At 39.0% G+C, this 288,358-nt stretch overlaps 3 protein-coding genes and 1 long non-coding RNA gene across 18 annotated transcripts; 2 read left to right on the top strand and 2 right to left on the bottom strand.

Annotated features, from left to right (window-relative positions):
- Positions 1-45,890: 45,890 nt before the first annotated feature.
- Positions 45,891-74,998, bottom strand: LOC126077787 (plasma membrane ascorbate-dependent reductase CYBRD1). Of its 2 annotated transcripts, XM_049887426.1 has the most exons (4): positions 74,685-74,983; positions 60,353-60,561; positions 50,133-50,287; positions 45,891-49,563 (listed from the first exon to the last, which is right to left on the bottom strand). In XM_049887426.1, the coding sequence occupies exons 1-4, from the start codon at positions 74,875-74,877 to the stop codon at positions 49,260-49,262; spliced, it is 861 nt and encodes a 286-aa protein (XP_049743383.1). In that variant the 5' UTR covers positions 74,878-74,983; the 3' UTR covers positions 45,891-49,259. The 2 variants fall into 2 exon arrangements, with proteins under 2 accessions (XP_049743383.1, XP_049743384.1); XM_049887427.1 differs by lacking the exon at positions 60,353-60,561 and having other exon boundaries at positions 49,337-49,563; positions 74,685-74,998.
- LOC126077788 (uncharacterized) lies at positions 55,176-58,974 on the top strand. The gene is made up of 3 exons (XR_007517848.1): positions 55,176-55,249; positions 55,808-55,902; positions 58,889-58,974. It is a non-coding gene; the product is annotated as an uncharacterized LOC126077788 (long non-coding RNA).
- A 45,254-nt stretch (positions 74,999-120,252) lies between the features above and the next one.
- On the bottom strand, positions 120,253-158,453 carry DCAF17 (DDB1 and CUL4 associated factor 17). The gene is made up of 14 exons (XM_049887411.1): positions 158,182-158,453; positions 157,676-157,779; positions 153,621-153,711; positions 150,002-150,138; positions 148,923-149,001; positions 146,009-146,098; positions 143,795-143,899; positions 143,387-143,492; positions 134,300-134,442; positions 132,103-132,212; positions 129,381-129,468; positions 128,386-128,469; positions 126,295-126,450; positions 120,253-125,538 (listed from the first exon to the last, which is right to left on the bottom strand). Exons 1-14 carry the CDS (start codon positions 158,371-158,373, stop codon positions 125,398-125,400), a joined length of 1,626 nt encoding a protein of 541 aa, XP_049743368.1. The 5' UTR covers positions 158,374-158,453; the 3' UTR covers positions 120,253-125,397.
- A 500-nt stretch (positions 158,454-158,953) lies between these two features.
- On the top strand, positions 158,954-273,248 carry METTL8 (methyltransferase 8, methylcytidine). Of its 14 annotated transcripts, XM_049887414.1 has the most exons (13): positions 181,242-181,635; positions 188,776-189,695; positions 207,748-207,803; positions 209,204-209,537; positions 214,529-214,691; positions 235,920-236,011; positions 248,486-248,856; positions 250,438-250,487; positions 256,798-256,861; positions 258,696-258,835; positions 271,307-271,413; positions 271,542-271,607; positions 272,370-273,247. In XM_049887414.1, the coding sequence occupies exons 5-13, from the start codon at positions 214,549-214,551 to the stop codon at positions 272,558-272,560; spliced, it is 1,224 nt and encodes a 407-aa protein (XP_049743371.1). In that variant the 5' UTR covers positions 181,242-181,635; positions 188,776-189,695; positions 207,748-207,803; positions 209,204-209,537; positions 214,529-214,548; the 3' UTR covers positions 272,561-273,247. The 14 variants fall into 14 exon arrangements, with proteins under 14 accessions (XP_049743374.1, XP_049743369.1, XP_049743380.1 ...); XM_049887412.1 differs by lacking the exons at positions 181,242-181,635; positions 188,776-189,695; positions 207,748-207,803; positions 209,204-209,537 and adding an exon at positions 159,061-159,149; XM_049887423.1 differs by lacking the exons at positions 181,242-181,635; positions 188,776-189,695; positions 207,748-207,803; positions 209,204-209,537; positions 214,529-214,691 and adding exons at positions 159,063-159,149; positions 170,692-170,869.
- The last annotated feature ends 15,110 nt before the right edge of the window (positions 273,249-288,358 follow it).

Below are 288,358 nucleotides of genomic sequence, written 5' to 3'. Positions count from 1 at the left end.
TTGTAAACTTTTGCTTAAAGCACAATAAAAATTATTAAAAAAAAAAAGAGTTCTTAAAGACTGAACATTTTGATCAAAGCTTCTGTAGAAGAATCCTGATCAAAAGGGAGGAATGCAGAACAGAATTTCAAATTCTCATAGAACCTAGACCTTTTGGATCCATGGACACAGGATAAACCCCTGAAGCTATTGCCCTGAGATAATCTTTAAACCTTAAACTTTAAACCAAAAATATCCCCTGAAATCTTCTTAAAACCGAATAGCATTTAACTAATAAAGAATGTCTACCTTGAGCATTGTGCTCTTTTAAGATCTGTGTATATGGGGTCAAACTGACAACAGCAGCTCAAATGTTAGACAGGAAACTTAGGGGGCAGTGAGTTTATGTTAATGAGAGAGGGACAACTTGGAAAAGGAGGGTGAGAATAGTTGCACAACTCAAAGAACCTAATCAATGTCACTGAACTGTACATGTAGAAATTCTTGAATTGGTGTATGTTCTGCTGTGTATATTCTCAACAACAACAAAAATAAATTATTTAAAAAAAAAGTTTATGAAGCAAGTCGGGAAGTTTAGCAAGAAGATGGTGAAAGTCACGATTCAATAAAAGACCTGGAGAACTCAGATATCAAACAACGAATATGGATTTTCAACCCTAGTAGGAAGCTTAAGAAGTCCTGCTGCATGGCATTGGACCTGTCAGGGATGTTTTCATTGATTTCCTTGCATATCAGTGATTTTTACCCTTAGAGTCTTTTTTTAAACTAACTTTAAAGAATGGTTTTATCATCCAAGAAACATATTTTCATTGTGGAAAAAATAAGAAAATACAGATAACAAAAGAAGGAGGAACAGAAGAAGAAAATAAAAATACTCGTATTAATACATGGTTAACACTTTGCTTTCAGCCTTTTTTTCTATACATATGTATTTATAAATACAGGATCATAGAGGAATATTGTTCCAAAAATCTTCTTTCCCCTCAACAGATATTATTGTGGTTTTTAAAAATCCTTATATAAAGAACAAATATTGTATGGTTTCACTTTTATAAAAAGACAAGAATAGTTATACACATAGAAAGCAAAGTTCTTTGATGGTTACCAGAGGTGGTGGGGAAGAGAGGGGAAATCACTTTCTAGATAGTAGACACTTGTTATTTTTGGTAATAAGAGTCAATACCCAATACAGATGAAGGCTGCAAAACTCAGCCAAAGTAGACGAAGACACTAAGAAGTGTGCCAGAATAAAGGACAGTTCGGTAAATGCTATAACATACAATTTTGTAGGAACAGTAATAACAACCAAAAAATATGTGCATAGTTACACAGGTAGATATAAATGTGTATGTGTGTATAGGAAGGCATATGTGAGTACATGCATGTGCATGTATAGGTGTATCTGTAGGCATGTGTATATACATGTTTGTGTGCTCTGCTTATATATTCATATATATAAAACAATGTTCATAGGGGGCACAGTTACAAAGACTTCCTAGATATATCCAAACACCTCGTGGGATTGGTTTACTGGGTTAAAGGATTTAGGACCATAGCCTCATGGGACAACTTGGTCAATTAGCATAACATAGATCATGAAGATAATGGTCTACATCCTAGTTTGGTGAGTAGCTTCTAGGGTCTAAAAAGTTTGCAAGTGGCCATCTAAGATACAACTGTTGGTCTCTACTCATCTGGAACAAAAGAGAATGAAGGTAACCAAAGGCTCAAAGAAGAAACTAGTCCACAGGACTAATAGCCCACACAAACCACGGACTCATCTAGCCTGAGACCAGAAGAACTAGATGGTGCCCAGCTACCACTACTGACCTTCTGACTAGGGACACAGTAGAAAGTCCCAGATAGAATGAGAGAAAAATATAGAACAAAACTCAAATTCCTTAAATTGGCCAGATTTACTGGACTGATAGAGACTAGAGGAAACCCCAAGACTGTTGCCCTAAAATACCCTCAGAACTTGGAACTGATGCCATTCCCAGAGGTCACCTTTCATCCAAATAATAGATTGGCTTATAAAATAAATAATATCACCCATGAGTACTGTGGTCCCTTAAATATGCAACTGTATGAGACCAAACAGTCAACATTTACTCTAAAACAAAGATGAGAAGGTAAGGAGAGGCAGGGAAGCTAGATTAATGGAAACAGAACAGAATGGAAATAATGAGAATGCTGACACATTGTGAAAAATGTAACCAATGTCATGGGACAATTTGTATAAAAATTGTTAAACGGGAACTTAATTTGCTATGTCAACTTTCACCTAAAACACAATTTGAAAAAGAAAATTTTTTAATCCTTATAAAGGTCACATCTACTCATGTAGAAAATTCAATCAATTAAAAATGTGAATAAAAAATAAAAATTATTCAAATTTATTTTTGCCTAGAAGTAATAACTGTAAATATATTGGTGGCAGTGTTTCAAGAAACCTGTCTCTACAAACACCACATGCATTATTTTATATTAATAGGATTATATATGCATATTACTTGTAACAAGCTTTTTTTCAGTTTATAGTGTGTCTTAAGGATCATTCCATGACAATGATTATACATACACAGAATATTTTTAGTGACAGTTCAGTATTCCATTAGATGGATGTGCTATAATTTATTGAAGGAATCTTTTGATTTACTTTATTTAAAATATTTCTGTGTTCTAAATAACATGACAAAGAAACTTGTAACCAAATAAACATAGACCAGCAGTATAGGCTACTTCTTCCATCTTGAATACTCTTTCCCCACCTAGTTAAGGACAACTCAGCCTTCAGCTCTCATTTCAAGCACCACTTCCTAAGGAAAGCCTTCCTTGAACTATTATAATCTGGGATCATGGCATTGTTTTGGACAGAGTTGGAGGAAAACACAAATAGTGGCAGCCTTCTTACCTCCTCAGCCATTCTGGCTCCTGTCACATCCCTAACCTTGCTTTGTGACCAAAAGATGCTCTCCACTGGTAGTGCCTCAGTTACCATATGTGTGCACACTTCTTCAGATGTCAATATAGGGATGTTGGCATTGAAGATACAACTCTTGATACCAGTCCTGAAAACATATATATAACTGGTCCCACTTCAGTTATCCAAGGCGAAACTTCTGCTTATTAACTATGAAATTGTTTTCAAGTCAGAAGAGTTGTATATTGGTTTTCATTCTGCTTGTAGCTAGCTGAATGAGTGTGGGCATGCTGTTTACTCCCCCGTGCCTCAATTTCCTTAGTTACCAAATGGGATTTATACCATGAGTTCAGCCTGCCTCATTGGATTATTCTGAGGATTGAAATAACATGGAACCTTATATATGAAAAGTGAGGTTTATCGTTCCTATATTATTAGTCATACAGAAATCTCTACTACTGTCATTCTTGGTATAGAATGGCATAGGTATAGTATAGGTATGGTATAGGTATAGAATGGTATAGGTATAGTCTATATGACAGTCAACAAAATATTGTCCCCTGAAGTTATATGGAATATATTGAAACTTAGACACATATAAATATGACATGAATAAGTGCTTTGCAGTTTTTTTTGTTTGTTTAAGGAGAATAATAGTATATTATTTACTAGTATCTCACCAATGTGGTGTTGAGAGGGTTAATATGCTCAGAGCTCCTTAAAAGTAGGTTGCTACCTAAACACAAATATAGATCTCGATGATTATTACTATTATTATTGTTGACATTTCTTTTTAACACATTAACTTCTCTCTACTGAGCAAACTGCTCAATTGTCAGAAGGACTCATGTCATCATTCCTCTCTTCTTGATGTGTCTTGCTGCTGTTGAGCTAAACAATTCTTTAGCTCACAGGGTACTTATTTAATAAATGATGCAGTGAAGTTCCCAAAGAAAGACTTTCAATTTTCCTCTCATATGATGGCTGTGATCAAGTTCCAACACCCTGTGGTCTGGCACAATGAGAGCACGTACTTGGAACGCATTCACTAACTTGCTTGCTGTATTTAGTCTGTTAAATTCTATAAACTGTAGAAGTACCTGATGCTTTTCTTCTTCCTTCACAATTTTCTTCTCTACTTTCCCTCAAACTTGGGGGAAAAAAAGGTTAATTGCATATACTTTTGAGCTAATTTTCTCTGACTTTTATAAGATGTTGTGAAGGAAGGTTATCAATATTTTGTGTATTTCTTAAAATACAGAAAAAGAAAATACATCCTGGCTAGAAGTTGCATGTAAATAATAGTTGTTGGGCTGACGTTGTAGAATCATGGAGTTATTAGAGAATTTTGAGATCCAGTCCTGCTTCTTCCTTTCACAGATGAAGAAACTGAGGCTCAGAGAGGTTACATGATGTGGCCAAGATGACACAACAAAGGCAGGACTAAAACTTGGAACTTCTGTGGCCCTACCCCACCGCTGCCTGTTTGTGGAAATTAAGTTTTATTGGAACACAGCAATGCTCATCCATCATATTGTCTGTTTATGGCTGTGTTCGTGCTATAGTGGTAGAGTTGAACAGTTGCTGCACAGACCATATGGTCCTCAAAGCCTAAAATATTTACTATCTGGCCTTTATAGAAAAAGGTTGCTGACCCCTTTCTAGGCCTTCAGAGTCCTCTGCCTTCATCTGGGAGAAGGGGAGCAGACATATGCAAAATGGAGTTGGGGAGGGGGTGGCAGGTGGTATGATCCAGGCCTGGAGTGGTTCATTATTTCTGCTCGCATTCCATTGGTGAGCATTAGCCATATGCCTTCACTTAGATGCAAGGAGGGCTGGGAAATGTAGTTCTGAGCAGCTAATGCCCAGTACAACTCTAACCTATGGAAGCAGGGTCATGAATCAATGGATAGCTAGCTATCTCTGTCGCAGGTGGTGTGGCAGCACCGTGCTTAATTGTCTGTAATAGTGCAGTAGACACATTTGGCAGATATCTGCTCAGCACATGGCCCCCATCTCTGAGAACTGTAGCCTCCCATAAGGGTGGGCCCCTGTGACCATGTGTTTACTCTCGGCCCTAAAACCTGTCATAGATCACTGTTGAATTAAAGGATGATTCCTAATCCAAAAGATCCTTCCATGATTTTAATTAAATACTGAGAGATACTAGCCAGTGTCTGTGTTATGTGTGTATTTTTCATTTATTAAACATTTTAACCAAAATGATATATTCAGACTCTAGTTAGAGAACATATTTTCTTTTAAATCTATTCCAAATTTTACATATTTCTGGGCCTTTTAAAATAATGCTCAAGGCTTACCAGGCTAGGAAAAAAGTACAGCATCATAGAAATAAAAATTGCTAAAATCAATATAAAATTCACAAAGTGTAAAGTCAGTATTACTCTTTTTTTAGTATTCTTCAATATGACATAAAATGTGAACATAATACTATAAGTGTTTTAATTGGGAAAATATAAACACTGAAGCTGTGGGGTAACCAGCTTTAGACCCCACAGAAAAGCAGAGAAAGCCACACTGCAGACTGGGTAAAGAATGAGGCAAAAGCACAGAGAAGAGCAGAGACGGAGGCCATGTGGCTCCATTAAGAGCACAGATTCTTTAGCTCCTGATGGGTTTTGACTTCCTAGTTCTAGTTCTGCATGAGGCCCATTTGCATTTCTTGACTTTGGGATATTTAAAATATCCATTGTAGTGCACATACATGGTGGAAACAGCTCAAGTGTTCATCATCTGGGGAATGGATAAAATATGGTAAATCTGTATAGTGGAATGTTTGTCCATGAAAGGAATGAAGTACTGATACATGCCATGACATGAATGGACCTTGAAAACATTATGTTAAGTGAAAGAAGCCAGACAAAAAAGGCCACTTGTCTTATATAGTGCGGCTGTAACAGAAATACCACAAGTGGGTGGCTTTAATGAAGAGAAATTATTTTCTTATAGTTTAGGAGGCTTAAAGTCTGAATTCAGGGTATTAGTTATAGGGGAAGTTCTCTCTCTGTGTGCTCTGGGGGAACGTTCTTGTCTCTTTTCAGCTTCTACTCCTTGGTTCCTTAGCAATTTTCATGTGGCATGTCATATATCTTCTCCCATCTCTGCTTTCTTAATCTGCTTTTATGTGTCAAAAGAGATTGACGTAAAACATACCCTACACTAATACTGCCTCATTAACATAAAAAAGAAAACTCATTCCCAAATGGGATTATAACCATAGGTACATGGGTTAGGATTTACAACACATATTTTGGGGGAACACAATTCAAACCTTAACAGCCATGTATTATATGATTCTACTTATAAGAAATGTGCAGAATAGGCAAATCCAGAGAGCCAAGAAGTAGGTTAGTAGTTCCCAGAACTAGAGAGAGGGAGACATGGACAGTGGCTGCTAAAGGGTACAAGAAAAACCCAAAAATGTTGCCATCCAGTCGATTCCAACTCATAGCGTCCCTATAGGACAGAGTAGAACTGCCCCATAGAGTTTCCAAGGAACGCCTGGTGGATTTGAATGGCCAACCTTTTGGTTAGCAGCCGTAGCACTTAACCACTACACCACCAGAATTTCTGGGCTAATGGATGCAGATGGTTTTCTCTTTGGGGTGATGAAAATGTTTTGGAATTAGATAAAGGTGATGGTTCTACGACTTTCTGAATATACTAAAAAAACACTAAATTGTACACTTTAAAGGAGTAAATTTTATGTGAATTGTATCTTAATAAGTGTTATTTATTTATTTTTTTTAATGCTGCAATGAATTTCAGAGGGCAGCAGCCACTGGGGTCTGGTCAGGTGTACCCCCTGGCGTATAGATCTGCAAGGAGCATTCTCATGGCTACCAAACATGAAGATCTATTACAAGTATGTTTTTAGTGTTGGTTGTCATAATATTTACCTAAAATGCATTAATTGCAGACCTAAGTACAGTAATGGGCTAAATTATTTCCCCCAATCCTTTCTTTTTCCAGGATTCAGCAAGTGCACCTGAATTTCTCATTGAGAGTTTACGAGTTTTGATGGTACTTTTTCACTGCCGCAAGCATTTTGATTCCTAGAGATCAAAGGGCTGTATCAGCAGAAAATGTGAAATGGTTTTACACCTAGTTAGTAACTCTAACAGACGTAAAGAGTAGTATGAAGCAACTTTGGTATTTTCAACTGCTAGCCAGAACCAGAACCAGAACCGCACTTACGCAAACTGTAACTGGTATTGTTACTACCATTGCCCTCACTTTCTGCAAAAGAATTAAAGATGAAGTGGGCCCCCAGAGAAGATGGGAATGCTTATAGCTCGGGTTACTTGCTAATTTTTTTAAGTTCCAGATTTCCTTTTTAATTTAAGTGGAAGATAGACCAAAAATTAATTTTTAAAAAAAGTTTCCCAGAGAGATGGGAGGGAAAAAGGGACAAGAGACTAGTGAAAGAAGCTAGACATCTCTGAATTTACCTTATTTAGGGATTTGACTTTGGAACCATGTAAATGTTTTACATGATTAAAATAACTATTAAAAAAATCAACAGCAAAATGAAATTAATGAACCCCATTGTGGATTGAGTGGGTAGCTTAACCATACAATGAGGTTAGAAATTAGCCCAGAAATTCTGGTGGTGTAGTGGTTAAGTGCTACGGCTGCTAACCAACTACTTTAAGATATCTTAAAACATAATAATTCGACTGGGATGCACCCTAACACAAAAAGAACTGCAAAAACAAACAAAAAGAAACTTAAATTATTTCTAGTAGTCATATTGTTAGTGTCTTAGTCATCTAGTGCTGCCATAACAGAAATACCACAAGTGGATGGTTTTAACAAAGAGAAATTTATTTTCTCACAGTCTAGTAGGCTACAAGTCCAAATTCAGGGCATCTGCTCCAGGGGAAGGCTTTCTGTCTCTGTCAGCTCAGGAGGAAGGTCCTTTTCCTCAATCTTCCCCTGGTTGAGGAGCTTCTCAGGTGCAGGGACCCTGGATCCAAAGGACACACTCTGCTCCTGGCACTTTGCTTTCTTGGTAGTATGAGGTCCCCAACTCTCTGCTTGCTTCCCTTTCCTTTTATCTCTTAAGAGATGGAAGGTGGTATAGGCCACACCTCAGGGAAACTCCCTTTACCTTGGATCAGGGAGGTGACCTGAGTAAGGGTGGTGTTACAATTCCACCCTAAATCCTCTCAACATAAAATTACAATCACAAAATGGAGGACAACCACACAATACTGGGAATCATGGCCTAACCAAGTTGATACACACATTTAGGGGGGACATAATTCAATCCATCACAGTAATAATATTGGTATAGTTATTCTAAACTGTTATGTGTAAAATAGGACAAAGTAAATAAGTAATTATGTCAGTTCGTTAGGAATCAGATTTTCAACATAATAGAATTACAAATATAAAATCAGACTTAAGTAAAACTATGTAATCCTAAATTTGAATTATAAATCCATGACATTTTCTATTAAAAAAAATTCCTAGCTCTAGCTACTGAAAAGATTTAGGAACAATGACAAACCCAACATCAGTGATCCACCCTAGCATGCAGGCTATAGTTTCTAAATACAATTTCCCACTAAAAAAGAAAAAGGGCTCCTTGGGCAAGTAACTGTTTAACTAGGGCAGAAAGTAATTACAAGCTCAGAACATCTTGTCATATTAGAAGGTAAGGATGCTATGAAAAACTACTGGGGTCATGTCAAAAGGAATCAAAGGTCAATTTGAAGAGGTTCCCCTGGGCCAAAGATGAGAGAATTTTAGCATCAAGCTGAAAAATAACTGCAGTGGATTGAAACCCATGAAAACCAATGAGTTTATAATGATGCTAAACAAAAAATTATTGATCATCTTTGGAGAATGTTAGGGAATCAATTCATTTTTCTGAAAAAAAAAATCAGAAAAGGGAAGAAGCAATTAATTTACCTTTCCTGTTGTCACTGTGGTACAGAAAACCAAGTCTGTTCAAGGTAAAATCACAGAGTTTATTCCAAGCAATTATTACAGTTTGAACTGGGAACAGCACAGCTCACTGAGATGAGACAGTGGTGTCCAAAGAAGTGGTCTGAATCAGGGATAATTATACTGTTATAACAGACATCAACCACAGGTTGTTCTTGATTGGTGCTTCTCCAATTAGGGAAGTGGAAGGTAGAATCTTGTAAGGTGGGGGAAAGATACCCCCCAGAGGGTTTAGCTGCAAAACTCTGATTGGTTACCAATTAGTAATAGCTACCGTTAGAGATTACAGATAGCTTTGACAGAATACTTGGGTAGTGATCACAAGATGCTTACATGTATTTTCTTTGTCTATTTCTTGCAAAAATACCTTGCTGGCAACAGCACCCAGACAACAGTCTTCCTGAGTATGTGTATTTTGAGGGGTGCAGATGGTGTCATGGTCAAGACCCCTCAGGGCATGTGGCTTCACATCCTGGTTTTGACCACCAAGGAAAAACATGTTTTTCTTAAAAACATAGCTGTTAGAAGTCCAGATTAAAATTAGATAGCATTGTCAGCATATTATGTCTCTGTCTCACTGCACTAAAAGATTTTTTCCTAAATAGTTTAAACAGAGAAGAAAATATTCTTTGATGGTTATGGGGGGTGGAGAGGGGTTTTCACTAATTAGATGGTAGATAAGAACTAGTTTGGGTGAAGGGGAAGACAACACACAATACAGGAGAGGTCAGCACAACTGGACTAAACCAAAAGCAAAGAAGTTTCCTGAATAAACTGAACGCTTTGAAGGCCAGCGTAGCAGGGGTGGGGGTTTGGGGACCATGGTTTCAGGGGACATCTAAGTCAATTGGCATAATAAAATCTATTGAGAAAACACCCTGCATCCAGCTTTGGAGAGTGATATCTGGGGTCTTAAAAGCTAGCAAGTGGCCATCTAAGATGCATCAACTGGTCTCAACCCACCTGGAACAAAGGAGAATGAAGAACACCAAAGACATAAGGTAATTATGAGCCCAAGAGACAGAAAGGGCCACATAAACCAGAGACTACATCAGCCTGAGACCAGAAGAACTAGATGATGCCCAGCTACAACCGATGACTGCCCTGACAGGGAACCCTTGAGGGAGCAGGAGAGAAGTGGGATGCAGACCTCAAATTCTTGTAAAAAGACGAGACTTAATGGTCTGACTGAGACTAGAAGGACCCCAAGGGTCAGGGTCCCCAGACCTTCTGTTAGCCCAAGACAGGAACTATTCCCAAAGCCAACTGTTCAGACAGGGATTGGACTGGACTATGGGATAGAAAATGATACTGGTAAAGAGTGAGCTTCTTGGATCAAGTAGACACATAAGACCATATGGGCAGCTTCTGTTGGGAGTGGAGATGAGAGGCCAGAGGGGGGTCAGAAGCTGGCTGAATGGACATGAAAATAGAGAGTGGAGGGAAGGAGTATGCTGTCTAGTTAGGGGGAGAGTAACTAGGATTATATAGCAAAGTGTATATAAATTTTTGTATGAGAGACTGCCTTGAGTTGTAAACTTTCACTTAAAGCACAATAAAAATTAAAAAAAAAATTTTTTTTTCTGAGACACTGTATAAATTATGTTTCAAGACAATCAAATTGTTGACAAGAGGAAACTTCTCTTGATCGAGGATTTAAACTAATAAGGAAGGAATGATGGAATATGACCATTTTGACATTCTCGAATGAATTAATGGATATACACAACAATCACCAAATCTGTTAACATAAAAAGAGAGATAATCAGACACTTTGCACCTCCAGGTGGAAGTTCATAGCACCACCTATGAACTATTCTTGTTAAACAATCAAACTTAATCTATGTGCTGTCCAGTAGAGTAGCCGCTAGCTACATGTGGCTATTTAAGTTTAAATTAAATTAACCTTTATGTGCTCTCCAATAAGGTAGGCACTACTTGTGGCTATTTAAATTTAATAAAAATAAAATAATATGAAAAATTCAATTCCTCAGTCAGATTATTACAATACCACAGGTACAGATACAGAACATTTTCATCATCACAAAAAGTACTATTGGGAGAGCTGAAAATTAAACTACAAGTTTGCAGGAAGTACAGGAGCCTAAAGAACATGATTAACACAGTACCAAAAAACTTGTTGCTATCAAGTCTATTCCAACTCATAGTGACCATATAGGAAAGAGTAGAACTGTCCCAAAGGGCTTCCAAGGAGCAGCTGGTGGAACCAAGCTGCTGACCTTTTGGTTAGCTGCCAAGCTCTTAACCACTGAGCCACCAAGTTTCTGAGTTAACACAGTACAGGGATGCAGTCAGCTAAATCCAGAATATGGAAAACCCTACAGGACAAATGACCTATTTCTTCCATAAATAAATTACAAGCAGAAAAAAGGTGAAAGGAAGAACCTAAACATTAAAAGAGACTTAGAAACATCAACCAAATGCAAAGCATAGACCTCATTTGGATCCTGATTGTAAAAACTCTGAAAAATCATTAATGAGGCAATTGGGGAAGTTTGAACACTGAATATTTGATGATACTAAGGACTTATGGTTAATTTTTTGTGTATGTGTGATAATGATATGGTGTCTTAGGCTGGGTTCTCTAGAGAAGCAAAACCAGTGAGGTGTGTATATTTATAGAGAGAGAGAGAGAGAGAGAGATTTATCTCAAGGAAATGGCTCACACAGTTGTGGAGGTTGGTAAGTTCCAAATCTGTTGGTTAGGCGTCAGGCTGGAGGATTCTTCTAACTCTTGTGGTTGCAGGGACTGACTCATTCAAAATTGGCAGGTTAGGCGGAAGGCTGCTGGCTTATGGAGTTGTGGGAACTGGTAAATCCCAAAATCTGCAGGTCAGGCTGCAGGCTGCTGGCTCACATCCCAAGAACTGAAGATCAGAGGATGATGAGTCGGATGTAGGATCCAGAGAGAGCAAAAGCCTCCCCCTAGAGCTGTCTCACTGAATTCGGACAATACCTCAATTGTGAGAAAATAAATTTCTGTTTGTTAAGGCCATCCACTTGCGGTATTTCTGTTATAGCAGCACTAGATAACTAAGATAGAATTTGGTACCAGGAGTGGGGTGCTGCTCTAACAGATACCTAAAATGTGGAACTGGGTAATGGGTAGATGCTGGAAGACTTTTAAGGAGCCTAATAGTAAAAGCTTATATTTCTTGAAGAGACTGTTGGTAGAATTATGGACATTAAAGGCAATTCTGTCAAGAGCTCAGAAGGAAGTGAGGAGAGCCTTACAGAAAATCTCTATCCTCAGAGAATACATATGGTGCCAGCAGCAGGAAGTTGCTAGAAATGTGGACATTAAACATGCTTCTGTTGATGCTTTAAAAAGAAATGATGAAGATGTGATTGGACAATGGAAGAAGGGTGATGCTTTTTATGTAGTTGCAAAGAACTTGCCTGAATTATGTTCAAATCTTTGGTGGAAGGTGGAACTTGTAAATGATGAGCAGGGATATCTAGCTGAGGAGGTTTCTAAGCAAGATCTTAAAGGGGCCACATGGCTTCTTCTTTCCTCTTACAGTAAAATGTGAGAGGAAAGAGATGGACTTGAAAATGAACTGTGCAAAATGAAAACAGAACTTAAAGATTTGAAAAATTCTGTTGTACAAACTAAGTAGACATGCCCTAAAATGCTCACCAAGGACTTGGTGCCTCAGTCTTTTGTTAAGTAGATTAAGCCTGTGACTGATAAATCTAATCAACTGCCACAGCAGAAAACCCATCAGCTTAGACTGAAGGGGACAGGGACGGGATGAAAGAAAAGAAAACTGCCTGCCTCTTGGAATTCTTCAGTCAGGAAGTAGGCCAAGGAGCTACATCTGTTGTCCTCCAAGAGAGGAAAAGAACCATCCCTGGAGCAGCTCAGAGATCAGCAGAACTGTTGGGAACAGCATGGGAAGCAGAACTGCCTCAGTCTCAAAAGGTGGGGCCATGGCCTCTGGGGCTTCAAAAGGTGGGGACACAGTCACCTGGATCTTGAAGGGTGGGGCCGCAGCCTCCTGGGTTTCAAAGAGTCTGATCTTCACCAACTCCATTCTGGAGTGTTGGGCTTTGGAAGCAGATAACTCGTATTCTAGATTTCACAGGTTTACGGGTGAAGAATAATTTTGCCCCTGGATGGAATGCACCTAAAGTCTCACCCATATTTGATTTAGATGCTTCAGAAGATGATATTTTGGACTTGGAGTTGATTTAAGACTTCTGTGATGATGTGAGGGGGTGAACGTGTTTTATATGTGGCAAGGACATGAATTTCGGGGGGCCAAGAGGTGGAATGTTATGGATTGCATTGTGTCCTTCAAAAATATGTGTTGTAAATCCTAACCTCTATGCTTGCGGCTATAATCTCATTTGGGAATTAATTTTCTTTGTTATGTTAATGAGGCAGAATTAGTATAGGGTGTATTTTGAGTCAATCTCTTTTGAGGTATAAAAGAGATTAAACACACTGGCAAGCAGAGATGGGGGAAGAGAGATGCCAAGCCACATGAAGATTGCCCAGGAACAGAAGCTCAGAAGAGACAAGGACCTTCCTCCAGAGCTGACAGAGAGAGGATGGCCTTCCCCTAGACCCATACCCAACACCCTGAATTTGGACTTCTAGCCTCTTAAACTGTGAGAAAATAAATTTGTATGTTAAAGCCAGCCACATGTGGTATTTCTGTTATAGCAGGTTATAGTTAATAAAAAGGTGTTTAGGAGACTGCAAGCACAGAGCTTAACTGCTCTGGATGGAGGTGCCTATTAGTAAAGTTCCAGTATATTTCAAATAATTACTGCCTTCTTAATTGGAAATCTTAATTCAATTAAATAAATTCAATTCAATTTACTAAACTTTCAGTATAATTTAGTAAATGTCTACCAGAGCAAATGAGTAATTGAAAATATTCTATCATTTGAGCATTTTCTATGTGTTTAACCTTCTCCCAGAGTCTGTGGAAGGTCCAAAAGAAACATAAGAAAAACTAAAGGATTTTCTGGTCTTCTTAGAGAGGTGGGATTTACATGTTTGGAATAATTACAGAGGATGATTAGAAAATTCCCAAGGAAGGTAAAAAAACGTAGTTTCAAATAGAATAATAAAGAAAAGTGTAGGCCAAGGTTTTGTTCTAATGTAATCTGATCTAATATACTGATGATAATAGCTAACTGAGGGACATCCTTTGACTTGCACAGTGGGTATTTTCCTCCCGTATTTCAACTATGCCAAAAAAAAAAAAAAACCCAGTGCATCTCATAGAGACCCTATAGGACAGAGTAGAACTGCCCCATAGGGCTTCCAAGGATTCAAACTGCCAGCCTTTTGGTTAGCAGTCATAGCCCTTAACCACTATGCCACTAGGGTTTCCATATTTCAACTATAGATACTGAGAATATCATTTCTCAAGTTTGCCTCACTCAACTTTAGCTAGTCTTTATGCATAAAGTGTGTCTATATATGCGGGGATTGAGGGTGAGGAGGGCAGGTTGAGAAGGTGAGGCTTGGAGTGAACAGACAGCTGGGCCAATATGATTCCTTCTCTAGGGAAACTGATCTGCCCAGTTGGAAGAGGAGAGAGCAAATACACAGGAAGACATTGAATCACATTAATGACCAAACACCAGGGAGAAGCCCCTGTGGCCCAACTGAACTACCCATTCTGTTTTTCCTAAGGTCTAGTTACTTGGATTATTTTATTTCCGATCTCCTTGCACATCTAGCTTTATAGACAAAAACCAAACCCATTGCTGTTGAGTCGATTCTGATTCATCGCGACCCTATAGGACAGAGTAGAACTGCCCAGTAGAGTTCCCAAGGAGTGCCTGGTAGATTCAAACTACCGACTTTTTGTTTAGCAGCTGTAGCTCTTAACCTCTGTGCTACCAGATTTTTCCAGCCTTATATAGCTGGTATGAATTTTAGAGTCCCAGAACTCATATGTACAAAGGTGGTGTTTTTCTAACTTAACTGTAGTCTTTGGTTTCAACTCACTCTCTTTTGAATAAACACACGTCAAACATGGAATTATCCTCTTCCCCTTCTTCCTTTCTCCCTGGAGAGATATAAATTCCCAGGTGTTGGGGAGTAGGAATTTACATAGGGTCCTGGCACCAGGAGGAAACTTTGTTCTGTGTAATGTCCACCGTCCCTGTCTTAGTTATCTAATGTTGCTATAACAGAAATACAAGTGGATGGCTTTAACAAAGAGAAATTTATTCTCTCACAGTCTAGGAGGCTAGAAGTCCAAATTCAGAGTGCCAGGTCCAGGAGAAGGCTTTCTCTCTCTATGTCAGCTCTGGGGGAATGTCCTTGTCATCAATATTCTCCTGATCTAGTAGCTTCTCAGCGCAGAGACCCCAGGTCCAAAGGATCCACTCCCTTTCTGGTTCTTCATTCTTGGTGGCATGGGGTACCCCTGTCTCTCTGCTCACTTCTCTTATATCTCAAAAGAGATTAACTCAAGATACAACCAACCCTGTAGACTGAGTCCTGCCTCATTAACATAACTGCCTCTGATCCTGCCTCGTTAAGATCATAGAGATAGCATTTACAACACAAAGGGAAATCACATCAGATGACAAAATGGTGGACAAACACGATCTAGCCAAGTTGATACACATTTTGGGGGGACACAATTCAATCCATAACATTCTGCCCTTTAGCCTCCCTCCCGAATTCATGTCCTTGTCACATGTAAAACACATTCACCTCATTGTATGATAGCAAAAGCCTTAAATCAACTCCACGTCCCAAATCCAAAAATTCTTCATCTGTGAACTCTAGAATACAAGTTATCTGCTTCCAAAGTACAGTGGCGGAACAGGTACAAGCTAGACACTTCTGTTACAAATAGGAGAAATTGTAGGGAAAGAAGGGGTAACAGGCACCAAGCAAGTCAACAGAGCACATTACATTAGCCTCAAGGCTTGAAAATAACCCTCTGTTCTCTCGGACCATTTAGGCAATGGCCCTGCCCTCCAGACTCTGGGTACTGGCCACACTCTGGATGGAGGACCCTTGGCCCTGGGCTTCAACTCCGCCTTCCAGGCCCACTGGAACAACTCTGCTCTGTCACATTTGGACGGCCCCATGCTCCTAGTCCATCTGAGTGGTGACTCTAACCCTTCAACTCTAGCAGGCCCCATTCTTCTGCGTCTTGGGCATGGCAGCCCTGCCGTTTATGTTTTGGACAGCAGATCTGGCCCCATTCTGCTGGCACTTGTGAACAGCAGCCCCACACTCCAGACCTGAGCTGGTGAAGATCTGACTCTTTGAAACCTTGGAGACAGTGGCGCTACTCTTTGAAACTTCAGAGGCCATGGCCCCACCCTTTGAGACCCCAGAGGTTGTGGCCCTACCCTTTGAGACTGAGGCAGCTCTGTTTCCTGTGTTCTTGTCTCTTCAGCTTCTGCTTTATAGTTCCTTGGCCTGTCAGCCCCTTAGCCCTCGCTGCCGGCATCTGCCCTGCTGGGTAAGTGTTCCAAAGCTCTTTAGCTCCACTTGTAAGTGCCTGGAGGCTCATGTGACCCTGAGTGATCTTTCTTCCATTCCTGGTTGGTACCTCTAAACCTAAAAGCTCTAAGACTGGCTCCACACTCTGGCTCTTCCCCCCACCCCAATGAAATCTTTTCCCTTCCATGGCCAATGTAGTAATCTCTACTTTCTTTTGGAGGGTCAAAGACTTTGGGCTGCATTCCCCAAACCATGCTGGGTTCAGAAAGAAGATGAGAAGATGTCCTAATCTAGTTATAGGAAACCTAGAGTCTGCCTGGACGCCTGTCTGGCCATAACTACTATTCTGCTCTTGAGCCGTGCTGCATGCAGCCCTTCTTTTTGAGGCTGGCACACTCCCCAACTGCAACCCTGGGGGCCAAGCATGGCTCTGTCTGTCCAGGGAGACCCGCAAATATTAGGTTTTATTTAATACTCTGCACTCTACCACACATGATTGGTTGGGTGAAACCCAAGTCCTAGATGAGTTATCTTGGAATCTCTTTTCTCACCCCTGCTCAAAACTCACTTTTGATAGGCAGGTAAACTGCTCTTTTGTGTTCTACAGTATTCCCCTCTCTGTGCTTTGCTGCATCAGGCTATGTGGTATTGAGCCCTTTAAGGGAATATGAGACTTGCCTCTTTCAACCAGTCTGGCTCTCCTTCATCAGAAAACTTACTTCCATGACTAAATTTTTTTTTCTGCTCTTAGTTTTAGGAGTCTAAGTTAGAACTCAAAGCTGAGCAATGATTTTTTCCTCTTGGCTTCATGCACTCGTTTCCTAAAGACATTGAGCATAGGAAGTTACCTGCTGTCTGAAAGGGGATGAAGTGTAATGGTTACAAGAAAGGTTGAGGAGAAAACTTCAGTTGATACTGCAAAATGTTATCTGCTCACATCAAATACTGTAAACACTGACTAAATAGTAGAGTTTAAACTTAAACTTGAAACAGGTACTGTTGTATTCTCTTAATATTTTAAAAAGAAATTAGGTCTGCATCTTTGTGAAGTTAACTGTATCTGTTATTTCAATGGAAACCCTGGTGGTGTAGTGGTTAAGAGCTACGGCTGCTAACCAAAAAGTCAGCAGTTCAAATCCACCAGGTGCTCCTTGGAAACCCTATAGGGCAGTTCTAGTCTCTCTTGTAGGATCACTATGAGTCGGACTCGATGGCAACGGGTTTGGTTTGGGCTGGTTTTTTTTTTGGGTTATATCAATAAATCTCAAAATTCTAGTGGTTGATCAAATACTTCGAGGGACAGAGTAGCAAGGACGGGGATCTGGGAACCATGGTTTCAGGGGATATCTAGGTCAATTAGAATAACAAAGTTTATTAAGAAAGTGTTCTGCATCCCACTTTGGTGAGTGGCATCTGGAGTCTTAAAAGCTAGTGAGTGGCCATCTGAGATGCATCATTTGGTCCCAACCCACCTCGAACAAAGGAGAATGAAGAATACCAAACACACAAGGAAAATATTAGCCCAAGAGACAAAAAGGACCACATAAACCAGAGATTCCATGACCCCGAGACCAGAAGAACTAGATGGTGACCAGCTACCACCAATGACCGCCCTGACAGAGAACACAAGAGTCTCTGACGGAGCAGGAGAAAAGTAGGGTGCAGAACTCAAATTCATGTAAAAAGACCAGACTTAATGCTCTGACTGAGACTGGCGGAACCCCAGAAGACATGGTCCCCAGAATCTCTGTTAACCTAGAACTAAAAGCATTCCCAAAGCCAACTCTTCAGACAAAGATTAGACTGGGCTATAAGGCATAAAATGATACTCGTGAAGAGTGTGCTCTTAATTCAGGTAGATACATAAGACTAAATGGGCAGCTCCTGTCTGGAGGTGAGATGAGAAGGCAGAAACGGATAGGAGCTGATTGAATGGACAAGAGAAATGTGGGGTGGAAAGGGGGAGTGTGCTGTCACATTATAGGGATAGCAACTAGGGTCACATAACAACGTGTGTATAAATTTTTGTATGAGAAACTAACTTGAGCTGTAAATTTTCACCTAAAGCGTGCGCGCGCACACACACGCATGCACACACACACAAATTCCTGTGATTGAGAAAAAAACAAAATATGTTATCTGCTATATTTGAATGCTTGAGGTGTCTTGATGAGGTTTCTTGCAACCTGAGCAACACAGTGTAGAAAGTTCCTTTATAATGCTGACGTTTGGGCTCCAGGATAGTTCACAGTATAGATTTCCTCAGTCACAGTGTGAGACGTATGCCATCACTCTGTCCACAGGAAACATGATCCAATCCAAAGCACTACTAGTCCTTGAACTATCACCCTTACTAGATTTTTCTGTATAGCCAAATCTTTCAATTTCACATGTAAGATTAAGTGAAATCCATTGATAATGTACCTGCCTCATTTTTACCAGTATTTTCAACGTCTATCCAAACTGACTATTGATGGGCATGGACAATTACATCTAGTAAAATAACTAAAAGACTGGTTTAGATTTTTTTTTTTTCCTTCTCTGACAATCCTTGAGGAAGATATGAATGAAGAGAAAAACAGAAGACAGGATGCAAGAAAATATTAGGGATTTAAAACATCCAATCTATGCTAGGATTATAGCTATGTAAGACTAAATGCTTACAAATTTAGGAGAGAGGGGGCCTGGGAAATGGAAACCAAATGACTTTTTAGTGGGGTGGGATTGTGATTTTTGTTAACTCTTTAAAATTTTTAGCTAATATTATCGTGTGGTAGTGTAGTGGTTAAGTGCTATGGCTGCTAACCAAAGGGTCAGCAGTTTGAATTTGCCGGATGCTCCTTGGAAACTCTATGGGGCAGTTCTACTCTGTCCTATAGGGTTGCTATGGGTTGGAATTGACTTTACGGCACTGGTTTTTTTTGCGGGCGGGGGGGGGGTATTTTTTGTTTATCGTGTTAGTAAAGGAAACGTTCTAAAGCATACAATAATTTGGACTAACAACAGAAAGAGGATTAATTGTTTTTAAAGTTTGGGAGGAAACAGGAGAGACTGGGAGAGTAAGGCTTAAATCTTTAAATTCTGGTGATTCCTAAGTAATCAACTCGCTTTTACTGAGAAGAAATGACAAGAAATCTGTGATACTAAGAAATCACATTGAAACAAAGTTATGAAATCTCTCACAATTAGGCTTTGGGTGATTCATTTTGGACCTGCAGGAAAGGAAGCGTGTCCCTCAAACTGAAGAACTTGGATGTCTACTTGAGGTCAGATCCCTTTTTGCAGGAGACAGTCTTTGTCTGGCGAATACAGTCGACACGGAGCCTCTCCCGCTTGTCCTCTTCCTAGATTATTTGCTTACTCTGGGAAATGAAAAGACGGCATGGTTTGTGAACCCAGAGTTGTTATTCTTTGCCTGCATACCATGTTGGCTTTTTTTGTAAGAAAAATCACAGGAATATATAAAAGTTTTTGATGAATAGAACCCTTTATTTTTAGGAGAAAATGGATGGAACAGTTTGGGGCTTCGGGGCCACCTGTTGCTCTCTGTGCACACCTCCCACTGCATTGACTTTTTATTCTGCCGAGTGCTTGGTGCCAAGATTTACATGATTGCCGTGGGGAACAACTGGATTTAGCATAAGTAAGAATAACTGCTTTTCCCCTGGGGAGTGACAAAAAGGATAAGTGCACAAGGCACAGAGACAATATTATCAGGAGTTATATTCCTGTTCGGCTCTTTTATTCACTCTGAATTCTGGATTCTCTTGCAAATAATAAAAGCAAAGAAGCCAGTGGGCTTGAAGCCAAGGTCTGGGATTAGCGAAGAGACTATTTTATTTTAGGGTAAAAATGTGTTTGTCAGTGATGTGACTGTACATTACAAATATAGCCATTTGGGTTAAAAATTATTTTTTCATAAATTGATATTGCCAGGAATGCACAAATTAATAACAATTTGAATTAGGCAGAGAAAGGCAAGTTTCTTTCTGCCAGAGAGCCTGGGAGCCCAGGCTGTCTTGGTAACACCTGTTACTGCTTTCCAGATTTCTGCAGCTTGTACCGTATTCTCTGAGTTTGGGTTGGATTGTTATTATTTCCTTAATAACCTGTATCCTTTTCTCTCCCTTTTTAGTAGTTCAAATTATGAGCTACCTTTTACTCTAAAGCTTTAAAGCCAGATGATGTCATTTTTTTCCTTACTCTCTCAGCTCAAATATCCCATTTTTCATAAAACACGTTGAAATGGTTCAATAACTCATTTTGAAGTCAGGCAGACTTTGATTGGAATCCCAGCTTTCCTGCATGCTATCTATCCTTGAGATCCTGGAGAAATTACTTAATTTTCCTTCATTGCAATTTCCACATTGATAAAATGAAGAGTAATAATAGTACCCATCTCCTAGGGTTTTGTGAAGATTGGAGAAACAATGCATATAAAACATTTTGCATAGCACCTTGTAACGGTACGTGCTCCACAAAAATTTTATCTTGACCATTATTGTGAGGTAAAGTGGTATTCAGAGGGAAATTTATAGCTTAAAAACAGTAATAAAAATAAGAAAGCCTAAAAAAAAAATGAAATAATCAGCCAACTTAAAAAGTTAGGAAAAGAACAGCAGACTAAACAAAAGGAAGGTAGAAGGATGAAAATAATAAAAGAAATTAACTGAATAGAAAATGAAGAACAGGGACATGTGTCTTTTGTAAACACTAGAAAAAGTGACGGAGGGCTATGGTGGCTCAGTGGTAGAATCCTTGCCTTCCTTGCAGGAGACCAGGTCCCAGTTTGATTTCCCACCAATGCATCCCTTCTGTCAGTGGAGGGTTGTGTGTTGCTGTGATGCACATCAGATTTCATCAGAGCTTCCAGACTAAGACAGAAACCCTGGTGGCATAGTGGTTAAGGGCTACAGCTGTTAACCAAAAGGTCAGCAGTTCAAATCCGCCAGATGCTCCTTGGAAACCCTCTGGGGCAGTTCTTCTCTGTACTGTAGGGTCATTATGAGTCAGAATTGACTTGACAGCAACAGGTTTGGTTTTTGGTTTGTCAAAACTAAGACAGATGAGGAAGAAAGGCCTGGTGACCTATTTCCAAAAATCAGCCAATGAAAACCCGATGGATCACAACAGACTGATCCTGTTGTGCATCGATGGCAGCAAACAACAACAAAAATAGAATTTACAAACATCTAGAGAAATTGACCAAGAAAAAGGAGAAAATGCAAATAAACAATATTAGCAATGAAAAGAGGACATAACTCATACGCTAAAGGAACGCAAAAGATAACAACTTTGCCAATAAATTTGAAAACAGGTGAAATGCACAAATTCCTAGGATGGTGTTTCTAAAACTTCCGAATCTTTACAGGACTTAAAAGGAGCCCCAGTGGCATAAAGGCTTTACTAGACTGCTAACTAAAAGGTTGGCAGTTTGAACCCACTAACGACTCCATGGTGCAAAGACCTGGCGATCAGCTCCCGTAAAGATTACAGCCTAGAAAACCCTGTGGGGCAGTACTGCTCTGTCACATGGGGTTGCTGGGAGGTGAAATCGACTTGACAGCACCTAACAACAACAGAGGGCTTTTTAAAACACAGGTTGTTGGACCCCATCCCTAGAGATTCTGATACAGTTGGCCTGAGATTCAATAATCTGAGAGTTCCTCTAGCCTAAGAATTTGCATTTTTAGCAAGTCCCCAGGTAACTAAATATCAAGAACCACTAGCCTAGAAAATAGAAATCACCAAACACACTCCAGAAGAAATAGAAATTATTTTATAATCCAGCCCTTTCCTACCTTTTCATGGCACTCAAAAAAAAACAGTAGCGTTGGATGATCTCTCTTCAAGTTTGCAGATTTTACTTGTGGCTCAAGAAATGTACTCTCTAGCTTTGGCTTCTTCATCTTTAAAATGGGCTTGAAAAAAGTACCTGCTTCATAAGATGGTTATGAAGATTATATGTGTTAATACAAGTAAGGCACCTAGAGCAGTACTTGGTGCATGATGAGTGCTGTTAGCTGATCCCTCATTTTTACATCCTTCCTCTTCCTTAGTGAAGACCTTGCGCTCACCTCTTACAGACTCAGCCTAGGTCATCGGCAATGGTTCCTGACCTTTTGGGGTTTTATGCCCACTTTCAGATCCTAGGAGAAGCTTTGGATTCTTGCCCCAGGAAAAGGGAAAAACACACATAATTTTGCATATAATTTGAGGAGTTTCAAGGTCCTCTTATATCTGTACATGGGTTGCCCCTGGTTCCCAAATCATTTATGGAACTAGGTTAAGAACCCTGCTGTGCAACAACCCTGCTAGTTTTCTAGTGGGGTTTAAGCTGTTCTAGTGGGATACCCTGGTGATTCAGGATTATTCACTTTTGCTCCGAGTCTGCTTATGACCTTGTGCACCAGTTCTGATAAATGGGTTTCAGGCTTGCTTCTCTGACCTGCAGCCAAACTTTGACAATTGGGGTGAGGCCTTACTTTCCTGTACTTGAGCCTGTGCCTTGGCTGGCTTCTCAGAACCCGGGACATCCCTGAGATAGGGGACCTGGCCTGTCAACATTAATCCATGTAGAGCAGGGTTTCTCAACCTCAGCACTATTGACATTTTGGGCTGACGCGTCTTTATTCTGAGAGGCACAATAAAGTTGAGAGTCACTATTCCCAGGACCTTGAGTCCTGTCCTTGAACTTTTGCGTGATGCCTGAGTCCCACTTCTGCTGACAGACCACTCGGATACCAACTACTTGTCTAGTTCTTATAATACAGCTTGCTCTTAGATTTTCCCGTTGCCATATTCTGCCCTCCTGTGAAAATGCCACTGTAATTCTTGAGCCATCTTTCTGATGCCAATGGCTTTCCTGAATTACTGATCGTTCTCTGTGTTGAGATGCCATTTTCTCTGGCATGGGTGAATGACCTTCCACCTCCCACAACTGCTAGCGTTCCTGCAGGAGCTGGTTCTTCGAAGAGTGACTGTGTCATGAGATGTGACAGTGAGAAACTGTTTTCCTTGTGAAAGTAGTCTAGTGATTTTATGTGAGAGAGCCTGCCCTTTTCCTCTGTAAGTGGGGACAGAGTTTTCTGAAGGTGATAAATTGCCCTGTTCTACTGTGCAACAAGTCAGTCGGAATGAGCAGTAGAACCATAGAATTGCAGCCTTAATGCCAACAAGCACAAAGATGGCAAGCTTAATAACAGAGCCTTAGAGAGAGCAAAAGAGAGAGATTGATTGACTGAAAACTCAGAGAACGAGGAAAAGAACATTGTGTAATGCTTTTCACAGACAGCATATCTGAAAACAACAGGAGAGAGGAGAAAGTACAGAATACATTGCAACATGCAGTGTCCTAAACCTGGCCTAATTAATTATACGGGGTGGGGTATGCTGGGAGGACCCAGAGTCTAAAAGGCACTTCCGGGCCTGACACAGATACTGGCTTTGGGAGAAAATCCACTCAAGCAGGTAGGAAATGGTGTTCAGTGGCTTTGACAAGTTAGAAGTTTATTTCTCTTTCATGTGAAAGCATAGTGGCTTTCCTTTGCAAAGTAGTTGAGGGCCCAGGATTTTTCCCTATTGTTGCTCCATCATCTTTTGCGTGTTGCCCTCGTGACCAAGGTGGCTCATTCCCACACCCACATTACTGTAGCAGAAAGGGAAGAAGAAGGGAAAACACACCTTGTTCTCTTAAAGGATACCTCCAAAGTTACACACATTATTTTGGTTCACATCTCATTGGCCAGAACTTATTCATATGGTTACAACAACCTGCAAAAGAAGCTAGAAACTCCCAGAGGAGGCCACGTGCCCATATAGAAATTTCTCCACCAATACCAGCTCAGGTGCTTCTTGTCCTCAGTCTCTTCCCCTTTCCTAAGAGTTCTATTTCCCCAAATCCCAAAAACCCATCTGGTATCCTTAGAAGACAGAAGATGGAAAGGAAAAGAATGGACAAAACTGGAACCCTGTAACAAAAAGACCTTGCTAACCACTGCTAATTTTTCTTATTCCTAAAAACCAACCAGTTGCCGTCAAGTCGTTTCCAACTCGTGGGAACCCGTATGTGTCCGAGTGGAGCTGTGCTCCGTAGGAGTCTCCATGGCTGCTTTCTCAGAGTCACCAGGACTTTCTCCCTAGGTGCCTCTGGGAGGACTCGAACCTCTAGCCTTTTGATTAGGAGCCAAGAAGCTTAATGGTTTGCTCTACCCAGGGACTCCTACTCCTCAGAGAGTGGTAGTTTTAAGTATAATGCCGTTATGCAGGCCAAGTGACCTGATCTTGGCTGGAGCCCTACTTTTACCAGAAGAGTTGCAGTCACTCATTGTGAAATTCCAGGGAAGATTCCAAGGCAAAGCTATGGGTTCTTGGGTAGTGAGGAAGCGTGGGCACGTTAAATTTGGAATGGAGGGACAATCAGAGTTCTAAGGGAATCATCCCTAGTAATGCTTATTTTTCATGAGCGTGGAATTCAATTTATTGATGCCAGCACATATCTCGGGCTGAATTAGAAACAGAGGGGAATTGTGTCTTTGGCCACATTGAAAAAGATGCTTCCTTATACCCTAAGATTCTGGATTCTGAGTGAATTAGTCTGTTGGGTGGAAGAACTCAACAGTCCAGACTTTAGTACCAGGAGTACCAGGTGGTCAGTGGTTATGGTACTTCACAGGATTTTAAAAGCAGCACAGACAGAAATGGAGATGAGAAAAGTACCATTTGTAAAAATGATATTTTGACAACTGTAAGATTATGTATCTTACCTTTTTAAACTTTTAAATAAACTTATTATTTTACAACAGTTTAAGATTTACAGAAAATTTGAGACACGAGTACAGAGAGCTCCCACATGAATCTTATCTTTTTAAATGAAGGCTTTTCTTTATTCTGAAAATTTTTCATAAGGAAATTACAAACAGAAAGTAGTAGTAGAAAAAAATATATACCACTTTCTCTGTTCTGCTGCTCTCTGCATGTGAGAATCTTAACAAATCCTTTAGCATTTTGAACCTCAGTTTTCTCACTTATAAAATACAGACAAAACTAATATTTCACAGAGTTGCTATGGGGACAACATAATAAAATACATGTGAAATATCTGTATACGGATACATTGTAAAGTCTAAGGCACTAATCAAATGTTGTTAGGTGCCATCGAATTGGTTCTGACTCATAGTGGCCCTATGCACAACAGAAGGAAACACTGCCCAGTCCTGCACCATCCTCACAGTTGTTGCAATGCTTGAGCCCACTGTTGCAGCCACTGTGTCAGTCCATCTCATTGAGGTTCTTCCTCTTTTTCGCTGACCCTACTTTACCAAGCATGACGTCCTTCTCCAGGGACTGATCCCCCCGATAACCTGTCCAAAGTATGTGAGATGTTGTCTTGCCATCCTTGCTTCTAACGCGCATTCTGGTTGTACTTCTTCCAAGACAGATTTGTTGTTCTTTTGGCAGTCCATGGTATATTCAATAGTCTTCGCCAACACCGTAATTCAGAGGCATCAATTCTTCTTCAGTCTTCCTTATTCATCGTCCAGCTTTCACATGCATATGAAGCAGTTGAAAACACCATGGCTTGGGTCAGGCGCACCTTAGTCCTCAAGGTGACATCTTTGCTTTTCAATACTTTAAAGACGTCTTTTGCAGCCAATTTGCCCAATGCAATGTGTCTTTTGATTTCTTGACTGCTGCTTCCATGGGTCTTGATTGTGGATCCAAGTAAAATGAAATCCTTCAATCTTTTATCCGTTTATCATGATGTGGCTTATTGGTCTAGTTGTGAGGATTTTTGTTTTCTTTATGTTGAGGTGTAATCCATACTGGAGGCTGTAATCTTTGATCTTCATCAGTATGTGCTTCAAGTCCCCTTCACTTTCAGCAAGCAAGCAAGGTTGTGTCATCTATATAATGCAGGTTGTTAATGAGTCTTCCTCCAGTCCTGATGCTCTGTTCCTCTTCATATAGTCCAGCTTCTCGGATTATTTGCTCAGCATACAGACTGAATAGGTCTGATGAAAGGATACAACCCTGACGCGCACCTCTCCTGACTTTAAACCATGCAGTATCCCTTTGTTCTGTTCGAATGACCGCCTCTTGATCCATGTACAGATTCCTCATGAGCACAATTAAGTGTTCCGGAATTCCCATTCGTCACAATGTTATCCATAATTTGTGGTGATTCACACAGTCAAATGCCTCAGCATAGTCAATAAAACACAGGTAAACATCTTTTTGGTATTCTCTGCTTTTAGCCAGGATCCATCTGACATCAGAAATTATATCCCTGGTTCCACATCCTCTTCTAAATCTGGCCTGAATTTCTGGCAGTTCCCTGCTGATACACTGCTGCAGCCGCTTTTGAATGATCTTCAGCAAAATTTTGCTTGCATGTGATATTAATGATATTGTTTGATAATTTCCACATTCAGTTGGATCACCTTTCTTGGGAATAGGCATAAATAAGGATCTCTTCCAATCAGATGGCCAGGTAGCAGCTGTCTTCCAAATTGCTTGGCACAGATGAGTGAGCACTTCCAGTGCTGCATCTCTTTGTTGAAACATCTCAATTAATATTCCATCAATTCCTGGAGCCTTGTTTTTCACCAATGTCTTCAGTGCAACTTGGACTTCCCTCTTCCGTAACATAGGTTCCTGATCATATGTTACCTCCTGAAATGGTTGAATGTCAACCAATTCTTTTTGGTATAGTGACTGTGTATTTCTTCCGTCTTCTTTTGATGCTCCCTGTGTTGTTTAATATTTTCCCTGTGGAATCCTTCGGTATTGCAGCTCGAAGCTTGAATTTTTTCTTTAGTTCTTTAAGCTTGAGAAATGCTGAGCGTGTTCTTCCCTTTTGGTTTTCTATCTCCAGGTCTTTGTACATGTCATCAGAATACTTTACTTTGCCTTCTCGAGCCACCCCTTGAAATATTTTGTTCAGTTCTTTTACTTCATCATTTTTTCCTTTTGCTTTAGCTACTGCCCGTTCAACACCAAGTTTCAGAGTCTCCTCTGACATCCATTTAGGTCTGTTCTTTCTCTTGTGTCTTTTTAATGACCTCTTTCTTTCTTCATGTATGATGTCCTTAATGTCATTCCACAGCTTGTCTGGTCTTTGGGTCATTAGTGTTCAACACTTCAAATCTATTCTTTAGATGGTCTCTAAATTCAGGTAGGATATACTCAAAGTCATACTTTGGCTCTTGTTGACTTGTTCTAATTTTCTTCAGTTTCAACTTGAACCTGCGTATGAGTAATTGATGGTCTGATCTGCAGTCAGCCACTGGCCTTGTTCTGACTGATGATACTGAGCTTTTCTGTCATCTCTTTCCACAGATGTAGTCGATTTGATTCCTGTGTATTCCATCTGGTGAGGTCCATGTGTATACTTGCCATTTATGTTGGTGAAAAAAGGCATTTGCAATGAAGAAGTCATTGGTCTTGCAAAATTCAGTCGTGTAATCTCTGGCATCATTTCTATCACCAAGGCCGTATTTTCCAACTACCGATCCTTCTTCTTTGTTTCCAACTTATGCATTCCAACCACCAGTAATTATCAGTGCATCTTGATTGCATGTTTGATCAATTTCAGCCTGCAAAAGTTGGTAAAAATCTTCAATTTCTTCATCTTTGGCATTAGTGGTTGGTACGTAAATTTGAATAATAGTTATATTAATTGATCTTCCTTGTAGGCATATGGATATTACCTTATCACTGACAGCACTGTATATAAGGATAGATCTTGAAATGTTCTTTTTGACGATGAATGCAATGGCATTCCTCTTCAAGTTGTTGTTCCTGGCATATTAGACCATATGATTGTCCAATTCAAAATGGCCAATACCAGTCCGTTTCAGCTCACTAATGCCTAGAATATTGATGTTTATGCATTCCAGTTCATTTTTGATGATTTCCAATTTTCCTAGATTCATACTTCATACATTCCAGGTTCCGATTATTAATGGATGTTTGCAGCTGTTTCTTCTCATTTTGAGTCATGCCACACCAACAAATGAGGGTCCGGAAAGCTTGACTCCATCCAAGTCATTAAAGCCAACTCTACTTTGAGAAGGCAGCCCACCCCCAGTTGCATTTTTAGTGCCTTCCAACCTGAGGGGTTCATCTTCCAGCAGTGTATCAGACAGTGTTCTGCTGCTATTCATAAGCTTTTCATTAGCTAATTTTTTTCAGACGTAGACCGCCTGCTCCTTCTTCCTAGCCTGTCTTAGACTGGAAGCTCAGCTGAAACCTGGCCACCATGGGTGACCCTGCTGGTATTTGAATGTAAGTGGCATAGCTTCCAGCATCACAGCAACACACAATCCCCCACAATAAGACGAACTGACAGATGCGTGGGGGAATCAAATGTTAGTTCCAATAATTATCCTGCAGTATCCTTTTAACTGAACACAGTATGTGAGCTGTTATGCAAGGGTTAGTATATTTAATTAGCTTGACATAGTATGGGCTGCCAACTCACTAATGAAAGGTTGCTAAACTGATGTTTGAAAAAAACTAGAAACCATTAAACAATTAAATTTCCCCTTATGATACAAGTGGAATAATTTCACTGTGAAAATAAGTATCATAAAGTTTTAGATGATTTAGTAATAATTTTCCCCCAAGTAAAACACGTTTAATATGGCGGATGAAGGATAGGGAGAAGAAATAGGTCTTAAGAATGTCTTGGGTTTACTATACCTACTTCCTAGGATAAAAAGCAGAAAAATTGGAGATTTGTGCCTGGAAGTGAGGTATAGGAGCTTGTGAACCAGAGATGAAATGAGGATTTTCCTAACTTGCTGAGGTGCTTGGGGATGTTTGCAATAGACTGTTAATGGTGGTTATCTCTGGATTTAGAGATAATTTTTTTTTTTATTAACTTGTCCAAATTTCTTATAATAAACCTGTATTGTTCTTTTTTTAATAAAAGTTATTTAAACGCCAAGTGTTGTCAATATTCAAAGTAGACAGTGGTTTACATTATCTTGTTGAAACAAAAAAATTGACAAGTGTTTCTGTATTTATTTTTTCCATTTGCAAAGTCATTTCCCTGGCCAAAAATGTCGTGTTTCTTGGGAAACCCCCCAATTACTAAGCATGTTCATTACCCTTCAGATTTCCAAGTTACACTACCCATGAAAGTCAAAATATTTCTATAATGAATGGAGGAAAAAGTATTTCTGCTTTGTTCACTTTTGAATTCTTGATGTATTACCAATTTTAGCTATAAAACCTTGGATTATCTCTTAAAAGAAAAGCTGCTTATAGTAACATGGAAATTGGAGAGCATGCTAAAAATAAAAAACAAAACAAAAACCTTTTTGTTTGAAGAGCAGGGCCCAAACGAACTAGCCTGAATAAACACATTATTGAAAGTAGATATTCAATTCAACGCTCACCCTTTACTTGTGGGAAGCATTGTGTTTTACACTATCAGGAAGCCCAAAGATGAGAAACAGGTATATTCAGTTTAACGGGACATTATCTTAGCACTGACCAGAAACGTCAACATCACCTGGGAGCTGGTTAAACACACAGAATCTCAGGGCCCATCCCAGAGCTACTGAACCAGAACTTGCATTTTGACGAGGTTCACAGGTAATTCCTATGGATGTTAATGTTTAAGAACCACTGATCTAGTGAATATTATGGGTTAAGTCTGGCCCGCTTTATTTAACAGCATTGGCCTAGAAATCCGCCTGTTCTGGAGGGCACTTCTAGATTGTGACAGTAGCATCAAGCATCTCATCCTCCTGTTTACTGATTCATCTGAAAGTCTGCCCAACTGATCAGGGGTAAGCATTAAATGTGGGGGAATCATTCAAACAAATGATCAAGGCTCTGTGCAAAAAAACTGTGTTTCAGGAATTCACTGTAATGTTCTTTATAATGGCAACCCTGGTGGCGTAATGGTTAAGTGCTACAGCTGCTAACCAAGAGGTCAGCAGTTCATATCTGCCAGGCTCTCCTTGGAAACTCCATAGGGCAGTTCTACTCTGTCCTATAGGGTCGCTATGAGTTGGAATCGACTCAACGGCACTGGGTTTGGTTTGGTTTTTTTTTGGTTCTTTATAATAATAGAATAATTGGAAGCGTACCACTGTTAACAAGGGATTGGTTAAATAAATTAGGGTGCATCTAATAACCACGTTGTTGTTAGGTGCTGGTGAGTCAGCTTTCAACTCAGTGACTTCACGTGACGGACTAGAACTGCCTCGTAGGATTTTCTAGGCTATAATCTTTACGGAAGCAGACTGCTACATCTTTCTTCCACTGAGCAACTGGTGGGTTGCGCCACCAGGGCTCATTCTTTTTTGCCCAGAAGGAAAAAAAAAAACAAAGTAATTGTCATAAAAAAGAAAAAGAAGCCTTGTATTTTTGGCCATACAAAATAGAATTTTTTTCCAACTTGAAACTCAGATCTGTTCACTCTGATTCAATTGTAACCAATATTCAATAATGACACTAACTTACTTTTTTTTTTATGATAAAAAAATATACAACGAAGCACTTGCTATTTCAACCATCTTTGCATGTACAGTTCGGTGGCATTAATTACATTCATCGCGTGGTGCAAACATCACCGCTATCCATTTCCAAAGTGTTCATCACCCTTAACAGAAACTCAGTGCTTCTTAGCAGTATTACCCCTCCCCCACTCCCCCCTCCCCGGCAACCACTAATAAACTTTGATCTTTATGCGTTTGCGTATTCTAGATATTTCATATAAATAGGATCATATTTGTTCTTATGTGTCTGATTTACTTCATTCAGCATAATGTTTTCAAGATTCATTCATATCATAGTAGCATGTATTAGGACTCCATTTCTCTTTATGGCTGAATAATATGCAATATATATATACACTACATTTTATTTTTGTTTATTCATTCATCTCTTGATGGACACTTGGGTTGTTTGCACCTTTTGGTATTGTGAATAGTGCTGCAATGAACATTGATGTATAAGTATCTGTTTGAGTCCCTGCTTTCAAGCCTGTTGGGTATATACCTAGGAGTGGAATTGCTGGGTCATATGATAATTCTATGTTTAAGTTTTTGAGGAACCACCAAACTGTTTCCACAGGGGCTGTGCCATTTTACAATCCCACCATTAGTAGGTGAGGGCTCCGATTTCCCTACACCCTTGCCAACACCTGTTATTTTCCAGTTTTTTTATAATAGCCATCCTTGTTGTTGTTGGGAGCCCTGGTTAAGAGCTTGGCTGCTAACCAAAAGGTCAGCAGTTTGAATCCCCCAGCCACTCCTTGGAAACCCCATGGGGGCAGTTCTACTGTGTCCTATAGGGTTGCTATGAGTCGGAATCGACTAGGCGGCAACAGGTTTTTGGTTTGTTGTTGTTAGCTGCCAAGACACTAACTTTACTTTTGCCCTAAACCAACCAACAACAAAACCAATGGATTGATTACATCCCAAAAACCCTGGGCAGTGAGATTTATTAAAAGCTTTCCAGAGAAGGTTCCTGGGTGGTGCAAATGGTTTGCACTCAGCCGATAACCAAAAGGTTGGCAATTCCAACCCACCCAGTGGCTCTTTGGAAGAAACAGGCCTGACAATCTGCTTCCATAAAAATTATAGCCAAGAAAACCCTGTGGAGCAGTTCTATTCTGTAATACCTGGGATCTCCTAAATCACAAACCAACACCACAAACAAAATCGACAACAGCTCCCCAGGGTTGAGAACCACTGCTCAGGATGGACGGAAGGATATTCATAATTTGTTCATCTTAAAAAAACCATTACTACAATATCTATTTATGATTATGTATTTTGTGTTGTCTGTAAAGCACAATTTTTAAAGTTCTCTCACCATAATTCAATAATATCCACCAAACATTTATTGAGCACCTAGATTATTTGTTCTATTGTCTCACAGTAACCTGGGGAGGTCAGTAGGAAAGGTATTATTTAGTCCATGATACAGAAGAGACATACTAGATTCTACCTTAGGAGAGGGTTCAAATCTGTGTTCCCAGGCTGCAATGCCGGTGCCGTTTCTGCCCACCACGTTGTCTCTAATGTTCCACATTTATGTTCAACTTAGAGAAGGCTTTTCTCTAGTTTATGAGCCTGTCTTTTTCTTTATATATCTCTGGTGTGTTAGAATGTTTACATCTGAGAGGTGGGAGAGAGCCTTCCTTTACAGAAATTTCTGAGGACCCCTTTCTAGCCATCCTTTGGGGAGCTTGCTGCTCAAGGGTTTAGAATTTCCAAATCTGGACACTGTTAAGACAAAATAAGCAAATCTGTCTTGATGTGACAGTTTTCAGCTGAGGCTGGGTTTAGTAATGCTGCTCTGCCAGAGAGACCACTGAAACCATTTGTAATCTACTTACTGTCAGGTGATCCTGGCCTTTATTAAATTCTAATTGTTTGGAACATTGATCCGTTTCTCTTTGAATATTGTAGATGTCTGACAACCACTGTACCTTCCAATATACATGTACGTCATTATTTTAAAATGTTCACACGCCTAGTGTACTTTGGGAAATGGGCATGATTTTTTAGAATAATAACGTATTTCACCATCAGCTGTACAAAAAAAAAGAATGAGGCCACTTATACTAGATATCAAAAGTACTGTCATACTTAATAATTTGTAATTAATTTGTTATGATTAAACATGAATGATTTTTAATTAAAAATGATCGCAATATTTTTATAAATCCCAGAACTAAAAGAAACAACCAAATCTAATTTTGAAACCAGAAGCACCTTATTGGTGATGAGGAAGTCAATGGCGGCTTTGGTAGCCCTTACAGGCCACTGGTTGGCAGCCGTGGAGTTGCTGCCACCTGGTGGCTGTTATCAAGAGCGCAGTCAGTAAGGCAACTTCAGGCGGTAAGGGAACAAGTGATCAGCAGCCCAGCTAGCTGCCTCTAGTCAGCCAGTCACACTTTGATAATGCTCCAGCAGAGCTCACTTATTACCTAGGAAGACGAAGGTCCTGTGCAGTTTATTATGGGTTTGTGGTGCTTATTAATCCACAACAGTATTGTTTTTGATAGACAACCTAAGATTAAGGCTAGTAAAAGACCTGGGGAATGTGGACTGGATAATTTTGTTGGCTTGAGAACAGAGAAGAAGAAAGTCAGCAAATAATACCTGGATCCTCCAGTAATTACTCCATCTTACAAATTACTGTTTTTCTTATTCCAGCCCACAGTCTGTCATTCTAGAAAGTATGATATATTAATTTTTAGCAAAGCAATATCTGCAGGGAGTAATCAGAGTCGGCACTGTACAGGTGCCAATGAAAAGGTTACTGTTTTTCCAATGAAAAAGGTTACTATTGGAATTATTTGTAAATGACATCAGAACACTGAATATTAACAAAGTGATTTTCATCTGCTTATTAAGAATCAGGAGGCACATATGCCCCAAATCAAATACGTGTCATTCTGGCTGACATTCCAAAGGTCATGCATTATCCCCACCTTCAAAGAACTGTAAAGTCTTCCTTTTTTTTTTTTCTTTCTTTTAAATTTTATTTTCAATATAGTTGTTATGAAATATGTAAATTTTTCCCAGTGGTGTAATAACATGATATTGATCATGCTTGACTGTACTACTCAGCTGAAGAAATACCGATGAAGCCTCTGTACAGCGTAATTGTATCTTCTTCCTTCCCATCACTCTGAGGTTTCCATCCCCGAATTTGGTATGTATCATTCCCATTCCTTTTTTTATGCTTTTATCAATATATATGTATCTATAAAAAAAACTATAAATAATATCAAGTACCAATATAAATATTTTTAAAACTTTATTTAGATGGTATCTTTTTTGTGTGTAATGATTTTTTTCATCCAATTTTATGATTGTGAAATTCACCCGTTGTAGGGCTGCAGTAACAAATTACCACAAATGTGCTGGCTTAAAACAGAAATTTATCCTTTCACAGTTCTGGAAGCCAGAAGTCTTAAATTAATGTGTCAGCGGGCTGTACTCCCTTTGAGTCTCTAGAGGAGAATCTGTTCTTTACCTCTTCCAGCTTCTGGTGGCTCCAGGCGTTCCTTGACTTCTGGCTGCATAACTCAGTCTCCGCCTTCATCTTCACATGACCTTCTCCTTTCGGTCTGTGTCTTCTGTCTCTTCTAAAACGCTTGTCATTGGATTTAGGGCTGACCCGCATAGTCCGGGATTATCTCATCTTCAGATCCTTAATTTAATTACATCTATGAAGTCCATTTTTCCAAATAGGGTCACACTTACAGGTTCTGGGGGCTATGACATGTACATATCTTTTAGGGGGGCCACCATAGCAACCTCCTGTATCCATGTCAATGTATATAACCAGTTTGTTCATTTTCATTGCTGTGTGGTCATTGTATGCACTTACCATAATTTATTTATTCTTTCTCCTCTGGGACAGTTAGGTTATCGGATGTTCCATTTTTTTCTGATCACATAGTATGCTGCTGTAAATATTTTTTATATATGTTTTGTAATTAGTGTAGGCCGTATTGTATTAAGCAACATCACGATAAATGGAGAAAAGATTGAAGTTGTAAAGGATCTCATTTTACTTGGATCCACAATCAACACCCGTGGAAACAGCAGAAATCAAAATCAAAAGACACATTGCATTGGGCAAATTGGCTGCAAAAGACCTCTTTAAACTATTGAAAAGGAAAGCTGTCACCTCGAGGACTAAGGTGCCCCTAACCCAAGCCGTGGTGTTTTCAATCACCTCATATACATGTATAAGCTGGATAATGAATAAGGAATACTGAAGACGAATTGACACCTTTGAATTTTGGTGTTGGCAAAGAATATTGAATGTACCATGGACTGCCAAAAGAATAAACAAATCTGTCTTGGAAGAAGTACAGCCAGAATGACGAGACTATGTCTCACATACTTTGGACCTCTTATCAAAAGGGATCAGTCCCTGGAGAAGGACATCATGCTTGGTAAAGTAGAAGGCCAGCAAAAAAGAGGAAGACCCTCAATGAGATGAACTGACACAGTGGCTGCAACAATGGGCTCAAGCATAACAACAGTTGTGAGGATGGTGCAGGACTGGGCAGTGTTTATTTCTATTGTACACAGGATCGCTATGAGTCCGAACCGACTCAATGACACCTAACAACAATATATTTTGTAGTGCACATGTGTAAGAGTTTCTCCACAATGTATCCCAAAGAGTGGATATTTCTGGATTGTAGAGCCTGTACTTTTTAATAATTAAAAAAAGAGACAATCTGGAGAAAAAAAGAATCAATTTGATATATCAATCATCTCTCACCCATCAAGGATTGTATAACTGTTAAAATAACAGCATACTATTGAGGGAAGGGAAATTTTTAAAGAAAAAAAGAAAAAGCAGTACCACAGACAAAGTTTGACTCTGTGCTGCTGGCTGCTATATGGACTGCCCAACCAAAAAACCCTGTTCTTGATTGCCAGGTTTCTTTTGTGGACATTGCTTCTGATCTTCAGTTTCATATATTCTTCATGGAGGGCTCTGGCAGACCTCTCTATTTCTGAAATTCTGTCACTGACCCCGTGGGCTGCATGGACTATGCACTCTATATGGTAGATAGATTCGTGGGCCCAGCCCTGCTCTGGACTCCTGTTACTGCCCTTTGGGGTGCCGACTCTTTAACCTGCATCTGATAACTGTTGGCATTTTTCCATGTCCCCATTCGATCTTAGGGCAGACACAGTTTTTCACCATTAACTGTTCACACCCTAAACCTGTGTCTGTCAAGTTGGACTCATGACAATCTTATGGACTACAGAGTAGAACTGCTCTGTAGGGTTTTCTTGGCTGTAATCTTTACAGAAGCAGATCTCCAGGTCTTCCACGGTGCTGTTGGGTAGGTTTCAACCACCGATCTTTCAGTTAGAAGCAGATCTCCAGGTCTTCAACGGTGCTGTTGGGTAGGTTTCAACTACCGATCTTTCAGTTAGTAGCCAAGTGCAAATTGCTTGTGCCATCCAGGGACCTACTTTTCACAAATCTGACATCAGCACAAGATTATCCTCAGCATTTTAAGAAGACAACAAAATTTGGCTTAAGTGGTTTCTTTACCCCAGAGAAATTTGCCCTCAAGATAATAACTTGTGAATTAAAATATCTCACAGAATATTTAGATTTACTATTCTTTCTGAATTTCTACTATAAATGTCACATTTATTCTCTTTACACATACTGAGACGATATTTTGATTTAGAGTGATAATGGGACTTGACTTAATCTTTTTTATTCTAACAGTACCTTACATTTGCATAGGATTTGACAGTTCCCAAAATACTTTCTCCTACAGGGTCTCATATCAGCCCTTGTGAAGTAGTTAGGACAAAATGCTTTTGTTCCCCTAGAACTGTGGTAGAGGTGGGTTTCCAAGCCATGCATTTTGACCAGGGTCCGTTCATCGAACTCCTGCTGAGAATTTGTGTTTCTAACAGGTTAGAGGTGATGCTAATGCTGCTGGTTGGCTACCGATCCTGAGAACCACTAGTAGAGCCAAACCAAACCCACGGCCGGCAAGTGGATTTCAACTCATAGTGACTGTAAATCTCTATGGAAGTAGACTGCCACATCTTTCTCCCATGGAGCCACTGGTGGTTTCAAACCACTGACCTTTCAGTTAGCAGCCGACCGCTTTAACCACTGCGCCACCAGGGCTTATTACTAGTAGAGCAGTGGTTCTCAAAATTTATTATACATAAGAATCACATGGTGATCTTGTTAAACTGTAAATTCTGATTCGGTATATCTAGGGTGGAAGTGCAAACCCTCATCGGGGGTTCGAACTGGAATGAATGGGTTCAAATCCCTAGTTTTGACCACCTCCCTTGACAATTGGATTATACCACCTCTGAGCTCAGATAGCCTTGATTTCCAGTTATTTAAATAATGGGAATTTAATATGGCACTGGCTCCAATACTTAGCCCATATAGATGAGAATTAACTAATCCAGGGGTTACAGGGTAAAGGAATGAAGTGCTGGCTGGGGAGGTAGGAAATGTGGGTGCTAGAGTCAATCTTATATTAACCCCCAAACTCCAAGCAATATTATGCTGCTTTGTCTCTATTTCTTTTCCCAGCCATCCTTGAACCTGGAATCGTCACTTTGCCTGATAGAAGGGGCAGGGAGGTCAGTGAAAAGAAGCCCACCCCCCTGGGCTTGGGCTGGGAAAAAAAATGGGATTTTAAAATAGGTACTTTTTTTTTTTTTAACTGAAGTAAATAATCTTACAGAATATTTGGAAAATGGAAGGAAAATTATTTTTAATCCTATTAATCTAATTCATCTATTTCTCATCTGTATATTTTTATATCATTCTAACCATTCAAGCCCGGCTTTATAACCTACACTATATCATCATTTTTCTTATTGCTACATTACTTTCATAAATATGATTTTCAACAACAAAAAAGACGATTATTCTTACTTCCATTTCAGAGTTGCAGAAACTAAAATTCAGAGACTGACATACCGAAGATTCCACAGTCAGCAAGTGATAAAGCTGGGGACCATAAAGTAATTGTAATTTACAATGGGTAAAATATTGTAATTGAGACATTTTATGTAGATATGTGGATATTTCTAGTAGGCATTTGCATATCAACATCTGGTTATCTATTGCTGCATAACAATCCAACCCAAAACTTAGTGACTTAAAACAATGGCTACATTTATTTTGCACGTGAAACTCTAAGTTGGGCAGGGCTTAGCAAGAACAGTTTGTCTTTGCTCCCCTGGGGATCAACTGGGTGGCTGGAGACTGGGGACTGGGAAAACTCCCTCATTCATGTGACTGGTGGTTGATGTTAGTGGGCAGCTAGGATCTCAGCTGGGACTGTCACCAGAATACCTACATGTGACCTTTCCATATGGTTTCTTGGCTTCCTCACTGAATGGTGGTTGAGCTCCAAGTTAGAAAGCATTCCAAGAGAGAGCCAGGGGAAAGCTAGCATCAGAAGTCACATATTACTTCTCCTGCATTCCATTCTTTAGAAGCATGTTTGTTTTCCAGTGGCTTGTTACTAATAGTCCTTTGAATTTTATGGATAAGCATCTTGAAAATTGTTTGTAATGAGGAAAAACAATCATATTATTATATACCCCTCAAAAAAAAAAAAACTCTTAATTGCTGAAGGAAAGTGTCTAACAATGTGTCTAAATATCTTCTAAGAAGCATAAAAATAACTTCCTGACACTATTGTGGCCTTTCTGATAATTTTTTTTGTTTGTGCCCTTTTTTTTCCATGGAACAAAACACTAGCCTCTATTGATTTTGGCCCCTATTCCCCATATTTGTCAAAATCTACAGCCTTATACATTATGTCCCGTATTAGATTTTCAAGGATATAGGTGTTTAGCTTAATTCCACCCTCTCTTGCAGTAACAGCAAACACATAAATAAACCTTGTTTGGTTCAGATTGTTGTTGCCTGAAGAGAACAATGAATTGAATGTAGAGGAAAGGAAGTTATTTAGACTGTCATGTTTGGGGATTTACCACAGTGATCTGTAGTTTTGCCCATTGTTTTTGTTCAGGGTTTCTCCCCCACCTCCTCCTGGTCAAGCTGACCTGGGCCGAGTGAATTCTGTTCTGGCCCATCTCCGACTCTTCACACAGTTCATCTTTTACCCCAGTCTTGCCTCTTTTGTCACCTTTTAAATCTCACTTACCTGCTCTCCTTTCTGGAGCCCTTGATAGCTAGATTACAAAAAAGGTTTACTCCACCCTTGAACCATAAGATTTCTGCATAATTCTGTAAATGGGGGTATAAATTAAGTTGAGCACAATATATTATAACATAATATAGAATCATAGCATTCTAGCATGACCCTTGGACAGTACCTGAGAGCAGTGCCCATGTCACTGTACAGTAAGGCCTCAATAAGTAATTGTGAGTGAATAAGAAGGACTGAGAGATTACATAACTTGCCCAAGGTTACATTCCTGGGCCATGACAGAATTTGTACAAGAACCCAGATCTTTTTTAATCTGTCCAGTCTTATGATTCTACACTGCCCAGCTTCCAGGAATTTGCATTACTTCTGGAAGACTTTTGGATGTTTGTGCCTCTTAGGATCTGAGGATTAACGATGCTGCAAAGTAAATGATTCCCCAGGCCATCTGGTGTCTGACCAGGTTGGGTTCTTGGCAAATGTTTTGTTTCCTCTTTCCTGATGTTAAGGAAGCACTTATTTTGGTTTAAGAAGTATTCTATTTCTTCTCAGGTTAGACCAAACAAAAATTTTAATTATGTCAACCAAGCAAATGGGTTTCTGATCATAATGTATTTTTAAATATTTGTAATGTTTTTCTTATTACAGTGATAATTCATGTTAATTGTAGAAAATACAGATAAGCAAAAAAAGAAATTTAAATGCCCATTATCCTACCCTGGCTCAAGGATAAGCATTAGTAACTAATTGACTATTTGGTATATTATGCTTCATAAGCCAGAAACCTGTGTAAGGCAGAAACCTGTCAGAGGAGGAAAAGTAAAATATTTTCCACTAAAACAAGCTATAGAAAAGTGGTAAGACTGAACCCTGTCGAAGGCCGGAAACTTGTGAGACCCAGAAAAACAAGACAGTCTGTCGAGTTCTGGCTCTCACAGTTTTCACTGTATAAGTAATTTTATCCCCCAAATTTGACCACTTCATTGAAACAAATTCCTTAAACTACAACTTACTATAACGGACACAAAATTGAAATAGCTATATATCTATTTAAGAAATTGGGTTCGTTATCAAAAAACCTTCCCACAAAGAAAACCACAATTCCAGATAGTTTCACTGGCAAATTCTGTCACACATGTAAAGAAGGAAGAAATAATATCAATATTACACAAATTCTTTCAGAAAATAGAGGCCAGAACCAGTGGTGTCACTGGGGGTGGGGGGGTTCAGAGGGTGTGGACAGCACCCCTTGACACTGTCAGAGGTGATGGCACCAAAATGACCCCCACAGTCCAGGGTGGTGGTGACGGTGGCAGCAGTAGGCAAGCCAGCGCCGCAGGGGAAGGGGCTGCCAAGGCAGTGGCGTCACTAGAGTTGTTGTCACTCGGTGTGGTAACTTATCGCCACCACTACCACCCCCACCACCACTCCCCATCACCCAGTGGGTAACTCTTTACCTCCCTTCCTTCCCCCACACCTCACCAGCCAGTCAGCGTGCAGGTGGGTAGGCTGTGGCACTTTGGCCAATGGTGGATGGAAGGAGCTACGGAGAGCCGTGGTGGGAGAGGCTGGGAAGGGTGGGACATACAATGGGGCACTCGGCCCTACGGGGGGGTAGGCGGGCCACCTCACCCACTGGGGAGTTGGGGGTGACACCATGAGTTACTGCACTGGGTGACACCGACCCTACTTACGCCACTGACAGAACAGTTCGCAAATACTTCTGCAAGGCTAATTTTGCCTTGATAGTAAAACCTGACAAAAAAAAAAAAAAAAAACACTGCAGACCAATATCTCTCATGAGCAAAGAGCAAATATTCTTAACAAAATAAATCAAATTGAGCAATATATGTATTGGTCCAAATTTATAATTCTATCAATGTAATTCGCTATATTAACAAAATAAAGAAAAAATATTATTTCAGTAGATGTAGAAAAATCATGTGACACAAATTAACACCCAGTCATGATAAAAACAAAAACAAAAACTCAGCAAATTAGAATTCCTCAGCCTGATGAAGAACATATATGATAACATCATATTTAATGATAAAACATTGAATGCTTTCCCTCTATGATATTGAACAAGAAAAGAATGTCTACCCACACCAATTTACTGATGTTTACTGATAATTTTGAAATGTATCAAAAATTTAAGATGGATTGTTTGATGAATAAAGGAATACAGAGATAGATAGAAATATCATAAAGCAAATATACCAAATTATTAGTTGCAGACAACAATTTCTACATGTACAATTCAGTGACATTGACTATATTCTTCAAGTTGTGCAATCATTTTCGCCTCCCTTTTCTGAATTGTTACTCCACCATTAATGTGAATTCACTGCTCCCTAAATTTATTCGTAACCTCTCGAGTTGGTTTTGTCAATTTGATCCCGTATAGATAGTTCCTTAAGAGAGCACAATGCTTAAGGCAGACATTCTTTATTAAATAAGCTAAACTATTGTTTGGTTTAAGGAAGGCTTCAGGGGATATTTTTGGCTTAAGGTTTAAAGATTATCTCAAAGGGCAAGGGTTTCAGAAGTTCATCCAGCCTCTATGGCTCAAGAAAGTCTAGAGTCCATGAGAGTTTTAAGTTCTGTTTCTCATTTTCCCCCTTTTGATCAGGATTCTTCTGTAGAATCTTTGATCAAAACGTTCAGTAATTGTAGCCAGGCAGCATCCAGTTCTTCTGGTCTCATGGCAAAGGAAGCAGTTGCTCATGAAGGCAATCAGCCACCTGTTCCGTTTGCTCTTCCTACTCCTGACTCTTCTACTTCCTCTGGTGCTCCAGGTGAATAGAGAACAATTGTTGTAACTTGGATGTCTGCTTGCAAGCTTTTGAGACCCCAGGCACTAAGCAACAAACTAGTAGGTAGAACAGAAGCACTAAAGACGATATTAGGCCAATTAACTGGGATGTCGCATGAAACCATGACGGTAAACCTTCAAACCAAGAAAACAAATCCCATGAGGTATTTGATTGTACATAATCAGCATCCGTGACTTTAATATTTCTTTTTAGAGCAAGTTTTCCTTTCTGGAAAAATTGCACCAAAACCACAGAGAGTTCCTGCATGTCTCCCTCATCCCCTCCCAGAACACTGTTGCTACAATTATTAACCTCTTGCCTAAGTTTCCCACGTTTGTTGTTACCTGAAGTCCATAGTTTACCTTAAAGTTCACTCTTTGCATTTTGTGAATTTTGACAAATGCATAATGTCATGTGTTCACCATTACTATATCCTACAGAATAGTTTAATTGCCCTAAAAATGCCCTGTGCTCTACCTATGTTTCCCTCCCCCTTCTCCCTCCTCCTGACAACCACTGATCTTTTCACTGCCTCTATAGTTTTGTCTTTTCCAGAATGTCATATAGTTGGAATCATACATTATGTAGTTTTTTCAGACTGGCTTCTTTGACTTAGCAATATGCATTTAAGACTCTTCCATGTCTTTTTGTAGCTTGATAGCTTATTTATTTTTATTGCCGAATAATACTCGGTTGTATGGATACACCACAGTTTGTTTATCCATTCACCTATTGAATGACATCTTGGTTGCTTCCAATATTTGGCAATCGTGAGTAAAGCTCCTATAAACATTTTTGTGCAGGTTTTTGTGTTGACATAAATTTTCAGTTTATTTGAGTAAATACCTAGGAGGGCAATTGCTGCATCATATGTAAACTTATGTTTAGCTTTGTAAGAAACACCAAACTGCTTTCCAAAGTGGCTGCTTCATTTTGCATTGTCACCAGCAATGAATGAGGGTTGCTATTGGCCTGCAGTGCTTTAGATTTTCGATTGTCAGTGTTTTAGATTTTAGCCATTCTAATAGGTGAGTAGCGGTATCTTATTGCTAATTTAATTGTCAATTCCCTAATGATACATAACATTGGGGATCTTTTTATATAATTATTTGCCATCTGTATATCTTCTTTGATGAGTGTCTCTTCAGATCTTTGCCCATTTTTAAACCGTGTTGTTTATTTTCTTATTGTTGAATTTTAAGTGTTGTTTGTATATTTTGGATACACATCCTTTATCAGATATGTGTTTTGCAAAAATATTCTCCCAGTCTGTGGCTTGTGTTTCATCGTCTTAACAGTGTATTATGCAGAGCAGAAGTTTTTAATTTTAATGAAGATCGACTTACTTTTTCCTTTATAGATGTGCTTTTGGTGTTGTATTTAAAAAGTCATTGCCAAAGCCAAAGTCACCTAGATTTTCTCCTATGTTATCTTCTAGAAGTTGTATAGTTTTGTGTTTAACACTTAGCTCTGTGATCCATTCTGAGTTAATTTTTTCAAAGGTGTAAGGTCAGTATCTAGATTCATTTTTTGCATGTGGATGTCTAGTTGTTCCTTTCTCCATTGAATTGCATTGCTCCTTTGTCCAAGATCAGCTGACTGTATTTGTGTGGGTCTGTTTCTGGGCTCTCTGTTCCACTGATCTTTTTGCCTATACTTTCTCCACATCGTACTGTCTTTATCACCAAACTTCTTTATTCAAATAAAACCCAAAATAAACAAAAATTTCTAAGGTAAATTTAATAAACCCTAGGAAAACATCTCTTAGATTTTTTTCTACACTCATTTAGATTTTTACAATAAAAATGATGTATCACTTATCCATTGCTGTATAACGAACCACCCCAAAACTCAATGGCTTAAAATACCAACAATTTATTATTCCTCATTATTCTGTGAGTTGACTAGATAGAGCTCAACTCAATGGTTCTGCTGATCTCACTTAGAATCTCTCATGCATCTGCCATCTCAGAGTAGAACTGCCCCATAGGGTTTCCAAAGCTGTAATCTTTATGGAAACAGACTGCCACATCTTTCTCCCATGGAGCAGCTGATGGGTTCAAACTGCCAACCTTTCAGTTAGCAGCCCAGCACTTAACCACTATGCCACCAAAGCTCCTTTTCTGTTGATTAAAGGAGGCCAAAAAGGCCCGCCAAGATTCAAGGGAAGAGGAAATAAACTACCTCTTGATATGAGGAGCAGAACATGCATATGAGGAGAAGGTGAATTCATGGTGACCACCTGGAAGACACCTAGCTCAGAGATTTGCTGCCCAAATTTCAATTTAAAGCACAGATTTAAGATGTTTGTAATTTATAAGGAAATAAATGGTTGTTTTTTTACAAGAACAATCTTTGCTTTCTAGATCATAGAGCTTTTTTTGTTAAGTAGCAGCTTTCAAAGTGCACCAAAGTGTTGGTTTAGGGGTACAATGTAAAGCATTCTGAACTGAATTGGCGAGTACTCGTTTAAGATCAACCTGAAATGAAATACAAAAAAAAAAAAAAAAAAGCCCATTGCCATTGAGTTGATTCTGACTCATAGTGACTCAATAGGACAGAGTAGAACTGCCCCATAGGGTTTCCAAGGAGCAGCTGGTGGATTTGAACCATTGATCTTTTGGTTAGCTGCTGAGCTTTTCACCACTGCATCACCAGGGCTCTGAAATGAAATACAGTATCCCTGAAATTAACAATATAAATCAGTGACAAAATATGATTTAACATAAAAATTCAATTAACACAGAATATTACAGCTCTTTGTATAACAGGGCAGAGAGTATCACAGTGTCCTCAGTGTCATAACAGCTACATATGACATAAAATGTCACTTACATTTCCCAGGAGAAAAAGGCTAAACAAGCTGTCATATTAAGAGTGGTATGAGCATTGCCACTACTTTGATCCTACTGATGTATCTTATTTGAAAAAAAATCCCAATTTACTCATCATGAATTATGTATTTTCTCTAAAACAAGTTACTGTAAACAGAGAGTTGTGTAATAACCAGCATTTTTCTTCCCTGATTTTCCAACTTAACAGCATCTGCCTTAGTTGCCTACATCTATGGCACCCTTCTACACTACAGTGTGGCTCCAATTCAGATCTCATATGGCAGGAGTGTGACCTAGTTTTGAAACATTCCTCTGATACTTTTAGCAATGTGAAAGATATGGTGCTCAGAGTACACTTTATAGAGAAATCTGATAGCATTTTCAATAAAGGAACTTAGAAAGTATCGCCATTGAACAAACAAATAAAAAGCATAGGAAAGAAAATGTCAAAACAGTGCCTATACCTAAAACAAACAAACAACAACAAAAAAAGGTGCCTATATCTTCTAACCTGGACAAATTGATAGCACAAACAAAAGGCTTCTAAATAACTTTTATTACTATATAAAAACAAGTCAAGAAAAAATAAATGCATATTATTCCTACAAAATTGTAAAATGTTCAGGTTATTTAATATTTTTCAATAAATGTGCTGAGATAAAAAGACAAATTTAAAGATAGAAATCTTAATAAACAATCTGAAAAGGAAATTAAGAAAACAACTCCATTTTACAATAATATCCAAAAGAATAAAATACATAGGAATAAATTTAACCAAGGAGATGAAAGACTTGTGTACTGAAAATTACAAAACATTGCTGAAAGAAATTAATGAAGACCTAAATTAATGGAAACATCTCTTGTTCATGGATTTGAAGACTTAACGTTGTCAATGTGGCAATACTCCCCAAAGCAATCCCTATCAAAATTCCAACGGTCTTTTTTGCAGAAATGGAAAGCTGATCCTCAAATTTATATGGAATTGTATGGGGCCCAGAATAGCTAAAGTTAAAAATCTTTTCTTTACACTTCTGGTCTTCAAGTACCTTGCCTATTCTTCCCTATGTGTAGCTGTAAGACAGAGCAGTTATAGTTTCCTGTTGGAGTTATCTAAAACAGGACATAGCAAGATAAAAATTCCATTAGATTGCAATAAAACTAGCATCAAGATTTACTTCTTCCTTTGTGCTTTTAGATTTGGCAGTTGACGTGGTCCACCAGTACTGCACTGGAATTTCCAACTCAGCAGGAAGAAGAGCCTAATTAACAATGAGACATACTCTTTATTCTGTCCTTTAGAATATGGCAACCACTTGTCAGTATTCCTGAAAAAGTGCAATTGGCTTCTTTGTCGTTTGATTGTAAGATCTGAGATTCTGTTTCTGAACATCACAGCTTAAATGAAGCCGTACAAGTAAAGAAAGTACTTTGGAGGGAGGGCTCAGTTTGACGTAAGGAGCAAAGGAAGCTGTACACTTTTGATGACATTAATTCAAAAAAATATATTTACTTGAGTTTCTCAATAAACCCTTTGAGAAAAAAGGCTTTAGTGTTGATTTAGATGAGTGTTAAAGCTTTCTTTTCTGAAATTAGATTATGGGGTAAGCCAAGCCAGACCATCTCTGCAGATGATATAAGCTATAATTATTTGGGGAGGTTTCAATCACTGTTTTGGAATTGATACCTGAGGCTTTCTTCTCTCCTATTCTTTTTGAGGGCTTTTTATAAGATATTTTGGAGGGAGATGCTTTAGGTAGGAATTATCAGCTTTTGAAAGATAAAGGTGCAATTGTCGTTAGAATATAAAGCCTATGAAAAGAAGAGTCTCAAACAGAAAGATTTTCTAGATATATTTTACTATGCATTGTTTTCATAGGGGCTGAGAAAGAAAAGAAGTTCCTATAATATCTGTAAGATTACCCTCATATTAGTCCACGTGAGAGATAAAATAAAGGGCTGGGACGAACAGTGCTCAAATACTTTGCAATGGAGCTATTCTAGTGCCAAATCCATAATTAACTTTTCATGGATAACTGCTTTTTTGGCCTATATGAAATGGAATGGCAGCCTCTATTCTCAGGGTTCAGTCATTCTTCCCCTGCCCCCGCCAAAAAAAACCCAAAAAAACCTGGGATTTTTTGCACCTTTATGTAATGAAACATCCATGTATCAAAATATATTTGTTTGGTTAGTAGCATGCGCTTACCATCGAGTTGATTCCGACTCATGATGACCTAGGGTAGGCAGGCCTACCATCTCCACAGCCAAAGCTGTTCAGCAGCTAAGATTTGAAGAACAAAAATTAAATTTGATTCGTCAGGGTCATATCCAAACCTACTCTGCCACCAGTGGCAGAGTGCCTGTGCCCTATTTCCAGGTATGGTTGGTCTTTTTCCCTTGGTTATTTGGGGCATTTGTCTTGGAAGAGAGAGCCAGAAGGTAAAGAAGCACCCCTTAATAACACCACTCTATTCCTAAAATTAAGAATTATTCAGAGGGGTCTAAGTTGGTGCAAATTAGTATAAAACAGAAAAACACAGCATAACGAAGTGGTTAGGATCATGGACTCAGGAGCCAGACTGCTAGGTTTTGAATCTCAGTTCCACCACTTACAAGCTGGGCAACCGTTGAGCAAGTACAATTATTACTCCCATTTTATAAATGAGGGATCTGACTTCTCCAAATGTCAGCTCCCCATCTATAAAATGGGGATAACAGTACCTACTTCACAGGGTTTTTCTGAGGATTAAATGAGCTTATATTTGAAAAGTGCTTACAATAGAATACATACAAGTGCTATGTAAGTATTTTTAAAAATAAAAACAGAAACCTAAGAAAAAGTGCACTTGGATGTTTGCAAAGAAGTTTATGCTGCTTAAACATTCAGACCTATTCTCATTCTAGGCAGGTTTGGGATTGTGGATCATAAAGTATACCAATCCCAAGGAAGCACTGGGACTAAGTTGGGTTTTGGATAATCTTCCAGGCCTGACCCAAGATTTCTTCAGTCACTCAGGGCTCAGTCACTGTTCCAAAATACCCTAATATAAAGCCTGGTCTTAGATGTGAGCACAGACCAGCTGGAGTGGTGAAGAGGGAGAAGAGGTGGGGAGAAGTGAGCTAAATTTCCAGTTATTTTCCTAAATTTTTTTCCCTGTATTTTAGTCATGATATCTGTATAGCATCATAGTCTAAACCCTGTCCTGGAGAGTCATGATCTGACTCTGAAACTTTAGTACTAGTTCTACTTAGTTTTGGAATCATTGAGCTCCTGGGAAATGACTAAATGATCAAAGCACATCATGCTGCCAGTTTACCAAATTAATCAACCGATAGACATATGTTGAGCATCTATTCTGCATGAGGCACTGGGATTCTGTGTAAGGCACTGTGACAAATGCTTTGGTCCTCAACAAGAAAAAGGTAACATGACCACAATTTATATACAGTCATCCCTCAGTATGCACAAGGAATTGGTTCCAGATCCCTGTGGACACCAAAATCCATGGATGGTCTTTTATATATGTATATATAAATGCCTTATATAAAATGTCACTGTTGTTGTTATTAGGCGCCATTGATTCTGACTTATAGCAACCCTATGTACAATAGATTGAAACGTTGCCAGGTCCTGCACCATCCTCACAATCATTGCTATGTTTGAGCCCATTGTAGCAGCCACTGTGTCAGTCCATCTCATTGAGGATCTTCCTCTTTTTCGCCGACCTTCTACTTTACCAAGCATGATGGCTGTCTCCACGGACTAGTCCCTCCTGATAACGTGTCCGAAGCATGTGAGATGAAGTCTCACCATCCTTGCTTCTAATGAGCATTCTGGCTGTACTTCTTCTAAGACAGATTTGTTCATTCTTCTGCAAGTCCATGGTATGTATATTCAATATTCTTTGCCAACACCGTAATTCAAAGGCATCAATTCTTCTTTGGTCTTCCTTATTCTTTGGAATAAGGAAGCTTTCACGTGCATATAAGGCAACTGAAAACACCATGGTTGGGTTAGGCACACCTGAGTCCTTAGAGTGGTATCTTTGCTTTTTAACACTTTAAAGAGATCTCTTGCAGCAGATTTGCCGAATGCAATGCATTGTCTAACTTCTTAACTGTTGCTTTCTGGGGTGTTGATTGTGAATCCAAGCAAAACTTGCATATAACCTATGCACATCCTCCTGTATACTTCACATCATCTCTAGATTACTTATAATACCTAATACAATGTAAATGCTGTGTAAATAGTTGTTATACAGGACTATACTGTTTAGGGAATAATGACAAGAAAAAAAGAAGTCTTTTTTTTCCCCAAATATTTTGAATCTACTGTTGGTTGAATCTGAAGATGTGGAACCTGTGGATATGGAGGGCCGACTGTTTATATTGATCATGTCCTTTCCAATTCACGTAAGTTCACAGGTCCCAATCAATACATAGTCTTTCAAGAAATCCTACTTTATGATTAAAATAAATATTGACAGTATGTAACTCAATCATCTTATGGCTAAACAGGAGATGCTAACGCGTAGGGCTGGTTTGTAAAAGTGGAGTTACACATGCCAACATTTTACATGGTGGATCTCTGTCCAGCATCATCAAGGGTGAAGTTTCTTTTCCTTGCTGCTACTTCATTGTTTAACTCTAAATCCGATTTGTCTGTGTTGTTGCCAGAGTTTATTGCCATGGAGCCGTCCACTCCTTCTGTAGTGTCTCCATTGGGGTGAAGAAAGTTAGGATTTGGCTCTTTAGGACGTTTCCATTGTGGTCTGGTGACTATCCAAAAAATGAGGGCTCCGAACAGCAGAATCAGAAGGCCAAGGGTATTTGTGAAAATACCTTCCGGTGGAAATGAACTGTATGAGGGATTTTTCCTATGAAAAATAAGAGTGTGTGTTAAATTACAAATAGGGTAGTGTAACAACATTCAAAGCAGTGCTGAATTTAACTGCTCAAACTGTACACTGGTAGAGCTGCAATGTAAATTCCCTTAAAGATTGATATTAAGGAGAAATTTAAGTCATACTATAAGCCACTCAATGGAATACTATGAAATTGTTTAAAAAATCATAATCATGCAATTGATGTTCATATAATATTTTAATATAGCATCCGGAACACTTGTATCACTTAAGAATTGAAAAAAGATGAAAAGAATGTATGCACATTTTAATTACAATTCATATAAAAACACGCAGATCAGAAAGACTGAAAGGGAATGCAGAACTTGAGCACTGCACTTGAATCTGTTGGACTTTTTGGTCCTTCTTCCAAGCTTTTAATAATGATGATATATGCATAATAAAAAATTTTTTACAAATTGATATTTTTTATTTTAAAATTTAATGTAGTTTAAAACAATATTTATATTACATTTTCCAAAGAACAAGTACTTAATATGTTATAGCTTAAGTATTACAATTAGGAAACGTATGCAACTTACAGGACAAAAAACAGTTTTTCTGTCAATCCCATAAGTGCTGTTGCAATCACTGTTCCAAAGATGAGAAGTCCAGAGTAAACGTGTATGGGCATGAGAACTGCTCGGAGAGAAAGTGGAGCATATGGAAGCAGGAAAACGAGAAAACCTAGGAGAAGCTAAACACAAAAAAAGTGCAAAAGGTTATTTAATTTTAAACTGTAATTTAATTTTAAAATTATTATAAAAGTAATATGTACAAAGTGAGAAAACCTTTCATAAAGGACCAAGGGCATAAAATGAAAAGTAAGTTACCCTAATCCACAGTTCCCCTAGCCAAAGGTAATACTTGTCACCACTTTCTCATGTTTCCTTCTGGAGAATTTCTAACCCTTTGCAAGCATAACGAAAAACAAAAAATAAAACCAAACCCATTGCCTTTGGGTCAATTCTGACTCAGTGACTCTATAGGACAGATCAGAATTGTCCCATAGGGTTTCCAAGGCTGTAAATCTTTACAGGAGCAAACGGCCACATCCTTCTCCCAGGGAGCAGCTGATGGGTTTGAACTGCGGACCTTTTGGTTAGCAGCTGAGTGCTTTAACCACTACACCACCAGTGCTCCTCGTTACTCGAGTCTCTCTCTATATATGTGTGTCTGTGTATGTATAAAACCAAAGTATATATGTATATATAAAACCAAAAACCAAAGCCATTGCCACTGAGTTGATTCCAACTCATAGCGACCCTATAGGACAGAAACTGTTCCATAGGGTAGTTTTGGTTAGCAACCAAGCTCTTAACCACTGTGCCACCAGGGCTCAGTGTGTGTGTGTGTGTGTGTGTGTGTGTGTATAAAAGAAAAGGGAGCTAACTATACATATTTTTCTGCATCTTGCTATTTTCCCTTAACAGTATAACTTGGAAATCTTTTCATATCAGCACACATTTATCTAGTTAATTCTTTTTGGTGGCTGTCTAATATTCTATTTTAATTTTAAGGATGTAGCATAATTTATTTATTCAGTTCGGTATTTATAGATGTTTCTGTTTCTGTTTTTTTGTTATCACTAACAAGGCTGCAGTGAACATTCTGATACTTGTTTGTTTTTTATCTATTTCCTAAGGTTGCTAAGAGGAAGGAAATAAGAGTTTTTAATCATTAAAACCAAATATAAACAGGCATAATTTACTTAGTTCAACTTAAAAAGTTATGTGGAAAGAAACTGACAGTTTTGTTTCATGAAGAACAAATGAGTTCTCCAGAAAAGTTATCTCCATTTCCTTGGTAATTAAATCTCTAGTGGGATACTTCTCTGCAGTAGAGACAGCAAGATTCATATATAAACTGAAGTCATGTGTGCTATACATTCACAGTTTTTGTTTTGTTGCCCCACATTTCCTGCCTGTTAAGTATTCTCTTCAAGAAAGTAAAGATGATTTAGTGACTAATGAATTACTGAGTCTAAAAGGGCATTTTTCCTCCAAGTTTCTATTTGGTCCCTGGGTGGCGCAAACAGTTTGCGCTTGGCTACTAACCAAAAGGTTGGCGGTTTGGATCCACCCAGCAGAGCAGCAGAAGAAAGTCCTGCTGATCTTCTTCTGTGAAGATTAAAAAACAAAACTCATTGCTGTGGAGTCAGTTCTGACTCATGGCAACCCCCTGTGTTACAGAGTAGAATGGCTCCATACGGTTTTCTTCACGGAAGCAATTCGCTGGACTTTCTTCTGCAGAGTGCTGGGTGGGTTCCAACAGTCAACCCTTGGGTAGGTAGCCAATCACAAACCGCTTGTGCCACCCAGAAGCCTATGGAGTGCGGTTCTACTCTGACACACGTGGGCTTGCCATGAGTCAGAATGGACTTGATGGCAATCGTTTGTTTTGTTTTTCTTTTTAAAATCTGGAATCTACCACCTTTAAAAAACAACTACTGAGTAAGAGAGAATGAGGAGAAAAGCACTAACATCACTGTTTGCCTTTTCCTGATTCAGATCAAAGGACTAATGGGGGTACCAGAAGGAAAAAAAAAAAAAAAATTTTTTTTTTTAAGGCAGGATAAAATCAGTTTATAGACAACAGTAATGAATGGAAAGAAATTAAAAATACATAATAGGCTATTTGCATATTTTGTTTTGTACTCAATACCACAAATGCTAGAAAACAAGAGAAACGGTTCAGAGGGTGGCTCAGGATATTCCTGATTCTCCTTCAGTGAATTTAGTGAATTTGATATAAGGATTAAAGGAGCAATTCCTGAAGTACATGTTGTCCTTTCTATAAAAAAATGTGTCTTGAGGAAGTGACTATTAGAAATTTCTGTGAATAAGTCACCGTATCTTTTTTGTGACTTACCCACAGAAAAAAAGCTTTTTTCTTTTCTCACCCACAGAAATATACATTTCCCACATCCCTGTTCTCCTGCCTTTTTTCATTCCTAAGCTTTTTACTGTTTTCTCTCACTTCCTTCATGATTTATCGTGTGTGTCTCCTGTAATCCTGTGGGGTTCAATGATCTAAGCAGGTGGGACATTAGAAATTTGCTTACAGGGCCCTTGGGCTATTCAACTCCCCTAAATCTTATTTTCACTATTAAAATTTTTTCTACCATAAGAAAATTGCTTTTAAAATTAAAGTAAAAAAGTTATTACGGAATGTTTAATTTTGATTAAAAATGCTCCATGTGAACTTCTGTAAAGACTTTCCAGCGAGTGTTCTTATGTTTACTCTGTGCAGCCTCCAAACCGTCTCCCACACTGGAGCCAGAATGGTATTTTTTTAAGTGAAAATCATATCATGTAACTCATCTGCTTAACATCTTCCAGTAGCTTCCCACTATTCCCAGACTAAAGCCTAGATCCCTAACCATGTCTCACAAACCCACCGTCCATGAGGATATGGCATATGGGAACTCTTACATACTGCTGCAGGAAGATACCTGGAGTCAGTACTTCAGAAAACATGTTAGGCTGAACATGCAATTCCACTCTTAAGTACATGCCTAGAGAAACCTTGCATATGAGTACCAGGAGATGGGTACATGATTGTTCAATGAAGCAGTGTTTGTAACAGAAAACAATTTAAAATAACCCAAATAAAGAATGAATAAATTTGTGGTATGGTCATACAATGGAATGAGAAAGTAAAAATGAATGAACTACAGGTAAAGGAATCAATATGGTTGAATCAGTAGAGTGAAAAAAAAGTCTCAATAGAATACATAGTACATACATAGTATGAGATCACTTTTAAAAAATTCAATTAAAAAAAGAGCAAACCTAAACAATATATTGTTTGGAAATTCATAGTATGTGGTAAAATTATAAATAAAAAGGGAACAAGAGGTCAGGAGAATGGTTACCTCTAAGGGTTGGGGTAGGTAGAGAGATGAGGGGTCAAGGAGGGTACAGGGGACATCTATGCTTTCTAAATCAGGTTGGGTGGTGGAATCATGGGAGTCCATTTCATAACCATACATACATTTTTTTTTCAAAAATGCCACAGTTAGATTTTACAAATGGTAAAAACTGTAAGCTAGAAATGCTTTACAATCCACAGATAAACGTGAGGTAAGAAGACTTTTGGGCCCTTTTTGGTTGGATCTTTTTGTCACTTGTTTCTTTCCCTCCCTCCTTCCTTCATTTATTGAAACAACCCAGACACTGGCTTCATCTGGCAGGTAAATACTGCTTTTCCACACAGGAACTAAATCAAACCCTGACAGTGCTAAGGTCGAGAGGACCTAATCTTCAAAATCTCTCCCTTCTCTTCATACTCTGCGCTAGGTTTGTTTCTTGAGTTGGACTGAGAGTGTGAACTGACTTCACAAACTTGGGTGAATGGTCTGCACGCAATTTATACTTAGTGCCTGAAGTGCACTGGCCGTTCCAGCTGGGAACACCCCTGTGGCTGGTGTTTTGACAGCCAGTAGCAAATCAGCCTGCAGCAGTTGTGTCCAGAGTGGCTACTTCCTGTCCTCTACCCAGAAGTGGCAGCCCCTGGAAGTGCCACTAAGAGAGAATTCATCTTCACTTAAACCTATGAAATCTGACAGAAAACATCTCTGTCAAAGCATATTTTTGTGGCTCATGTATTTTTGCAACTAAGAATATGGAGGCAGGCATTTTTGTCAGTCATAACGAAGGAGCTCAGCACCTATCAAAAGTGGAGAAAGAAAGTTTAGAAATGGTTTCTTCCCAATGAGAAAGGAATTGTTCTTTAATTTCTCCCTTCCTGCACCTGGGAAATCTGTTCTGTCATTTCTAGGGAGAAGAAACACAAATAAAAAAGCTTTCTTACAACAAAGGAATAAAGCTGAAATGTAGTTAATTTTTCTTAGACTAAAACAAGAAACACACACACACACATATATAAAAAATCACACACATACATACATACACACATTTATATGCATATGTAATTTATACATAATATATACAATTTTTATGATTTATATATATTTAAAAATTCAAGCAAATCAAACAAGACATATTTTAAAAATCAGTAATTCCCCAGCCAATCCCACTCCTACAATGGTAGCAGTTTAGTATATTCTCCCATACCTTTCTTGACCCATCTATACATGTATTTTTTTTTACTTTCTTTCTCCAAAAATAACATTCTACTAGACACATAACTCCCCATTATCTTTTAAACTGAAGTATATATCATAGACTTCACTCGTGGGTCAGAAGCTATAACTGTAATATTCTTTTTTTAATAAGGTTACGAACCTTATGATGGAGAAATAATGCTGAGTTATCTGAGTTGGCCCCATCTAACCCCACGAGTCCTTAAAAGCAGAGGACTTTCTCTGGCTAGAGGCAGAAGAGATGTGGCAGGAGAAGTCAGAGAGTTTACAAGCATGAAATGAATTCCACACACCATTGCTGTCTCTGAGATGAAGAGGGGGCCGCTCACAAGGACTGAGAGGTTAATATCCAGCAAGGAAATGGGGACCTCAGCTCCACAACATCAAGGAGTTAGATTCTGCCAACAACCTAAATGTGCTTGCTTAGAAGCTGATTCTTCCCCAGAGCCTCTGGACAAAAGCCCAGGCTGGCTGACACCTTGATTTCAGCCTTGTGAGACGCTGAACAGAGGAACCAGCTGAACCAACCTGCACTTCCGACCTGCAACAACGGTAAGGTAATAAATTTGTGTTGCTTTAAGCCACTAAGTTTTTGGTAATTTGTTCCGGCAATAATAGAAAAATGATAAAATACTTCATGGATTTTTTAAAGGTATTTATTAAGTCATTTTTCCTTGTGTATTTTGCTGTTCTCTTTGTAGTTTCTAAAGTGAATACGTAGTTGGTGTATTTTAAGTTCTTTACAAAAAATAAATAAATAAAACCATTTAAACCTATATTTCTCTGAGAACCACTTTAGTTAAGACTTATAGATTTTAGAATAAGTATTCTCTTTTTTATTAATTCTTAGATATTTCTTAAATTTACATACTAAGATACATAACAGAGTATATATTGGCTTTTAGAGAATCCAGATTAAAGGGCATATCTGGTATAGAAAATCTTTCTTTAAACTTTAAAAGCATTTATCATTATTATTATTATTATAAAAGAAATACATGCATGTTACAGAAATGTTAGAAGATACAGAAATTGAAAAGAAAAATAATCTACTAGAATCCAGCCACCTAGAGATAATCAGTGTTAACATTCTGGTGTGTATCTTTTCAGATGTTCTGAGAATGGCTTGGTGTATACCTAATTCAGTAAAGGCATTTTAACTCATTTTAACTACTATGCTCAGAACTATAGACAAACTCTCACAGGTAAGCTGTGTGTGAGTTTGGGTGGTTTCCCCTCTCTTCCTCAGAGATATGGCTGTCCACTAAGGATGCTCAAACATGGGCTGAGGGATCGTGGGGGAGTCGTGGAAGTGGTGGATTATAGGGAGGGTTCAGGGCTTGGACAGACCTCGGCCTGAGTGCCTGCTCTGCCACTAGCTGTGTAGCAGGAAAAGTTATTTACCTCTCTGTGCATCTTCACCATCAATAAACCACGTCATGGGTGACTAAAGGATTAACTGAATTATGTACAATGCTTCACACAGTGCACAGGCTATAGTAACCTGCATCCTGATGCAGCGCAGAGGAAATGAGAAAAAGCCAGGGTAACTGTTATGGATTGAATTATGTCCCCCAAAAATGTGTGTATTAACTTGGTTAGGTCATGTGTGGTTGTCCTCCATTTTGTGATTCTCCTATGTTTTATAAATCATAATCTCTGCCTGTGGTTAAAAAGGATTAGGGTAGGCTATAACACCCTTGCTCAGGCCATGTCCCTGATCCAATGTAAAGGGAGTTTCCCTGGGGTGTGTCCTGTACCACCTTTTATTTCCCAAGAGATAAAAGGGAAGCAAGTAGAGAGTTGGGAACCTCATACCACCAAGAAAGCAGCACTGGGAGCACAGTGTATCCTTTGGACCTGAGGTTCCTGCGCTAAGATGCTTCCAGACCAATGGAAGACCGATGACAAGGAACCTCCTCCAGAGCCCAGAGAGAGAGAGAAAGCCTTCCCTTGGAGCTGGCGCCCTGAATTTGGACTTATAGCCTACTACACTGTGAGAAAATTAATATCTCTTTGTTAAAGCCATCCACTTGTGGTATCGATGTTATAGCAGCACTAGGTGACTAAGACAGTAACTGACCGCTGAAAACAGAATAGGGAGTGCAGGAAATTCCTAAGGAGATGCCAGTAAACCAAGTGGGTCTCCCAAAGCAGCCGGCAGCACCTCAGTGGTCCCTGCCCTCATCCATCTTACTCTCTCTGGGCAGAGGGTACCCTAGTTGGAAGAAGAAGAGGAAGCTACCTCCCAGATGCGAGGTAGTGGCTGAAAACACTGAGGGAAAATTAACCTTGAGGAGAGGAGGGTGTTATGGATGCCTGAGATCTGAGCTAGGTTCAGCTGTCCAATTTGAGATATTTTCCTTTTTCCTCAGTGATCGAAAAGATCATGTTTGATACGAGGTTTTCTTAGTGCTTCCCTCCTGCCTGGCATTTTTCCATTCCCCCGACCCCACCCCCAGGCCTGGTAATGCACACTTAAATAATTAATAGAGTCCATAGAGATATTAAGTTTTCTTTAATTAAAATTCAGAAAGCCATTTAAGATAGAAATAATGGAATAACTATGTGTCCCACTACAGTTTAATTCCTTAAGAAAAAGAAAAATGACAAATAAATGTCTGGTAAAAGAACCATTTTTTTTAAGGGATGTGAGGGTTAATTTTATATGTCAACTTGGCTAGGCTATGGTGCCCAGCTGTTTGGTCAAGCACTAGTTTAGCTGTTGCCATACACAAACTGTTAAGTTGGTGATTCGAATCCACCCAGAGGCGCCTTGGAAGAAAGACCAGATGATCTGCTTCCAAAAGGGCACAGCCTTGAAAGCCTTCAAGTGCAGTTCTACTCTGCACACCAGGAGTCACCAGGAGTCAGAATCAGTGGCGGCTGCTCTGGTTTTTTTGATGAAGGTATTTACAGGTGATTACACTTAGAGCAATTGACCTTTAGTAAAGCAGATCACCCTCTACAACATGGTGGGCCTCATTCATGCAGCTGAAGGCCTGAAGGGCAGACACTGAGGTTTCTGAGGGGGAAAGATTCTGCCTCAAGACAGAACACAGTTATCTTACTCGAGTTTCCAGCCTGCCTCCTGCCCTATGGATTTTGAACTCAAGACTGCTGGACTTTCCAACCTGTTACCTGACCTATGGATTTTGGACTTGCCAGCCCCTACAATCTCATTAGCCAATTCTTTAAAATCTCTCTCTCTATGTACATATGTGTATATTCCTGGTTCTGTTTTTTATGGAGAACTCTGACTGATACAAGGGGTCGTACATTTTAGGATATGTTTTGGGGTTTTGTGGATTCACTCTACTTTCTTATTCCTCCTATATTCACAGAAAAGTAAAGCTCCCAATGATGTCCCAATCCAGTAGTTGGATTATATACTGTACTAAGTAAGGAAGGGCAGTGAATCAATATATTTTATAAAGATTTTTTAACAAAATGGTTAACACCAAAAAGAATTTTTAAATTAACCTTTACCTCAGTGACCCAGAATAGCCAAATAGCAAGCCAAAACAGATTGCTCTCAAGAGTATGTGTTTTTAAAAAGTGAAGGGAAGCAATAATACCAACAACAACCAAAAAAAAAGTGTGTGGTTACACATATATATATGCATATATGTATATGGGTATATAAATATGTGTACATATGTATAACATACAGATGTATCTATATGCATATGTATGTCTTAAGCTGGAAACCCTGGTGGCATAGCGGCTAAGTGCTACGGCCACTAACCAAAGGGTTGGCAGTTTGAATCCTCCAGGCGCTCCTTGGAAACTCTATGGGGCAGTTCTACTCTTTCCTGTAGGGTTGCTATGAGTCGGAATCGACTTGACGGCACTGGGATGTCTTAGGCTGGGTTCTCTCATGAAGTAAAACTAGAGAGAGAGAGAAAGAACGAGACTTATCTCGAGGAAATGGCTCACATAGTTGTGGAAACTGGCAAGTCTCAAATCTGTGTGTCAGGTGCTAGGCTAGAGGCTTCTCCTGACTCATGTGCTTGCAGGGGCTGCTGGCTTACAGGGCTGTGGGATCTGGTGGATCCCAAATCTGCAGGTCAGGCAGCAGCTGCTGGCTCATGTCCCAAGAACCAGAGATCAAATGATGACGAGTCAGATGCAAGATTGAGAGCAAAAGCAAGTGAGCTTTCCTAGAATGTCTATGTATTTTGGTTGCAGGCCACACCCCTAAGGAAAATTCTCTTGTAACTGATGGGCTGACTACATCATGGAAGTGATTACACTGTATTACTTACAGAAGAGCAATCAGTCCAGTGTCTGCCAAAGCACTGAGAATCATAACCCAATCAAGCTGACACATAACATTAACCATCACAATGTATATACAGGTATGTGTATGCATGCATATATATTCATATATGTAGTAAGTCACATAGAGGGCACAGTTACGGATCCTTTTTAGACATATCCAAATACCTTGTGAGTTTGGTTTTGTGGGTTTGGAGGCTTAGAACCGTACTCTTGTGGGACAACTTGGTCAACTGGCATAATATACTTCATAAAATTTATGTTCTACACCCTGGTTTGGTGAGTAGTGTTCAGGGTCTTAAAAGCTTGAGAGTGGCCATCTAAGATACAACTATTGGTATCTATTTGTCCAGAACAAAAGAGGATGAAGGAAACCAGAGACTCAGAGAAGAAACTAGTCTATAGGACTAACAGTCTACATGAACCACAGCCTCATCTACCCTGAGACCAGAAGAACTAGATGGTGCCCAGCTACTGCTATCGACCGTTTTGAGCAGAGCCACAATAGATGGATCCTGACAGAATGGGAGAAAAATGTGAAACAAAACTCAAATTCTCAAAAAGTCCAGACTTACTGGACCTGTTGAGATTGGAGGACTCCCTGAGACTGAGGTTACCTTGTTACTAATAACAGAGTGGCTTGTAAAGATAAAGAATATGACCCATGAGTACTGTGCTCCTTTAAAAAATTACCTATATGAGACCAAATGGTTAACGATTACCCTAAAGCAAAGAGAAAGCAAAGGGGTAGGGAAAACAGATTATTGGAAACAGAATGGTACTAATGAGAATGTTGGCACATTGTGAAAAATGTAATCAATGTCACTGAATAATCTGCATATAAATTGTTAAATGGGAACCTAATCTGCTGTGTAAACTCTCACTGAAAACACAATAAAATTAAAAAAAAAAAAACTGAAGGGAAGACAAAGGGATAAATAAAATAGAATGCTGAATTTTGTCATTGTACTTCAAAATCCAACAAAGAAATATAAATTCATCTCTTCACTCATAAAGTTAAACCTAGAAAATAGAAGTCATAGAGAACGTGGGGAAGAAATCTATAGCTCTTGCCAATGCTAGTTTATTTAGCACATGGAACTTAAAAGTCCAAGAAATGTTAGTGTAGATGTTATGAGATGGAAACTTTCCTACAGACATTTGTCAAAATTTAAATCTCACATTCAAGCTCACAGTCTGAATTCTGCAGTTCCAGTGGCCCTTCTAGGGGAAAATACTTATAATGGAAACAAACTCATCACAAGGACTAGTAGGAATGGGATATTTCCAAGAAACTGAATGTTTAGAGAACATCTACTGTATCTGAGTTGTTTTACTTTTTCTACTTGTTTATAAATACACCGATTCACTGACCTGTAAGAAGTAAAGTATGACAGCTATCAATCCAATCCAGCTGTGCAGACTGTACATATTGGGGATATTCCCAGCATTGTGGTAATCAAAAACGGCCACCATAGCGATAATTGCAAGAATGGCAGCAACGGAGTTTAAGCCTGCATGAATGGATTTCATCAGTAGCTTGCTGCATTTCCAGGTCCATGGCAGTCTGTATACAATGATGGCTAAGGAGAGACAAAAAAGGGCAGAATGTGTTTAAAAAAAAAAAAAAGCAACACAAGACAGTTTGACATGCCAGATACTCTTTCATGAAGTCCCTTTCTCTTGGTTCTGCTTCTCTTCACTTCCCTGTGTTACTCCTGCCTCTCCGGTGGCTCTTTCTTGGGCTCTTCTGCTAGCATCTTCTTCACTTATAATTTGCTAACATGGGTGCTCCTCAGATTCATTCCTACAGCTTCTGCTCACCCTGCATTCTCTGTGAGGGTGGTCTCATTCACTCTCCCACCAAAATGCTATCCACATGGCAAGGACTCCAAAATTTTTATCTCTAGCCCAAAACTTGCCTTGTTGGCAATGGGTATGGTGCGGGTGCGGGTAGCCCAGAACTTGCTGCCTAACTCCAGACCCACATACCTAACTACTTTCTCTACATCGCCATATAGATGCCTCCCAAATATCTCAAACTGAATACATCCAAAACTAAACTCTTGATCTTATGATCTGGTTTATGCCTGTTGTCTCCTTCTTAGATGTGTGTTAGTTTTATAAGAAAAAGAAAGATTAATGATAGAAATATATGCAAAATGTTTAAATAGACATTTCATAAAGGATTATATCTAAGTGGTAATAAGCATAAGAGAAGTAATCAACTCATAAATAGTCATTAGGGAAATGCAAGTTAAAGCCAAAAGAAAATATCTCTACCATCCACCTGAATGGATAAAAACAGAAAGTACTGATTATTGGAGAGGATGTGAAGTAATCAGAGCTCTCATATTTGGCTAATGAGAGTGCAAATGAGAACAACCACTTTGGAAAACTGGCAGTATCTACTTAAGCTAAGCTTATGCATACCTTATGATCCAGCAATTCCACTCCTGAGTATATGCCCAAAAGAAATATACAATATATTCATCAAAAGACCTCTACTGGAATATTATTAGCAGCACTGTTTGTAGTAGCCCCAAAGTGGAAACTTCCCAAATGCCCATCGCCAGTAGAATAAATAAATAGTGATATTTCCACACCAGAGAATATACAACAGTGAGAATGAATAATCTATAACTACACATAATGATATGGATCAACCCACAATGTCAATCCCAAGAAGCCAGGCACAAACAATTTATATAAAGTGAAAGCGCAGGCAAAATTCATCTCATGAAGGAGTATACAGCAACTGGAAGGGAACACACAGAGGATTTCAGGCTACCAGTAACATTCTCCACCACCTGTCTGTCAGTCTATCGTACTGCGGTGGCTTGCATGTTGCTGTGATGCTGGAAGATACGCCATCAGTATTTCAAATACCAGCAGGGTCACTTGTGGTGGATCGGTTTCAGTGGAGCTTCCAGACTAAGACAGACTAGGAAGAGTGAGGCCTGGCGATCTACTTATGAAAGTTAGCCAGTGAAAACAGAATATTGTCTGAAACTTCAACTCTCTTTCTTTGGATGAGCCATCAGGAGGGACTGATCGCTGGAAAAGGGCATCATGGAAAAGGACATCATGTTTGGTAAAGTGGAGAGCCAGTAAAATTGAGGGAAAACCTCAATAAGATGGACTGACAGCATGGCCGCAACAACGAACTCAAACATACCAACAATTATGAAGATGGCACACAGCCAGGCAATGATTCATTCTGTTATACATTGGGTTGCCATCAGTTGGAGCCAATTCAATAGCAACTGTAAACAAACAACACTAATATTCTGCTCCTCGATCTCAGCGTTGGTTTCATAGGTGTTCAGTAAGGGATGATTCATCAAGCTATATACTTATATGTATACTTTTCTGAATGTAGATTAAACTTCAATAAAAAGGTTTTTTAAAGTGTTGTAGTTTAGACAATAGATTATATGGTCACCTTAACCTACATTCAATTAATTTTTGCTCTGAAGACAATATCCTGCTTCTACCCACTCCCTCTCATCCATGTCAGAGAAAATTTAGATATTTGGAAATGTGAGCAGATTGAAAAAAGTTTAAAGAATACAGTCATCCCTCAGTATCCATGGGGGATTGGTACCAGGACCCCGGTGAATACCAAAATCCTCGGATGCTCAAGTTCCTTCTATAAAATGGCACAGTATTTGCATGTAACTGATGCACATCCTCCTGTATACTTTAAATCATCTCTTGATTACTTATAATACCTAATACAAAGTAAATGCTGTGTAAATAGTTGTTATACTGTATTATTTAGGACATGTACAGACAAGAAAAAAGTCCATACTCAGTACAGACACAGCCATCATAGGCCCAACTACAGAGTACACGTCAGCAACAACATAACATTTTTTTCCCCCATATATTTTCAATTCGTGGTTGTTTGAATCTGATGCAGAACCTGTGGATATGGAGGGCCAACCGCACTTCCTTGGAAGACAGATTCAACTGTATTGGCAGTGTATCATGTATACTTCATAATTCCTAGCAAGTAGAACCCTCTCCCCACCAAAGATAATTATAATTTGAGTATATAAAACTTCAGAGCATCATTAAAATTTAAGGAATTATTTAGTCCATTTTCAGGCAGAAACATCCAAACCCACAAAAACAGATATGACCTCAGCCTCTTTTAAGCTTTCAGCACAAAATGTCAATCTTTCAACTCTTTGATACCATTCCAATGCTTGACACCTGTAGTGGGTTGATTAGCATCCTCCCAAAATTCATGTCCACATGGGACCTTGGAATGTGACCTTATTTGGAAATAGGGTCTTTGCAGATGTCCTCCTTTAGGATGGGGTCATACTGGATTAGACCAAACCTGTTGCTGTTGAGTCGATTCTGTCTCATAGTGACTCATAGAACTCACTGACTCATAGAACCCACCAGCTACTCCACAGGAGAAAAGACCTGGCAGTCTGCTCCCATAAATATTACAGCCTAGGAAACCCTATGGGGCAGTTCTACTCTGTCCTATAGGGTTACTATGAGTCAGAATCGACTTGACAGCACAAGTTATGGACTGAATTGCATCCCCCAAAAATTTGTGTCAACTTGGCTAGGCCATGATTCCCAGTATTGTGTGACTGTCCTCCATTTTGTGATCTGATGTAATTTTCCTATGTGTTGCAAATCCTAACCTCAGCCTGTGATTAATGAGACAAGATTAGGTTAAGTTAAAGAGGTTAGGGTGGAATGCAACACCCTTACTCAGGTCACAGCCCTGATCCAATTGATGTAAGGGGAGTTTCCCTGAGGGGTAGCCTGTATCACCTTTTATCTTATAAGAGGTTAAAAGGAGAGAGAAGTGAGCAGAGAGAGAGGGACTTCATACCACCAACAAAGAAGATCTGGGAGTGGAGTATGTCCTTTGGACCCACACTCCCTGTGCTGAGAAGCTCTAGACCAGGGGAAGATTGATGACAAGGACTTTCCCCCAGAACCAAAAGAGAGAAAAAGCCTTCCCCTGCAACTGGCACCCTGAATTTGGACTTGTAGCCTCCCAAACTGTGAGAGAGTAAGTCTCTTTAAAGCCATCCACTCGTGGTATTTATTATAGCAGCACTGGATAACTAAAATAGCACACAACAATAACACCGTTGTTACGGTTATCATCATCATCATCCTCCTCCTCCAAGCACTGCCTGGTTGGAATCTTAGATGAGTGGACTTGAACATCTCCATATGAAAAGGAAATACTCAGGATGTGTTTGTTAGAAAAAGCACATTATGAACAATCGTAACAACTTTATCTCCCCAATCTGCATCATATTACGTCAAAAATTTCCAAAATCAAAACTAACTGATGTTAAGAGTCAAGAGTGGTTATCATGACTGAAAGGGGTTACACAGGATTACAAGGGTGATTCTAGGGCACCAGGAACATTGTTCCTTGATCAAGGTGCTGGTTATACAGTTTTGTTCACTTAGAAAAATGTGTCACTTGATTTAGGTACTTTTCAGTGTGTATGTTGTTCTTCAGTAAAGAGTTCACTTAAAAAAAAAAGTCAAAAATTCAAAGACACTCTGTTCCCAGTGAATTTTTACTGTTCTGAATACTACAGGCATCACAGAGGTATGCATCAAATTTTCTATAAAACTAAAATCTACCCCCTTTGAGTGTTGAAGCTTGATTCTTAAATCTTTTATGTTTACTCAAATGTTTTTCAAATTGCTTGCACTTCTTTCCTTCTTCAGCAATAGCATGAATGAAATGATATAATCTTTTATGAATGATTAATGAGTAATAAAGTCATCAATAAAATACCATCTGTTGACCTGTTACCATAAGAGGAAAATCCTCTGGGGTTTCTGGAGCATGAGTGGTGCTTGCCTGTGATCCAGATGGGCCCAGACAATTTTGGTGTGTTAAGTGCCTGGCTCTAGTGTAGAGTTTTTCCATCTTTTCTTTCAATTTCCTGCGTAGGTCAGGGTGCCTACTCCAACTTCTCCCATCTATCATCCTTCCCTAACCTTCTTCCTACCAGCCTTTACTTTCTAGCTTATAAATTTTTGTTTGCAGAAATCTTAACATCTCTTAAATATGGGTAGTGACTGCACGGGGATGTACTATATTATTTTCTGAGGGTTGCAAGAATTTGTAATTGTTTTAAAGTTAAAACAGTATTTTGTAAGCTTGCAAACCTGATAGCCAATTAGTCTCAACAACTAAATAGGCACCTTGTAAAGATCTGAGAGGCTCACCTCTGAGTGGGGCATATGGCTTATAGCGCATGGAGCTTTCAACATCTTACATCTATGCAGAGGCCCTGCTGAAGAGTTGAGTATGCTTCAAAACACTCTCTGGATAAATGAAGGAGGACCACAAAATGTTGCAGTTGTAGAAGCTTTATGTTTAAATACTAATAAAAATGTATAAATAAACTAGCTGGTAGACTTCAGGAGAAAAGGGGAACCTTAACAAGTCAAACCACATTTCTTAAACAGGAAACTATTCTCAATAGTTACAAAAAGTGCCTGGAGAGTGGAATTTAAATATTTCTTGCTTCTTTGGTTTGGCACTTACCTAGACATCATTCCTGAGGTTCAGTGAGAAGGAAGAAAAAGGTCTCCTAAGCCCACAAGGAGGAGAAATGGTACAAAACAGCTACTTGTGATGAAAACAAGAGTTTTCTGTTAGAGGCTTTAATTGGCAAGACCATTTTCTCCAGAAAATGAGGTGAAATATGAACATATATATATAAGAAATACATTTTAAATCTTGTTAAAGGAAAAATCGTTGGTAGAGTAGTATATTAGTGTTATAAACAACAACAAAAAGTGATACCAGTGTATAACAGTAAACAGCCCCAGGAAAATACAGTAACTTCAATTTGAATTTAATTATCAGAAAATTTCTCAGCCCCTAACTGCATAATAAAAACTCAGGAATATGTAGAAATATTTATTCTCCAAGATGTAATTAATCTCTACTTCAATGCCAGCTTTCCATAGTACACCATTACAAAAATATTTATATACACAAATTTGTCTTACAGCAGGCAGTGCAAATTTAGAATATGTCAAAGTGTGTATGTGAAGGGGAGCTGGGCAGAGGAGAGAAATGTCCGCAGACAGAAAACATTTTGACTCTAGTTCTTCTGATTAAATTTTATGATTCACGAGGGCAGGAGCATGTCTGTCTTGTTACCATCACATCCCCAACACTCAGCATGTAGCCTGGCACATAGTAGGCATTCAGTATGTGTTGGATAAATAAATCTTAATAAAGCAAAGTAATTCATTCAGTATTCCCCAGGAAATGAGATTTTCCTTTAAAATGCACAAATCAGAAACTCTAGACAATTTGTACCACTGACCCAAGTATTAGCTAATATAAGACTCAATGGTCCTTTCACATAAGCAAAAAGTATTCTGCAGTTGGACCCACTTAAAAGCTTTAGGTAATCTTTAAGTGAATTCAAAAATTAAATAAGAATGAGTTGTTGAGTTAGAAGTATACTGGAATTTTAAAACACTTCTAAAGACAGGGTGCCCATTACACTTTCCTTCACTCTTTGAATAAGTTAAGCATTGTTTTGCCCTCCTTGGTAGAATGCTCAGAACAGGATTATCAATCTTTACAACTCATTACCCTGTGCACCCAAGAGTTTACCAGACTCTGTAAATCAAGTTGAAACGAAAATGCAGAGAGCCCTCTTTAAATAAACTTCTTGAAAAGATTCCTGGAGTGGCTATCAAAGAGAATCTGAGCTTTGAAACATGCCTGCACATTCAAACTGTCTCACGGCATGAATATCATGAAACTGAAAACCTTTGGAGAATCAAAATGTAGGAAGTGATTTGGAAGATGTGTTTCAAGCATCTTGGCACTAGAAGCATCTCTCTTTGAAGTGACTGCAGTCCTCACAAAGGCTACTTGATACCAAATACCTGTATGAAAAGTAAATACTTCAATTAATTGTCTAAACACTTAAAAATATCTGGAAATTTTGTGTTGTTAGAAAGATCAGCCATATTTGTTGTGCCTCTCATAGATATTATGACTCATTAGAAATAGTACTGGCTCTGATATCACCTGGTTGTCTAACCCTGGCCAGGCATTTGATCTCTAAAATAAGGAGTTGAATTTACTAGTTCTAAATATTTAGGGCTCAGTATAACCTATATTTCTAAAAGAAAACTGTTAAGTCATTTCTAACCAACTCAAATGGGAACAGCTTGTAGACAGGGCTGCATCTTATTCATTTGTTTTATACAGTGTCTGGCATACCAACCAACCAAACTAAACCCATTGCCATTGAGTTGATTGCAACTCATAGCGACCCTATAGGACAGAGTAGAACTGCCCTATAGGGTTTCCAGGGAGCAGTTGGTGGATTCAAACTGCTGACCTTTTGGTTAGCAGCTGAGCTTTTAACCACTATGCCACCAGGGCTCCAAGACAGTAAGTGCTTAATAACTGTATGCTAATTAAGTGAATAGGATAATATATATGAAGTAATTGACTGAATGAATGAATACATGAGCAAACTTAGAAAAATGCTGCCAAAGTTTGCCATATCAAATTCTGTTTTGATCTTTTAAGAGACTTTCTATAGGAAGAAAAAAAGTTATAAAAGACTTTGGTCTATTTTTCTTAAAAAGGAAGATCACTCAGGCTGTGGAGAGATTGGAACACTTCTACACTGCTGGTGGAAATGTCAAATGCTACAACGACTTTGGAGATCAATTTGGCGTTTCCTTAAAAAGCTAGAAATAGAACTACCATACGATCCAGCAATCCCACTCCTTGGAATATATCCTAGAGAAATAAGAGCCTTTACACGAACAGATATGTGCACACCCATGTTTATTGCAGCACTGTTTACAATAGCAAAAAGATGGAAGCAACCAAGGTGCCCATCAACAGATGAATGGATAAATAAATTATGGTATATTCACACAATGGAATACTACGCATCAGTAAAGAATAGTGAGGAATCTGTGAAACATTTCATAACATGGAGGAACCTGGAAGGCCTTATGCTGAGTGAAATTAGTCAGTTGCAAAAGGACAAATATTGTATAAGACCACTATTATAAGAACTTGAGAAATTGTTTAAACTGAGAAGAAAACATTCTTTTGTGGTTATGAGAGGGGGGAGGGAGAGGGAGGGAGGGTGGGAGAGGGGTATTCACTAATTAGATAGTAGATAAGAACTACTTTAAGTGAAGGGAAAGACAGCACACAGTGGGGAGGTCAGCACAATTGGACTAAACCAAAAGCAAAGCAGTTTCCTGAGTAAACTGAACTCTTTGAAGGTCAGCACAGCAGGGGTGGGGTTCTGAGGACCATGGTTTCATGGGTCATCTAAGTCAACTGGCATAATAAAATCTATTAAGAAAACATTCTGCATCCCACTTTGAAGAGTGGCATCTGGGGTCTTAAACGCTAGCAAGCAGCCATCTAAGATGCATCAATTGGTCTCAACCCACCTGGATCAAAGGAGAATGCAGAACACCAAGGACACAAGGTGATTATGGGCCCAAGAGACAGAAAGGGCCACATGAACCAGAGACTACATCATCCTGAGACCAGAAGAAGTAGATGGTGCCCGGCTACAACCGATGACTGCCCTGACAGGGAACACAGCAGAGAACCCCTGAGGGAGCAGAAGAGCAGTGGGATGCAGACTCCAAATTCTCATAAGGCTAGACTTAATGGTCTGACTGAGACTGGAAGGACCCCGGTGGTCATGGCCCCCAGACCTTCTGTTGCCCCAGGACAGGAACCATTCCCGAAGCCAACTCTTCAGACATGGATTGGACTGAACAATGGGTTGGAGAGGGATGCTGGTGAGGAGTGAGCTTCTTGGATCAGGTGGACACTTGAGACTATGTTGGCATCTCCTGCCTGGAGTGGAGATGAGAGGGTAGAGGGGGTTAGAAGCTGGCAAAAAGGACACAAAAAGAGAGAGTGGAGGGAGAGAGCAGGCTGTCTCATTGTGTCTCATTAGGGGGAGAGTAATTGGGAGTGTGTAGCAAGGTGTATATGGGTTTTTGTGTGACAGACTGACTTGATTTGTAAACTTTCACTTAAAGCACAATAAAATTTATTTTTTTTAAAAAAGGAAGATCACTCTACTTTCTAAAGGAAAATTCAAGAACGCAACAAAGTCGAAACAAAATCCTAGCAGCAGTCACTTTCAAACTGGAAGGCCATGAACTAGGTTTGGTTTAATCAGCACAATGTTTTGGAGGTTTTTGTGGCTGGTTAACTTTTCATTTGAACCAATTTTTTTTTTTAAGTCTGGATTCTCTTGTAAAATGGAAAGATCTGGCAAGCTTGGGCTGGCATCCCCACACAGCCACAATCCTCCAGAGCTAAGTAGAGGTTTGCTGTTTTGAGCGGGGTAGGCATTTTCTAATTCCCTTCAGTGCCCACCTCTCAAACAAGGCAAATACCTACACTCACTATAGTGAGTAAGAAACTGATCTTCTGTTAACTATCTCTGATCCCTGGTAACTGATAAGGTGGTTTGTCACCAATGTTATTAGGCAATATTGCTTATAATCAAAATGACCCCTGACTAGTAAACTGTTTCTGAACTGGAAAGAACAATGAAAAATCTGTAAATACCTGATGGGAATACCATATTTTGGGCTCCCCAGAGAGCAGTAACACTAGCAACTGTCATATCTTACAGGGACCCTGGAAACCAAGCCTACAGAGTATTACAAGAGATATTGGCTTCTGTGGGTATGGAGGTTTTAAGCCTTGCCTCCACCACCACCCCAGTGTGGATCTCATATCCTGGTGCCTGAGCAGTCACCTGGGAGAGGAGAGCTTCTGAGGGCTACGTGTACTGCTCATGTAGCCTGTTGCTGCAAGGATGCCCACTAAGGAGGCATGCCTGATGCTGACTGCTGGCAAGTTCTAGTTCCTGTCCTACATCCTTCTGAGTAGACTAGTGCCCAGTATGGTCTTGGTAGTCTTATGGGTCTGAATGTTTAGTTGACCCCAGGAGGAGTAGGCAGTGAGGAGAGAAGGACCAAGAGAAGGGGGTGTTCTGGAAGCCAAGTGTAGAAAGTGTTCCAAGGAGGAGCAAGGAATCAATTATATCCAATGCTGCCTTCTAGTCAAGAAAGATGAGGACTGAGAATTGGCCATTGGAATTAGCAGTGTGGAAACCATTGGTTACTATGTTAAGAGCAACCGTGGTAGAGCAGTGGGGTGAACTCCTGACCGAAGTGGGTCCAAGAGAGCATAGGAGGCGGGGAATTAGAGGCACCAGGTGTAGACAAAACATGTGAAAAGTTTTATAGTAAGGGGAGCAGAAAAATGGAGCAGTAGCTGGAGGAGGGTATGGGGTCAAGAGTGTGGTTTTTTAAAATATAATAAAAATTATGACATATTGGAAATAATCTAATGGGGGAAGAATTTAATGATGCAAAAGAAAGAAGAGAGAATCGCTTAAGTGATGTCCTTGGGTAGGTAAGAGGGAGCACAGAGAGTATTTAACCTTCTACTGAGATTTAGGCCCTAGAACAAAGATTCATTTCCAGTGCGATACGATGCCCATTCTTCCCTGAGGTTGACTAAGCCAGTGGTTCTGAGAATTCTGCTCAGGAGAATCATGGGAGGGGAGCACGGGACGGGGGACCTTTTATGTTAGAAGCTGCTTTTATCTTCACAAATGAGCAGCAGTAAAGTTGCATTTTGTTCCTAACTAACTATGGTACATAAACGATCACCTAACGCATTCAGGAACCATTTTCGGGCTACCATGTGTCAATTCTAGTGCTATTTTAGGTGCTAGAGATGTAATAGTGAGCAAAATAATTACATTATAAAGGGAATTGCGTTTTGAGTACCCTGAATTCTCTCTTACTGCTTTGTAAAAACCCTCATTTCCCTAAGATTCATAGGCTTCCTATCAATGGTGTGTCCAAGTCTGGTTTTGGAGTAGTATTTGGGTCACTTTCTGAAATGAGCGTCTGGGTATCTTACTTGCCAGGTTTTACCCCAAGACCCTTTCAAATGTAGTAGTCTTGGAATTTGGTCATATTGAGACACATTAATAGGCTATCTCAACTGCCTTTTTAGACCTACTCTTAATTTCTTTCTCTTATTTTAAATGTTACTTAAATGCAGTTACGTTCTTTCACAAAACCAACCTGAGATCATTATACTATTCGGTTTCTCTTCCTTCGGTTTATATAACAGAAGCAGGTCTACACGTGAGAAAGTAAGTAGAACAGAGTTGCCAAGACGTCTTTTTGCTAAATTGAGACACCTGAATTTTCTACCTTTTACTAAAGAACACATTCCAGCTTACTGAACCTTTTAAAAGGTCAACTGCCACGTTGAGAGCGTCTTTTCTGTGGACTTCTTTTCAAGATTTGTTTCTCTGATTTCCTGGCAGTATATTTATTTCTTGTGAAACATTCCTTTTAGAGAAGCACAAAGCCTCTTCTAAAGTTCTCTTTGAAACTCTTCCTTATTCATGTCAGAGTCTGTTACCTAGATTTCCGAGTAGATTTTACATTTTAGTTTTAGATTTCCCATAGTCTGTTGTACTTTTTTTGGAGTACATATGTTCTCTAAAATACACTTGGAGTGTGCATGCGTGTTTGTGTGTGGGAGTGGGTATAGAAAGAGAGAGAGAGGGGGAGATTTTTATTTTGTAATTTTTATGTAATTCTTGCTTTCTTCAGAGCGAGCTTCTTAAACGTGTTTGAAAGGACTCATTCTTGTCTTCATATAGTTTCAAATACTGTTTACTGTATGTATATTGCATTTGTAAGGCATTTTAGGCTTACAGTAATAACTGTGACTTTAGCTTTCCTTTCCTCACCTCCAAATAGTTTGTGTATCACAGAAGAACTCCATTACATCATGTTCATTATTACAGATCTGAAATAAATCTTCCTCCCTGAAACAATAACACACAGTAAAAGTCTGCTCTAACGTGGCTAGTCTGTAACGTGTGTGTTTTCCTCCCAGTCTATAAAGTCAATTATTCACTCCTAGTCCTGGTGGCGTAACAGTTAAGCACTTGGCTGCTAACCAAAAGGCTGGTGGTTTGAACCCACTCAGCAGCTCTGAGGGAGAAAGAACTGGCAATCTGCTCCCATAAAGATTACAGCCTAGAAAATCCTATAGGGCAGTTAGTCATACTCTGTCACATGGGGTTGCTATGAGTTGGAATCGACTCGATGGCACTCAACGACAAGTTCTTCCACTGGAGCCCTCCTCTTGCTTGGGGTGAGGAGTTGGAGGTGGGTCAAGATTTGGAAGCAGTGGGGAGAACTATGCATGTGTCTATATGTCTGTAAAAATTTATGTTAATGTCAATTAAATGTGTTATGTAATTAAAGTGCCTTGCAAATCCAGGATCCAAATAGTAAACAGAATGGGTAATGTTGACAGGACAAATACTTGGGCATTAATACAAATACAGGAACTAAGCCTAAAGAAAACAAGGTTTGCATGAAAGCAGCAAATGAAAATTTTCAAAATACCTATTTTCATATTTTTGCCCCAAAATATGTATAAACAGAATAAGAAAAGTTCAAAGTTTAGGAAAATTAGAAAAACTCTTAGGAAAACTGTACTGAAGTCTAACATGAATGAAGACCTTCAAGGCGTATTTTAGAAAAAGCTTTTACTTCTCTAAAAAGAATGTTTTGCAGAAAATAAGTATATTGTCATAAAAGCAAAGAAACGGACCTTGAAAATAAGGCCACTGAAGAGACTCATTCTACTTCCTTGAGTAAATTACTTAACTGCTGTGTGCCTCAGTTTACTCTTACGTACCTGTGAGATAATGCACATAATGGACACACTGAAAGCACTTAAATGTTAGCCATTATTCTGTGACTCTGTGCTCTTTGGTAACTCAGGCGATAAGTCATATCACCCGTATTTCTTTTACCCTGAATTCTGAGAAGAGAACATTCCAGAATGTGTGGAAAGTTTCTTGGTATTACAAGGTGCTCTGAAGAACTGACTATTCCTACTCTGAGCAAACAGAAGGTGTTGACTGCTCTGGCCACACTTAATGGTTCCACCATGAGGAAAGTGTGCTTCTGGTGACAGCTTTTGGAACTTGAACGTGTTTTTCTCATTTTTGTTTAGTGGCGAAATTGGTGAGAATTATGCAACGAAATAACTTGGATGAGCAGCGGAACTCATGCCCTGATGCCAATCCCATGCATGCCAGGAAAGACTGGGAAAAACCTCTGAGCATTACCTGCCAGCGTGGAAGAACGGTAGCCACATCACCCGAAGGCTGCAGCACACATTTTAAACAGAAAAAAAAAAGTGTTTTCTTTAGGAATGATGTCGGCCTTTTTCCGTTGGTTCGTTTGTTTGTGGTGAGTTGAATGTTGGTTGGAAAAAGGCAGCCTGCTCAGAGGCGAGGCTACCGGTTCCAGCCAGTGGACATCTCTTCCCGAACCCTTTCCATCCTCTGCATTATTTTCTGCGACATAAACTCAGTCCACCTCTTTCTACTTTTTTCTAAAAACTTTCTTCTGCCAAGGCCTTGACTTCATTTTTCGGAAAGCGGTTACAAATCAATGGCCCTTGCACCACTACTTATAAGTTCCTCTAGCCAAAGAGCAGCCGAAGGAAACTGTTGGGACATTTTGAGAGACTCTACACAAGCGACAACAAAAACAGTCACCGACGGAGCCGTCCCTCCGCCTCAGCGTAATCCCAAAGAATGCAGGCCGGGGACTGGCTCATCGCCAGCAGGACGCGGACGCAGCAAGACCCAGAGAAATCAGTCCCGAACAGAAGCATCTCGGAGCAATGCAGCCGCGGCTCCCCTCTTGGCATCTGGGGGCATCTCTGGCCCTACAGACCCGAGACCCGGGCCAGCACCCAACAGGAAACCCCTCAGAGGAACTTCGCCAGTGGACAGCTACATAAACAAGTTGGATTCAAGACTGTCCAATGACAAGCAGGGCAGTGAAACACCCTTTGGAGTCCTAACAGTTTAATGCTTCAGAAGGAGTGAAAACTGGTGCGGATGCGTTACTCACCCTGGGTACTGACTGGCCTGCGCCTTTACACAAAGCAAATCTGAGGATGTTACAAGACAAGGCAATGACTTGTCTCTGCATTTTTTCCCCGTTGCCTTCCTTTCCTAATTTGCAGTTCTGAAAGCAACTGCAAAGAAAGGCCTCGGCTAAAAGATTGTTTCCGCGAGATCGCTCCGCCGGAGGGCGATTTTAGGTGGCAGGAGGCCGAAAGCGGCCCGGCTGCGCTGCACACACGCATCTCTCTTGCTGGTGTCGCTAGTGCGCCTCAAAGGCGTCCCACCCACTTGCTGCAAGGAGTTAACCAAGTGGGGCCGGCCGGCCGGCGTCCAACTCCGCTCCTGCAGGCCCTCTCCGCCTCTGCGTCCAGCGGACCCCTCGGCGCGTCCTCACCATGATCCCCGGGCCCTCGCGCGCCCCGCCCAGAGCAGCAACTCCCGCGCTCGTCCCCGTCGGTTCGAACCTGGCCTCTGTCAGGGCCTCTCGACCCCCGGCGCTGGCGGGGGGCGGGGGAGGGGGTGCGCCCACTTCCCTCCCGCCGCCGCGCACCGCTTACTGGGTCCCCTGGCGAGCTCCCCGACCCTCACCCCTCGCTCATCCATGTCAGCCCCAGGCTGTCGCTTCTCGGTCGGGGACCCCCGGCCCGCACCGTCCTCCCCGCCGCGCCCCAGGAGGTGCCCAGTACCGATGCCCTGGATGAAGACGAAGCCGGTGACCAGGAGCACCGGATGCCAGTTAAACTCGAGCCCGGTCCCGTCCCAGCCGAGCCCCTCCCGGTAGTGGAGAGCCCAGATGAGAGTGAAGATCACGGACAGGAAGCCGACCAGCAGCGCGGACACCAGCAGCCCCAGGAAGCCTCTGTAGCCCTCCATGGCCATCAGCGCCCCATACTCCGCGCCGCGGCAGCCACAGGAACTCGGCGAGGCGGCGGCAGCCTCTGGATACTAGCCTGGCGGCGCGACCCGGGCGAAGACTTTTTGGAGCTGTCTCCGCCTAGGGGGTGGGGCCCGCGGGTTTCCTCGCCGGCCTGCTGGGGATGGGCCTCCTGGGGGTGGGCACTGGCCACTTGCTCTGAAACGGCCCCACCCTAGGCATCTTTGGCAGCTGAGAGCTCTCACTGTACGGGGCCCGCTCCCTGGCCCAGACATCCGGGTCGCTGAGGGTTTAAGTAACCGTTCAGTTATTTGTTCAGATAATTTCCTAGCTCCAACTTTTTCTGAACAATCCGGTCTCTTCCTTATTTGCGCGCATGTGTGTGGTGGTGGTGCGGGGGTGGGGGGGGGGCGTGTGCTGAGTAGGGCAGTGGTGCGAGCTCTTGGTTAACAGAAGAGAGGGACCCTTTGGATGGGGATGTGTGTACGCATGATTTTGATTAAGGAAGCCTCCTGAGCCCCGGTCCTAGGGGATTGACTGTCTTTGATGCCAAGGATGTGCCAAGGAGGAGCCTGTAGTGTACTGTGGGGCAGCAGTGGACTTGGCCTTGCCTAGCAGTGTTTACTTCTGTTGTACAGACAGGGTCGCAAAGAGTCGGAACTGACTCCAGGGCACCTAACAACAACAGCAGCAAAGAAACTACTCAGTTTGCAGTCTAAAGATGAAAGACAAGCACCTCCTGGACCCTGGACCTGCCTATAAAGTGATAAAATAGACCTTAAAAGTGCTCTTATGCCTGACCTTATTTGCACCAAAGCCCCACCTTGATGAAGTGAAGCTTGCTCTCTGACTTCTTCCCCTTCTTGATTGGACATGAAAAGTGTCAGTGGCATCTGTTACTTTTAAAGAAAAAAAGGCTCCTAATCATATTTTTTTAATCATGCCGGTCTTCTAGAATCCATTTGGGGGTGTTCACTTCTTGCCTTTTCCTGGTAACTTAACTCCAAGTACCAGTTTACCAGATTGTCTTGTTGCCATTTTGAAAGACCACTGAATGTTCATGAAGTATGTGAGGGTGATTTTCAATGAAAAGGGCCAGGTTTTAGAGCAAGGAAGTATGTGTCAAGCCTCGGTGGTGGGACAGGGATTAAGGGCTAACAGTGAGAAGCTGCAGACTTCACCTGTGTCATCGTTTTTCCCCTGGTGGAGACAGAAAGTAAGCAAATGGAAGAGGAGCGCTGCCCCTCCTACAAGGCTTTCTGTCACCTGACCCAGCCTACCTGACTGTCCTGGAATATTCTTGGCAATAAGCTTCTCTCTCAGCTCCTGACTTCTCCCTATCCACATCTCTGCCTCTAAATTTGCCCGACTTTAAAACTCATCTCTACCAAGAAACCTGTGAGTTAGGCCATGCCCCTGACTATTTTACACCCCCACAGACCTCCCCATCCGGTGCCTCCCGGCATCACTGACCAAGACGTATTATAGTGATGTGTACCTGTGGCTGTCCCCCCTCCCCAGGCTGCCCCTTGAGGAGCATTAACTCCAGTTTGCCATTTTATTCCTCTTTGTCATATAGTAATTACTCAAAAACACTTCTTGGAGATTAATGGAATACTGAGTGTCTGTCAGGATCCTGCCAGGAAACAGATGAAGCACTCCAACTGGGTGATTTAATTAAAAAAAAAAAAAAAGAACTATTTACAAAGATGTGTGCAGGGTGTGGGGAAACCACAAGGGTTATGCAGTAACCAGGCCTGAAGGGGAAAGAGTTACCGGAATCCAGAGAGAGAGAAAGAGAGAGAACTGTGTAGAAAAGGAATTCTGACAGCTGCTACAGCCTTGAGTTGAGGCCAGAAGGGAGAAAGAATGGCAGGGGGATAAATAGTCCAACCTCACTCTCCTCCTGCCTCCGTTCTCCACCCAGGGTTCCCCAAGGGCTGACCCAGTCAGAGGTCAGAGGTCAGAGGGCAGTTGATGTAGTACTTACAGATCACCCTCTCAGGGAACAAAATAGAGTGGAAAGGGTGAGAGTCGATCAGGAGGAATAAACATGAAGTGTCACTAAATCTCCTGGTAGTCTCTTTTCAGACATTTTTTTGGTTCTTGAGTGCTGCAAACATCCCCTGTTCAATTTTATGCTGTTTCTCTTCCTCCGTGATCTTCAGCTAGTAATTCTGTACCAGCAATGTCGTTGTATCCCTATTCTTCTCCCTCAAAGTGGCTAGTCCTCGTCCTCAGTTAACTTCCTCACCTTTTTGACCCAACACTTTCACTTCAGTCTTGAGTTGATTTTGCTCCATAGCAGCAAATGAGAATCTAGGATTCCAGACCCCATTTAATAAAACACCTCAGGAGAATGAAAACATGACCAAATGGTACAGATGATGTTGAGTTGACTTGAAGTTATAAGCTAAACTGAGGGAATTTAAACTTTCAAGTTTCCCTTTAAGGACCTAACTTTGACAAACTTGTCACTAAAAAGAGGAAATTTTTTTATAAATGTTGGTGTGACTTTTTAAGAGCAGAATAGCAAAACAGTATCCAAACCCATTGAATACAGGTGATATATTAAGTCTGTGATTTACAGTTCTAAAATAATAATTTGTTTACAGATAACAGAATTTGAGTATAAATTTAGGAATCATTGCAGGGTTTTATTTAATATAAAATTATATGATGTAAATATATTAAAAACTGTAATATCTGATCCTTATCAAGGATCTTTAAAAAGCAGATGGTAAGACCTAATGTTTCATCTTAAAGAAGGGGAACAGAGAGACTTAAATGCCTTGGTTTAAACACTTTAATAAGCCGGTTGCAAATTTAGGAAGAAGATACTCTTATCAGAGCACCAAGCCATGGTCTCTAATTCAGATCAATTATTTAGAGTCAACCATTGTATTTATCGCATTTATAGATGGCATAAAACATGTAGGAATATCACAATTACTAATGGCTAAATCAAGACTCAAAGTTATCTTGAGAATGGAATCTGGGGTTGAAATAAGAAAATCTAATTCAATAATTAGTTTAATCGAATAAAGACTTGCTGAATACCTATTACGTATCAGTTGCAGTGCTAGGTACAGAGGATGTAAAAATGGAACATTGCTGTGCTGAAAGAATTCACAATTCAGGTGGGGAAGTAGAAAATCACAAGAGATATAAATGCCTGCAGATATATTAGATTTTAAAAAATCACACAAGTCCTGCACAAGGGATGCCTGACTAAATAGAAGCTCATGTGAAAACAACTGGGGAGTTTTAGCAATAACCAAGTCATTGTGTGCCAACAGTGCAGTGTTTTTCTAGATAAGTAAACACACTCCTGGGTTACACTCATAGAAGCATGGCATTCAAATCAAGGGGAATAACCAGACCCACTGTCCTGTGCTGGGCAGACCCCACATGGAACACCCTGAATTTAGATGAGATGTTGGCAAGTTAGTGGAGAACCTGGAAGACAGATCAAAAGCCTGGGTTCAGTTCTCTTGCTAAATGCTGGAGCTATATCAGGAGTTTCATAACCTTTTCAAGAATGTTTTGCTTGGACTTCTAGCTTTTGATTAGTCATTGCTTTGCTACTTTACTCCAGAGGGCAGAGCTAGGACTAATGGCTGCAGATTATAGGGAAGCAGACTTGGTTTAGAGTTAAGAAATATTTTGGAGTTGCTCAATAATGCAAGTTTCCTTCAGGAGATTGTAAACAGTTTGTCTCCGAAGTATTTAACCAGATTAGATAACCTGTCAGCAGTGCCATCGAAAGAATTCCTGATGTGTGAGTGGAGGAGAGTGTTTGGAAAGGGGGGAGGGGTGGATCATTGCAACAAGATGGCCTTCCTAAAAATCTGTGATTCTAGAAATACGTACACATTGACACAGATTTTTATTGCCTCTGACACAAACGTAGAATGTAGAGTAAGGAGATAAGATGTGAAAGGGTAGGGAAAGAAAATCTAAACCCCATGCATTGTGCGATGGGAAACCAGATGCTCTCTATGCCGTCTCTTTATTGAAATTCCAAAAAGTAGTAGTATTTACTTTTGATGCACACATAAGCCCACATAGTTGTTTGCTTTGTGGGATTAAGTGGAGTATTTTTTAAACTTTCCGATATTCACCATGTGTCGGTTACTCTGTTTGCCCCCGCCTTCTCCACCCGTCTTTGCCTTGCTTTGTGCCCTGAAAGGCTGATGTCTGCAGACTGCATCGCCTGGGTTTCTTGCTCTCTGGCTTCTAACTGGGTTTGGCCAATGGGCCACACTGGCAGCAGATTAGCAGGCAGGAGGAGCGAGGTCAATCTGTTTGTTCCCCTGCACCTCTTTACCATGTCATGGCTTTTGCAGTGGCTGCATTGTCTTCGCCACAGTTACTTTCAAGTGGCCCCTTTACACAGTTGCACCTCTCACAGGGGCCCAGTAACACCATCTTCCTTTTAGTATTGGCTTCTTGCTGTTGGTTGTCCCTAGTCTTCACCGTTCCTTGTTGGGTTCCCTTAACTCTACAAAAACCTCTGTAAATAGCCCCTTTATTAGACTCTCTCCAATTAAATCCTTTGTGCAAACCAGCTGATTCCTGCAGGGCCTCTGGAAAAATACTCTCACCAGCCGCTGTTTCCCTAGCTCCACTTAATTTTTTTTGTGCTTTCTTAACACATACTGTGAAAGGAGGAATATGTGAAGCAAAAGAAAATCAACAGCAGGAGGGATGAGCTCAGACACCTTCTTTTCTTCCCCTTTACTAGACAAGAGATGTGGGGATCAGAAAACTGTCCTGAATAGCAAAGATAAAGCCATTCACAGCTGGCACTGTGACTCATGATGTAAGCCTGGCTCAGGAAGTGGTCAAATGCTCCTTAGTGAAATAAAGCCAGGCTTACTGTTTTGAAAAGAACACCGTCAGACCCATGTTAACGGGAGGAATATATTTCTCTCATGTGAGGCTAGACTGTGCCATCTTAGGAAGAAAATGCTTGCTTTGCCAAGGTGTTTTTCCTCTGAGGGAACTAGTGAGGAGATGAGCCCTAGCTCTTGCTGTGGGGCCTGGGCGTGAACCAGCCTCTGCCATGTCCCTAACTCAAGAAGTTCTCAGAGCCCAACCACCCCAAGTTGACAGGGCTTGAGCAGAGGAAAGATTTCATTCGTACCTGGCCACAGCCTGAGAAACCCTAGTGGGAGGTAGCTCTCTTTCCCTGAGAGAAAATAGGACACAAGACTGGGAAGCAGACATGAAGATAAGAGGAAGATGCCCAGGGAAAGCAGGGGAGTGAGGAGAGCACCTTAAGAGGCGCTCAAGCAAAAGGCCTACGTCTATAGAGCCTCCTCCCCATGCTACATGGGAAGAAGTATGTTAGACCAAGGCATTATTTCTGTTCCTTTCACATTATACCACCCTTATAATGTCTACCTGACCCTTCATTTAAAATGTTTAAATGCTTCCATCACCTTCTGGTATGAGTTTGGTTTGGGAGTGACTGGCAAGGCAGGCGACACTGAGCAAAGAGATTGGTAACTCTTCCTAGTCATCTTGCATCTTCCTAATCATCTGGCAAAATGAAATGAAAGTGAGCCCATTCTGCCCCTATCTCTCCAGTACAGACATTAGTAGGTGGAGTTTACTCTAGGCCTTTATTCAGGCAGAAGAGAAATAGGATTAAATTTCTTGATTCCCCCATTTTCATTCTCTATCTTTACCTTGCAGGTTAGCAGAAATGACCAGGTGTGGAAGAAAAGAATGAGGCCTAGTCACACCTAGCTGGGTTCTATTTAATTAGAACTCCTCCTACGCAAACACAGAAGTCCTAGACTAAAATACAAGCTTGAAGGTGGGGATTCTGTCTGTCTTATTTGATGCTGTTCTTTCAGAGTCTCCAACAGTTCTTAACAGAGGAAGACTGCTGACTGACTAGAAGATTAGCAAGCCAAGGGTCACTTTTAGTCGGATAGAAATGGGTTTAAGATAAAGTCAGAATTAGCAAAGAAAGAAGTGCTTTTGAATATTTTTCTTATAACCAAGCTTTCTTCTACATAAACCAAATTTTATAAGCATTTTGGACTGTTCGGTTGGGACATTATAGTATGTGAAGAACTGAGCTATACTATTATTAATGAGTAGCCAAAACTATAATTTTAAATTTAGATAGCTTTTATTGGATGCTTCCTTGTTTCCCTTTGCAATAACAGGACTAAGGGCTCTAATTATAATCTTCTCTGTCACTGATGCGTTTTTAAAGGGCAGAACATCTCAGAAATATATTTCCAGAATTTTGGCTCACGGATCTCAGGGCCTTTACTGAATTATGACAAAATCTTGCATATCCAAAAAAAAAAAAAAAAAAGAAATGGACCAGATAAATTTTCTTAATTGTTAAAATATTTGGCTAACAACTTAAACAGACCTCACTGGATCTTGGGAAGTTTTGATTACAGTTTGTGTTAGCAAGCAGAACTTTTTTTAAAGGGAAAATTAAATGGTATATGTCCAGATCTTACTTTTGTTTGAAAATAATTTAGTTTGGCTTCTGTCATTTATACGTTGCTTCCAACCTTAGATCCTTGAAATTCCAGTCAACAGGAAGCAGTTTGGAATAAGGGAACATATGTTGTTCAATCTACTACTAGCTTGCTGCATGCCAGGACAAATTGTGGGGGCCAAAAACTGGGTTGCAGTTTCCTAATCTGGGATAGCATAATTTGGACTAGATAGGAGTTCTCAACCTGGTGTCTGTGGATAGAACCTGGATGAGAAAAAACTGCATCTTTATATTCACTAATGTCTAACTGGAATTTATCAATTCCTTCAATTATGACTGCAGAAAACAAACCTCAGTAGTATTCACAGTAACTGTGACTTTATCACCAATGGAAATCCCTCATATTGTCATGTCTCATTAGAATTATTGCATGAATCTCAATTTATCATTTATGATCAGCACTTAAGTATAGTAGTTACTAGATCTGCAGCTAGATCTTATTAATGCATCAATAATGAAGCACATATTATATCAGAAATTTGTGTTTTTTTTTTTAATTTTGGTACTTTCTTTTCAGTAGATTTGGTTTCCTTTGCTATGCTGTTTTTATTTTACGCATTTGAAAACAGTATTCTGAAGAGAGATCCACGCACCTTATTAGCCTGCCAAAGGATTCTCTGGCACAGAAAATGACTTCTAAGGTTTATTCCTGCCTTTGAATCTATACCTTGAACAGTTGTTCCCAGATATCCAGAGGGATATCAACTAAACCAAACTCAAGTTTTATACAGTACAGTCATTATCCAGCAATGATAGGAATGTAAAAAAGAACACTTGCAGAACTTGAAATGTCTTTTGGAAAACAACCTAAGAAAAAAACTTACTACCTCTTTTCTTTGGTGTGTGTGTGTATGTGCACGCTTTAGGTGAAGGTTTACAGAGCAAATTAGTTTCCCATTCAATAGTTTATACAGAAATTTGGTTGCAATCCTGCAATGTGTCAGTAATCTCACCATTATCACCCCTGAGTTCCCCGTTTCCATTTGTCTGATTTTCCTGCCTCTTCCTGCCTTCTTATCTTTGCTTTAGCACAGATGTTGGATTTTTGGTTTCATATAGATGATTGCTCTAAGGAGCACTTTCCTTATGGGTGTTATTGTTTATTTTATAGGCCTATTTATAATTTGGCTGAAAGGTGATCTCTGGGAATGGCTTCAGTTCCAAGTTAGAAGGGTGTTTAAGGGCCATAGTCTTGGGGGTTCCTCCAGTCTCTCTTGGACCAGTAAATCTGGTCTTTTTCATGAATTTGAATTTTGTTCTACATTTTTTTCCCACTCTAACTGGGACCTTCTACTGTGATCTTGGTCAGAGTGCCAGATAGTGGTAAACAGGCATCATCTAGTTTTTCTGGCCTCAGGCTAGTGGAGGCTGTGATTCCTGTCATCCATTAGTCCTTTGGACTAATTGTTCCCTCAGTCTTTGATTTTCATTACTCTCCTTTGCTCCAGATGGTAAGAAAACAGTACTTGTGTCTTACATGGCCATTCGCAAGCATTTAAGACCCCATATACTACTCATCAAAGTAGAGTATAGAACATTGTTATGCCAATTGACCTAGATGTCCCCAGAGATTACTACATCTTCTTAATCCAGAGCTGTTGTTAAATTCTGAGTTGTCCTGAGTATCGTACTTCCTCAAGATTGAAAAGCCTGTCTCTTCATTGCTTACTCTTTACTTACTGGTAGATGTGTTCTTCATTGCTTACTCTTTACTTACTGGTAGATGTGTTCTTCTATAACCATAAGCAGGTCTGGCAAGAGTGTCAAACAGGCTCTGTTTGTCATGGGTATCCTGTCCCCCTATCTTTTTACACCTTTCTCCCCTACCTTGGATCTTCCCTGTCCCAGCACCTGCTTTGTTTGTATGAGAACCCCTGATACTCAGAGCTGCCTACCATGGTTAGGGTCTCAGATTGAGATTTACCCTTCTCCCACCCTCTATCAATACAGATTGATTGTGGGGTCTCTTCCTACTAAGTGTTGATGATCAATGGTAATACTAATGATGAAGTGATAATTGCTAATACTTAATAATATAAATATATATATATATTTTTTATATTATTGTGTGGGTCATTAACACATTATGGATAACATTGTGAAGAATGGGAATTCCAGAACTCTTAATTGTGCTCATGAGGAACCTGTACACAGATCAAAAGGCAGTTGTTTGAACAGAACAAGGGGATACTGCGTGGTTTAAAGACAGGAAAGGTGTGCATCAGGGTTGTATCCTTTCACCATACTTATTCAATATGTATGCTGAGCAAATATGAAGAAGAACAGAGCATCAAGATTGGAGGAAGATGCATTAACAACCTGGGTTCTGCTGATGACACAACTTTGCTTGCTGAAAGTGAAGAGTACTTGAAGCATTTACTGATGAAGATCAAAGACTACATACAGCCTTCGGTACAGATTACAAAAATCCTCACAACTGGACCAATAAGCAACATTATGATAAACGGAGAAAAGATTGAGGTCGTGAAGGATTTCATTTTACTTGGATCCACAATTAACACCCATGGAAGCAGCAGTCAAGAAATCAAAAGATTCATTGCATTGGGCAAATCAGCTACAAAACACCTCTTTAAAGTGTTGAAGAGCAAAGATGTCACCTTGAAGACTAAGGTGCGCCAGACCCAAGTGATGGTGTTTTCAATTGCCTCATATGCATGTGAAACTGGACAATGAATAAGGAAGACCAAAGAATTGATGCCTTTGAATTATGGTGCTGGCGAAGAATATTATACATACCATGAACTACCAAAAGAACAAATAAATCTGTCCTTGGCAGAAGTACAACCAGAATGCTCCTCAGAAGCAAGGATGGTCAGCCTACATCTCACATACTTTGGACATGTTATTAGAAGGGATCAGTTCCTGGAGAAGGACACCATACTTGGTAGAGGGTCAGCGAAAGAGGAAGACCCTCAAGAAGGTGGATTGACACAGTGGATGCAACAATGGGCTCAAGCATAACAACAATTGTGAGGATGGTGCAGGATCAGGCAGTGTTTTGTTGTGTTGTACATACGGTGCTATGAGTCGGATGGGACCTAACAACAACAATACTTATAGACCACTTGATATGTGCCAAGCACAATTCTGTGAACTTTCCATGCATTCATTAATTCAATTCTTTAAAAAAAAAAAAAAAAAACCACTTTGCAGATGAAGACACTCTTTTGGGGCTCTTCCTTGGTGTCATGGATTGAATTGTGTCTCCTCAAAATATCTGCCAACTTGGCTAGGCCATGATTCCCAGTGTTGTGTGATTGTCCACCATTTTGTCATCTGATGTGATTTTTCTATGTGTTGTAAATCTTACCTCTGTGATGTTAATGAGGCAGGGCTCAATCTACAATATTAGGTTGTATCTTAAGTCAATTTCTTTTGAGATATAAAAGAGAGAAGTTAGCAGAGAAACATGGGGACCTCATACCACCAAAAAAAAAAAAAAAAAAAGAGCCAGGAGAATAGCTCTTCCTTTGAACCCAGGTCCCTGCAACATGAAGCTCCTCGACTGGGGAAAACTGATTACAAAGACCATCTCCCAGAGCCAACAGAGAGGGAAAGCCCCTGGAGCTGACATGAATTTGGACTTCTAGCCTACTAGAATAAACTTCTGTTTGTTGAAGCCACCCACTTATGGTGTTTCTCTTATAACAGCACTAGATAACAAAGACAACTGGTTAGCCACTATTTTCCCCAGCTCTGCTCACCTGCAGGCTTTGGTAACTTCAGCATATTGGCAAAACTCCACTTGGTTTCCAAGCTGATCTTGACCACTCCACTCACCACCAGATAAAATCTGGAGTTAGTTTAGTTTCAATAAACCTGGTGTAAGCCCTGGGCATTCTGTGCCCCTTTAAGCTTTTCATTACTCCTTTCTTTGTTTTCCCAGTCCCCATCTCCTGGAATCTTCCTTTTCATGATTTTCTTCTAAAGCACTAAAAACTGTTGCCATCAAGTTGATTCTGATTCATAGTGACCCTATCAGACAGAGTAGAATTATCCCATAGGGTTTCCAAAGAGCAGCTGCTGGATTCGAACTGCTGACTTTTTGGTTAGCAGCCTTAGCTCCTAGCCACTGCACTACCAGGGCTCCTCTTTATTATATAAAAGAATTTCTATCAACTTGGAATTTATTTGGCTGAGTACATCAGAAGTTCCACAAAAGTATCTTAAGGCAAATTAGGGATTTTGTTTTTCTCAACAAACAAGAAGTCCAGAAGTAGAGAGTCCAAAAATGGTATGACAGTGCTTCATGACACCAGTGACCCAGGTTTCTTTCATTCTTCCAGTCACTCATCTTTAGGGCGTGCTTGTCACCTCATGATCTCAAGATGACAGCCTTCTCTCCAGTATAACATATTGGGGGAAGGTTCATGGCAAAATATGAGTGGCAGGTGACTCTGCCCTCCTTTAAAGATCTTTACCAGAAGATCCACCAAATGTCTTCTGTTTACAGAATATTTCTATCTGCAAGGAAGCTAGAAAATATAGTTTGGGGTCTATATTAGTGTTATGTATTGAACTGTGTCCCTCAAAAATGTGTGTCAGCTTGGCTAGGCCATGATTCCCAGTATTGTGTGGTTGTCTTCCATTTTGTGATCTGATGTGATTATCTATGTGTTATAAATCCTAATGTCTATGATGTTAATGAAGCAGGATTAGAGGCAGTTATGTTAATGAGGCAGGACACAATCTACAGGATTAGGTTGTACCTTGAGTCAATCTCTTTTGAGATCTAAAAGAGAGAAGTGAGCAGAGAGGAGAGGGACCTCCCACCACCAAGAAAAAAGAGCCAGGAGGAGAGCATATCCTTTTGACTCAGGGTCCCTACACTGAGAAGCTTCTAGATTAGGGGAAGAATGATGACAAGGACCTTCCCCTAGAACTGACAGAGAGAGAAAGTCTTCCCTTCGAACTGGCACCCCAAATTAGGACTTCTAGCCTCCTAGACTGTGAGAGAATAAATTTCTGCTTGTTAAAGCCATCCACTTGTGATATTTCTGTTATAGTAGCACTAGATAACTAAGACAGAATTTAGTATGAAGAGTGGTTGCTGTTCTAACAGATACCTAAATGTGGAAGTGGATTTGAATGCATGGAGGCTGGAAGAGTTTTAAAGTGCCTAATAGTAAAAATCTATATTGCCTCAAAGAGACTGTTGGTAGAATTATGGACATCAAAGACAAATCTCATGAGGGCTCAGAAGGAAGTGAGGAGAGCTGTAACACTGGAAATGGTGCAAACGGTGAGAAGCAGCAGAAGAGAAACAGCAGTAGCAGAACCAGGAGACCAGTGCAAAATGATGCGAGAGTGACCCACGGAGCAAGACAGCTGCATGCTTCAGGCAGGAGGCCGGTGGCCCCTGGTGGAGTGGGGTGCCTCCAGGCAATTTTTGGTGGAGCCAGGCTTGCCAACCCATGGAATGAGAGAGCTATGTGCCTTCTGGCTGAGGTTTACTGGCAGAATGGGGTGACTTCAGGTACTTAACTGGTAGAGTTAAAGAGCTCTGGAAAACTTGCCCAAGCATGGCAGATGCTGGGCCAGCTCAAGAGGCCCGAGGGGCTGAGAGGCCAAGGAACCAGGAAGCAGAATCTTAAGGAACAAGGAGCACAGGAAACAGAGCTGCCTCAGTCTCAAAGGGTGGGACCACAACCTCTGGGATCTCAAAGGGTGAAGCCATGGCCTGCTGGGTCTCAAAGGGTGGGGGCACAGCCTCCTAGGTTTCAAAGAGTCAGATCTTCACTGAATTAGTTCCAAAATGTGAGGCAGCCATTCACAAGTGCCAGGGGGATGGGGCTGGATCCACTGCCTAGTGCTGAGGGGGTGGGGCTTCCATGCCCAAGGGCAGAAGAACGGGGCCTTCTGGAGCTGAAATGATAGGGTTGCCACTCAGACGGACTAGGAGAACGGGGCCATCCAAATTCTAGGGAACAGAGTGCTGTCCCAGTGGGCCTCAAAGGTGGAGCTGAAGCCCAGGGCTGAGGGGCCTCCACCCAGAATCCAGAGTGTGGCCAACACTCAGAATCTGGAGGGCCGGGCAATTATGTAAGTGATCTCAGAGAACAGAGGATTATTTTCAAGCCTTCAGAGCTAATATAATGTGTTCTGCTAAATTGCTTAGTGCCTGTTATCCCTTCTTTCCTTCCAGTTTCTCCCATTTGTAATGGAAATATCTACCTTGTGCCTGTTCCACCATCGTAACTTGGAAGCAGGTAACTTGTATTCTAGATTTCACAGATGAAGAGGGATTTTGCAGAAGATGAGATTTTGGACTTGGAGTTGATTTAAGATTTTTGGGATGATATGATGAGGTGAATGTGTTTTACATGTGCAAGGGTATGAACTTTGGGGGGCAAAAGTATGGAATGTTATGGATTGAACTGTGTTCCCCCAAAATGTGTGTCAACTTGGCTAGGCCATGATTTCCAGTATTGTGTGGTTGTCCTCCATTTTGTGATCTGATGTGATTATCTATGTGTTATAAATCTTAATGTCTATGATGTTAATGAGGCAGGATTAGAGGCAGTTATGTTAATGAGGCAGAACACAACCTACAGGATTAAGCTGTATCTTGAGTCAATCTCTTTTGAGATCTAAAACAGAGAAGTGAGCAGAGAGGATAGGGACCGCCTACCACCAAGAAAGAAGAGCCGAGGGTGGAGCATGTCCTTTGGACATGGGGTCCCTGCTCTGAGAAGCTCCTAGACCAGGGGAAGATTGAATGACAGGACCTTCCCCCAGAACTGACAGAGAGAGAAAACCTTCCCCTGGCACTGGCACCCTGAATTCAGACTTCTAGCCTCCTAAACTGTGAGAGAATAAATTTGTTTGTTAAACCCATCCACTTGTGGTATTTCTGTTATAACAGCACTAGATAACAAGACAATTGGTAAGAAAGAAGGGGAGAATGAATATCGATTGGGTAGGCCACTAACAGTCTTTGTTATACAGTCTATGCAAACCTCTGACATATTGCTGTCAAAGGGGTTCTTTTGGAATTGCCCTGAACAAAATGGTATCTTTGTCCATTAAATTTTTTTTAAATTACAAAACATTTAATTCTTACAAAAGAATGTATATAACACATATGAGGTGTGCTTTGACCATTTTAACTGACCTTTTATTATTTCTGGAAATAATAACATTGTCTAAAGAAGTATTCCACTGGGATGACTCACTAGATTGCTCAATGTGATGCAGTGAATTACTTAATATGGCTCTTCTAGCTATGCATGGTCTTGTAACCCCCACATGATAATTGGGTGGGACTATGCAAATAAGGTGCATGGACCCCGGTGGGGGTGGGACCATGAAAATAATGTGTATGGAACCTCAGCGAAGGAATTGGTCAATTTTGGCATCCTGCTAAGCTTAAAAGAGAGCCAATTCCAGAGCAGAGAGGCGATCTCACTACCATCCAGAAAGAAGAGCCAGGAGTGGGAGTGTGTACTTTAATCACAGGGTCTCTGCACTGAGAACCTCCTAAGCTCAGGAGACAGAGAGAGCTGTAACACCGGAGATGGCACAAGATGGTGAGAAGCAGCAGCAAATGCAGCAGAGAAACGGCAGCAGCAGCAGAACCAGGGGACAGGTGAGAGACAGCCGGTGGGCTTCCCAGCCCATGGAGCGAAGTGGCTACAGTGGGCATGCTGACCCACGGAGCAAGAGAGCTGAGTGCCTCTGGGGAGGAGGCTTGCTGGCAGAGTGGGTGCCTCTGGGCACTTGCTAGCGAAACTAAAGAGCTTTGTAACACTTGCCTGAGCAGGGCAGAGACCAGGCCCGGAGGAGCCTATCCTAAGGGGGCCGAGAGGAGCCTATCCTAAGGGGGCCAAGAAGAGCCTGCCCTGAGGGGGTGAGAGGAGCCTATCCTATGAAGGCTGAGCGCAAGGGCCCAGGCCCAAGCAGGGCCCGGCGGCAGAGGCCTGTCTGTGGGTATGGCCGGAGAAACTGTCCTGATCGAAGAACTGCATCCTAAGTTGTACCTGTTACTTCCCTAATAACCCCCGAAACTGTGAGTATTGTCTGTGAGATCTGTGTGGCTGTTGCAATTAATGAACCAACCCAGCAGAGAAGTAGAGTGTGGCATGGGAGGGATGGCTGGTGTCAGAATTGATAAAAAGGTTGGAGAGGAGATGTATGTCTGACTTCCACTTCATAGGATTCAGCTTTGTGTTCCTCTCCCTTGTAAAGTTAGATGAGGTCTGATGCCGCTGCCACACCATTTTTACATTCAATGACACATTGAAGGTGATCAGAACGGATAATGCAAACAAAGCAGAAAGCCTAGTCATGACCTTGAGTGGATCAGTATACCATAAACAAGACCTGGTATATAAATACTCCCATTCTAGTCTCTGAACTTCAGGAAGAGGATGAGCAAGGCTCAAAAAAGTGCAGAGATATTAAATCAAGTCTTCATATATGAATAGTTCCACCATAAAAAAAAGGAGGGAAGGAAGGATTTTCAGTTTGGGCTGTTACTGGACTTAAGCTACATAATGGCTAGAAATAATTCATGGGTATAACACTCAACTCATCCTTCTCTCCCACATCCAATTAATGGGCCCATTGTTACTGCCGCTAATTTCATTCCAGCAACACTCATCTCAAGCCTAGATTAGCACAACCACCCAATTGGTTTTCTTGCTTGTAGATTTGCTCCATCTCCCCCAGTCAATCCATTTCCCACATTACATTAAGAAATAATCCCAAAGTACAATCTGACCCCATCCCCCTCATCAAAAGTCTTTCAGTGGCACTAGGTTTAAAGAAAACCTTCTTGACATGGCGTTCAAGGTTTTTCTGAACGAGTCCTTGCTGATCACCCCAGGCTCATCTCTTACCACTCTCCCCAGCATTTACAGCTGCCACCATCTTGAGTTATTTATAGGTTCCCCCCAGATTCCATGCTCTCTCTTACATTCTGTCTTCTTCTTTGCATACAACGATGCTTCAGACTACAGTGTTCAGTGGTCTCTCTTCTGCCTGATTACTCATCCTAGTACAGTAGTTACAAATCAGAAAAAGCAACTAAAATTGATTTATGCATGGGTCCTTTGCAAATATAATCATGCCTATTGCCACTTTGAACAGTTATACAGTTCTCAGCTTTATAGTAAAATAATTAAGGAAAACACTGAAATGAATTATAAGAGTTTTTTGGCCAAATAACTGTCAATTTGACATATTAAAAAAAAAGAAATTATAAATCAAATAATGTTCCGGGGGGGGGGGAAGAATCCATAGTCATGATAAAATAGTGCTGAGAGAAAGAGTCTCTTAATCTCAGATCAGATTTCTTGTTTAATATGTAATGTGCTCACCCCAAGCTATGCTGGAAACAAAGAAATAACATTCCAGTTTCTCACAGGCTTGGATTCTGTTATGTTTACGCTGACCAAAATGTGGGACACTTAAGTAGATTAAGTTTTAAAAATCAAGCAGCATCTGAATAAGAAGGGATAATTTTTTTTTTTAAGTCACTCTGTGATTCATTGGTCATATTTTGGCGAAGTGCATCCTATGCATTTTCAGATTCTTACAGCAGAAATATAAATATTAAAAAAAATCAATTCTTTGCAATATACTGATTGTTTTAATCAAAACCTGTTTTCACACATAACTGTGGAATCTCCTAGAGACGACAAGGCCTCAACTGTCAGAAAGTGTCTTAGGCTGGGTTCTCTAGAGAAGAAAAACCAGTGAACCCAGTGATACATACATATATAGAGACAGAGAGAAAGAGAGGAAAATCATGGAAATGGCTCACACAGTTGTAGAGTCTGGAAAGTCCCAAGTCCAAGGGTCAGGCATCAGGCTGGAGACTTGTCCTGACACATGTAGCTGCAGGGGCTGACGAACCCAGGTCAGACAGCAGGGTGCTGGCTCATGGGCTGTGGAGGCTGATGAATCCAAGATAAGCAGGTAAGATGGCAGGCTGCTGGCTCAAGTCCCAAGAACCGGAGCTCAGATGATGATGAGCCAGATGCAGGATCCAGAGCAGAGCAAAAGCCAGCAAGCTTTGCCAGAAAGTCCATATATATTGGATGCAGGCCACACCCCCAAGGAAACTCCATTTCAGCTGATGGGCTGCTCATAGCAGATCTGATCATGGAGGAGATTACATTACATTAGATCTCCTGGAGGTGATTACATCATTACATAACTGCCAGGCCACTGAGAATCATGGCCCAGCCACGTTGACACACAACCTTAATCATCATAGAAGGGATCCTGAGTGAGGAAACATCTTTTAGTCCAGATCCCACAAGGCTCATGACTGTGCCCTATGGAGAGCATAGAGTGTGTACCATAAGTAAAAGGTGATCAAGCTGTGTCTTACTAGGGTACTGAAGCTGCACAAATGTATAACTCACTAGTGATCTGTCAGGCAGCTTTTGGTGCTTTGAGGGCTCCATGGGTCTGATTAGTGATTACCATAAGAAAATTTTGCTTGAGATTTTGATGGGGGCAGTGAAGCAGCAGTCATGCTTATGCTTGGAAGGTTGGGGTAGGGTCAGGTACTGTTACAGCTCACGTACACTGTTATGGATCTGCTGGCTCACCTTGGTAGAGTGGGCAGTAGCCAGGCCTGTCCATTTGGATTTCTCTGGGGCATACCAGTTTCATCTTCTCCAAATCTTGGTCCAAGTACATCTGGTAAAGTGCACTGAATCTTCTCTAAGTCTTCACTTCATCGGAGTTGGGTATTTGGAAGCAATGAGAGGCAGATACGAGTTCTATTTCCATGTTATTGGTTTCAGCTCAGCCTGTGGGTTCCAGTTTGTCCTTGCTCTCACCCATGTCACATTCATCTCTGCTTCCTAACTGAAGGCCATGCTGATTTCAGGCCCACCGCCAGACATAGGGCTGCCATCTTACATAGAGTCCACAACTAGTTCTCACAACTGTGTAAGGTCTAATCCCTATACAAATCTCTCTATATCACTCATATTAGTCTGTTCCGGTAATCAAACCCTAATTGATACAACTACATAATTATTTCCTTTGGACGAATTCCTAGAAGTGTAAAACTGGGTAGAGATAATTCATTTTATACTCCCTTAAATATTTTTCTTTCTTTCTTTTTTTTTTTTTGCTTTCTCAACGTCTGTTTGGTCCACCTTTTGGAACATACTATCCATGTAAATGACATCTAGGATTGTGCAGTGCATGATCTGAACAACTATATGTGGTATCCCAGACCAGTTAAATTACCCCAGGTTGAATTTTCGTCATACAAACTTAGTCTTTCTACCTGTTGTTTGTGGCCATAGTTTTTAGATAGCATGTTCTGTCTGCTGGGCTAGACATTCACCCATGGTCATCATCAGCTGGGTCTGTCCCCTCAGGGCCACCACCAACCTGGTAGGCAGATAAGCTCTAGGATTTACAACTATAGGAATCAGTATATCCCACACCATTGCAGTTAACCAAGCCAAATCTAGGTCTAGGTGTGTACCAAGCTATGTATGACAAACCAACTTCCAGAAACTCCTCCCAGGCCTCCTTCCTGTTTCTTGGGTAATACATTTACATTTACCTTTGTCTAAAGTGCTAAAAACAAGGTGCTAGTAACCTCTCGGCTTCTTCCATGTGACATCATGAAGGCTTTCTTTGCCTATGTACAAGGCTGTAAAAGGAGCTGGTGGGAGGTCCTTGATTTGGCTGAGAATCCCACTGTAACACCAGTTTCTGGCAAAAACAGCACCTGCCAACTATGAAATGAGTGATGGTATTTCTTTGCTATGGTTCCCATGTTTGCTGTAACTCAGATCTTGTCTAGCTCTGTCTGTGTGGGAACAGTTTTTATTTGGGGCAATTAAGTACTAATGATTTTTTTTTTTTTTTAATTTGCATGACTTACCCAGGTTAAAACATGGTAAGGCATTTAGGGAAATATATAATGACCTGGAAGGCCAGCTCTAGCTCTCTGGTTCAGCACATACATTCAAATTGAGAAGAAGAATATATCCACATATTCTGACCTTAAATATTTTTCCAAGATTAACTTAGAACACTTTACATTGATTTCTAGAGTGGTACAGTCTTTGGGGACAAAGACATTTGCCATTGTTCTTGGGTGGGAGCCTTTGTAAGTGATGGTTCTCTACAAGCACTTAGAATGACTCTTTTAATCATTTAGAATGTCCTCTTTGTTACTAAAATCCAACTCCAAAAAATGAGAGGTTGTTTTCCCTGGATGGTCTCCATCACTGGCATCCTCTGTGTATCATAAGTGAACCTTAGAACAATGATAGATAATTTCACTATCACACTGGAAGCAGACTTACACAGTGAGTCTTGGATATTTGAGCTGCTTTTTTTTCTTTTGGGTAAGCCACAGTCTCCCTGTGCCTCACTTTTCACCTAGGATGAAAAAAAAGTAGCAACCCTATGCAACGCCCCATAGGGTTTCTGAGGAGCGCCTGGTGGACTTGAACTGCCGACCATTTGGTTAGTAGCCATACCACTTAGCTGCTACGCCACCAGGGTTTCTACCTAGGATGAAGTAGGGGAATAATCCAGGTATTCTTTACAATCCCTCCAGTTCCAAAATAATTTAATCTTTTTTAAAAATGGCATTTACTTGTAGCCCAAATGTTTACAATGTTTGGTAGAGTTCTCAAGAGCAAGTGCTAAAGAGTACAACTATTGCAAAATTAATACATGAGAGTAAAACTGTCAGGTTTTCTAACCATGGTGTTTACTTATTTTGGATACATTCTGAAGAAAAACTGTCAATTCCTTGTGCAGCTTAATCAAATATAATTTAATTAGTGGCTCAAGCATAGAAAATATAAGAAGATACTCTTCCGGTCAAATATAGGCAATTTATCAGATCTCTGAAGTAATTAAATTAACATGCACATAAAATTGCTTTACCTTGAAAATACTGTGCATTAAATACTCTAGTGTCCTAAATCAGAAAACCCAGATGACATGAAAACCCTTTTCCCTTGTTTCCTTCAAAGGACTTGTGATCGTTAATTTTATCTGTGAACTGGACTAGGCTATGGTACTCAGTTGTTTGGTCAAACGTAAGTTTAGACTCTGTTATGAAGTAGTTACACATGATTAAATTAGTTGGGCTTAAGTAAAGCTGTTTATCCTCCATAACGTAGGTGGAACTTATCCAATCAGTTGAAGGCCTTAAGGGCAAAAAAGGAGTTTTTTCTAGAGGGTATTTGCCTCCAGACTATAAGCAGACATTCTGCCAGAACTCCACACTTCACACTTCTTGCCACCTGGCCTAAAGCTTTTGGGACACAAGACTGCAGGAATCTCTGGTCTGTCACCCGACCTACAGATTTTGGACTTGCCAGCCCCCGACATAAGCCAATTCCTGAAAATAAATCTCTTTCTCTCTACATATGTCTCACTGGTTCTGTTTCTTTAGAGACCCCTAAGACAGAACATTACTACTATAACTTTAAAAGAAGAAACGGAGTTCAGTTTAATCAATTACATACTGAGTTAATGATTATTGCTTATATTCTCTTAAGGTTTAGGTATAGTTAAGTTTATCAATGCTTAAGAGGCAGGGCTAAATTTCCACCATAAAAATAACATTGGTAAGTGCTATATAAGTTTACAGTACAAAGGAAATAATATAATAGAGCTTGTTGCCCATTTTACCTGTGTACTTTGAATTCTATGATACCTAATCTATTACAGGACTTCAGACTTTCATGCTTATTTAAATTAATTAAAAAAAAATCATTCATGGATTTATTGACTAGATTAAAAGTTCAGCAGGAATAAATATTTGTGAAGCTTAGGTCTTGATAGGGAAAGAAAAACAAGGTATTCGTCCATATATAAAGAATAACACTTAGGACACTGGAGACTTGCTCTATGGTTCAATATTTGGTCAATTTTGCTTTAATATTTCTGAAGTACTTGAAAAATTTGACTTTTCCCCCAAATCCCATAAAAATTTCCTTTTTAACAGGGTCAGTGAAATATTCAAATTGTTACACTGCATCTATACTATGTTGAAAGTAAATGTGCTCTATTTCTTTTAAATTGCATAAAGTAAATATTCTGTACAGTTCAGTATTTATAAGCAATATTCTTTTTTTTAAATAATTTTTATTGTGCTTTATGTGAAAGTTTACAAATCAAGTCAGTCTCTCACACAAAAACCCATATACATCTTGCTAAAAAAAAAAAAAACAAAAAAACACACTCCCAATTGCTCTTCCCCTAATGAGACAGCCCGCTCTCTCCTTCCACTCTCTCTTTTTGTGTCCATTTTGCCAGCTTCTAACCACCCCCCATCTCTCCTCCAGGCAGGAGATGCCAACATAGACTCAAGTGTCCACCTGATCCAAGAAGCTCACTCCTCACCAGCATCCCTCTCCAACCCATTGTCTAGTCCAATCCATGTCTAAAGAGTTGGCTTCGGGAATGGTTCCTGTCCTGGGGCAACAGAAGTCCTGGGGGCCATGACCACCGGAGTCCTTCTAGTCTCAGTCAGAGCATTAAGTCTGGTCTTCTTATGAGAATTTGGGGTCTGTATCCCACTGCTCTCCTGCTCCCTCAGGGGTTCTCTGTTGTGTTCCCTGTCAGGGCAGTCATCGGTTGTAGCCGGGCACCATCTAGTTCTTCTGGTCTCAGGATGATGTAGTCTCTGGTTCATGTGGCCCTTTCTGTCTCTTGAGCTTGGAATCGCCTTGTGTCCTTGGTGTTCTTCATTCTCCTTTGATCCAGGTGAGTTGAGACCAACTGATGCATCTTAGATGGCTGCTTGCTAGCGTTTAAGACCCCAGATGCCACTCTTCAAAGTGGGATGCAGAATGTTTTCTTAATAGATTTTTTTATGCCAATTGACTTACATGTCCCCTGAAACCATGGTCCCCAGACCCCTGCCCCTGCTACACTGGCCTTCAAAGCATTCCGTTTATTCAGGAAACTTCTTTGCTCTTGGTTTAGTCCAATTGTGCTGACCTCCCCTGTATTGTGTGCTGTCTTTCCTGTCACCTAAAGTAGTTCTTATCTACTATCTAGTTAGTGTATGCCCCCCTTCTACCCTCCCTCCCTCCCCCCTCTCATAACCACAAAAGAATGTTTTCTTCTCAGTTTAAACTGTTTCTCAAGTTCTTATAACGGTGGTCTTATACAATATTTGTCCTTTTGCAACTAATTTCACTCAGCATAATGCCTTCCAGTTTCCTCCATGGTATGAAATGTTTCACAGATTCATCACTGTTCTTTATGGATGCATAGTATTCCATTGTGTGAATATACCATAATTTATTTATCCATTCATCTGTTGATGGGCACCTTGGTTGCTTCCATCTTTTTGCTATTGTAAACAATGCTGCAATACCCATGGGTGTGCATATATCTGTTCGTGTAAGGCTCTTATTTCTCCAGGATATATTCCAAGGAGTGGGATTGCTGGATCGTATGGTAGTTCTATTTCTAGCCTTTTAAGGAAGTGCCAAGTCGATTTCTAAAGTGGTTGTACCATTTGACATTCTCACCAGCAGTGTGTAAGTGTTCAACTCTCTCCACAGCCTCTCCAACATTTATTATTTTGCATTTTTTGGATTAATGCCAGCCTTGTTGGAGTGAGATGAAATCTCATTGTAGTTTTGATCTGCATTTCTCTAATGGCTAATGATCGTGAACATTTCCTCATATATCTGTTAGCTACCTGAATGTCTTCTTTAGTGAAGTGTCTATTCATATCTTTTGCCCATTTTTTTAATTGGGTTATTTGTCTTTTTGCAGTTGAGTTTTTGCAGTATCATGTAGATTTTAGAGATCAGACGCTGATCGGAAATGTCATAGCTAAAAACTTTTTCCCAGTCTGTAGGTAGTCTTTTTACTCTTTTGGTGAAGTCGTTGGATGAGCATAGGTGTTTGATTTTTAGGAGCTCCCAGTTATCTAGTTTTTCTTCTGCATTCTTAATAATGTTTTGTATACTGTTTATGTCATGTATTAGGGCTCCTAATGTTGTCCCTATCTTTTCTTCCATGATCTTTATTGTTTTAGATTTTGTATTTTGGTCTCTGATCCATTTTGAGTTAGTTTTTGTGCATGGAGTGAGGTATGGGTCTTGTTTCATTTTTTTGCAGATGGATATCCAGTTATGCCAGCACCATTTGTTAAAAAGACTGTCTTTTCCCCATTTAACTGTTTTGGGGCCTTTGTCAAATATCAACTGCTCATATGTGGATGGATTTATGTCTGGATTCTCAATCCTGTTCCATTGGCCCATGTATCTGTTGTTGTACCAGTATCAGGCTGTTTTGACTACTGTGGCAGTATAATAGGTTCTAAAATCAGGTAAAGTAAGGCCTCCCACTTTGTTCTTCTTTTTCAGTAATGCCTTATTTATCTGGGGCCTCTTTCCCTTCCATATGAAGTTGGTGATTTGTTTCTCCAACTCATTAAAGAATGTCATTGGGATTTGAATCAGAATTGCATTAAATGTATAGGTCGCTTTTGGTAGAATAGACATTTTTATAATGTTAAGTCTTCCTATCCACGAGCAAGGTATGTTTTTCCATTTATGTAAGTCTCTTTTGTTTTCTAGCAGAAGTGTACTGTAGTTTTCTTTGTATAAGTCTTTTACATCTCTGGTAAGATTTATTCCTAAGTATTTTATCTTCTTGGGGGCTACTGTAAATGGCATTGATCTGGTGATTTCCTCTTCAATGTTCTTTTTGTTGGTGTAGAGGAATCCAACTGATTTTTGTATGTTTATCTTATATCCGGATACTCTGCTGAACTCTTGTATTAGTTTCAGTAGTTTTCTTGAGGATTCCTTAGGGTTTTCTGTGTATGAGATCCTGTCATCTGCAAATAGAGATACTTTTACTTCTTCCTTGCCAATCTGGATGCCCTTTCTTTTTTTATCTAGCCTAAAAAAAATTTTTTTTTTTTTTTTTTAATTGCTCTGGCTAGGACCTACAACAAACACAATGTTGAATAAGAACGGTGATAAAGGGCATCCTTGTCTGGTTCCCGATCTCTATGGGAATGCTTTCAGGCTCTCTCCATTTAGGGTGATGTTGGCTGTTGGCTTTGTATAAATGCCCTTTATTATGTTGAGGAATTTTCCTTCTATTCCTGCTTTGCTGAGAGTTTTTATCATGAATGAGTGTTGAACTTTGTCAAATGCCTTTTCTACATCAATGGATAAAATCATGTGATTCTCGTCTTTTGTTTTATTTATATGGTGGATTATATTAATTGTTTTTCTAATGTTGAACCATCCCTGCATACCTGGTATGAATCCCACTTAGTCACGGTGAATTATTTTTTTGATATGTTGTTGAATTCTATTGGCTAGAATTTTGTTGAGGATTTTTGCATCTATGTTCATGAGGGATATAGATCTATAATTTTTTTTTCTTGTGGTGTCCTTACCTGGTTTTGGTATCAGGGGTATGGTGGCTTCATAGAATGAGTTGGGTAGTATTCGGTCCTTTTCTATGCTCTGAGATACCTTTTGTAGTAGTGGTGTTAACTGTTCTCTGAAAGTTTGGTAGAACTCTGCAGCAAAGCCGCCCGGACCAGGGTTTTTTTGTTGGGAGTTTTTTGATTACCTTTTCAATCTCTTCTTTTGTTATGGGTCTATTTAGTTGTTCTACCTCTGTTTGTGTTAGTTTAGGTAGGTAGTGTGTTTCTAGGAATTCATCCATTTCTTCTAGGTTTTCAAATTTGTTGGAGTACAGTTTTTAATAGTAATCTGATATGATTCTTTTAATTTCAGTTGGGTCTGTTGTAATATGGCCCTTCTTATTTCTTATTCAGGTTATTTGCTTCCTCTCCTGTTTTTCTTTTGTCAGTTTGGCCAGTGGTTTATCAATTTTGTCGATTTGTTCAAAAAAAACCCAGCTTTTGGTCTTGTTAATTCTTTCAAATGTTTTTCTGTTTTCTATTTTAGTTTAGCTCTAATTTTTATTATTTGTTTTCTTCTGGTGCCTGTGGGTTTCTTTTGTTGCTCTCTATTTGTTCAAGTTGTAGGGATAATTCTTTGATTTTGGCCCTTTCTTCTTTTTGGATGTGTGCATTTATTGATAGAAATTGGCCTCTGAGCACCGCTTTTGCTGTGTCCCAAAGATTCTGATAGGAAGTGTTTTCATTCTCATTGGATTCTATGAATTTCTTTATTCAATCCTTAATGTCTTCTATAATCCTGTCTTTTTTGAGCAGGGTATTGTTCAGTTTCCAAGTGTTTGATTTCTTTTCTCTGTTTTTCCTGTTATTGATTTCTCCTTTTATGGCCTTATGGTCAGAGAAGATGCTTTGTAATATTTCAATGTTTCGGATTCTGCTAAGGCTTCCTTTATGACCTAATATGTGGTTTATTCTAGGGAATGTTCCATGTGCACTAGAAAAGAAAGTATACTTGGTTGCTGTTCGGTGGGGGGTTCTGTATATGTCTACAACGTTAAGTTGGTTCTTTGTGGCATTTAGATCTTACGTGTCCTTATTGAGCTTCTTTCTGGATGTCCTGTCCTTCACTGAAAGTGGTGTGTTGAAGTCTCCTACTATTATTGTGGAACTGTCTATCTCACTTTTCAGTGCTGATAGAGTTTGTTTTATGTATCTTGCAGCCCTGTCATTGGGTGCATAAATATTTAATATGCTTTTATCCTCCTGGTATATTGTTCCTTTAATCATTATATAGTGTCCTTCCTTATCCTTTTTGATGGACTTAACTTAAAAGTCTATTTTGTCAGAAATTAATATTGCCACTCCCACTCTTTTTTGATTGTTGTTTGATATATTTTTTTCCATCCTTTGAGTTTTAGATTGTTTGTGTCTCTAAGTCTAAGGTGTGTCTCTTGTAGTCAACATATAAACGGATCTTGTTTTTTAATCCATTCTGCCACTCTTTGTCTCTTTATTGGTGCATTTAGTCCATTTTCATTCAGGGTACTTATGGATAGGCATGAATTTACTGCTATCATTTTGATGTCTTTCTTTGTGTGTTGTTGACAGTTTCTTTTTCCCATTTAATTTTATGTGCTGAGTAGATTTTCTTTATATATTGTCCTTTCCTCATATTTGTTGTTGATTTTGTTTCTGCTGAGTCTCTATTTTTCCCTTGTATTTTACTTTGATGAGTAGGATAGTTTGTCTCCTTTGTGGTTACCTTATTATTTACCCCTATTTTTCTAAATTTAAAACTAACTTTTATTTCTTTGTATCACCATATCTTCCTCTCCATATGGAAGGTGTATGATTACATTTCTTAGTCTCTCTTTATTATTTTAATGTTGTCCTCTTTCATATAATAACATCACTGTTACCCTGTTTTGGGCTTTTTATTTCTTTTTTTTTTATAATCTTGCTTTGTTTTTTTTTTATTTCCTTGTCTGGGTTGACTTCTGGTTGCTCTGCCCAGTGTTCTAGTCTTGGGTTGATACCTGATATTATTGATTTTCTAACCAAAGAACTCCCTTTAGTATTTCTTGTAGCTTTGGTTTGGTTTTTACAAATTCTCTAAACTTGTGTTTATCTGGAAATGTCTTAATTTCACCTTCATATTTAAGAGACAGTTTTGCTGGATATATGATTCTTGGTAGGCAACTTTTTTCCTTCAATTTTTTAAATATGTCATCCCATTGCCTTCTTGCCTGCATGGTTTCTGCCGAGTAGTCCAAGCTTATTCTTTTTTTTTTTTTTTTTTAACTTTTATTGAGCTTCAAGTAAACGTTTACAAGTCAAGTCAGACTGTACCAAGCTTATTCTTATTGGCTCTACCTTGTAGGTGACTTTTCTTTTATCCCTTGCTGCTCTTGTAATTCTCTCTTTATCTTTGGTTTTGGCAAGTTTGATTATAATATGTCTTGGTGACTTTCTTTTCAGATCTACCTAATGTGGAGTTCGATGAGCATCTTGGATAGATATCTTCTCATCTTTCACAATATCAGGGAAGTTTCCTGCCAACAAATCTTCAACAATTCTCTCTATATTTTCTATTATCCCTCCATGCTCTGGTACTCCAATTGCTCGTAGGTTAGTTCTCTTGATAGAGTGCCACATGTTTCTTAAGGTTTCTTCATTTTTTTTATATTCTTTTATCTGATTTTTCTTCAAATATATTAGTGCCAAGTGATTTATCTTTGAGTTCAGAAATTCTAGCTTCTCCTTGCTCAATTCTGCTCCTCTTTCTATTGAGCTGTCAATTCTGTAATTTTATTGTTAATCTTCTGAATTTCTGATTGCTGTCGATGGATTTTTCCAGCTTATTAAACTTTTCATTATGTTCCTGAATAATCTTTCTTATTTCTTCAATTGCTCTATCTGTGTGTTCCTTGGCTTGTTCTGCGTATTGCCTCATTTCCTTCCTGATGTCTTGAAGGGTTCTGTGTATTAAACTTTTGTATCCTGGCTCTGGTAATTCCAGGAAAGCACTTTCATCTAGGAGATCCCTGGATTCTTTGTTTTGAGAGCCTGTTGAGGTGATCGTGGTCTGTCTCTTTATGTGACTTGATATTGATTGTTGTTTCCGATCCATCTATAAGTTATTGTATTAGTTTATGCTTGCTTACTGTGTCGTAGCTGCTTGCTTTGTTTTGTTTTGGTATACCCCAAACAAGTGAGCTAGCTTGTTTATTTTCGCCTTTGGAACTCTGATGTTCTGTCCCCAGCTGGCTAGAGCTGTTATCAGGTATATCAGTCTAGTAGTCCATTCACTTTTCTTGTATGAATTCAGCTCAGGTTTCCAGGTAGCTGATATCAAGTGTGTGGTACAGGCTCTGTCCACAGTTAGAGGGGCAGGGGTGATTGGCGTATACACTGGTATCTGATTGCAGTAGGGGGTCATGCTCTGAACAAGGCAGGAGGCTGAGAACCGACTCCCGGGTGTCTCTGAGGAAAACGCATCTCTGTTCCCTAGAGCGTGCTGGTGGGTGGGTTCTCCAGATGGACCATGGACACCCAAAGTTTTTGATTGTAAGGACTGGGAGGTACCAGTTATCTTTGGACTCCTGTCATGGGTGGCTGGGTGACCTGCGTGGAGCTACCAGTCCTTAGGTCCCTGATGTGGGTAGGTATGGACCTTGTTTAATAGGCAAAGCAATGTCCAACACCCACCTCTCCACCACACAGCTGACATGGTTGGAGTTTGCTAACAAGGACCTCTTCTCCTGAAATAGGCCCACACAGGTCCATGTAGCAGGGAAAGGTGCTCAAGGTCCATGGACGGCTTATGCCTGGACAGGAACCGCTTCTGAACTGAGCTCATCCGGTTAATGGAGCTAGCAAATTATCTTTTCCCCCCAGTTGCAAATTTTTTCCTTCCCGAAGGCCGGAAGGATGGCTCTAGGTGCTCAACAGGGCCTGTGTCAGGCCTGGGGATTCAGCTGCTGAAGCCGGCTTGGGGATGGGGGGCACGGTAAAATATACACAAGTACTTAGCTTTTGCCGAGAGCACCGTTCTTCTCAGGTTCCGGAGGTGGGAGTAGGCTGTGTAGCCGGCTGCTTTTCCCTGAGGAAACTGTGGCCGAACACTAGTACCAGCCCGCCGCCGCCGCTCCAGGGATGGTGCTTGAGGGCTGCCAGTGATTCAGGTCTGGTAACTCCTCTTCACGTCTGAACCGTCTCTTCCTCCCCCTGCCCCTCAGTTCGTTGTCTAAACTTGCCTTTGATGCTCGGGGCTCCCAATTTGTCACAAATACACTCGTTTCACTTTTTTGGGGGGGTGTTTGTTGTAAAGAGGGCTCGCTGGAAGCTTCTGTCTATTCCCCCATCTTGGCTCCACCCCCAAGCAATATTCTTTTGCAAATAGAAATATGTTGTTGTAAAGCAACAAGACCTTGCAAATGTTAGAGTGCTTAAGAACTACCTGGAATATCCAATAAAAAATAGGCTAAGGTTAGGAACATAATAATTGATAGGAAAGGAAACAATTTTCTCTTAGACATATGAAAAGGTATTCAACCACATCCACAATAAAAAAATAAATAAAAATCATAAAATACCATTTTCACTTATTAGATTTGATGAGTATCAAACAATTTTAGAATGCACTTGCTGAGAATGTGGGAATATGTTGTTATTGTTGTTGTTAGGTGCCGTCGAGTGGGTTCCGACTCATAGTGACCCTGTGCACAACAGAACGAAAAGACTGCCTGGTCCTGCACCATCCTCACAATTGTTGCTATGCTTGAGCTCATTGTTGCAGCCACTGTGTCAATTCACCTCACTGAGGGTCTTCCTCTTTTCCACTAACCTTGTGCTCTGCCAAGCATGATGTCCTTCTCCAGGGACTGATCCCTCCCGACAACATGTCCAAAGTATGTAAGACGCAGTCTCGCCATCCTTGCTTCTAAGGAGCATTGTGGTTGTACTTCTTCTAAGATAGATTTGTTCGTTCTTTTGGCAGTCCATGGTATATTCAATATTCTTCGCCAACACCACAATTCAAAGGCATCAGTTCTTCTTCGGTCTTCCTTATTCGTTGTCCAGCTTTCACATGCATATGATGCAAATACCATGGCTTGGGTCAGGCGCACCTTAGTCTTCAAGGTGACATCTTTGCTCTTCAACACTTTAAAGAGCTCCTTTGCAGCAGATTTACCCAATGCAATGTGTCCCTTGATTTCTTGACTGCTGCTTCTATGGCTGTTGATTGTGGATCCAAGTAAAATGAAATCCTTCACAACTTCAATCTTTTCTCCATTTATCGTGATGTTGCTCATTGGTCCAGTAGTGAAGATTTTTGTTTTCTTTATATTGAGGTGCAATCCATACTGAAGGCTGTGGTCTTTGATCTTCATTAGTAAGTGCTTCAAGCCCTCTTCACTTTTAGCAAGCAAGGTTGTGCATCTGCATGATGCAAGGTTGCTAATGAGTCTTCCTCCGATCCTGATGCCCCATTCTTCTTCATATAGTCCAGCTTCTTGGATTACGTGCTTAGCATACAGATTGAATAGGTATGGTGAAAGAATACAACTCTGATGTACACCTTTCCTGACTTTAAACCAATCAGTATCCCCTTGTTCTGTCCAAACAACTGCCTCTTGATCTATGTAAAGGTTCCTCATGAGCACAATTAAGTGTTCTGGAATTCCCATTCTTCGCAATGTTATCCATAATTTCTTATGATTCGCACAGTCAAATGCCTTTGCTTAGTCAATAAAACACAGGTAAACATCCTTCTGGTATTCTCTGCTTTCAGCCAGGATCCATCTGAGAACAGTAATGATATCCCTGGTTTCACGTCCTCTTCTGAAACCGGCCTGAATTTCTGGCAGTTCCCTGTCGATATACTGCTACAGCCGTTTTTGAAGGATCTTCAGCCAAAGTTTGCTTGCATGTGATATTAATGATATTGTTCTATAATTTCCACATTTGGTTGGATCACCTTTCTTGGGAATAGGCATAAATATGGATCTCTTCCAGTCAGTTGGCCAGGAAGCTGTCTTCCATATTTCTTGGCATAGACGAGTGAGCAACTCCAGTGCTGCATCTGTTTGTTGAAACATCTCAATTGATATTCCATCACTTCCTGGAGCCTTGTTTTTTGCCAATGCCTTCAGAGCAGCTTGGACTTCTTCCTTCAATACCATCAGTTCCTGAGCATATGCTACCTCTTGAAATGGTTGAACATCAACTAATTCTTTTTGTTATAATGACTGTGTATTCCTTCCATCTTCTTTTGATGCTTCCTGCGTCATTTAATATTTTCCCCATAGAATCCTTTACTATTGCAACTCGAGGCTTGAATTTTTTTCTTCAGTTCTTTCAGCTTGAGAAATGCTGAGCGTGTTCTTCCCTTTTGGTTTTCCATCTCTAGCTCTTTGCACATGTCATTATAATACTTTACTTTGTCTTCTCCAGCTGCCCTTTGAAATCTTCTGTTCAGTTCTTTTACTTCATCAATTCTTCCTTTTGCTTTAGCTGCTTGATGTTCGAAAGCAAGTTTCAGAGTCTCCTCTGACATCCATCTTGGTCTTTTTTTTCTTTCCTGTCTTTTCAATGACCTCTTGCTTTCTTCATGTATGATGTGCTTAATGTCATTCCACAACTTGTCTGGCCTTCGGTCAAAGTGTCAAATCTATTCTTGAGATGGTCTTTCAATTCAGGTGGGATATACTTAAGGTCATATTTTGGCTCTTGTGGACTTGCTCTTTCTTCAGTTTCAGCTTGAACTTGCATATGAGCAATTGATGGGAATATAGGTATGATCATATCTGGTACAAGTATAAATTGATGCAATTTCTATGAGGGAAATGTAATCCAGCAATTTTATCTCTAGGGATTTATAATACAGATATACTCATTTAGATGTGAAATGATACTACAACGTTGTTTAGAATGATTGTTTATAACATTGTAAATGATTGGATACAATATGAAGGTCCATCATTGAGGAACTGGCTAAATAAAGTCCATACAATGGATTATTATTCAGCCTTATAAAAGAATGAAAAAGTTCAACGTGTTCTGATCTAGAGTGATATGCAGGATATATTGTTGATAGGTGCTGCGAAGTTGATTTTGATTCATAGCTACCCTATGTACAACCGAATGTTGTACCTGATCTTGTACCATCCTCACAATCATTGCTATATTTTAGCCCATTGTGGCAGCCACTGTGTCAATTCATCTCGTTGAGGGTCTTCCTCATTTTCATTGACCCTCTACTTTACCAGGCATGACATTCTTCTCCAGGGACTGGGGTCCAAAGTATGTGAGATGAAGTCTCGTCATCCTTGATCCTGAGGAATATTGTGACTGTACTTCTTCCAAGACAAATATGTTTGCTCTTCTTGCAGTCTATGGTATATTCAATATTCTTCAGCAACACTGTAATTCAAAGGCATTGATTCTTAAAACTTCCTTATTCCTTGTCCAGCTTTTGCATACATATGAGGCGAAAAAAAATACCGTGGCTTGAGTCACCATAGTCCACAAAGTGACATCATTGCTTTAAAAGAGGTCTTTTGCAGCAGATTTGCCCAATGCAGTGCATCGTTTGATTTTTTAAAAATAATTTACTTTATTTGTTGTTGTTTGATTTCTTGACTGCTGCTTCCATGGATGTTGATTCTGAATCTAAGTAAAATGAAATCCTTTGACAACTTCAGTATTTTCTCCATTTATCATGATGTTGCTCATTGGTCCAGTTGTGAGGATTTTTGTTTTCTGTATGTTGAGGTGTAATCCATACTGAAGGCTGTAGTCTTTGATTTTCATCAGTGTTTCAAATCCCCTTCACTTTCAGCAAGCAAGGTTGTGTCATCTGGATATCACAGGTTGTTAATTAGTCCTCCTCCAAACCTGATGCCTCATTCTTCTTCATGTTGTCCAGCTTCTCAAATTATTCGGTTAGCATACAGATTGCATATGTATGGTGGAAGAATACAACCCTGACACACACCTTTTCTGATTTTAAACCATGCAGTATGTTCTGTTCAAATGACAGCCTCTTGGTCTACGTACAGGTTCCTCATGAGCACAGTTAAGTGTTTGTCATACTGTGGTGGCTTGCATGTTGCTGTGGTGATGGAAGCTATGCCACCAGTATTTCAAGTATCATCAGGGTCACCCATGGTGGACAGGTTTCAGCAGAGCTTACAGACTAAGACAGACTAGGAAAACAGACCCGGCAGTTTACTTCTGAAAAAAAAAAAAAAAAAAAAGTTGGCCAGTGAAATCCTTATGGATATATTGTTAGGGATTTCCAAATATGGCATTATGGCTGACTAGGTGCACTGAGCATCCTTCTGCTAAGGAACAACTAGATCTTGGATAGAATCCAATTCTTTCAGACAATGTTGGTCTCTCAACAAGGGGTAGGGAAGGTCTCCAAAGACTCTTCCCCTACAAAAAACAAAACAAGAGTTGTCCTGAGGGAAATGCTAACAGTAGTAGCACTATTATCAGGATACTGAGGCTTTGGCCAATACAAGGCTGGCAAGGATGAACTGAGCCAAGATTCTTAATGGTCCTGGGATGGTGGCATCCCTAGCTACAGGCAGAAAAAAAAAAAAAAATTTACAGGCAGAAGCAGAGTCAAATCCTCTCTGGAGGACAACTTTCCCAGTTTAGGACTTAGAAGTCTCACAGATTAAAATCAAGCAATGAGCTCACAATCAAAGATCACCAAGCTCATGAGAAGGCAAGGTAAGTCAGTTTTAGTGAGAGTCTGCATAAACAATAAACAATATATAGAAAATCTGTGAATAAAATGTTTAACAAATAAAGGAACACAAAAACCAGTTTCAGGCAGATTAAGAGCCTAGATAAGAAAGGCAAAACTAGAAAGTTCTTAAGAATGTAGGAAAGAGTATCTTCATGGCCCCAGGATAGTAAAGAATTTATAAAAGAAGATGCAAACTATAACAACAATAAATTAAAAAGACTGGTAAGTGCAACTATATTAAAATTAAGAACTTCTGTTTCACAAGAGACTCCATTATTGTTAGGTATTGTTAGAATAAAAAAAATGGAAGAAGGTATTTGTAATACATATACTGAACAAAGTCTAGTGAGTATTACTATTACAAATTGACAAATTGATGGGGCGAAGAGAAACCCAATGGAAAAATGGGTAAGAGACTTTAACAGGTACTTGATATCCAAATGACCGATAAATAGACAAAGGGGAGCTCTACCTTTAATAATCAGGGAAGTGAAAATTGAAACCACAATGGGATACACATATCAGATTGAAAAAAAAATAAAAGCCTGACAATATCAAGTGTTGGAGAGGAAGTGAGCAATTAGAATTCTCAAATACTGCTGGTAAGACTGCAAATTGGTTCAATTTTTTTAAAAAATAGTGTGCCATTATCTAATACAGTTGAACATATACATATCCTCTAATTCAATGATTTTACTTCAAGATATAGACTCTAGAGAGGTACATGTACATGTGTGCCCTGATATATGTATGAGATGTTCATGGTTGTATTATTAATAATTGGATCATACTGGAAACAACCAAAATGCCCACTAACAGTAGAATGGATAAATAAAATTTTGGTCTATTGATATAACTGAATATTATACAACAATAAAAATCAACTAAAAACAAACTGGAGATACATATAACAACATAAATGAATCTTATAAACCTAATGTTGAATAAAAAACCAAGACACAAACAATATGTCTAATATAAATCTATTTACACAAAATTCAAAATGAGGCAAAAATAAACCTTTTTTTAGGGATAAATACACAGGTAGTAAAATTAAAAGGGAATTACTATAATAAAAGTCAGGATAATGGTTAGGGAGGAATAGAAATGTGACCAGAAAGGCATACACATGCGACTTCTAGGGTGCTGATAATGTTCTATTTCTTGACCTGGGGGATGGGTTATGTGGTTATTTGTTTTGTGGCTTCTTTCTGAATTATGCATTTTCCAGGACACATTATATTTCACAGTTTAATTAAATAAAAGGGGGGGGGGGACAAAGGACACAATTACAAAGGTAAACAAGCCACATGAAATTCATCAGGGACGAACAAGCAGATTTGGGGAAAAAGTAGAACTTACACATGGAATACTAAGCAAAACCGACCAAATGCTAGACCATGAAGCAAGTCTCAACAAATTTTGAAGAACAGAAATGATACAGAGTATATTCTCTGACTACAGTGGAATTAAGCTAGAAATAGATAACAAAACCCTAAGTAGAAAACCCACACATACTTGTAAATTAAGAAATACATTTCTAAATATTTCATTATTCAAATAAGAAATCCTTATTAGAAAATACCTTGAATTGATTAATAATGAAAATACAACCTGTCATAACTTGTGAGACGTAGCAAAAGCTATGCTGAGTGGAAACTGAAAAACTAGTGATCTAAGTATTTATCTCATGAAATTAGAAAAAGAAGAGAAAATGAAATCCAAAGAAAGTGGAAGAAAGGAAAAGATAACGATAAAAACAAAAATTTATTCAATGAAGTTGGACCTCTACCTCATACCATATTAACAAAATAACTGAAGATGGATCAATGACGTAAGTATAAAATCTAACCAAAAAATTCTTATAAGAAAACATAGGGATAAATTTTCATGTTTCTTATTTTTATCAGTGGGTTCATAGACAAGACAACAAAAGCACAAGCAACAAAAGAAAAAAGTAGATAAATTAGACTTCAACAAAATTTAAAACTTTTGTATACCCAAGGACATAATCAAGAAAGTGAAAAGACAATCTACAGAAAGGGAGAAAATAGTTGCATATCATATATCTGATAAACATTTAATATCCATAATATATAAAGAACTCTTACAATAAAACAATAAAGACAAAACCCCTATTTAAAAATGGGCAAAGAACTTGAACAGACATTTCTCCAAAGAAGATATACAAATGGTCAACACGCACATAAAAAGATATTTACTCAACATCATTAGTCATCAGGCAATGCAAGTCAAAACCACAAAGAGATACCAGTTCATATCAACTAGGATGGCTATAATAAAAACCAAACAAAAAGCAAATGGAAAACAATAAGTGTCGGTAAGGATGTGGAGAAACTGGAACTCATGTATGTTGCTGGTAAGAATGTAAAATAGTGCAGCCACTGCAGAAAACAGCTTGGCAATTCCTCAAAAAGTTACATATATACTCACTATTGACCCAGCAATTCCATTCCTAGGTATATACCCAAAGGAATTGAAAGCAAAGATTCAAACAGATCCTTGTACATCAGTGTTCATTGCAGCATCATTCACAGTAGTCCAAAGGTGGAAACAACCCAACGTCCAGCAACAGATGTGGTATATACATACAGTGGAATATTGCCTGTTGTTGTCGAATCAATTTCAACTCATGGTAACCCCATCTGTTACAGAGTAGAACAGTTCCGTAGAGTTCTCTTGGCTGGAATCTGTATGGAAGCAGTTTCTGGGCCTTTCTTCTGTAAAGCTGCTGGGTGGGTTCAAACCATCAACTTTTAGACTAGCAAACCACTTGTGCCACCCAGCGACCCAATGGAATATTATTCAGCCATAAAAAGGAATGAAGTTCTAATACATGCTTTGACATGGATGAACCTTGAAAACATTATGTTGATTGAAATAAGCCAGACACAAAAGAACAAATTTTGTGGGATCCCACTTACATGAAATATCTAAAATAAGAAAATGCATAGAGATAAAAGTAGATTTGTGGTTACTAGGGGCAAAGAGAAGGTGGGAATGAAGAGCTACTGCTTAATGGGTACAGAGTTTGTTTGGAATGATGGTTGTACAACGCTGTGAATATAATTAATGCCACTGAATTGTGCACTTAAAAGTGGTTAAAATGACAAATTCTATTTTATATATATTTACCACAGTAAAAAACTAATGAAGTCTGGAAAAAAGATACCTTCACATATCAACATACCAAATAATTAATAATAAAACTAAAGAGAGATGTTTAAGACCTCTACATAGAAAATCTAAAAACAATTTTTTAGAGAAATTGAAAATGACCTACATAAATAGAGGGATGTGTACTATGTTGATGTATTGGAAGACTCAAAATAGTAAAGATGTCATTTCTCCCTAAGTTTATACGTAGTCAGTGCAATCCCAATCAAAATTGCAGGGAGTTAATTTCTGTGGAATTGACAAGCTGATTTTAAAATGTATAAGTAAAGGTCAAGAATATCCATGACACTCCTGAGAAAGAAGAATGTTCAAGGACATACTCTACTAGATATTAAGACATTTATAAATCTGCAGTAATTAATACAATGTGGTATTGGTGAAAATATTGAAAAATAGGGAAATAGAGCAAAAAGGATCCATATACACCCGTTGCTGTTGAGCCAGTTCTGACGTAGTGATCCTTTAGGACAGAGTAACTGCCCCACAGACTTTTCAACGGTCAGCAACAAAGAGGAAGACCCTCAATGAGATGGACTGACACAGTGGCTGCAACAATGGGCTCAGGTTTTGAGGATGGCACAATGTTCTGTTCTTTTGTGGGTAGGGTTGCTGAGTTGGAACTGACTGGATGGCATCTAAGAACAAAAATAACAATCTTTATGGAAGCAGACTGCCACATCTTTTTCATGCAGAGCGGCTGGTGGGTTTGAACCACCGACCTTTCAGTTAGCATCTGAGAGTTTAACCACTGCACCACCAGGGCTCCTGATAGTGACCCTACAGGACAGAGTAGAACTGCCCCATAGAGTTTCCAAGGAGCGGCTGGTCGATTTGAACTGCCAACCTTTTCGTTAGCAGCTGAATTCTTAACCACTGCGCCACCAGGGCTCTGGGTCCATATATAGACACTTGATTTATGACAAAGATGACACTTATGATGTTAGGTTAATTGAATTTTTATTAAATAAAAAAAGAGTTAGTCCTTATATTACACCATAAACAAAAATCAGTCCCAGGTGGGCTGTAGCTCTAAATGTGAAAGATAAGGATCATAGCGACAAAGCCCCAAAACAGACGCAGAATGGGGGTGAGAAGGGAGATTTACTTTTGAACATTCTGAATCTTTAAATTGTAATGAACTGTGAACTCCTGCTATAGCATATTTAAGTGACAATGGACAGGATGGCTCAGTAATTCCTCACAAAAAAATCTAGATCCCTTTCCTGAAATACTGAGCCTGTCAGAAACCATTTCATTCCTTTGTGATAAGGATCACTAGGCCAAAGAGCTCCACTGAGCTGCGATTCCCAGGTTTCCTGTCCTCAGTCATATCCCGACACAGTTCATTCCCAAATGGGGCATTTCCACCTGTTTCCAACACCTTGGCTCCCTGCTGCATTAAGGATCTCTCTTTGCAGAGTGGTTAATTCATTATGCTTCATGAGTCTGGACAGTTCTGCTAAAAAGAACTCTGCCACTCTCCTCCATCCTGAAAAATGCATTGATTCTTCTCAAATCACCAATATATTTTTTAAAACCTCAAAGATGAATACATTAAAAACAACACCTACTAGTACCATATCCCAATGATGATGCACTTCGGAACCCGTGTATAAGATTTCTCACTCAACAGAATTTTAGGTTAACCTCAACAGACATAGAAATAGTCTTGTTTCATCAATCTGTATATAATTATAGTATTTATTGACATGAAATTGTACTAACTAGCTGCACCTTGTAACATATACTTTTAGCAGGTATTAATCATTACGAAAATACATTTTGTTTTATTCCTATGTCATTAAAAGTGCTATTAACAATGCTGTTCTTTTCAGATAGAAATGTGTTCAACGATCAGACTCATTACACAGTCACAAAGGTTGATGTGTTTAAATACGTGTTTTGGTAGGTATTAGTGGGCCTGTCCTTTTGATGACTCAGAAGTATTCTCAGACATTTCTGTGTAATCAGTTAAGTTTAATATAAATAACAGGTATTTATCATAGTACACTGTTGAAATTCTTAGATTTTGAGACTGAAAAAGTTTGTAATTGTTCAGAAACTCATACGCACTTATAACACAGTCACTATTTTGCTGTCATTTATTAGTGTCAACATTTATAAAATAATAGGTATTACCATAAATTCACAAGATCATGGGATTAATCTGCAGGCTCATGTGTACTCATGGATTGAACACCATTAAGGGACAAGTGAATACCTACCTAGGCCATTCCTGCTCTTGAGATTTCACTCCTTAACAAAGTAGTAGCACATAAGCTTTTCCCTCAGGTCTGCTTTTGGTGCAACCCAGGCAAAGACAGCTCTCAAATCTTTTACAGCTATTTTGTCCACACTTTGACAGCCATGTTTGTTACCTGATTTAATCATCTTTCCAAAGCATTCAGTCTTTTTAACAGAAAAAGCAAACTTTTTTTTAATACTCACATTTCATAGGTTAATGTAATAAGTAAATTATATACTTATAATAACATACATAATTGGCATAAAGAGGTCTGGAAACAAACACAATTGGCCCTTGGTACGTATTCAATCCATGAGTTTACAGGGGAGCAGCCAGGAAACTCCAGGTTAATTTTGTTTATATTGTACAGCATTCTATAATTAGATCTAAGGGCCGTCATTTAAAAATTAGAATATTTAACATAAATCAAGATTTCCACCTTCTTAAAAGAAAAAAAAAAAGGCCTGGAAACATTGGACTCATGCATAAAATGGGCCTCACACAGGCTTGAAGAAGTCAGGGCCTGCTGAAAGATGTTAAACCTAGGAAATTGACCTTTACCTGTTCTCGGAGAAAAGAACTTGGGATTGTGCTAGGATTGCTTTGCACTAGTTGTACCTGGTGAACAGGAGGCACGTAGTCAGAGTCTCTACAACCAGGAAAGTACAAAGTCCCTAAGGACGAGGCAAAATTGAGCAGGTAATGCCTGGAGGAATCTTACCTGCACAGGTGGTGTCATCATCAGTACATTCTTGTGAGAATTTGTAAAGCCTGTACCTCCAGCATGCTGTATTGTCCCCTGCGTTTGAGGACCATCTCTTTAAATTTTCATACACGTTCCTAGTAAAGCAACTTTCCCATTCTCTGTGTTTTTTGGTCATTCCATCATTCATATCACTTTCCTGTTTGATACAGACTGGTGTCAAAAGAGGGACTGACACAGACCTTAATGGCAAGGTTGATTTGTGGGAGGCATAGGTAAACTATAGGGGAAAACATGACCCTGAAATAAAAGGATAACAATAGGACACCCTTGGCACAGGAGATGGTGTTTTGTGCATAAAACACCATCCAGAGTGAGCCAAGGTTTCAAAGTATATTGAACTCAAATGGGTTCAAGGCAATGCTACTGTATCAGATATCATGTTCCAATGGGGTATATGTCCGTTACCCTCTTGATTATGGAAAGTTTGGCATAATAGATCAAAAAGAAATTATGGGCGGATTGCCCAAAATGGGCAGACTTACCATTTCCTGGACCATATGTCCCCCTTTACTCATAACAGGCCTGGTTTATGTCTGTTGTCCAGGCATAATGATTAATAATGTCTCCTTTTACTCTCAAAAATATCTGGGTTTAGACAGTAAATTATATGATCCCTCTAGCTCTTGCCAAAGTAGCAGAGGCATCTCAGATAGTCTAGCAGAGACTGAAATAGGAAACTACTGAATCAGGAATCTACGTGGTAGGGTAGACCAAGACAAACCATGGGTTCTAGTGTACGGAAACGAGAAACTTGGGATGTTATACTGAGTGTGGCAGTGGGCCCAAGGACCTCTTCAAGTCCACACTAGACTGGCTGTCAGCGTATTTTCAAGCAGATGTTGTGCAAAACCTAAAGTTTTAGATGTAGGAGGGGTTGGTGCTGGGGAATGCTTTAACTCTCACTGGCTTTGCTGTCTGTAGTAAACAGGAGACAGATCACAGATGGGTAAATTAAGTGTTAGAACGGTTTTGAAACTGAGCAATTCTCTTTTAGCATGCTTTAACCAGTTGTGTTGCTCTTAGGGATAAAGCTTGAGAAGTCCTGCCCCTGGAGCTTGTGATTTTCAAAAAAAGAATTCAGAAGGATTCAGAAATGATTTTCTACTTGAACAAATACTCTTCTAAGAGAAAATAAAAAATACTTCACTGAGCCATGAAAATTTTATTGGTAAAAGAGTATAACCAGCTATTTCTTTTGAAAATTTCATTTGAGATATCAATTTATGAGTGCATGTGACCTGGGCAGGTAAGTGTCCTGAATATTATCAGTGATTGTATCTTTATGAATTTAGTTAACTGTAAGCTTAACTAAGGTTTAAGCCAAGGTTTCAAAGTATATTGAATTCAAATGGGTTCAAGGCAATGCTACTACATCAGATATAATGTTATTTATCTTTTATATAGGCTTTCTGGACTGAGATAAGATGAGGAGAGGCTGGCAACATGCTCAGAGCCTCTCCAGGGTTATAAGTCCTGGAAAAAAATATTTTGAGTCTGTTAAGATTCTTGCCTTCTGGCCCTGGCTTATGCAGTTTCACCTGCCTTCTGTAATATGTATAGAAAGGCTACAGAAGATAAAAAATGTGTTGGAAGAGATGGTGGAGATAAAAATGAAAATATTGAACAGAAGGAAAATTATTATATTAGAAAAGAGTTACCAAAGTTAGGTAGCAAACTCTCAGAGCTCAAACACTAGAACACAGAAAGGAGCAGTAGCACTGAGGCCTCACACTGGGGGCTGATGGACAGACTAGTACACTCCTGGTTACCCAAGCTGGAAGAGGCAATTAGAGAGCTGGGGAAGAAGTCTGGGGAGATACACTGAAGCAGTTGTGCTCCCCAGATGCACGTATCAACTGGACATGCAAATGAAATCCTTTTGGTAATATCAACTCTAAACAGAGAATTAATTGGAAGCAGTTAAATTTCCTGATGTCTTAGGCTGGGTTCTCTAGAGAAGCAAAACCAGTAAAGCGTATAACTATATACATAACAAAACAAAACAAAACAAAACCACTACCATCAAATTGATTCCGACTCATAGCGACCCTATAGGACAGAGTAGAACTGCCCCATAGGGTTTCTAAGGAGCACCTAGTGGATTTGAACTGTCGACCTTTTGGTTAGCAGCCATAGCTCTTAACCACTACGCCACCAGAGCGTCTGTATAAATATATATAGAGAGAAATTCGTATTAAGGAAATGGCTCATGTGGTTGTAGAGGCTGGAATGTCCCAAGTCCATGGGTCGGGCTGGAGGCTTCTCCTGATTCACGTAGCCGCAGAGGCTGGTGAACCCAAGTTAGACAACAGCACTCTGGATCACAGGCTGTGAAGACCAATGAATTCCAAAATCGGCAGGCAAGATGGCATATGATGAACAGGTGCTGGCTGCAGGATCCAGACAGAGCAAATGGCAAATGCCCATGAGCCTTGCCAGAAAGTCCACCTATACTGGATGCAGGTCACAGGCTCAAGGAAACTCCCTTTCAACTGGTTGGCTACTCACAGCAGATCCCATCATGGAGATGATCACATGACATCAAATCTCATCACAGAGGTGATCACATCATTATACAACTGCCAAACTACATCATAACTGCCAAACCACTGAGGAGCACGGCCTAGCCAAGTTAACATACAACCTTAACTATCACACTTGCATATGTCAAGACTGCCTGCAATTTACCTTAAGGATTAAGAATAATGTGTTGACTCAGGTCCCACCAGGAAGCCCAATCCCAGTTAGCTTGATAGTATACCAGCAGTACTGTCATATTTGGGGATTTCATTGCCCCTGCCAATCATCTACATGGTTTTCCTAAACAAAATGTTCCTTTTTTTGTGGTGATCATGCAGTTCATAATATAATGCAAAATTTGGGGTAAATGATTCATCTATGCAAAAAATGTACATAGATGTTTGCACTAAAACTTTTATAACTAATTTACTGAATTCTATTTATATGAGAAGGAAACTTCTGGCAAAGGGCCAAAAATATCTGGAAAGCGTAAGGCAGAAAGTCATCAAAGTGTGATGAATTTGACATTACTAAAGCATACCACAGTGTAAATGTGAAGGTAAGCTTCATGAATTCATTATTGTAGAACTGATACAAGATGAAAAAATGGAACTACAGAAATTGTCTCACTTAAAATATGGTTAGAAATTTAGAGGTTTCGGGTCGCTTTATCCGAAGAATTCAATGTAATTTATCACATTAACAGACTGAAAAAGAAAAACCACATGGTCATCTCAATAGATGCATTTGACAAACGCCACCTATTCCCAATACTCTCTGAGAGCTAGAAATAAAAGGGAGCTTCCTCAACTTCATAAGGTGCATCTGTGTAAAACCTATAGCTAATATCACACTTAAGGATGAAAGACTGAGTGCTTCCACCTATGCACTGCTGGGTGATACAAATTGTTAGCAAGCTTGGCTACTAAACAAAAGGTTGGCGGTTAGTCCATCCAGAGGTGCCTTGGGAGAAAGGCCTGGTGATCTACTTCTGAAAAATCAGCCATAAAAACCCTATGGAACACAGTTCTACTCTGACACACATGGGATCATCATGAGTTGGAACTGACCCAATGGAAACTGGTGGTTGTCTATATGCTGGATATCCATATGCAAAAAAATGAACTTTGATTCATACCTTTCACCATATACAAAAATTAGATCATAGATCCAAATGTAAAACCTAAAACTATAAAACTTCTGGAAGAAAACAGAGGACAAAGTCTTTACAACCTTGTGTCAGGCCAGGGTTTCTCAGTCTTGGCACTACTGGCATTTTTGGGCCAGACGATTGTTTTGAAGGGGGCTGTCCTGTGCAATGCAGGGTGTTTAGCAGCATCCTCGCTCTCTACCAACTATACACCAGTAGCAGCCAGGTAGAGACAACCAAAAATGCCTCCAAACATTGCCAAATATTTTGTTGTTGTGTGCTGTTGAGTCGATTCCAACTCATAGCAACATTATAGGACAGAGCAAAACAGCTCCATAGGGTTTCCTAGGCTGTAATCTTTTTTTAAATTAATTTTTATTGGACTTTAAGTGCAAGTTTACAAATCAGGTCAGTCTCTCATACAAAAATTTATATACACCTTGCTATACACTCCTAATTGTTCTCTCTCTAATGAGATAGCACAGTTCTTCCCTCCACTCTCTCTCCTCGTGTCCATTCGGGCAGCTTCTGGCCCCCTCTGCCCTCTCATCTCCCCTCCAGACAGGAGGTGCCAACATAGTCTCATGTGTCTCCTTGATTCAAGAAGCTTGTTCTTCACCAGTATCATTTTCCATCCCATATTTCAGTCCAATCCCTGTCTGAAGAGTTGGCTTTGGGAAGGGTTCCTGTCTTGGGCTAACAGAAGGTCTGGGGACCATGGCCTCCAGTGTCCTTCCAATCCCAGTCTGACCATTAAGTCTTGTCTTTTTACGAGAATTTGGGGTCTGCATCCCACTGCTCTCCTGCTCCCTCAGGGGTTCTCTGTTGTGTTCCCTGTTAGGGCAGTCATCGATTGTGGCCGGGCACCATCTAGTTCTTCTGGTCTCAGGCTGATGTAGTCTCTGGTTTATGTGGTCCTTTCTGTCTCTTAGGCTCATAATTACCTTGTGTCCTTGGTGTTCTTCATTCTCCTTTGATCCAGGTGGGTTGAGACCAACTGATGCATCTTAGATGGCCACTTGCTAGCGTTTAAGACCCCAGACACCACTCTCCAAAGTGGGATGCAGAATGTTTTCTTAACAGATTTTATTATTAGACTGTAATCTTTATGGGAGCAGATTGTTGGGTCTTTTCATTCTCAGAAATGCTGGTGGGTTCAAAATGCCAACATTTGTGTTAGCAGCTGAGTACTTTAACCATTGTGCCACCAGGGCTCCTGTCGAATGTCTTACTTAGGTGCAAAATCACCTCCAGTTGAGAATACTGCATTAGGCAAAGATTTCTTAGGTCCAATAACAAATGTGTGATCCATAAAAGAAACACAAAATGATTAAATTGAACTTCATAAAAATTAAGAACTTCTACTCTTTGTAAGACATTGTTAAGAGAATTAAAAAGACAAGCACAGACTGGGAGAAAATATTTGCAAATCATGTATCTGGTAAAGGACGTGTATCCAGAATATATAAAACAGTTCTCACAACTCAATAATAAGACAACAGACCCAAATTTTTAAAAAGAGCAAAAGATTTCACTATGTCACCAAAGGAGGGCAAATAACCATATGGATGGCAAATAAACATATGAAGATACCCTACCATCATTAGTCAATAGGGAAATACAAACTAAAACCACACTGAGATACCACTACACACCTATTAGAATGTCTCACCAAACCAAGTCTGTGTGATCATACCAGGTACTGGTAAGGAAATGGAACAACTTTATAAAATTGGCTGTTGTAATCTGAGAAAGTTTGTGTTTATCCTAAATTCTTTATGAAACTCATGTTCAATGTTGTCTATAATAATGACGTCACTGTCCATGTAAACAGTTAAAGGAGAGTGTCAGACAAATCTGAAAAGCTTTTACTAATCTGAATCTTCTCTTTCATTGCTATTGTCTATGAGTCGTATGGGATTCTGATATCACGGTGCTCTGTGCATCGTATTCTTTAGTGTACCTATACAGGGTGCTGAGATTTTTCCCCCCGCCCCAGTTAGGACTCAAGTGATGATGAGGAAAGGGACTGGACCTACACACTTTGGAACAAACTCTAAGATACTTGATAATCAAAAAGACAAAAAGAAAAATAAGGGATTCTAAAATTTTGGGCAGCTCTAAAACTTGAACATGTTATTTGGTATCACAACACACATAACCTAAAACATTATAGTTATTGGGGCAAATATAATACACTTTCATATTAGAGCAAAAATTCACCTGATTTAGAGATAACGTAAGCTTATAACCTTTAAAGAAAAAGAGGTCGCTTTCTACTTTTACTAAATGGTTTATGTAGCTTCTTCTCTGGTGCCATCCTGCCCAGCTCCTGTAGTCATATGGAACAGTCTAATATGTACCCTCTGAAACCCAGGTTTGTTCTCTACTATTTGTCTCCATTAAAGGAATGAGCAGTGTATTCTACGTTTGAGAAAATAACTCAAGCTGAGTTTGGGTTACCTTAATTACTACAAAGAAAGACTGTTTTCATCAGTTCCTAGGGGGTGGTGGTATATAAAGAGGTTAACTTGATGAGAGGCTGCTTGACATAGGTAGAAACAATCTGAGTATCAACTAGAAATGATTACACACCCATCATAAATACAAAAAATGAAAAAGACTGACAACCACAAATGTTGGTGTGATCTGGAGCAACTGAAACTCTCATACATCGTGGGCAGGAATGTAAAATGGTACAATCATTTGGAAAAAAGGTCTGACAGTTTCTTGTTAAACTAAATATCCACCTACCCTGGTACCCAACAATTCCATCCCTAGATGCTTATTCAAGAGAAATAAAGACATATGTTCACAAAAAGATCTGAACAAGAATGTTACAGCAGCTTTATTCGTAACAGTAAAAAAGTGTTAACAGCCCATGTGTCCATCAACAGGAGAACGGAAAAACAAACTCTGACATATTCATACAATAGAATATTCCGCAATAAGAAGAAAGGAACTACTGATACACGCAACATGAATAAACCTCAAAAACATTATGCTGAGTGAAAGAAGCATTATGCTTTGTATGATTTCATTTATATGAAGTTCCAAAATAGGCAAATTTAACCTGTGGTACAAAAGAAACAGAACAGTAGTTACACTTGAGGGATAGAGTGTCGACTGGCTGGGAAGAGATCTGAGGGAACTTTCTGCAATGACTGTAATGTTCTAAATTTTAAAAAGGCTTTGGTTTGCACAGGTGTATGCATTTGTAAAAATTCAGCAAGTTTATACTTAATATTTGTACATTTCATTGTATGTAAATATTAAATAAGAATTTTAAAACTAAACAAATATTAAACTTTAGTTAATGATATGCATGCTGATGTATTCAGGGGAAGTTTACCGATATTTGCAATTTATTCTGAGATGCATCAGAAAAGTAAGATGGATAGGTAAGTGATAAAACAAGTAGAGAAAATGTAGAATCCATGTAGCTGGTATTTGAGTTAACTGCAAAATTCTTTCAACTTGGCTGTATGTTTAAAAATTTTCAAAATACAATGATGGGAAAAAATCCTCAGTTAATCTTATCTTTCTATTCAACACTCTTTGCCTGAAATAAGATAGCAACACAGGGACCAGAAATTGGCCCCTGAACCTTCCCTGAGATTCTAAATGGCAGATGATACGTGTAAACATGGTAAGAGAAAACATAAAAATTATTCTTGAAAAGGAAGACAAGTTACATTAAGAGTAATTAATACTGGTGTTTATTATGATCACAAACAGGATGAGAGTACAATTTTTTGTACCATTTTTAAACTGCTTCTAACCACTGAATGAAGACTACCTTTTATATCAAGTTTTGAGTATGCCAGCTGTATCTCAAGCAACTTTGTCTAAAATTTGGACATTCAAGCATTGTTAAAAAAGTGTTTATTAAGCATTTTCCCATGTATCAAATATTGTAACTGTCAGTATGCTACAACATGGAATTCAATTACATCCATTGCCTTCTGAAAGCTTTGGAAGAAATTTGGCATAAGTTCATGTCAAAGAAATCTGGATGTGTTTCCCATCTCTGCACTTATTGGCTGTGGGACTTTGGGCAAACTAACTTCTGTGAGCCTCACACTTGCCTCATTTAGAAAATGGGGATGGATAAGATAATGGAGGTTCATACTTTATGAGGCTATTTTGAACATTCAATGAGACAATCCATTCTGCATGTATCACAGTGACTGGTAGGTAGAAAGTATTCAATAAATATAAGCTATCATTTAAAAAGAAAAAAGTGTGTAACACAAAACATTCAACTGGTGGAAGAATGTGAAGTACCTTAATTCGTTTATATAGAACAATATCATCTCCTTAACAGAAAACAAAACAAAACAAACAACCCATTGCCGTCAAGTAAATTACAAATCATAGAAACCCTAAGGACAGAGCAGAACTGCCCCATAGAGTTTCCAAGGAGCGTCTGGTGGTTTTGAACTGCCAACCTTCTGGTTAGCAGCTGTAGCTCTTAACCACTACACCACTGGGGTTTATGTACTTGTCACCAGCACCTGTTAAGTAGGTGGGCACACGGCTAGAGTCTCTAAAACAATCAGGTAGAAGCGGGGGTGGGGGTCAATGTGAGACAGGAGGATATTAACCACTACTTTCCCCCTTACCCCCAAGAGAATGACAAACTAAGCAGCTCACACCTTGCAGGTGGCAGAATGAGCAGCTGTAAGCCATGTGGGGGGCTGGGAAGCCCATACCTTTTGGGAAGCAGTTGTATTGCCTCCTGCCTTGTGTGACATCTAGAAATTTCTCAAATTCTTTGTTATCTTCTGTGTCTTCTGGTATCTTTTTGTCAACCACCCTGTTTAACAATGATATAGTCCACATTTCCACATAATGTTACAATTGGCTGAAACAGTGTAGCAGCAGCTTGTCTTTTTAGTTGGGGCATAGCTTTTCCTGTTGTTACACTGCCCACAACTTCCTCCTGTCTTTTACACTAGGCATATTTCCGGTCTGGCCCGTATGGCATTTGGATAATGGTCTAGTGAGACTTTGGCAGTGGTGACACACTGGGAGCTTCTTAGTGGTCTGGGCATATCTAGACTAGAAGTATTCTACTTCCTCTTTGCACCAAAAAAGCAGCCAGGAAATTTCAGATATTTCTCAAATGCTTTTTTGACTAGATGAGTTCCTTTCTATCGTTTCATCAAAAAGAAGACAATGACTTAAAAGAGAGGGTGAAACTCAATAAACACTTAAAAAAAAAAAATTGGACAGGAGTGAAGTCTGACAACATCCTTTTCTGAAATACTCTTAGAAATGGAGAGTAAGCCTTCTGCTTCACACAGCGCTGCACTTACTTTAAAACATACCAACACTGTTTTCTGTCTTTCTTCTGGTATTTTCACTCTATTCCCTCTTACTGGACTTTTTTTTCAAGACATAAATTCATTGGGCAAGATTGTTTAGATATAGCTAGTGTCCAGTTGAAAGTCCAGGGCATTATCTAGTAAACTGTAACTACTCAGCTGCTTTGTAATCATAATCATGTCTCTAAAATGCCCTGAAATCTTCAGATATTAAATAGTACTACTAAACATGCATAAAATGAGAGAGAATTTTTCAATTAGTAGGTATAAAAATATTAGAATTTAAATATATAAAGAGAGTTTTAATCTTGCTCACAAGGAAATCACTTCTACTTTCCCAGATGGTTATTATACATAGCATCAGATTCAGAAAGATTAATTTTTAGCCCGTGCATATTTTCCTTTGTTCTAGAATGTTAGTAATCTTTCTTTTCTATTGTACAAAAGACATTTTTTCATGTGTTCCCTTTATTTATTTTAAACTTATGGGCCCTGCTACTAATTCCTTAAAACTTTTGGAATAGCTAACACCTCTTTCCTTAGCCCTGTTGATCCTAAGTTTGAACTTTATCTGCACAATTTCAAGGGCAGAACTGGGCAGGAGTTATATCATTCTTAACACGGATCAAACCAAAGCTGAAGAAAAAACAAAGATTTTAGTATAAATTATCCAAACAAAAATTCCATATTTTAACCTTCTTAAAACTGAATTAGCAATAATTTTTACTGCTCTTTCCTTTTTATTTTTATCACTCTTGTGAGGGTATATCAGAGAAACACGTAGATTGCAAGCAATTGGATTTGTCAAACAGGAAGTACAAAGAAACATTTTCTCCCTTTACTTAGGTTGCCTCTACTTAACATTCTGAAGAATGATTATCTGAGTTCAAGGATCATATTTTGATCTATTGCAACAAATACAACACTCAAGTTTTACAAGTAACATAGCCAAAAACTTTCTCAAGCTAACCAGGTAATCCCCAAGCTAATAAGATCTCTTCCTGGGATTTTATCTACTCTTTTACAGGGAGCACAACGTATTCAGGCCAGGGTGCCTTTATCTTACTACACAGAATGAAAATGCTGTCTAAGCAAAATTGGAAGACTAATCAAAGAAATAGATTGGTGAAATGAGAATAACACCTTTAAATGCATTAAGAGCTAAATAGGCTACTATCAGAAAAAAAATTCACTTAAGGTTTGCTTGGAATCTTTTCCATCAGTCTATAATAGATGGACAAATATTAAAGGGAAACATCAAGCTAAGAAAAGACATTTTGGGAACTAGAGCCAATTCCTGGTATTATACACAAATATAAAACATACATACTGTTTTGTTCTGGATTGAATTGTGGAAACCCTAGTGGCATAGTGGTTAAGAGCTATGGCTGCTAACCAGAAGGTCGGCAGTTTGAACCCACCAGGTGCTCCCTGGAAACTGTTTAGGACAGTTTTGCTCTGTCCTACAGGGTCGCTATGAGTTGGAATTGACTCGATGGCAACGGGTATGGCTTTTTTTCCCGGTTTGGATTGAATTTTGTTCCCCCAAAATATGCATTGTAAACCCTAAACCCCTATACTGGAGAATGTGATCCCATCTGGGAATATGATTTTCTTTGTTATGTTAATGAGACTATGTCAAGGCAGGTGTGTTTTAAACCAATCACTTTTGTGACTTAAAAAGAGCAGATTAGGTGCAGAGAAGGAAGCACAAACCAAGATTGTTAAGGAACTGAGGAACAGAAGCTGAAAAGAGTCAGGAACTTTCTGCCAGAGCTCAGAGAGAGAGAAAACCTTCCTCTAGGGCCAAAAAAACAAAAACCTGTTGCTATCAAGTCGATTCTGACACACAGCGACCCTATAGGACACAAGAGAACTGCCCACAGGGCTTCCAAGGAACAGCTGGTGGATTCGAACAGCGAACCTCTTGGTTAGCAGGCAGCCTTTGTTCTTAACAATTGTGCCACCCGTAGGGCCAGTGCCCTGAATTTGGATGTCTAGCTTACTAAACTGTGAGAAAATAAATTTCTGTTCATTAAAGCTACCCACTGTGATATTTCTGTTATAGCAGCACTAAGAAACCTAGACCACATACATATATAAGATTAAAAAAAAAATAAAAAACATGACACATTTTTGGCTCAAAAGTAAATGTTTTCACATTACAGATCTCATTTTCATCCTTAAGCAAAGCTTGGTACAGAGGATACCGGATTTCTTTTATGTCTTTATTTTTGTCTCTCCTTCCCAGTCCTACCCATCAACATCCCATGGCATCTTTAAGAACCATCTTAAAATACTTCCCATCAATGACCCTCTCCCCAACCATTAGAATTAATCTGTCCCTAGCACTTTATAGTTGCATTACTACCTAGCTAAAAGCCCAAAAATGCTAAGCTTTTTGGGACATCATTCTAAAAAAAAAAAAAACCTTTACATAAATGAAGTCATTACCACTTTCCAGAGCAAGAGTTTAAAAAAGAAGCCATAGTCATCTGAAGTCAACACAAGACTATTTCTGGAAAATCCCAGAAGACTTGACACACAGGTAACTAAAAGGAAGACTGGACACAGCTGCTGGGGAGTTTGGCTAAAAGTTTCATAAGTTGTATCTAAAAATTTTAAATTATCTCCCTCTTTTTAACAACGTCTGTCTATGTTTTCTTCTTCTTCTCCAGTGTCACATACCATCTGGTAAACGTAGCAGCTGAAGACTCTGTTTGGCTTCTGTTCTATGTGTAGTACCAAGTCTCTGTCAAAGTAGACTTCATGGCTGTATGTCTGTAATAAAAAAAAAAAAAGGAATTTCTCATAACTATATTCACTATGGTCACTAAAATGTCAGAGCACCTATGCTAGGGATCTGCAATGGAATGAAAATCTACACATAGAGGTAAAACAGCTGCCAAAAAAGGCTATTTTTCATTACTTGTGGGTATGCAGATTATTTATTAGAAGAGCACTGCACAAAATGTAGAGAATGAAAAGAGCCCTGGATTCAGGAGTCTGAACCCAGGCTCTACTGCCAACATTGCCACTATCTCGTTGTGTCACCATGGGTGGGTTGCTAAACCTCTCAGGTTCTCCAGCGTTAAAATAAGGATTAGGTAAAATACTGTCTACTGTTCCTTATAACTTTAATATTCTATAATACTCAAAAGAGCAAACGAATATGTCCAAGAGCGCCTGGAAACCTTATACACTTAGATACGGTCTCTATTAAATAACTGGGGATTCGTGACAGTGTACTCTTTTTTTAAAAAAAGTTACCAAACTTACAGAATGGGAGAAAATCAGAGACTATGATGAGGAAAAAGACAGCCATGATTCAGGTAAAAATAAAGTTTTATTTTTCTTTAAGGTCATTGGTAAGGAGGCATTCCCTAGGGGAGCGAGGCTTAAGAAGCATTCACTTTGCCCTGGCCACAGAATAATAAACTCTTTCAGGTGGACCTAGGCTGACATGAACACAGTAAACATCTGGTACAATAAATGTCATCTATAAAGGAAACTCATACAACTTTGGACTCTACTCACCACATCCCATGACTCCACTAGTGGAATGCTTTTAAGTAAAGTTCCATATTCATTACAGTGGAAATCCAGGTGAGCTTTTCCTTCAGCATCTAGTTGAGTAACAGCTACCACAGACAGCAAATCCAACTCATCTTCATAGTCTACAATTTTGAAAGTCTCAGGGGATATGTGGATAAATCAGAAGGGGAAAGGGGAAAAATCCAATCATTCAGTCAGGATTATACCTACACTTGTAGTTTAACTATTCAACTACTTACACAAATATGGTAGAAGGAAGAATGAATGAGTGAGAAAAAAGATAAAAATAATGTCTCCACTTATATGCCCAGTAAAACATCAGCCCCAAGATTTTCAAGAGTTAGGAAGTATCCTATGAAAGTTTTGATAAACAGAACCAAATCTACAAAGATCTCAAAGTATAAATGAAATTCTCTACAATGACAGCAAACCAAAGTCAAAACAGCTATTCAACTATTGCCTCTGACATCTGTGTTCACTGATACCCACATAGGACTAAACAGATGAAGCACAGTTCTGAGATCTGAAGACTGCCCACTGAGCTTGGAAGGTTCTCACACAGAAGACCACAGTCATTTTAAAGAAGATTGACAGCTTATTCTATCTTATTTATGACTCTGTTTGCTATCCTTTCTTTTTTTAAAACCTTTTTGGTGACCTAAAAAAGCAAAAATGGCTGCTTACACTTGAGGGAGAATATTAGGAACTGAAATTCAACCCATAGAGGAGTGGGACAAAAGAGGTTAGTGGTAAAGCCTTGAGAGAGAAAAGTCTAAGCCCAGAATTCTGTCTGGGGCCCCATCAGCCTCACAGGGGCGGCAGATCAGTGCCCAGCCACAGGGATGGGCCACAGGAAGGCACACCTTGGCTGACTGCCTGGCATTAACTTTAAGGCAGGCTCAGCAAGTTTCTCCTAACCACCACATACTAACTGGCCACTCACATTTGGTCAAATCACTTTTTAATCCATTTATATTTTCTGCCTTTACTACCTCATGCCATAAAAAGTTATACAGATTTATTACCTGTGGTTCCTTTTTATTTACTTTTTTGAACTAACCGTACCTTGGCCAGCTTTAAAGGCTGACTTCTTCCTGAATGTAGATTTAACAGATTTCAGCCACAAGCCTTTTTAACTTTTCATTTACAGGCTAAAAGTTTTTGTTTTCTAATCTCTTGACATAGAACATCTCTCTCTTTGCTACCACCCATCCACCCTTAATTGCTCTTGCTACCTTTTAGTAATTTTAGTATGTCATTCTTGAATATTAACTTTATATAAAGGATAGGGGTTTTTTTTACTTTGTTCTCAATAGGTTTCTATGGCCCAAAAGAATAAATGTTGTTTTCATTTTTTTGGTAACAGCCACATACCAGGCTACCTCTGACCTATTTGAAAAGTTTTTAAAAAGAAAGATACCACACAAATCAACAATTCTTAGAAGGCTATTCTAATATTTCTACATAGCAATGGCCATATTGACATAAACAATTTAGTTATATAATCTAAATAGGTTTAGTTTTTGTGCAGTGGTCACTTATTTGAAGCATGATCCTTGTCAGTTGATTTCATAAGTACTTCCTGTGCCTCTTTAAATTAAAGAATAAAAAAGTATTAGCTCAGTGACTGACAATGCCAAGTTGAGGCCACAGGCCAAACTAATTTACCACACCCAGTCACTCCCTCTTCTCTTGGCCCATGAACATTAATAAACGGATCCATCTAAGTAAAAAATAAGGCAAAAGCCACAAAGTCATCAGGAACTAACTCAAGAATTTTCTACTAAGAGATCTCATAATGTGTGCATATTAACGAAACAAACCAATATGCTGATAGTGTTCTCAAATAATTTCAGTCCTATGAACTTTTCTGCAAAAATAAAAAGTTACGAATAATTTGAATATGAAAAGAAAGGATGGGCTGCACTAGATAAAATAGCACCCAGAACCTTATCCACTCAGCCTGGACATAACCATTCACCCCAATCCCTACCCCAGAGCTGGGAAGCATAATTCGGAAAACCACAGTCAAGTACACACTGGTTCCGTTGTTATCTCTGGTTAAAGCAATACCTCTTGCTCTGGGTCATCATCCAGAAGGTTAAAATGTTTTTTCACTACCCGTCCAGAAGCTGTAACAGTGAATAAGTTTTCATTCTAAAAATAAAAAAGATATGGCAAGTTTTAATTACATAAAGTCTATGGCTAAATTGCATTAACAAATTTGGTAAAACTATCCAACCCTTCTCCAAATCCACAATTCTTTCCTCAATTGCGAAAATTCTGAATCAGATTTCTGATCCTCCAAGCTAGCAAAAATGCTTTATTACGGTAAAGTTTTTTTTTTTAATGGCTAAAATACCAGAATAGGCCAAAAAAAAAAAAAAAAAGATTATAGATTTGTTTCATTTACCCTCCTGCCTTTTGCCCCTAGTATATCAATAATAACACAAGTACATCAAGTAAAAAGTGGATTTGCTTTTAGAAATTTCCCTCCCTACCACGTTCTTCATGCTTTTAATTTGTACACTATAGGAAAAGTACAGCCTGGAGTCAAAGCATGGCCTGGGATTTTTAAAGTTTTATATATACCCCAACTAACCCTAAGTTTGGAGCCCTGGTGGTAAAGTGGTTGAGAGATCAGCTGCTAACCAAAAGGTTAGCAGTTCAAATCCACCAGCCACTTCTTGGAAACTCTATGGGACAGTTCTACTCTGTCCTACAGGGTTGCTCTGAGTTGGAATCGACTCAACAGCAAAGGGTTTTTTAACCCTAAGTTTAAGTAATTAATTAAGACCCAAATGTCAATAATTCAGCCAAAAAAAGGAGAAACCCAGAAAGGAAATAAAAATAAGCAAAAGATAAACTCAATATAACCAAACAATGCTTCTCATATCTCTTATGTACATGGGATATGAAGCTGGCTACCCATGTAGACAAAATGCACAGACTTTTATAGGGTTGTGCTATTCTTTTCAGTCACACTCAAGGGCAAACATAGCTGTATATTACATTTTTATGTAAAAAGATAATAATATACAAAGGGTTTGAAAGTATTCCTGACTTACTTTGTTCTTCTCTCTGTTGGCCAAAATGACAAAATCTTCAGAGATCTGATGTTGGAAACTATTTTCTATTTCATTTAGCTTTAAAACTCTGAAAAGGGAAAAAGAATTCTAAGAATCTAAGACTTAAATACACCATCAAGTGCTAAAGTCAGCAAATGAACATTACAGGAACAACACTTAGTTCTCTTTTCCTCTTGATTGGTCAGCAATATCAACTTGTCTGATCACTTAAATGTCCACAAACACCATAATGTCCATAAACTCCTTCAAATTCAGAGATTTTTTAAAACAGAAAAATGTAGGCACTGTGACAACAAGTGCTACTAAAATAGGTAATGAAGCAGCTTGCCCAGGCCTATGCCACTGTCCAAACTAGTTTAATGAAAGTTACTCTGGAGAACTTTACCTCTGCCTTTCTGCAACGTCTTTAACGTTTCAGCTTTAACAATGACATTATAGTAGATAACTGCATTTTTATTTCTGAAGATAAAATGCAGTATCTATGAATATTTCAAGCTACTAGAAGACAGACTGGATCAGCAACTAAACCTAAACTATGAGTTTTCAATGATAGAGTAATATTTAAACTGTGAGTGATTTAATACTTTTCCCCTTTAGGATTATATTTAAAGATTTGGGTTTTCTAAATGCACATAGCCTCATATGATCAAGCTTACTATGAAAGAGAAAATAACTTGTTCACCACCCACACATCTGTGTACATTAACAAGCTTCAAAAGCACAATGTCCTCGAAGCTCAAAGTCTCAAATGCAGACAAAGAGAATGGCAGGAATGAAGCAGCTACTGTGGCCAGGTAGAACCAGAGGCCTTAGACTTGCCAGAGACAAAGAACTCAGATTATACTTTAAATAACTCAGATTATATTTTAAATAACTCAAATAGTTATCTTAATTAGTGTCAATTAAAAAAAAAAAAAACAACTTATCTTTTAAGACCTGACAAAAGGGTACACTGAATCCACTCTTTCTAGATCTTACTTTCTTAAACTCAAGCTAGTATTAAAGTCAGGTGCTAACAAACATTAAAAGTAAAGTTTACTAAAGCTAAACCACAGTTTAAGATTTTTTGTAAAAGGTCATAATCTTCTTTCCTTAAATGCTTTTAATAGAGAGAGAGAGACTAACTGTACTGAAGCATTAAAGAACAAAGAAGGCAGGGGCTGCTCTTCTTATCCACAAACACTTCCTGAGCACCTACCTGTGCCAGGCACTGCTCACTCAGTGCTGGGGTTATAGGTACCAGCAAGACAGACTTTTTCCCTGTCATTATGGAACTTCTGATGCAGAGTAGATATTTAAACAGAGAGTCACACAAATAACCAATTAATTAAAATTGTGGTAAGTGCTACAGAGAAAGAATGCACAGTGGTGCAGTAAAAATAGGATGGAGGAGCTAATCCAACAAGGGTAATCAGGGAAAGTCTACATAAAAAAAAAAAAAATGACATTTAAGTTGGGACATAAAATATGAATAGAAATTAGGCAGGAGAACAGGTGGGGGAGAGTGATCCCAAATAGAGGGAACAGGCCCTCGGCTTTCTGAAAAGACAGCATGACTGCAGTAATTTGAGTGGGAAGAGGGTTTTTCAGATCATATGCTAAATATAAATATGGTGGTCTTTTAAGAAAAAACAGAACCCATGAAAAGGTTAATTAATGCAGCAGAATTCACTTGATTAGGTTTTTGTGTTTATGTTTTTCAACATCACTCTGGCTGCTGACAGGAAAACTGAAAGGGTACGAGTAGATTCTGGGAGCCCTGTACATAGGATGTTACTGTAGTCAAGGCTAGTGATGACAGTAGTCTGACCAAGATGGTGACAGTGGACAAGGACACAAACAGGCAGATTTAAGAACTATTTTGTAGCAAAATAAACTGGACTCACAGGATTTACGGTGTGTATGTGCGTGAGAGAGAATATATGTGAGCGTATGAATACATGTATATTGATGAAAGACAAGAAGGTAAGATGGTGTCAAGAATGATCCCAGATTTTTGGCCTGAGTTTAAATGAGAGGTCAGGGTTAGGGATATAAATTTTGGAGTTTTAGTGTATATGTGATCTTGGAAGCCAAGGGAGTAAATAGAATTATGCAGAAAGGGAATGTAGAGTTAGAAGAGAAGAGGGCCTAAGTTGGATTAATTGTTTAATCCAACAGTTAAAGCCAGCTAGAAGAGGAAGAGCATGAAAGGATAGTAAGACAGACCAGTGAGGGAGGAAAAAATTCAGGGGAGCTGTGGTGTCAGGGAAACCAAATGAAGAGGGTTTCAAGGAAAGAGAGGTCAACTGTTGAATGCTGCTGAGGACAGAGGTGCCCTGAAAGCAAACTAAGTAAAATAAGGTTTACTTCAAACAACCTGCTACTTCTGGGGAAGGGCTATCTTTCAGAACAAAGACAAATCATCTTTTCTCTAAATAGTGCTGGACAATTAATTAAGACCTGATGAAAAAGGGCCAATCTGTAATCGCCTTTCATTCATATATCACCCATCAAAGAACTTATTCAAATGTAATATTTACACACAGATGAGGCTGAAAGAATATAGTCAGGTTTTCTAGATGCAAGTCTCAGAGGAAGCACCCTACATAAGCTAATTATTTCCATACTTGGCTCAATAGTTAGCTGGCAAAAATAGAGGCCAATAAATGCTACCAGAAGCTACTTTTAACTTTAAAGTGACTTTAAAGGCAATACTCACTTGACCTGATTTGGCCCAACATGTATTATTCTACCAGAAGCATCAGGATGGAAATAGATCCAGTCAGATTCTAGAGAACAACACTCCATTTCTTGGATCCCATTTTTTGCCTGAAGTTGGGAAAAAATATTGAAGATAAAGATTAACAGAAAATCAAATAATTTTTCAAATCTATCACCAATGATGAAAACCTGGTGGCAGAGTGGTTAAGTGCTATGACTGCTAACCAAAAGGTCAGCAGTCTGAATCCACCAGACACTCCTTGGAAACTCTACCAATGATAGATCAGTAAGTCAAAGACACAAGGAAGAGAAAATATTAGCAGTTTAACTGAGATATTTATAAGGGCTGAATTAGCAAGCTCAAACTTGAGAAATCCAGAACGTTTAAACTTAGAAGTTTCATAGCTTTACTCTGTATCATACACTCACAGATATACCTCACAGATAATAATACAATACTGTATCTCAAGCACCTACTCTGTGTCAGGTGCTGCTCTAGATATTTTATAGCCCCTATTTTTTTTTTTTTTTATTTACTTTGATCCTCACAACATTCAAAACAATTCCTGTTTTATGGGTGAGCAAAAATCATTTGGCCAAGGTTTTCCATCTACTAAACAGGAGATCTGACTCCAAAGTCCATGCACTTTCTATTATGTAACTGCCCTAAGTATGTGCATGGAGTTCCTCTACTCCTCCCTCTCTTCCCCACGTCTAACAACCTGTAAATCAGAAGAGTGGGTAGCACAAAAATAAACATGTGGCCAAACTTAAAATCTCAGACAGTGCATATAATCTTCTCGGATTGGTCAAATATTTGATGTCTGAGGAAATGACCTACTACTGCTTAGCATTTAAAGCAAGAAGAAAGACTTATTTCAATATAGTATATCTAAACATTAAAATAAAGAAAAAGATACCTCTATGATATGTGATAACGTGTACATAAATGTTTTACATTATACATAGCAGCACTAGGAACTAATACCAGCATGGATACCTTATTCATGCTATCTAAATCATTTAGTTTTTTTAGTGTTTCCAGTGAGAAATGAAATGATATCACCTTTTCTATTACTCATAAAAATTTTTGAAATATTAAAGTTTATTAATATTTTTGAAATATTAAAGTTTAGTATTTACAGGCCACTGTGTTCTAGGTATCCCACTGGGCAATGATACCTGACATACATTAAACATAATCCTTTTCATTAAGAAGCTCTTAGTCTAGAGGGGAAGCAGAAACGTAAATAGAAAATTATAAGGCAATCCAGAAAATGAGGTGATAGAGTCACGCATAGGATATTATCAAGCACCCAACCCAGATCAGCAGAATTTCAGGAGGAAGAAAAGCTTGAACTGAGCCTTAAGAAATGAGCAGAAAATAGCTAGGGGGAATTAAAAAAAAAAAAAAAAAAGTTGCCCTGGAGTTGATCTTAACTCATGGTGACCCCATGTATGTCAGAGTAGAACTGCGCTCCCTAGGGTTTTCATTGGTTGATTTTCAGAAGATCACCAGGCCTATCTTCCAAGGAATCTCTGGATGGACTCAAACCTCCAACCTTTTGGTTAGTAGTCAAGAGCATTAACCATTTGCACTACCCAAGGAGTCCAGCTAGAAAGAGACAGAAAAATCAAAAGCACAGAAGTGTTAAGCCATAGAGCATGTATGTACATAAACATAAGTAGCCGCCAAAATTAAACTGAGAAGGATAGTTTCCAGCCATGAGACTGGAGAGAAAGGTTGGGACTATGTCAAAAGGGCTTTCTATGGTATAATTAAAAAATACATACAGAATGTAACATATTTTATGTATCTAATTAATGAGTTTAAAATTTTTAAGTATACTATTTCTAATACGGAAAGTGGTATTATTCTACTTCACATCAAAGAAAATCAATACAATTAAACATCTTGTTTGTAATCATTAAAATTAATGTGTCCATGTGGCATTAGCTTCAGATATTCCTTTGTTTAATACAAAACATGTACATACTATGCATATCTTTAAGAGACGATTCTCTTAATTATAATGCAACGTGAAAGAAATATTATTTTTCTTTGTGTTAAATACTAGAAACCATTACAACAGTTCCTGTGGTTTTTACAATTTGCACAAATGTTAGAAAGAGATAGAATAAATCATTTCAGATACAAATTTACTACTAAAAAGATCTGATTAATCATGATTTACCAAGGAATTGTCGTTTAGGGCACAAATATGGAAAACTCCTTTCTGTTTCTTCTTATTAGGTGTGATGATATAATGCCAAGGATGGCCTCCAATCTGAAAAGCATTCTCCAGGGAGGATACCTCAAACAGCAGTGGTGGCATGTCTGTGGAGATGGGCAAAAGCAATTTATTAGCTTTTTCTGTTTTAGTGGCCTTGGACCATTCATTCACTGAAATCCAACTACTCTGCATGCATTGCCAGTAACTTTTCATTAAAGCAAAATTACTATTTCAGAGAAATAGAAAAGAGGCTTACTGTTAAAGAAAAAAAGAGATAAAGCTAGTAGGAAACAAATGCTAGGCTATGGTCAACTTTCTAGACATTTGTTTTCAGGATAAGCACATGTGATCTGCAAGTGAGGAGAGATAAAATGTAGGCTGAAGGTACTTATAACAAAAAATGACAAAGCAAACCTAATAAAAACAACTGCCACTTACCGAGCATCTGCTAAGTGCAAGACTCTCGGTTAGATACCATTTCCAACTCCCATAACAACCTTAAACAGAATTTAGGTTGAATAATTCCTTCAAATGTAAGGAACAGATCTTCAAGATCCTAGACGAACAGGTTCTACTCTGCAAACTTTACAAGTGCAGTCTTGCTTAGGATTCCCAGTGTACAAGTGACATTAGTCATAATGAATGCATCTACTTAGGATAGGGCCTATCACAGTGGAAGCTTTTCTAATGTATTATTCTCATAGTGTTATCACAGGACAGGTTAACTTTAAGGTAGCTCAGATACATCCAGTCAGTTACTGTCTTTTGGAAACTAACATCATAAAAGAAATTTCTGTTGATGCCTCTTTGACGGCAATTTTTGATAGAACGTAACAGACCTTCTCTTAGAAAGATGCACAGGTGGAAGGTACTGTAGCTTTAGAAAATCAGAACTCCTTTCAAGAAGTCCTTGGGAAACACCAAATGGTCTGACTGGGCAGGAGGCTAATCTATTACTCCGTTGTTTATCCGTCTCTACTCTGGGAGTTTAATCTTTGGGTTTATGAGGCAACCACTGTTAGTAAAGGGGCTTAGGGAGATCATTCAAGTAAGAATCACATGTTATACACATAGAAGTGTGTGTTCTATTAGGCCTCTTCGTGAAGACAATTTTTTCCCTGCTTTTATTTATTACTTACAGATACCCAGGGGAAAAAAAAAATAATGAAAAACAGGTTCGCAAACTGACAGTCTTGACGAGATAAGAAAGGTACAAACACATCAAATATATTTAAAGTGTGTTTTTTTAACCTTTTTAAAAAAGGTTAATATATATAGAGATGTCTTTTTTAAGTAATAAGAAAAATATGAATACTCCAATAGAAAAATGGGCAAAGCATATGAACATGCAAATTACAAAAGAAATACAAACGTGTGTTAATATGGTGACTACCAAATGATGGTAGATGAGGAATCAAGAATGAGAGAAAATAATATAATTACAGTTTGAATTTGGGGTCAAGTTTTAAGTAGGTATGTTATAAAAAAAAAAAACAGGGTACATAAAATAAGAATTCAAAATAGAAAAAAAATTAATGCAAACAGATGTATTTAAGAAGAAATGCTTTTTTCAGCAGTTGTTAAAAGTGGTCCCAAAGTAGGAGTAGAACTCTGCCCACAACAACTGTGATGGGTCCCCCTCAACCCTCTCAAAAGCCCAAATTTTTTTATTTTTTATTGTGCCTCAGGTGAAAGCTTGCAGCTCAAATTAGTTTCTCATAAAAAAATTTATACACACATTGTTAAGTGACCCTAGTTGGTATTCCTATAATTTGACAACACATTCCCCCTTTCTACTCTATGCTTCCCATGTCCATTCAAACAGCTCCTGACCCTTTCTGCCTTCTCATCTCTCCTCCTGACAGGAGCTGACCATTTAGTACCATGTATCTACTTGAACTAAGAAGCACACTCTTCATGAGTATTATTTTATGTTTTATAGTTCAGCCTGATCTTTGTCTGAAGAGTTGACTTTGTGAATGGTTTTAGTTCTGGGTTAACAGAGAGTCTGGGAGCCATGTCTCCTGGGGTTCATCTAGTTTCAGTCAGGACATTAAGTCTGGTCTTTTTATGTGGTTCTGAATTCTGCACCCTGCTTTTTTCCTGCTCTGTTGTGTTCCCTGTCAAGGTGGTCATTGGTAGTGGCTGGGTACCATTTAGTTCTTCTGGTCTCAGTCAAAAGCCCCAATTTTTTCTTTAATACTACTCTCAATTTAAAAAGACTTAGGAGTTCTTAGGCAGTAGCTGATTCCATGTCTTGTGGTGAGTAAATTTTAGGCTGGATCTGGACCTTTCTGTTTTGCTAGAAAGCAAGAATGTTCACAAAGATGTCAAGGGTAGTGCTAAAGGAATAGGAGCCAACAAAAAGAGCTCCTACTGGCTAGTTTGTGAAAAGAGAGGTATTTAAAACAGTAATTCAGATTAATTAGGATATTTTGAGTCTGTGAAAGGCCAAACAATGACACTTCAAATGAGACTTTTAATATAAAGTATACAGAATGATAGCTGCATTATCCATAAAAGGATGATTATAATAGGATTTAATTTAAAAATTTTTTAAATTGTAGGGCATAGTTGGAAACCCTGGTGGCATAGTGGTTAAGTGCTACGGCTGCTAACCAGAGGGTCAGCAGTTCAAATCCGCCAAGTGCTCCTTGGAAACTCTATGGGGCAGTTCTGCTCTGCCCTATAGGGTCACTATGAGTCAGAATCGACTCGACAGCACTGGTTTGGTTTGGTGGTTTAGGGCATAGTTAACCTTATATATTTTTTCTATTAAATAAATGTGTAAAAATTTAGATATGTGTTGAGAAAAAAACATAAGGTACAGAACAGAGTATATAATATACATTTGGTATCAGAAGGCAAAATTTCAAGTATACGTATACACATTTACTTATTTTTGCAAAAAGAAACAACAGAAGGACAAACCAGAAACTAGAAATAACAATTCTTAGTGGGAGAAAGGAAGGAAGCAACAGGATGGAAGGACTAAGAGTGCAAGTAAAATTTTTCAGAGTATACCTTTTTATATAGTTTTGATTGTTGAATTACAAAGACAAAATTAAAAGGAAAAGTAAACTGCAAAACTGAAACAAATAAATCTAATTATATCAAATTGGTAGAAAAATTTCTAATTATACAGAAAAATGATTTCAGATAACCTTTTGAATACATTACTCTGATAGTACACTTACTGGGCTGTACACTAAGGACAAAAGGAACTAAAGAAAAATCTTAACCTTACTCCATACTTTTGTTTTTAGTAGTAACACTAATACTGCAATTTTAAGATTGTCCTATGTGAGCTGAAGGATAAAGTTGTAGGAACCAAGATTTTCAATATAAGCAATATAAGAAATACAAATATAAAATCAAAGTTAAAAATGGTTAAATCTGAATTGGAAATATGTAAATGAACTAGCAAATTTTTGTTCTGATATATTTCCTACTCTGTTTGTTGAAAGGGCCTAGAAGACATTCTCTTCTAACATGGCTCCTTGTCAGATCTAGGACAAGGAAAGTAAAAGGTAAGCCTGAGACATACATTGTCCCAGAAAGCAAGGAAATTCTTAAAGACTATTGGGATACGTTAAAATGACTGACATGATGGAGTTCCCACTGGCCAAATTTGGGATGATCTCAGAATCGCTAAAGAATAATAACTGTAGCTATATAACACTGAGTAAATAAAAATTCAAGAGTCTACTGTGTTCATACCCACTGCCGTCGAGTCAATTCTGACTCACAGCGACCCTGTAGGACAGAGTAGAACTGCCCAATAGAGTTTCCAAGTAGTGCCTGGCAGATTCAAGCTGCCGACCTTTTCTTGGTTAGAAGCCATAGCACTTAACCACTATGCCACCAGGGTTTCCACTGTGTTTATAATAACTGATAACTACTGGTGATTGGAATGCAAAAGTTGGAAACAAAAGAAGGATTGGTAGTTGGAAAATACAGCCTTGGTGATAGCAATGATGCAGGAGATTGCATGACAGAAATCTGCAAGACCAACAACTTCTTCATTGCAAATACCTTTTTTCACTGACATAAACAGTGACTACACACGTGGACCTCACCAGATGGAATACACAGGAATCAAATTGACTACATCTGTGGAAAGAGATGATGGAAAAGCTCAATATCATCAGTCTGAACAAAGCTGGGGTGGACTGTGGAAAAGACCATCAACTGCTCATACGCAAGTTCAAGTTGAAGCTGAAGAAAATTGGAACAAGTCCACAGGAGCCAAAGGACGACCTTGAGTATATCCCACCTGAATTTAGAGACCATCTCAAGAATAGATTTCATACATTGAACATTAATGACCAAAGACCAGATGAGCTGTGGAATGACATCAAACATGAAGAAAGCAAGAGGTCATTAAAAAGACAGCAAAGAAAGAAAAGACCAAAATAGATGTCTGAAGAGACTCTGAAACTTGCTCTTGAATGCCGAGTAGCTAAAGTGAAAGGAAGATATGATGAAGCAAAAGGGCTGAACAGAAGATTTCTAAGGTCCGCTCGAGAAGGCAAAGTAAAGTATCATAATAACATGAGCAAAGACCTGGAGATAGAAAACCAAAAGGGAAGAAAACACTCAGCATTTCTGAAGGCGAAAGAACTGAAGAAAAAAATTCAAGCCTCGAGTTGCAATAGTGAAAGATCCTATGGGGAAAATACCGAAAGACACAGGAAGCATCAAAGAAGATGCAAGGACTACATAGTCACTATACCAAAAAGAATTGGTAGACATTCAACCATTTCAGGAGGTAGCATATGATCAGGAACCAATGGTACTGAAGGAAGAAGTCCAAGCTACACTGAAGGCATTCGCAAAAAAACAAGACTCCAGGAATTGACGGAATGTCAGTTGGGATGTTTCCACAAACAGATGCAGTGCTGGAAGTGCTCATTCGTTTATGCCTAAGAATTTCGAAGACAGCTATCTGCCAACCAACTGGGAAGAGATCCATATTTATGCCTGTTTCCAAGGAATGTGACCCAAAAGAATGCAGAAATTATTGAATGGTATCATTAATATCACAAGCAAGTAAAATGTTGAAGATCATTCAAAAGCAGCTGCAGCAGTATATCAATGGGGAACTGCCAGAAATTCAAGCCAGATTCAGAAGAGGACAAGGATCCAGGGATATCACTGCTGATGTCAGATGGATCCTGGCTGAAAGCAGAGAATACCAGAAAGATGTTTATCTGGGTTTTATTGACTATGCAAAGGCATTTGACTGTGTGGCTCGTAACAAATTATGGATAACATTGGGAAGGATGGGAATTCCAGTGCACTTACTTGTGCTCATGAGGAACCTGTACATGGATCAAGAGGCAGTTGTTTGGACAGAACAAGGGGATACTACGTGGTTTAAAGACAGGAAACGTGTGTGTCAGGGTTGTATCCTTTCTCCATACCTATTCAATCGGTATGTTAAGCAAATAATACGAAAAACTGGACTCTAGAAGAAGAATGGGGCATTGAGATTGGAGGACAAATGATTAACGATCTGCATTATACAGATGACACAACCTTGCTTGCTGAAAGTGTAGAGGACTTGGAGCACTTACTGATGAAGATCAAAGACTACAGCCTTCAGTATGGATTACACCTCAACATAAAGAAAACAAAAATCCTCACAACTGGACCAATAAGCAACATCAGGATAAACGGAGAAAATATTGAAGTTGTCAAGGATTTCATTTTACTTGGATCTACAGTCAACACCCGTGGAAGCAGCAGTCAAGAAATCAAAAGACACATTGCACTGGGCAAATCTGCTGCAAAAGACCTCTTTAAAGTGTTGAAAAGCAAAGATGTCACCTTGAAGACTAGGGTGGTGCACCTGACCCAAGCAACAGTGTTTTCAATCTCCTCACATACATGTGAACGCTGTACAATGAATAAGAAAGACTGGAGAAGAATTGATGCCTTTGAATTGTGGTGCTAGCAAAGAATACTGAAGATAGAAGGAACAACCAGAATGCTCCTTAGAAGCAAGGATGGCAGGACTACGTCTCACATACTTCGCATATATTATCAGGAGGGATTAGTCCCTGGAGAAGGACATCATGCTTGGTAGAGTAGAGGGTCATCGTAAAAGAGGAAGACCCTCAACGAGATGGACTGACACAGTGGCTGTAACAACAGGCTCAAGCATAACAATTGTGAGGATGGCGCAGGACCGGGCAGTATTTTGTTCTGATGTACGGAGGGTTGCTATGAGTTGGAACTGACTCAACAGCACCTATAAACAACAACAACGTTGTGTTTATATATGTGTTTACAAAATATTTTGCCATCATTGGAAATGACTACTTCATCCACTCCTTTTTCTGAAAACCGGTAATTAAAGGGAAGGAGTAAGTATTTATCTTGCCTTTTTAGGAAAGATTGTAGTTCCTTCCAGGAGCCCTGGTGGCGCAGTGGTTAAGCCCTCAACTGCTAACCAAAAGGTGGGTGGTTCAAACCCACCAGCCACTCCACAGAAGGATGTGGCAGTCTGCCTCCGTAAAGATTACAGCCTTGGAAACCCTATGGGGCAGTTCTACTCTGTCCTATAGAGTTGTTATGAGTGGAAATAAACTTGACAGCAATGGGTTATGGGTAGTTCCTTCCTAGTTGATGACTCAAAGTTCTTACAGAAAAATGCCAGCTATTAAAGATAGAAGACATGATGGAATTTGAAAAAAAATACCATTCTGCAACCCACAATGGAATAACTGATTCAAGCCAAGGATCATTAACAGTTGCAAGAATATTCTTATACAGATATACTATTTATAACTCAAAAAATTAGAAACAACCTAATGTTCAAAGTAGAAAATTGGTTAAATGAATTATAGTTCATCCATAAAATGGCATATAAGTTCTTAAAATCTGGAGGATAAACACACACACATGCACGCATGCAAACACATATGAACCTACAATCACTTTTTGGCACAGGCAAATGCGAACTTTACATTCTAAAGGTATCAGAAGATAGACAGTGAAAACTAAGTTTTCCTTTGATTGCTGTGCCCTCAGAGGTAACTACTTTGTCAGGTTTTTGTACACCCCTTCTGGGTACTCCAAGCAAATATAAAATCATACGCGTACATGTATTTTTAATATGTGAATATGAAGATTTTACACAAAGAAAAAAAAAACCAAACCCGTTGCCATCGAGTCGATTCTGACTCATAGCGACCCTATAGCAGAGAGTAGAGCTGCCCTGTAGAGTTTCCGAGGAGCTCCTGGCGGATTTGAACTGCCGACCTTTAGGTTAGCAGCCGTAGCACTTAACCACTACACCACCAGCATTTGAGGGCTTTTTTATATACACAGTTATACACCTATTTTTTTAGCAATAATATCTTAGAAATTGTTCTATAACAGTGCAAAAAGAATTCCTCTTTCTTAACAATTATGATACAGCCATACAATGAAATTAATACTAGTGTCACCTACCAATGTACGGGCAGTTTCCAATATTTTGCTAATAGAAATAATATTTTGCTCTTTATCACTCTTTGGTTTTACTTGCTTATTTGTATTTCAATGAGAACAATGCTAACAATTTGGGAAACTCCTTTCAAAATAACCCATTTTAGTTTCCACTGGAGCCTGCAGTTGTAAAATTCTTAACAGATTCCAACTAGTGCATCTGTATTGGATATAGGAAGTATTGCTGGGGTTAAATCTTTCCAAACCTGCCTAATTTGGCTTGTCCAAGGAAATCTAAAAACTTGGGTAAATTTTTTTTAACTGAAATGCTTTATTAGCTTTCTGTTTCAGCATAATATTCAAACTGCTTAGCTTAGTGGACAATACCTCTCATATCTGGCCCTGCCTGCCTCTCCTCTCATCTCCTCTGCTCCTAGCAGGAGCTCTTCATTTTCCTGGGGCCTACAATGACTTCCTTCATTTGTCCTGCTCTTTCACACTTCAGGCTTTCACAAATGCTGGTCTGCACTGTCTACTTTCAGTGCCTTTCGTTCATTACCTTTCTAAAATGTGCAAAAGTATACAGAATTAAAAAACAAAAAACAAAAAAACTTGGGTAATCTTAAAAATATTTATTTTGAACTTTTTGGATAACTTAACGGCTGTACTGAACTCATTAATTTTCACAGCTTGTTGTTCACTACTAAAACGAACTTCATCTCCTCCTTTCTAACAATTATATCTTATTTTTGTTTCTTGATCTGTTGATGTTAAATAACAGCAATAGAAAACATCTGTCTTATTCTGCCTATATTAGAAACATTTTTAGAGTTTCACCTAAAAAACATAATATTTATTGGTTAGAAATAGAGGGAAATGTCCTCAACATAAGAAATGACTCTTAGTAAATTAAGAATAAAGACAAACAGATATTAAGAAAATGTATCTTCTCTTTTGTTAACCATGTAATTTTTATATTTAGTTTCAAACATTAAACATCCTTATATTCCTGAGATGAACTCTGGTCAGTCTTGGTTTATTTCTTTTTAAATAAACTACTGCATTTGAGTATCAGTTTATCTCTTTTTTAATAATCTGCTGAGTTTGATTAGCTAGTTATATAAAATATTTCAATCTATAAATTTGTGTATAATTTTCTTTTTTGTGCTCTGTCAATCATTAAGTATACTAGGAAGTTCTCTGTGTCTAAGCTTTATGTTCAGATGGCATGGTAATTACATATTTTTCGAAAAACATCCTTCTTAGAGGTGGGTAAATTTCACAGAATTGTAAAATACTAAGTTACACGGAGCTAAGGTGGCATTATTTGCTCCAACCTCCTCATTTTGCAGATAAGGAAATCAAGGACCAGAAAGACTGACTTGTCAAAGGTCACCGATCTCTGGCCAAGCAAAGCCCAGAACTACAGTGAATAACTGATAGATTTCTGATGACATCTACTTGATAGCAAGGAATACGCTAGATAGGAGTAAAATAAATTGAATATATAATTAAATTATTTAAAAAAACCATTTAGATGATTATAATTAATAACTATTTATATGACCACTTATTTTTTGAAGGTAAAAAAATACTATATAGTAGCCATACCTGTGATTTTAATATTACAAGGAATGCCAAAAGGAGCCTCTCCTACAGTTCCAGTAGTCCCACCCCATCTGCATGCACACCCTAAGTCAAGTTTCTGTTGCATGAACTAAAAACAAAACAAAACAAAAATGTTGGCTTTAGCACCTACTTATTTGCTGTCTGGAGAGAAAAAAAAAATTCAAATTCACATGTATATGACAGAGAAAATGTCTTTATTTGTCCAATGGCTTTTCTGTTTATTTTCCCCACCCCTCTTTTAAAGATTACTTTGTCTTTCTGCGTTTGTACAGTTTTGTAGAGTTGAAATCTACACAATAAGTGCCTGGCTCTAAAAGCATCTCACTAAAAATTATACCATAGTCCAAAACTCAAGTTAATTATAGTATGGAAAATATTAGTTTTCTCTACCTGTTCAGTGATGGCTTGGAAATTATGGAGTCTGACCAGTCCCGAGCTATACATCACTATCAGTATTCCGTGAGATAAGGTAGCATCTGTAACGTTCCCGAAAATCTGGAGGGAAAGGCAGAGATCACCTGAGAAAAGACCACAAGGCCAATCCTCTGAGTGTTCACAGTGCTTTGTAATATTGCTTAACCCTGCTGCCTAGCATTACAACGTAAATATAATTTAGCTACTAAAGGCTTAGGTGTTATTAGGGGTGTGAGCAGTGAGCCACTGGACTCTCAAACTGGAATGCTAATGGGCATGTAGCACATATTCCTCAAAATGAGGCAGCATTCATTTGCTTCATTTTATTTGTTTCAGAGCTTTGCTAATATCCATTGATAACACACCCTATTCCTCATGGACACAGGAATACACTGAGTCCATCTCATTCTAAATGAGTATTTACCATGCCTATTATGCCAGAGATCCATTCTTTATGCTAAAATTTCTTTATGTAAAGACTTAGTTTTAGCTAATTAGAGATGAAAAGACTGGATCAAGAAAAGTAATTCTATTGAGAAACAGTTAACTTCAGAATTTTGTTATCACCTTGTTCTTGAATTTTTTCATCAGTCATATAAAAACCAAACATTTTAAAAACCAAACACCTAGCTGACCTTGGTGTATTTGCCTCATTGTTTGTCCCCTTTCTGTTTCTGTTCTATGCACTGGATCCTGTTATGATTCTCCCCTGGGTTCTGATAAAGAACTTGATTCTGTGCCTATCTTAATATTTAATAAAAGCCAACACTGACAAATATTCATAGCAGTGAAAGTACAACCAGGAATGAAGTAAAAATATGTTTCTATTTCTGCTCAAGACAAATTTTTTACTTAGTGAAGATTTACTGCCTCAATAAACAGCTCAGTACATTCTGAAACTGGCTACTGGGTAGTCTTATTATACATGGTAATTGAAAGATGTACTTCAATTCCATATAACCATAATCAAAACTGAATCCCTCAAATGATTACCTTGGATATGTAAGAATACACAGAAACAATCTGTGACTTTGCTAAGTGTTCATTCCTGCTGTAGACTGTAAAAAGTACACACCATTACTTAATCTATAAGCACAAAGAGAACAATTAACTTCATGAGCTCTACTTTTTTGTCATCTCTTAGAAAAATAATTATGGTTTTCTTTGATCTTAACTAGCTCATGACTCTTTATTCACTGACCCTGGCTCCCCACTTTGAAAAGGAGGATTTGTGTAATTCAAACATATTTTCACATAATGAATGCTATGATAAAGTCGCCACCCTATTTTAAAATTTGATTTAAACTTTGGAGTCAAACCTAGGTTAAAATTCCAGCTCTCTCATTTACTGTCTTAGGATCTGTGTAGCTGTTTAGCTTCTTAATTGAACGAATTATGTTATAATGTTATTAAAGTGTCTGGCATAAAACAAATAATAAATGATAGCTAATACTATTCTTTAGCTTTTCTGTAGTTTAGTATATTATGATTATTTCATATAAATAATTTTTAATACACTCATCTTGTTTGCTAATGAATATTACTAGATGTTCAAGAGCTTGTCCTCTAGAATAGTTCAGGCATTTAAATAAGGCTAGTGGAATAAATTACTATTCATCCAGAGTAAATAACAATTTATAAAAGGAAAGCAGAAGACTATCGATTTTTTTACCCAAGGAAATTTGTCCCTTCTTTCCTCCTACAGCTCCCCCAAAACAAAAAGCATTAAAACCCCAACTGAATGAGTTGGAAAATTCAAAAATTATAAGGCTTGTTTATATACCATAAAATAAATTTTAGACCTATGTCTTGCAATTAAAATGAGGCATTTTGTTGCAGTTTTTCACCTTCCCTTAAGGATCATTCTAAGAAGTTTGCAATAGTCCTTTTGAAGAAAAATGTTACTCATTTTGTAGTTTTATAAAATTGTAGTTTGTTAGTGACCACAGGTAATCAACACTATGCACAGGAGAGGCATAAAACATGCAGAAAGATGAAGGGATGATTAGACTGTGTTCTCAAGTCAAATGTTCTCATCTATTTTGTTCTGAAACAAACCAGGTCAGCAAGATTTTCATAGTCAGGAGAACATTCCCAATTAAAACATCCAATAAAAAAATAGCTAAATGTTGTCATTACATTTTATTGCATAAAATTAACAATACATTTAAATAAGAAACAAGTTCTTACTTTTTTGTTGATCTCCAAAATCCCTATGAGTGAAAAAGGTAGAACACGGAACACTGCAAGGTACAGCAAAACAGACTGTTGAAGGCCTGCCTAGAAGAAAAAACTAAAGTTACAGGCAGCTCTAAAATGTACTTCAAACACACTCTGCTTTAATGACGTGAAAATATCCATCTGTCCAAGCAGGAGGTTAAATAGATGTTTTTATGAATTAAAAACATCCATCAATCTGGATTGCAAAATCACTTAAACAGGAAGGCACACATGTTCAAAATATGTCCACTAAGCCTTCAGCCACACAGGCACACACACACCTGCACGCACACGTACTCCCCACCCCGCACAATCCACAAAAGAAAACGTAACAGTAAACATTTCTTAGTAACAAATGCTGTGAATTTATACTGTAAATTAGAGTTCAAACAATAACAATAAACAGCCTAATTGAAAGACGAGTAATTAACATGGTCATGTCATTTAAAAAGGAGCATTGCACTGATATGAGCAGTGTGTTCATATGAGAGAAAAAAAAACAACAATCGAAGCTTGAGTGGTTTCTCTACTGTGGAGAGGAAAGCTCCCTTATTTTGAAGAGCAAGGTACAGTCAATATCTTCCTACTATGAAATACGAAATAATCTGTTGTACTTCCCCAGAATGGCTTTAAGGACATTTCTTAAATTTGTAGTAGACAAAGGTTGTCTGCTCCATCACAGTCAGACTCTGCTGCAAGGGAACCCTAAAGACTGAGCATCAACACCAGCAATCAAAACCGCCATGACTAAAAGTTAGAAAACAAATTAAAAAAAACAAAACAAAACAAGATACTAGCGGTTAAAGCCCAAAAGATTCTCCCTTTGAAAGGGGTGAATTTTGACTGAACCAAGACCTTCAAGGTATAAATCAGACTCCCTCCATGCTCCCAAACCTCAAAGGAAAGACAGTTTATCTATCCCAACCAAGAGCCAGCAGTTAGTGGCTGAGGGTTAAAGAGATTCTAAACAGTCTACCCATAAAAAAAACCCATTGCCATTGATTCGATTCCGACTCATAGCGACCCTATAGGACAGGGTAGAACTGCCCCATAGAGTTTCCAAGGAGTGCCTGGTGTATGTGAACGGCCGACCTTTTGGTTAGCAGCCGTAGCACTTAACCATTACGCCACCAGGGTTTCCCAGAGTCTAGAATGCAGAAATACCAATAAGACTTTTATGAAAACATTAAAACCAGGTGCCGTTGAGTCAACTCTGACTCATGAAGATCCCATGTGTGTCAGAATAGAACTGTGCTCCATAGGGTTTTCAATCGCTGATTTTTTGGAAGTAGATCACCTGGCCTTTCTTTGGAGGTACCTCTGGGTGGACTTGAACCTCCAGTTGTTTGGTTAGTAGCTGAGCATGTTAACCATCTGTACCATCCAGATGATAATAAGTGAAAAACTTTAATAGACGGTGCTGTATAGAACTAGACCGGGGTTCTTGCTTTAGTAATCTACATTCTTAAAAAAAGGCAAGTTAGACAAGGCACTTTTAGAATTCTCAGAAAATGTTTCCCTACTTTGTTATACTATTTTGCTTTCTGTGAGTTTTCCTTTACTGCAGTGGGAGTGTAAGGAGACAAGTATTAACAAGGGACACAATGGCCAGTCTTTTTCTCTTGATTGTCATACTCAAATAAATCAGGAAAAGGGTGTGGAGACATCAATAAAAGGCATGCAGTTATCTTATTAATGTAATGGAAGGTACTGGGCAGGATATAGGAAAAAGGTTTAAAAAAAAAGCTTATAGATCCCATTGCCGTCAAGTCGATTCCAACTCACAGCAACCCTATAGATAAGCAGAGTAAAAAATAAATGGAAGTAGTCAACTAATAGTTTACTTGGCTTCAGCAGGACACAAAAGAAAATAGACAAGAGAGAGGAACGAAAAGCAGAGTTCACTGCAAGAAAGCTTACACTCAAGGGGCACGTTTACTTGGCACACAGCACGATGGCAATACACCAGAGGGTTAGCAAGGGAAGGGTTGATGCTGCCATCTAAATGAGATAAAGTTAGAGGAGCTACTTAATTTTTAAAAAGATGCTCTAAATTTTCATATAAACTTTCCTTGCCAGTCAGCGTTGCAGGAATTTCTAGAAGTGGTAGTATGATGTAATACTTAATAGCAAGGACTCTGCCCAAGTTAGAATTCGGGTTCTGCCACTTATTAACACTACAACTTCAGGTAAGTTACTCAACCTCTCTGGGTCACAGTCTTTTCATTTGTAAAATTGGAAAACAATACTATATACCCTAAGGGTTGTATTGAGGATTAAATGAGATAATACAGGTAAAGCACTCAGAGCAGTGCTTGGCTATTTTGTCATAATGGACATTGGTAAGAAAAAGCTAGAGTAGTTCAAGTTAAAAATAACAAAGACCTAGAGCACAGACTCTGCCAAGAGGAGACAGCAAATAAATATTTGTTTTCCTAGATGTCCTGGGGCATGAAGAAACAGAAAATCTCTAAGGGCAGAGTCTATATCGATTTTAAAAAGTGTTCAATAAATGCTGTTTTATTTCTTAAGATCACTAACAGAAAAAAAATTACTTGATATATATACCAAAAAACCAAACCCGTTGCCGTCCAGTTGATTTCAACTCATAGCAACCCTACAGAACAGAGTAGAAATGCCCCACAGAGTTTCCAAGTAGTGGCTGGTGGATCTGAACTGCCGACCTAATAGTCAAAGAATTAAACTTCTTTTTTTACAGTCTAGTAAATCTTGGCTAATTCTTCAAAAAAAAAAAAAGAAAAAAAAGATCTACCTACCAATATGCTTCAGAAATCAAAGATTATCAGTTCTTTGACAACAAATTTGCAGACAAATTCCTATGGAAACAAACTTTCCATCTGATTAAATGTTTAAAGACGTGTACCTCGCGGGCCACTGCTGAGACTTTGTTCTGAGCTGACTTGACTGCAATGACTTCTTGAGGAGTGTCCCAGCTCAAGTATCTTTTAAAAGAATTATGAAATGTTTATTCATTTAGATGAGTTTCTCTATACTTAAAAAGCAAAATATAATATTTTAAAAGTAAACAGTTTTTAGTTACTTAAACTATAAAAGAGGTTTATTTTTAAAAAACAAATAGCTAGCAGAAGCTCCTATCAATCCCTACAATGGATATACACCCATAAGATATGTACCCTGTTGCTATTGTGTCAATTCTGACTCATAGTGACTCTATAGGACAGAGTAGAACCACCCCATAGCATTTCCAAGCCTGTAATCTTTATGGGAGCAGACTGTCACATTTTTCTCCTGTGGAGCAGCAGGTGAGTTCAAACTGCCAACATTTTGGTTAGCAGCCTAGTGCTTAACTACTGTGACACCAGGGCTCCTTCAAAAAAAAAAATATATATACACACACACACACACAAACATATATACCTTACATATGATTTTAATCCTTCTAGAGTCTTGATGAATAAAAATTATGTCTAATCTAAAAGTATTCAAAACTTAGAAAACAAAATAATCATTTTTACTTTAAAATGAAACTTATAAAAAGCTTTAAAATGTTATTTTCATACCTTGTATGCATGTATTTACTTCAAAACTTTACCTCTTATTTACAAAACTAATAGTTAAAAAAGTTCTAAGATTGTACTAGGCATAATTAACTGAAACAGACTAATCTTCAGATAAATCTAGCATAAAATATACCCTATATATAAAATAATACCTATAGAAGCAAATCACAGAGAATTAAAAAAAAATTTTTTTTTAACTGGCAATTACTACAGGTTAGGTACTTATGAAGGACACAAAGGTCAGTGACACAGGGTTTCTATGCTTAGATCTTCAAGCATAGTTATGAGGTTATGAGGAGAGAACAAGAGAATAGGTTTATAAACCTAGTTCCTGGTATGTACCACAGAACTGAAAAAAAAAAAAAAGATTGAAATTTCCTGAGCTTTGTATTTTTATAATAAAGTCTTGAATAGTTAATACCTGAATTTGCAATAGGAAGCAAGATATATCTTCTCAAGGATTTTTCCAGTAGTTGCAGATATACGAAGTAGCCAATTATGAGCAGTCAGTGCAATGAGTGAGGATTTATAATCTGATGGATTGGGAAGTACTTCCCCCTTTTAAAAAAAAAAAAAAAATTGAGGTGTAAAAACGAAACTGCATGGCCAGGAACAATTTCAGAGAAAATAGCTAACCACTTAAAGAAATAGTCAAATAAGTAAATAAACCAAAGAAGAAATATTAAGTGCAGAAATAAGGACGGCAAGAAAAGATAAGATAGTGGGTAATTATTTTCATCAACTTATTAAATGAGTTTATTCACATAATGTGTAAAACAATGCCTGAACTAATTTATTACTGCTATTAGTTTATTATTATATAAAATAACAATAATTATGAATTTATTGATAAATAGTCAACAAATGTTAGTTGATCCCTATGATAACATTAGTAGCAGGAGTACGAATAACGCTGCTGCTGTTGCTAACAATAAGAGCTCTTAAAACCATGTATAAAAGCATGGCAATTAAGAATCATCTCCTAGAACATGGCTATTAAGAATCATCTTTTTTCTTTACTCCAAGACTCATTTTCCTTTTGATGGGAGTCAAAATGGCAAAAGTGCAAATTACGCCATTATTTATTATGGTTCTACTTCAATCTCAAATGAAAACTAGAATCCAGAATAAAGGCAGCCAAAGAACAGAAGACGGAACTGGTTTTACAGATGGCCTGTGTCACCAATGAATTTACCCCAGAGAGTGGAGAAGGTAGCTGCGTGGGTGTTCCTGTCATTGAGGAGCTATAACAAGGTGGAAATCTAAAGCAGGAGGAGAAAGAGAAGCAAAGGTTCCTCTTTGATTTTAGAATAAAGGATAGTTCTAAGAGGATAGTTAGGAAGAGAGTAATTGAAATTAATCTAGTGTTTGCTTAGGCTGAAAAGTGAATACAAAAGAAAGAAGGCACAGTTAATTTATATATATACTCCCGAAGATGCATCAAATGTTAGGGAAAGAAACAAGGCGTTCTTGGTGTTGCTGTTTTAAGTTAATTAACTACTTTCGTACGAGTTCACAGGCAATGAAGTAAACATGTTTACGGTGTCTTATCTACACATCCTTTCATGGAGATACTAAACTTTTAAAAAATGTACTCTCTGTACCTTGCCTTTACAAAGAGGGAGGGGGAAGAGTTTGAAGCAGCATATGTAATGTCATTAAAAATCAGTTGACTCATTGAGACCCTATGTACAACAAAACAAAACAAAACGCTGCCCAATCCTGTGCCACCTTCACAATCATTGCTATGCCTGAGCCCATCGTTGCAGCCACTGTCAATTCATCTTGTAGAGGGTCTTCCTCTCTTTTTGCTGATCCTCTACTTTACCAAGCAGGATGTCCTTCTCCAGGGACTGTTCCCTCCTGATAACATGTCCAAGGTACATGAGACAGTCTTCCCATCCTTGCTTCTAAAGAGCATTCTGCCTTGTACTTCTTCCAAGACAGATTTGTTCATTCTTCAGGCAGTCCATGGTATATTCAATGTTCTTTGCCAATGCCATAATTCAAAGGCATATATAATAGGTTTGAACCACTTTCCTAAGCCAAAGATGGTATTTTATGCATTGTCATGGAAAAGCAGGTAAGCAACATCATGATAAACGTAGAAAAGCTACACAGTGAATGAGGAAGACTGAAGAAGAACGATACATTTGAATGGCAGTGCTGGCGAAGAATACTGAACATACTGTGAACTGCCAGAACAAACAAATATGTCTTAGAAGAAATACAACCAACATACTCTTTAGTAGTGAGGATAGTGAGACTTCATCTCGTGTACTTTGGACATGTTATTAGGAGGGACCAGTCCCTGGGCTCAAGCATACAATGATTGTGAGGATGACACAGAATCAGGCAGTGTTTCATTCTGCTGTACGCAGGGTCACTATGAGTTGAAACTGACTTGACAGCACCTAACAACAGTTTGACATCAGTATGTGAACAGTAATACAATATGCTTCCTAGTTTTTCTTAGTGGAATATCTTGGTTCATTCCAAAAGAGAACAAAATGTTTAAAGAGAAAACAGGAATCAGGTGACTAGAAATCATATTTTTGCAGGATTGCTCTAAATTTTTATGTTTTGTACTGGTGTGTTTGCAACTTTTTTCAGTTAAGAAATGTGTCATTTCCTCCCTTAATTAAAATGGATTAAAAGGCTTTAAATTATTGAGGATGCAGAAGTTATTTGTAGCTTCCACTAAGGGTTTGGGGAAGAAAACATAGATTTCAAATGTTTTAATATTTAAAAAGCAGCCTTCTACGCACAGAGAATTCTTCTCCAGGGAAAACAAAAGCAGCAGGTCCGGAAGACCATAATTTTGTATAAGAATAATAATAATAGTCTTAAAAAAATTTTTCAATAGTAAATTCAAAGTATTGCCTCTTACATTTAAATATTATTTTGGCCACATGTTGTGATATTCTGTATTTCCTAAAGAACAACCAAGCAGATTCACAGGCCTGATTAATTTGTTGTGGCATTTCTTAGAACACCAGTCTCATGTAAAACTAATATTCCTCCTAAATGGAAGTTCTATGATTGAAAAAGTTTGGAAACGATGGTTTGAACAATCACTGCACGTTCGTGTTTTAAAGGCTCTGAGAAGTATTATTCTATAATAAACTTGCTTAACTTTTAAAACTCAGCAGGTCCTTCACAGACCCTTGATTCCTCTCAACTCCTCTGGCAAGTATGTATCTGTTAACAGGCCTTGAAAACAGTGTACTGAAAAATACACACTGGGGCAATGATGCTCTGATGGATGAACTTATCCTATTTTCCTAATAAGATCTGTAGAGGAAACTCATAAGAATCCACTTTCAAAGAGCCATGTAACACAACTATTGTCCTAAATAAATACTTTATTATTGTTTCTATATGTTAAGTGCAATAATACATAAGATGTTAAGAATAATTATAAATTAGCTTATATTGCTTATAAAACTTTTTATCAGTTTAGAAGTTTTTCTAGTGTTTAAGATTTAAAAACAGCATCTAATTTTCAAAATATATTCATAATGTTGGTATGTAATTCCTTAAAATAGAAATTTTTTTTTTGGCGGTCTAATTACCTTTTTTTTTTTTTTTTTATTGTGCTTTAGGTGAAAGTTTACAGCTCAAGGTAGTTTCTCATACAAAAATTTATACACACATGTGACCCTAGTTGCTACCCCTATAATGTAACTGTACATTCTTCCTTTCCACCCCGGATTTCCCGTGTCCACTTACCAGCTCCTATCCTTTTCTGCCTTCTCATCTCGCCTTTGGACTGGAGCTGCCCATTTAGTCTCGTGTATCTACTTGAACTAAGAAGCACACTCTTCACGGGTATCATTTTACATCTTATAGTCAAGACAGAAATTATTCACTAAGGAATAACGAAAACCAAAAGATAAACTCTCTTCTTGATTCCTTGAAAAGATTCAGAAATCACTATGATATTTAAGTTTTATTCCTTTTATACACTTTATTAATAATCACCAGCTTTTCTAAGCTAAAACTGCTCTAGAAACAAATGGTCTAGAAGCAAATCTTACCACTGGGCATTCCCATAATAAAGCATCCTCTATTTTTTCTGATTTGGAACATTTTGGCATCTCATAAAGTTTTCTCGGCTCTGATGCAACACTAGGGAAAAAAGGAAAATAAAACATTATTCTTCTTGATAACAAAGACAGTGTTTGCTCAGGTGTGAGTGATTTTTTTCTATTCAGAGATTCTGAATATCTAAATACGATGTTATTTTGCTTTCCTTTTCTTAACTAAATGTTAACGTTTTTTTCCCATCACACAATTTATATTATATATCATGGGGGAGGACACCCTGGTGGCATAGTGGTTAAGAGCTACAGCTGCTAACCAAAAGGTAGGCAGTTTGAATCTACCAGGCACTCCCTGGAAACTCTATGAGGCAGTTCTACCCTGTCCTATAGGGTCTTTATGAGTAGGAATCAGCTCGACGACAACAGGTTTTTTGGAGGAAAAAACCTGAAAACATAGTATATTAAAATAGTTTATAATACTATAAAACTACCAAAAATAACGACTTATTGACATTTTGGTACATTTCCTTCTAGGTTTTCATTATATGCATATTCCTACCTGAAAATTTTCCAAAATTGGATCATAACTGAATTCTTCTTACACCTCTAAATACTGAATATGAATATCTGTTGAAGTTTGTGGACTTCATATACTATTTTTTCAATATTTTGAAATGAAAATTTGTGAATAAAAAGGGGCCCAATGTTTTAGAATGAAAATTATTGAATTGAAAAAAAAAATACTTAAGGTTTTTTCATTCCCAAATTGCCTTTTAGAAAGGTTGAACAAGTTTGTATTTCTGCCAATACTGAGCACTATCTTTTTAATGTGAAAAATAGTATCCTACCTTTAGTTTGTACTTCTTTGATTACTACTGAGATGTGATCATAAACCAAATCAAACCCATTGCCATCAAGTTGATTCTGACTCAAAGCGACTTTATTGGACAGAGTAGAACTGCCCCATGGAGTTTCTAAGGAGTGGCTGGTGGGTTCGAACTGCCGACCTTTTGGTTAGCGGCTGAGCTCTTAACCACTGTGCATTCTTTTAGCTGCTAAATTTTGAAAATAAAGCTACTATTGAAAGAGACACTATTCACCTTTACTATTCTTTCACTGATTCAAAGGTTTAAATAAACAGAATTTCACAGGAATTAAAGCAATCTCAAATGTGATTCTAACCTGTGGACTAAACACCTCTGAATGGCATGCTAAAGAAGTTCAAAATTAGATACTTTTGTGGGAAGAAAAAATCTGATCAATAAGTTAATTTGAGTTAAAAGGTTTTATTGGGCAGAAAAAAACATTTGAGAAGAGAGGGCACCCCTCTGAGGAGATGAACTCATCACATTACAATTTTGATCAGCTTATACACAGTTTAGGGGATTTTCCCAAAAGGAAATTTATAATGATTGTGTCACTCACTTAATCAGCAGGAGATGGCTCGGACTGGTTTACTAAGTGTTTGTGTCTGCATTCTATAGGCTAGTTACGGTTTATCTAGTTAATTAAACTTTCCCCAGGACTGTCTGTATCGTGAGTTTTTAGTTTCTGTGAAAGATTAAGAGTTCAGTCTAAATGGGGGGGGCGGGGGGGGACCTTTTCTTTAACACTATTTATATTCCCCATTAGATCACAAATCAATACTGCTTACTCTGATTGGAAACCCTGGTAGCAAGCGCTGTGGTTAAGGGCTACAGCTGCTAACCACAAGGTTGGCAGTTCGAATCCACCAGGTGCTCCTTAGAAACCATATGCGGCAGTTCTCCTCTGTCCTATAGGGTTGGTATGAGTCAGAATTGTCTTGATGACAATGGGTTTGGTTTTGGTTTTACTCTGATTAAAAAAATTTTTAATTAAAATGGGTACCTCAAATTGGGCAAGTTACAAATTGGGCATTAAATGATACCAAAGAATTATTGCTGATTTTGCTGGGTGTGATAATGACAATATGGTCATATAAGGAAATGCCCAGATTTCCACTTCCAGCATGACAGTGTGAGAAGCTCTGCAGATACACTCCCCAGTGAAAGATGGTGAAAATTATAAAAGAACAACCATTTAAAATCTCTGGAAATGGTCCTGGGGGCATATGGCAAATGAAGAAACATTTATTCAAGAAAATCTTGTAGAGTTTGGTAAGAATTATTAGAGTCTGTGGTATTTATTATTCTCCCTTCCTCCTCGTTCCCAGCTACCAGCTCAGTGAGACGGAAACTCCACTACAGACTGGTATAACCAAGACACAGGGCCCTTCTTCCCCCAACTCCCAGTTAGAGGGCTATCTTCCCAAGAGGGAAAGGATGACAGAATTTTTCATACTGCTTCCACCTATCTGCTACTGACGCTAAGTACCAAGGTACTGCAGCTGAGAGGTGGTGGTTCTCTTCTCCTGCCCAGCCCCCACTCATCACCTTTGTCCTGGCTTATAGGGCAGCTCCCATGCTGAGAAGACCTGCTATTTCCCCCACCCCCCACACCTAAACCAAAAGCTCAGTTCCTAGAATGGGAGTCATTCCAGAGAAATGAGCCACCAACCCTATCTCCAGCTCCAGAGCCTTGGCTCAGTTGCCGGGGGGAGAAGCAGGCCGTAAAGCAGATAGTTCCTAGCCGCTTCCCAGAAGAGGTGGCTTCATTTGCAATGGAGTGTGAAGTTCAACCCTGAGAACATGCTCAAGAACACTGGAGGCTGGGGGGAAAGGCAATTTGGAGGAGACTGGTAGATTAATGGAAACTCTGGTGGCGTAGTGCTTAAGTGCTACAGCTGCTAACCAAAAGGTCAGGAGTTCGAATTCGCCAGGCACTTCCTGGAAACTCTATGGGGCAGTTTTACTCTGTCCTATAGGGTCCCTATGAGTCAGAATCGACTTGACGGCAGTGGGGTTTTTTTTTTTGGTTTGGTAGATTAATTGGAGGTATACGTATATACACACACTGAAGTGTAGGCCGAGTAGTTTTCTGGAGAGAAACATTGAAAGAGAAAGGTGGGAGAAGCCCTCTTGGGGGCAAAACCTTAAACACTAACCTAAAAATCTATCCCTTTAAAACTACCCAAATATGATTGAATTAGGCTGTGGGTTGATTTATACGTCAGGGCATGGTTAAAACAAATAAGGCAATCAGCTGATAATTAGTGCAGATTAATGGCAAGGTATTTTTTTTTTTTTTATAGTCAGGGAAACAAAGAGAGCCCTGCCAAAACCACTGTCATCCCAGGGTAAATGTTTAAGTATATACAAGGCTGTGCACCCCGAAGAGCAACACCAGAGTTTTAACACTTCCGGTAGGGATGGGGCTGGGACAGACTTCACTAAAATAATCCAGCCAGTCATTAAACAAGAAAATAACAAGCTCTAGGGGGTGGGGACTAGTACCCAGAGTTGCTACATTATCTAAAATGTCCAGTTTCCATTCCAACAAAATATTATGAAACATGCAAACAAACAGAAAAGTCTATAACCCATACTTCGGAAATAAAGTAGGCAGCAGAAACTGCCTGTAAGAGTGACCAGATGTAGGATTTAACAAAGACTTCAAAGTAGTCATTATAAATCCACCGAAAGAACTAAAACCCGTTGCTGTCTAGTTGATTTTGACTCATAATTAAAGAAGTAAAGGGAGGTATGACAACATCTCATCAAAAATAGAGAATATCAATAAAGAGATAACCCAACCCATTGCTGTCAAGTTGACTCTGGCTCATAGAGACCCTATAGGACAGAGTAGGACTGCCCCATAGAGTTTCCAAGGAGCACCTGGTGGATTTGAACTGCCAGCCTTTTGGCTCACAGCCGTAGCACTTAACCACTATGCCACTAGAGTTTTTGATAGAGAGATAGAAATTATAAAAAAAGAACCAAATGGAAATTCTGGAGTTAAAAAGTACAATAACTGAAATGAAAAATTCACTAGAGGGGCTCAGCAGATTTGAATTGGCATAAGATAGAATTAGTGAACGTACACTAACGTACACATGTGGTTCTATAAAAATTAGAGTTAAGATAAAAAATGAAGGGCATCAAATAAAAAAAAAATTCACCAAAAGTTACCTGCTAACACAGCACCGATAATTGTCAAAATATATTCTTCCTCTCTCATAGGCTATAGGTGACTTGGAATGAGTTGTCCAAACATTCTTAAACTTAGTACTTTCCTGAAAGACACAATGGATTCAGGTTTAGGAAAGAACTCATAAACCTCTGCTGTGCACCATTTTTAAGTTGGACACCTAATTTTACAGTTTACAAAGTAATTTCGTGTATGTTACTTAAACACATTATTTCCGATTCCTTCTCACGCTGCGTTTATAATTTAAGTGGGGCGACCAACTTTAGATTGTTTTCAGGAAGACATAAAAGCTTAAAACTGAAAGCATCTGTAGTCCTTTTAATAGCTATTTACTAATCCGCCAGGTTCAGGGAATGTATTCCCCACCCCATCACATACGACTATCTTAAAAAGGGGCCCTAGGGCGTAAAAAACTGCACCCCAACAGGAAGCGGGACCACTGGTGCCCCGCTGCCCCTTGTTCCGCTCCCGGCCAGCAGGCGGTCACCTGGCACACGAGCATCCGCAGGATGCCCAGGTTCGTCCTCTGTACCACGCCTGCGTCGCGTGAAAAGCAGCCCAGCGCCCGGCGGCTCAGCAGGCGGCACACGTTGGGCTTGCGGGTCCTGCCCATGGAGGTTCGGGCGAGGCCACGGGCTTGACGGGGCGGGAGAGGGGAGTGCCCCTCACTCCTTCTCATGGAAGCGGCTGCTACCTTTGAACCTCAAGGCCCCAACTCCCTTCAGGGCCCAGGAAAAGCTGACACGGGTAGCCGGCTGGGGACACACGGAGGCCGGGAGAGAAAAGGATGAGTCGGCACCACCCTCTCGTCAGTAGCTCAGCCGCCGCCAAGCGCGGAGACAAGGGGAGGAAAAAAACGCCCCCTTCCCGGCCTGCTCCTGTTGCGGCTTCAACACTCGCCTGCTCCGAACCAGGCCGCGGACAATGCGACACATCCCTTACCGCGCGGCCTCCGAGGGCCGCTTCCTCACCGGGAAATGTAGTTCCCAGCGACCTCTTAGCGAGCCTGGTTTCTTCCCAGAACTACAATTCCCACAAGGCAATGGGGAGCGAGGTCTCGCTTCGGCCCCGCCTCCAGTCCGCTAAGGTCCAGCCTCTAGGCCCGCCTCTACGCGGTCCTCGCTCCTCGGCCGCGTGTTCGTCTCGTGGCCCCGCCTTCAACCCGCTGTGGCCCCACCCCGTCCCGCCTTCTCGGGTCGAAGGGAGGCTGCGCTGTTGGGCTGGCGTGCGTTTCCGGGATTGCACGCGGGCTCTAGGCAAATCTGCGAGTACTGTGCTGCCGCCTACTGTTCTCGGTTTCTTGAATGCACCCTGCACTCAGAGATCCATCCCTCACTTCCCCGATTCCCCCTACGCTTCTCAGGCCCCGACCTGCGTTCTGGGAGGCTGGGGCAGGGCGTCGGGGTGGGGGGCGCCGTGTCGAATGCGACCCCCAAGCAGCGCGTTGTGCTAAAGGTATGCCCCGTGGCTTTCCCTTCAGCCACACGTTTGACATTGTGGAGGAGATGGAGGGTTAAACATTTTGGGTCTACAAACTATGCTTTTGTATTATGGGTTAGTGATGGAAGATGCTGGCTTTCCCACCAAACTAGGATTGAATTACTCTTTCCCAGAGCAACCCCTCGCCCCCCTCCGCGCCCTTTTGTGGCCTGCGGGAACGCGGGCTGGTTTTGCGATAATCGTTGCATTTTCCTTCCTCTCGCTTCCATAGGTTTCCTTATAGGGAATAAAATATGAAATGTTTACATTCTTTTGGGACTACCTAAAATATTCCACTTTGGTTCTTCTAAGTAAAAGATGATGTATACTTTGTTAACTAGCTCTGCCTGTAGGTACAAAGTTCTCAGCACACTAAATTTTCAGTAATCTTGCACCAGATGTGACCCATTGCTTTGCTGCAAGTCCTTTGAAGTGCCATCTTTGCCTTTCCCACGGGGACTTGGCATGTTACCTCTTGTTCATAGGTGCCCAGCGAAAATTTGAGTGATCGTGGTCGCATCTGGCAGAGCACAAAGTACAATACTAGGTTAGTGCGTCTGGTCACAATTTAAGTGCTCAGTAACAATTTGCCGTATCCTTTTAACCCTGCTGGGTTTTTGCTGATTTTTCATGACTTATTTACAGGATACTTTTTTTTTTTATGGAGTACTTTGTATATTTTTAGAGAACCGTACAATAGTCAATTTGGTAGTTAATGAATGCAGTTGTCACTGAGAAAACTGGAACCCAGAAAAGATAACTGGATTTTCTTTGGTTGAAATGAAATTCAAATCATTACTAGATGGAATTCATCATCTCTTTTTCTCCTTCCCCTCCGTCCCCACTTGTTTGTGTTCTGTGGTCTGTATCTCACCTAGTCACCAAGGGGAGAGTCATCCTGGATTCCCTCCTACCCTAACCCACGCCGGAGTTCTTTTGATTGTAGCTCTTATCCATCTCATTTCCATTTCCCCTGAGTAGTTTAGGGCCTCATCATTTTATCAAATTATTTAAGTAGCCTCCTAACTATTCTTTCTGTCTGTCTTGGCTACTTCCAATTTCAGCCCTCCACACGGCTGGCTGCCAGAGTGATTTTCTAAAGCACAAATCTGGCATTTCCCTTTTAAAATCTTTCAGTGGCTCCCAATCACCCATAGCAGTTTTTCTCAAACCCAAGTAGGTATTCAGGAGCTTCCATTGTTGACTTACAGTATTTCCTTTATGTTAAAATATATGCAAATATAAAACTAGGTATAAAGGTCTTATATTGTAGCTTTGCGTTATTGTAGCTTTTACTAAGCTGTAACACCCAAACATTTAAAGTTAAATGAAGCAAAACTGTAAGATCAATAAAATTCAAATGAATGCTCATTCATTGTGACCATGAGACTGTTTTGCTGGACCTGAAGAGCTTAAAAAGTGAATCTATACTGTTCTCCATCAAATACCTTCCTTAGAGTAAGGCCAGTGTGTATCGCCTTGTGTTGAGAGATTACTCAATGCTTTCATGTCTTTTCTCAGTTTAAACCACTGCAAAACCTTCCTTTGTTAAATGTGTCATGATTTCGTTTGACCTTTACTTGTCAAACAACATCATTTACATATCATAGTCACCTTTCTCATTAACCTCCATCAATAGAAATGGTATCACTTGTTTGCAAGGACACTGCTAAACACAAATGTGTGACTGAAATCTTGTGGCAGTACGCAATTATTAAGGTGGTTATTCAAATGATCCAGAGTATCTTTTAATTTTTTTTTCAGATTTTTATCAAACGGAAGATAAAAAGTTTCTCTTAGAGAAATCTCATAGCCTCTAGGATACATGTATGAATCCTCAGGGTTCTGTCAATCTTGTTTTGAGAACCACTGCCTTATAGGATAAAATCTGAATTCCTTAGGTTAGTATACAGGATACTCCATTATCTACATCCTGCACACGTTTTCAGCCTCATCTCTTCAACCATCCCTCACTGTTTGCTCTTGTGGTGCTGATATGTTTGCCCACTGTCTCAAGCCAACATGCCTTTACACTTGAAATTTCCTTTTTGGAACTCTCTTACTTTCTTTCTTTTACCTGTTATTTAAATATCTTAAAGACTCATCCCAGGTATCACAGTACCACTTGTAAACTTTTGGCATCTCCCATGTTAATCTGCATGTATTGGTTGTGGCACCATATTAGAATTGTCATTTGTCAAAATATTGGGCAAAATGTTAATTTGCTACTCAGTTTCTGCCCAGGATAGTTGGCCAACAAGCCTGGGGAGAAATTAATTCTACATGCTTTGTACATTGCTGAAAATGTGGTTAAGGCATATGTATGTTGAATGGATGAATAGCCTTCTCTAAAAACAGTATGTTTGAATGAATCTATTATCAACAGCTAAGTGCTTTCAGCATCGGTGCAGATTTAACCTACCCTTATTTCTTAAGTCAATAAGAAATCGCAATATTAACATAAAGATATAACTTTAAAATTTTAAATTCCCAACAGTTCCACATGTAAAGTAAGGCAGTTCTAGGGTTACAAGTGTTCGACTTACGGACAACTCGGACAACTTGTACTTGCCCTTTAATGTTACGTACATTGGCCCTCACTTTGAAATCACTGAACCAATCCCTGCTAGCAACCAATTTTTCAGCATAATCACCGTCGCTTGTTGCATGTGCAGCTTTTAAATCGTTGAAAAGGCTTTCAGCCTTTCCTTGGACTAAAGTAAGGCTAAGTAGGAACTGTATGCACCTGTTCTGACTTACCTACAAATTCTACTTACAGACCCAGGAACGGATCTCGTTTGTAACCCAGGGACTTCCTGTAGGTATTTTCCATTTGTTGAAGGTAAAGTAGATATCCCCAGTGCCAGTTCGGGATTTGGAATTGACTTCTCTCAGTTTTGGGCATAGAACAAACATTGGTTCCTTTTTTCATTTCTGTGTCTATGTGATGTTTACAGAATACTTAACCATCCTAGACATGATATTTTAAAGAAAAGGAAGAGGAAATATGATTTCAGAAGTTAATAAGATGCTTTTCCTTCACATACTTTGTTTAAAGAAATATAACTGAATCAATACATAAAACACTCAGGTTATTAAACTTCAGCGTTTGTTCAGAGATGTTAGAGAAATTTGAACCAAGGTCACAGGAGGTCATTTATTCAACATGTAATTATCATTTATCTACAGACTGCTGGGAACTGTTTTGGTGTAAGATATAGCAGTGAACAGGATAGTCAAGGTCCCTACTTGGAGATAGACAATAAATAAGCAAGTAGGAGTCCCTGGGTGGTACAAACAGTTAATGAGCTTGCTGCTAACTGTAAGATTGGCGGTTTAAGTCTACTCAGGTGCCTCAGAAGAAAGGCCAGGTGATTCTACTTCCAAAAAATCATCCATTGAAAACCCTGTGGTGCACAGTCTGACACATGTAGGGTTACCATGAGTTGGAGTCAACTAGATGACAATAAATAAGTAGATTAAAGAACAAGACTTTCAGGTACAGGCAGTCCCTGGATTACGAACCAGATCCATTCCTAACTGTTTTTGAGTCGAATTTGTAGGTAAGTTGGAACAGGTGCATACGGATCTAATTTAGCCTTATATTAGTGCAAGAAAAAGGCTCGAAGCATTTTCAATGATTTAAAAAGCTGCATGTGCAGCAAGTGAATGTGATTGTGATGAAGACTTTGTTGCTAGTAGGGGTTGGTTCAGTGGTTTCAAAGTGAGGGCAAATTTACATAGCACTAAAGGGCAAGCATGAGTTGTCTTGTAAGGCAGACATTCGTAATCTCTAACCCACAAACTGCCTGTAGTGATAAGTGCTGTGAAGAAATAAAACAGGGTGATGTGCTAGAGTAGTTGGAGGACCTGCTTTAGTCAGGGTGGTAAGGGAAGGCCTCTGAAGAGGGAACTTTTGATTTGAGCCTTAAATGATGAGAAGGAGCCAATCTACAAATATCTGAGGTAAGAGTGGTCCAGGCACCCACTGAGGCTGGAGGAACCGCCAGACCTATTGCCCTGAGAAAATCTTTAAACCTTTAACTGAAACTGTTCTCTGAAGTCGTCTTTAAACTAAACAACAGTTTAGTTAGCTGAATTAGTAAAAAAATGTTCACCTTGAGCATTGTGCTGCTTTAAAGAATTAATTATATGAGATCAAATTGACGCTAAATGCAAATTGACCAAATTGACTGCAAAGTAACTATAAAGTATGTATGAGGATTTTGTTACTGTTGCGTGTCTTTGAGTTGATACAGACTCATAGCAACCCTACAGGACAGAGTAGAACTGCCATTCAGGGTTTCCTAGACTGAAATCTTTACGGGAGCAGATCATCAGGTCTTTTCTCCCATGAAACTGCTGGTGGACCATCAACCTTTCAATTGACAGCCGAGTGCTTAACCAGTGTGCCACTAGGGCTTCTTGATGAGAGGTTTTGTTGTTAGGTACCGTTGAGTCAGTTCCAACTCATAGCAACCACAGGACAGAGTAGAACAGCCCCATAGATTTTCCAAGGAATGGCTAGTGGATTCGAACCGCCGACCTTTCTGTTAGCAGCCAAGCTCTTAGCCATTACGCTACCAGGGCTCCAGCGAGAAGTTTAGGGGGTAGTAAATCTAAGACGATGGCAATGAAACAATATGGGTAGAGACAGTGTAAAATGTGGCACAATGTGAAGAATGTAAGCAATGCCATTGAAATGTACATGCAGAAATTGTTGAGTAAGTGTATGTTCTGCTGTGTACATTTTCACCAAAAATTTTTTGAAAAAGAGTGGTTTGGGCAGAGGAATCATTGAGTGCAAAGTCCCCAAGGCAATAGTAAGCTTGGCTTATTCTAAAACTATCAGAAGGCCATGTGGCTTTTTAGTGAGAAAGAGGGAATTGAAGTTGAGAGGTAAGCTGGGCCAAGTCACGCTGGGCCTGTGGGCCATGGTAAGGAATTCTGGAATGTATTCTGTTGTGATGGGAAGCCACGGGAGATTTTGAAGAAGGGGAGTGACATGATCTAAGTTGTCTTAGAAGATCATTATGGCTATAGTGTAGAGAATATACAGTCAGGGGGCAAGAATGGAACCAAGGAGACAGGTGGCTCCTGCATTGGTCCAGATAAAGGTTTTGGACTACGGAAGTAGCAGAAGAGGTGGAGAGAAATGAACAGATTCAGAATATGTTTTGGTTTAGTAGACAGGACTACAACTACCTGTCCTATAGTTGGACATGTAGATAGATATTAAGGATGAGGAAAAGAGAAGAATCAAGTAAAATCACAGTAAAACAAAATGCCAAAAAAAAAAAAAAAATCTCAAACTCCCCAAAAGAAATGAGAAGCAAGGCACTACTCATGCTGTAATGCCAATGAAATGATGTGTGAATTCTGTTAAATGTACATGTTAGCATCATAGCTGTTAGTGCTACAGAACATTAGGATCGATTCTGTGGCTGGAGCATGTGGAAAGAGTGGAACAAAATCAGATCCCAAAAGTAGGCAGGAACCAGAGCATGGGGAGCCATGGTAATATGATGGGAAAATCGTTAGAGTGATACTGTGTTCCCTTTTAAAAAATGGTTGGGTACAGCATCAGAAACAAGAGTGAAACAGGGAGACTGGTTAGTAGACAGTTGGCAGTAGCCCAGGTGAAAATCACTTTTGGGTTTATTTTAAAATTATTGAGCCTTTTGACCACAAATTTGGCTCTTATGTTTCTTTTTCTCTGTGTATTCTAATATTTGTCTGATGATATAGTAAGTACGTCCATATTCAAAGTCCCAAAAGATTTTGGTTTAAGGAATTGATAGTAAAGTTTTCAAACCATTCTTCTATCTTATTAGAAAAAGTATTTATTCAAAAGACTATGTACAAAGAGCATAATGTATAAATAACCAAAAACCCAAACTTATTGCCGTTGAGTTGATTCCAATTCATAGCGACGTTATACGACAGAGTAGAACTGCCCCATAGGTTTTCCGACCTATAATTTTTAGTGAAGCAGACTACCACATCTTTCTCCTGTGGAGTGGCTGGTAGGTTCGAACTGCAGACCTTTTGCAGACCCTTTTGAGCTCTTAACCACTGTGCCACCAAGGCTCCTTAATGTATAAATAATAATTATAAAATGAATACCCATATATCTGTTATCAGCTTTAAAACAAAACATAACAGAACATTACCTAAAACTTTCAAGACCCCTCTATACCCCTACCAGTTCCTGGACCCCTCCTTCCTCTTTGTATACATAACATATTGTTCAGTTTTGAATGTTTTTGAGTGTCATATGATGTGAATCATACTGAATGTATGTACTTCTCTACAACTTGCCTATTTTTTCAAGATTACACTTGATCTGTTCATTTATTTTTACTACTGTGTAATATTCCATTGTATAGATTTACTACAGTTTGTTTATCCATTTTCTACTGGCTGGGATTTTGTTATCTGTCAAGCTTTTCTACCTAGAAAAGTGCTGCTATAGGTATTCTTATACCTGTCTCCTGGTACACATCTTAAGGAGGGCATTAGTTTTCTATTGTTGTGTAACAAATTGTTGTTGTTGTTAGGTGCTGTCCAGGCTGCTCTGACTTATAGCAATCTTATGTATAACAGAACAAAATTTTGCCTGGTGCTGAACATCCTCATAGTCATTGCTGTGTTTAAGCCCATTGTTGCAGCTATGGTTTCAATCCATCTCTTTGACGGTCTCCCTCTTTTTTGCTGACCCTCTACTTTACCAAGCATGATGTCTTTTTCTAGCAATTAGTTCCTGCTGATGATATGTCCAAAGTAAGTGAGACGAAGTCTCATCATCCTCATTTCTAACGAAGCATTCTGGCTGTGTACTTACTCCAGCGCAAATTTATTCCTTCTTCTGGCAGTCCATTGTATATTTAATATTCTTCGCCAACACCACAGTTTGAATCAGTCAGTTTGTCTTCAGTCTTCCTTTTTCATTGTCCAGCTTTCGCTTGCGTATGAGAAATGCAATTGAAAATACCATGCCTTCAGTCTTGATGACATAAAACAGCATGTATTTATTATCTCATAGTCCTGTAGATAAGAAGTCTGGGTTCTCTGTTCAGGTCTCACAAACCTGCAATTTTGTGATCAGCTAAGGCTACCATCTCATCCGAGACACGAGGTCCTCTTGCAGCCTCACCAGTTGTTGGTAGACTTCAGTTCCTTGCAGTTATAAGACTAACACTTACTTCCTATAGATCACCACTTTTTCCTGCCCAGCCCTCTCCACAACATGGCAACTTGCTTCTTCAAGGCTAAGATGGAGTCATATTAAAGTAACCTAATCGGGGAGAGATTATCCCACAGTATTCACAGGTCCTGTCCCTACATAAAGGGAGGCGATTATACATGGTATGTGGAGGGGAGAGGAACACTAACTCTGTCATGCATCAAGTTTACAAATATGGTTGGATCTATTTCTAGGCTCTGTTTTCTGCTCAGTCATAATTTTCTACTCTTGGGCTAATACTAGACCACTTAATAACTACACTTATAATAAGGCTTGGTAGCTGGTAGGGCAAGTCTTCACCTTATTCCTCTTCTTCAGGAGTATCTTACCTTTTTGTTTTTTTTTTTTGACTATTTGCGCTTTCATATATGTTTTAAAATCAGCTTAAATTTCCACAGTTACCTTGTTGGGATTTTGATTGAGCATTAAATCTGTAATCAGTTTGAGAGAACTGATAGTGTCTTTACCATATCAAATTACCTGTCTATGAAGACTATTGTTAAGTGCGGACGAGTGGGTTCCAACTCAGAGCACGACCCTGTGTACAACAGAAAGAAACACCATCTGGTCCTGCCTCATCCTAACAATCATTGTTATGCTTGAGACCATTGTTACAGCCACTGTGTCAAGCCATCTCGTTGAGGGTCTTCCTCTTTTTCGCTGTCCCTATACTTTACCAAGCATGATGTCCTCCTTCAGGGATTGGTCCCTCCTGATAAAATGTCCCAAGTATGTGAGACAAAGTCTCCCCATCCTTGCTTCTAAGGAGCATTCTACCTATACTTCTTCTAAGACTGTTATTCTGGCAGTCCATGCTATATTCAATGTTCTTCACCAGCAACATAATTCAAAGGTAACAATTCTTCTTCGGCCTTCTGTATTCATTGTTCAGCTTTCACATGCATATGAGGTGATTGAAAATACCATGGCTTGGGTCAGGAGCACCTTAGTCCTCAAAGTGACATCTTTGCTTTTTAAACACTTTAAAGAGGTCTTTTGCAGTAGATTTGTCCAGTGCAATACATGGTTTGATTTCTTAACTGCTGGTTCCATGGGTGTTGATTGTAGATCCAAGTAAAAAATCCTTAATAACTTCAGTCTTTTCTCTGTTTATCATGTTGCTTATTGGTCCAGTTATATGGATTTTTGTTTTCTTTATGTTGAGATACAATTCATACTGAAGGCTGTAGTCTTTGATCTTTATCAGTAAGTACTTAAGGTCCTCTTCGCTTTCAGCAAGCAAGGTTGTATCATCTATATATTGAAGGTTGTTTGTTAATGAGTTGTCTTCTATTCCTGATGCCACATTCTTCATATAGTTCAGCTTCTTGGATTATTTGCTAGCATACAGATTGAATATGATGAAAAGATACAACCCTGACATATACCTTTCCTGACTTTAAACCACACAGTATCCCCTTTTTCTGTTTAAATGACTGCCTCTTGGTCTATCTACAGGTTCCTCATTAGCACATTTCTAGAATTCCCATTCTTCTCGATGTTATCCATAATTTATGATGATCCGCACAGTTGAATGCCTTTGCGTAGTCACTAAAACACAGATAAATTTCTTTCTGGTATTCTCTGCTTTCAGCCAATATCCATCTGACATAAGCAGTGATATCTCTGGTTCCAAGTCCTCTTCTGAATCTGCCTTGAACTTCTGGCAGTTCTCTGTCAATGTATTGCTGCAACCACTTTTGAATGATCTTCAGCAATTTTACTTGTGTGTGACATTAATGATATCGTTCGCTAATTTCCATATTCTGTTGGATCACCTTTCTTTGGAGTGAACGGAAATATAGGTTTCTTTCAGTGGGTTGGGCAGATAGCTGTCTTCCAAATTTCTTGTCATAGACGAGTGAGCACCTCCAGCGCTGCATCCGTTTGTTTTAAAACCTCTCAAGTGGTATTCTGTGAATTCCTGGAGCCTTGTTTTTCACCAATGCCTTCAGTGCAGTCTGGCCTTCTTCCTTCAGTACCATTGGTTCTTGATCATATGCTACTTCCTGAGATGGTTGAATGTCAACCAGTTCTTTTTGGTATAGTGACTCCGTATTTCTTCCGTCTTCTTTTGATGCTTCTTGCATCGTTCAGTATTTTCCTAGTAGAATCCTTCAGTATTGCAACTCCAGGCTTGAATTTTTAATTCAGTTCTTTCAGCTTGAGAAATGCCAATCGTATTCTTGCTTTTTGGTTTTCTTACTCTACGTCTTTGCACATGTCATTATAATACTTTGTCTTCTTGATCCACCCTTTGAAATCTTCTCTTTGACTCTTTTAGTTCATTATTTCTTCCATTCACTTTAGCTACCCTACCATCAAGAGCAAGTTTCAGTCTCTTCTGACATCCATTTTGGTTTTCTTTCTTTCCTGTATTTTTAATGAACTATTGCTGTCTTCATGTATGATGTCATTCCACAACTCGTCTGGTCTTTGATCATTACTGTTCAATGCATCAAATCTATTCTTGAGATAAAGAATATATATCACTCCTTTTATTTAGAACTTTTTTAATATCTCTCAATGAAGTTTTATGATTTTCTCCTTAAAGGATTTACATATTTTACAACTTTCTATGTATATTATATGCAGTGTTGTAAATGGTATATTTTTAAATTAGATTTTCTAATTATTTCCAGTATGTAAAAATGCAATTAACTCTTTTTGTATGTCGACTCAGCAGCCTTGCAAATTTTTCTTTTTAATAGTAATAATTGTCATTTGTTTTTTTTAAGGTGAATGAGATTGAAGTTCATCAGATTTTTTTTTAATGCAAATAATCATATCCTCAGCAAATTTTGAGAGTTTCATTGCCTCCTACTCACCATTTTCCCTTTAATTTATTTTCTTACTGTGCTGGCCAGTACTTCCAGTGTATTGTTGAATAGAACTAGTGATAGTGGACACCTTTGTCTTATTCATGTGTATAAAGGAAATACTGCTAATGTTTCACTATTAACACTGTAGGTTTTTGGCAGCTACCTTCATGTGGTTAATGAAATTCTCCTCCACTTTGCATTTGCTAAAACTTTTGTTTATTTGATTTTAAATCATGAATGGGTGTTGAATTTTATCAAATGCTTTTCTCTATCTACAGAGGTAATCAGATTTTTTTCCCTTTAATCTGATAATGTGATGAATTGTATGAATATATTTTCTAATGTTAATTCAAACTTGAGTTTATTTAGATAAGCCCTTGTGGTATGTTTTGTTTTTTACATGTTGTGGGATTTGGGCAGCTGATGGCTTCAGTGCTCATTCAGTTCTTTGGACTTTTGTTAGCTTTTGGTCTCTGAGGATTTCTTTTTTTTTCTTGCTGGCTCAGTGATGCGTTTAATAACTCTTTTATTACCATTGCCATAAGTGATTTGTCAGCAACTTTTTATGCCTGTGGGCTTCGTTGGCAAGGCATTATTCTGGTTCTAATGCATTTAGTGAGAGGTAGGTCCCTTTGAAATGGGTAAAGCTCAGCAGACTGGACTGGGAGCCTCACTGTTGTATAGGTTGACCATTTTATTAGGTGATGCTTCTCGGATGTGTTAGTTTTGTAGACTTTTGGCTTTTTTTCATTTATTTCTGTGAGATAAAGCTTGCAAGCATAATTATGGCTTTCCTGTGTGATAGTTAGAGAGCCCTGATGAGTTTGTTTTGGAAAGGCGCCCACAATAAATTATACCTCTAGTTTGCATTGGCATACTGTCATGCCACAGATCGGTGGCGCCACGATGCTACTAGTCTCATTGGCAAATTGTATTGCCAGATCATATTTCTCCAAGTGCATACTCAGCAACCAAAAGTTTAAACACACTCAATTCGTAAGTATGCATTCCAAAACTGAAAACACATACCATCAAAAAAAATTTTTTTTTAAATAAAAAACTTCATAACGGAAGGGTTTTAACATGATATATACGTGTGTATGTGTATACATATATATATATATATATATACACATATATAGGAAACTCTAATGGGGCAGTTCTACTCTGTCCTATATGGTCGCTATGAGTTGGAATCGACTCAACAGCACTGGGTTGGTTTACTGGGTATACATATTTAAATGTATTTATCCAGACTTTTAGGGCATTTTATAATAGAAAGAATTTTAAGGTGTCAGATTCATCAAATTACCTGGAATTCCTGAAACTGAAATTCAGCTTTCTTATATTTTGGGGTAAATCTTCGTGTTAGCTTTATGTAAGTTTATGATTTAAATGGTCACTTACCACCATTTCTCTCTTCTCTTCTTCCTCTTGTTCCTATTCACAGCTTCCTCCCCTCCCTACTGAAACAAGGAAGCAGAGTTGTATCGTGGAAAGAGCATCATCATACAGGGAGTCCAAGGCATAAGTTCTAGTGCCAGCATCACCACATAGTGAGGTCTTGACCAAGCCACTTATTCTCTCTGAGTTCAATCATCTGCTCAGTGGAAATACTCAGGATTGAAGTGAGAATCACACAAGTCATAAATGTGAACGTGTTTTGTAAATTGTAAGAGGAAAGGATTAGTGGCAACGATAATTGAGTACATTCTCTGTTAGGAAAATGCAACAGGGGTCTTAGGGAGAAGGAAGAGTTGATTAGGTGAAGCACAATGGGGATTTTTTAGGGCAGTGAAACTACTCCGTATGATACTGTAGTGGTGGATACATGATCGTATACATTGTCAAAACACATACAACTTTACAGCACAAAGAATGAGCCTTAATGTATAAAATTTTACAAGTTTATTTAGGACATAGAAGGAGGATCCCAGAATGGAATGCAGACTATGACAAAGAAGTCTGTTTTATAAATGTTTGAAACAGCCTCACTGACGGGGGTGAGCAGAAAATGTGCAGACCTATGTAACTATGGAAATGAGTGGAGTCTGTAATACTAAAGGAACAACTACACATAAGCACTGTACCCTGGTTGGTTGGTAAAGTTGTTTCCCACAGGAGTACAGTTAACAATTCTGAAATCACTATATACTTGTATAGTAATTGAACAATTGCTACATGTGTGATGAATGGTAGGGGCCAGGTTTCTTAATGTTGTAGTGGGAGGATACAGATAAGCAAGAGAGAAAGGCTAGGATGATCCATGTGAACTATGAACTTGTGTTTAGCTAAATATAGATAAAGATGGATATGTATAATAATGTTTATATGTGGTATGCTGGGTTCTCTAGAGGAGCAAAACCAGTGAAGCATATATATAAATATATACGTAGAGAGTTTAACTTCAAAGAAATGGTTCATGTAGTTTTGGAGCCTGGCAAGTCTCAAGTCCATAGGTCTGGTATCAGGGTGGAAGCTTCTCCTGACTCACGTGGTTGCAGGCGCTGACAAATCCAAAATCAGCAGGTTAGACAGCAGGCTGCTGGCTCACAGGACTGTGGGAGCTGCAAATCCCAAAATCTGCAAGTCAGACGACAGGCTGCTGTCTCAAGTCCCAAGAACAGGAGGTCAGAGGATGACAAGTTGAATGTAGGATTGAGAAGGCAATATATTGGATGCAGGCCACGCCCCCAATGAAACATCCCTTTCAGCTGATTGGCTGCTCACATCAGATCACAAAATGGAGGATGATTACATAATATCTGCCAAACCACTGAGAATCATGGCCTAGCCATGTTGACTCTTAACCTTAACATCACAATCCACCCCTTGTCAACTTGGCACCTGTACATGTCTCCTTAAACTACATGTAGTCTCTGAATAAAGGCAGTTATAAACTCATACCTATATCTAACATGATACAAGTAACATGCACACAACTGAAAAAGCGCTAGCCCCATTTATATCTTGTATTTTATAAGTAATGGAGTAAAGGGGGGGGGATAAAGATATTTGTGTATATATATATATATATATATCTCAAATTCAGGGTGTCAGCTCCAGGGGAAGGCTTTTTCTCTTTGTTGGCTCTGGAGGAAGGTTCCTTGTCCTCAAACTTCCCCTGATTGAAGAGCTTCTCAGGCACAGGGACCCCAGATCCAAAGGACGTGCTCTGCTCCTGGTGCTGTTTTCTTGGTGGAATGAGGTCCCCAACTTGCTGCTTGCTTCCCTTTTTATCTCTTGAGAGAGAAAAGGTGGGGCAGGCCACACCCCAGGGAAACTCCCTTTACATTGGATCAGAGAGGTGATGTAAGAGTGATGTTACAATCCCACCCTAATCCTCTCAACATAAAATTACAGTCACAAAATGGAGAACAACCACCCAATACTGGGAATCATGGCCTACCAAGCTGATACACACATTTTTGGGGGGACATAATCAATCCATGACATTCCACCCTTTGGCACCCAAAAAATCACATCCTCACAGCATGTAAAACCTAGTCACCCCATCATATCATAGCAAAAGTCTAAACTCTAAGTCCAAAATCCAAAAATTCCTCTTCATCTGTGAAATCTAGAATACAAGTTATCTGCTTCCAAGGGTATAATGGCAGAACAGCCAAAAGCTAGACATTTCCATTACAAGTGGGAAAAACTGGAGGAAAAGAAGGGATAACAGGCACCAAGCAAGTCAGCAGAACACATTACATTAGCCCTCAAAGCTTTGAAAATAATTCTCTCTTCCCTGAGACAATTTACACAATGGCCCTGCCTTCTAGCCTCTAGGTATTGGCCACACTCTCCAGATTCTGAGTGGAGGCCCCGGACCCTGGGCTTCAGCTGTGCCTTCCAGGCCCACTGGGACAGCACCTCTGCTCCCTCAGCTTTAGGTGTACAATTCTCATAGCGTGAGTGGCAGCTCCACCCTTAGAAACACCAGAGGCCGTGGCTCCACCCTTTGAAACCCCTGAGGTCATGGCCATACCTTTTGAGATTGAGGCAGCTCAGCTTCTTGTGGTCTCTGTCTCTTTAGCTTGTTTCCTGATTTCTTGGCGTCTAGGCTCCTTGGGTCTCATGCCCACATCTGCCCTGCTGGGGCAAGTGTTCCAAAGCTCAGTAGCTCCACTAATAAGTGCCTGGAGGTGTCCCACTCTGCCAGGAAGCCTCCTGCACTCAGCTCTCTCGCTCTGTGGGTTGGCTCCAGCACCATCTCGTGCTGGTCTCCTGATTCTGCGGCTGCTGGTTCTCTGCTGTTGCTGCTTCTCTGCCACCGCAGGTTCTCTGCTGTGCTGGTTCTCTGCTGCTGTCGCAACTCTATCCATTCATAGTTTCAAAACCACTTCCACATTTTAGGTATCTATTAGAGTGGCACCTCACTCTCGGTACCAAATTCTGTCTTAGATATCTAGTGCTGCTATAACAGAAATACCACAGGTGGATGGCTTTAACAAAGAGAAATTTATTCTCTCACAGTCTAGTAGGTTACAAGTCCAAATTCAGGGTGTCCTCAAACTTACCCTGGTCGAGGAACTCAGGCGCAGACACCCTGGGTCCAAAGGATGCGCTCTGCTCCCGGTGCTGCTTTCTTGATAGCGTGAGGTCCCCAGCTCTCTGCTTGTTTCCCTTTCCTTTTATTTCTTGAGAGATAAAAGATGGCACAGGCCACACCTCAGGGAAACTCCCTTTACATTGGATCAGGGAGGTGACCTGAGTAAGGGTGGTGTTACAATCCCACCCTAATCCTCTCAACGTAAAATTACAATCACAAAATGGAGGACAACCACCCAATACTGGGAATCATGGACTACCAAGTTGATAAACACATTTTTGGGGGGACATAATTCAATCCATGACAGTATATGTATATATATAGATACATATATAGATATATAAATTGTGGCCATCGAGTTGATTACAAGTCATAGTGACCCTATATATATACATGTATATGTATATATTTATCAACCTCGTGGGGTGACCCAAACCTTCATTCCAGAAGAGTCTGGACCATTACTAGTCATGTTGACATTGGGTTGCTGTAGTTTCCCATCGACTTTAATCATAGGACGTGGTAGTACTAAGAGATGTCCTATGGGATATTCTGTATTCCAGACATGCCCTTCTTTACTTCCATTATGTAATATCAGTGCTATTTCTCCTTGGTAATCAGAATCAATCATACCAGCCAATACAGTAACTCCCTTCTTTGCCTATTGGTCCAGAAGCATGAGGAACCCAAAGTGGCTGGGTGGCATTCTTAATTTCCAGTTCAGTGGAATCAGTGTTTTGTCTCCTGGTGGGAGCATTCCTCCCTTTGTAACTAAGACCTCTAGATCTGCAGAGCATAGGGTTGTGGGGACAGGAAGCAAAAATTTTTTGAGTGGATCACTAGAGGTAATAGTGAGTGGTGTCACCTCCATTTCTACCCCTTGATTCCTGGACCCATGAATCCTGGCTATGGGAGAAGCAGCACCATGTATTGGATGCTATTTTAGAGCATATACAGCCTATGGAAAACATTGCCCCAGCTGTGCAAGGTATTGCCACCTAGCTAGTACTTTAGTTGTGTCTTTAGAAGACACAATTTCATCATTCTATCAAGCCAGCTGCTTCAGGATGATGGGGAACATGGTAAGACCAATGAATTTCATGAACATGGGCCCATTGCCGCACTTCATTTGTTGTGAAGTAACTCCCTTGATCTGAGGCAATGCTGTATGGGATGCCATGATGGTGGATAAGGCATTCTGTAAGTCCACAGATGATAGTTTTGGCAGAAACATTGCATACAGGGAAGGTAAATCTGTATCCAGAGTAAGTGTCTATCCAGTTAGAACAAAACACGACCCTTTCCATGATGGAAGTGGTCCAGTGTAATCAACCTGTCATGAGGTTGCTGGCTAATCACCCCTAGGAATGGTGCCATAATAGGAACTCAGTGTTGGTCTCTGGCATGCTGGTAGATTGGCACTCAGCAGTAGCTGTAACCAAGTTGGCCTTGGTGAGTGGTAGTCTGTGTTGCTTAGCCCATGCATAACCTCCATCCCTGCCACTGTGGCCACTTTATTCATGAGTCCTTTGGGTAGTGACAGGAGTGGCTGAGGAAAGAGGCTGACTGGTATCCACAGAACACATCATCCTATCCACTTGAGTGTTAAAATCCTCCTCTGCAGAGGTCATCCTTTGGGAGCACTGCCATGAGACACAAGTATCTTCAGTTCTTTGGCCCATGCAGAGAGGTCTGTCCATATGCCTCTTCTTCATACCTCCTTGTCACCAATTTTGCACTCATGTTCCTTCCAAGTCCCTGATCATCCAGCCAAACTATTGGCCACAGCCTATGAATCAGTATACAGTCGTACATCTGGCCATCTCTCCTTCCAAGCAAAATGAACAGCTAGGTGCTGTGCTTGAAGTTCTGCCTACAGGGAGGATTTCCCTTCACCACTGTCCTTTAGGGAGGTCTCAGAAAGGTACCTGCATATCAAGGCCATAGGTGCAGACTGGGAGATGGAAGATAACATGATGGGAGTGGGTACCATGGGCACTTGGACCACTTCCTTATGTAGCATACTTGTGCCTTCAATTCCTGCTTGAGCCTGACCTCGTTTATACCACTTCCTTTTAATGACGGAGTGCTGCTGTGCACGTCTAACTTTATGACTCTGTAGGTCAGACAACACCTAGTTCATGATGGGCAGCTCAGGCCTGGTGGCCCATGGTTAAGCATTTGGTCTCTACTGAGGCCCAGTAACAAGGCAAGAACTGTGTCTCAAAAGGAGAGTAGTTATCTGCAGAGGATGGCAGAGCTTTGCTCCAGAATCCTAAGGGTCTGTGCTGTGATTCACCAATAGGGGCCTGCCGAAGACTCAAAACAGCATCTCTATCTGCCACTGACACTTCCAGAACCATTGAATTGGCTAGATCATATACCGCAAGTGGCAGAACAGCTTATGTGGCAGCTGAACCTCTTGCAGGGCCTTCTCTTGTTCTAGGCCCCACTCAAAACTAGCAGCTTTTTGAGTCACTTGATAACAATGAGGGATTGTTACCTCTAAAATCCAAAGAGGCCAAGCAGGCACTGTACCTCTTTTTAGTTGTAGGAGGGTTGGGATGTAACAACTTAGCCTTCATGTTAAAAGGAGTGTCTCGACATGCCCTACACCACTGGATCCCTAGAAGTTTCACTGAAGTGGAAGGCACCTCAATTTCCCACCCTCTAGCACACAGCTGTCTCAGCAGTATGTCCAGAGTCATTGATACTTCTTCCCTACTAGGCCCAGTCAACATAATGTCATCAATGTAATGGACCAGTGTGATGTGTGATGTTTTGTGGGAAGGAAAGACGATCAAGTTTCTTGCAGACCAAATTATGCCACAGGGCGGGAGAGTTGATACAGCCCTGAGACAGGACTCTGAAGGTATGTTACTGGCCTTGCCAGCTAAAGGCAAACTGCTTTTGGTGTTTCTTCAAAACTGGAATCGAGAAACAGACATTGGCCGGCTCAATAGCTGCACACCAGGTACCAGGAGATGTATTAATTTGCTCAAACAATGAAACCACATCTGGAACAGCAGCTGAAATTGAAGTCACCACCTGGTTAAGTTTACGATAATCCACTGTCATTCTCCAAGATTCATCTGTTTTTTGCACAGACCAAATAAGCTAGTTGAATGGGGATGTGGTGGGAATCACTACCCCTACACATCCTTCAGGTCCTTGATGGGGGCACTAATCTCTGAAACCCCTCCAGGAGTGTGGTATTACTTTTGGTTTACTATTTTCCTAGGTATGGGTAGTTCTAATGGCTTTTCCTTGGCTTTTTCTACCATAATAGCCCTTACTCCACGTGTCAGGGATCCATTGTAGGGGTCCTGCCAGTTGCTCAGTATATCTATACCAATTATGCATTCTGGAAGTGAGGAAATCACTACAGGATGGATATGGGGACCCACTGGACTCATTGTGAGGTGGACCTGACCTCTATATAGTGGGTCACAGTGACATTTTGTGTCTCCTGGAATTAGTTTAGAGCCAGTACCCAGTAATCCTCGAAAAGTCTGATTATTTCCTTTCTCTAGTGAACAGTCACTCTTGTAAAAGCCCATCTATGGATCCTTTCGTGGGAGGCTGGGAGAGAGGTTAACAGTATAAATTTTTGGTACTGCAGTGGGGTTCTTCCTCAAAGGGATGAGGCTTCCCCGTAACCTGGCTCAAGTCTGGGAATTGATTGAAGGGCCTTGACTGTCTCTTATGGCAATTCAAGTTAAACTGCCATTCGCTTGACCTAGAATTCTTTGGCTTGTACAGAGCAAGTAAGTATTTACTAGATTTCCCATCTGTTTCACTCCTAGGGATGGCATGACTAAGTAACCAATGTCATAAGTCCATATGAGTCACTCTTTTTACTGCATTGACTCTGCTGTCCATTACAGTAACCATGCCCACTTGGTCTTTGCCGATTAAGTGCTGCCATTTGGCCCCTACTACCACTGAGTCTAATCAGCCCCATTGTAGTTAAAGCAATTCCCACTGTTAAATCTGACTTATATAAAACAGCAATCGCAGCAGTCTTCAAGGATGCTGGGGCTCCCTTCACAAGTGTATTTCTCACTGTTGTGGTAAAAGATGTGTCCTCTGGGCACTTTGTGGATGGGTCTGTGGCTCCAACCTGATAAAAACACTCTAACATGCCAATTTCCCTAAGCATTTGGTATCTTTTAAGGCAGGTCTGGCATTTCAGCTTGATTTATTGTAGGCCTCTGTTTAATCCATGCTTCATTAAACCAACCAAATAAACTATTAGATCCTTTTCTAACTTATCAAGCTGAAACATTGAATGAAGAACCTGTGCTTAGAGGGCCCATATCAATAAACACAGACTGATCCAATTTTATGTTCCTTGCACCATTATCCCACACCGTTAATAACCATTCTCACACATATCCCCAGGCTTCTGTTTGTATATATTAGAAAAATAAAGCAGTTTTCTTATAGTTCAGAAAGTAATGAAAGTACGCCTAAAAAACCCCACAATGATGGGGGTATGTCAAAGGAACACAAGAGCCAGTTGAAAGAGCTCCCAATGGCTAAAGCAGAGCAGTTTGAACATCAAAATAAAGTAGTATTGTATTATAACCCAAAGTATAAAATAAATATCCATGAGTCCATAATAATGTAAATTACTGAATAAACAAATGTGGGAAAAGAGACAAATCTTCCATGCAGAAGTGACTCATAACTCCCCATTCCTTAAGTGTGGGCTGTGCATAGTGACTTCCTTCCAAAAGTAATTTATGGAAGGGGGGAAAAGGGCCTAACTCCACAGTGGAGAAACCTGAGACACTACCTCAGCCAGAGATCAAGATCAAGATCCAGTGGTGATAATCATGTTGATAGGATGTACCTTTGGTAAGATGTGATGAGAATGACATTTTACCCCTGAGGTTTTCCTCTCCAGTCTAATCACGAGAACAACATTGGAAAAAACCAACGTGAGAGACATTCTACAAAAATACTTGACCAGTACTCCTCATGTTATTTTACTTGGATTTCATTTTCCTTGGACCCATAATCAACATCCATGAAAGCAGCAGTCAAGAAATCAAATGACGTATTGCATTGGGCAAATCTGGTGCAAAGACCTCTTTAAAGTGTTGAAAAGCAGAGATGTCACTTTGAGTATTAAAGTGCACCTGACCCAAGCCATTCTATTTTCAGTCACCTAATATGCACACAAAGGTGGACAATGAATGAGGAAGACAGAAGAAGAATTAATGCATTTGAATTGTGGTGTTGGTGAAGAATATCGAATGTACCATGGACTGCCAGAAGAGCAAAAACAAATCCGTCTTGGGAGAAATACAGCCAAAATTTCTTTAGAAGCAAGGATGGCGAGACTTTGTCTCATGTGCTTTGGACATGTTATGAGGCGGGACCAGTTCCTGGAGGAGGACATTTGTGTTTAGTAAAGTAGAGGGTCAGTGAAAATGAAGAAGAACCTCAACAAGATGGATTGACACAGTATCCGCAACAACGTGCTCAAACATAGCAATGATTGTGAGGATTGTGCAGGACCAGGCAGTGTTTCATTCTGTTGTACGTAGAATCTCTATGAGTCAGAACCAACTCGATGGCACCTAACAATAACAACAACCACAGTACTCCTCGAAACTGTCAAGATCATCAAAAAAAGGAAAGTCTAAGAAACCCTCAGAGCCAAGGGGAGCTTAGGAGACATGATGACTAAATGTAATGCGGTGTCCTGGGTGGGATCCTGAAACAGAAAAAGGACATTAGGTAAAAACTAAGGAAATATGAATAAAGTATGGACTTTAGTTAATAATAATGTATCAATATTGGTTCATTAATTGTGACAAATGTACCATATTAATGTAAGTTGTTAATGATAGGAGAAAGTATGGGGCATCTATATGATATTCACAACTTTTCCGTAAATATAAAACTTTTAAAAGTTTACTTTTAAAAATGCTGAATTTAAAAAACAGCTATATAGGCAGCATAGCTTAGTGCTTAAGAAGATAGATGAACTCAAGGGTTAAACTCCCTGGGTTCAGATCTCACACTTATCACTTACTAGCTGTGTAACTCTGGTTACCCAAAGTAACTAGAGTTATTTAACTTGTCTTTGCCTCAATTTTGTTATGTGTTAAATATGTTCTTGGGGGGACTAAATGAGTTGATACATAGAAAACACTTAGAGCAATATATGGCCCATAGCAAACCAAAAAAACCCAAACAAGTAGTAAAATTGAATTGATTCTGACTCATGGTGACCCTGTGTATATTAGAATAGAACTGTGCTCTGTAGGATTTTCAGTGCCTGGTTTTTCAGAACTAGATCATCAGGGCTTTCTCCCAAGGCACCTCTGGGTGGATTCAAGCCTGCAACCTTTCAGTTAGTAGCTGAGCATGTTAACCATTTGCGCTACCTGGGGACATACTATATATAACTAATTGATTCCCCCCCCCCTTTTTTTTAATCATTGCTACCTTGCTGTTTAGTTTTGGGGCCTTTGTGATTATAGCTGTATTTACTGTCTGCTTTGGCATAATGATTTTTATCTTGGCACTACAGTAGAGCAGTATCCATAATGCTTTGTTCATAAGGGGGAAAATCATCAAGATTGTAAAGATTTAAAAGGAAGCAGGACAAGAACTTGAGAATTCCCAGCCCAGATGCGTATACAGTGTTGACTGAGTGAAGATAGAAGCCACAGAGCCTGATAATTCACTTTTTATGGGCATAGACATGCCACACATAGAAATTCTGTGATTAACTTTATTCCATTTTTAGTAGGCTCTTGTAGGAAATTATGATTTCCGCTCCCCTGTTAAACTGATGTTCTTTAAAGGCAAAGCACAACCCCATCATGCAAGCTCCTGAGATCTGGGGTTCAGCATCTGAAATGTTGGTGATATTTGAAAGAAAAGTGGAATGTATTATAGAAACATTTTTTAGGTCTTTTACCTCTCTGCCTAAAATCCAACTAAGTCTTTAGAAAACTTCCTATAGATCAGCATCTGAGCTGGCATAGTATACTGAATAGAATATAGAATTTGGAGTCAGGAGGCCTCTGTGGAGTCTGGACTACTTGGTAGCTACGTAATTGAGGCGACTCATGTAACCTCTTTGAACCTCAGCTCCGGCATCTGTAAAATAGTGATAACAGAAATGCTTGTCCTGCCTTTTTCCCTTCTCGCTGACTTACAGGATGATCATTGTGAGGATTAGGTGTGAAAATAAGTGTGAGAGCTTTTTGTAAGTTGTAAAATCTGTACAAATATTACTTGTTTTAGTGATTTTCGGGTTTTCAGCAATAGTAAAACTCTAATGGAGCTTTATAGTCATATTAAGTGTTGCAGTCATCTGAATACCTTTACTTGTTTATGAAGTAATAAAATGAAATCATTTGAATTTAAAATGCTTTTGATGGAATATTTTCTCACAACACTTCAGTTTTTATAATGTTTTCCTTTGGTGTAACAAAGGAAGGCATTGTTTCAGTCTGGAATTGTCTCTTTCAGGTGGCAGTTTGGGAAAATGGTTCCCAGATTTCTCACTGAAATTAACTATATAGAGAACACAAAAGTGTGTCCCTGTGATTTGTGAAGTTGTCTCCTTTGGACACAGGCTCTCTTGTCCTTGTGTGGAGCTGACCAGCAGAGGGAGCACGAGCTTTCCCAGGAACTGGCTTCAGCCTGTAGGCTGGGCAGGCCTGATTGGTGCCATCTGTGTTTGTCGTCTGATAATTAACAAGGACTGTGAATGAAGAGATTCTGGTGGATCAGAAACACAGTTACCTAATGGAACGGGAGAGCAGACATAATGCCAAACAGCAGCATACCAAGTACCTGCCATAGTAGGTGAATAGGAAGTTTCTGGATAACTTGAATTTGTCATTGTGGCGTGGGCTATTTGTCTGTTTTCTACTTCTGCCTGCTACACTAATTTTCTCATACTTTCTTTCTCCTGTAAGGTTCTTTGCCTCACCTTCATCAGCAGCTACAATCATGTGCCTCAGCTGGTTTTACATATTCAGCCTTTTAAGTAGTCTTTCTCTGAGCTGTTGAGCCTTTGGGTATTTGAGTCCTGGGTCCAGCCAACCTCAGCACCCTGTCTGGATCCTGTTTACCGGGCTCTTACAGATTCAACCACATCTTTTCCTATGTGTAAATGGTTGATGACCAGAAGCTTTGAAACCTTTCTAGTGGTACCTACTGCCCATGCCATCCTTTTCTTCTCCCTCCTCCCCTAGCATGGATCCTATAGCCGTAAATATTGTTCAAAACAAAACAAAACAAAAACCAAATCTGTTGTCGTGGAGTCAATTCCAACTCGTAGTGATCCTATAGGACAGAGTAGAACTGCCCATATGGTTTCCAAGGCTGTAATCTTTACAGAAACAGACTACCACATCTTTCTCCTGCCGAGCAGCTGGTGGTTTCGAACCTCTGACCTTTTGTTTAGGAACCGAGAACTTTAACTGCTCTGCCACGAGGGCTCCTTGAATATTATATAGACTTTTAAAAAATTAAAATAAAAAATTTTTTTTAATTTAAAATGTTTTTATGTTTTCTAATTATAAAACTAATTTGAGTTTAATTAAAAAAAAAGAAAGGAACATTTTGAGACATAGTAAGAAGACAATAAAGTGAAACCCGTGAGAGCTGGAACTCTATGGGACTGCCTTATTTTTCGGGTTCTTGCACGTTTTCCGCCTTTGACACAGTGCAGTCTTGCCACTTTTCCATCACTTGTTTTAATGGAAAATATTTGAGTTTCCCTGGGTTTTTTGGGTCTCTGATAGGTTTCCACCTTACACAGCTTCCAGCTTTCACAGGTTTGACTGTATAAGTATTTCCTGTGATCCTTTCAATCAGAGATAAGTAGTAAATTCCTCCAAACTTTTTCTGTGCATATACATATTCAGTGGTATATAATTAATTTTTAAAAATGAGACCATATTACGGTACTCTTTTGTACCTGATTTTTTTTTAATTTAACAGATTAAAGACATCTTTCCATACCAATGAGTTAGGTCTTTAGCAATGTTTTTAACTGCCTGCATAATTTTCCTTTACATGGGTGTAGAATATTTAATCAATCACCTAATGTAGAAACAATGCGATGACAAATCCTTAATTTATTCTCCTGATTATACTCTTAGAATATACTCCTAGAAATGGAATTTTCTATCATATTTTCCCTTTAAAAATGTTAATCTGTATTGCCACTTCCCTCAGGAAAGGTCCCTCAGCTCAGATTCCCCTCACAGTGTTTGAGGAAGTCTGTTTCTGCACACCACTGCTCGCATTTCACCTTTGCCACAATGGCAGTGAGAAAAATGATCTCACTGTTGTTTTAAAATTGATGGACTTTCCAATATCCATGTCACCTCAGATAATTAACCTAAGGCAGTGGTTCCCAAACTTCTTTGCCTCAGGGCACCTTGACACTCTTAAAAATTAGAGAGGCCCCCCACAGAGCTTTTATGTGTATCATATCTATAAATATTTACCATATTAGGAATTAAACTAAGAAAATTTTAATTTATTAAATCATTTAAAAATAATAATAAATCCATTGCATGTTAACAGGAATAACATATTTTTATAAAGAAATATTTTCCAAAAGAAGAATATTATTGAGAAGAGTGGCATTGGTTTACATTTTTGAAAATCTCTTTAATGTCTGGTTTAAAAGAAGATGGCTGGATTCTGATGTCTACTTTTGCATTAAGTCTATTGTGATATATTGTTCTGGTTGATGTAGGTGAACAATATCTGATCTCACACAGATATATAGGCAGTTAGGAAAAAGAGGAGTATTTTAATAGTCTCTGCAGATAAATTTGGATATTCTCCTTTGATAGTACACCAAAGTCCAATAAGTGGTAGTGTCTTAAAGATTAATTGCAATATGAAATCTGAAACCATATCAGCTAACTTTTCCTTTGTGACTATAGTAAAGTCCACTGGTCTGTCTTCCCTTTGAATGAATCTTTCACCCGTGCATGATTTGATAACGTCATGTGTTGGTCATCTGGAAAATACTGGTTCACTGAGTTGTGTAGATCTTCCAAATATTGACACATTTCCTTATATAATATCAAAAATATCTCATTCTTATTACAGCAGAATTTAAGTATTAGAAAGTTATTAATCTCACAGTGGTAGATACAGGTTTTCCAAAATTACAATTTTTTGCTTAAAAGCTTGAATTGTATCAATGACAACAAATATTGTCGGTTCTTTCCCTGATAGACTTCATTTATTTTTTAGAAAATGCCAAAGTAAAAATGGTATCCATGAACACAGTTTTTACTGCTTCATCGAAGATATGCTTAAATGAAATTTGGTTTTTCTTTTCTTTTTCTGTGAGTGTGTGGTTTTGAAGAAGACAATGACCAGCAGTACAGTTTGGTGCAACCACCCAAATTCAGGCTGAGGTGCAGGCAGTTTTGCCCACCATTGCCTCTGTGTCATCAGTGCCAATGTCAATGGTGAAAAAGGCAGATAACCTGTTAGTATTATTATGAAAATAATTTTGACCTCTCACAGACCCCCTGAAAAAATCTTGGGGATCCCCAGGGATCCGTGGACCACACTCAGAACCTGTAGTCTGAGGTTATCATAAGCAACCATTCCCTTACCAGAGATTGGTTTAAGGGTAGGTGGTAACCATTTATGGCCAGGGCAATTTGAGAGCAGATCTGTTGGGGAGCTTCTGAGAAAGTTTCCTAATTCCTAAAAAGAGACTTAAGAAAGAGATGGTTGTTTTCTTCTTCTGGATGTTGCATGTCAGTGTGATGCCTGGAACTGCTGCAGCCATTTTGTAACTGGCAGAGGCAACCAGCCTTAGGATGAAGGTGATTTTGTGAAGAGCAGGATGAAGAAATGGTAGGAACCTAGAAGCGTGATAAATTGTAGAACTGCGGTGAAACCATGCCTGAAACTTTCTCAACCTCTGTACTTCCAATTTTGAGAGATAAATTCCCTTATTCAAGCCAGTTTGAGTAGTGTCTTTTGTTATTTGGAGCCCTGGTGATACAGTGTTTAAGAGCTCAGCTGCTAACCAAAAGGTCGGCAGTTCGAATCCACCAGCTGCTCCTCGGAAATCCTGTGGGGCAGTTCTACTGTGTCCTATATGGTCGCTGTGAGTTGGAACTGACTTGACAGCGATGGACTTTTTTTTTTGGTTTGTTATTTGTAGTCAAAAGCATCCCCAAAGGACGTTTCTCTTATTATTAGTGTGATGAACATTTTCAAATGTTTAGTGGCTATTTACGTTTCTTTTCTGAATGTTTATTTATGGCACTAGTCCACAAAGTTGTTTCTCCTTACTATTTCCTAAGCATCCCTTATGTTGTTGTTGTTAGATTCCATCGAGTTGGTTCTGACTTATAGCGACCCTGTGTACAACAGAACAAAACACTGCCAGTTCCTGTGCCGTCCTTATGATGGTTGTTATGCTGAAGCCCATTGTTGTAGCCACTGTGTCAGTCTGTCTTATTGAGGGTCTTCCTCTTTTTCACTGACCCTCTACTTTACCAAGCATGACATCCTTTTCCAGGGACTGGTCCCTCTTGATAATATGTCCAAAGTACGTGAGATGAAATCTCGCCATCCTTGCTTCTAAGGAGCGTTCTGGCTGTACTTCTCCCAAGACAGATTCGTTCATTCTTTTGGCAGTCCATGGTATATTCAGTATTCTTTGCCAACACCATAATTCAAAGACATCAATTCTTCAGTTTTCCTTATTCATTGTCCAGCTTTCGCATGCATATGAAGCGATTGAAAACACCATGGCTTGGGTCAGGTGCTTTTCAACACTTTACAGAGGTCTTTTGCAACAGATTTACTTAAAGCAATGCGTCTTTTCATTTCTTGACTGCTGCTTCCGTGAGTGTTAATTGTGGATCCAAGTAAAATGAAATCCTTGACACCTTCACTATTTTCTCCATTTATCAGGATGTTGCTTATTGGTCCAGTTGTGAGGATTTTTGTTTTCTTTGTGTTGAAGTGTAGTCCATACTGAAGGCTGTGGTCTTTGATCTTTATCAGTCAGTACTTCAAGTTCCCTTCACTTTCAGCAAGCAAGGTTGTGTCATCTGCATAATACAAGTTGTTAATGAGCCTTTCTCCGATCTTGATGCCCAGTTCTTCTTCATAGAGTCCAACTTCTTGGATTATGTGCTCAGCACACAGATTGTATAGGTATGGTGAAAGGATACAACTCTGATGCACACCTTTTCTGACTTTAAACAACATAGCATCCCATTGTTCTTTTCGAACGACTGCCTCTTTATCTATGTATAGATGCCTCATGAGCACAATTAAGTGTTTTGGAATTCCCATTCTTTGCAGTGTTATGCATAATTTGTTTTGATCCACACAGTTGAATGCCTTTGCTAGTCAATAAAACACAGGTAAACATCTTCTGGTATTCTCTGCTTTTAGCCAGGATCCATCTGATGTCAGCAATGATATCCCTTGTTCCATGTCCTTTTCTGAATCTGGCATGAATTTCTGGTAGTTCCCTGTCGGTATACTGCTGCAAACATTTTTGAATGATCTTCAGCAAAATTTTACTTGAATGTGATATTAATGATACTGTTTGATAATTTCCACATTCTGTTTTATCTCCTTTCTTTGGAATGGAGACAAATATGGATCTCTTCCAGTTGATTGCCCAGGTAGCTGTCTTCCAAATTTCTTGGTATAAACGAGTGAGAACTTCTGGTTCTGCATCCATTTGTTGAAACATCTCAGTTGCTATTCTATCAATTCCTGGAGCCTTGTTTTTCACCGATGTCTTCAGTGCAGCTTCAGCCTCTTCCTTCAGTACCATCGGTTATTGATTACATGCTACCTCCTGAAATGGTTGAATGTCGAACAGTTCTTTTGGTACAATGAGTGTGTATTCCTTCCATCTTCTTTTGAATATTGTGACTCGTGGCTTGAATTTTTTCTTCAGTTCTTTCAGCCTGAGAAATGCTGAACGTGTTCTTCCCTTTTGGTTTTCTTACTCCACGTCTTTGCATATCATTATAATACTTTACTTTTTCTTGTCCAGCCATCTCCATCTTTTGAAATCTTCTCTTCAGCTCTTTTCCTCATCATTTCTTCGGTTTGCTTTAGCTACTTGATGTTCAGGAGCAAGTTTCAGAGTCTCTTCTGACATTCATTTTGGTCTTTTCTTTCTTTCCTGTCTTTTTAATGACCTCTTGCTTTCTTCACGTATGATGTCCTTGATGTCATTCCACAACTTGTCAGGTACTTTTATCATTAGTGTTCAACACATCAAATCTATTCTTGAGATGGTCTCTAAATTCAGGGCCACCCTTAATCCACTTATTGCATGTATTACTCAAAAAACTATCCACTTATTTTTTTTTATTACAAATGGAGTTTTTGTGTATATTTTGGCTAGTTTCTGGACTTTGTATTCTGTTCCATTGCTTTGACTGTGGTGCACAGGCACTGGTGGGTAACATTGCTGGCACCTTGCCTGAATCAAGGCAGCAGCATCAGGTTGCCCTGGTGGTCACTGTCTACCATTTTGTTACCAGAGGCTTGGCATTTTAATTATCTTGCCTTCTAGTGTGCTGTAATGTCTGGAAGGGCAGGCCCACCTCTACCTCACCACAACCAGCATTACTCACTTCCCTTCTCAGTATTTTCCTGGCATTTCTTGAATGTTTATTCTTCCAGATGAACTTTAAAATTATTTGTTCAAGTTTCCCAAAAATATTTTTGAAATTTGATTAGAATTGGTTTAAATTTATAGATTATGTTGGCAAGAATTTACATTTTTATCATATTGAGTCCAGAAGCCTGTGTTATGCCTTCCTATTTACTAAAATTTTCTTCCGTTTTCCTCTGTAGAGTTTATAGCTTTCTTCATATTGGTCCTACCCATTTCTGGCTAAGCGTATTCCTAGGCATTTTATATTGTTTTTTGTTGCAATTGTGAGAGGAATTTTCCCCCCGTACATTTTCTATTTTTGGCATTGGTATTATTAAAAAAACATGCACTTTTAAAAAATCTGTAGCTCATGTTTCCAGATAATTTTTAAAAATTATTTATAAAGAATAAAGCACTAAGGATACTATCATTTGTGATATTACAGTGTTTGCTGTGTTAACTTGATTTATGAGGTAAGGCTGTGTAAGTCTGATTAAGGAAACAGAACATACGGGAAGCTTCTATATCTGAATGAGTATGCTTCTTCCAAGCTGGTCATGTTGTGAGTGTACATTTATGGCAAGAAGAACAATGGGTATATATAAAAACATAAGAGTATTATCCCAAAATAAAGGGTTTAGGACCATTGAGAAATTAAAAAGAATCAGTGGCTTACTATGAGGACATTATCTGAAAATGGAATTTCAAAAGTGTTTTGCTATTATTGGGATACATAGTAATCTCTTAAAGTGACTTATTTTAAGGGACAATACTTATTTTGATGTACAGGCTCTAGTTTATAGTTAATTTATAGACACACCTTATGTTGTCAGGTGGTAAAGAGCAGGCTGGCAGGTTTTATAGTGTTCTTTTTGTTGTTGTTTTAAAAGAATCATCATTTAATCAGATTGTTTCTGTATTAAATAAGATTCAAGTTGCCCTAGGCAGTATGGATTGGCAGTGTTTCAGCTGTTTAGGAAGACGGAATTTGCGAGTTTTCTAAGACCATTTAAAATAAACAAACTTCTTTTCATCTACATTATAGATTTAAAAAGCATGTGTGGACTAGCCTGGTATCTTAATCACCGTTTAAAATGTTGTTCCTGTAGAAAATGTGCCTCTGAGCTCTTAATCACTAATTTACAAATGATCTTAGAAATAAGACCTTTTATAGGTTGAAGATTACTATGATTTCTGTACATGATATAGTCCTTGGAAGTTAAGAATATAATATCTTAAGTTATTCTTAAGCAACTTCCTGTGGTGTTGCATTCATGTACTTTTCTAAACCATTCTTAATTTTATTGATTTTTTAGTTTATGTACTTTCAATTTGTACACTGAGCATATAATACAAGAAGCTGGTTTATATGAAGAAGAATGTAGCATCCGGTTTGGTGGAAGACTCATTAACAGCCTGCCATAGGCAGTTGACACAACCTTGCTTGCTGAAAGCCAAGAGGACTTGAAACACTTATACTGACAAAGATCAAAGACTACAGCCTTCGGTATGGATTACACCTCAACATAAAGAAAACAAAAATCTGCACAACTGGACTAATAAACAACATCATGATAAAGAGAAAAGATTGAAGTTGTCAAGGATTTCAGTTTACCTGGATCCACAATCAACGCCCATGGAAGTGACAGTCAAGAAATCAAAATGCATTGCATTGGGTATACCTGCTGCAAAAGACCTCTATCGAATGTTCAGAAGCAAAGATGTCACCCTGATGACTAAGGTGCACCTGACTTAAGCCATGATATTTTCAATCGCCTCATATGCATGTGAAAGATAAGACAGTGAATCAGGAAGACCGAAGAAGAATTAATGCCTTTGAATTATGATGTTGACAGAGAATGTTGAATAAACCCTGGGGTGTCAAAAGAATGAACAAGTTGATCTTAGAGAAAATACAGCCAGAGTGCTCCTTGGAAGTGAGCATGGCAAGACTTTATCTCACGTACTTTGCACATGTTATCAGGAGGGAACAGTCCCTGGAGAAGAACATCATGCTTGGTAAGGTAGAGGGGTCAGCGAAAAAGAGGAAGACCCTCAACAAGATGGATTGACACAGTGGCTGCAACAGTGGGCTCAAACATAGCAATGATTGTGGGAATGGCACAGAACCGGGCAGTGTTTTGTTCTGTTATACACGGGGTCACTATGAGTTGAACCAGCTTGATGGCACCTAACAACAACAACAACAACATTGGGAAAGGTTTATTATATGTTGGTAAGGAGTGATTATACTATTTTTTTTTCTTGGTAGTCACTGGCGGTGATATTCCTGATTGTTAATTTCATTATGCAATTTTTTTTTTCCTTTTCAAGCTTTAGGGGGTGCCCTTTAGGAGCATTTCTGGAATTTACTGAATAATAATAATTTGACTTTACATTTGTGAAGCACTATGTTTTGTTCTGTTGTACATAGGGTCGGTATGAGGCCCCTAACCAACTTGGCAGCCCCTAACAACAACAAATGTAGTTTATAATGTTCTTTGTAAGAACTTGTGACTTAAGAATTATTCCATTTTACAAATGAACGTATATGCTTAGGCAAAGTGAGTGACATTCCCCCAAATCATGAATGTTTAGGTGACTGAACCAGGACATGAACTTTAGGCTTATTCTGTTTTCAGGTCAGCACTCTTTCTACTATAACCGCCCCATTTCATTTGTAAATTAGTCTTTCACTTTCTTGGGAAGCTGTTTAAACTAAGGAGTATCTAGGGAAAGGCTTGATCCTGTAGAATTCATGAAGCCCTATTGAAATCATAAGAAGAAACTGAACTAATGATAACAACAGTAACATGAACTAACATTTATTAAGCGCTTACCAGATGCCACACATTTACTACGTGTATCACCTCCTAAGAGCTTATCCCATTGTCCTCCAGTCAGACTCATAGCAACCCTATATGACGTAGTAGAACTGCCCCACAGGGTTTCCAAGGCTGTAAATCTTTACAGAAGCAGACTGCTACATCGTTCTCCCAAGGAGCAGCTGGTGGTTTCCAACCAAGGAGCAGCTGGTGGGTTGCAACCACCGACCTTTTCGGTTGGCAGCTGAACACTTAACCACTGTTCTACCAAGGCTCCTTAGAGCTTCTTCTTATTTTGAACTGTTTTTATTCGCGACATGTTATTGAGAAGATTGAGTTTAGCAAGATGAAGAAGTATCATGCCAGATGTTAAGTGGTAGTAAGTGACCAGCCTGACCAACTTAGTTCAAACCCTTCACCTCTACCCTAAATTGCTTCCCATAGAGAATTCAAGTGATTCTGACCTACTTGAGGTATTCCTATTATCAAGGAGGAGTAAGAGCAGAATTCTCTAGAACAAAATCTTCTGATACTGTATTTCTCAATCTTGAGCAATGTATGTTTTTGTTGTTAGTTGCCATCGAGTTGATTTTTGACTCATAGAGACCCTGTGTAACAGAGTAGAACTGCCCCATAGGGTTTTCTAGGCTGTAATCTTTATGAGAGCAGAATGCCAGATCTTTCTTTTGCAGAGCTGCTAGGTGGGTTTGAACCACCAACCTTTAGTTTAGCAGGCGAAAGCTTAACCATTATGCTACCAGGGTTCCTGGAGAAATGTATAGACCCCCATTTAAAGGAATATAATTCTCACGGACTTATGGGTTAACTTAAAATATTTTACTATATTGTTTATAAACCCAAATCTAGGTATAAACTCCTTGTGCATAGAGCTCTTATTCAACTATAAAATAAAAACAAGCACAAATATAACAACAAAACCAATAAAACTCAAATTAACAGCGTTATAACGTGACTGCTGATGTTTTACCAAAACTAAATCGCAGCTCTCATTTTAAACAAGGTACTGACCACCACCTCACAGATTCTTTAGACTGCAGCCCATCTGTGCTATTGTGTGCCATGTGTCGTCTCAGTTCCTTCACTACTTCTCCCTATTCGACTACTGCAGAATCTCTTTACAGTGTACAGTATACTCAGATGTGTCATTTACATATTACATCTGTGCTGCTTGTTGCCAACAAGATCATAAATGCAAACACAGGCACTGGAATCAAGTTGCAGTTGTATGTGTGCTTCTATTGATTTTATATTTAAATTATTATAACAAAGACATGAAAAAATTGTCATAGGATCTTAGTGAGAAAAAACCCTGTTTTAATAGATGTGCCCAGTCGAAGATTGTTCCTGAAGAGTGAGGGAGGGGGATCTAGTACAATGACCTTCCGAAGATTAAAATGAGGTGTTGAATAGGAATCTGTGTTTTAGCTCTTTGTCAATACTAAAACGTTTCTCTTTCATAGGCTTTTGTGGCCTTGTGGTTCTAGCCACACTTTAAAAGCCTCTCATTCAAAGTAGTATTTCATTCTCACTATTACAGTGTTACTATATTTGTTACTAGGTGACATGGGTTAACAAACTCAGAAGGCCTAATTACTAACCAGTACCTCCTATGTCTTCCCCTCCCCTTGTTTCTAGTAAACCTAGACTTCATCAAGTCCACCAGCCCCCGCATCCCTTCTACTCTCCCCCCTGTTTTTTGTTTTTTTTTTAAACCAGTCAGCATTGGCTTACCTTGTGCTCATCAGTTATATTCTCCCTCAGTTCCCCCATCCTAAATCATCATTGGAGTCCCTGAGTGATGCAAGCAGCTAGCACACTTGGCTGCTCACCAGAGGGATGGAGGTTTGAGTCCACCCGGAGGCACCTTGGAAGAAAAGCCTGACGATCTACTTCTGAAAAATCAGCCATTGAAAATCCTACAGAGCACAGTTCCACTCTGACACACACACATGGGGTCACCATGAGTTGTAATCGACTCAATGACAACTGATTGGTGAATCACTGTTATTTTTGATACTACCAGGCCCCATTCGAGATCAAACCAAATATTTTGTACCAAGTGCCAGGTGGTAAAGTGCATTAATTAGGTTATTCTATCAATTAATTAGGCTTAGGTCCTTAGGTGGCACAAAGAATTTGTGCTAAGCTACTAACCAAAAGGTTGAAGCCAACAAGTTTTTGCTTTCTATCAATTAGGCTACTTTTGGAAGTACCTAACAGAAAACTCAAACTGGCTTAAATAATAAAGGCAATATCCCAACCTACCCAGTGCTATTACTGAAAAATCCAAAGGTGGGACTGGCTTCAAATGAAACTTAATCCAACTCCTTAATGACAGGATATAGCTTCTTTTTATCTTCCCAACTTTCCCAAAGTATCACAAATAACGTGCCTTATAAGAACAGAAACTCATTGTCTGACAGTTCTGGAGCCCAGAAGTCCAAAATCAGGGTGTCAGCTGTGTTGATTCCTTCTGAGGTCTCTGAGGAACAGACTATACCGTGCCTCTCTCCTAATTGCTCGTGACATTGGCGATTCCATGGTGTTCCTTGGCTTGTAGATCACTCCAGATCTCTGCCTCTGTCTTCACGTGGCCATCTTCCCTCTGTGTCTCTCTTCTCTTCCATTGTAAGGACACCACTCATATTGAATTAGGACTTAACCCTACTCCAGTATGACCTCATTTTAAGTGATAACATCTTAAAGACCCTATATCGAAACAAGGTCACATTCACAGGAACCAGGGTTAGGACTTCAACAAATTTTTTATGCAAATCAATGCATAATGATAAACACAAAGATTCCTCACCATATGGCTTCTGCCTACTTTTCCACCCTTATGACCACCAACAAACCTGTCTGCCCCTCACATCACAGGCTGTAGGCATATATAATTACTGTCTTTTAAATAAACTTTTAATTATAGAATAATTTTAGACTTACAGAAAAGTTGAGAAGATAATATAGAGTTCCCATATAATCTACTCCCAGTTTCCCCTATTATTAACATCTTATATTAGTACGGAGGTCTCTGGTGGTGCAAACAGTTTGCACTTGACTACTAACCTTAAAAGTTGGCAGTTTTAACCTACCAGCAGCACCACAGAAGAAAAACCTGGCAATTTGCTTCCGTAAAGATTATTTAGCCAAGAAAACCCTTTAGAGCATTTCTACTCTGCCATGAGTCAGAATTAACAGCAACAGGTTTTAGAATCTTTTCTGGCTATATTAGTGAGGTACTTTTGTCACAATTAAGGAACCAATATTGATATATAATTAGTAACTAAAAACTATAATTTAAATTTCCCTCTTGGCTCTGACAGTTTCTCAGACTTTCTAAAATTTTTTTTGTGTGTGTGCTTTAAGTGAAAGTTTACAAATCAAGTCAATCTCTCATACCAAAATGTATATACTCCTTGTTATATACTCCTAATTGCTCTACCCCTAATGAGACACCACACTCCTTCCTTCCACTCTCTCTTTTCGTGTCCATTCGTCCAGCTTCTGACCCCCTCTGCCCTCTCATCTTCCCCTCTGGACAGGAGATGCCAACATAGTCTCATGTGTCTACTTGATCCAAGAAGCTCATTCTTCATCAGTATCATTTTCTATCCCACTGCCCAGTCCAATCCGTGTCTGAAGAGTTGGCTTTGGGAATGATTCCTTTCGTGGGCTTACAGAAGTTCTGGGGACCAGGACCACCGGGGTCCTTCTAGTCTCAGTCAGACCATTAAGTCTGGTCTTTTTATATGAATTTGGGGTCTGCATCCCACTGCTCTCCTGCTCCCTCAGGGGTTCTCTGTTGTGTTTCCTGTCAGGGCAGTCATCGGTTGTAGCTGGGCACCATCTAGTTCTTCTGGTATCAGGCTAATGGAGTATCTGATTTATGTGGCCCTTTGCGTAGTGGTTAAGTGCTACAGCTGTTAACCAAAGGGTTGGCAGTTCGAATCCTCCAGGCGTTCCTTGGAAACTCTATGGGGCAGTTCTACTCTGTCCTATAGGGTCGCTATGAGTCGGAATCAACTGGACGGCACTGGGTTTGGTTGGTTGTAGTTTTTTGTCTCTTGGACTCATAATTACGTTGTGTCTTTGGCATTCATTCTCCTTTGCTGCAAGTGGGTTGAGACCCATTGATGCATCTTAGGTGGCAGCTTGCTAGCGTTTGAGATCCCAGACGCCTCTCTCCAAAGTGGGATGCCGAATGTTATCTTAATAGATTTTATTATCCCAATTGACTTGCATGTCCCCTGAAACCATGGTCCCCAGACCCCTGCCCCTGCTACGCTGGCCTTCAAAGCATTCAGTTTATTCAGGAAACTTCTTTGCTTTTGGTTTAGTCCAGTTATGCTGACCTCTCCTGTATTGTGTGTTGTCTTTCTCTTCACCTAAAATAGTTCTTATGTACTATCTAATTAGTGAATACCCCTCTCCCTCCCTCCCTCCCTCGCTCCCTTCTCTCGTAACCATCAAAGAATATTTTCTTCTCTGTTTAAACTGTTTCTCAAGTTCTTATAATAGTGGTCTTATACAATGTTTGTCCTTTTGCAACTGAATAATTTCACTCAGCATAATGCCTTCCAGCTTCCTCCATGTTATGAAATGTTTCACAATCATCACTGTTCTTTATTGATGGGTAGTATTCCATTGTGTGAATATAGCATAATTTCTTTATCCATTCATCCATTGATGGGCACCTTGGTTGCTTCCATCTTTTTGCTATTGTAAACAGTGCTGCAGTGAACATGGGTGTGCATATATCTGTTCGTGTAAAGGCTCTTATTTCTCTAGGATATATTCCAAGGAGTAGGATTGCTGGGTCGTATGGTAGTTCTATTTCTAACTTTTTAAGGACGCGCCAGATCGATTTCCAAAGTGGTTGTATCATTTTACATTCACACCAGCAGTGTATAAATGTTCCAGTCTTTTATTATTTATTATCTTGTGTTTTTTGGATTAATGCCAGCCTTAGTTGGAATGAGATGGAATCTCATTGTAGTTTTGATTTGTATTTCTCTAATGGCTAATGATTGTGGGCATTTCCTCATGTTTCTGTTAGTTACCCAAATGTCTTCTTTAGTGAAGTGTCTGTTTATATCTTTTGCCCATTTTTTAATTGGGTTGTCTTTTTGTAGTTGAGATTTTGTGGTATCATGTAGATTTTAGAGATTAGGCGCTGATCGGAAATGTCATAGCTAAAAACTTTTTCCCACTGTAGGTAATCTTTTTACTCTTTTGGTGAAGACTTTGGATCAGCATAGGTGTTTGATTTTTAGGAGCTCCCAGTTATCTAGTTTTTCTTCTGCACTGTTAGTAATGTTTTATATAATCTTTATGCCATGTATCAGGGCTCCTGATGTTGTCCCTGGAAACCCTGGTGGTGTAGTAGTTAAGTGCTACTGCTGCTAACCAAAGGGTCAGCAGTTCAAATCCACCAGGCGCTTCTTGGAAACTATGGGGCAGTTCTACTCTGTCCTATAGGATCGCTATGAGTAGGAATTGACTCAGCGGCACTGGGTTTGGTTTTTTGGTTTAACGTCCCTATTTTTTCTTCCATGATCTTTATTATTTTAGATTTTATATTTAGGTCTTTCATCCATTTTGGGTTCATTTTTGTGCACGGTGTGAAGTACGGGTCTTGTTTCATTTTTTTTGCAGATGGATATCCAGTTATGCCAGCACCATTTAACTGATTTGGGGCCTTGTCAAATATCAACTGCTCATATGTGGATGGATTTGTGTCTGGATTCTCAATTCTGTTCCATTGGTCTGGGTGTCTGTTGTACCAGTACCAGGCTGTTTTGACTACTGTGGTACTATAATAGGTTCTAAAATCAGGTAGAGTGAGGCCTCCCACTTTGTTCTTCTTTTTCAGTAATGCTTTACTTATCCAGGGCCTCTTTCCCTTCCATATGAAGTTGGTGATTTGTTTCTCCACATCATTAAAGAATGTCGTTGGAATTTGGATTGAAATTGCATTAAATGTATAGATCGCTTTTGGTAGAATAGACATTTTAACAATGTTAAGCCTTCCTATCCATGAGCAAGGTATGTTTTTCCACTTACATAGGTCTGTTTTGGTTTCTTGCAGAAGTGTTTTGTAGTTTTCTTTGTATAAGTCCTTTACATCTCTGGTAAGATTTATTCCCAAATATTTTATCTTCTTGGGGGCTACTGTAAATGGTATTGATTTGGTGATTTCCTCTTTGATGTTCTTTTTGTTGGTGTAGAGGAATCCAACTGATTTTTGTATGTTTATCTTGTATCCTGATGCTCTGCTGAGCTCTTCTATTAGTTTCAGTAGTTTCCTTGAGGATTCCTTAGAGTTTCTGTGTATAAGATCATGTCATCTGCAAATAGAGATACTTTTACTTCTCCCTTGCCAGCCTGGATGCTCTTTCTTTCTTTATCTAGCCTAATTGCTCTGGCTAGGACCTCCAGCACAATGTTGAATAAGAGTGGTAATAAAGGGTATCGTCTGGTTCCCGATCTCAAGGGGAATGCTTTTAGACTCTCTCCATTTAGGGTAATGTAGGCTGTTGGCTTTGTATAAATGCCCTTTATTGTGTTGAGGAATTTTCCTTCTATTCCTATTTTGCTGAGAGTTTTTATCATGAATCGGTGTTGAACTTTGTCAAATGCCTTTTCTGCATCAATTGATAAAATCGTGTGATTCTTGCCTTTTGTTTTATTTATATGATTGATTACATTAATTGTTTTTCTAAGGTTGAACCATCCCTGCATATCTGGTTTGAACCCCACTTGGTCATGGTGAATTATTTTTTGATATATTGTTGAATTCTTTTGGCTAGAATTTTGTTGAGGATTTTTGCATCTAAGTTCATGAGGGATATAGGTCTGTAATTTTCTTTTTTTGTGGTGTCTTTACCTGGTTTTGGTATCAGGAATATGCTGGCTTCATAGAATGAGTTTGGGAGTATTCCGTCCTTTTCTATGCACTGAAATACCGTTACTAGTAGTGGTGTTAACTCTTCTCTGAAAGCTTGGAATCTGCAATGAAGCCGTCCAGGCCAGGGCTTTTTTTTGTTGGGAGTTTTTTGATTACCTTTTCAATCTCTTCTTTTGTTATGGGTCTATTTAGTTGTTCTACCTCTGTGTTAGTTTAGGTAGGTAGTGTGTTTCCAGGAATTCATCCATTTCTTCTAGGTTTTCAAGTTCGTTAGAGTGTAATTTTTCGTAGTAATCTGATATGATTCTTTTATTTTCAGTTGGGTCTGTTGTAATATCGCCCATCTCATTTCTTATTCAGGTTATTTGCTTCCTCTCCTGTTTTTCTTTTTTCAATTTTGCCAATGGTTTATCAATTTTGTTAATTTTTTCAAAGAGTCAGCTTTTGGTCTTGTCAATTCTTTCAGTTTTTCTGTTTTCTATTTCATTGAATTCTGCTCTAAGTTTTTAAAAAATAATTTTTGTTGTGCTTTAAGTCAAAGTTTACAAATCAAGTCTGTCTCTCACATATAAACCTATATACACCTTAGTACATACTCCCATTTACTCTCCCTCTAATGAGTCAGCCCGCTTCCTTCTTCCAGTCTCTCCTTCTGTGACTGTTTTGCCACTTTCTAACCTCCCCTACCCTCCCATCTCCCCTCCAGACAGGAGATGCCAACATAGTCTCAAGTGTCCACCTGATGCAAGTAACTCATTCCTCATCAGCATCTCTCTCCAACCCATTGTCCAGTCCATTCCATGTCTGATGAGTTGTCTTCGGGAATGGTTCCTATCCTGGGCCAACAGAAGGTTTGGAGACCATGACCACCGGGATTCTTCTAGTCTCAGTCAGACCATTAAGTCTGGTCTTTTTATGAGAATTTGAGGTCTGCATCCCACTGTTCTCCTGCTCCCTCAGGGGATCTCTGTTGTGCTCACTGTCAGGGCAGTCATCTGTTGTGGCCGGGCACCATCTAGTTCTTCTGGTCTCGGGATGATGTCTCTAGTTCATGTGGCCCTTTCTATCTCTTGGGCTCATAATTATCTTGTGACCTTGTTGTTCTTCATTCTCCTTTGATCCAGGTGGGTTGAGACCAATTGATGCATCTTAGATGGCCGCTTGTTAGCATTTAAGACCCCAGACGCCACACTTCAAAGTGGGCTGCAGAATGTTTCCTTAATAGAATTTATTTTGCCAATTGACTTATATGTCCCCTGAAGTCATAGTCCCCAAACCCCCGCCCTTGCTCCGCTGACTGTCGAAGCATTCAGTTTATCCAGGAAACTTCTTTGCTTTTGGTCCACTTACTGAGCTATTTTGAGGATTGAAAGAAATAATGCATGTATAGCTGTATTAGTTATCTATTGCTGTGTTACAAATGAATATTCAAACAACAAACACCAGTTTCTAACCTCCTCTACCCTCCCATCTCCCCTCCAGACAGGAGATGCCAACATAGCCTCAAGTGTCCACCTGATGCAAGTAGCTCACTCCTCATCAGCAACTCTTTCCAACCCACTGTCCAGTCCAATCCATGTTTGATTAGTTGGCTTCGGGAATGGTTCCTGTCCTGGGCCAACAGAAGCTCCGGGGACCAGGACCACCGGGATTCCTCTAGTCTCAGTCAGACCATTAAGTCTGGTCTTTTTATGAGAATTTGGGGTCTGCATCCCACTGTTCTCCTGCTCCCTCAGGGGTTCTCTGTTGTGTTCCCTGTCAGGGTAGTCATCGGTTGTGGCCGTGCACCATCTAGTTCTTCTGGTCTCAGGATTATGTAGTCTGTAGTTCATGTGGCCTTTTCTGTCTCTTGGGCTCATAATCACCTTGTGTCTGCTCTAATTTTTATTATTTGCTTTCTTCTGGTGCCTGAGGGATTCTTTTGTTGCTCTCTTTCTATTTGTTCAAGTTGTAGGGATAACTCTTTGATTTTGGCCCTTTCTTCTTTTTGCATGTGTGCATTTATTGATATAAATTGACCCCTGAGCACTGCTTTCGCTGTGTCCCAAAGGTTCTGTTAGGAAGCGTTTTCATGCACATTGGATTCTATGAATTTTTTAATTCTATCCTTAATGTCCTTTATAACCCAGTCTTTTTTGAGCAGGGTATTGTTCAGTTTCCAAGTGTTTGATTTCCCTGGTTTTTCTGTTATTGATTTCTACTTTTATGGCCTTATGGTCAGGGAAGATGCTTTGTAATATTCAATGTTTTGGATTCTGCTAAAGCTTGGTTTATGACCTAATATGTGGTCTATTCTAAAGAATGTACCATGTGCACTAGAAAAGAAAGTATGCTTGTCTGCTGTTGAGTGGAGTGTTCTTATAGACCTTATATGTCTATAAGGTTGAGTTGGCTGATTGTGGCATTTAGATCTTCCATGTCTTTATTGAGCTTCTTTCTGGATGTCCTGTCCTTCACTGAAAGTAGTGTGTTGAAGTCTCCTACTATACTTGTGGAGCTGTCCATCTCTCTTTTCAGTTCTGTTAGAGTTTATGTATCTTGCAGCCCTGTCATTGGGTACATAGTATTTAATATCATTATATCCTCCCTTTACTCATTATATAGTGTCCTTCCTTATCCTTTGTGGTGGATTTAACTTTAAATTCTATTTTGTCAGAAATTAATATTGCCACTCCTGCTGTTTTTTGATTGTTTTTTCCTTGATATATTTTTTTCCATCCTTTGAGTTTTAGTTTGTTTGTATCTCTAAGTCTAAGGTGTGTCTCTTGTAGGCAGCATATAAACGGGTCATGTTTTTTTATCCATTCTGCCAGTCTGTCTCTCTTTATTTGTGCATTTAGTCCATTTGCATTCAGCATATTTATGAATAGGTATGAATTTAGTGCTGCCATTTTGATGCCTTTTTTTGTGTGTTGTTGACAGTTTCTTTTTCCCACTTAATTTTTTGCACTGAGTTGTTTAACTTTATATATTGTCTTTTCCTTTATTCGTTGTTGTTGATTTTGTTTTTGCTGAGTCTCTATTTTTTTCTTGTATTTTATTTTGATGTGTAGAATAGTTTGTCCTCTTTGTGTTTACCTTAATATGTTTCTAAATTTAAACCTAACTTTTATTTCTTTATATGGCCTTGTCTTCCTCTCCATGTGAGAGATCTTTCTTGTTTTAATATTGTCTTCTTTTGCATAATAACATCACCATTTTCCTGTTTTGAGCATTTTTTTACCTTGGTTTATTTTTGTGATTACCCTGTCAGGGTTGATATCTGTTTGCCCTGTCCAGTGTTCTAGTCTTGGGTTGATACTTGATACTGTTGATTTTCTAACCAGAAAACTCACTTTAGTATTTCTTGTAGTTTTGGTTTGTTTTTTACAAATTTCCTAAACTTCGGCTTATCTGGAAATGTCCTAATTTCACCTTCGTATTTGAGAGACAGTTTGGTGGATATATGATTCTTGGCTGGCAATTTTTTTCCTTCAATGCTTTATATAAGTCATCCCATTGCCTTCTTCCCTGCATGGTGTCTACCGAGTAGTCTGAGCTTATTCTTATTGCCTCTTCTTTGTAGGTGGCTTTTCGTTTATCCCTAGCTGCTCTTAAAATTCTCTCTTTATCTTTGGTTTTAGCAAGTTTGATTATAATATGTTTTGGTCACTTTCTTTTAAAATCTACCTTATGTGGAGTTCGATGAGTGTCTTGGATAGGGATCTTCTTATCTTTCACGGTATCAGAGAAGTTTTCTGCCAAAAAATCTTCAACAATTCTGTCTGTATTTTCTTTATCCCTCCCTGTTCTGGTACTCCAGTCACTCATAGGTTATGTCTCTTGATAAAGTCCCACGTGATTCTTAAGGTTTCTTCATTTTTTAAAATTCTCTTAACTGATTTTTCTTCACATATATTGGTACCCAGTGTTTTATCTTCAAATGCACCAATTCTGCGTTCCACTTGCTCAATTCTACTCCACTGTCTTTCCATTGAGTTGTCTCATTCTATAATTTTATTGTTAATCTTCTGAATTTCTGATTGCTGTCTGTCTGTGGATTCTTCCAGCTTATTAAATTTTTCATTATATTCCTGATTAACCTTTTTAATTTCTTCAACTGCTTTATCTGTGTGTTCCTTGGCTTGTTCTGCATATCGCCTGATTTCCTTCCTGATGTCTTGAAGGTTTCTGTATATTAATCTTTTGTATTCTGCATCTGGTAATTCCAGGAATGCACTTTCACCTAGAAGATCCCTTGATTCTTTGTTTTGAGAGGCTGTTGAAGCGATCATGGTCTGTCTCTTTATGTGATTTGATATTGACTGCTGTCTCTGAGCCATCTATGAGTTATTGTATTAGTTTATCTTATGTTTTTACTGTATTGTAGCTTCTTGCTTTGTTTTGTTTTGATATGCCCGAATGGCTTGCTTGAGTGAGCTAGCTTGATTATTTTCACCTTTCAAGCTCTGACGTCCTGTCCCCAGATGGCTAGAGGTATTATCAGGTATATCAGTCTAGGGGTCCATTCACTTTTCTTGTATGGATTCAGCTCTGGTGTCCATGTAGCTGATCATCAAGTGTGTTGTACAGGCTCTGTTCTACAGTCTTGGGGGGCAGGGGTGATTGGTGTAGGTACGAGTATCTGGTTGCAGCAGGGGGTCACACCCTGAACAAGGCAGGGGCCTGAGAATCATCCCCCAACTGTCTCTGAGGAAAGGGCATCCCTGTTTCCTAGACCATACAGGTGGGTAGGTTCTGTAGACGGACCATGGGCACCCCAAGTTTTTGGTTGTAAGGACTGGGACATATGAGTTATCCTTCAAACCCTGTCATAGATCACTGGGTTACCTGAGTGGAACCACCAGTCCTTAGGCCCCTGATGTGGTAGGTGAGGACCCTGTTTAATAGGCAAAGTGGCGTCAAACATCAAACATCCACCTCTGCACTACACAGGTGAAACAGTTGTAGTCCATCAACAAGGGTCTGTTCTCCTAAAATAGGCACACACAGGCCCAGGCAGGGGGAAAGGTACTCAAAGTCCATGGACCATTTATACCTGGACAGGAGCCACTTCTGTCCTGAGCTCCCCAGGTTAGTAGTGGAGCTGGCAAATTACTTTTCCTTCAATTGCGAATTTATTCCTTCTCCAAGGCCGGGAGGATGGCTCTAGGTGCTCAACAGGGCCTATCTCAGGCCCAGGAAAATCAACAGCCTCTGAAGCTGGCTAAGGGCGGGGGCGTGGTAAAATATGTGCAAGTACTTAGCTTTTGCCATGAGCGCCGTTCTTCTCTGGTTCCGGAGGTATGAGTGGGCTGTGTGGCTGGCTGCTTCTCCCTGAAGAAACTGCGACCAAACACTAGTACCAGCCTGCCGCAGCCACTCCTGGGAATGATGCCTGAGAGATCCCAACGATTCAGGTCTGGTAACGCCTCTCTGCTTCTGAACCATCGCTTTTTCCACCTGCCTCTCAGTCCGTTCTCTAACTTTGCCTATGATGTCCAGGGCTCCTAGCTTGTCATAAAGATAATCGTTTCATTTGTTTTTTCGGGTATTTGTTATAAGAGAGCTTGCCAGAAGCATCTGTCTATTCTGCCATCTTGGCCCCGACTCCACTTTCTTTGTTTTTGATGACTGTCACAGTTTTTGGTTTTTTTTTTTTTTGTATTTTAGATGAAGGTTTACAGAGCAAATTAGTTTCTTATTAAACAATTAATAAACATTGTTTTTTGACATTGGTTGCCACCCGCATGACCTGTCAACACCCTCCCCTTCTCAACCTTGGGTTCCTCGTTAATGGCTTTCCTGTCTCCTACTTTCTTGTCGTTGCCCCTGGGCTGGTGTGCCCATTTAGTCTCATTTTGTTTTATGGGCCTGTCTGATCTTTGGGTGAAAGGTGAACTTCAGGAGTAACGTCAGTACTGAGTTAAAAGGGTGTTCTGAGGCCACACTCTTGGGGTTTCTCCAGTGTCTCTTAGACCAGTAAGTTTTTTTTTTTTTTTTTTTTGTGAGTTAGAATTTTGTTCTACATTTTTGTCCAGCTCTGTTGGGGACCCTCTGTTGTCAGCCCTGTCAGAGCTGTTGGTGGTGGTAGCTGGGCACCATCTAGTTGTGCTGGACTCAGTATGGTGGAGGCTGTGGTAATTGTGATCTATTAGTCCTTCGAACTAATCTTCCCAAATTCTTAGCATATAACAGTAATGGATATTATATGTTAGAATCCTCTGGAATGAAAATAACAGAAAATCTAATAGGGGCTAAATAACAAAATTATTTTTCTTACCTATCAAGAAGCCCAGCGGTAGGTGGTAACTGTCATTTATACTTGTTCAGTGATCCCATCAAGAATCCAGACCCGTCCTTCATTGTACACAAACATCACATCTAAGTTTAAGAAAGACGCAGGGTGAGTTGGTGCCAGCAAGCTATCCTTTGGCCCCTTTACTTTCTATAAGGAATGCAAAGACTTTATTCCCTTGGCAGGCTTCCACTTGTGTTGGATCAGCCAGAACTGTGGTCCCACGGCTCCTCCAGCTGCAAGGGAAGCTGGAAAGGTGAATTTTTAGGGAGACTAATCTCTTGAATAAAAACAAGGTGCTAGAGTTGGGCTCTAATCATAAGAGTACTGTTATATCTACAAAACCGTTGCTGTGGAGTCGATCTAACTCATAGTGACCCTATCGGAGAGGGTAGAACTGCCCCCTAGGGTTTCCAAGTCTTTAAATCTTTACGGAAGCAGACTGCCACATCTTCTTCCCATGGGGCAGCCTGGTGGGTTCAAACCACCAACCTTTTGGTTAGCAGCCAAGTGCTTAACCGTTGCACCACCAGGGCTCCTTCTCTGTCTAAAAAGCCACTAGGAAATCAGCAATGTGTTTCCTGTCGGATAAAGATCTGAGGATAGAAGACCAGCCTGAGAGGATTGACCCCAGTGGTAGCAGAATCTGTTATAGATAGAAAGCACAGATGCATCTTGTAAAGAATCTAACATACTCTAGCTACCCTGTCTATATCCTGTACAATTCTGTATTGCTCCCTTCAAGCTCAACTTCATTGTCTATTCTTATGTGGAAATTGTATCACTCCCTTAAGTTTTACTTTTCTTTCTCTGAACCCTTTTTTTATTGCCTCCTGTGGTGTGGCAATCAAAATTTTACCTGCTATTCCATTGTGCAGTTTGCCTTGCTTTTTTCAAGTTATAAATATATAATTGTAGTCCTTTATAATCAAGTTTACACATTGCTATAACATCTGTCTGCCTGAATTCCATGTTTTTTGTTTTTTTTAATGATGGAAATACATTATATGGACACTTTTATTTACTGATGTTGTATTTAAAATTTTTCACACCTAACATCCACGTATGATTTGAATTTTTTGCAATATTCCATTCTTTATCATGGCACCTTTACTGATACATTAGTCCAAACATGATTAGGTAAATTCTTCATACAGGCATAAGGATCTCCTGCCATTTAGTGTACCTAGAGGCCACTTCAGTGTATAGGAAAGTAGAAGTCTCACTAAAGGCAGAACTCCACACATCTCTGTGTGAGTTTTCTACTAGAAGAACTTGTAAGGACTGATAAGACATAAAGTGTGAAAGTTAACTTTATCAACCCACCAAATACGGTTAACCAGTTGCCTTCAAGTTGATTCAACCCCATGTGTGTCAGAGTAGAACTGTGCTCCATAGGGTTTTCAATGGCTGATTTTTCAGAAGTAGGTAACCAGTCTTTCTTCTGAGGCACCTCTGGGTGGTCTCAACCTCCAGCCTTTCCCTTAGCAGCTGAGTGTGTTAACTGTTTGCACCACCCGAGACCCCACCAAATTTGGCTAAGTTCTATTAACTCCTTCAAAAGTTACTGTAGCACAGAGAAATGTGAAATTCCAGGTACCCACTACCCACGAATGGGTATTAACTCCTTCAAAAGTTACTGTAGCACAGAGAAATGTGAAATGCCAGGTGGATGAGTTAAAACACACTTCATTTTGATCCAGCATAATGTTTTCGGAGACAAGTTTTATAGTAATTAGAATGGTGTACCTTCCAGGTATTTTGGATTTGAGGTGGCTTTGAGATGGGCTTAGATGAAATCCCTTGAAGAAATAGCTTCTAAGTCCCAGTAGCCTCTTTTCCTTGAGTGAGTGCATCATGTAGCCACCTTGGAGAGTGGTCATGGAGAGCAAACACTAAGCATGAGATTCCCATTTTAAGCTGCAGAGTGATGTCAGTGTGATCAAAGTGCTCTGCAAATACTGTAATTATTGTTGTTGTGCTGTTCTTGCTAATAACCTTATTTATACCCTGAAATTATAATCATCCAAAGAAAGATTAAAACAAGATGCGAGTTGCCTGAGCTGTTTGCCTCGCAGATGGTCACCCTCAGAGTTCTCTGAAATTGCCGAGGTTAATTGAAGCTTCAGTTTTCACTACAGTGTACTTGATACTTAAGTGTTTCTTACCTGTTGGCTTTCCCTATCCAAAACAGTAACAACAATAGCGATTTAATTTGCTCTCATTAATGCTAGCCTCTCAGGAATGTTTAGTGCAGCTTTATCTAGATGATGTTTTCGCCTCTGAATGAAACCTTTGTACCAGCTTCCCAGCTGAGAAGAAAAGCTAAACAGTTACAAAGGTAAAAACATGAATATCTCACTAATTTATTTATTTAAAGGATGCTCAGAACCCAGAATACATTGAGGGGAGTTAACTTTTAAACAGTGGGTAGGCTATGTGTGATTAACAGTAGGTTCTTTCTCTGGGGTTTGCAGTGAGCTGAGACAACTGGGAATCATTCTTGGGGAGCCTTACAAATAGTTTTTGCTTAGAGCCAGCTAAGTGCTTCAAGGATAATCACTATAGATTCACACAAACAGCAGTGCTATTTGCTCTAGTTCTTTGATGCTCCTCTAGTAGCACAGTACTGAGATGTGAGAAAGCAATCTTAGGATCACGGTTAAAAAACAAGGGAAATTCTCCAGTACTCCTGGGTGGCTATGTAAAAATAGAAGACCAGTGAAAAGAACTGGGTGTTAAAATGTTACATTGTTTAGGTGATGCAAGAGCCCTTTGCTTGTATCTTGAGATTTGAATACTGGAAAGAGAATGACTGTGCTCTCCTAAATCTGGGGACTGGTGCCTCCCAGTGGCATTGCTTGCTGTTTGATTAAGGCCCAAGAGAAGAAACAGGGTTGAGAGAGATTCAAGTAGAGAGGAATTTAGGGCCTTCTTAAATCAGTTGCAACAAATTAGCTACTCCAGTAAAGACTGGAGAATCAGTACTGTGACCTTTCTTGTGTATGTGGTATACAAATGTAGAATGCAAAGGGGTGGATTGTAGGGTATGTGAATTTTATGTATCTCAGCAAAGCTGTTAAAAAAAAAGTAGAGTATGGGCTCTTCAATTAGACTGCCTGGGTTCAAATTGCAGCCTCATCATTTATTAGTTGGGTTTTCATCTATGAGTACAAAAATAGTATTCCTCCATAGATAATTAAGGTGAAATAATACATATTGTTGCTGTTTTTGTATGCCATTGAGTCCATTCCAACTCACAGCAGCCCTATAGGACAGAGTAGAACTGCCCCGGAGGGTTTCCTAGGCTGTAATCTTTACAGGAGCAATTGCCAAGTCTTTTCTCCAGAGGAGCCACTGGTGGGTTTGTACTGATGACCTTCAGTGAGCAGCTGAGCAGCACTTAACCAATGTACCACAGGGATCCTTTATAATACATATAAAGTATTTATTTATAACAGGGCCTCTCACATGGCATTTAATTTTTTTAATTGAGATTAACATGAAAGATAAATTGGAATTGCTTCTTTACTTCCTATTTTTTTTTTCAATTTTGCAAAATATGGTACAGAGTGTTTTCTTTAACCAAAATCCTCCTTTTTATAACATACATAGAACTGTTGCTCTGCAAAAATAAAATTTGCAATTATTTAAGAAACATTTTTCGTGTATATAACGTGAAATATCTTCTTATATACATTTTACTTGTTCCAGTAGAATATGTTATAGTTTGTTGTAATAGTAAGGCAAATATGTGAATCACTGTGGAAAGGGCTCAGTTTTAGTGGAAAGCAAATCATCAAGTGAAAATTTGGAGGTAGGGCAGGGATCTCTTCCCCAGAAGTCTTCTGTACCAAAGCAGCTGCTTTTGCTGCTAAGCACAATACAGTGGTAGTGGGCCCAGAAAATGGGTATTAAAACCATCTTCATACTGTATGCCAAACCCAAATTATTTTACGTATTTGTTCTTATCCTTGCATTCTAAAATAGGCACACACCTACCTACACCTACAGCTGGCTGAAAGTCTGTCAGCTTTTCATGGCACACCTCTGTGTACTTGGTAGCATAATTAATGCTATTGATAATGACACTCTGTCAGTCAGTCTGATACTTATATGAGCTTCAGTTCTTTTCTGGATCTGTTCATTAATGATTGCTTTAGTTATTTGACCACTCATGACTGAGTCTTGGGTTTGAGATCTCAGAGGGCCATAGCCCTAAAGTCATGCTCGTTCTGTTTTATTCTGACCTTGACAGGACTCCAGAAGAACCACCATATCATGGTGAGCTGAAAGTGGGCATCTGTAGGCAAAGTAAGTAGATGAAATGCCACTTGACTATATAGAGTTTCATATGGCAGAATTAAAAACCACCAACCCACTAGCCTGAGCTAAATTCACAGCGAGGACCACAAACACTTTCAGGTGCCTATAACAGTAAATAAAAACTCTCTCATGCACTTATGGAGATTCTTTTTGCCTTCTTCATATTTCTCTGCCCTGAACCAGAGTAATCTAAAGTAAATGTCAGGCTTAGTAATTAAAGCACTTCAAAACGTGCCTGGAAAGCTCCCACCTAGGTTTCCCCCTTCTAGATATCCTCAAATTTTATTCTGACAAATACCTGATAACATGAAACTATAATGGGAAGCACTGAGTCTATGGGAAAACTGCAATGTAAAAATGCGGCCAATACTTAAACCTTTATTTCACACGAATGTACTGCTTATCCAGATTATACTGGCCTCATAAAACAAGTTGGGAAGTGTTTTTTTCTCTATTTTCTGAAAGAGTCTGTATAAGAGCACTGTTATTTCTTCCGGAAGTGTTTGATATTTACTGGTGAAGCCATTGGGCCTGAAGTTTTCTTTATATGAAGGTTTTTTTATGTTCATTTGCTTTTAATTACAGATTTAACTGATTTAATAATTTAAGGATATTTATATTTTTTCTTCTTGTGTTGTTTTGGTAAATTGTGTTTTTGAAGGAATTTTTCCCATTCATCAAAGTTGTTGAGTTTATGGGAATAAAATTGTCCATAATATCCTCTTACTAGCTTTTCAATCTCTGTAGGGTCTGTGATCACGTTTCCTCTTTCACTCCTGTTATTGGAAATTTGTGTTTTCTGAAACACAAATGTTTAAGATTAGTCTTGATAGGGGTTTATCATTTTTATTAATCTTTTCAGAGAACCAGCTTTTGGCATTGATTTTCCCTGTTTCGTTCATTTTCTGCTTTATTGACTTCTGCTTTTATTTTTATTATTTTATTCTTTCTATTTGGGTTTAATTTACTCTACTTTTTCTAGCTTTTTAAGATAGAATTTGAGATCATCAATTTGTGATCTCTTTCTAATATAGACATTTGAAAGCTATCATTTTCCCTCTAAATACTGCTGTAGCTGCAACCCACAAATTTGGATATTTTGAGTTTTCATTATCATTTCAGTCAACATATTTTTAAATTTCCCTTAAGATTTAGTCCTTGACCCGTAGATTATTTAGAAGTGTGTGGCTTAATTTTTTTTTTAATAATTTTTTTTGAGCTTTAAGTGAACGTTTATAAATCAAGTCAGTCTGTCACATATAAGCTTATATACACCTTACTCCACACTCCCACTTACTCTCCCCCTAATGAGTCAGCCCTTCCTGTCTCTCCTTTAGTGACAATTTTGCCAGTTCCTAACCCTCTCTACCCTCCTATCTCCCCTCCAGACAGGAGATGCCAACACAGTCTCAAGTGTCCACCTGATACAAGTAGCTCACTCTTCATCACCATCTCTCTCCAACCCATTGTCCAGTCCCTTCCACGTCTGATGAGTTGTCTTCAGGAATGGTTCCTATCCTGGGCCAACAGAAGGTTTGGGGACCATGACCGCTGGGATTCCTCTAGTCTCATTCAGACCATTATGTCTGGTCTTTTTATGAGAATTTGGGGTCTGCATCCCACTGATCTCCTGCTCCCTCAGTGGTTCTCTGTCGTGCTCTCTGTCAGGGCAGTCATCGATTGTGGCCGGGCACCATCTAGTTCTTCTGGTCTCAGGATGATGTAAGTCTCTGGTTCATGTGGCCCTTTCTGTCTCTTGAGCTCATAGTTAATGTGTGACCTTGGTGTTCTTCATTCTCCTTTGATCCAGGTGGGTTGAGACCAATTGATGCATCTTAGATGGCCACTTGTTAGCATTTAAGACCCCAGACGGTGTGGCTTAATTTTTAAGCATTGGAGATTTTTCTAGATATTATTGTCAGTTTGGATAAAAACTAAGATCCAACAATATGCTGCCTATAAGAGAAGCACTTTAAATGTAAACACACAAATAGTTTAAAATAAGAATAGATACACAACACTGCATAAGACAGCTGGTGGGGTTGTGTAATATTATACAGAGTAGATTTCAAGAGAAAAACTACAAGTAGTCCCCAACTTATGACAGGGTACTGTTCCAACAATTCTTTTGTAAATCTGTTCTGATGTAAGATGAATACCTCTTTTTTTTTTTTTTTAGTTTTCATTATTATTGCCTTTTATTATCAGTATCTTTATGAATCTGATCTTTGTCTTTGGAGGTTGGAATGGTACATATAAACGTACAGATATATTTTAATACATACATGCACAAAGAAATACACAAATCATAAAAAGGTACTCCAACTATGAAGAAGAGTTGGACGACGTTGGCATTTTGTCAGTTGCAGTAATAATTCCACTTGTGGAAGGAAGGTTCTGGATCACCTGGATTATCCTAGGAATGGAGATGGTGTTTGTAGTCAGAAAATTAATGAGAGCTGTCTGTATGGTCATTTTCTTTTTTCGTTCATGTATTTTGTGGTAACATCTCACTGTTTCTCCAATCTATTGATTTTAGCAAAGCACTCAGCGTTTGAGACCATGTTTTCAAGCAACTGAAGCCCCTGATTTAGTTTAGAAAAAATTCCAGCTAATCCTTTCACTTCGACAACTTCTCTCCTTCCTCTTCCTCATTATTTCTTTCTTCTTCTGCATTTTTTTCCTTTTCAAAATCCATTAAGTTCTGATCTATCAGTTCCTCATCTTCGCAATCTATGAGCAGTTCTACATCACTGATATCTAGTTCTAAATTCGTGTTCTTGCCATATGGACTATTTTTCCGCTGATCTCTTCCATCATATTATCCTGATCAAATGCTTGGAGCATGTGTTCACATAACTCAGCATTTTTTTCCCATATCCCCTGCATTAATTTTCCCGTAACTTCCTCCCAGGAAGACGTAATGTTCTGGATACATCAACAGTTGTAAGTGCAGTTTGTTGTAACTTGAATGCATTGTAAATCGGGGACTACTCTGTATTACCAGAGATAGACGGATTTAATAATAACAACCAATTCATCAAAAAAGATTAACATTTAATATTGTTAATAGTTATCCTTTGGAATTTATTGAGACCTGTTTTATAGCCCAGCACATGATATACCTTGGTGAATGTTCTGTGTTCCCTTGAAAAGAATGTGTATTCTGCTATTAGGTATAGTGTTCTTTCTGTAAATATCAGTTAGGTCAAGTTGTTTATTATGTTCAACTCTTCTGTATCCTTAGTGTTTTTTTTATAGTTTGTTGCTGATTGTTGTTAATTATTACTAAGAAATTCAAATATTACTGTGAATTTATTTCTCCTTTAAAAAGTTCTATCCATTTTTGCCTTATATGTTTTGAAAGTCTGTTAGGTACCTACACATTTAGGATTGTTATGTCCTCTTGATGAATTGATTCTTATCATTATTAAATGTCCCTCTTTATCTCTGTAATAGCCTTTTTCCTAAAGTCTGTTTTGCCTCTTAAATATAGCCCTACCAACTTTCTTATGTAGTGTTTGCATGATATATCTTTATTTTAATCTATTTGTGTTTTTATACTTAAAGTGCTTCTCTTATAGACAATATATTGTTGGAGCTTGTTTTTTTTTTTAATCCACACTGATCATTTACACCTTTTAATTGATGTCAGCCTATATTTAATGTAATTATTGATATGTTGTTGTTGTTGTTAGTTGCCATCGAGTCCATTCTGACTCATGGTAACCCCATGTGTACAGAGTAGAACTGTTCCATAGGATTTCAAGGCCGTGAACTTTTGGAAGGAGATCACCAGGCCTGTGTTCCAAGGTACCTCCAGGTGGGTTCGAACCACCGACCTTCCAGCTAGTAGTTGAGTGCTTAACTGTTTGCACTACCCAGGGACTCTCAGTTCTTAATATGGTTGAGTTTAAATATGCCATCTTGGTATTTGTTTTCTATTTCTTCCATCTGTTTTTAGTTCTACTGTTCTTGTTTTATGGAACCCTGGTGGCACAGTGGTCAAAAACTTGGCTGCTAACAAAAAGGCCAGGAGTTCAAGTCCACCAGCTGCTCCTTGGAAACCCTATGGGGCAGTTTGGCTTTGTCCCATGGGGTCATCATGAATTGAAATGGACTTGACAGCAAGGGGTTTGGTTTGGTTCTTGTTCTCCTGCCTTCTTTTGGAAGAATTGAATATTTTTAGTTATACCTTTTTGTGTTATTTCACATAAAAATACTACTTATTCACATAGTTTCATTATATAAATAATGTCTTAGTTTAGCTTGTATTAAAATTAGGGACTTGCTAGAGTTTTGTCAGTTTTATTAATCTTTTCAAAGAACGAACTTTTGGCTTGGAGAGTTAAAAGAGAGTTCAGAGAGGGTACACAAAGGGAGTGGGACGCCTTGGTGGCAGAGATCAACTTTCTCTGCCAAAATTCTGTTTAGGGCTGGCCCTGCCCTTCTCTCCTTTTCCCATCATAAAGTGGACCCATGGTGAACATTAAGCTAACGTGGTAGTCATAACATAAAGCTCATATTTATTAATCATTATAATCAATATAATTGGATAGCTGTCTCAATAACGTCACACTCTTCTGTCACTTCCTTTTTCCACAGTGATGGGATTCTAGGAGTCACCCTGGAAAGTATGAAATAACTCCAATTAAATTTATGTCAGACATGTATCATTTTTGGATAATCAGTTAATTCATGAGCAGCTTAGAACTGCCCCTAGAAGCTTGTAATTTAGTTAAGAAAGCATTTCTATATTTTTATTATGTATTTATTTATATTATATGTTACACTTATTATATACATTTGTTATATATTTACATAATAAGAAGATAAATATCAGTGCAAGGCTGTATGTGAGCATTACAGATAATAAATAAAGATGCTTGTGTGGTTAATTTGAGAAACGACTGCCTAAACAGGGAAATTGCCAAGTATGTAGGCCCTGGCCACACTCTCTAGGGGCTGGCAGTCTGCAGGGCACAAACTTCTCTGACAGTTTCCTGAGTTGCCTAATATCTGGTCTGTTTATGACTTTTTGTCTCTGACTGTCTACAGAGTTTCTCAGTCATTTATAGTAAGAAAAACTCTTGCCTTTTTTTTTTTTTTTTAGTCTCTCTCTCTCTCTTCCTTGTGTATATATAGATGTAGAGATGTATCACCTGATTATCTGAAGAACTGAGATTTCATTTTGATTTGGCTTTCCTGGGTGGAACATGTTTACATCATTGTACACATTTGAGCCTGAATTGCCACTCTTTCTAGGTGTAATCAGTTTCTCCTCTTCAGCATATAGAAGATTTTATGAATAATATTCAACACAGAAAGAGAGCTCTAAAAATAACTGTGCAGGTAGGGTTTTGTTAGCCGTGTGTGGAACACTGGCAGGAGAGAAGAACAAAGGCACTTCGGGGTGAAGGTGGTGGTAGGCGGAGCATGTCACACGCCTCCACCAAGAGCTTGCCTTAAGTGGAGAAGGAGAAACAAACAGGAGACAGGAGCATCTGCGGTAGCTGTTGAATGCTTCACGTCTCGTCACTGTTAGTCACATTTCAGTGGAACCATTAGTCTTTTTGGTATGTCTAACTAAGCCTTTTTTTTTTACTCCCCAAAAAGAGAAAGTCTTGAATTTTATGTTTTAAAAAAAACAATGAAATGTGTTTGACATTCTGCAGTTCATTTTGGAATTCAGTCTTAAAATCCATTGACTTTCAGTAAGGTAGTAAAGGGTATACAGTACATGTCATTTTTATGCCTAATAGCACCTCCGATAGTCCCTAATGCACATTATGTACACACACCTTTTTGCACCTGTTTCTACCTGACAGCTTAGAGCATGAGGCTGAATGCCGCGATGAACTGAGTGGGGGTGAAATGCCAAGCACTACCAGTGGATTTTTATGGGGGTAGGGGGAGTAAGCTCTTTGGAAATTCTTTTTGATATTTTTTCTATAAAGATTTTAAAATGATATATTTACCAGTGCATAATTAAGATTACACACTTTAAATGTTTAAGTCATTCTTCCAGAAATGAGGATGGATTTGTGCTAATCAGCTAGTGATTCTCCTCTTGAGCTAGGATTTCAGTATGCATTTTGTTCAGGAACATTTATTTGGCAACTGTATTACTGACTGTTCTTAAAAATGTATGTGTATAGGTTTGTTAGAACTAAGAATTTCCAGGGTCATATCTTAATACAATGTTATTTATTCGAATAATTTTTATAGTATTCAGCTCAGCCTGGAGAATGAGATTCAGTAGGTGTTCTTTATTATTCTGCTACTATGGTGGCGTTTGTAGTCTAGCGGTCCAGAAATATTCCCAAGAAATATGTTTGCCTAGAATTCCCAAAACAAAATAATGAGGTCACTTTTTAAAGCTGCATTTAATACACAAAATCCAGATATTGCACTTACATGCTTTGGCCACGTGCTAAAAATTAACTAAGCAAATATCCAACAAAGCAAAATTGGTCTTGGTTGTGGCTTATAAAGAACCCCAGCCAGCGTCACGTAGTCTAAATGTTCCTTTCCACTCTCTTGGCCTGAAAATACTTCAGTAGAAAACTATAATACCCTGTTTCATTTTTTTTTAATTCTGTGTTTGTGTTTTCTCTAAAAAGGTTGTAAAACTTTTAGACCAGTTTTTGCTATTAGATAAACAATATACTGTTTACTCTGTATTGACTAATTAATCATTTGTAACTTCCTAGTTTTTTAGGTACTGATTAGAATGAATGTGATTTGGAGAAATTCTATTTCCTGTCTAAAGATAGGAAAGGCGCCTCACAGATACCAAAGTGATTATCGCCCAACAGCTCCTCTGGGATCAAGAATTTTAACTGACCCAACCAAAGTTTTTGAACACAACATGTGGTGAGTTATCTTTTCAGGTATATTAAACATTACCACTGGCATTATTTTCATGTAGTGCCAGCAAAGGATTTTTAAAGCTGATTATCTAACTTGTGTTGTAGAGGTCCAAAACTCAGGGTAAGTGATCCCGACCTAAAAAGTGTTGCCAATTTTCAATTTCTTTGCAAATGACATTTGTAAAGCAGAACTTCCCAGGCGCTTTTTGCAGCTTTGGCGTTCCTACAGTCCCTCCCTGCTCACTTCTGATCCTGCTTTGCCAGAGCTTCACTAGGGTGGGCTCTTTTCTAGGTGAGCCCCTCCTCCCACCCCACAGGCCCTGCCTTCTTTTATAAGTACTTGTTAGTCAGCAAATGTATATTCAGTGCCTGCTGCGAGGCAGCAAACGGTAAGGGCCCTTTGAGTGTTACCGACTATGTGTCTTATAAGAACAACTCTGTTTGGGCAGTCAGGAACACTTCTTAGAGTGGGGAAACTGGGATCAGGGATTGTATCTATTTTATTTATATTGTCTCCAGTACTTAGCACGGTGCCTGGCACATAAATGTTTGCTGAGTAATGATTTGGATATGTAAAGCTGGAATAAACCCTAGTGGTGTAGGGGTTAAGAGCTAGGACTGCTAACCAAAATGGTGGCAGTTCGAATTCACCAGGCACTCCTTGGAAACCTGATGGCGCAGTTCTGCTCTGTCCTCTAGGGTAGCTACGAGTCGGAATCAACTCTACAGCAATGAGTTGAAGGCCATAAAACACAAACAGATGAGGAGGTATAAGGCAGTAAATAGGATAGTTTGCCTAAAATAAAGTCTCTTTTAGGAGATTGGTGAAAAATAAGATTGGAATTATATAGGTCAGATGTACAGGTACAGGGTGGGAGCGGCATTGTTTGTGGCCTTGAATCCAAAGCTGAAGGGTTAGGCGTTACAGAGCCACTGAGGAGAAATGACATTATACATAATTAACGCATTTTTTTTCTATACCTTGTTGTTGTTGTTAGGTGCCGTTGAGTTGGCTAATATAGTGTATGTATTTGGTAACAGTATATTGGACAGATCAGCAGGGAGCACTAGCAGTAGGAAAGGGCCTTAAGAAGGAAGAGTAAATAAGACTTGGTGCTTGTATGGAATAAAGGAGGTGGAAGACTTTACCTCTGCCTCTCAAGTTCCCTTCCTAGATGACTGAAAGAAATAGAGAAATCAAGAGGTGAATTAGTTTGGGAACAAAGATGGCGAATTTTGTTTTAGACATTTTGAATAGACTTTGAGAGTAGGACATTTGAGTTAAAAATGTCCAGAACACAGATACCACTGCTAGGAAGAGGCAGAGGGGTCAGGGCTGAAGATGTGAACTTGGGTATGATATCTGTAGACAAAATTGTCATCTGAGTAGCCTCTAGAGCAGGATCTATAGGGATTTGGAAATATTCAAGGGCTTTTTAAAAAATATATTTATTGTAACAATACCAATTTTAAAAGGAAATGCATTGATCTTTTATTAATTAAACTTGTACTGTCAGTAGCCACTAGCCAGATGTGGTTATTAAGCACTTGAAATGTGGTTAGTCTGAATTGAGATGTGCTATAAGATTTTGAGAGGAGCTCTGGTAGTGCAATGCTTAAGCGCTCAGCTGCTAACTGAAAGGTTGGTGGTTGAAACCCACCAGCTACTCCACAGTAGAAGAGACCTGATGATCTGCTCCCATAGATTATAGCCTAGAAAACCCAATGGAGCAGTTCTACTGTGTCCTATCAAGTTACTTTGAGTCAGAATCGACTCAAGGGCAATGGGTTTGGTTAGTACAAAAAAAAAAAGAAAAAGTATCTTATTAATAACTTTTACATTGCTTACATGTTGAAATGATAATTTTTTTATATACTGGATTATATAAAATATATTATTAAAATTAATTTTACCTTTTGTGGCCACCAAGACTTTTAAATTACATATATGGCTTACATTATATATATATTTTTTGATAATTGCTGAATTAAACAATTTTGACTACCATCACCAATATGGGCATTTACTGCAGACTATAAGATAAAATAAGCCCTTTTGCCAGGCAATTAAACCTCCAGAGAACAGGCAAGCTTCTTGTTTCCCAGTTTTTTTGTATTCTTTTCTTCAGTGGACAGTAATGATGTACCTGTCTAGGTTCTCCTTTTCAGCCTGCTACCGTCTATTCTTTTGCCCAAGATTCCTGCCTACTGATTTAAGTTCTCTTTTGTCATTTTTTTTGTCATAGACCTCCTGAGAAGCAAGGGTCATCTAATTCAGCGGTCCTCAAACACCGTGAACTAGCTTTGGGTTGGCTGCACAAGAATCCTTTGAGGAGCTACTGTTTCACTAGATGTACATGTATGGCCAGGATTTTGTCATTTGAAAAAGCTCTTTCAGTAATTCTGTTAAGCAGCCAGGTTTGGGAAGCCTTGATGAAGCCCAGTGGTTTTCAAACTTTTGTTTAGCGTAAGAACGTTTTCTCCAAGTGAAGTCTTAACATGAAATATCAGTTATTAAAAGTGAAACAAACCTGCTCTGAATGAAGCAGGCATGGAGGCCCAGGGCATCAAAAGCACTACTTCCCTTCTCTCACTCTTCCTCCCTCATTCTAGCAGTTAGAGGATCCTTAGGGCTCTGTGGATCACAGTTTGAAAAACCTTGATCTAGTCCAGATAGCCATCCTCCTCCGTACCATACCCTGTAAGGAATATATCCAGCCTATTTTTTTTTTTTTTTTAATGCCAGAATACCTCTAGTAAGCCCTCTCTCAGGGTAGATACATACTGTGATAACAACAATAAAAGTAATTTCCTCCAAGAGAAGAGGAAGGTAGTTGCTTCACTTTATCTCCCCCTCTACCTTATTTTTGCTTAGAGATTTTTTAAAAAACTGAAGACTAGCTTGCCTTCCCCCTCGTTCAAGTCCAAGTTCTGTCTAAAATATTTCACTTCCTTCCTTATTTTCTCCTTTATGTTTAAGAATGTTTCCTCTCTTGCTGAATTTGATTTTCTTAAGATGTTTCTAGAAGAAAATGTCACTTTCCTCTCAGAGATGTTGGCTAGATATGTCTACAGTTCATTGTGTCCTCTAGCCTCTAGTTAGTAAGCACTATTTATATATGACTCTTTTTCATTTTTTGAGAAAAACCCATTTTTATTCAGTTTCTAATATACTGAGAAAGATTTGCCTTCCAGACTCTGGATATTTGTATTGCTAGTACTTACATCTGCCTATAGTTGTTTAATTATACTTAGTACATTTATCAGTTTCTTGGATTTCAATGTTAAAAATAAAGAATGCCCCCTCTTACAAACCTACTCCCACCTTGCCATCTACCTGAAGAATTCTTTATTCTTTAATACTGTTTACAACTTAGCCATGCTTTGAGTTCTACCAAATCTTCTTCATCTTTGTGTCCCCAATTCACAGCCCAGTGCCTGATATATATATAGGTTCTCAATAAATATTTAATAAGGGAATGGGTACTGGTTTCTTCCAGCAGCTGTGACCTCCATTCCTTTGTATGCAGAAGTGGGAAGGCATTAGCTTTTTCTATGTTTTGGTCTTTGTAAGTCACTCATTCCTAAGTAAGAAACTGATTTACTAATAAAAATAATCAGCCAAAATATTCATTACAGTCAAAAAGAGAAGCAGGAAGCCAGGAGTTAGAAATATAAATTAGCTGATATGCCTGTAACAACTGTATTTCATCCATTCTGAGACTCACATTTTTCACTGATTAACATCCCTGAAATCATGACACTTCTTACAATTGTTGGCATCTAAAAATTGTCATTGGAAGTAGTTTTTTCCTTTTCTTTCTTACTGGTATAGAAAATAATGGCATCTTAGATTTGATAAAGTAGGATAATTATAATTTCAGAGTACTTAATTGTACGCTGTTTTAAGAACTATTACTCTTATTTTGCCCACACAAAACTGAGAGATGCAGAAAATTTAAGTGATTTCCCACTGCTGCACATCAAGGTTAACATATAGAGTATCTATTACATTGTTAGAAAAACCTTAGAACCTTTTGCTATATGGATAAACATTGATTCAAGAGAAGGTACATATGAGCATATAGGAAGATATTCAACCTGCACCACAGTAAAAGAAACCCAAATTAAAATAATAAAGTACCTTTTTAGAGCTCTTAAGTTATCAAAAAAAATTTTTAAGAAAACAATCAGTCCTGGCAGCCTTGAAATTAATACAATCTGTTTGGTTAGCAACTTGACACATTATATTAAGGACCATAAAATAGTCACATTCTATTACCCAAAAATTCAGCTTCTGGGAATTTATTATAAAAATTTTCATTCAAAAGAAAGAGATATTTGTTTCGGCATGACTAATAATAGTGTAAATAGTAAACACTCTACAAGCCCAGCAGTAAAGGAATTATGGTACATTTCCTTAATTGCCTATTGTGCAGCAGTTTTATTGGAATTAAGTTATTTATAGCATTTCCTTTTTATCCTTTTAATGTCTGTAGGATTTATAGTAATGTCCTGTGATTCATTTCTGGTATTGTTATTTGTGTTTTCTTCCCTTTGGCCCCCTCATTCTTTTTAGGGGACTATCAATTTTATGAATCTTTTTAAAAAACTGAACTTTTATTGTTTATCTATTGTTTCCTAGTTTACTAATTTCTTCTCTAATTTTTATAACTTCCTTCTTTCTCCTTACTTTGAGTTTAATTTACTTTTTCTTCTGGGTCCTTGAAAAGGAAACTTAGATCATTGATGTGGAGCCTTTAGTTTTTTCTAAAATAAGAACTTAAGGCTATAGATTTCTTCTGGGTATTTTGTCTGACAAATTTTACTATGTTGTATTTTCCTTATCATTCAGTTTGACGTATTTTTAAATTTATCCTCTGAAATGTTCTTTGACCCATGGATTATTTAGAAATGTGTTGCTTAACTTCAATCTTTAGGATTTTTCTTAAAATCTTACTGATTTCTAATGTAATTCCACTGTGGTAAGAGAACATACTCTGTATTATTTGTCTTTCAATGTATTGAGACTTATTCTGTAGCCCAGTATGTGACCTATTTTAGTGAACGTTCTGCGTACCTTAAAAAAAAAGTCTTCTGCAGTTAATATGAATTTGTCTGTTTTTTCTTTAGTTTCTTCAGTTTTTGCTTCATGTGTTTTCAAGCTATTAGTTGCATACACATTTAGAATTATGCTGTCTTTCATGAATTGACCCATTCATCATTATGAAATATCCCCCTATCTCTGGTGATACCCCTTGCCTTGAAATCTACTCTGTTGTTAATACAGTCACACTGGCTTTCCTAGGCTTAGTGTTGCATGGTATGTCTTTCTCTCTCTCTTTTATTTATTTATTTCCAAATTTTCAACATGTACATGTCCTTATTTTGAAAGTGTGTTTCTTATAGAAAGTTTATAACATCCAGTTTACAATCTCTACCATTTAATTTGTGGAGTATTTAATCTATTTGCATTTAATGTAACTGAATATGGTTTGGTTTAAATCTGCCATCTTGCTGTTTATTTTTTATTTGTTTTATCTGTTCTATTTCCCTTTGTTTCTCCTTTCCTGCCTTCTTTTGGATAAATTTGTACTCTTTTTACATTCTGTTTTATTTCCTCTACTGAATTTTTAGCTATGCATCTTTGCATTATTGTTTAGAGGTTGTTCTGGGGCAGTGGTTTCAAACTTTTTGGTCTCAGGACCTCTTTCCGCTTTTAAAAATCATTGAGGACCCCAGAGACCTTTCATTTATGTGAATTATATCTACTGATATTTTCCATATTAGAATTAAAACTGAGACTTTTAAAAATATTTATTTATTCATTTTAAAATGAATTACATGTTAACACAAGTTACGTACTTTAATGAAATACCTATATATTTCCCCCAAATATAGTATGAAGAGTAGCATTGTTTTTAAATGTTTGCAAATCTCTTTAATGTCTGGCTTAGTGAAAGAAGCTGGGTTCTCATATCTGCTTCTACATTCAATCTGTTGTGATAGGTTGGTTGTTTAGGATGAATTATATGAAAAAAAATCAAAAGTATGTAATTGTAAAGGGGAGAGTTTTTAAACAGCCTTTTCAGATAATTGTGACAATTTTTTTTGATACTACGCTAACTTTGGACAGTGGTAGTTTTTTAAAGGTAAGTGACAGTAGGGAATATGAAACCATATCAGTGAACTTTTTGTATTCCGCTATATTAAAATCCATCAGTCAGTCTTGCACTTTGAATGGATCTATATTACCTAGGCATCATTTTATAACATCATGCATGGGTAGTTTGGAAAAGATTGGTTTTCTGATATATATAGATCTTCCAAATATTGGCACATTCCATTATACAACATTTAAAAATGACATTCATTAATATCACCACTAGTATTATCAGAAAAGTCTTTAAGTGTTGAGAAATTCTCAGACTCATGGTTTAGAAAACACGAGCTTGATAAAATTCTAATTCTTGCTTGAAAGCACAAAATTTATCTTTGGCAACAAATACTGTCATTTGTTTTTCTGGACGTGATAGACTCATTTCATTTACTTTCAAGAAAATATCTGCCAGACACCTAAGTCTGAATAACTATAGTTTGTCTATGATTGCTGTTTCAAGTAAAAATAGCATTCCATGAAAAAAGCTGCTAATGCGGTTCACGATTCAAAAAATTACACAAGGGCTTTTCCACGAGTTAGTCGTATTTCAGTAGGCAGCAGAAGTGCTTTATGGTGTGCTTCCATTTTGTTACACAGGATATTAAAAAGATATGCGTTCAAGGTCAAGATTTTATAAAACTAGTAATTTTTTCTTGGCTTATAAAGGACATTCTTCAGTAAAATTGGATTTTTTTAAACAAAAAACTGGAGCTGTATTTACCACCAATTGCATGGTGGTAGAGAACGCAGTGATAACTAATACATTTTATTGCTGCCGCCTTGTTTTATGCTAAGGCAGTAGCACTTTTGCCCACTATTGTTTTTCTTTTAAAATTTTTATTGTGCTTTAAGTGAAAGTTTACAAATCAAGTCAGTCTCTCATAAAAAAAAAAAATTTATATTCACCTTCCTGTATACTCCTAATTGCTCTCCCCCTAATGAGACAGCCTGCTCCTAATGAGACAGACCCTCCACGCTCTTTTCATGTCCATTCTGCCGGCTTCAGGCCCCCTCTGCCCTCTCATCTCCCCTCTAGTTAGGAGATGCCAGCATAGTCTCAAGTGTCTACTTGATCCAAGAAGCTTATTCTTCACCAGCATCTTTTTCTATCCCATTGTTCAGTCCAATCCCTGTCTGAACAGTTGGCTTTGGGAATGGTTCCTGTCTTGAGCTAACAGAAGGTATGGGGGCCATGAGCACCGGGGACCTTCTAGTCTCAGTCAGACCATTAAGTCTGATATTTTTATGAGAATTTGGGGCCTGCATTCCACTGCTCTCCAGCTCCCTCAGGGGTTCTCTGTTGTGTTCCCTGTCAGGGCAGCCATCAGTTGTGGCCAGGCACCATCTAGTTCTTCTGGTCTCAGGCTGATGTAGTTTCTGGTTTATGTGGCCCTTTCTGTCTCTTGGTCTCATAATTACCTTGCGTCCTTGGTGCTGTTCATTCTCCTTTGCTCCAGGTGGGTTTAGACCAATTGATGCATCTTAGATGGCCACTTGCTAGCGTTTAAGACCCCAGACGCCACTCTCCAAAGTGAGATGCAGAATGTTTTCTTAAAAGATTTTATGTCAGTTGACTTAGATGTCCCCTGAAACCATGGTCCCCAAACCCCTGCCTCTCCTATGCTGGCCTCCGAAGCATTCAGTTTATTCAGGAAGATTCTTTGCTTTTGGTTTAGTCCAGTTGTGCTGACCTCTCCTGTATTGTGTTTTGTCTTTGCTTTCACCTACGTAGTTCTTATGTACTATCTAATTAGTGAATACCCCTCTCCCTCTCTCCCTCCCTCCCTTGCTCCCTCCTCTCATAACCATCAAAGAATATTTTCTTCTCTGTTTAAATTGTTTCTCAAGTTCTTGTAATAGTGGTCTTATATTTGTCCTTTTGCAGCTGAATGATTTCACTCAGCATAATGCCTTCCAGATTCCTCTATGTTATGAAATGTTTCACAGATTCATCACTGTTCTTTATTGATGGGTAGTATTCCATTGTGTGGATATACCATAATTTCTTTATCCATTCATCCATTGATGGGCATCTTGGTAGCTTCCATCTTCTTGCAATTGTAAACAGTGCTGCAGTGAACATGGGTGTGCATATGTGAGTTCATGTAAAGGCTCTTATTTCTCTAGGATATCTTCCAAGGACTGGGATTGCTGGATTGTATGGTAGTTCTATTTCTAGCTTTTTAAGGAAGCACCAAATCAATTTCCAAAGTGGTTGTACCATTTGACATTCCCACCAGCAATGTATAAGTGTTCCAATCTCTCCACAGCCTCTCCAACATTTATTATTTTGTGTGTTTTGGATTAATGCCAGCCTTGTTGGAGTGAGATGGAATCTCATTGTAGTTTTGATTTGTATATCTCTAATGGCTAATGATTGTGAGCATTTCCTCACGTGTGTGTTAGCTACCTGAATGTCTTCTTTAGTGAAGTGTCCATTCATATCTTTTGCCCATTTTTTAATTGGACTATTTGTCTTTTTGTAGTTGAGTTTTTGCAGTATCCTCTAGATTTTAGAGATCAGGCACTGATCGGAAATGTTATTGCTAAAAACTTTTTCCCAGTTTGTAGGTAATTTTTTTACTCTTTTGATGAAGTCTTTAGATGAGCATAGGTGTTTGATTTTTAGGAGCTCCCGGTTATCTAGTTTTTCTTCTGCATTCTTAATAATGTTTTGTATACTGTTTGTGCCAGGTGTTAGGGCTCCTAACATTGTCCCTATCTTTTCTTCCATGATCTTTATCGTTTTGGATTTTATATTTTGATCTTTGATCCATTTTGGGTTCATTTTTGTGCATGGTATGAGGTATAGGTCTTGTTTCATTTTTTTGGAGATGGATACCCGGTTATGCTAGCGCCATTTGTTAAAATGACCGTCTTTGCCCCATTTAACTGTTTTGGGGCCTTTATCAAATATCAACTGCTCATATGTGGATGGTTTTATGTCTGGATTCTCAATTCTGTTCCAGTGGTCCATGTATCTGTTGTTGTACCAGTACCGGGCTGTTTTGACTACTGTGGTGGTATAATACGTTCTAAAATCAGGTACTGTGAGGCCTCTCACTTTGTTCTTCTTTCTCAGTGATGCTTTACTTATCCGGGGCCTCTTTCCTTTCCATATGAAGTTGGTGATTTGTTTCTCCATCTCATTAAAAAATGTCATCGGAATGTGGATCAGAATTGCATTGTATCTATAGATGGCTTTTGGTAGAATAGACATTTTTACAATGTTAAGCCTTCCTATCCACGAGCAAGGTATGTTTTTCCACTTACATAGGTCTCTTTTGGTTTCTTGCAGAAGTGTTTTGTAGTTTTCTTTGTATAAGTCCTTTACATCTCTGGTAAGATTTATTCCCAAATATTTTATCTTCTTGGGGGCTACTGTAAATGGTATTGATTTGGCAATTTCCTCTTCAATGTTCTTTTTGTTGGTGTAGAGGAATCTAACCGATTTTTGTATGTTTATCTTGCATCCTGATACTCTGCTGAACTCTTCTATTAGTTTCAGTAGTTTCCTTGAGGATTCCTTAGGGTTTTCTGTTTATAAGATCATGTCATCTGCAAACAGAGATACTTTTACTTCTTCCTTACCAATCTGGATGCCCTTTCTTTTTTTATCTAGCCTAATTGCTCTGGCTAGAACCTTCAGCACAATATTGAATAAGAGTGGTAATAAAGGGCGCCCTTGTCTGGTTCCCAATCTGAAGGGGAATGCTTTCAGGCTGTCCATTTAGGATGATGTTAGCTACTGGCTTTGTATAAATTCCCTTTATTATATTGAGGAATTTTCCTTCTATTCCCATTTTGCTGAGAGTTTTTATCATGAATGGGTGTTGAACCTTGTTAAATGCCTTTTCTGCATTGATGGATAAAATCATATGATTCTTGTCTTTTATTTATATGCTGGATTGCATTAATTGTTTTTCTAATGTGGACCATCACCATGTGGTCATGGTGAATTATTTTTTTGATACGTTGTTGCATTCTGTTGGCTAGAATTTTGTTGAGGATTTTTGCATCTAATTCATGAGGGATATAGGTCTATAATTTTCTCTTTTTGTGGCATCTTTAACTGGTTTTGGTATCAGGGATATGCTGGCTTCATAGAATGAGTTTGGGAGTATTCCATCCTTTTCTATGCTCTGAAATACCTTTAGTAGTAGTGGTGTTAACTCGTCTCTGAAAGGTTTGTAGAACTCTGCAGTGAAGCCTTCCGGGCCAGGGCTTTTTTTTTATTACCTTTTCAATCTCTTCTTTTGTTATGGGTCTATTTAGTTGTTCTATCTCTGTTTGTGTTAGTTTAGGTAGGTAGTGTGTTTCTAGGAATTCATCCATTTCTTCTAGGTCTTCAAATTTGTTAGAGTACAATTTTTCATAGTAATCTGATATGATTCTTTTATTTTCAGTTGGGTCTGTTGTAATATCGCCCATCTCATTTCTTATTCAGGTTATTTGTTTCCTCTCCTGTTTTTCTTTTTTTAGTTTTGCCAATGGTTTATCAATTTTGTTGATTTTTTTCAAAGAACCAGCTTTTGATCTTGTTAATTCTTTCAATTGCTTTTCTGTTTTCTATTTCATTTAGTTCAGCTCTAATTTTTATTATTTGTTTTCTTCTGGTGCCTGTGGGTTTCTTTTGTTGCTCTCTTTCTATTTGTTCGAGTTGTAGGGATAATTCTTTGATTTTGGCCCTTTCTTCTTTTTGTATGTGTGCATTTATTGATATAAATTGACCTCTGAGCACTGCTTTGTCTGTGTCCCAAAGGTTCTGATAGGAAGTGTTCTCATTCTCATTGGATTATATGAATTTATTCCATCCTTAATGTCTTCTATAATCCAGTCTTTTTTGAGCAGGGTGTTTTTCAGTTTCCAAGTGTTTGATTTCTTTTCCCTGCTTTTTCCGTTATTGATTTCTACTTTTATGGCCTTGTGGTCAGAGAAGATGCTTTGTAATATTTCAGTGTTTTGGATTCTGCTAAGGCTTGCGCGCTCCTTGGAAACTCTGTGGGGCAGTTCTACTCTGTCCTATAGGGTCGCTATGAGTCAGAATCGACTCTATGGCAGTGGCTTTTTTCTTTTTTCTTTTTTTTAAGGCTTGCTTATGATCTAATATGTGGTCTGTTCTAGAAAATGTTCCATGTGAACTAGAAAAGAAGTATACTTGGCTGCTGTTGAGTGGAATGTTCTGATTATGTCTATGAGGTCAAGTTGGTTGATTGTGGCATTTAGATCTTATATCTTTATTGAGCTTCTTTCTGATGTCCTGTCCTTCACCAAAAGTGGTATGTTGAAGTTTCCTACTATTATTGTGGAGCTGTCTATCTCACTTTTCAATGTTCATAGAGTTTGTTTTATGTATCTTGCAGCCCTGTCACTGGATGCATAAATATTTAATATGCTTTTATCCTCCTGGTGTATTGTCCCTTTAATCGTTATATAGTGTCCTTATCCTTTATGATGGATTTAACTTTAAAGTCTATTTTGTCAGAAATTAATATTGCCACTCCTGCTTTTTTTTGATTGTTGTTTGCTTGATATATTTTTTTCCATCCTTTGAGTTTTAGATTGTTTGTGTCTCTAAGTCTAAGGTGTGTCTCTTATAGGCAGCATATAGATGGATCGTGTTTTTTAATCCATTCTGCCACTCTCTCTCTTTATTGGTCCATTTAGTCCATTTTCATTCAGGGTAATTATGGATAGGTATGAATTTAGTGCTATCATTTTGATGTCTTTTTTTGTGTGTTGTTGACAGTTCTTTTTCCCACTTAATTTTTTGTGCTGAGTAGTTTATCTTTATATATTGTCTTTTCTTCATATTTGTTGTTTTTGATTTTGTTTCTGCTGAGTCTCTTTTTTTTATTTTGATGTGTGGGATAGTTTGTCTCCTTTGTGGTTACCTTAGTATTTACACCTATTTTTCTAAATTTAACACTAACTTTTATTTCTTTGTATCAGTGTCTTCCTCTCCATATGGCAGATCTATGACTACATTTCTTAGTCCCTCTTTCTTGTTTTAATGTTGTCTTCTTTTACATAACATCACAGTTTCCCTGTTTTGACCGTTTTTTAATCTCGATTTATTTTTGTGATTTTCCTGTCTGGCTTGATGTCTGATTGGTGTGTCCAGTGTTCTAGTCTTGGATTGATACCTGATATTATTGATTTTCTAACCAAAGAACTCCCTTTAGTACTTCTTGTAGTTTTGGTTTGGTTTTTAACGAATTTCCTAAACTTTTGTTTATCTGGAAATGTCCTAATTTCACTTTCATATCTAAGAGACAGTTTTGCTCGATATATGATTCTTGGCAGGCAATTTTTTTCCTTCAATGCATCATGTAAGTCATCCATTGGCTTCTTGCCTGCATGGTGTCTGCCAAGTAGTCCGAGCTTATTCTTATTGACTCTCCTTTGTAGGTGACTTTTCATTTATCCCTAGCTGCTCTTAAAATTCTCTCTTTATCTTTGGTTTTGGCAAGTTTGATTATAATATGCCTTGGTGACTTTCTTTTAAAATTTATCTTATGTGGAGTTGGATGAGCATCTTGGATAGATATTGTCACATCTTTCATGATATCAGGGAAGTTTTCTGCCAAAAAATCTTCAACAATTCTGTCTGTAATTTCTGTTATCCCTCCCTGTTCTGGTACTGTAATCACTCGTAGGCTATGTCTCTTGATAGAGTCCCATGTGATTCTTAAGGTTTCTTCATTTTTTTTTTTTTAATTCTTTTATTTGATTTTTCTTTAAATACATTGGTACCCAGCACTTTATCTTCAAGTTCACAAATTCTGCCTTCTACTTGCTCAGTTCTGCTCCTCTGACTTTCTGTTGAGTTGTCTACTTCTATAATTTTACTGTTAATCTTCTGAATTTCTGATTGCTATCTCTCTATGGATTTTTCCAGCTTATTAAATTTTTTATTATGTTCTTGAATAACCTTTTTAATTTCTTCAGCTGCTTTATCTGTGTGTTCCTTGGCTTGTTCTGTGTATCGCCTGATTTCCTTCGTGATGTCTTGAAGTGTTCTGTATATTAAGCTTTTGTATTCTGCAACTGGTAATTCCAGGAAGGCACTTTCATCTAGAAGATCCCTTGATTCTTTGTTTTGAGAGCTTGTTGAGGCGATCGTGCTCTGTTTCTATATGTGACTTGATATTGACTGTTGTCTCCGAGCCATCTATAAGTTCTTGTATTAGTTTATTTTATGTTTGCTTAATGTATTGTAGTTTCTTGCTTTGTTTTGTTTTGATATCCCCAGATGGGTTGCTCAAGTGAGCTATCTTGATTATTTTCACCTTTGGAGCTCTGACATCCTGTCCCCAGATGGCTAGAGCTGTTATCAGGTATATCAGTCTAGGAGCCCATTCGCTTTTCTTGTATGAATTCAGCTCAGGTGCCCAGGTAGTTGGTCATCAAGTATGTGGTACAGGCTCTGCCCTACAGTCTTAGAGGGGCAGGAGTGATTGGTGTAGCTGCCAGTATCTGGTTGCAGCTGGGGGTCACACTCTGAACAAGGCAGGGGCCTGAGAATCGTCCCCCAAGTGTCTCTGAAGAAAGCATGTCCCTTTTCCCTAGAGCTTACAGGTAGGTGGGTTCTGCAGACAGACCATGGGCACCCAGTGATTTTGGTTGTAGGGACTGGGAGATACCAGTTATCTTTGGACCCATGTTGCAGGGGGCTGGGTGACCTGAGTGGAGCCACCAGTCCTTAGGCCCTGGATGTGGGTAGGTGAGGACCTTGTTTAATAGGCAATGCGGTGTGAAACATCAAACACCCATGTCTCCACTGCACAGCTGAAACAGTTGTAGTCTGCCACACGGGCCCATTCTCCTGAAATAGGCCCACACAGGTCCATGCTGGGGGAAAGGTATTCAAAGTCCATGGACTGTTCATGGCTGGACAGGAGCTGCTTCTGTCCTGAGCTCCCCCGGTTAGTGGAGCTGGCAAATTATCTTTTCCTCCAACTGTGAATTTATTCCTTCTCCAAGGACAGGAGGATGGCGCTTGGTGCTCAACAGGGCCTATCTCAGGCCCAGGGAAATAAACAGCCACTGAAGCTGGCTTGGGGGCAGGGAGCACGGTAAAATATTCACAAGTACTTAGTTTTTGCCAAGAGCACCATTCTTCTCTGGTTCTGGAGGTGTGAGTAGGCTGTGTGGCTGGCTGCTTCTCCCTGAGGAAACTGCAGCCAAACGCTAGTATCAGGCCATCACAGCCACTCCCAGGAATGGTGCCTGAGGGCTCCCGGCAGTTCAGATCCGGTAATTCCTCTCTGCTTCTGAACCGTCTCTTCCTCCCCCTGCCTCTCAGTCTCTTTTCTAACATTGCCTTTGATGTTCAGGGCTCCTAGCTTATCATAAATATAATTGTTTCACTTGTTTTTTCAGGTCTTTGTTGTAAGAGGGCTTGCCGGAATCATCTGTCTATTCCGCCATCTTGTCCTGGCCTCCCCACTATTGTTTTTATACCATCAGTGCAAATGATGTATGAAAAAGGCAAATAACATCTTAGTATTATTAACAAAATTGTTTTAACTTAATGGACCACCTGAAAGGATGGACCACACTTTGAGAACCACTGCTCTAGAGATTACAATATGCCTTCTCAACTTAATACAGTCTACTTAGAATTAATATTATACCACATCACATAAAATATAAGACTCACCTGTTGTGTTTCTCTTCTTTCAAGGATTGCAGCTCTGCACTGCCTACAGTGTAGTCCAATGCATAAGAATAGTTGCTTCATGTATTTTAGCCAGTTTTATAATTGTTTATGACAGGAGAGTAAGCCCATTACTAGTTACTCTGTTATGGCCAAAATCACAACTCCTACAGCAGCTTAAAGTCATAATTATTAAATTTTGTATCTATGTAGAAAAGTGTGTGTGTACATAAATACAGGAAGAGAACTTGAAAAAATAAGAACTGTTTAAAAAAATGTATTAGGATATTTAAATGATAGGTAAAGCTCTTTGTTTTAAAATATTTTCTTTATTAATGTAATGATCAAACCAAACCAAACCTGTTGCTGTCGAGTCAATTCTGACTCATTGCAGCTCTATAGGGCAGAGTATAACTGCTCCTTAGGGTTTCCAAGGCTGTAAATCTTTTTTTTCCCCCCTTTCTTATTGTACTTTAGATGAAGGTTTACCGAGCGGATTAGTTTCTCATTAAACAATTAATACACATATTGTTTTGTGACATTGGTTGCCAACCCCATGGCATGTCAACACTCTCCCCTTTTCAACCCTGGGTTCCCCGTTACTGGCTTTCCTGTCCCCTGCTGCCTTCTCGTCCTTGCCCCTCAGCTGGTGTGCCCACTTAGTCTCATTTTATTTTGTGGGCCTGTCTAATCTTTGGCTTAAGGGTGAACCTCAGGAGTGACTTCAATACTGAGTTAAAAGGGTGTCCCGGGGCCATACTCTCAGGGTTTCCCCAGTCTGTGTCAGACTGGTAAGTCTGGTTTTTTTTTTTTTTTGTGAGTTGGAATTTTGTTCTACGTTTATCTCCCGCTCTATCTGATACCCTCTATTGTGATCCCTGTCAGAGCAGTCAGTGGTGGTAACCAGGCACCATCTAATTGTACTAGACTCCGTCCAGTGGAGGCTGTGGTAGTTGTGATCCATTAGTCCTTTGGACTAGTCTTTCCCATGTGTCTGGTTTTCTTCATTCTCCCTTGCTCCAGATGGGGTGAAACCAGTGGAGTATTGAGGATGGCCATTCACAAGTTTTTAAGACCCCAGATGTTACTCACCAAAGTAGGATGTATAACATTTTCTTTATAAACTATGTTATGCCAATTGAGCTAGATATCCCCTGAGACCATGGTCCCCGGCCCTCAGCCCAGCAGTTCAGTCCCTGAGGGAGTTTGGATGTGTCTGTGAAGCTTCCATGACCTTGCGAATGCCGTAAATCTTTGTGGAAGCAGACTGCCACATCTTTCTCCCACAGAGTGGCTGGTGGGTTTGAACCGCCAACCTTTTGGGTAGCAGCTGAGTACTTTAACCACTGCATACCAGGGCTCCTTATTATAACGATAGCTCTTGTAATAAGTATGAATTTGTTATAGAGTTAACAATTGTTAAAATAGTTTTAGGCTGAAACTAATAAACTCCGTTTATTCCTTTTACCTAGGAATAAATATTTTATTTTTAATTCACTAGCCATGTAATATAGCTGTCAAATTTGTCTTTAAATTGTGTTCCATAGTAAGACTTTTACATACACAGTAAATGACAAACACAGGAAAATATACGGTCCGCGTAGTTTTCGCTGGATGCTTTGGTTTATACCTGATTATTAAAAATCATAATAGGAAGCAGTACCACATTCAGCATAATTTTCTATAGATAGGATTCTCAAAAACTTAAGTACTCAAGCTGAACAAGTGTGTGTGTGTGTTTTAATTTTTCCAAACCCAGCCAAGTGCACAATTAGACCATTAGTGATATCAACTTAAAACTAAAGCAGTTGTATAGAATTGTATAGAATCATTCAGCTATACAGAAGGAGGAGGAAATGCGAGTGCATGTTAAATATATATATATATACATTCCCACTGCCGTCAAGTTGACCGCGACTCATAGTGACCCCGTAGGACAGAGAACTGTCCCATTGGGTTTCCAAGGCAGTAATCTTTATGGAAGCAGATTGCCACATCTTTCTACTGCAGAGTGTCTGGTGGGTTCAAACCACCGACCTTTCAGTTAGCAGCCAGGCACTTAACCACTGCACAACCATGTCATAAAACTGAGGTCATAGGACTGATGACTACCACAAAATTATAAGACTAATTCCAGCCATGTTGTAAAAATTTATCTTGTTCAAAAATCTTATTTTTGAAGTTTCTTTTTTTTTTTTTTTCAAAATTTTAGGAAAAATATTCAGTATATTTTTCTGAATTGTCTTTTTTTTTCTTTTTAAGAAAACATATCTTCCTTTTTATTTTTAGCTCCCCCGCCAAGAAGGATGTTGTAAAGTTTTAATGACCATTGTTGTATTTCTTAAATGCATAATATAGGTTTTATGTAAATATACTTTAAAAAAAAATGACCTCTAGTCGAAACAGCTTTGTAATAGTTAAGGAAATTTTAAGACAGTTCTCTCTTATGCCCACCATTCTAACATAATGGTTTTTATTTCACTGTTTTAATCTTTACTCAATGTGTGTATAATTTTATATAGTTGTAATGCATGTACAATTTTGTGTTCTGCTTTTTCTAACCTCATATTATTTCATAAGCACTTTACCATGTTGTTACATAGCCTTCATATTTATCATTTTAAATGTCTACATAATATTTAGTTACCATAATTTTTCACTCACCAATCATCAAGGTTGTTTCCAATTACTTGCTGTTGTATTTAGTGTTCCAGTGAATATATTTGTGTATTTAACATGTCTGTTGTTTTGAGTTACTTTGTTACAATAAATTTCCAGAAATACAATTCATAGGTCAAACAATATGAACCATTTTTTTTTCTTTGATGGTGTGAGGGTGGTGGTGATTGTTAAGTGCCTGATTATTTTCAGTTTGTTTATTAGTTGTTTTTCTCTGTGCTTACATTCAGTTGTAGTTGTATTTATTACTAATACAAACATGAGTGATTCTTATTGGTGGCTCCTGAATTTTAGGGCATGTGAATCAGAGCCTTCTAATATAAAGAACATCCATAAAGCAGCAGGTCTGGTAGAAATCCCCATAAATACAGTAGGAACATTTTATAGATTTCTGTGGGGACTCTGTAACTGAACAGAGGAAAAATCTGCTCTGCAGGAGCTTAGGGTATAATATTCCCCTCACTTAGCAGTTAAGAAAATGAAGCAACATAAAGAACAGTGTAAGGAAGTTAGAGTAATTTAAGAAATAACTAAATCTATTAAATGCTCAGGAAGAAGCAAGTTAAAATAACAGTTTTATAACAGATTCTCAAAGTTAAGGGGCCACATATGCTGTCATTGTCTCACAGCTTGATTCTTCACAGAGAAATGGATTGTTCAGTTTTCTTTCCTGTATGCTGTAGAAATTTGTAGATGAGAAGAGCTTGTTTCCAGCCTTAGCCATGCTATTTTTTTAGTTAATGGCTTCTTGCCCTTAATGTCACAACTGTCGTGTAAATACTATACATACATATATATATATTTACACATACAGCATATAAAGTATGATGGCTTATTTACTGTATATTAAAGTATGTCAAAACAAATCTAATCTCATTCATTAAAGCAAATGATGAAGTTGCTTAATGATTATTTAGCTTATAAAAGTTTGGGTTTTATTTGAAATGCTGGTGATAAAAATTTTCACAAAACTCTGATTTTTAAGTTATCATTTACTTTTCCTGGAGACTTCAGTATACCGGTTTTGATCCTTCTCAAAAGAAAGCAGTTTCTTACCTTTCAGTGGTATATTTATAGCCAGGTCACTAAAATATACCCTCTCATACCTGATTGCATAAACATGACTTAAAATAGGTCCAAGTTTAGCATCAGTCCACCTAAACCACCTCCTTATTCTGTCATTGCTGTTTTCCCAGATACTCAGTTTTAACCTCAGAATCATTCCTGACCCATACTCTTCTCTCCTATCACCTAGTTAATCTCCAGGTCATAACCAAAATTTTTCTCAATATCTCTCCCCCATCCCCACCTCCACTCTTCTTTCTGTTTTCCATTGCCATCATCTTAGTCCTAGGGGCTCATTATTTCTAGACCACTGCAAGGGTCTTCTAATTGGCCACCCTTCCTCCCATCCCTCCGCCCCTTCACTGTATCTTGCACATTACTCAACTGTCCTGCCCACATTGAAGATCGTCTGAAACCTGACCATTACTCAGCTCCCAGCTTCATTTGCAGCTACCCAAGAGAACCAGCCAGAATGTATTTTTTTCATTGTTTCCTGTATAGGCCATGCATATTCCCAGCTTTGTAATGACACATGGAATTGCCCCATTTCCTTTTCCCCTAACCTAAGCCCAAACCCTCCTCCTCCATTAAGCCTTCCTGTTTGCTCCAGCAAGCGTTTGTTGGCTACATTCCCACTCATCAGGTGCTAACCATGTAGGCTGCATTGTATTATCATTTACTTTTTGTTTATTTGCCTGCATTGCTAGAATGTAAACCCATGGAGGGCAAGGATTATGTCTTAAATCTCTTTATCCCCACTGCCTTGGTAGATGGTAATAGACGGATGGTTGTGAGGATGGACTTTGAAATGAGACAAACCTGGGTTTGAATTCTGCTTCTGCCACTTACCAGCTATATGACTTTGAGCAAGTTACTACATTTCTGTTTCCTCATATAGATTAAATAAGAAATATATGTGTGTAATTTTTTTTTTTTAATGTACTTAGCACAGGACCTGGCATAGAATAAATAATGAATGGTGGTAATTATTATTGTAGTAATTATGATCATGTGTAAGTGTTCTGTTAATGTTTATTGATCACCATAATGATGCACCTCCAAGAATTTTGTAATTTATCCCTTTCTCAGCAGTAGAATGACTACAGATACCATAGGATAGATAACAGTGCTAGGGTTTTTTCCTATACTTGTCAGTAGGCTATATGGAACTTAATTTTTTTTTTTTTAATTTTTATTGTGCTTTAAGTGAAAGTTTACAAATCAAGTCAGTCTTTCATACACCTTGCTATGTATACTCCTAGTTGCTTTTCGCCTAATGAGAAGGCACACTCCTTCTCTCCACCCTCTTTTTCTGTGTCCATTCAGCCAGCTTGTGTTTCCCTCTGCCTTCTTATCTCCCCTCCACAGAGGAGCTGCCCACATAGTCTCATGTGTCTACTTGATTCAAGAAGCCCACTCCTCACCAGTATCATTTTCTGTTTTATAGTCCAGTCCAATCCCTGTCTGAAGAGTTGGCTTTGAGAATGGTTCCTGTCTTGGGCTAACAGAACGTCTGGGGACCATGACCTCTGGGATCCTTCTAGTCTCAGAAAAAACAGACCATTAAGTCTGGTGGGGCTTAAATTTTATTATATGATTTTTTTAATTACTATCTAAAAAATGGCTTATTCTAGGGAATTGCTTCACTCATTTATAGTCTTGCCTATTGAAAATAAAGAAGTACAAACTTTGTAAAAACAAAATCAAGAAATTACCATTTTTTATATTAAAAAGTTGCTTCTTTTCCAAGAAAGACATTTTTGCAGCTGAAAATAATGTGTGTACATATAAATAAAAACAAATCTGTTGCTGTTCAGTTGATTCTGACTCATTGTGACCTTATAGGACAGAGTAGAACTGTCCCATAGGGTTTCCACATCTGTAAATCTGTACTGAAGCAGACTGCCACATCTTTTTCTCATGTGGAGTGGCTGCTGGGCTCCAACCACCAGCCTTTCAGTTAGCAGCCCAGAGCCATTGCACCACCAGGGCTCCTTTTCTGTACATAAATTTCTGTACCTAGAGGGAGAATAAATTTTGAAATGAAAAATACTTATAGGAAATGCCAGATCTTAAAAAAGTGACCCTTTTTACATGGAACCAAGTAGTCTATCATTTCAATGTAAATGAATCCATTTGTAATAATTAAAATAGTTAATAAGAAAAATAAATCCAATGTTACTTTAAAAAACACATATACACAAATACAGGGGAGTATAAAATATTTTAAAAACTCCTATCTCTTTGACAGCAGAGTATTAGAGTGCAAGTATTATAAAAGGAGCTTTAAAAAAACTATTAAAGAATGTCCTATTCCTAAACTAACAACAACAACAAAAAAAAAAAAACATATTAATTTAGCCTTAGAGTAGAAAACAGCAAACTGTACCAACAGCCAAATAATCAGACACCAGAGTGTTCTGGGAACAATACGTCAGCAGCCCCTTCCAAGCAGTGTCTGGGGTTTACAACGCGACCAGATCTAAACAGGACTGTAGGAGTTTCAGGGTCGTACCAGCAGTATCAGAAGGAACATCTGATGCAAAATATATTCATTTGACATGGACTGTGTTGGTGTCATTCGTCTTTGACTAATCCAGAATGAAAGATGTGCCCCTTGTCACCCTGTAAAAGCATGTTTTACGGTCTTTTTGTTTTTTTGTCAGGGATCATATGCAATGGTCAAAAGAAGAAGAAGAAGCAGCCAGAAAAAAAGTAGAAGAAAACTCAGCTGTTCGAGTCCTTCTGAAAGAGCAAGGTAGATGACTACATGCTGTAACTCCTGGAGCCAGGTTTTTGTGTTTTACCTTCCAGGGATTCAGTTCACACCTCATTCTCTTGCCCTCCTAATTGTGCCATTACTTTTGAGAGTTCTTAGCATCCATCTATGCCAATTCACTTGTTCCACTTGGGAGAATTCCTAGTTCCTCCAGTATAGCGGGGCCAAGGTTAATGAAGCCAATTGTGAATCCACCCTCTAATTTGTCTTTTGGTAGTCATATTATTGCTTTTTCTGGACGTACACACACACACACACACACACACACACACAAGGTGGCATTTCAAACAAGATATAAAAATAGAACTTTAAAATTCTCCACTTGCTATGCTTATTTTGGTATGCTACTGTGCATCTCACATGCTACAATCTCCCAACAAATTCCAAATGTCATTGATCTTTTAGGAGAAACTTAAAGTTTCAATACTGATTTAAGGCCTTTGATATTTACAGTTTAATTTAGGTAAAGTCTTGCCAATCTTCAAAAATAGTTTGTAAAAAATTGGCCTATGTCTTTCTCACCACATAACCAGGAGCACAAACTTGCCCCAACTTCTGTACCCTCTAGATAGGATTTTTTTTTTTAACTTTATTTTTCTTAAAATGATTTCTCCTTTAGAACAGTTTGGTTATTTTTCTTTTTCCTTTTTTAAAAATAGTTTATTAAAGTACTGCATACTTTAATAATACACACAGGAAATAATAATAATACACATAGTAATACACACAGAAATTAATACAAATCATAAATAAATTTTAACAAAATGAGCATACCTATATAACCAGCACCTATCTCAAGAAACAATATTACCGGTAATCCAGAATCTCCTTCATGTCCCTTCCCAATTACAATAACCCTTCTTCCACCTCTTCCCCCACAAAGAGCAACCACTATTCTGGCTTCCAGTACCATAGATTCATTTTTCTAGAACAACTTGGTTCTTGTTATCATTTCTCAGCCACTCTTATAGCCACATCAGTATAACCATTAGACAGAGCAGAGGTCAGCAATCTATGGCCTAAGGGCCAAGCCTGGCCCTCTGCCTGTTTTTATAAATAAAGTTTCACTGGAACAAAGGTATACTCATTTCTTTACAAAATATCTGTGACTGCTTTTAAGGTATAACCACAGAGTTGAGTAATTGCAACAGAGACCATATGGCCTGCAAATATTAAAATATATACTATCTGGTCATTTATAGAAAAAGTTTGCCAGAATTTTGTTTCTAGAGTGATCAGCTGTCTGGAAACTCCCCAGGTAAAGATGTCTGCATTCCTCTGTAAAAGCCAAGCATAATGAAAATCACAAATCTCACTGATAGGTAACTATTGTTCCAGTGACGTTGGTCTAAAATTGAGGCTGAAGTTTGAAGCAAAAGTAGCTGTAGAAACTGAGTTAATGAGACATTAGCTCCCTTGAAGGGGATAGTGATGATCTATCTTATCCTCTGGCATCGTTTTCTATTCCTTACAGCTAGTTCTCCTTCCTCATCTTAAGCATTAATGTGTCCTAGGGGGTGGACAGGAAAGGGGACCACCTGATCCAAAATGGAACCATTCTATTTTTATGAGCTCCAGCCGTGCAGGCCTGGAGTGGGATATGGTCAGGGAGTGTTGGGGCTGGATTTGAGGGTGCATACCAGTGGCAATTCTCCTGCTTGCAAATCAGCCAGCATAGCATTCCTTTGTAGGAACTCTGTCACACTGTTTCTGAGGAAGTATAACTTTGCTTCTTTGCCAGCAGCTGCACAGACATATTTTCCACATTACTAAAGCTTTTGCTAGCAGCCACCTGGATGTGACATAGAGTCAAGCCCAAACTGGATTAAAAGTTATCTGTCATCTTAATTCATTTCCAGGAAGTTAAAAATTATCCACAGTGTATTTCCTGATAATACAAGAAACCAAGGATTTTTTTTCGTCCTCTTTTGAATATTTCTCTTTAGAACATGAATAGATGAGCAGTGCTGATAATGTTCACTTAAAGTGCTCTGTACGGTGGCTGCCTGTTTTGGCCTATTTATGTTAACAATGAACTTGAGTGAAGCTAATGAGAAGGTTATTTTAGGGCCTTGGAAACCGCAGTAAAGGAAAATGACAGTTCCCACAGAACCATAATGTGACTGAAATAGAAAGGTGGTGACTGGCCTCTCTCTATAGAAGCAGGAAAAGCAGGCCGTGGAGGACTGAGGATACTGCTTTGAAGCATTTGGTTTGCGTATTAGCATGTCCAGCCTCTTTCTGAGCAAGTTTTCTGGCCACTGTGGAGACACAGAACAAAAGATTCCATTTCAAAATGACTCGAAGTGGTAGAGGTTTCTGCTGGGTCCCCTCTGCATCCCCTCTGTAACTCTGCTCAGTATGGTGGACTTCATATATGTCAGGGAACTGATACAGGGAGAGGAGCACACGATAGGGGTGACCGTTTCATCACACTTAAGCGAGGTTGAGCAGAACAGCCATGCTGAGGCTGCTGTGAAGATGGTAAAGAAAGAAAACTTGTCCTGAGGAACTATGTTGAGTGATGGGACCTTGTTGTTGTTGCATATCATTGAATCGATTCCGACTCATACCAAAAATACATCCCTATATTACAAAGTAGACCTGCCCCATAGGGTTTCCTAGGCTATAATCTTTATGGAAAGAGCTGTGGTGGCACAGTGGTTAAGTGTTCGGCTGCTAACTGAAAGGTCGGTGCAGGGACAGATTACCCAATAAGCAAGGTATGCATGGGCTGACTTGTGCTTACTTACTAATCTGTAGTGTACAGTTTCACCGTAAACCCGTGTGGGGTACCTTGCTTACTGGTTAATCCACCCATCATCCTCCAGCCTCTCTGTGGCAGAAAGATATAGCAGTCTGCTTTCGTGAAGATTTACAGCCTTGGAAACCCTATGGAGCAGTTCTACTTTGTCCTGTATGGTCACAATGAGTCAGAATAGATTCCGCAGCAATGGGTTTGGGGTTTTTTTAGTAACATTTAAGGAGCAAATCAGCGGGTCTTTTCTCCTGTGGAGAAAGCTGATGGATTTGAACTTAGACCTTTCAGTTAGCAGTTGAGCGCTTAGCAGGTTGCACTACCAGGGATCCTTACAGTGAGAGAAAACACCTACCTATCCATTCAATCCAATCTCTGCTAGGGGACTGGACCCAGCAAGGCTTCTGATTTGATATTTAATGTTTCTGATGAATATGGGTCAAGGTGAATCGATTCATTTAAAAGCTCTGTTCCCAAACTTTCAAGATCTTCAAGGCTTTGACATGATTCTTCTGCCAGTGCCTCTGTTAACTACCATCTCCTCTTATCTAGAAGATTCCTGAGTCTTTGAAAGAGCCAGTTTTCTGCCATCACAAAGTATTTCACGTGCAGGTTATTATGCAGCAGGATCTCTGTTCATTGACCTTATCTCACTTATTTGAATGCCACAGGGTAGAAATACTGCTGGTTCTCCCATGCTGGCCAACTCTCCAGCACATTTGTCTGTTTCCGTATGTCATTTTCCCCTGTCACTCCCATTTCCCACTTCTCATGTACTGTCTCAGCTGGTGGTGAGAACTGAAGTTAGGAAACCCCTTCATAATTCTGAGAATAAGAATTTATCCATCGCTGATAATAGAGTGGAAACCCTGATGGCATCATGGTTAAGAACTACTGCTGCTAACCAAAAGGTCAGCAGTTTGAGTCCACCAGGCACTCCTTGGAAACCCTATGGGGCAGTTCTACTCTGTCCTACAGGGTCGCTAGGAGTCGGAACTGACTCTACAGTGATTTTTTTTTTTTCTTTAAATAATATAGTTTTTTGCCAAGGGACGTTTATGTTTCGGTTCTGTAATTAAAATGTATAACATCTAGGCTCTCGTTGACAATATTTCTTTCAGTTAGATTGCCAAGATAAGTAATTTTTAAATTCCACATTTTCTTTAGGTAATTTGTTTTAAATTGTATCACAGCCTATATTTCTTTTAAAAGCAGGTTAATTCAGAGGGATGAGAAAGATACTTTTAGCAGTTTTTGAGTTAACATGATTGTATTTTATAATTTCCTAAAAACATCTCCAGTGTGTTATATCTCAGCTGATTATTTACCAAATGTAATGGATTTTTAAAACTTAATAATAAAAGCAACTGCTATTTTTATTTGAAAATACCCTTGTAAATAACCACCTACCTAGGGTAAAATATCTATGTCAAGCAAAATAGCAAAACAATCTCATCATGCCTTATCTTATATATATCTTACCACTTGAGAGAATGTCCCATGTGGAAAAAAAATAGAAAAAGAAAGTTTTGTGCGCTTTTAAACTTAGGGTTTAGACTTGTTTGTAAGTTTGCTTAAATTACTTAAAGTTACTTAAAATTTCATGCAGTGCTCTCAGGAGTATACTTTTAATTTTGTAACCTTAAGCGTTTTCTTTTATTAGACAAGGAATTTTACCAGTGACACATGGAAATTTCCAACTTTGAGAGTTCAGGTATTTACGTAATTGATGTGTAAAAATAACTTTAAATTGCTTTTTGTTACATAGCAACTTAGAATAAATTTTCATAATTCACATTAATCATTATATATGTCAGAGATGCATAAGTGGTTTAATTCAGTTTCTTAGTTGTGATATTCAGTGTGATTCGGGGTGAATTCTGAATACTTAAGTATGGTTAGTGTGTCATATTCCTTCTTCCCCTCAGCAGTATTGAATTTAATAAGTGAATAATTGAGAAGTTGCTTCATCTGGCTGTGGTTAAACAGATTACTACATCCCTTTTACTGTCTTTGGCAGATAACTGTGAATCTGCAACCTAGCATAGTAAAATGAAAAAATGGCTCCTTCAAGAAGAATTTATTATTAATATACCTGTTTAGAAGGTCAGTTAGACAAGATGAAGAAAGGACTGTTTTCTCTACACTGTATTCTTTTATCAGTATTGGCCTGAACTTGTGATGAATTAACAGCAGGTTGAGACTAAATTTTTCACTTACAGTCCAAGAGTTAACTCTTCCAATTCCTGTTACCACAGACACTCTCATGGTTAGGAAATTACATTATACTCTGAAAGTGTTTGTTGTCTCATAATCATAATTATGATGAGTTTGATTGAGCCTCTGTAGGGCCTCACAAGATGTCACACATTACTGGGAACCTATGGAGTAGACAGCATTGATTGGAGATATTGCCAAAATCAGAAAGCAGAAAAAAAAGGGGCTGGGAGGCAGTCTATTAGACTTTACTCCAGCCCATCCTTCTCTGTTCTATTTCTGTCCCACAAACCTGTTTATTCTCATAGAGCATTTTACGTTCCCATTGCTTACCATCATTTCATTGTATGCTTTTGCATAGTTTCTATTTTATGTAATTCAAAGAATGGAGTTTAGTTAATTCTGTATTTCTGATCTGTTTTAATGAAGGTTAATGACAATCAAGATTAGTTTTAGGATTTGCTTATACTGATTATAAGTCCTGCTGGAGTTTTCATTTCAACTTGATGCGTCATAATTTAGATGAAAGTACAGTATCAGAAAAACAGGTTATTTTCAGAAATGTTTGGAGGGGATGACTATCGACTTTGTTAGGAAGGTAGTATAATTTAATGGTTAAGAGCCTGGGATTCAGAGTCCAACAGACTTGTTCCAGGTCCTGGCTCTACTACTAGCTGAGTGACCTTGGGAAATTTTTTATCTCCTCTAATTTTTAATTGAGGGGCCTGGAGGTACAATGGTTAAAGCACTCAGCTGCTAACTGAAAGTTGGCAGCTCGAACCCGATAGCTGCTCCAAGGGAGAAAGATTAGGCAGTCTGGTTTCATAAATATTTACAGCCTTGGAAACCATATGGGGCAGTTCTGCTCTGTCCTATAGGGTTGCTATGAGTCGGAATGGGCTTGACGGCAATGGGCGGGAACCTTTAATTTCTTCATCTGTAAATTGGAATAATCATGTGCTGATCTTAAGAGTATTGTTAGGATTAAATAGGGAAAAAAAAAATCCAAGTAAAACATTTGACATAGTGTCTGGCACATAATAAACACTCGATATGTATTATTGTTATTATTTTTAATGCTGTTGTTATTGGCATAATGATTTATGCAATTGTTTAAATTTTTTTCTTCTAATTCCTGGGTTGGAAATACTTGAGAAAGTGATCTTGAAAGTATATATACTAGTAGATCTTGACCATTGTCTTCTAATAGTTGTTGTTGTTAGGTGTCATCGAGTTGCTTTTTTGACTCATAGCGACCCCAAGTGATAGAATAGAACTGCCCCTTAGGGCTTTTTAGGCTGTAATCTCTACAGAGCCAAAACCTTGGTGGCACAGTGGTTAAGTGCTTGGCTGCTAACTGAGAGGTTGGTGGTTCAGAACCACCAGCTGCTCTGCAGGAAAAAGATGTTGCAGTCCACTTCCGTAAAGATTTACAGCCTTGGAAACCCTATGGGGCAGTTCCGCTCTGTCCTATAGGGTCACTATGAGTCAGAATCAACTCAGCGGCGATGGGGTGTGGTTTTGGTTTTGGGAGCCTTTATGGAAGCAGCATGCCAGGTCTTTCTCCCCTAGCAGAACTGCTTGGTGGGTTCAAACCTCCAACCTTTCGGTAAGCGGCCGAGTACTTAATGATTGTGCCACCAGGGCTCCTTCTTCTAATAGTAGTCAGGTCATTTTTAGAGATTGGATAGGCTAGGGTTGAGTTTACGTGCTTAATATATGTGATATCTGCCTCAGATTGCATTCCTCTCACTACAGGTTCATTTTCTTTATGAACTGTAAAAATTAAAACAGTAGTTCAGCCTCATGTTTAAAATATAAGTATGATCCAAAATTTTAGTTTGTAGAACTGATAATGTTCTTCATAAATTCATAGGGTTTAATAGGAAAGTACATAGAATTTTTAAAACATAAATAGGCTTTAAAAATACTCGAGTTCAACCTCCTCATCATAGTTTCTCTACATGAAGAAACTATTTAGGCAAATTGAATGATGAATTCAGTTAAAATTCTTCATCTTTGTATAAGATACAGGCAAAACTTTACAAAAGAAAGAATTAACTAATAATCATTAAATTGCTACCATCATCCCGAATGTTCTTCTGATTTTAATGGATGGATATAAAATTTATTTTACAGAGTTGCAATCAGCATTATTTGTGACTGTTTCCCTCAATATTATTATACTTTAATTTTTCATTCTCATATAAGGTTTTGATGTGCTGCAGTTTGCTTGATCATCCTATGTTGTTGGGCATTTGAGCTATTTCCTACTTTTAAATACAACTGCTATGAATATTTTACTTCAGGTTACCATCTACCCCAATTAATTCTTAGGGGAATAGTTCCACAAATTAATCACGATATAGTATTATATTCTAGTTACCATTTGACTCAAATTCACTTCACAAGTAGCTTAATATTGGAAACTCAAATACTAGCCCAAGCCTGCTGCCATCGAGTTGAGTCTGACTCATAGTGATCCTATAGGACAGAGTAGAACTACCCCCATAGGGTTTCCAGGGTGCATCTGGTGGGTTCAAACTAACGACCTTTTGGATAGCAGCCAAGCAGTTAACCACTGTGCCACCATAAAAACCAAACCAAACCTGTTGCCGTTGAGTTGATTCCGACTCATAGCAACCTTATAGAACAGAGTAGAGCTGCCCCATAGAGTTTCTGAGGAGTGCCTGGTGGATTCAAACAGCCAACCTTTTGGTTAGCAGCTGTGGCATGTAACCAGGGTTTCCTGTGCCACAAGGGCTTCTCAAATACTAGGTATTTGACTAGAAGTATGTCTTTGTAGATGGCTGCTTTTTATTAGACTGAGAATCTATTACCAGCATGGCATGAGTTACAAAGAGAGTTTTTAAGGTAAAGGAAGAAGAGAAAAGATAGAAGAAGACCCTGGGGTATTTTTCTAGTTCCCCCGAGTCTGATTTCAGAATGTTGTTTTATTTTCATGCACAGTATGATCAGGTACATGTCAATTATTAAAAGCAGACATAGAACTATTTTAGACATAAACGCACAGCATTTTTAAATGAACCATAAATAGGCTTCTTTCCATTAGTGCAGATGTGAAGATGTGTTTTTTACTTCAACATAACATAATTCTTTTGTTACAGAGATCCACTTTCATTTCTCAGCCCTTAAATACAGATGGGAATTTCTGTCTTTATAGCAGTCCCGCTGCCAGATACAATTCAGCCTTGATGGGAAGGAAGTCTTGTGGCCAGATGGGTGGAGATCCATGGTACAAGGCCATAAAGATAAAAATGGAAGGAAGAAAAGGAAAACTAAAGGGTTCAGGACAGGGCTCTGGGAACAAAGATGAACCTAACTGCAGACAACTGCTTAAAGTTATAAAGGAAATGAGTTTTTATTTTAGTTCAGTTCATTTTTTAATAGATGGTAGATTCACATGGATCAAAATTCAGATGAAAATTCTGCCTCCAACTCTGGTCCTTAACCACTCCGCGCGCCTCTCTGGAGGCAATCAGTATTACTAATTATGTGATTATCCTCACAGAAGTATTCTGTACATATACAAACAAATATGTATGTGTATGTATATATATATATATATTTGAGCTGTTTCCCACTTTTTCTTATTATAGATACAACTGCTATGAACATCTTTACTTTAAGTTACCTCCTACCCCAGTTAATTCTTAGGGAAATAGCTCCACAAATTAACTAAGATACTATATTCTAATTACTGTTTGTATACACACACACACATATACACACACACACACACAATGTGCATATATGTGTGTGATTTTTACATAAATGGCTACATAATACACTTTTGTACATCTTGCTTGTTCGTCTGTTACCAAATCCTGGAAATTGTTCTATATCAATAGAAACCTTTTTCATTCTTTGGAAGTACTTTTAAAATGTCATATGCCCACATTGGGTGAAAGTAATCCCTAACCCAGGAATTAGACCTGGTGCATAATAGTATTCAAGAAATGTTTGTTGAATGAACAAATGAGTAGATGAATTAGTTATTTTATTAATTAAAGGTACAGATAGCAAGAGGCAGTAAGATAAGAATTGCCTGGAGCCCCAAGACTGTTGACCTAACCCTGATCCAGGGATCCAGGGAAATCTAAGGGATGACATCACAAAATACATATCGGTTTTAAGAAAGCATCAGAAATTCTTTTTAAGGCCTCTTGTTAGGAGATACCAGTAACTACGAGTTGACTCTGGAGGTGGAAGGAAGAATGAAGTTGTGGGATGACCCCTAGACTCCAGGAGTCAGGAGCAGTGGTTCTGATTTTGAGGATATCCTTTCTCTAAAATAATGAAGAAACTGATAGGTTATTAGTAAAAATGTGATTATTAAGATTTCAAGATAAAACTGCAGAAAGTAGCTTGCGAAGATTATTCTCACAATAATTTATTGGCCAAACTATTAAAACAGAAGCAGATTTATGGGAATGGGACTAAAAATGCCACACCGTGACACATTTTAAGAGAATTAAAAACCTAGTAGTTTTAACCTTTAAGAGGTAAAAAAGAAAATCATCAGATAAATGAAAGTTATTATAATAATATTGTTATTAATAGGAGCCGCTGAGTCAGTTCCGACTCATAGCAACCCCGTGTATAACAGAACAAAACATTGCTCGATCCTGTGCCATCCTCACGATCTTTGCTATGTTTGAGCCCATTTTTGTAACCACTGTCAGTCCATCTCTCTGAGGGTCTTCCTCTTTTTCGCTGACCTCTACTTTACTAAGCATGATATCCTTCTCCAGAGACTGGTCCCTCCTGATAACATGTCTAATGAGACAAAGTCTTGCCATCCTTCCGTCTAAGGAGCATTCTGGCTGTATTTCTTCCAAGACAGATTTGTTCGTTCTTCTGGCAGTCCATGGTCTATTCAATATTCGTCACCAACACCATAATTCAAACACGTGATTCTACTTCAGTCTTCCTTATTCATTGTCCAGTTTTCACATGCATATGAGGTGATTGAAAATACCATGGCTGGGTCAGGCGCACCTTAGTCTTTGCTTTTAAACATTTTAAAGAGATTTTTTTGCAGCAGATTTGCACAGCGCATTGCATAGTTTGATTCCTTGACTACTGCTTCCATGGGCGTTCATCGAAGTACAGTGAAATTCTTGACAACGACAATCTTTTCTCCGTTTATCATGATGTTGCTTATTGGTCCAGTTGTGACAATTTTTGTTTTCTTTATGTTGAGGTGTAATCCACACTGAAGGCTGTAGCCTTTGATCTTCATCAGTAACTGCTTAAAGTCCTCCTCACTTTTGGTAAGCAAGGTTGTACCATCTGTGTGTCACGGGTTGTTAATGAGTCTTTCTCTAATCCTTATGCCCCATTCTTCTTCATATAGTCCATCTTCTTGGATTATTTGCTCAGCATATAGATCGAATAAGTATGGTGAAAGGATACAACCCTGACGTATAACTTTTCTGATTTTAAACCACGCAGTATCCCCTCGTTCTGTACAAACGACTGCCTCCTGGTCTGTGTACAGGTTCCTCATGAGCACAATTAAGTGTTCTGGAATTCCCATTCTTTGCAGTGTTACCCATAATTTCTTATGATTCATAGTTAAATGACTTTGTGTAGTCAAACACAGGTAAACATTTTTCTGGTATCCTTTGCTTTCAGCCAAGATCTGTCTGACATCAGCAGTGATATCTGTCATAGCATGTTCTCATCTGAATCCAGCTTGAATTTCTGGCAGTTCCCTGTTGATGTACTGCTTCAACTGTATTTGAATTACTTTCAGTAAAATTTTCACTTGCATATGATATTAATGATATTGTTCAATAATTTCTCCATTCTGTTGAATCATCTTTCTTTGGAATGGGCACAAATATGGATCTCTTCCAGTCGGCCGGCCAGGTAACTGTCTTCCAAACTTCTTGACGTAGACGGGTGAGCACTTCCAGTGTTACATCCATTTGTTGAAGCATCTTAATTGGTATTCTGTAAGTTCCTGGACCCTTGTTTTTCTGCCAGTGCCTTCAGTGCAGCTTGGACTTCCTCCTCCAGTACCATCGGTTCTTGATCATATGCTACCTCCTAAAATGGTTGAATGTCGACCAGTTCTTTTTGGTACAGTGACTTTGTATATTTCTTTGGTCACCTTTTGATGCTTCTTGTAGCATTCAATTTTTTACCTAGAGAATCCGTCAATAATTACAATTTAAGGCTTGAATATTTTCTTCAGTTTTTTCAGGAAGAGAAATGCCAAGTGTATTTTTCCCTTTTGGTTTTCTAACTCCAGGTCTTTGCACATTTCGTTGTAATAATTGATTTGTCTTCTCGAGCTGCCCTTTGAAATCTTCTGTTCAGCTATTTTACTTCATCATTTCTTCTGTTTGCTTTAGCTACTCTACATTCTAGAGCAATTTTCAGTCTCCTCTGACATCCATTTTGGTCTTTTCTCTCTTCTGTCTTTTTAATGACCTCTTGCTTCTTCACATGTGATGTTCTTGATGTCATCTCACAACTCTTGGTCTGCAGTCATTAATGTTCAGCACATCAAATCTATTCTTGAGATGGTCTCTAAATTCAGGTGGGATTTTCTCAAGGTCATACTTTGGCTCTCGTGGACTTGTTTTAGTTTTCTTCAGCTTCAACTTGAAATTGCATATGAGCAGTTGATGGCCTATTCTGCAGACCACTGATCTTGTTCTGCTTGATGATTCTGAGCTTCTAATAGTCTCTTTTCACAGATGTAGTCAATTCGATTTCTGTGTTTTTCATCCAGCTAGGTCCATATGTATAATTGTCATTTGTGTTGTTGAAAAAAGGTGTTTCCAGTGAGTAAGTTGGTGGTCTTTCAAAATTCTATCATGCAACGTTGCTTCTATCACCGAGGCCATATTTTCCAACTACCGATCCTTCTTTGTTTTCTAACTTTTGCATGCTAATCACCGGTAATTATGAAGGTACCTTGATTTCATGTTTGATCAATTTTAGACTGCAGAAGTTGGTAAAAAGTTCAGTTTCTTCATCTTTGGCATTAGTGGTCAGTGTGCAAGTTTTAATAATAGTCATATGAACTGGCCTTCTTTGTAGACACAAGGGTATTGTATCACTGACAGCGTTGTATTTCAGGATAGATCTTAAGATGTTCTTTTTAATGAAGAATGCGATGGTGTTCCTTTCTCTTCAATTTGTCCTTCCCAGCATAGTAGACCATATGGTTGTCTGATTCAAAATGGCCAATACCAGCGCCTAGGATATAGATCTTCAAGCGTTCCATTTCATTTTTGATAGCTTCCAATATTTCTTGATTCATACTTCATACTAATGTTAGAATTATTCAATATCAAATATAATTTTTATAAATGACAAATAATGTATGTAATATATTTAACAATATTTAATTATTAAATATATTTAGTCATTAAAAGAGTAACTAAGTGAAAATATAATTCATAGTAAAATAGATCTCTTTTTCTTTTCTATTTTAGTTAAGTATGAGAGTGAAGCTAGTAAATATTGGGACACATTTTACAAGATTCATAAGAATAAATTTTTCAAGGATCGTAATTGGCTGTTGAGGGAATTTCCTGAAATTCTTCCAGTTGATCAAAAAACTACAGAGAAGGTGGGAGAATTATCATGGGATCATGTAAAAACTAATACAGCAAATTGTTTCTCAAGAATGCACTGCCCTACTATGCCTGAAGAAAAAAATCACTACAAGAAAAATCCTGGCTCATCAAATGGTCGAAGCAAAGCAGAATCTGATTTTTCCAAACCAGACTCTGAAGAGCATAGAAAAGGACCTCTGAAGACTGACTTGTTTCCTGGTAGCAATGCCACTTTCAGAATACTAGAGGTACTGTATGTACTCTAGGGGCAAAGACAGGAGGTAGCAAATCATTTTACATACCATATTATTTTATTAATGGTCCAGGTTTTTCCAGATGGAAAATGATCAAATCTGACTAAATAAGTGTTTGGTATACTTTTGTGCATAACGAATATTTATGAGACTCATGTCTTTAATTAATTAGTCAGGTTTTTAGTTTGTGGTTTTAATTTTGTTTTTTGTTTGTTTTAATTCCTAACTTGAATGCATTTTTAAGTACCAAAAAGGTTTTGACCTTAATCTCTCTCTCTCTCCTCTCTCTCTGTTATAACCCCTTTTTAGGTGAAATAGAAATAAGTGAGATATATAATTTGCTATACTCAAGTGTCAACCTTGGTTTTTTAATTTTTAAAAATAAGTATTTTCTTTCTAATTATAAAGGTAATATAGATAATTACAGAGAATTTGCTCAATAGTAAAAAAAACACATTGTCATCGAGTTGATTCCAACTCATTGCGACACTATAGGACAGAGTAGAACTATTCCATAGAGCTTCCAAGGAGTGCCTAGTGGATTCGAACTGTCCACCTTTTGATTAGCAGCCAAGCTCTTAACCACTACGCCCCCAGAGTTTTCCTGCTAAATAGTAGATAAGATAAATGAAATTATCCACAGTCCCACAAACAAGGAACTTAACCACTGTTAACATTACTGATATTTGGTCCTTTTTATACTGTTTTATATAGTTAAGCTATACTGTACATGTATTTTTGGGTTTTGTTTTGTTTCTTTTTAACATTATACCATAAGTACTTTCCCTCTAGATTCTGTATAGACATTTTTCTTGGCTACAAAATATTTTACTGTATGGAATACTATAATTTTATTAACATATTTTCACATTTACTGAGCTTTTAAATTGTTCAAGTGTTCTGTAGCAAATGTCCTTGTGGAAAGACTAGCTGCATTTTGTTTTATTGTCATGGTTTAGATTTTTACTAGTTTTTAACTCATGAAAATTTTTGATGCTCTTAAAACACACTGACAAATTGCTTTCTATAAAGTTGTGCCAATACCAATTCAAGCCAATGAGACTATGTTTCATCACACTCATTGGCTTGAATATTGTTATTTTAGTGTTTTATACTTTGGTAGACAAAAAATTGTATCTTATTTTAATTTGCATCCCTTTGATTATAAGGAAATGAGATGGTTCTTCAAATGTTTAGAAGCCACTTGTACTTCTTTTGCTTTCTGTCCATTTATTTCCTTTGGTTATTTATCTGGTTTGGGTTTTTTTGTTTTTGAGCACTGCCCTTTATTGTATTTATTGCACATGTTTTCTTCACAGTGTGTCAGTCATCTTTTAATTCAGTTGATTTTAGGCTTCATTGTGCACTAGTTTTGAATATTTCCATAGTCAGATTTCCCAGTATTATTCTTCGTGGTTTATTCCATTGCTTTTGAATTTAGAAAATTCTTCTCTACCTAGAGAGCCGGTACATTTCTTCCAGTTTGTTTTTTCATTGTTTTTAATAGAAAATGTGACATTGGTGAGAAAAATGTAACCTTGTTTTCATGGTATTTGTTTCTTCTTTTGGTTTTAGGTTGGCTGTGGTGCTGGAAATAGTGTCTTTCCAATTCTGAACATCTTGCAGTGAGTTTTAGAACTTTCGCCTACAGAGTTTTACATATGTATGGGATGTTAAGAAATTCTGGAAAAATGTCATGTATATGCCAGTAGTGTTCTTATTTCTCATATAAACAATGAGTAGGCAAATTTCAACAGAAGTGTCTTAATGTTAGTGGCTAATTTCACATCAACTAGAAATTTCTCTGAAAATAGTCTTTGACAACTGTAATAATCTCTCGTGGGAGAGCCACGGTTGAAGACATTTTTAAGCTTGCGTTTGTGTGGATGAGAGAATAAAGAAAGAGCAAGGGATGTGATCCTTCCACTAAGCTATGAATTGCTAAATTTTAGAGATTTATTTGCTCCTCCAGGATTCGTAAGTGTCACTTTACGCTTACAGAATTGAGCTTAAAGCTTACACTTTAACCTTCAGTTTATTTTGTCATCATTTCTGGAGTAACACCAGTACAAAACCTTTGCATGTCAAATGATTGCATCTGGGCTTGAAATAATTTGAAAGTAACAGCAACTAACCCCTAGGATTTAAAAAAGCAGAAGTAAACGCTAGCGACAGCGATGTTTACCTGCCCCGCCCTTCCTGTTTTTTAGTATTTTTAAGATGATGAAGACACCTAACACCTTGCAGAACTTTTTCAGACACCTTTTAACCATGTCTGGCCTGTCAAATTTTTAAGTTTACACGTAGCTTTCACATTCTTCCATTCTAAAAGCAACATAAACACATTGCAAAGCACTTGGAAATTGGAGTAAAAGGGGAAGAATTCATCCATCATCCTAACATAGCCATTGACGGAATTTTTGTTGTATTTCCTTTCAATCTTTTCTTTATGCATTCCTTTAAATTTAATTATGCTTTTTATTTTTTAACTTTTCATTATAAAAATTCAAAAGTATCCAGAAAAGTAAAGAGTAGTACAATGAATTCCCAGATATCCATCGCCTCAATTCAACAATTAACATAATGCCAACATCATGATACTTTATTCCTGAATATTCTGGATATATCACCAAAAAATGAGGACATTGTCCAATATTATTATAAAACTAACATAATGAGTAGTAGGGAATTCCCTAATATCATCTAATAACCATTTAAAGTAGCCAGGTACAGTGCTGCTGGCACATTTGCAGTTCCATATGACCTTTCACTTTTTGTATTTTTTCTTTCTAGTTTCTGGCAGGAATTTCCTTTTCTCTTATACCACAGGGTTCCAGCCCCCTGGTGATCTCTGAACTTATTTATAATACGTATAAATATAGTATGTAGGCAGTTGATTATGTGTATCATAAGACTTTATGACTCATCTCAAAGTATTAGCATGTCATTTCTTTGTCTTTCCAACCACCGTTTATATTCCTTGAGGTAGTGACTGTATCTTACCATTGTCTGATTTTCCAGGTTGCCTAGCACAGTGCAATAAAGATAGTTAGAGCTCAATATATATTGACTGGCTAACATAGCTCATTCTCCACCTGTTAGTTGTATTTTTCCCTTCCTACTTCTCCCTCCAACTACCAGTTGCAAGCTCTTGCCTCCTAACTCCCCAACTCTTTCCTTTTCACTGCTTTTTTTTTTCTTTTATCCATATTTTAAAAATCACTGCAGCTCAATAACCTGAGATAATTAATTCATCTTTAAAAAACAACCAGTGATTAGCCTTCCAAAGGGAGGCTTAGACTTTTTTTTTTCTCCTCGTAAGAAATTGTGTTCTATTACTTTTGGAGAGTATAAGATTAATGTTTTACATTTTCAGAATAGTTCACCATAATTAGACCTCTGGAATTGAGGGTCATATCATTCTCCAAGGATCATTTAATTCTTAACCCCCCTGCCGAGAGATTGCTTGGTGGTGTGGTGGTAGATTCTAGTGATATTTACACCTGTTTGCTGGGAGAAGGGCCAATGCAGTCAGCTGACTTTACAGAAAGGCTCTGGAAAGTCATTGGGTTGTCACAAGACTTCCACTTGGACTGCTGATGCAGTGGGAATTCAGTCTCAGAGGTCATGCTGCCGCTCCACTAGGACACATGGCAAATGGTACATGCTTTCCTTTAGCCACTAGCTGGTAGGTGTTCAGTAACTACTGCCCAAAGGCAGACTGCATCCACCCTTCATAATGAGCCTATGTGCCAGTGTCCAGAAAGCATTTTGAGTTCCATAGAAGTTTTTACAGAACCATGTTAGTTCTTAAGTTCCTGGAAGGCAGCAGCAGATCTTTAATAATTTGAAGATCTTCCTTTAATAATTGTAACAACAATAATAGTGGCTAACATTTACTGAGTGCTTAATCTGAGCCAGGCAACTTTCTGGAAACTTTACTTGTATTAATTCAGTTCTTACGAGAGCTTAAATACCATACTTATCTATGTTTTAAAGATGAGGAAACAGAGTTACAGAGAAATTAAATAACTCTCCCAGGGTTACACAACTAAGTGGTAAAGCCAGGATTCAAATCTCTGGTAATTTGGCTCCAGAGCCCTCACCCTTAGCTGTTACACCATATAGTGCTATATGCATCTAACTGCTAGCTGAGAACATCTCAAACACATGTGGCCACCCAGCAAATTATGGGTCACAAATATATGAATTTCGCAGGAAACAAGGCGACATACTGAATATAAAACACTTGCTTTTGTATGGGACAGATGAAGAAAGACCAACCTATGTAAAGTTTTACCTTTGATTCAGTTCTGGTTAACTTTTCATTACCAAATCCTGTTCATCATACTTTAACTTATTTAGACAGGCCTTAAATTTTAATGCAGTCCCCTAATGCCACAGAATAGATTAGTTATATGTGTACATGATATTTATCAGTGAGTAACATTTAAGAGTATAATCTGACCCTGGGTGATATTTTGCTAAATACATATTTGTCCTTGTATTACATGTTTACTTAGAAGCACTCCCTGCTTGAAATGCTTCTTGAATCAGATTAAGTTCTAATTATGTGCTTCGAGGTCCACCTCTGTATCCTGCCACAGGGCTCCCTGAATCAACTCTGCTTCTCATCCCTGACATGTGACTCCTACTGCTAAATCCTTACACCATTTTCCCTTCTCCCAACTGAACAATGCCATCCTCCTTCCAAGCTTTTAAGGTTTACACCTGAGGGTGCAGGCCTGATCCACACCCCTGCAGAAGTTGTATAAAGCCAGTCATGTCCCCAACTAGACTATATAATCCACAAAAGCCAGGACCATACTTAGAATTACTGTTTAATGACCTACTGACCTCTCTGTGATTCAGACATGGTATGAGGTACATGATATAAGATTATCTACATTTTGTTTAAAAAAAAAAAAAAGACAACTGAGTTCTCAAACAGGTAAAGTTAAATTTACAGAGCTAATTAGTGGCAAATTCAGGATTCAGACACAGGTCTTTTTGCCTTCAAAACACATACCCTTGCTATCTTATTAGACAGTTTCATTCACTATTTTGTATTCTTGGGACATAGATGAGGTTCAATAAATGTTTGACAACTTGAAAAGACAACTAAGAATTATTACATTATTGTTTTATTATTTTTAGAAGTTGTATTTCCATGATGTTAAAAATATATGTATATGGATTCTGTTAAAACTCAACCACAAAAAGACAAACAACCCAATCAAGAAGTGGGCAAAGGATATGAACACGCACTTCACTAAAGAAGATATTCAGGCAGCTTTTTAACAGATACATGAGAAAATGCTCTCGATCATTAGCCATTAGAGAAATGCAAATTAAAACTACAATGAGATTCCATCTCACCCCAACAAGGCTGGCATTAATCCAAAAAACAGAAAATAATAAATGTTGGAGAGGCTGTGGAGAGATTGGAACTCTTATACACTGCTGGTGGGAATGTAAAATTGTACAACCACTTTGGCAATCTATCTGGTGTTTTCTTAAAAAGTTAGGAATAGAACTACCATACAACCTAGAAATCCCACTCCTCGGAATATACCCTAGAGAAATAAGAGCCTTCACAGGAACAGATATATGCACACCCATGTTTATTGCAGCTCTGTTCACAATAGCAAAAACTGGAAGCAACCAAGGTGTCCATCAATGGATGAATGGTTAAATAAATTGTGGTATATTCACACAATGGAATACTACGCATCGATAAAGAACAGTGACGAATCTGTGAAACATTTCATAACATGGAGGAACCTGGAAGGCATTATGCTGAGTGAAATTAGTCAGAGGCGAAAGGACAAATATTGTATAAGACCACTATTATAAGATCTTGAGAACTAGTATAAACTAAGAAGAACACATACTTTTGTGGTTATGAGGGGGGGAGGGAGGGAGGGTGGGAGAGGGTTATTTACTGATTAGTTAGTAGATAATAACTACTTTAGGTGAAGGGAAGGACAATACTCAATACACGGAAGGTCAGCTCAACTGGACTGGACCAAAAGCAAAGAAGTTTCCAGGATAAACTGAATGCTTCAAAGGTCAGCAGAGCAAGGGCGGGGGTCTGGGGACTATGGCTTAAGGGGACTTCTAAGTCAATTGGCAAAATAATTCTATTATGAAAACATTCTGCATCCCACTTTGAAATGTGGCGTCTGGCATCTTAAATGCTAACAAGCAGCCATCTAAGATGCATCAATTGGTCTCAACCCACCTGGATCAAAGGAGAATGAAGAACACCAAGGTCACACGTTAACTATGAGCCCAAGAGACAGAAAGGGCCACATGAACCAGAGACTTAGATCATCCTGAGACCAGAAGAACTAGATGGTGCCTGGCCACAATTGATGACTGCCCTGACAGGGAGCACAACAGAGAACCCCTGAGGGAGCAGGAGATCAGTGGGATGCAGACCCCAAATTCTCATAAAAAGACCAGACATAATGGTCTGACTAAGACTAGAGGAATCCCGGCGGTCATGGTCCCCAAACCTTCTGTTGGCCCAGGACAGGAATCATTCCCGAAGACAACTCATCAGACATGGAAGGGACTGGACAATGGGTTGGAGAGAGATGCTGATGAAGAGTGAGCTACTTGTATCAGGTGGACACTTGAGACTGTGTTGGCATCTCCTGTCTGGAGGGGAGATAGGAGGGTAGAGAGGGTTAGAAACTGGCAAAATTGTCATGAAAGGAGAGACTGGAAGGAGGGAGCGGGCTGACTCATTGGGGGAGAGTAAGTGGGAGTATGGAGTAAGGTGTATATAAGCTTATATGTGACAGACTGACTTGATTTGTAAATGTTCACTAAAAGCTCAATAAGAATTATTTAAAATATATATATATAAAAAAAAAAAAACGTATATGATATTCATTTGTGTCCTCGAAAATAGTGCCCTCTGAGAGCATCAGAGGCCCCAGAGCCAGTTGTGTTGTACAGACAGGAAAAGGAATGAACGATGGTGTCGCTAGGGGTGTGCGGGGGGGGGTACGGACCATACCAAGTGACACTGTCAGAGGGGGTGACACCAAAATGACTGTCTATAAGATTTTTGTTCAGTGTTTCAGCAGAAATTTATTATTTTTTATAAAAATAGCCCTGTAGTTAGTTATAACAATAAAAAATTTTCGTAAGCCCAGCTTACATGTATCAATATACCTGCAAGGCTAAAACTCTATGCTAATGTACTTTTTGAACCTTCTAATGCACTCTGATCGGAGCTGTCATTATTACCCAATTACAGCGATGCTTCAGATCACATGGTTTGGTCTGCATGCGCTATAAGCACGAGCTGTTGTTCCTGTTGCTGCTGGTGTTTTTATAGTCACTGATTTTGTCTGTTTTTCCGGTGTTTTAGCTACAATATTGTGGTAATTAGCTTGGGGGGGATGACATCACGAGTGACCACACAGGTGACACCAACCCTAGTGACTCCACTAGGAATGGAGCATCAAGGAACACAGGGTTCTGAGAGTCCTTGGAAAAGGAAATAACTTGACTCAGCAAAGAGGACATGCTGGCTGGAGGCATAGAAAAGAGTGCTTGTGGTGGGAGGAAGATAGAGCAGAGCTATGGATGGTCCTGGAGGTTTCCCGTGTGGGAATGTGGGCGGATACAAGGCAGATAGATCTAAATAATGGAGGGCCCTTAAAATCTGGACAGGAGTTGGAAAGTTACCCTGTAATTAATAATAAGTCCTTGAGACAGTGTTGGTTCAGAAGCAACATGAAGGCAACCATACACCAGTATAGGACACTGTATTTACAAACAGGATGTGATAAGCCAAGTGTCATCTGAAGTTCTATTGAAGCAATACCTATTAACAAGTCAGACCTACAGTTTCCTTTCTTCTGAAGTTTGAGTATATCTAGACTCTAGACTTAAACATTTCTTCCATTTTCATAGGAATGTGCCAGGGTCCTTCCTTTATTGTTGTGATTTTGCTTCTGGAGCTGTGGACCTAGTAAAGGTATGCCTTGTATTTTCTTTAAGGAGATCTGCTGTAAGACTCTGATTTATTTCCTGTTGAAGTGATTCTTTTGAACTGCTTCTGGACAGATGTTATCTATGACCATTTTTAACTGAGCTTTCACTGTTTCTAGGAATCGTATCATCAGCTGATGCCTAACATAGTGCCCTAAACAATAGAAATTGTTTTTAATTTAAAATAGATCTCAAGGGCCTGGTACACTGGGAAAAAAAAAAAAGAAAAAGCCAAACCCACTGCTGTTGAGTTGATTCCGACTCATAGCAACCCTATAGAACAGCATAGAACTGCCCCATAGAGTTTCCAAGGAGCACCTGGCAGATTCGAACTGCTGAACTCTTGGTTAGCAGCGGTAGCACTTAACCACTACACCACCAGGGTTTCCATGGAGAAAGGCCAATAGCATATGGGGGATGACCAGGAAGACTACTGGCCCACAAAAATGCAAGTGTGAATAATCCAGGTTCAGCTCTCGTTACTGACTTTCGGATAAAGGCCAAGCAGAACTTGTTTAAGCTGAGAAGAGACTAATTAAAATTAGTCCAGATTTTCATATGAGTTAATATTCCATCCTTCAAAAAATAATATTCTTCAGTTACCTCATATATGGTGGTCTTATTTATATTTGTATCATTAGAGCCTTACGCAGTCTGACGCATAGTAGGCACTCACTAAATTTGAGTCTTCAAAAAAAAAGGAAAATCCAGTAGACATATGATGTAAGTCTAAAACATCCTAGACTATAAGGAAACCAGTGGGAAACCTGGACTTATTTGACAGATCTCTGAATGCTAGTGAGCATTACCTTAGAATGAAAAGTAATTTTATGAAATGCAAAAGGAAAGGAAATTCTACTAACAAAATGTGTAGTGAACACATGGAGCTTAGTTTCTGATGGTAAGAGTAAGAACTATACATTGTAGACATTTTCTAAAACACTAAAAAATCTGCAGGGGAAGATAAAATTCACCTATATCACATTTCCTATGAGTCCCTGGGTAGCACAAATGGTTAAGTGCTAGACTGCTAACTGAAAGATTGGAGGTTCAAACCCACCCAACGGCACCTCAGAAGTAAGGCCTGGCAATTTGCTTCTAAAAGGTGACAGACTTGAAAACTCTATGGAGCAGTTCTACTCTACACATACAGGGTCACTGTGAGTCAGAAATGACTCAGCGGCAACTAATAACAACACGCTTCCTAGGGTAAATCATTGCTAATGTTTTGGTATATATTCTTGCTGTGTTGTTTTTGTAGGCAAGTTGTGTGTGTGTGTGTGTGTGTGTGTGTACTCTAATGCGATTTTTAAAAATAATAGCTTTGTTGAAATATAGTTCATGTATTATAAAATTCACCCTTTTTAAGTATACATTTCAGTGGTTTTTAGGCTGTTCACAGAGTTGTGTGGCCACCACCACTGCTTAATTTTGATCAATTATGGGACATTTGTATTGTAAGCCTAAGGAGGCACTGAGAAAGCAGCGAGAGAGAGGGTTGAGGACTATCTCAGCGCCTCTGAAATAGCAGAGGGTGGGCCTCTGGCAACTCTGCCCACTGACTGGTGAAGCCTGCTCCACCTCACCTTTAAAATTAAAGAGGGATTTCACAGAATATTTGTTGTCAAGTCCAGGTGCTAGACTTAATTTTTTGTGGCTGCTTGAAATAGTCTAACAGAATACAGGGTTGAAAATAAAGTACATTCAAATTTACAGAGGAAAGGCTCTCTGGAGGAAAAAAAATGACTTTTTTATTTAAAGAAAAATACTCGAAGTCGGCTAACTACTTTTTTTTGCTCTTTATTCCTTTATCATGACAGTCACACTCATCCTACAGAGCAGCCCAGTGTTCTGCCTTTGTTCATGATGTATGTGATGATGGCTTACCCTACCCTTTTCCAGATGGGATCCTGGATGTCATTCTCCTTGTCTTTGTGCTCTCTTCTATTCATCCTGACAGGTAAATGAGGACAAAACGGCAAAGCAAATGTGTAAAGCTCCTTTATCGGTAGTGGTTTTCAGAACTATCAAAGAAAATGACAATTCCCGAATTTATTATTTAGTGAACTACATTATATATAATATGCAGCCTTTTAAATGCAGCTTTTCCTTTTTTCAGACTTTTAGAAAGAAACTGGTCAAACTACTTCATTAGCGGGTTTTCTGTCACTGTCAGGATGAAGTAAGCATATTCTGGCAAGACACATACCTATTAAAAGTGACAGTGCTTCAAGGAAATTACAAATTCAGAACAGCCTAATAGACTCCCAAGAGGGAAATTACACTTGGTGTTCAGAAACAAACATCTTTGATTTAGCATCTTACTGAATGTTCATGAACAACTGGGCTGTGTACCTGTTTGGATTCATCTAGGTCTGTTGATGGGCTTAAATTTTTTTTAAAGAAGCCCAGTAAGGAATTTGGGGTTATTGAGATTTGCCAGATTAACCTTGAACCTTTATGATCTAAGGTTGGCCTGTTGTTGTTGTTAGGTGCCATCGAGTCAGTTGTGACGCATAGCAACCCTGTGCACAACAGAATGTAACACTGCCTGGTCCTGCGCCATCCTTACAATCATTGTTATGCTTGAGCTCATTGTTGCAGCCACTGTGTCAGTCTACCTCGTTGACCCTGTCCTCTGCCAAGCATGATGTCCTTCTCCAGGGACTGATCCCTCCTGACGACACGTCCAAAGTATGCAAGACGCAGCCTCGCCATCCTTGCTTCTAAGGAGCATTCTGGTTGTACTTCTTCTAAGATAGATTTGTTCATTCTTTTGGCAGTCCATGGTACATTCAATATTCTTTGCCAACACCACAATTCACAGGCGTCAATTCTTCTTCGGTCTTCCTTATTCATTGTCCAGCTTTCACATGCATATGACACGATTGAAAATACCATGGCTTGGGTCAGACACACCTTAGTCTTCAGGGTGACATCTTTGCTCTTCAACACTTTGCAGCAGATTTACCCGATGCAATGCATCTTTTAATTTCTTGACTGCAGCTTCCATGGCTGTTGATTGTGGAGCCAGGTAAAATGAAATCCTTGACAACTTCAATCTTTTCTCCGTTTATCATGATGTTGCTCATTGGTCCAGTTGTGAGGATTTTTGTTTTCTTCATGTTGGGGTGCAGTTCATACTGAAGGCTGTGGTCTTTGATCTTCATTAGTAAGTGCTTCAAGTCCTCTTCACTTTCAGCAAGCAAGGCTGTGTCATCTGCATAACGCAGGTTGTTAACGAGTCTTCCTCCAATCCTGATGTGCCGTTCTTCTTCATATAGTCCAGCTTCTCATATTATTTGTTCCGCATACAGATTAAATAGGTATGGTGAAAGAATACAACCCTGACGCACACCTTTCCTGACTTTAAACCAATCAGTATCCCCTTGCTCTGTACGAACAACTGCTTCTTGATCTATGTAAAGGTTCCTCATGAGCACAATTAAGTGTTTTGGAATTCTCATTCTTCACAATGTTATCCATAGTTTATTATGATCCACACAGTAGAATGCCTTTGCATAGTCAATAAAACACAGGTAAATATCCTTCTGATACTCTCTGCTTTCAACCAGGATCCATCTGACATCAGCCAGCCTTTCTGTCTCTTGGGCTGGTAATTACCTTGTGTCCTTGGTGTTCTTCATTCTCCTTTGATCCAGCTGGGTTGAGACCAATTGATGCATCTTAGATGGCTGCTTGCTAGCAATTAAGACCCCAGACACCAGTCTTCAAAGTGGGATACAGAATGTTTTCTTAATAGATTTTCTTATGCCTGTTGACTTAGATGTCCCCTGAAACCGTGGTCCCCAGACCCCTGCCCCTGCTACACTGGCCTTCGAAGCATCAGTTCATTCAGGAAACTTCTTTGCTTTTGGTTTAGTCCAATTGTGCTGACCTCCCCTGTATTGTGTGCTGTCTTTCCCTTCACCTAAAGTAGTTCTTATCTACTATCTAATTAGTGAATGCTAATTAGCCATTAGCCCTCCCCCTTCTCGTAACCACAAACGAATGTTTTCTTCTCAGTTTAGACTGTTTGTCAAGTTCTTATAATAGTGGTCTTATATGATATTTGTCCTTTTGCAACTGACTAATTTCACTCAGCATAATGCCTTCCAGGTTCCTCCATGTTAAGAAATGCTTCACAGATTTCTCACTGTTCTTTATCGATGGATGCGTAGTATTCCATTGTGTGAATATACCATAATTATCCATTCATCCATTGATGGGCACCTTGGTTGCTTCCATCTTTTTGCTATTGTAAACAGTGCTGCAGTAAACATGGGAGTGCATATATCTGTTCGTGTAAAGGCCCTTACTTCTCTAGGATATATTCCAAGGAGTGGGATTGCTGGATCATATGGTAGTTCTATTTCTAGCTTTTTATGCAACCATTTTTGAATGATCTTTAGCAAAATTTTGCTTGCATGTGATATTAATGATATCGTTCTATAATTTCCACATTCGGTTGGATTACCTTCCTTGGGAATAGGCATAAATATGGATCTCTTCCAGTCAGTTGGCCAGGAAGATGTCTCCCATATTTCTTGGCGTAGACGAGTGAGCACCTCCAGCGCTACATCTGTTTGTTGAAACATCGCAATTGATATTCCATCAATTCCTGGAGCCTTGTTTTTCACCAGTGCCTTCAGAGCAGCTTAGACTTCTTTCTTCAGTACCATTGGTTCCTGATCATATGGTACCTCTTGAAATGGTTGAATATCGACTAATTCTTTTTGGTATAATGACTCTGTATATTCCTTCCATCTTCTTTTGATGCTCCCTGTGTCGTTTAATATTTTCCCCATGGAATCCTTCACTATTGCAACTCGAGGCTTGAATTTTTTCTTCAGTTCTTTCAGCTTGAGAAACACCGAGCGTGTTCTTCCCTTTTGGTTTTCCATCTCCAGCTCTTTGCAAATGTCATTATAATACTTTACTTTGTCTTCTCGAGAGGCCCTTTGAAATCTTCTGTTCAGTTCTTTTACTTCATCTGTTCTTCCTTTTGCTTCAGCTGCTCGATGCTCAAGAGCAAGTTTCAGAGTCTCCTCTGACATCCATCTTGGTCTTTTCTTTCTTTCTTGTCTTTTCAGTGACCTATTGCATTCTTCATGGATGCTGTCCTTGATGTCATTCCATAACTCGTCTGGTCTTGGGTCACTAGTGTTCAATGTGTTAAATCTATTCTTGAGATGGTCTCTAAATTCAGGTGGGATATACTCAAGGTCATATTTTGGCTCTCGTGGACTTGCTCTGATTTTCTGCAGTTTTAACTTGAACTTGCATATGAGCAATTGATGGTCTGTTCCACAGTCAGCCCCTGGCCTTGTTCTGACTGATGATATTGAGCTTTTCCATCGTCTCTTTCCACAGATGTAGTCAATTTGATTTCTGTGTGTTCCATCTGGCAAGGTCCATGTGTATAGTCGCCGTTTATGTTGGTGGAAGAAGGTATTTGCAATGGAGAAGTCGTTGGTCTTGCAAAATTCTGTCATTCGATCTCCGGCATTGTTTCTATCATCGAGGCTATATTTTCCAACTACTGATCCTTCTTCTTTGTTTCCAACTTTCGCATTCCAGTTGTCAGTGATTATCAATGCATCTTGATTGCATGTTCAATCAATTTCAGACTGCAGCAGCTGGTAAAAACCTTCTATTTCTTCATCTTTGGCCCTAGTGGTTGGTGCGTAAATTTGAATAGTAGTCGTATTAACTGGTCTTCTTTGTAGGCATATGGATATTATCCTATCACTGACAGCATTGTACTTCAGGACAGATCTTGAAACGTTCTTTTTGACAATGAATGCAACACCATTCCTCTTCAAGTTGTCATTCCCAGCATAGTAGACTATATGATTGTCCAATTCAAAACGGCCAATACCAGTCCATTTCAGCTCACTAATGCCTAGCATATCGATGTTAATGGGTTCCATTTCATTTTTGACAGTTTCCAATTTTCCTAGATTCATACTTCATACATTCCAGGTTCCGATTGTTAATGGATGTTTGCAGCTATTTCTTCTCATTTTGAGTCGTGCTGCATCAGCAAATGAAGGTCCTGAAAGCTTTACTCCATCCACGTCATTAAGGTCGACTCTACTTTGAGGAGGCAACTCTTCCCCAGTCATCTTTTGAGTGCCTTCCAAGCTGGGGGGCCCATCTTCCAGCACTATATCAAACAATGTTCCGATGCTATTCGTAAGGTTTTCACTGGCTAATGCTTTTCAGAAGTAGACTGCCGGGTCCTTCTTCCTATTCTTAGTCTGGAAGTTCAGCTTAAGCCTGTCCTCCATGGGTGACCCTGCTGGTATCTGAATACCGGTGGCATAGCTTCCAGCATCACAGCAACACGTAAGCCCTCACAGTATGACAAAGTGACAGACACGTGGCCTAGTGCCATCATTTAAATATTGATGATTTAGATTTTTTACATTCATGCAGTGTTCTAAAACTATAAACATAGCTTTTCTCTAGAGAGGAAGCATAAAGAGATATTAACAGCAATTAAAATGATCACTTTTCTTAATATCTTGTCACCTTGCATGTATTAAGGCACATGTATGGTAAGTTCAGGCATTGTGCTTTCATAAGGTTTATTAAAATTTAGCTTTCCGGGGCAGGGGCGGGGGTTTGGGGACTATGGCTTCAGGGGACATCTAAGTCAATTGGCAAAATAAATTCTATTAAGAAAACATTCTGCATCCCACTTTGAAGTGTGGCATCTGGGGTGTTAAACGCTAGCAAGCAGCCATCTAAGATGCATCAATGAATCTCAATGCACGTGGATCAAAGGAGAATGAAGAACACCAAGGTCACAAGGTAATTATGAGTGCAAGAGACGGAAGGGGCTACGTGAACTAGAGACTACATCATCCTGAGACCAGAAGAACTAGATGGTGCCTGGCCACAACCAATGACTGCCCTGACAGGGAGCACAACAGAGAACCCCTGAGGGAGCAGGAGGACAGTGAGGTGCAAACCCCAAATTCTCATAAAAAGACCAGACTTAATGGTCTGACTAAGACTAGAAGAATCCTGGCGGTCATGGTCCCCAGAGCTTCTATTGGCCCAGGACAGGAACCATTCCCGAAACCAACTCATCAGACGTGGATTGGATTGGACAGTGGGTTGGAGAGAGTTGCTGATGAGGACTGAGCTACTCGGATCAGGTGGACACTTGAGGCTATGTTGGCATCTCCTGTCTGGAGGGGAGATGGGAGGGTAGAGGAGGTTAGAAACTGGCAAAATTGTCATGAAAGGAGAGACTGGAAGGAGGGAGCGAGCTGACTCATTAGGGGGAGAGTAAGTGGGAGGGAGTATGTAGTAAGGTATATATAAGTTTTTATGTGAGATATTGACTTGACTTGTAAACTTTCACTTAAATCTCAATAAAAATTATTTAAAAAAAAAAATTCCGCTTTCATGGTTTCCTGGTAGTAGACACAGATTTAACACTGACTTTTTATTTAATGATTTTGACCCTTTTCCAAATAAACTTGGTTACCGTGTGCTTTTTTTCTTGGCAGTTACAAGGTCACGAGAACACTTTATAGTCCCTTTACTTCTCATTCAGAGATGAATACTTTGATTACCTGTGGAAGAGCAATTAGATTTCCAAATAGACTCTAAAGAAAGATGCATTTGCACCTGGTGAGATATATCAGGTTCCATGAAGCTTCTTTTACCTCCCAGTTTCCATAACCTGTTTCTTTCGACTAATCTGTGTAGACTCTTGGCATTGTTCAGGTACTAGTAGAAAGATGTAATCTATGTATTTTGTTTCCTTTTATGAATAGTTAAAAAGATGAAGTAGGTGGATAGAGAGCAAGATTTCCTATTTGACACTCATAACAGGAAATGGTTAAATTCAAAATAAGACCACAAAAACACTATTTGAAATTAGTGTATTTTCTCATGATTTGAATTAAATGTTAAAGAAAAGGGGAAGAAGATTCTCTGGAAGACTCTTTTTAGAGTACAGTGTGTTCATTCTATTTATTTTTTAGAAAATAAATTCAGATGTGTCACTTCAGTAGCCATGTTCTTTTTTTTTTAATATTGTGTTTTAGGTGAAAGTTTACACAGCAAGTTAGTTTCCCATTCAACAACTCACACACAGATTGTTCCGTGACTTTGGTTACAATCCCCGCAATGTGTCAGCACTCTCACCATTTCCACCTGCCTGCCCTGTTTCCATCAGTGCATTTCCCTGCCCTACCTTGACTTCTCATCTTTGCTTTTGGGTAAATGTTGCCCATTTGGTCTTCTATAGTTGATTGTTCAAAGGAGCATATTCTTCACAGATGTCATTGTTTATTTTATAGGCCAGTCTATCATTTGGCTGAAAGGTAACGTCCGTTCTAGATGAAAAAGTGTTTTAGGGCAATAGCCTTGGGGGTTCCTCCAGTCTGTATCGGTCCAGTAAGTCTGGTCTTGGTTGATAGTGATAGCCGGGTACCATCTAGCTCTTCTAGTCTCAGGCTAGAAGAAGACGTGGTTCCAGCGGGCCATTGGTCCTGTGGACTCATTGTTTCTCTGAGTCTTTGCTTTGCTTTATTCTCCTTTGCTCCAGATAGGAGGAGACCAACAGTTGTATCTTAGATGGCTGCTTCTTTATGTATTTTAGATAAAATCCCGCTTTTTTTAATTACATTTTTTTCCCCATTCTGTGACCTGCTTTTTCCAGTTACTTTCATCTTATTTGTATCTCTGAATCTAAAGTGTCTCTGTCGCCTGTATAAAACAGCCATATCTTGGTTTGGTTTTGTTTTTTAAACCTAATCTGACAGCCTGCCTCTTGATTGTATTGTGTATTCCATCCACATGTAATGTTATTTGTATGGTTAGATTTACATCTGCCCTTTTGCTTTTTGTTTTCTACGTCTTTTTTTTTCCTCCTCAGTTTCTTGTTTATTGCAAGCAAGGAGTAAATATTTTCTAGTGTCACATTTTAATTCCTTTAATGATCATTTTTAAGTTATTTTCTTAGTGTTTGCTCTACAATTTGCATTATATGTTTAACTTAGACGAGAAAACATGTATGTATTTACAGAGTTTGTTTTATTAATCTTATTTATCATTTCTGGTTCTTTTCATTTCTCCCTATAGATTCGATTTACCATCCGGTGTCACTTCCTTATTCCAATACAGTTTGTTCCCACCTGGCTCCTTTGTGCAATTATTGTCAAATATATTACAGTTATATATATTATAGGCCCAACAATACAGTTATATACATGTTGTATGGGCAATTACTTTTTAAATCAGTTAAGAAATGTGCAATTATGCTCTCTTTTTAAAACCTTTTACTGTGGTAAAACATATAATAAATATTTGCCATTTTAATAATTTTCTAGTATACAATTCAGTGACATTACATTGACCATGTTGTTGTGCAACCATCACAAATATCTATTTCCAATTTTTTTCATCAGACAGAAGATCTGTACCCCTTAAACAATGACTTCTTATTCCTCCCTCCACTTAACCTCTGGTAACCAATAATAATAACTATATGCATTTGCCTATTCCAGATATTTCATATAAGTAGGATCACACAATATTTTTCTTTTCATGTTTGACTTATTTCACTCAGCAGAAGCTTTTCAAAGTTTAACCATGTCATAGCTTGTATCAGAACTTCATTTCTCTTTATGGCTGAATAATAGTCCATTGTATGTATATACCACATTTTGCTTATCCATTCTTCTGTTGATGGAGACTTGGATTGTTTCCATCTTTTGGCTATTGTGAATAATGCCTCAGTGAACACTGGTGTACAACTATCTGATTCCTTGCTTTCAGGTCTTCCGAGTATTTACCTAGGAGTGGTTTCTTTTGGCTTCCTTTACTGTCCATTGCTCCAGATGGGAAGAGACTAGTAGTTGTATCTTAGATGGCTGCTTGCAAGCTTTTAAGACTGCAGATTCTACTCACCAAACCAACATCTACAATGTTATCTTTATAAACTGAATTATACGAATTGACCTAGTTGTCCCATGAGCCTTCAAATCCAGTAAATCAATCCCACAGGGTTACTGGATATGTCTAGGAAGTATCCCTAGCTGTGCCCCCTATGTACTTTGTTGTATATATGAATATATATGCAGCACATACAAATATGTACGTATGCCCACAAATATACCTACATACGCATGTGCATGTACTCCCATATGCCTTCCCACACCCATAGAGCGAACATAGCTACCTATGTAACCACTCATATTTTTTGCTTGTTATTACTGTTGTTGCAAGATTGTATATGTTATAGCATTTACTGTAGTTGTTCTTTATTCTTGTGTACCTCTCATTATCTTCACTGACCTTGGTCTAGTTGTGCAGACTTTCCCCCATATTTTTTATTGCCTTTCCCATCACCAGTAGCCTCTTTCTTAAAAAAAAAAAAATCCATTGCCATTAAGCCTCTTCTGACTCACAGCAACCCTATAGTACAGAGTAGAACTGCCCCACCATAGGGTTTCCAAGACTGTAATGTTTACAGAAGCAGATTACCACATCTTTTTCCTGCAGAATGGCTGGTGGGTTTGAACCTCCAACCTTTTGGTTCGCAGCCGAGCGCTTAAGCACTGTGCCACCAGGGCTCCAGCCACTTTTTTACTTACCTGGAAACAATCTAAAAAATAGAATGAGTAAGTAGAAGAGGGAAAATAGTAAGTGGAAAGGCAAGGTGTTGTGTTTAGGGTCATCTAGGACTGGTGGTGCAATGGTTGAGCATTTGACTGCTAACCAAAAGGTCAGCAGTTCAAACCCACCCAGCCTAGAAAATCCTATGAGGCAATTCTACTCTGTTATATAGGGTTGTTGTGAGTCAGAATCAACTCCACAGTACACAACAGCGACAGGACTGTGGTAGTGGATTCCGCACCTGAGTAAGTTCTCAGAAAGTGGCTTTCCGGGCAGCCTGGAAAATCTAGGCACAAATAAACAGCAAGTAATTCAGCAAGAGTTTGAGTCTAAGAGTTCCAGCTTAAACAGAATAAAACCATAGTCCCTTTTGACAGTGAAATAAAAAAATATATAATGTGTTTACCATTGATCCAAGCATAGAGTAGGCAGTCAACAAATATTCCTTTATTATCTCTGCTTTTCCCTCTCTTCTCTCTTCATCCGGTGATTGGTGAGGATAGCAGGGTTATCCAAGAAGGATAAAGAAAGAAAAGGGGCTTTCTCCCATTCTTATCTTGTCCATCACATCCCGGGCCCACCCCACCTCAGAAACTGGCTCTGGAACTGTTTCATGGGCCAAGATGGAACGATCTGGGAAAGCGGCTCCATACCCCTTGCCTTTACCCACAACCCCAGAGGTTAATGGATAATTGGGAGAAAGGGTTTGCTGAATGAGGTGAATACATTTTGGAGTATTTGGCTCTTTGTTTTTCTGCATTTTAGCTTCATGCTTGTTTTACTAATGTGTGCAGAAAGAGATTTTCCTCTGCACCTAAATATTCATCCTAAAAGTGAGTATCTTACGGTTTAGATATTGTTTTCTTTAATTGCCAAAGCCTAAGGATATATTTTTTTTTAAGTATAAATACAGTGGGAAAATAACCTGTAATAAAGTAAACAAGGAAAAAAACACTTTTCTTTTTCCCTCTTATGTAGTTGATGTTCGTTTTTTTAAAAGAGCTTTTCACCTAATCATGTTACCTCTTTCTGTCATATTTCTCTCTCGTTTTCATAGTTGCTTTCATTTTCTCACTAACTTCCTTTATACCCTGACATAATCTGGCTTCACCCCACTATTCCACTGAACAGTCTTTTAATTGGAAGGAATTTATAGATTATCTGATTCAAACCCTTCATTTTTAAAATAAGAAAACCTGAGGCTTTAAGTGGCTTGGATAAAGCAGGGATGGAAGGACCTAGCACTCAGGCTGCCATTTACCATTCTCCGCCCACGGCAGATATCAGTAATCAATTTTGTACTCTGTCATTTCCACTGAGCCTTCAGAGTCCCCTCTCAATAGAGTTCTGTAGGTAGCCAGTGCTAGTCACTGAGCATTGATGTGAGATCTGAAACCTTTGCCATCCTGAGGCCATAATCGCATATAAGGCTATGAACGCTTAACCATAAACACTAAATCAAGGGCAGTTCCAAGGGATCATATTTAATTGAGAACCAGATTAGAAGAATAAATAGTAAATGTTACAAGAATCTAGAGGAAGTAAAGGCTTTCCAGTATTGAGCTGGGCCTTGGAGTGTGAACAGAGTTTAAACAGGCAAAGAATGAGGAGGAAAGAATTCTTTGTGGGGAAACCACATGAGCAAAGGCATGAATAGACTGCTCAGAGCCAAGCATATAATAGTTTGGCTAGAACAGATGCTTCAGATTGGTAAGAAGTAGGAAAGATGTTGGAAAGATGAATTGGGGTCAGTAGTTAGAGATGGTAAGGATTCAATTGAGAAGTTAAGATTTTATCCTATGGATTAAAATGATGAAAAAAATTGAGCAAGGGAATGATTTAACAAAATCAACATTTTAAACAGAATGTTGTTATGTGCCGTTGAGTCTGTTACTACTCATAGCGACCCTATGTACAACAGAATGAGATACTGCCTGGTCCTGCACTATCCTCACAAATATTGCTATGTTTGAGCTCATTGTTGCAGCCACTACTTCATGAGGGTCTTCCTCTGTTTTGATGACCCTCTACTTTACCAAGCATGATGTCCTTCTCCAGGGACTAGTCCTCCTGATAACATGTCCAAAGTATGTGAGACGAAGTCTCACCATCCATACTTCTAAGGAGCATTCTGGCTGTACTTCTTCCATGACAGATTTGTTCCTTCTTCAGACAGTCCATGGTGCATTCAATATTCTTTGCCAACACCATAATTCAAATGCATGAATTCTTCTTCAGTTTTCCTTATTCATTGTCCAGCTTTTGCATGCATATGAGGTGATTGAAAATACCATGGCTTGGGTCAGGTGTACCTTAGTCTTCAAAGTGACATCTTTGCTTTTTAACACTTTAAAGAGGTCTTTGGCAGCAGATTTGCCTGATGCAATAGGTAGTTTGATTTCTTGACTGCTGCTTCCATGGGCATTGATTTAAACAGAATAATTTGTTCAGTAATATGCAGGAAGAATTGACAGAGAAAATAATGAAACATGTTTGGAAGCTTTTCCATTTCCAGGCCTGAGGAGATAGTGGTTTGTTCTAAGGAAGTACCAGTAGAAAACGAAAGAGAAAATGTCAAAAAAGTGAAAAAAACATAAAAAGACCAGATTTAATGGTCAGACTGGGACTAGAAGAACCCCAGAGGCCATAGTCCCCAGACCTTCTGTTAGCCCAAGACAGGAACCATTTCCAAAGCCAACTCTTCAGACAGGGATTGGACTGCAGTATGGGATGGAAGATGATACTGGTAAAGAACGAGCTTCTTGGATCAAGTAGACACCTGAGACTGTGTTGGCATCTCCTGTCTGGAGGGGAGATGAGAGGCCAGAGGGGGCCAGAAGCTGCCTGAATGGACAGGAGCGAGAGTGGAGGGAAGGACTGTGCCGTCTCATTCGGGGGAATGCAGTTAGGAGTGTATAGCAAGGTGTATGTAAATTTTTGTATGAGAGACTGACCTGATTTGTAAACTTTCACTTAAAGCACAATAAAAATTAGTTAAAAAAAATAATAATAATGTGAAAAAAGAGGACAGAATTTGATGACTCAAGTCCCTGAGTGGTACACATGGTTAATGCACTTGGCTATTAACCGAAAGATTGGAAGTTCAGTCCACCCAGGAGGTGCCTCAGAAGAAAGGCCTGGGGATCTACTTCTGAAAAACCAGTCATTGAAAACCCTATGGAGCACAGCTCTACTCTGACACACATGCAGTCAACCACGAGTTGGAATCGCCTACGTAACAACTGGTTGGTACTGTTAATGGTTGTGGAGAGGGTGGTAGAAGAAAGGAAAATAAAAAGAGTCAAAAGATTTCTCTGAGGTGTTACATTTTGGTGAATGATGGCTCCTTTGAACTAAATAAAGAAGTCAGGAGGAGGAGCTAGTTTTGGAGAAAAGACCATTCCTGTTTAGATAATGTAAAATTTGGTATGACTTTGGCGTTATTTTTTATCTTGCAATGAAAATGAAATGCCTTCAGTTTTTCTCTTCCTTGGAACTGCCATAATTTACTGTAAATATCAGGACACATCTGTGGAACTTTGCAGTTCAGCTTTGACATCATACCACTCTGGTCATCTGGGTGGTTTCTCCATACCCTAGGCCTTTTGAATCTGGTCATTTAGCAAGTTGGTGTCCTTTTTCCTTCTGTACTTTTGTGTTTGTTCCCCTTATGTTTGTGTTTTATATTTCTTTGGCCTTATCAAGCTTTTCTTAGTCTGTCTTCAAGAAGGTTACGTCTGTCATATGAAATAAAATTTCCACAGAGTATCTTCTTTTGTTTTCAAAGGATGCAAAGCGTTGTAAACCGACTGTCGAAGTTACTGAAACCAGGGGGAATGTTGTTATTTCGGGACTATGGAAGATATGATAAGACTCAGCTTCGTTTTAAAAAGGGTAATAATATATTTAGTTTCGGGGTTGTTAATTTCATGTGTTTGAAAGAATGCCTTGTTTATATTTCATGTCAGGTTTTTGTTTTTAAAGGAATGCTGTTTCTCTTTTCACTATTACTTCTATTATAGGGTGCTGTTTATCTGAAAATTTTTATGTTCGAGGAGATGGTACCAGAGCATATTTTTTCACAAAAGGTATGCTTACCTTCAATAGGAAGTAATTAGCTATTAAAACTGTCTTTGGTTTACTGTTTGCAAGAAAAAATTCAAAAGATATAAACATGAGGCGTCAGTGGTTGAGTAAACGTCAGGTGTTTTCAGAATTCAGTGCCTCTCACTGTTCTAGGTAAAGCTTGAAAATGGCCTTTAGCCTTTTAATCTTTTTCCGGTTGAAACTGTCTCAGGAGTCACTTGTTTCACCCTCGTAACCCAAATGAAGGTGTACTTCTCTTCCAATTTGGAGGTGCTATCAGCCCAGATACGAAAAAATGGATGACATGCCACAGCCAAAGGAAGGCATTTGATTTTATGAGTCCATAGAAAATTACTTATCTTTTGTCAGTTTCTCATTTCAAAAAAGCATTTCCAACAGTACCACATGAACCCAGCACTTAAGGACTTTCTCCAAATTTATGTGAATATTTTTATAATGTACCATTTTGGGTCCCTATAAATCAAGAAAACCTCAGAAAGGAGGCACCATTCAAAATATTACAAGCTGCAGTCAATAGTGTTGTTTGTTTATGCCTGCCGAGTTCACCTGTTTAAACTTGGTGTGTTTGTGTGAAGAAACCCAGTGGCTTCGCAGGTTTCCTTCACCAATTTGTACTAGAGATTGTTTCTTGTTATAAATGAAATTTAAATGTTCAATCATTCCATCAGTGTTCCATTGTTCCTTACTCCCTCCCTCATCTCTGATCGCATGTCATATCTTTGATTGCCATTTTTGTCTCACAGGGGAAGTCCACAATATGTTCTGCAAAGCTGGGCTAGACCAGAAGCAAAATCTGGTTGATCGTCGCTTACAAGTTAATAGGAAAAAACAAGTGAAAATGCACCGAGTGTGGGTTCAAGGCAAATTCCAGAAACCATTGCACTTGCCTCAAAATAGCTCCAAATTGTTTTTTTCACTCCTTTCTGATGACTGAACTATATACCATGTTAAGATAAAAAACCAGATGACTACACTATTCAGAGACTTCTGCAAAGCTCTCATTTCTCAAAAGGCAATCAGAAGAATTTGTATATCCTGCTGTTTGTGCATTTTAAGTACATGTTAAGTGATTTGCATCGTATTCTGTGTTTTCAACTCAGAACACGTGATGTACCCAAGTTTTCTTGTGTTTATTACGTCTAACCATTTTATTTGTTCTTTGAATTTTTAAGCATTCAATTAAATTGCTGATATATGTCAAATAATTTTGAGAAACCATAACTTGTCATTTTTTAGAAGTGGAAAAATGTATCAGCTTTTTACATTAGGCTTAGCAAGTCCATTCACAAATACAGCCAAACTGTCATCCATTGTCATCTTCTGACACCAGAGGCAGCATGCCTTGTTTGCAGGGAAAAGTGTCAACAAGCCCAAGACCAAGGTATATTGTTTTTTGTTTGTTTTCCCCAAAGCATTTTTTTTTTTAATTCCGAGACTAATGTCTGGTAGAATTTTAGTTTCTCTTTCCTTTCCTAAAATTGGGGAAGTGTGACCCATGCTAATATTATCTTCAAGCTATTCTTAGATGTACAAGTTGTTGCAAACTGTCTTTAAGACCACTGTCATACCCAAGGAAACACTTAAATTGTACCAATTAAAATTTTATTGATCACTTTGCCTCAAAAAGCATATAAGCTGGCTTGTAAATTATGCCGCATAAAAACGAACTCTCTAAGACTGGTCTTCATTTGTTATACAGATATTTACTGAGCGCTTACGTTGTACTGAGTTATGTGGAATAATATAATAAAGACCCAGTCTCTGCCCTCAGGGAGCATACATAAGTCTAGCTGGCAAAGCAAAATGTGTATACCTTAAACCTTTATATCATAATCTAGGATAATATACAAACAGGTATAGGGAGCTTATAACCAAAAGTGGAGACTTCAGTTATAAGCCACAGAAATCTGAAACAAATGGACAATCTCGTGAAAGGACCACCACTGGGATGCTTCAGTCCCAACTGTTTTCCTTTTTTAAATTGGCGTAAGTTCTGATTTCCTGGAAAAATGTGATTTTTCCAACTAGGGTCGTGAATTCATCATCTCTTGACAAGCTGGGCAGCTTAATTGATGGTGCCATCAGAATGTATGAAATGGAGGAAAGTTGCCCAAAGGTAAATCAAGACACTACTATTAAAAAAGATGAGGGATCCCAGACCTTCAGTTGACACAGGACAGGAACCATCCCCGAAGACAACTCATCAGAAATGAAAGGGACTGGTCAGCGGGTGGGAGAGAGACGCTGATGAAGAGTGAGCTAATTATATCAGGTGGACACTTGAGACTGTGTTGGCAACTCTTGTCTGGAGGGGGGATGGGAGGATAGAGAGAGAGGGAAGCCAGCAAAATTGTCAAGAAAGGAGAGACTGAAAGGGCTGACTCAAGAGGGGGAGAGCAAGTGGGAGTAGGGAGTGAGATGTATGTAAACTTATATGTGACAGACTGATTGGATTTGTAAACGTTCACTTAAAGCTTAATAAAAGTTATTAAAAAAAAAAAAAAAAAAGATGAGGGATGGTGCCCAGTCACAAACAACACGACTTACAGAAATGATACCGGTAAACCAGTTGCCATCAAGCCGATTCCAACTCATGGCAGCCCCATGAGTGTCAAAGTAGAACTGCACTCATGGGGCTTTCGATGACTGATAGCAGCAATAGTAATGGTAGTTCCGAAGAGAGAGAGATCATTTGTGAAAAAGAATGGGGAAGAATCAGGCTTCTGGGGGAAGGCTGGTCCTTGAATGTATCTTCTCAGGAGATGGTGAGAAGACAAATCTGTCTGGAGTAGGACATTCATGATGAGAGATAGTGGAGAAAAGATGGGCAAGGGTCAGCTTGTAGACAGCTTTGAATAGCAACTAAGGCATTGGGTTCTAGTCTCAAGACTGTAGCCATCTGAGGTTTGCTTATTTCTGTTTTATTTATAACATGCCTAGCCATGACATGTTATAAATGTACTCAGAGAGACTGATTTAGGAGTAGGATGGAATGGGTTGGAGTGAGATCAGAGATCAGTGGTAAGGAAGACCACAGAAAAGTTTTTATATAATAACTTGATGGCAAGTCCTCAGAAATAAAATATCAAGGTTTCTGTCTAAACATGCATAATTTGGTAAGTGTAAAAGTTCGTATTTTTCTGAGACTCTTAACTCAGTTGTATTTCATAATTAAAGTGTACATTTAAAAGCCAAACCAGTAATAAAAAGATTATATACCGCAAGGGCAGTTTAGATAAGTTAATGTTGCTATGGGAACCCCAGCACATCTTCTTGTGTCTCGATTTAAAAACCATGGCCCAAGGTGGCTTTGAAAACAACAGAAGGTAAAATTATTCTCACATTCTCACACATGTAAATTGTTCTGTCTCTCTTCCTCCTAAATAGCAGATTCAAGCCAGCCTCTTGACTGGCACGGTAAAATTCAGCTTCATGTATTTCTATAATGTATTACAGCATGTAAGTTAACCTTTAGAAACTTCAAAAATACATCAACCAAATTTGGACTGTGAGACACAAACTGGGCTCTTTTGGGCCCCGGCCAGTGTAGACTTCCTATTCCACATGGCCGCGCAGTAGGGCCATTTCCACCAGTATGTTCTGCTTCCCCACGCAGGCTCTTTCTGTCTTTCCTACCTTAATCAATTCCCTACTTAGAGCTGGCTGCTAGGAAAAAAAAAAAAAGTAGGCTTTGGCAGAAAAAAAAAAGGGAAAGTGACCTGATTTGGAATTTTGCTTATATATATTAAGAAATCACAAAGTGTTTCAAATGTATTTGGTTGGATATTAGTTTAAAAATATTTGATAACTGTATGAAACTCTAATCTTCCCCTGGTAGGGTCAAAAAGGTACGGTCAGTTTGGTATTTACAAATTCATCTTCTGAGGGAGTTGAATTTCAAAAGGACTGTTTTCTTTCTAACAGAAAAAGGTATATTCCTTCATCTCCTTACAATACCAAAAACCAAAAACCCAAACTCATTGCGGTGGAGTCGATTCCGCCCCATAGCGATCTTACAATACAGAAACAATGAAACATAATTTATTAAAAATACACCTTGCGTTTTTCTCCCATTTCCAATAATTCCCTTTTGAGCATTGTTCAAATATAAAAATTCTCACACATGAAGAACTGTTTCAGAAGGTTTTAAGAAAGGCAAGATAACATTTTCTATTAAGAAAAGTTTTGCATTCAGGATGACACATTTGTCGTATTGAACCACCCAGTTAATGTTGACTTCTGAGAACTTATTTGCCTTACTTTTCTCAGCTCCATATGCTTTGTCTCCAAATCATGAACATATCCTGGCTCTACCATTAAAAAAAAAAAAAAAACCCATTGCCATCAAGTCGATTCTGACTGATATTAACCCTATAAGACAGAGTAGAACTGCCCCATAGAGTTCCCGGGGAGTGAGTGCCTGGTGGATTCAAATTGCCGACCTTTTGGTTAGCAGTCATAGCTCTTAACTACTACACTATCATTATGTAGTCTAAATCATTGCTGTGCTCCAGTCTGTATGTGAAAATTCAACCACATGCAAATTGCAGGCCTCCTGGGGGCAAAACATAAAACCATCTGAACCATTTGAACTGTTAAACTTCAGGTAAGTTAAATCCTTGCCCCCAAACTCCTTGTGCTATGTTCTGATGGTTTTCCAACTCATCAAAGCCAAGTTCTGAAGCCTAAATAGATCACACATTGTTTCTTGTAATTGGTTTTGATGTTTGTTATGCTCCTCACAGTGCAGATAACTTCACATTTGCATCACTAATAGACCTCTTTCAAAGCCTCTCCTCCTTCTCCTTCCTGCATCTATTAGTCATCAGTAGACATGTTGACGTGGGTATTTTCCCCACTTGTGAAAGTGCATTTTATATTCCAAAACACAAAATATATGTGAGGCGTTATTAATAACAGCGTTGACGGATCTACAAGGCAGCGTACAGAGTGCTCCAGTGACAGATACTTTTTCAGTGGTCTGTGAGACATTGTGAGAAAGGCAGTGTGATACCATGGAACAAGCATTGCCCTGGAGTCACACAGGAAGCATGGGTCCTAGTTCTTACTGCCACGTAGCTACTCTTTAGCTCTGAGTGCTAAGTGTTTTACATACTACACACATTACTTAATCTTCCTACTCCAGTGAATTAGTTTTTATTATAACCATTTAACAGATGAGACTCTGAAATGATGGGGAGCTTGCTCAGGATATCACAGAAGTGCCAGAGACAGCATTCAGACCCAAAACTCTGATTCCAGAAACTCGTCTGTCATTGCTGCACTTTCAATCCATGGGCTCAGATGCTGCTCAGAAAGGTGCTGGAAAAGAAAGAGAGCTCCTGAATCCAGCAGAGAATTCTATCAATGGATGGGAGTTTGGATCAGACAACCTTCAAGTTTAAGGGTCATTCTAGATCCAGTGATTCTATGGAATAAGTAGGGTGCACTTGTCCACAGTTACAAACTGGGAAAGAAAGGAGCAGAGAGGAATGACAAAGCAAAAAGCTTTCAATCAGTGCTTTTCAGCATTCTGCATGTGCTTAGTTCTCTCGCCCCACCCCGTTCAGGCTTCAGCCTTCCACTTTGCATCCCTCCCCAGTACAGTGCTCGCATTTGCATACTCCTCACTTAAAGAAAAAAAAAATCATTCTGTACTGCCAGGGGAAGAAAAGCCCTTAAAATGTCTTCAAAGGGATTCGGTTCTAGCGTAATCTAAAATATATGAATTCAGGAGATGTCAATGACAAAATATGAGTGTGAAAACATCTTTATTTAAAGCACTGTGTGTACATTAATGCTACACTAATTTAATGCCAAACCAGGTATGATATTTGAAACACTGTGTGTACATTAATGCTACACTAATACCAAACCAGGCCTGAGATGTTGGGCATTTCTTGGAATATGGTTTGGGGTTTCAGAGGCACAAAAGTACCTGTAAGATGGCTTTGGTGTAGTTATAAATAAAAATAGAAATAAAATAACAGTTGCATCTTTATTTATAACGAATCTTAGATTGTGGCCTCAAAGCTACAGAGGAGAGGCAGAGAAAGGATGCCAAAATCTAACTGTCTTGCATTAACATATGCCTTAAGTGACAGGGAAGAGGTGTTGAAGATAAAATTACTTTTTCCTCTGCATATGAATCAGCAACATGCAGCAACAAGCACGTAATAATAGTTCTTTGAATGAGCGCCCTACAGAGGGTAAGAAAAACAGCGTCAAATTGAAAAAGGAAGTGCACCTGCAAGAAGGACCCAGGGGGCTGCAGAGCACAGTTCCCTTGAGCACCATCATGAGTTGTCTTACAGCACAGTAACCCTAACTCTGGCAAGCCAGGCTGGCATGAGATGGCTGGAGCACACTAAAACCTCCCAGTGGTCAAAGACAGCCTGCCCTCAGCTGCCGCTGGAGCCCCACAGAGGCAAACTACAAGGCACTCCTATTTGGCTGAGAGTTTAGAACAGCTGAGCTTGATTCCACAGTGCGTGTGGTTTCACAACCACTTAAGCGTTAGTGAGGAACACCCAGAGGCAGGTCAATGAAGAAATACATGTTTATACAAGGAGGAAAAAAAGAGAAGCACATGAACTTCAAATACTGTCCAGGTGGCTATGTCCTTGGCACCCCAGTGATCTGCCTCTTTATCTTTGATTTTTTCCAACAGATAAGGCACTAAGTACAGTGTGAGATCCAGAAAATACATGCTTTTCTATCAGATGTTGCCCACCAAATACAAAGAGCCATTGATGGCCTCCTAAAGAGGCTTGAGCATCATCTCTCCTATTTGGGCTGGGGGGATGTGGTCTGGGAAAAGTAAGAATTCTGTTAGGCTTATGAAAACTCTTTCACAATGTTTCCAGCCTATTGCTCCTTTATATGACACTTCCTGGTTCATTGCAGAAAAGGCAGAAATTAGGTTTTTTTTGTTTGTTCCTCAGTTAATCTTCATATATCAAGTATTGGTGGTTTTGAAAAACAATAGAGAAGGCCACTCATCCTTTTGGCCTTAAAGGTTTTATTGTTGGGAAAAACACTAAAACACTGACTTCCTAAAGTTAATGGTGAGGTGCTGTTGAATCCATTGCATTAGGTTTTTGGGTTGTTTTATTTTTAAATATTATGTACTTAGTACAAGCAACACTATGCAATTGCTGCCTCATTTCTGGCACCTCCTGCGTCCCTAGAGTAACTTATCTTTCTCCTGAGGCTGTCCTGCTGAACAGAACGTTTGACGGAAAGAATGTGATAGCTCTCTGCACAACTTTAGTTACGCCCTGCTCCCTCTGGTGAGCTGGGACAGCGTCCCCTCAAGCAGCATTTGTAACTTCCACTGAAAATCACCTGAAAGAGAATGGCTGAAATTGCCAGCGTCACATGCGGCATTGAAGCAAGGAAGAAATTTCTGTCTGCAAGGATAATTGCTTGTCTCATTGCTCATACTTCTTCCTTCATAGCCCTCAATTATTTTAATGTTTATATTCCTCTTGGACTTTCTAGAAGATATTTTTAAGTGTTTTTAAAAATAAATCCAAGTCAAAGGTGAAATTCAGGATCCAGAAAAGTATTTATTTATCCTCTCCATGAACGAATCTTTAATCAACCAATCTTTTTGAGCTTCTCTTCATTTGCAGCATTGTTTCCTAATAGAGCACTTGGGCCCTGGAGATTAGTGAGACAAAGCTTCATTATAACCATCCTTGTTTTACTCCCATTTCTTACATGCTTTCTCTTCCTAGCTCACTCTCCAGGTGCTTCTTTCTCTTGCCAAATAGTGCAAGGAAATACTTTTGCAGATCTTTTGTTTACTTTAGAAAAAAACTGATCCAGACTTTCCCATTCTGGAGTGCTGCTCATTTCCTGACTGGCCTTTAAAGTTTGGCTCAGTAGCAACTTGGGGATTTGTTTTCTACCCAAAGTGAAAGGAGCTGGGTGCACAGCAGCTCCATGCTGAAATGAGAATTTCTTCTGCTCATTCCTTGAGTAAGATAAGCAAGCTGATGTTTTTCCCATAGATTTTTTCCAGCCACTTATTCCTGAAAGAAGCCCTGGTAGCACAGTGGTTAAGAGCTAAGGCTGCTAACCAAAAGGTCAGCAGTTCAAACCTACCAGCTGCTCCTTAAAAACCCTATAGGGTGGTTCTGCTCTGTCCTATAGGGTCACTATAAGTCAGAATTTACTTGACGGCAATGTTTTTTTTAATTCTTCAAAGCTTTGATCTGTAGACATTTAGCTTTGACTTTGTAAAAGCCATTTCAAGTGCATGATCACAAACACAGGCAAACTCTTCAAGAATAAATCATTACCTTTTTTGCTGCTTTTCACCTCCAACACAATGCACCACACAACACATGCAGGGCTTACATCTACCCTGATTCTACTGACAGTTGCCCTGCCTGGTATAGAAGGAACTGTAACACCAAAGGAACTGGACTTGGGTTACCTCACTTTCCAGGTACCGACACTGCCAGGTTAATGAAGCTTTGGTTTTTACTTGGTTGAACATTTTCTTATTTCACATAAATTTTGTCAATCCTCTGTGCTTTTCTTCTCTTTGAAACATTTACATTAAACTTTGGTCATGCAACTGTATATTATAATAATAATTATGTTTATATATGTATATAAGTTACTTTTGGTTCATCCTAGTTTGAGGAATTTATTCATAGTTTGTTACAGGTTAACTTTACAAAGAGACAGGCTTTCTAAACCTGGGGACTGTACTTCTATATATTAATTCATTTTTACACATTAAAAGATGTTTGGGCTAGGAAAGGTAATAAGGTAGAAAACACTGACTGACAAATCAAAGATCTTAACTACATCAGGGGTGAGCATTGTCCTTCCTTGAGGACTTAAACTTAGTCTGTAATATAACACAACATTTAGGGGGTACAGACAAACACAGCGGCTGACACAGACAAGGTCCAGTTGAGGAAGCCCAAAGAAATCCAGGGTCAGTTATTGCTCTGAACCTCAGGCAGGCACAGACATTTACCACTAGGAAAGGCTACCAGCCAAAGCAAGCAGCACTCCAGCCTCAGAGAGTAGGCGTGCTCACACGCAGATTGGCCAAATACTGCTTCAGTCCCCAAAAAGTTTCTGGGTGGTGTAAATGGTAAACTGCTTGGTTACTGCCATGGGCTGAATTACGTCTCCCCAAAAATATGTGTATCAACTTGGTTAGGGCATGATTCCCAGTACTGTATGGTTGTCCTCCATTTTGTGCTTGTAATTTTATGTTGAGAGGATTAGGGTGGGATTGTAACACCACCCTCACTCAGGTCACCTCCTTGATCCAAGGTAAAGGGACTTTCCCTGGGATGTGGCCTGTTTCACCTTCTATTTCTCAAGAGATAAAAGGAAAGGGAACAAGCAGAGAGTTGGGGATCTCATACCACCAAGAAAGCAGCACTAGGAGCAGAGCGCATCCTTTGCACCCAGGGTTCCTGCGCCTGAGAAGCTCCTCAACTAGGGAAAAATTGAGGACAAGGGCCTTCCTCCAGAGCCGACAAAGAGAGAAAGCCTTCCCCTTGAGATGACACCCTGAATTTATACTTGTAACCTACTACACTGTAAGAGATTAAATTTCTCTTTATTAAAGCCATGCACTCATGGTATTTCTGTTATAGCAGTACTAGATGACTAAGACAGTTACTAACCAAAAGGTTGGCGGTTTGAACCCACCCAGAAGTACCTCAGAAGAAGAGTCACAGCAATGAAAACCTTATGGAGCAGTTTTATTCTGCATCACATGGGGTTGCCATGAGTTAGAATCAACTCAACAGCAATGGGTTGGGTTGGTTTTGGACCACCAAAAAATGCAAGGTCAAAGAAGAAAGACTAACAAGGGTAACTTGAAATTGGATCTCAGAGAACTAGTCTGTAAGCTTAAATACCCCCTGCCTAAGGTCAGAGGAAGAACCAAAGAAAACACTAGCTAAGCCTGCAGATGACAGTCAACCTGGACGAAGGAAGGCTGCCGAGGCCATGAGCTTTTTTCTGTTTCCCTCAATTAGGGTTATACCACAGAGACAGCTAGTAAGACATTTTGTTCTTGACACTTTTTAGAAGACCCAAGCTCACTTTTTTTTTTTAGTGGATTGTCTTTTTTTATATATTGTTGGTTTTGACTTCTAAATTTTTTTTTATTGTGCTTTAAGTGAACGTTTACAAATCAAGTCAGTCTCTCATACAAAAATTTATATACACCTTGCAAAGTACTCCTAGTTGCTCTCCCCCTGATGAGATAGCACACTCCTTCTCTCCACCCTCTATTTCTGTGTCCATTCAGCCAGCTTCTGTCCCCCTCTGCCTTCTCATCTCCCTTCCAGACAGGAGCTGCCCATATAGTCTCATGTGTCTACTTGATCCAAGAAACTCACTCCTCACCAGTATCATTTTCTGTTTTATAGTCCAGTCCAATCCCTGTCTGAAAAGTTGGCTTTGGGGATGGTTCCTGTCTTGGGCTAACACAAGCTCTGGGAACCATGACCTCTGGGGTCCTTCGAGTCTCAGTCAGACTATTACGCCTGGTCTTCTCACAAGAATTTGAGGTCTGTATCCCACTGTTCTTCTGCTCCTTCAGGAATTCTCTGTTCCCTGTCAAGGCAGTCATCTGTTGTAGCTGGGCACCATCTAGTTCTTCTGGTCTCAGGCTGTTGTACTCTCTGGTTTACGTGCTCTTTCTGTCCCTTGGGTTCATAATTACCTTCTGTCTTTGGTGTTCTTCATTCTCCTTTGCTCCAGGTGGTTTGAGACTAACTGATGAATCTTAGATGGCCACTTGCTAGCATTTAAGACTCTAGATGCCACTCTCCAAAGTGGGATGCAGAATGTTTTCTTAATAGATTTTATTATGCTAATTGGCCTAGATGTTCCCTGAAACCATGGTCCCCAAACCCCTGCCCCTGCTACGCTGGCCTTCAAAGTGTTCAGTTTATTCAGGAAACTTCTTTGCTTTTGGTTTAGTCCAGTTATACTGACCTTCCCTGTATTGTGTTGTCTTTCCCTTCACCTAAAATAGTTCTTGTCTACTATCTAATTAGTGAATACCCCCTCCATTCCTCCCTCCCCACTCTCATAGCCATCAAAGAATATTTCCTTCTCTGTTTAAACTATTTCTTGAGTTGTTGTAATAGTGGTCTCATACAATATTTGTCCTTTTGCAACTGACTAACCACTCAGCATACTGCCTTCCAGATTCTTCCATGATATGAAATGTTTCACAGATTCATCATTGATCTTTATTGATGCATAGTGTTCCATTGTATGAATATACCATTATTTATTTATCCATTGATGGGCACCTTGGCTGTGTCCATCTTTTTACTATGGTGAACAGTGCTGCAATGAACATGGGTGTACATATATCTGTTCATGTAAAGGCTCTTATTTCTCTAGGATATATCTCAAGGAGTGGGATTGCTGGATTGTATTTTTAGCTTTTTAAGGAAGCGCCAAATCGATTTCCAAAGTGGTTGTACCATTTGACATTGCCACCAGCAGTGTATAAGTGTACCAATCTCTCCACAATCTCTCCAACACTTATTGTGTTTTTTGGATTAATGCCAGCCTTGTTGGAGTGAGATGCAATCTCATTATAGTTTTGATTTGCATTTCTCTAATGGCTAATGATCTTGAGCATCTCCTCATGTATCTGTTATCTATCTGAATGTCTTCTTTAGTGAAGTGCCTGTTCATATCCTTTGCCTATTTTTTAATTGGGTTATTTGTCTTTTTGTAGTTGAGTTTTTGCAGTATCATGTAGATTTTAGAGATCAGATGCTGATTGGAAATGTCATAGCTAAAAACTTTTCCCAGTCTGTAGGTAATCTTTTTACTCTTTTGGTGAAGCCTTTGGATGAGCATAGGTGTTTGAATTTTAGGAGCTCCCAGTTATCTAGTTTCTCTTCTAGTGTTTTTGCGTTGTTAGTAATGTTTTGTTTACTGTTTATGTCATGTGTTAGGTCTCCTAGCGTTGTCCCTATTTTTCTTCCATGATCTTTATCCTTTTAGATTTCATATTTAGGACTTTCATCCATTTTGAGTTAGTTTTTGTGCATGGAGTGATGTATTTGTCTTGTTTCATTTTTTTGCAGATGGAAATCTAGTTATGCCAGCACCATTTGTTAAAAAGACTGTCTTTTCCCCATTTAACTGATTTTGGGCCTTTGTCAAATATTAGCTGCTCATAGGTGGATGGATTTATGTCTGGATTCTCAATTCTGTTCCATTGGACCATGTATCTGTTGTTGTACCAGTACCAGGCTGTTTTGACTACTGTGGTGGTATAATAGGTTCTAAAATCAGGTAGTGTGAGGCCCCCCACTTTGTTCTTCTTTTTCAGTAATGCTTTACTTATCCGAGGCCTCTTTCCCTTCCATATGAAGTTGGTGATTTGTTTTTCCATTGCATTAAAAAATGTCATTGGAATTTGGATCAGAATTGCATTTTATCTATAGATTGCTTTTGGTAGAATAAACATTTTTACAATGTTAAGCCTTCCTATCCATGAACAAGGTATGTTATTCCACTTATGTAGGTCTCTTTTGGTTTCCTGCAGTAGTAACTTGTAGTTTTCTTTGTATGGGTCTTTTATGTCTCTGGTAAGATTTATTCCTAAGTATTTTGTCTTCTTGGAGGCTACTATAAATGGTATTGATTTGGTGATTTCCTCTTTGATGTTCTTTTTGTTGGTGTAGAGGAATCCGACTGATTTTTGTATGTTTACCTTGTATCCTGATACTCTGCTGAATCCTTTTATTAATTTCAGTAGTTTTCTTGAGGATTCTTTAGGGTTTTCTGTATATAAGATCATGTCACCTGCAAATAGAGATACTTTTACTTCTTCCTTGCCAATCTGGATGCCTTTTATTTCTTTATCTAGGCAAGGCTCACATTTATCTGATTCTTCCTTTTGATTTTGGAGCCCTTGGACTTTTGTGTTTGTTTTTCACCATGTCATATCACAAGCAAGAATTTAATAATCCTTCATAAACCTGGGAAGGTGGGGTGCAGCTTTAGGAGAAACTTAGCCAGAGAGGTGTGGAGAAAGGGGATATTGACTAAGCCAGAAGATTGCCCTCATCCACCCATGTGAAGGAAGACGACCTGGCTCCTACTCTGCAGAAGGAAACAGATTAGGTGTCAGTATAATGGCATCACCAAGTGATTCAAGGTCTACTGACCCTCTGCCAAGAAATGAATGTAGGGCAAGCAAGTATAGCCTATTAGACAAGATCACATTGTGGAATCACCATCATTTGTTGAGGTTTGAGAGATATCTAGTAAATCATATCCCTATTTTCCTGCACAAGTTTTAAACCAACTAAGAGAGACAATCCCTATTTTCCTGCACAAGTTTTAAACTAACTGAGAGAGACAAAGCCATCAACAGATGGAGATAAAAATGTTAGCTTAATGACTGATAAAGCTTAGACTGGAGAAAATGGCTTAGGGTACATGGGAACAATTGGATTCCGAATACTGAACCCCAGATCAAGACTCACACTGGATGGATGCGGGGCTACTCATGTGGGCCTGACCCTGTAAAGTCTATTACAGAGCTGCTAACTTTCACAAGAAGGAGTGGGGAAGTCTGGGTTAAATATGCTGAATTTATCTCCCAAATACACTGATTAAATAAGTCACACTACCTCACCCCAGGAATGAGGAGGAAAGAACTAAAGAGACTAAGAGTCTTAGACCAGTTGCTATCCCTCCATATGGGAGGAAACATCAGGAGTGGGGATTACCTAAAGCCTTCCATGTGGGCTGGGTGTAGCAGACCTCACATACACTGAGGCTGCAATCATGTGGAGTAGACTCCACTTTGTCTCTTTGGTCACTTGCTGAGTAGTCTGCACAAAGACTACATCAATTGTTCTTCTTCAGCACTCACCTATAAGCCTGTGGCAGCTTACCTGGTGTGTGAGCATCTGCTGTAGCGAAGGATGGAGTCTGCAGGGTATGGGCTGACACATGTACATGGTTGGAATACTGGGAGCTGCAAGCAAAATGAATTTCCCGAGTTATATCCAATGACTTTTCTGGAAACCTTACTCCTCTTAATTCTTTACTAGACTGCTAAATAAATGGCCTGGGTACCATTTCTACATTGACTCTCAAAACGAATAGCTGGCTGTAGACCAGTGCTTCTCAAACTATCTGAGGTGAAGGATCAACTGTTGCTTTTTCTTTTTCTTTTTAAATTTCTGAGCTGTCACAGACCAATATATTTGTAAAACACAACAAAGATGAATTGCTAGAAAATAACATAAAAAACGAGTGTATACATCAGTTCCTGGCATTTTGCTTCTCGATCTCTGCCCTTCTCCCACAAACTTTCCTTACTACCACCCAGTCAGTCCTTGAGTACCAGCTACACATCAGGCACTGTTGGAAAAAAAGGGATGAACAAGAAAAAGTAAAGAGAGGGCAGAGCCAAGATGGCGGACTAGGCAGACGCTACCTCGGATCCCTCTTACAACAAAGACATAGAAAAACAAGTGAATCGATCACATACATAACAATCTACGAACCCTGAACAACAAACACAGATTTAGAGACGGAGAACGAACTAATACGGGGAAGCAGCGATTGTTTTCAGAGCCTGGAGCCAGTGTACCAGTCAGGTACGGCACAAGCACAGAGAGCTGCTCCACCCTCCTGAACTAACCCCGGGAGGGGGACCAGCCAGTTCCGCGGGCGGCGTGGGACGCAGCCGGTGGGAGAAGTCCCCGGGAGGCAGTGACTGGCCTTGGAGCTGGGAGAGCAGCGTCCCAGCCGGGGAACCGTCCTGCCGGGATTTGGACTGGACGCAGGTACGGCATAAACATGGAGAGCTGCTCCACCCCCCTGAACTAACCCGGGGAGGGGGACCAGCCACTTCCGCAGGCGGCGTGGGACGCAGCCGGTAGGAGAAGTCCCCGGGAGGCAGTGACTGCTATTGGAGCGGGGAGAACAGCATCCCAGCCGGGACACTCGGTCACGGCACAAGCACGGGGAGCTGCTCCACCCACCTGAACTAATCCCGGGAGGGGGCCCAACCGGTTCTCGGAGGCGGCACGGCAACGCGGCTGGAGGGACAAGAAGTCCCCGGGAGACAGCGACTGATTTTGGAGTCGAGAGTGCACCGTCCCAGCAGGGGAGCCTTGTCGCTGGGCGTGTGGCTGGAAGCGGAGGATCTGACCGTGACTCCAGCCGGCCAGACCCCCCGGGGGCAATCTCCACACAGCCAGCGCACATAGGCGATGCGCCCCGTGGGAATCTCAGATATAATAGTCATTCCAAGCAAGACAAGCAACTCTGGCTATATTCTGAGGTACTACTCTCCTTTCTCTCTGTTCCCTCCCCCACCCTCCCCAGGCGGCTTCATTAACATCCAAATAGCCTGAGCCAGAGGGAGAACTCTGATAGGCATCTGACTGCATTTTTTTTTAGTGGATTTTCTGGAAAAACTAGTTTCCCAGTGATGGCTCAGAGACAACAATCCATATCAAACCACTTAAAGATGCAGACCATGACAGCTTCTCCAACCCCCCAAACAAAAGAATCAAAATCTTTCCCAAATGAAGATACAATCCTGGAATTATCAGATACAGAATATAAAAAACTAATTTACAGAATGCTTCAAGACATCACAAATGAAATAAGGCAAACTGCAGAAAAAGCCAAGGAACACACTGATAAAACTGTTCAAGAACTCAAAAAGATTATTCAAGAACATAGTGGAAAAATTAATAAGTTGCAAGAATCCATAGAGAGACAGCATGTAGAAATCTAAAAGATTAACAATAAAATTACAGAATTAGACAACGCAATAGGAAGGCAGAGGAGCAGACTCGAGCAATTACAATGCAGACTGGGACATCTGGAGGACCAGGGAATCAACACCAACATAGCTGAAAAAAAATCAGATAAAAGAATTTAAAAAAATGAAGAAACCCTAAGAATCATGTGGGACTCTATCAAGGAGGATAACTTGCGTGTGATTGGAGTCCCAGAACAGGGAGGGAGGACAGAAAACACAGAGAAAATAGTTGAAGATCTGCTGACAGAAAACTTCCCTGACATCATGAAAGACGAAAGGATATCTATCCAAGATGCTCATCGAACCCCATTTAAGATTGATTCAAAAAGAAAAACACGAAGACATATTATCATCAAACTCACCAAAACCAAAGATAAACAGAAAATTTTAAAAGCAGCCAGGGAGAAAAGAAAGGTTTCCTTCAAGGGAGAATCAATAAGAATAAGTTCAGACTACTCAGCAGAAACCATGCAGGCAAGAGGGAATGGAACGACATATACAGAACACTGAAGGAGAAAAACTGCCAGCCAAGGATCATATATCCAGCAAAACTCTCTCTGAAATATGAAGGTGAAATTAAGATATTTACAGATAAACACAAGTTTAGAGAATTTGCAAAAACCAAACCAAAGCTACAAGAAATACTAAAGGATATTGTTTGGTCAGAGAACTAATAATATCAGATATCAGCACAACACAAGGTCACAAAACAGAACGTCCTGATATCAACTCAAATAGGGAAATCACAAAAACAAACAAATTAAGATTAATTAAAAAAAAATACACATAACAGGGAATCATGGAAGTCAATAGGTAAAAGATCACAATAATCAAAAAGAGGGACTAAATACAGGAGGCATTCAACTGCCATATGGAGAGTGATACAAGGCGATATAGAACAATACAAGTTAGGTT

Source organism: Elephas maximus, chromosome 6 (assembly GCF_024166365.1).
Source record: "Elephas maximus indicus isolate mEleMax1 chromosome 6, mEleMax1 primary haplotype, whole genome shotgun sequence".
Taxonomy (NCBI): Eukaryota; Metazoa; Chordata; class Mammalia; order Proboscidea; family Elephantidae; genus Elephas; species Elephas maximus.
Note: the sequence above shows the minus strand (reverse complement) of the source record. Positions and strands in the feature narration are given on the sequence as shown.

Excerpts from the sequence above, each read along its gene's own strand:
- LOC126077787 (XM_049887426.1), bottom strand. The coding sequence starts at position 74,877 with ATGGCCATGGAGGGCTACAGAGGCTTCCTGGGGCTGCTGGTGTCCGCG. Across the intron at positions 50,288-60,352 it reads TCATACTTTACTTCTTACAG|CTTCTCCTAGGTTTTCTCGT; the intron begins GTCAGTGAATCG and ends TTTTGTGTTTAG. Across the intron at positions 49,564-50,132 it reads GAAAAACTGTTTTTTGTCCT|GAAAAATCCCTCATACAGTT; the intron begins GTAAGTTGCATA and ends TATTTTTCATAG.
- METTL8 (XM_049887412.1), top strand. The coding sequence starts at position 214,549 with ATGAATGTGATTTGGAGAAATTCTATTTCCTGTCTAAAGATAGGAAAG. Across the intron at positions 214,692-235,919 it reads GTTTTTGAACACAACATGTG|GGATCATATGCAATGGTCAA; the intron begins GTGAGTTATCTT and ends TTTTTTTGTCAG. Across the intron at positions 271,414-271,541 it reads TCAGCTTCGTTTTAAAAAGG|GGTGCTGTTTATCTGAAAAT; the intron begins GTAATAATATAT and ends CTTCTATTATAG.
- DCAF17 (XM_049887411.1), bottom strand. The coding sequence starts at position 158,373 with ATGAGAAGGAGTGAGGGGCACTCCCCTCTCCCGCCCCGTCAAGCCCGT. Across the intron at positions 153,712-157,675 it reads TATCGGTGCTGTGTTAGCAG|TGTTGCATCAGAGCCGAGAA; the intron begins GTAACTTTTGGT and ends TTTTTTCCCTAG. Across the intron at positions 143,493-143,794 it reads TCCAAGCCATCACTGAACAG|TTCATGCAACAGAAACTTGA; the intron begins GTAGAGAAAACT and ends TTTTGTTTTTAG.